The sequence below is a fragment of the Epinephelus lanceolatus genome, chromosome 17 (assembly GCF_041903045.1).
Source record: "Epinephelus lanceolatus isolate andai-2023 chromosome 17, ASM4190304v1, whole genome shotgun sequence".
Taxonomy (NCBI): domain Eukaryota; kingdom Metazoa; phylum Chordata; class Actinopteri; order Perciformes; family Serranidae; genus Epinephelus; species Epinephelus lanceolatus.
The window spans coordinates 8952294-9196086 of NC_135750.1; the positions used below are offsets into that span (position 1 = coordinate 8952294).

The 243793-nt window shown below is 40.6% G+C and overlaps 12 protein-coding genes across 14 annotated transcripts; 7 read left to right on the top strand and 5 right to left on the bottom strand.

Moving 5' to 3' along the window:
• Nucleotides 1-9071: 9071 nt before the first annotated feature.
• LOC117248749 (arylsulfatase I) lies at nt 9072-12092 on the bottom strand. The gene is made up of 3 exons (XM_033613994.2): nt 11713-12092; nt 10585-10917; nt 9072-10319 (listed from the first exon to the last, which is right to left on the bottom strand). The coding sequence occupies exons 1-3, from the start codon at nt 12015-12017 to the stop codon at nt 9242-9244; spliced, it is 1716 nt and encodes a 571-aa protein (XP_033469885.2). The 5' UTR covers nt 12018-12092; the 3' UTR covers nt 9072-9241.
• Nucleotides 12093-28732: 16640 nt separating this feature from the next.
• Nucleotides 28733-41312, top strand: synpo2la (synaptopodin 2-like a). Its single transcript, XM_033613259.2, has 4 exons — nt 28733-29018; nt 33469-33620; nt 33883-34601; nt 37376-41312. Exons 1-4 carry the CDS (start codon nt 28917-28919, stop codon nt 39988-39990), a joined length of 3588 nt encoding a protein of 1195 aa, XP_033469150.2. The 5' UTR covers nt 28733-28916; the 3' UTR covers nt 39991-41312.
• Nucleotides 41313-46839: 5527 nt separating this feature from the next.
• myoz1a (myozenin 1a) lies at nt 46840-52380 on the top strand. The gene is made up of 6 exons (XM_033612372.2): nt 46840-47081; nt 48699-48785; nt 49316-49503; nt 50291-50564; nt 51316-51481; nt 51562-52380. The coding sequence occupies exons 2-6, from the start codon at nt 48701-48703 to the stop codon at nt 51791-51793; spliced, it is 945 nt and encodes a 314-aa protein (XP_033468263.1). The 5' UTR covers nt 46840-47081; nt 48699-48700; the 3' UTR covers nt 51794-52380.
• Nucleotides 52381-56638: 4258 nt separating this feature from the next.
• Nucleotides 56639-81120, top strand: hhat (hedgehog acyltransferase). The gene is made up of 12 exons (XM_033612752.2): nt 56639-56775; nt 57063-57211; nt 57310-57374; nt 59390-59503; nt 59598-59792; nt 60854-61066; nt 62758-62935; nt 63865-64015; nt 69021-69056; nt 73514-73715; nt 74230-74374; nt 79452-81120. The coding sequence occupies exons 2-12, from the start codon at nt 57091-57093 to the stop codon at nt 79535-79537; spliced, it is 1506 nt and encodes a 501-aa protein (XP_033468643.2). The 5' UTR covers nt 56639-56775; nt 57063-57090; the 3' UTR covers nt 79538-81120.
• Nucleotides 81121-84615: 3495 nt separating this feature from the next.
• On the bottom strand, nt 84616-159804 carry kcnh1a (potassium voltage-gated channel, subfamily H (eag-related), member 1a). Of its 2 annotated transcripts, XM_033612438.2 has the most exons (13): nt 156627-159804; nt 151519-151545; nt 148091-148214; nt 141628-141734; nt 141133-141261; nt 136718-136836; nt 136053-136445; nt 118452-118609; nt 114970-115241; nt 109323-109522; nt 104058-104310; nt 101030-101226; nt 84616-91900 (listed from the first exon to the last, which is right to left on the bottom strand). In XM_033612438.2, exons 1-13 carry the CDS (start codon nt 156697-156699, stop codon nt 91031-91033), a joined length of 2922 nt encoding a protein of 973 aa, XP_033468329.1. In that variant the 5' UTR covers nt 156700-159804; the 3' UTR covers nt 84616-91030. The 2 variants fall into 2 exon arrangements, with proteins under 2 accessions (XP_033468329.1, XP_033468330.1); XM_033612439.2 differs by lacking the exon at nt 151519-151545.
• Nucleotides 159805-159949: 145 nt separating this feature from the next.
• Nucleotides 159950-165720, bottom strand: mrpl57 (mitochondrial ribosomal protein L57). The gene is made up of 2 exons (XM_033612863.2): nt 165583-165720; nt 159950-160563 (listed from the first exon to the last, which is right to left on the bottom strand). The coding sequence occupies exon 2, from the start codon at nt 160546-160548 to the stop codon at nt 160237-160239; it is 312 nt and encodes a 103-aa protein (XP_033468754.1). The 5' UTR covers nt 160549-160563; nt 165583-165720; the 3' UTR covers nt 159950-160236.
• A 2078-nt stretch (nt 165721-167798) lies between these two features.
• LOC117248593 (cytochrome P450 3A30-like) lies at nt 167799-174323 on the top strand. Of its 2 annotated transcripts, XM_033613796.2 has the most exons (13): nt 167799-167952; nt 168080-168173; nt 168345-168397; nt 169031-169130; nt 170137-170250; nt 170448-170533; nt 171305-171447; nt 171558-171682; nt 171830-171914; nt 172042-172202; nt 172315-172541; nt 173013-173175; nt 173271-174323. In XM_033613796.2, exons 1-13 carry the CDS (start codon nt 167882-167884, stop codon nt 173343-173345), a joined length of 1497 nt encoding a protein of 498 aa, XP_033469687.2. In that variant the 5' UTR covers nt 167799-167881; the 3' UTR covers nt 173346-174323. The 2 variants fall into 2 exon arrangements, with proteins under 2 accessions (XP_033469687.2, XP_078017001.1); XM_078160875.1 differs by lacking the exons at nt 167799-167952; nt 168345-168397.
• Nucleotides 174324-177103: 2780 nt separating this feature from the next.
• Nucleotides 177104-184557, top strand: LOC117248527 (cytochrome P450 3A56-like). The gene is made up of 13 exons (XM_033613701.2): nt 177104-177257; nt 177381-177474; nt 179579-179631; nt 180228-180327; nt 180631-180744; nt 181664-181749; nt 181854-181996; nt 182093-182217; nt 182374-182458; nt 182612-182772; nt 182873-183099; nt 183825-183987; nt 184068-184557. The coding sequence occupies exons 1-13, from the start codon at nt 177187-177189 to the stop codon at nt 184140-184142; spliced, it is 1497 nt and encodes a 498-aa protein (XP_033469592.2). The 5' UTR covers nt 177104-177186; the 3' UTR covers nt 184143-184557.
• Nucleotides 184558-186220: 1663 nt separating this feature from the next.
• Nucleotides 186221-199730, top strand: LOC117248526 (cytochrome P450 3A27-like). Its single transcript, XM_033613699.2, has 13 exons — nt 186221-186372; nt 186503-186596; nt 186856-186908; nt 189425-189524; nt 190736-190849; nt 193998-194083; nt 194178-194320; nt 194430-194554; nt 194659-194743; nt 194882-195042; nt 195144-195370; nt 196587-196749; nt 196835-199730. Exons 1-13 carry the CDS (start codon nt 186302-186304, stop codon nt 196907-196909), a joined length of 1497 nt encoding a protein of 498 aa, XP_033469590.1. The 5' UTR covers nt 186221-186301; the 3' UTR covers nt 196910-199730.
• A 741-nt stretch (nt 199731-200471) lies between these two features.
• On the bottom strand, nt 200472-224523 carry desi2 (desumoylating isopeptidase 2). The gene is made up of 5 exons (XM_033613702.2): nt 223906-224523; nt 212843-212915; nt 212576-212669; nt 209592-209733; nt 200472-205583 (listed from the first exon to the last, which is right to left on the bottom strand). The coding sequence occupies exons 1-5, from the start codon at nt 223951-223953 to the stop codon at nt 205314-205316; spliced, it is 627 nt and encodes a 208-aa protein (XP_033469593.1). The 5' UTR covers nt 223954-224523; the 3' UTR covers nt 200472-205313.
• Nucleotides 224524-227616: 3093 nt separating this feature from the next.
• mtrf1l (mitochondrial translational release factor 1-like) lies at nt 227617-233932 on the bottom strand. The gene is made up of 8 exons (XM_033613722.2): nt 232841-233932; nt 232643-232722; nt 232346-232450; nt 231638-231716; nt 230299-230462; nt 229762-229879; nt 228374-228510; nt 227617-228108 (listed from the first exon to the last, which is right to left on the bottom strand). The coding sequence occupies exons 1-8, from the start codon at nt 233268-233270 to the stop codon at nt 227896-227898; spliced, it is 1326 nt and encodes a 441-aa protein (XP_033469613.2). The 5' UTR covers nt 233271-233932; the 3' UTR covers nt 227617-227895.
• Nucleotides 233933-237476: 3544 nt separating this feature from the next.
• fbxo5 (F-box protein 5) lies at nt 237477-243448 on the top strand. The gene is made up of 6 exons (XM_033612861.2): nt 237477-237607; nt 238360-239033; nt 239501-239671; nt 239966-240056; nt 240169-240402; nt 242689-243448. The coding sequence occupies exons 2-6, from the start codon at nt 238384-238386 to the stop codon at nt 242947-242949; spliced, it is 1407 nt and encodes a 468-aa protein (XP_033468752.2). The 5' UTR covers nt 237477-237607; nt 238360-238383; the 3' UTR covers nt 242950-243448.
• Nucleotides 243449-243793: the final 345 nt, after the last annotated feature.

The window sequence follows — 243793 nt, forward strand, 5'->3', positions numbered from 1 at the left end:
GAGCTGCACTGAGACAACTCATTGAATGTCACTCAGTAAATCTGTTTTCAAGCTTTAACCTTAAGAGTTTCCCTGGGAACACTATGTCATGTACAGTACATTAGGGTGGATCTATTACCTTTCTTTGACAACTACTAAACCGTCACATTGTCCCAAATAAGCATTTAATAGAACATCAGTGCTATTCCAGTGCTTAATGAGCTGCAATTTACGGTGCAAGAGACTCTCGCAAATGTGTCCCAATCGAGTCGTTGATACCACTCTGTCTCACTGAATGAGCGCAAAGAAAGGGCTGCATTTGCTTTCAGTGTCTTATCGAGAACACAGTGTCCAACTCAAGGAAATAAAAAATAGTTATATTTAAAACAGTTTCATGAGCCCATTGTGTTTAACTTCACGACTTTGCCGAAGAATCTGGAGATCTGAAGTTAGCCTTACCTTCAACTGATTATCCAACAGTGGATATGACAGCTCCCTCCCACGTACTGGATAGCACAGTTTTGTCTGTGTGTGTGTGTGTGTGTGTGTGTGTGTGTGTGTGTGTGTGTGTGTGTGACACCTCCTCCGTGATTTATATCATCTGACGGTGCCTTATTTCTGCAGGCCATCACTGTATACTGGGAATCAGATGTGTGGGCATCTAACGATTGTCTTCACCAGTTTCTCACATGTATGGGACTCTGAGGGTCCCTCAGCAACATTCCTACAGTTAACCCAAAGCAGTCTCATCAGATCTCATCACTGGAGTCTACTGCGTGTGTTGGTCACTGGTTCCTCTGTGTGTGTTTGTTACATGCACATATACAGGAGGAGGTGAGCAAAGCGCCTTCAGCTTCAGTGCTCCTTGGAGTGATGTCATGGAAGTCATGAACTCTGTGCAGATGGATATTCTTTGAGAATAGAAAGCCTCCAGTTGTTTGATTTCCAGCACTTTTCATAAAGAAAGAGGTCGCTGAGTTTCTCCTGACATTTGTGAAACAGCTCTTGATATAGCAATACAGTGTTGACAGAGAAGACTGGCCACCCTGTATATCCTCTCTATTTCTATAGTGCTTTCTTTAGTCATAGGACTAAGAGACTACAGCAATACTATTGGCTCTGTGAGTCACAAGTCTACTCCATCAGAACTGCTTGCCAAATGGTCGAATAGCAAACGCTGTTACGATGTCATAGGGGTGCTGTGTCCGATAATTTCTGTATCTTTCTGAAGCCCACAATCCGACACTTGTAATCACTTCACATAGGGGGATGAGAAAGGAGCAAAGGTTTGAGCTAGCTCTCTTTTTTAATGTGTTACACAACTGTGTCTGTCACTTTTTACGTGAACAACCAAGTGCAACTCTATGAAAACCCTCCACTGACTTTCTGAAAATGTGCGCCATTAACCGCATATTTAAATGACATCGAGTCTTGTTCCTCTCTATGACAACATTTCCATCTCACCTTTGAGAGTGTCCATTCGGATCAGATATTAACATTTAATTTCTGAAGTGATCAGACAACATGTTGTACAAAGTAGTTACTAGCATCAACCCCTTAAGGGGTTACACCAACCTGACATCAAAGAACTAGTGACGATGAAGTTACCAACTGTTGCATCACTTCACGGTGCCTGTGTCTTGGCCAAAAACTTGCAGGTGAACACACCCCTAAGCCAGTGGCCAACTAGCTCTATATTCTGCACCTGTGTGAGAGGAAATAATTCTCCATACCAGCAGGTGGCAGTAGTTTGTATTTTTCATTCAAAAAGGGAAATCAGAAGACCAACAGGACAGATTCAAGACAAAAGTCCTTGAGTGTGTCTCAAATGATATACATCTGTTAGTACACTTCAAAGTGGTACATTAAGTACACTACGTACTTCTTGTGTGGTACACTAATTTCAACAGAGTAGTGTTGTCTGAAATCGTGCACTGCTGTTTTGCGCTCTCTGGAAGTGACAACGGCTTTTTTTTTAACCGCCTCTGAAAGGCAAATTGCAACAGATGGCGGAGCATTGCTGCCAACATTTGACCGCTATCTCAACCCACACATAAACCAAACTTAGGCCACAATGTCATTGCTGATTAAAATGTGCCACCGTAGCTGGGAGCAAGGTAGCTAGCTAGCAAATGCTAAGCTAACGTCACATTATTGTTCACAATACCAAATCATTACAGACCCAACAAACATTACTGACGGCTTCTATTCGACAACAGTATTGGAACTTGGTGCAAAATTCATGTATAACTTAGACGTCAGGTCAAAAGTTAAAAAGTTTGTGACGTAGCTTTGTCTCAAAGGCGGCAGCCGTTGAGGGTGAGAAGTGTCTATCAATTCACACTCAACTTTTGGACTGCTTTGATTATGCCAGTAGTACACTGCATTTCGCTGTAGTGTGAATGCACTTAGCGCACCTGTGCACTCAAAATACTAAGTGTCTAGTACAGAAGTATGCGATTTGAAACACACTGATTGGCTTGGTGTGTCAGGACCCTTAGGCACAGCAGTCCTTAGCTTGCTATCATGCACACAATGAAAATGCTAACATGCTAATGTTAAGCAGGTGTGTTTACCATGTTCACCATCTTAAATTTAGCATTTTAGCATGCTAACATTTGCAAGTTAGCACTTAATAAAAAGTGCTGCAGAGGCTGATGGGAAAGTCATTTGCAGGTATTTGATCTTAGACCAAAGTACAGGAAAAAATAAAATATTGATCTACAGAGCTACAGTAGATGAAAACTTCAGGAATCACTAAAGTCATCAGGATTCATGCTCTGGGCACCATGAACGTCTGTACAGAGTTTCATTGCAATCCATCTTGTAGTTATTGAGATAATTCATTCTGGAACAAAGTGGTGGACATCAATAATGTTGTACTGCCTGTACGTGACAAAATACACAAACACTGCTATTACACACAATGAATGAAACTTTGCACGGCCTTTGTAATTGTGAGTCAGCAAATTCAAAGCAGTTTTATGTTTCTATTTTGTCTACTTCCAACTGCACATGCCGTACCCGTATGTACGGCATGTGCATACGTAGTAATACTTAAACTCTTATCTTGCACCAGTGTACTCACAAACACACCCTGACACACTCACAGAGAGTCTTTGCAAAACACTGATACACAAGAAAGTGTGTTCCTAACCACCAGTCCCCTCCCTGTTTAGATGGAAAGTAACTCTAAAATGACAGATTCAGTCTGTTAACGGCTCTTGTGTAAATGTCCTTGACCCAGACACCAAAGCCCAACCTACACACATACTTGTATTTATTTTTAACATTATTAATAGTAGTAGGAGCAGGACTAGTGTTAAACTGATACAAATATAAGAATAATGTAATAAAAATAAAAATTTCCTTGATATAGAATACAAATATAAAATGAGAGAGGGTTAAAAGGAAAACTGTGAAGATGTTTGACTTAACGAATACTTCACCTACAAACTGATAATTTGTGTGCCAATCAGTCACCCCATGTTACACAGAATTTGTGAATAAAACTTTGCTTTTCCTTGCATGACTACATGGTGAACGAAGAATCCAAAAATGGGGAAAATTTCAGATGAATCGGAATGAAAGATATCTAAGTCAAAAATTACATGTTTCATTATTCCAGTCATTTGCTTTGTATTTATCAAACACAAGCAACTTTGCTAAAACCTTACTAATCAAAACACTTCTGCATAAACAGTACAGCGCAAGGACGTGTAGCACACCTCTTCAACTCAAAATGCACAGGCAGAATTCAGACACGCACTTGCCAATGCACAAATACTCATAAGTGTTTTAAATAGTAAGGTTTTAGCAAAGTTGCATGTGTTTTGGAAGTACTGAACGTACGACTGGATAAATGAAACTTCCATTATACTGCAAGAGTTGTGTGAGTTTGTAAATGCATGTTTTAATATAGTTTTGCTGTTGTTGAACGTGGCCCCCTATCACTTCAATTCATCGAGACTGGTCTTCTTTTTTTAGATTCTTTGTTCCTGATGGAGACATTTGTTCTTTACAAATTCAATACAATACGGGGTGAGTCATTGAAATACAAGTTATTCTTTTGTGGGTGAAGTGTTCCTTTAACTTTTTTTTTAATTATTTTGATCACTGTGATTCCCTAATGACAGTTTTGGTACATAAGAGAAAGCTGTAACAATCACTTGACCAATAGAACTACACTGTAAACTATCAAATTGAGTTTTCTCATATATTCAAAGGATACGATCGGTGATACTCCAATTGTTTTTTTGTTTTTTTTAAAGATATTTTTTGGGCGTTTTAGCCTTTAATTGATAGGACAGCTTAAGGGTGAAGGGGGAGAGAGAGAGGGAAGGACATGCAGCAACACACACAGCCAGGCTGGAGTCGAACCCGGGCTGCTGTGGCAACAGCCTTGTACATGGGGCGCCTGCTCTACCACTAAGGCCAAAACACACCGGCGCCGTACGACGCGCGTCAAAACAGCCGCCCCCATTATTTTCTATTTACAAACCCACACTGGCGGCAGCTCGACGCACGTCAACGTGCCACGCATGCTATTATCCTATTTTTCCAGCATCGCCGCCCTTGAAAAAGCGCTATTTTGTACTTCCCAGCTCTCTCGGACTGGAGTGTGCAATAGAAATCCGGTTGACGCCCTGCAGCGCAACGCTTTTTGTGTGTGTTGGGGGCGGCACTTGACTCGCATCAATGACACTGCCGTCATATGATGCCGTCGGTGTGTTTTGGCCTTGAGCCACTGACGCCCCATATTCCATATTTTTTTAAAAATTTTATGGTCTTCTTCTTCCCACTCCTTTTCGGAAATGTAAACCGAATTGCGACGTTGTGTTGAGAATCTTTCGTTTGCTTTTTTTCTTATGACATCTCTGTTTAAATGTTTGAAATAAATAAAAAATCTAAATCTAAATCTAAAATTTTTATGGTCATCAAATCCCATGACAACACCCCCAATAAACTGATCCTACAACCCAGTATTTTCTGCGTGTAGCCAAACTCTGATATATCTAATTGTGCGGCCATTTTCCAAAAATCCCATCTGAAAACATACCTTTTCTTATTATTATTATCATTATTAATAGTAGTAGCAGTAGTAGTAGTCGTAGTAGTGGCAGTAGTGGTGGTAGTAGTAGTAGGATTTAGAAAATATTAAAAATGCATCAGTAAGCCACACATGCAATCGGTGCCATGTTCCTTCATCACGATGAACATGGATATCGTAGTTTTGTGTTTCTCCCACATACATATATCCTCTAAATACTCATTAGCCCACCAAATTTAAGTACAAACTAGTCCCTAAGAGTCAAAGACAGTCAGAAAGTATTGAAAGACAAAGTGATGCATTTTGATCCTCTAAACGGATTTGTTGACAATAATGAAAGCCTCATCCTTTAAACTTAAAGATTCTCCAACTTTCACCTCATCCTTGCTCATCTGAGTGTGTGTTATGTATGCAGTGAGGCTTTTTCACTAAACAAGATATTTTAATCAGATCTACAAGCACTTCAGACATGACAGCCCCCTGCAGCCCCTGGGGAGCTCTCTCTTCCCTCCTCCACTCTTTTTATTTAACAGAGCTCTGAGCAAAAACATGGCTAATGCTTCTAACTCGATCTTCCAAATGAGCACAAACAAATGAGTAGGATGAGGAGCAAAATGAGAAAGAAAGACAAGGGGGGGTGGTTTGCAGAGGGAATGAGCAAAGAGCTGAGGGATAAATGGAGGGGGGGTGGGGGGGAGGGGGGGTGACAGCGAGGGAGGAGGCAAGTGGGGAAGAAATAGCGAAGAAGGACAGTTGAATATTCATTATCAGGCCGCTGGGGAGAAATCTACAGCCCTGTTGCTACTGTGTGTGGGATCGCTGCTGACACACACACACACACACACACACACAAAGACTCTTCTCAATCCGCACACACACTCAGATTAAGACACACAGCTAAAGGCTTGGGTCAAGGAATGAGCTGCTGCACTCAGTACCTATCACTGTTGAAGCATTTTACTGTGTACATGTTGTATGAGACCAAGCAGCACCACCTCTGATTCATTCCTATTAAGCTACATCAGCAGCGCGGCAGCAGCTTCACCAGCAGGCAGATACATCACACCTAATCAGACAGCATGAGCCTAAACTATGGTTTCCCCAGCCCAGTATCCCTAGGTATTACATCCATATTGGATGATTCTGCACCTCACGATTTAGGCCCATTGCCAGTGCTCAGTGCCAACACGGGAAGTAGTGTGCCTTTCATGTAGTGAGGTGGGGGTGGTGGATGGGCGTGGAGCACATCTGACTTCTCTGAGTTAGCATCCTGTCACAGACCTGCAATTAATCTTTGTTTTTTTGTATCCGTCACCATAATGTTTCTCTAACCTTAAAGGAGCACTCCACTGATTTAGCATTGCATGTCTGCAACATACTTCACTAACATTAATCATATTGCAATAGCTGTTAGGGGTGTGGGGTTAGTATCATTTTTATTATCATTCAAAAAAAAGAAAAATGTTGGGATACTCACGATATTTCGGCTTGTTGACATATTGATGTCATACTGTTACCCACGGAAACAGCAAGCAAGGCTCAAAGCGAAGATATTACAGACTCCGCAGTGGTTCCAAAAAGAGGAGAAGCTTCAGTAGTGTGGAATAAACTGTGGCGTCCTGAATGTTTTATGAACAGCCCCGGACTTCTCAGACTCTTTTAGTGACTTACCGCTCAGAGGGAACTCAGTCAGCGGCTCCTCTGGCAGCAGCACAGCGTCTCTCTCTGAATCTCACTCTGAGTTACTGTTATTGTTCACAAACTAAAGAAATGAGATTATTTTTGTTTAGTTTTTAATGAAGATTTGAAGGCAGACTGTAAAACTGTATCACTTATATATGAGCTAACTCTGTGGGGATGGTGGTTAAAGTGTCACATAGCGAGATGCAGACCACTGCAGACAAATGTTCGAGACCAACAAACAACAAAGTCGCTGCTGTTTTTCCAGCGGGTTTTAGGCATCAAATGTGGGTGTTTGGTAGCAACACATCACTGTTTTCCCAGCGGGATAATGACACATAAGCAGTTGGGGTTTTTTTTACCAAAATATTTCTGCTTTTACAGCGAGAACTGTGCCCCCAAAACATGCATCATATCCTTGTTTTGCAGAAATGTTAAATGCCAACTTTTTGCTGACAATTGGGTTGGATCTGGTTCTCTCTATTTTCCCATAACCAGTGTCACATTACATTGTTCATGCCAGGAACCATCTTGGAAATTCTTTGGAAATAATTAGAAAATAACAGACATGTAAAATAAAGCTGCCTTTTTGCACCCTACAGGTTTTGTCCATGACGCTCTGCAGAGACTGTGTGAAGTCATGAGATGCAAATACATTTTTTTTGCATTTATGATTTAATTTTGATCATTTTAATCAGTTTTCCAGCATTTCATAACACAATAGATGAGTTAAGTAACATTTAGAAGTCCAAGACAGACTGACAGTATCAGCTACTGAGCTTTTGTTTGTTAGTTATTACAGCTGAGACTGGACACTTTGTGTTGCTCAGAAGTCTCTTAAAGGCAGAGCAGTGTGCCACTGTGTGAGCAGAAGTGAATGTGTGTAACCTCTAAACAAAAGAACAAGGTGACATTTGACAAAAACAACCCCCGTGGGTGTCTTTGTGTCATCCTTAAAGGGTCCTCTCGGATGAGTAGGAGATGAGACATCGAGACGTCACCCTCCATTCCTCTTCCCATCTCTTCAGGCCTCACTTCCACATGCACGCACTCTATCTGTATTATTCAAACTGCTCATGAATACAGGCGTACATGCATAGCGACACACACATTGCTCTCTACGCGGTCCAGCGACGGCCCAAAGTCACCCTGCCGCAGTTTGGCCACAGGACAGTGAGTGAGTCAGCTTGCTCAGCCGGCCGCACAGCCTCGTCTGCTTTTCTATCAGGCTGCCTGTTTATCTGCAGACCTCCAGTATTTGATTGTGGCTCTATCTCGTCTATCTGACCTGTCTGCTGGTCTGTATTTTTGTTTGTCTCCATCTCTCTTTCCCTTTACCTTCCTCCTGGTAAAGACATCAATATGCTTCAAATGAAGTATCATCGAACAGCGCCTGAAACATCCTACCTCACAATTTTATGACGTTGGTATTGACTATGTCTGCTAATTTTTGCTACTTCCCAAAATTAACAATATGACAAGCATGCCGACTACATGCAGTGAATGACCAGGTGTTCAGAGGTTTTTGTGTGTTGCCATTGGAAACAGGTAGCCCATTAACATTTTTGCCCTCAGATGTCAGACAACACTTCGTAAATTATAGTTCATTTGAAGCACACTGAACCTCCTTGTCTAATTAAAGGAACTTTGGTATTTTTCAACCTGAACCCTGTTTTCCCATGTTTTTGTGCCTCTGTGACTAACTGGAAATTGGTCCAGTACTGAGTGAGACCCCTGCAGCTGGCAGCAGCGAAAAAAGCTGTATGTAATCATTTGAGGTATGTTTGCACCGTCAATTTACGTCCACTAAAAGTGCTTGTTTTTGCCACTGACAGGCTCAGATTGTTATAATGAGGATCTGACAACGTTAATTAAAGGATCCCTACAGAGTGAGATCCTTTTAGTTTAACCAGAAACAGCCTCAAAATCACTAATGCCTACCACACCAGACTGCATTTAAAAAAACAGTAATTTTATAATCCTAAAACACACTTCATTCAAAGTCAACAGAAACAAAATAGAACTCACAAAAGCCAACTTGGCTTGTCTTTCCACTGTTACAGTAATCACCAACTCTGTTTGGGTAAAAACCCTTAATTCACCCAGTTAGATTTAAAAATATGATGGTTCTATGCACGCTAAATGACTGTTTATTTAAATGGAGTTTTGTGTGTTTTGCGATGGCATTTTCTAGGCTGTTTCTGGTTTAACAAAAGGATTTTACTCTTTAACAAAAAGGTCTTTCTCTATAGGGATCTTTTCCATAAGATGTCTGACACTTTGAATAACAATCTGAGCCAGTCAGTGACAAAAATAAGCACTTTTAGTGGATATTAATTGACAGCGCTTAATTGCCCCCAGGGATTACATTGCAACCTGTTTCGCCCCTGCAGGCTGCAGCCCTCTTGTTCAATACTGGACCAATTTCAAAAATTGTTGTTCCCATTAGTCACTTCAACACAAACATTTGGGGAAATAGGCTCCAGGTTGAAAAACACCAAAATTACCCTTTAATGTTGAGAGATGAGACATTCAGAAGAACAGGGTGTTCCTCTGCAGGCGTGACCCCACCTTCTTAAAGAGGGCTTTTAATTTGCAGACTTTGCAATGCTTAATCTTCATTATCCTTTCTTTCCTGCCATTGTCTTCTCCATTATGCCCCTCCAGGCCCAGCCAGGGACTCCACACCCCTCCATGGAGCTCAGGGTCAGCCATAGGATCATCTGGTGGATTTCTGGGCATCACAGCTGTCTGGTTGTACTCTGCCAGCCTGGTCAGCAGATGCTTCACTATCCCTGGACGAGCTTCCGCCAGGTCCGATCTCTCATAGGGATCAGAGGAAACATTAAACAGCCAAACTGATTTCCCAACTTGATTGCGCCGCTTCTCAAGTTTCTGCCACCGCTCTGGACCACCGGGTAGAGCCTGTGGTGGTATCCAGTCCCCGTCACCCACATTTCCTGTCAATAGCTTCCAGTCCCCAGCCCTTATTGCTGCCCTTACGGCTGTGTCCCAGATCCCAAAGCCATTGAGTACCAGCGCCTTGTCATATGGCTCCCCAGGCTTCCTGGAGACTGGGTCAATGTTGAAAAGGATTTCAGTGCGAGGACAGGGTAGGCCCTCGCTGATGGTCCCCCACACATCGTGACCGTCTAGGCCCCGGTGGGACTGCAGGGCCCCGGCCAGCCCCAGTAATGTGGGATACCAGTCAGAAACATGGATCAGTGCTCTGCTGACTACACCCTTCTTCTTCAGGAGGGGACTATGGACAAAGCCCACAGCCCGGATGCCCCCTTCCCAGTAGGTCCCTTTGCCACCTCTTAGTGGCCAGTTGCTTCCTCCAGAGAGTGGCTGCCCACCGTTATCAGACGAATAGATCAGCACTGAATTTTGATAAAGCCCACTAGTCTTTAGTTGCTCAACCACTTGTCCAACCCCATCGTCCAGGCAGCTCAGCATGGCTGCGTAGTGGCGCCTGAGACGATTGCCCTGAGAATCATAGGGGTGCAGAAAATGGTCCGGTACCTGCAAGGGTGTATGGGCGGCCTGAAGGGACAAATAGAGGAAGAGTGGTTTTTGGAGGTTGTGGCTCCGAAGGATCTGCTTCACTCTGGTTGGACAAAGGGAACATTGGACAGCTTATACAGTCGTCTCTCTCTGTGTATGAATCTGTTTAAAGATTCAGTGTGTAATTCTGGAGAAAGACATTTGATTGTCTCATTCCCAGGTCGTCAAACGCTCACAATTTGGGTTAGCGGTTCGGTCCGACCACCAACCCAAGGTCGTCGATTGACGACCTAGGCATGTGATTCATCAATCTACTATCTTTCTCTAGAATTGCAAACTGAACCTTCAGTGAACACCTTAATGCTCACCTCTCTATGTAGAGCAGAGTGGAGTAGTTGCCGCTCATCTCCCACGCAGGCCTGTCTCCATCATGCAGGTCAAATCCACAAGCCTCAGCCCCGTCACAGCTCTGATAGGAGAAGTGGTCTCCACTGCCAGTCAGTGTACCCAGGAAACTCTGAAAGCCGCGTCCTGTGGGCAGACAACTCGGCCTGCAGAAGCCCAGGTGCCACTTCCCGACCATGTGTGTGGCGTAACCAGCTTCAACCAGACGCTCTGGTAGGGTGGGGATGTCCGGGGGCAAGCAGAGGGGTTGACGTGATCGGATGATCGAATGCTGGAGTCCAGTGTGAATTTGGTAGCTAGAAAGAAGGAGTCTCGATAAGCTGTAGTGTATATTATGAAACAATAATGAGAAATTTCACAGATGGTTTAAGAAATATTGCACCCTTGGATACTCTCACACTGTTACACAACATAAAGCTGAGATGTTCAGTGATTTAATCATTTTGTAATAAGCTGTTATTTTACTTTTTGTTGTATCCACTTTGAACCTGCCAAATTCCTGCCAGAAAACTCTTTAATCTGCACTGAACATATGTCAGTGTGAGGTCATCCAAAGAGATAATAGAAATCCAGGATCAAACAACAGAACAGACCCAGAAATACGAGGTGCTTTGCCAATAGCTGTTTTATTAAGGATAGTAAAGATTAGATTAATTGTAGCTTATAAATTTTGATATTGCTGTGATGTGAGGCAGCGGTCTGTGGTGTCCCTCTCTAGCTATGAAACAGATCATTTCTGCTTTTGTGGCCAATATGATCAAACCAATGTCTGGAAACACTATTGTACTCCAGTAAAACGGGAATTAGCTCTTTGTTTCTTTTATATCAATCCATAACTCAGAATACAGGTTTATTTTGTTCTAGCGATTAGATAAGATAAATAATTTAGTGCTTCATCTTGGCTCTATTGGTGGTACTTTTATTTTATGGCCTTTCTCGTACTGAAAGCCGCCCCATCACTGAATTCACCATTAGAGATGCTCCCAAAGACAAAACGCCTATAAAGCCTATGCATAATTATATAATAAGAGAGCAGATGCAGTAATGGGATAATTTCTGCGTAATGATGCAATGATGAGGAAATCACTCACCGCCCTGTCATGAGTTGACTGCGAGAGGGTGAGCAGATAGGCTGGACGTAGTAATTCTCAAGTTTGACCCCCTCTGCTGCCAGCTGGTCCAGCACCGGAGTGTGGATGTCGGAGCCATGGTAGCCAATGTCTCCGTAACCCTGGTCATCCACCATGATAAAGATAAGGTGTGGAGGCCTGGGCCTTTTCACCTCCTCCGTGCCGACACTGTCATCCACAGACTCGTGTTCACCCAGGCAGCCGAGGCCACTGAGCAAGGTCACCCCAATCACCAGGAAAAACACAGAGCAGATTCCTCCCCTCATCTCCAGCTATCTGCTAACGTCTGATTTTGTCTGTATTTTCTTTTCTGCTTAGTCTGCAGTCAATAAATCTCAAGCCGGATCGCTTCTGCAGAAAAATGAGCAGATCTGTGTGTCCGAGGAGCCGGTCCAAAGGTCTTATCTGCCCATTAAGTATGAGTTGTCGTCTTTTTCTGTGGCTTATTCTTGGTTTTGTGAGATAGGGTTGAGATGGTGCCAGCTGCCGTAGTGGGTGGAGAAAAACTGCTGTCTCTATGATGGGCAAGAAGTTGGTAGAGGTTTGTGTATGTGTGTGTGTGTGTGAGAAAGAGAGACTTCCTTCTTTACAGTAACTTGCTACATTCCTCTATTTTCAGGGGCGTCAGATGATGGCTGGGAAGACTTGGGCAACTAAAATACACACAAGCCTTCACACACATACACACACACCAGACAGGTACTGTATATACACTATACAGGCTGTATAGCCAGACATTATTTACTTGGATAAGAACCTGACTGATTCTCCTGTAACTCACAGCATGACACCTAAGGATGAGAAAAAGTACTTGTAGAAAGTTGTGATCAGCTCAAAGTAGTCAACCTTTGTTGTTTAAGGTACAAAACACAAACTCTGATGAGCAAAATTACAAATAATGGATCACAGTCGCTTATGGCACCTCGAATTGCACATCATTTACAACTGCTATCTACCCAATCATGGTCTGATTCAAAAATGATATTGTGCTAATATCATTACAGGGAAAACACGCCATTTGTGCAGGTTTAGTGGCTGCAAAAAATAATAAATAGGCCTACTGATAAAACAGTGGTCTTAAAGGAAAAGTTCAACATTTAATTCAATATGTTCATTCACTTTCTCGCCGAGAGTGAGACAATGAGGTTGATACTAATCTCATAAAATATAAAGCTACAGTCAGCAGCCAGTTAGCTTAGCTTAGCATAAAGACTGGAAACAGAGGCGAACAGCTGTCCTGCTTAAAAACACCTCTAAAGTTCACTAACCAACATTTTTATCCCATTTTTTAAATCTGTACAAACCCCTCATAAACCACAACTCATTTTTACATTTCAGTTTTTATATGAAGATTGTTGAAATACGTTTTTGAGGCCTTCACATACCAGCAGCAAAACTGGGAGTGAAACAAAAGTTGATCCGACATCGGACAGGTCAAACACAGATAGATCTAATAAAATTATTAATGTCTGCATTGCATTGCATAATTAGGGCATCAGTTTCATTGTTGATGTAAGGTGCTTTTTTCTCAATTACAAATCAAAATGTCTGCTGTGAAACAAAGTCCACAAATCAGATTCATTTGGAAATGATAAAGAAACAAGCATGTTTCAATTTGAGCATGTCGGAGTGGCAGGATTCATTCAGAAAGCAAAATGTACAAAATGTAAGTAGAGAGAACTGTCTTGCTCTCCATTTTCCCGTCAGTATAGCAGAAGAGCTTTGTGTCTTTTGTGTGTAAAAGTTCAGCGTGACCCCTTTCGCTGTGTTCAAAGTGGGGAATTACAGGAAACGTTTGGGAGCCACTGCTCTGGGTGATCCACAGACCTCGCTGCACATGTTTTTGTAGGGACTACTTCTTCTTCTTTGATATAAAATAATATTCCATTGTCTTCTATTGTATTTTGCAAATGAAATCTCTAAAACATGGACTAATAAAAAGCTGGAAACCACAAGAGGTACTGTGAAATTTTGTTTTTCTGTACTTTGAAACTGTCCATTTAAAGCTGATCCTTCATACAGCAATATGTATTACTACCATTACAGCTTCTACTACAATAACTGTCACTAATACTGTCATAACTCCTATTTCTTCTCTGACTGCCACTCCTATTAAAGTGCTTTTACGACTGCTACCGCTAATATATCAACTGTGATTTCCCGTACTCCATATTCCCAACTATACTGTAAATCCCTAATGAAAATCAAATAACCCCTGTCATCTGTCTTTCGTTGCTTGATACCGCTCAATTAATAGAGTCACCTGATGACAATTACTGCCCGTGCCGGGGCAGTAAAACCAATCAGACTACGGAGGAACATCCGGTATTGTGATGAGAATGTTTATCGACCAAAGGGCTCTGCCATCTCCTTCCCATAATGCTGAGAGGAAATCAATGCCTCAGATACGAGTCCATTTCCTACGCTGTAGAAGCAAACTCGTGTTGCCTCACCCTGTGGGAAATTTCACAGGCTTTTTGCCCACAGTGAGAGTGAGGCACATGCTGAAGAGAGTACGATCTATATGGCAGGGGAGGGAAAGATGACGAGGAGGTAAGAATAAGGCTAACAAAGTGGGTGGGGGTGATACATTGAGGTGGATTAGATGAAAGAAATGGTGGGAAATGAGAAGATATGAAAATGAATATATAACATAAAAAAAGAGAAATTAAGCAGTAAGTAAAAATGACAAGAAGGGCGCTGGAAATGAGAGAAAAAAGAGGGATAACAGTGAGGCAGAGAGCAATAATGTGCACCCACAAAAAAAGAAAGATTCCCTGTCTAAGATGAGAGAGTACAGCATAAACAAAGTGGCATAAAAGGAGCAGTCACTTTGTCTTGCTGTGTATGTACGTCTGGGTCTCTGGGTGTAGCCATCAGTTTGCCTCAGGGAAATGTAGGGTGACATGAACTCCGTTTTACCGCTAAGAGGGGGGAGGAGAGGGAGGGTAGGGGAGGGGGGGCTGTAAAAATGGAAAGTGACAAATGTCTTCTTGAGGAGGAGAGAGAGCGAGGGATTGTGTTCTTTCCTCAACTGTCTGTAAATTTCAGAGGGGTCATTTTATGTACTGTGTTGTCTACAGAGGTGCAATATCGAAAGCGTACAATGATAAAAGCTTCATTTTAGAAGAAAAAGTAGGACTTTTTCAGGGCATGCTGTACGCTGTATTACCAACAAACACACTTTCTGCAGTGCAACAAAGGGGTAATAGGTCAGGTAATAGGCCAAGTGTCAGTGTAGGCCAAAGGATGCAACCTATAGCCCAGTGTGTATTTGTACAGTGTGTTTGTGTGTGAACATGTGTGTTGGTGTGTTTTGGAAAAGGCAGTGGTGCAGAGTAGAAGAGAGTAGCAGTGGGTGTGATTTATTCATGACGACGAATAAGTGACTCACTCGATCTGGAGCCACTCTGTTGAGCTGGAGCTAAAGTGGGGGAGTGTGTGTGTGTGTGTGTGTGTGTGTGTGTGTGTGTGTGTGTGTGTGTGTGGGTGTGTGTGTGTGTGTGTGAAACTGCATCTGAAAATGACTTTCATTTTCAAGCCTATCATCCAACATGAAAAATAAAGAGCCCTATTTTTATATTAAAAAGTCCCTGTCTGAGATTTGTTTTGGCATTTAAAATAGTTCACCCTATGCACAGATGTTTTCATGGTACAGTAGACTGGTGTCAGCACTGGTTAATGGAAAATGATGTCATTGATACTTATGGATTCCTGCCTTACTCAAAAGACAGGACTGGCTTTTTATAACCTTTGTAAATTATGCAATTAAAGCTGCAACTCTGTATGTTGACAGCACTAAAACACAATTACAGGTAATATTTTTATAAAAAGTTAAAGTCCAGTTTTGCTTGCACATGGCCGTTTAACATGGTGAAAGGGGTAAAGTGACAGTGCCACGGCACTTTGGACGAATATTTAAGTGCCATAATAGTCTAACATGCAGTAGCCTAAAATAATAATAGATATCATGGAAGTGGTACTGCTGTACTAGCATGTAAGGTAAGGTAAGGTAAAGTAAGGTAAGGTAAGGTAAGGTAAGGTAAAACTTTAATGTTCTTAAGGGACAATATGAAATACAGACAGTAGTCTGCAGTACAACTTAACAGACAGTACAATACACAACACAGAATCCAGTATCACACACTGTCAGGGGTAAATCATGTACTTTACTATGCTGAGTCATACAAACATGTCCAGCAAATAAGAACTAGAATTTCTGGCTCGCTATTGTATGCCTTAACAAATCAGTCAAGTTGCAGGTACAGTTCATATCCATGTGTGTGAAGCTGACCTTTGAGCTTTTGGATAAAAAATGTCACTGCTTCAACATTTTATCCTTTCAGACATTAGTGTGAAATATTGTCATAATTAGCGTATGGTCGAAAACATGTATGTGAGGTCACAGTGACCTTGACCTTTGACCACCAAATTCTCATAGGTTGAATCTTGTGTCCAAGTGGACGTTTGTACTAAATTTAAGGAAATCCCTCGAATCCCTCTTGAGATATTGCATTCACAAGAGTGAGACAGACGCAAGGTCACAGTGCCTGTTGACCACCAAATCCTTAAGGTGTTCTTGAGATATCATGTCCAAGAGAATGACACAGATGCAAGGTCACAGTGCCCATTGACCACCAAATTCCAGTCAGTTTTTGTGGAGTCCAATTGGATGTTTGTGCCAAATCAGAAGAAATTTCCTAAAAGTGTTCTTAAGATATCATGTCCAAGAGAATGAGACTGATGCAAGGTCAGATTGATCTTGACCTTTGAACAGCAAAATGTAATCAGTTCGTTCTTGGTTCCAGGTGAACGTTTGTGCCAAATATAAAAAACATTCCCTCAAGACACAAGACAAGACAGACAACCTGAAAGCATAATGCCTCTGGCCATTGCGATTGCCAGCGCAGAGGCATAAAAAAGTGATGCTTGTTGTGACGTTACTGGAAGCCTCAGTAGAATCTGTATGTTGAATTTAAACATTATTTTTGCTACAAACATTTTACGTCGGGAAGATTGCAGGAAATTGTGAAAAAATGCACCTCAATGTGTAAAGAAAATAACAATTTGATGTTCTACCAAAGGCGGACATAAAACTCTTAGTCTTCAGGATAAAGCATCACCAAGGTCTGAAGGCTTTTCTCCTCAAATTTGAGGTGAATCGGGTCAACTTGCAAGGAGTAATCAAAATACAAAACATGTCATTTCCTGTTGCCAATAGGTGGCGCTGTAGCTGTTACCAAGTATTTACATATAAATGTCTTCAGGCTGGGACTCTTTGTTAAACATGTACAGTTTGCTGCAGATTTGACCATGTACAGCCAAGTTGCACACCACTTCCTGTTTCATGGCAGCGCATGGAAAGTTAACACCTCACCAAAGCCACACGGTTCAACAAAATGAAAGACAAGAACTGACTCTGAGAGCGATGTGGTGCTCTGAGGTCGACGGCAGATATTAAAGACTGGAGTCTTGCAGCTCAGGTTTGACACCTTTATGAACTTATCTCTGGCCGGTCCAGAGAGCATCAACGTCAGGTTTGACTTGTTGACACTGCTCTTTCATAACAGCTGAAATTATGCCCACGATTATATAAATATCTGCCACAGAGTACCTTTTAGCTAGTGACTAGCTGTGTGCACATATAGCAACAAATGGAACAATAATTTGTTAAATGCAACAAATTAAGAATACAGCTTCATACATATTTATACTTAATTTAAGATAATTTGACTTGACAGTTTCCATTACGGTGTGATACCCTGAAACTATATACCGCAGGCACACATACACCACACACACACACAGATGGTGTAATCTAAGGCGAGGTGGTCCAAAGTAACGTCTGTCTCTCTGTACAGGCAGACGCGGGCTCTGAGACATCACACAACCATCGTCACTCCCACCGGCCCTGAAGGTGACACTGACAGAGACCCTGGCTCTGCTGCTCCTGAAATACTCGAGGATCATCTTCCAGCCCGCAGAAACTCAATCCACTTCCTATTCTCTTCACCTCACTCAGTGATGGATTGACAAGATGAAGCTGAGGGGGTGGGGGACCACTCGCTCTCATCACATCAAACAAACCTCCCACACAGAGGATGCTGGTGGCCTTATGTCAAATTCACAAACTTTGGCTAAACTTTTTCTTCCTCCTCCTCCTCCTCTTTACAGTACCTCCTTGGCCGAGTTGTTCCACCCTATCAGACATTTCCCCCGAGGAGAGTGAGTGCTGGCTTTGACTCATCAAAAATGAAAGGGATTACACAAGCTCAGTGTGTGTACAGTATGTGTGTGCACTGTGGTGGTACAGTCAGTGGAGAGTGCCACCGTGAGGATACAAGGAATAATGCATGCAGAGTGATGGCAGAGACGATGGAGGGGGAATAATAAAGGGCCCTACTTTCTCAAAAACATGTCAGGGAGGCCTCTGATTCTACCGTCACCCAGAGAAGGCTCAATTGTAAAGGACAATATGCCAAATTAGCTTACTTAAAAAGGCTTACTAAAAATGATCTTTTTAGTATGATACCCAGCTGGGTAAAGGACAAAAAGGACAAAGCACATGAGGGAGAAAGAGTGCGAGTCTATGCTAATTATTCCAAGCTCCCTGAAATGTAAAGCTATAATATGCAGGAACTGTCAGCTACTATTTGTCAACAGTATCGCTGGTGATAGTCAAAGTAAAGGCCAACCGTAGATTCATTCTTGTTTTGGAACAAGCTTTGTCCGCTTGGCGTTTCGCCTGGCTATTTTTGTGGGGGGGGTTTTGCTGCTCTGCTCCTCTTGGATGTGTGCTGCTTACAGTCTGGCACCTGGTCACTACAATTTTTAATAAGTACCTGTGAAGTGTGTCCAGGGAACGTCCTGAACACAGCAACATAAGAAGAAAATAAGAGAATACAGGAAGAGGGCAGGGTCTCTAGAGATTAATACACCGCCACACACTTCCAGTGGGTCATATGTGATGAGTGAGAGGGATTAGTTTTGCACTTTTATACTATCCTTTTTTTCTTTTTTTTTTAAGGAAAAGCCAACACAGTATAAATTAATGAGGCAGCATTTCAACCATCAAGCAAACAAGTCAGGCAAACAATCGTTTGAAGAATGAGCAGACTGTAAAACCCATAAACACACTACATTGTTTGTGTCATGTGATCTGCAGGTGGAGCTGGGATTTTTGTCTGTACAGTATATTCAGATCTTTTTTATTGTCCTTGTACAAACATACTACAACATTCAGGTGCACTCAAGAACTGGGCTCATATATAAAAATAAGTAATAAATAGTAAAATAAATAAATAAATAAATGCCTCCATTCCACTCACACACCCACTCTACACAATTGTAGATACACGTCATACACTCATTGCCAATGTATGCAGTTAAAATGGGATTTTAAAAAAGTGCTCATACATATTATTGCACATAAAATAAGCTATTGCACTTAAGAAAAATAACTGTAATATGTTTTAGTGGGTATATTCATGTGCAGCTAGCTTCTCTCTAAATTTGTGCCTGGAGAAAATGTTAAAAATGATGAAGATATTATTTGCTAGCGGATGGGTCTATGCATATTGAGAGACTTTGGTAGGCAGCTCCACATATTGTACAAATATTCACATGAATCCTACCTACTTGACTTTTCCTCGAGCACCACCAGCCAGCTGACATTTTTGGCTTTAGCAACATGTCTTTAGAACCACTGGATTGACATGAAATCTAGTACAGATATTCATGTTCCCCGCAGGATGAATTATAATAACTGGTGGTTCCTTCACATGTCATCTACTGTAGCACCACTATCAATCTCAGTTTGTCTAGTACTGGTGTTTATGGCTACATACCTGCAACACTAATTTCCATCAGCAAAAACGGCACTTTGAAATAAATACTGGCATGCTAATGTGCTAAACGAAGATGTTAACATGCTGATCTTTAGCTCAAAGCACCACTGCATTTAAAGAAGTACAGAGTTTAACCTGTTTAACCTTTATTTACCATGTGTCACTGACAGTGTTTCCAAGGAATAAACTGGTCACACTAGTGACACACACTGCCCAGTACACTCAGAGTCTGATCTGATGGCCAATGGGCCGTTCCAGCAGGGCAGGAAACAGGATGCCCAAAATAACACAATGTATTCCAGAAAGCACTCTGAGAAAACGCATGCTCCTAAGTTTGTATTTATTTACTGAACTTCAAATACCAAAAAAGGGCATTTGTTACCATGAGTATTGGCGTAATGGCTCTACTGTGAAACTAAATATGAGTTTAGTGGATTGGATAAGAAGTGTAAAGGTCACTGAGACATTAATATATAAATACTGATGCAATGGTAAGTTTCTGGATTACACAACCTGTAATCCAGCTGTCCAATAAAACAGAAAAAGAAACAAAACACAATTATAGCTTACTGTATAACATATTTTTTTACACCACTGTTTGTGTGAGTTTGGGAGAATGTGTGGCTGTGTGACTCACTGGTGACAGCACACGGAGGTTACGAGAGGCCACCTGGCGCAATGCCGCCTCTGTGTCATGAAGCAGATGACACAGGACTCATCTCTCCCAGGACAGTGGGAGTCCTGGGAGAGATGCAGCACAGTCTGTCACAAACTGGGGTCAAGAGTTCAGTGAATGAGGGGGGAAATGGGTGGAGGCACAAAACAAGTTAGTCAGTGTGAAGGAATATTTGAGTGGCTGCAATTGGAGCAGCAAGTTTCTGCAAACAAAAGTGTCACACAGTAGAGAAAAGGACATCCTGGTGATGGCATGATAGTGTGAGGAAGAATTAAAACTAGAGGAATCGATTGCCGCACAAATTTTTTTTAACTTCGACTCAAATTATTTAAACATTTTTGGCAAGTGGAAGAGTGAGCAATGCGGAGAACTGAGCAAAGCTATGACAAGAGGTCTGAAATAAGCTCCACATGTACACATTTACTTTTACACACAGTGTGGCATCTTAAAAATTGAAATAGGTATACAGTTATATCCGAAAGCATTGCGAGGAAGTTACCTGGATGTTACCAATCAACTGCATCATGAGGCAATATTCATACACAAGCCTGGAATCTGAACAAATGTCGCCTTAAATAGTATAATTAATTCCCAGGAGAAGTCTTAAGGGTTTTAGAAAAAGCTAGAGTTTAAAATAGTGTTGAAAATGTCAGAATTATACCTCATTCAGGAGGGAAACCGACCTTTGTAACTTGACATTTTAGAAAAGCCAAGACTCTCTGGGGTCATATAAAATGTGTTCCCCAAAAGGGTACAGTATGATGTCGAGTACAATATGTTCTCTAAGACTTCACTTCCTCTACAAATACATTTTTAATATGCACAGATTTTATTGCATGCGGCTGCCTGCTCTAAAATCAAACTAGGAGGTTTAAAGTGTTTTAAATTTTTAATTTTAGCATTTACTCTTATAAAACACACAGCATCCTGTTTGATTACTGCCTCTCTGATGAGCACAGAGTCTAAATACTCCTACATTAGCTAAACTAGTGTCAAATAAATTACACAAACGTTTGGAATAGTCACCATGCTTACTTTCTGCATCTACGTTCATTAAACATATGCATAGTTCAATTTGTGCACTTTTCCAAAGGCTCTGCTTACATCATGTTTATTAGTATGGTAGTCTCATTTTCACCTCACCGAGCCGAGGGGCAGGGCTGGCAGAGGCTGGTTGGCAGTGTCTGCCATGCTGGCGCAGATGCCTCAGTTAAAGGGCACTGGGCCTGTGCCTGCTGCTACTCAACAAATCTGTCTGTCAAAGTCGTCTTGGGAAGGCAAGTTGGCCAACAGAGAAGTTATTAAATAGAAAAATGAGAGAGGGGGAGAGAACAGAGAGAGCATCTGAAGCTCTTCACAGCAAAAATAGTTGAAAAGGAGGAGAAAATAAAACAAATCATGAAACAGTGAAAGAGAAAACCTTGAAAGGAAAGATAGGCCGACACAACTAATTAACAGGGGGAACATGAGAGGGATGAAGCTGCCGCCTCACTTAACAGTTCTCCCATGTCCAGAGGAAAAAACACTCAGCAGCCATTTCCTGAGTTAAAGCCACAATCGGGAGTCTTTGCTGCACCCTTATGCACCGCTTTAATTCATTTTGATGCCAATAGAAAGCATATGGAGTGAAAAAACATATGGAGCCACAGGGGAAAGTTAAACATTCAGCCATGCTGCTGCATATGGATTTTGACCTTTATACTTTTCCTGAAAGACAGCCAACTTCTGTTCAGGGCAGAGTGACTTAGTAGACCTCTTCCTTACTTGTTGCTACTGAAGTCGCAGCTCTCTGCAATGCAGTGTCTTTGTTTAGTTTGACAAGGAAACAGTCACTTAAAGCAAACAGCACATTGTATACGTTTGGCTGCATAAGTCTGTCATCAAATATCACAGAGTTTGCTTTCTATGCGCAGATTTCTCACTCCTCTGCTGGCAGTGTTTGTGTAAAGTTATCTGACCGCTCACTAATACCCCTTCACCACCAAAATTAGCGTGTGTAAAAGTGTGAAACCTTTTGCACGCACTTTAAGCCTCTTTTCCACTGCATAAAAAAACCTGCTAACACCCGTTAACATCTGGCTTTTTAATGTAATGGAAAAGGTTACATTCAGCATTCACACCCAAGTCGCATGACTCAGCAATAGTATTTATCGGCTCCAGCTTCGATCGGCATTGATGGAGACACAGCACCTGGGTGAATGTGCTAATTTTAGCCCCTCAACCTGCGAGATGCAATGATGCACCCCACCCGTCAGTCTCCACCCAAGCAGCACTTGAACATTGATACAAAGTAGTCAGCAGCAAGTTTGAAAGAGAGACGGAATAAGTAAGAGATACCACCATGAAGTTTTCACAGGCCTCCATGCTGCGTTCTACTATTTACTAACTTATTTCCTAGCCTGTCAAAAGTGACACACCAAAAAACCCCGCACATACAGTACAACAAAGTTCATCTGCTGCAGAGCCGTGTACACAGTTCTGGTCTACTGGCAATGGGAAAGAGTCTCTAGCCTTTTTTAAAGCGAGTTCACCCATGTTTAAAAAACCTGCATACATGTGTTACTTTTTATGGATGCCACAACGTCTTTCAAGGCTCTAGCACCTATACTGGGACAGCATTAGACTTTTGGTTTTCAGACTCAGAGGGATGTGAGGATTTGAAAACAATGGAAATGTCTCCCTAAAATACAAGAATCCAGAAAGTTTTTAACTGTTCACAATTTGCAACCAAATATTCACCTATCTCAGTGTAGCTATAACACTGGTGTTTCTTCGTGTACTATGATCTGTGCATGGCATGATATTCAGGTGAATTAGACAATGGGCCCCTGGACACAGACAGGCAGAGGGCCCCACTGCCTCTCCTACACAGGCAGAAGACTCACAGACTTTGTGGTGGTTTTGCCCATTTGTTTGTTTTTTCTCTTTGTGTCACTTTGCAGTTGTTTAGCATGTCTCTGTGATAAATTTCTGTCTTTTCAGTCATTTTGTGTCTTGTTTTGTGTTCCTTGTAGATGTTATTTGTCCTTTTGGGTAATTTTGTGTCCTTTCTTGTTGTTTTGTGCCTGCAGTTTGTTTGCATCTCTTTGTGGTAATGTGTCTTCTTCTTCTTGTTTTGTGTCTCTAAAGGGATTTTGTGTCTCTTTGTGGTTGTTTAGCATATTTTTGTGGTAATTTTGTCTCTTTCAGCCATTTTGCGTCCTGATACTTGTTCTTTGTGGTCGTTATGTGTCTTTTTTAGGTAACTTCATGTCTCTTTGAGGCTGTTTTGTGTCTTTAAAGGGATTTTGTGTCTATTTGCAGTTGTTTAGCATCTCTTTGTGATAATTTTGTATCTTTTTGGTAATTTTGTGTCTTTTTTGGTTGCTTTTTTTCTCTCTTTATGGCTGTTTTGTATCTCTGAGGGATTTTGTGTGTCTTTGTGGTAATTTTGTGTCTCTTTTAGTCATTTTCCATCCTGTTACTTGCTTTTTGTAGTCACTAGGTGTCTTTTTTAGGTAATTTTGTGTCTCTTTGCAGTTGTTTTGTGTCTTTTTGCAGTTGTTAAGCATGTTTTTGTGGTAATTCTGTGTCTTTTTTGGTTGTTTCATGTCTCTTTGTGGTTGTTTTGTGTCTCTGAGGGATTTTGTGTCTCTTTGCAGTTGTTCAGCATGTCTTTGTGGTATATTTATACCTCTTTTAGTCATATTGTGTCTTGCTGTTTTGTGTTCTTTGTAGTCGTTACGTCAATCAATCAATCAATTGTATTTATAAAGCCTAATATCACACATCACAATTTGCCTCACAGGGCTTTACAGCATATGACATTTGGACCCTCGCAGCGGACAAGGAAAAACTCCCCCAAAAAACCCTTTAACTGGGAAAAAAATGGTAGAAACCTCAGGAAGAGCAACTGAGGAGGGATCCCTCTTCCAGGACGGACAGACATGCAATAGATGACGTACAGAACAGATCAACATAATAAGTTAACAGTAATCCGTATGACACAATGAGACAGAGAGAGAGACATGTTATGTGTCTTCTTTACGTAATTGTATGTCTTTGTGACCTCTCGTGCCTTTTTGAGGCTTGCTGGTTGCTACATGTTACTTTGTGTGAAATTTTGCAGACGAAGGCCAGGGGGGCCCTGACACTTTGAATCCCTTGGCCTGTGCCTGGTAGGTTCGTTCAATAATCCATCTATAGTTAAGGTTCACCCTGAAAACTGCTTGTTGAGTGCTATGTAAACTTGGTGTGAAGTTAAACACGCAACACAAAACACAAAAGGGTAGTTAAAGATGTGTCAAATCTAACTTAAGCTATTCTCAACAACAGAAGAGACAGAAAAAATACCACTACAATAGTGGAATTATTGAGAAATAAATAGAGCAGAAAACGCTCCAGGAGGCAAACTACTAGCCTGCCTTTAACCACTGGGGGGAGTGGTTGGCACAACTGAGCTACATGTTTGTTCAGATATCTGTCTAATACTTCACTTCGTAAAAACAGATCTGATATAAACTGGATCAGTTGTATCTGCGTGATTGAGCACCTGCTTTTACTGTGGTGCTCTAATAGATCTGATACGGTCTCCAGGAAGGGAGGCTGACATTTTCTCTGAGTGTCTGACCCAGGACTGATCTTGGTTACTATCCTGAGGTCTGGAGACAGCTGCAGAGCAATGCTGCCAAGGGGAGCAGCTATCATTGGTAACCTCCAGCAGCATTGATAATGGCAGCGTTGCCTTTCTAGCAGGGGGACGATCCAGCTTCTATCAACAGGTTTAAAGGCTGTCAATGCCCCAAAGGAAAATACAACATAGTTAAAGCAAGTTCACGTCTACTGAGACTCTGTGTGTGGTAGAGATGGAGGTGTTTGTGTTTGTTTGGGAGATTGTTTTTCAATCTATTTTTAAACTTAATTTAAGTTAAGATTAGAGTGAGTTCAGACATGTACGTATAAAAAGAAAGATAATGACCAGGAGGGAATAAGAGAACAGAGAGATGGTGACAATGTGAAGGACAGACCCAAAGTCACACTTGATCAGAGGATTCATAAATCAAATGTTTCAAAAAATTTATGATGGTTCATAAGAATTGACTTTTAAGTTAAGATCAAACTTGTCAGTGTCTCCCATGAGCATAGACCTCATTTTATACACTTTAACTAACCAGACTAGATTTTGGAAGTTCCCTTCACCCAATAACTGTATCTACAGTAATTACAAGGATTTCATGTAGAAACCACAAGAAAATATCCTTCAGTTCAAGCCAGGCTGCAGGAAAGTTCTTTGACTTTGTTTCACCTGTGCAGTGTGTGATAAAATACTCCCAACTATGATTAACTTGAGTATTAAAATCAACTAATATAAGGAAGAAAAATGCAGGAAGAATTCACAAAATGTTGGGGTTCAGTATCTCTAGAAATGCTTTCAGGTTCAAAATCCATTTAACCAACAATACAGTCATGCTACTATTGTGAGATTGTACTCAGACACAGTGGTGTTTTGTGACAAATGCTAACATCACCATGCTAGCACGCAGATGTTAAAGGGACAGTTCACCCCAAAATCAAAAACACATATTTTCTTCTTACCTCTAGAGCCGTTTATCAGTTTAAAGCGTTGAAGATATCAGTTGTAGTGATGTATATCTTCTCTCAAATATAATGGAACTAGATGTCACTCAGATTGTGGTGCTCAAAGTGCCAAAAATACATTTGAAAAACTCAACAGCAACGTCTCTTTCCAGAAATCATGATGACCCACTTAGTCAAGATAATCTACAGACCTTGTTGTGAGCAGTTTCATGTAGGAACTATTTTCTTCCTACCAAACTACACCTTTCAATTGTATCACCATGCAGAAGGAAGCACCCATCTACTGCTAGCTAACCTAGCACCACTGAGCTAGCTAACGTTACAGCTCAGCCAAGGAGGACGCCATTATTATTTACATCTCACGCTGTCACAAGCATGAGCCTCTTGTCCTTAGTAGATGCACGCTTCTTTCTGCATGGTGATGCGGTTTGTGGGTGTAATTCAGTAGAAGGAAAATAGTCCCTACATAAAATTGCTCACAGCAAGGTCTGGGGATTATGATTGCTGTAAAGAGACATTGTTTTATCATTTATGGACCCCACAAAGAGTAGCTGTTGCCTTGGTAACCATGAAAAGGGATCCAAATAAACAGTAAAACAATGTTATATCCAGGAGAGGGCAGAAATCTCTACTGTCGATATTTCCAACACTGAGCAGCTCACACCAAAAAAATCTACACTGTTAAATAGCACCACAGGGAAGAAGACAAATATTTTTATCTAAATTCTTGATTTGGGGGTTAACTGTCCCTTTAAACGATGTAATGTTTACCAGCTTAACTTATTAGGTTTGTTTCTGTGTGTGTTAAATGTGTTGGTTCAGACTCTCCACAGCTGTCATTACATTGAGGAATCTGACTGGTTGTAAGAATGTGGGGTCAGATTCCTCTGGATCAAGGTAAATGTGTGGTGGAATGAAACCAAATCTGCCTTTAAAGAGAGATTTCATCATGTGTCTGTGAATTTTTTATCAACCATTTCACACACCCAAAAAAAATGTTAATAATGTTTGCTTTTCTTGTGTGTCTACACTCTGTATCGGTTTTTATACAAGCAAGCATGGGTCCCCTCTGTGTTTCAAAGTGTTTGTCATTCAGTCAACACTGTGGAATTAGGACATATGCAGACACGCATGCTGTTTATCCAGAGCATAAGCATTTATCCAGAAGGCTCGATGATGACAGCCTAGAATGTCTCCAGATCCAGAGGAGCTGGCAGGATGCACAGCACTTAAAGGGATAGTTCAGATTTTTTGAAGTGGGGTTGTATGAGGTATTGATCTATGGTCATTGTATTACTTACAGAAGATGACAGTCAGCATGCTCCCAATTTGGAGAAGCAGGCAGGGGTGCAACTACAGAAGCTAAACAATGAGCTCCTGTGGATGGGTGAAGCAGCAAAAAGTATTTTAACCACTTAAAAAAAGGCCTACTCAAAAAAAAATGATTATGTTTAAGTGTATGCTATATTAAGAGTATTTCCACTGCTTTACCTTTACATCTGACAGCCCTTTCCTTTGGCACTATGCTACGTCAGTACAACACTGCACTCCAACAAAAAACACACATGGTTGGGTTTAGGCAACAAAAACACATGGTTAGGTTTAGGAAAATAGACAGGGTATGACTCTAGACGCCACTTTCCCTGGTGAAAGTCACCTGCCCTACTCAGACTTTCGCCACCTTAACTTTTGTTTTTGTCCCACTGCATTTCCCCCTGATGCCGCTGAGGGCCATGACACTATAACGGCGACCAGGCGTGTATCATGTCGATGTTGACGGACATCTTTTTTTGTCTGTGTCGCCGCAAGTCACTGCCCAAACGCCACATTTTGGCGACTTCGGAGTGAGACCGGGTTGTCTGTAAAAGTTCTTCCTTTGAGTACTCTGGTTCATGAAGGTATCCTCTTGTCTTCACAGTGAAAGGCATTTTGTTGAATCACTCAGTATTTTTCATGTATTTATTGTCTTAAACCGTTGAAAGTCTGACCCACACAGCTGATCTGTGGCGTAATACCTTGCGCGACAGTTGTGTTTATGTGTAAATACGGATGTTCTATGGTTGAGAAAATGTAGTACAAAAGGAAAGGGCTGTCTGACAGCAAGGTTAAACAGTGGGAGTATTCACAACATAGCATCCACCTAAACTGAGATTAATTTTTTAGGTGGCTGTCCACAAGAATGCATTGCCTAGCCTCCATAGTGGTAGTCTCCTTCTCCAAACTGGGGGGGTGCTGACCATCATGTACTGGAGGTAATATACTGACTATGGTTAAGGACCTCAGACAACCACTTCAAAAATCTAAACTATCCCTTTAAAGACTAACCATAAGTCAATCCACTCGTACATCATTTATTTTCATCGGCAGCCCTTGGTGTAAATCAAAAGATATTTGGAAGTACCTAATCATGAGCGGACTGTCCTACCATGGCAGGTCGAGAGTCTGAGATTTGAGCGTCTGGGTGTGACCTGACTAAAGGTTACCAATGACCTCAATGCTGTAAAGCCAGATATGAAACAGTGCCATTTGGATGTTCTCAATGTTAACTTTCCCTCGGTCTACAGAGAAGCAGGCAAAGCAGCAGAGGTGGTGGTGGTGTCCTATTTTTGGAGGGGCTATCAGCGACCCAGCGGCACAGGTCTGAGTGACAGGACAAGTGTTGCGTTGGACCCTCCCCTCGCTCATTTGGGGCAGGCATTCCTCAGTGTAAGCAGACACAGACCCCCCTCCTCCCTCCCATCATATTTCTCTCTCCTTCTCCCCCTCTCTCTCGCTTGGCTGTGATGGTTGGCCCACTCTGGCTATGGGTGGGCGCACAGGAGTGTGTGTGTGCATGTGTGTGTGTGTTCAGGTGTGAGCGTCTGCCTTGGAGCTGGACTCAGAGAGAAGTCAGCGTCTGGACAGTGTGGCAGGCAAAGAGAACGTCAGAGCTCTCTGAGGGGGCCCTGACCGCTGACCATGTGGCCAACACACTGAGGGCCCCCCAGATGAAAACATAGGAACCAAAGAGGAGCAAATCACCAATAAAAAGAAGAAAAGCTTAAAAAGACAAAGAGAGCAGAACAATGGTTGCAGAGGAAGTGATAATTACATTGTCCGGTGGAGCGCCGTGGGGCTTTCGTCTCCAGGGAGGCGTGGAACATCAGAAACCACTCCAGGTGGCTAAGGTAAGGCGGCTCACTCAGCAGGTTGGACAGAAGCAATAATTTCTTGGTTTGCTGATTGGAAAAAAGAAAACTGTGTTAGATTCAACAGCTGCAGTAAAGAGAGGTGAAACATCAGATGGGGTATATCAGATGGAGATTTAAGAAGCTGCGAACACAGTAGAAAATGGAAAATTGGCTGTGATGCAGGTTGGTTTGGGGCCTGAATATGAGTCATCATCTTGTTTGAGAACGGTCTTCATACAGAGGCGCACCAGTGATTGATTGTGTGAACTTCACACTTCAAGTTCAGCTTCAAATGTAGGGCAGCCTTGTCGCATATCTTCCACTGGAATGCTGCTTCTCTAATTTAACTGCATGATGCTCAAAGTTATGTGTGATAATGACCAGAAAATCTTGTCTACATTGCGACAAAAAACTTTGAGCTACCTACTGGCGCTGGTCCTCAGTAGTGCTTTAAGCAGCTAAGCGTTAACATTTTTGGTTCTTAAAGGTAATTGTTCGGTTTAACTTGTCATGTGGGGAGCTTATGGATGCTACACACCATTCACTCATCACCATGTGCTGATTGCCCTGGTCAAAAAGCATGTTTCCACTACGTCATCATTTCAGTAAGAAACTCAAATCACATCAGACATGCTTGGTCATCTATAAGCTGTCAGGTTACCTGAGATTTATCTGGAAACACTGTTGTAACAGTAGAAACCATACAGGTGAACAATGGATGTCATTAAAGTCCGGATCTAGGTCAGTTCTTGAAATCAGTGTGGCTCAGGCTAGATTGGTGTCTGTGATATAAAATACTGAAATTAATGGCTTCGTGAGAAATACAGGCGACTTTTATAGATGTTCTTGTATAACGAAGTTCACTGAAATAAAATGTTAACTGGGTAAAGGAAATATTTAACCTTACGACTCTCAGCTCATTTTACTCCGCTAAAGCAAATTCTTCAAGGACAAGAATTTGGTGACCACATTTTGGCACCGGTGAAGCGGTCCAGATTTGAATCTTGATCTCCATTTGAGAAAGCAGAGATTGACATGTAAGCCAAAGAGGAATATAAACTGGATAAAGGGATTAATTCGGCTTTAGCTGAAAAATTAGTCCCTCTGGGAGGAGGTGAGACTGAAAATGGTTGGGAAATAGAGTAAAAACTCAGGTAACACTTTAGCTACATTTTCTAACTTCATATTGATCCTCTGCCAATTGTATCGATTCAGTTTCATGTCATCACCGTCTGTGACATGAGTAAAGATCATCGATCCACAGTCGTCACTGTCTCAACCTTGTCCTTCCTGTTTAAAGAGACTTGGGCCAACTCTCTCCTCCATGACACCTTTATATATAGAGATCTTATTTCTGGGTAGTTCAGGTTTGAACACACCTGCACACTCATGCGTACATGTACACACATGACACATATCCACACATATGTTCAATAACTGTTGACTGAGCAGAACTACTTTTCCAGGAGGCTATTTTTGGTTGAGAAGCAGCAGGTCACGAGGTCAGCCAAGGTGTGTGTTTCAGCTCAGTGCTCAAAAATTAACCTCATACACTATTTTTATACATGTACCGTCAGTATCTTGCTGCTTGGAGCAGAACGATTAACCTCTTTAAGGAGGGTAAGAAGAAAGGAAATGCTGATTGCTAAACCTCTGCAAAAAAGCTGGTATTCTTCAAATAATGTGTGAGAGAGGTCGGACGTGATATTACCAGCCAGACAATATTCTGTTAGTATACTTGACTTAAGCACTTGACCTACAGTCTTTGAGCAGATACATAGCAGTCTAGCCAGTCTAGCTTTAAGCTGAGCAGAGAGACAATTGTTCCAAGCACTGATTCCATACTACATAACATATGTCCTCCATATTGTTCCTGCTCAGGCACCACATCAGCTCTGAATACATGATCAGGAGAGAGAAACCAACTAGCTTTTTGTTTTATGATGTCTGGTTTGTCATTCTTAGTATTTTTCTTTTAAATCTTTCTTATCTATGTACCTAATAAATATCTAAGATGATTACGTACCTATCTAGCACCACCCTGAGACAATTACTGGCCCCATCCTCTTTTCCACCACTAGCAAAAACAATTGGAGGCCAACATTTCTGCCTTTAATAAGCTGTGGCACGCTAATTTTTTTAAAGCTAGCGCAAAGGTAATGATATCTTGTGAAATGCAACAACCTAAGGCATCCATTGGCACCAATCATGTTGGCATAGCTTGTCACAAAGGGGGCTACATAATAGGACAAATTTAGGCTAAATTTTAGGAAGGGAACAACTGGCATGGCCATTTTCAAAGGGGAACATTAAACTTTCACTTCAAGTTATCTTGATGAAAATGGGTTCTATGGGTACCCATGAGTCTCCCCAAAACTTAAGACTTGTTCCCAGTAAATATTTTGTTCTTTACAATCAATGTACTCAAGTTAAGGTTATTTATTCATTCATGTATGGAGAAGGAAAGCCAGACCAACCAAAGAACAATGAATCACCTAACATGTATAAATAGATAACACATTAAAACAGGATTGTTGTGGAAGTCAAAATGTCAGCTGTACTGGTATCAGTCTAGTCTTAACTGTAAAATAAAAAACCAAAGTTGATCAGAATGCAATCCTTTAACTCTCCATACTGACAAAGTCTTCAACTAGCCTATATACTACAACCGCATAATAGAATTCCTGAAATTCAGTTAAGGCTTTTAGTTTTTGTGTGCCACCCCAATGTCCCCATCTGGCCACCCCTATGACAAATTTACAGTATGGGGGTGCTTCTGCCTACATACCTCACAAAATCTTTATGGTGAAACCTGTCTCACGAAAACTCCCTTGTGCCAGCCAAAGCGGCGCCTTTACTGGCTAAGAGGCTAATTTTTGGGCTTTGGGTCATGCACCTCTATGGTATACCTCTGAGACAATCCCAACATTCATAAAACAACCACTTCTTATCAACAGTATTTAGCACCTTTAATAATGTTTGCTCTTTAAAATGTTAATCCTACATGTAGTTGACTTGTGCAGAATGTACACAGAGCCACAGGACACCAAATCACCTTTATGGCGGTGGACAACAGCTGCCTCTGTTTGACTATCCAAAACAGAGTGCTCCTTCACCCCTGAGACCAGGAAGGAGTAATCTTGTCAAGTCTAATGCTATACCGTCCCTAACAGGTGGAGCCGTCTGGGGCTTCACTGAAAGAGCTGGTGTGTCAGTGCTGGGTTTGTGCCTGTGGGCCTGCATGCGCGTGTTTGTGTGTTTATTTATACAAGTTTATGTGTATTTTTGTATCAGTCCATGTGGTGTGTGTGTGCGTGTGTCTGTGTCTGTGTGTGTGCGAGCATGTAAGGGTATTATAACTGTTATGACATGAGACCACAAGGTGACTGACTGAATGAATAACTGACATCCTGTGCCACAAGCAGGCACAGGCCACTTTGAAAGGCTTAGCTAAATACGGATGTGGGATTTCATTACAGGCAAGTTACCAGAATAGCTGTAAAGAAAACTTATTAGGTCAACCAAAGCACCATTTCCTTATCTCTGAAATCTAGCATACAATATTCATTTGATACATGACAGTGCCCCCACAGAGTGCAATCGACACTGCAGTCATTGTCTTTGAAAATCTTCAAACATCTGCTTTGAATTTATTACGGGACATGTTGACGTGGCTTGCAAAGACCTGAGGCAGTTTAGGGTGGGCATAACGCCATGGTCCTGACAGACCTCATGCACAAATAGCAAAGCACCAAATGAAGATGGCTGCTGGCTGGCATTTCCCTGTTAAAGTGTGTATAAGTGCCCCACTTGAGCTGCAATATGTGGCATATGTCCACAGCAAGATCGAACTGTCAGGACAAAAGCTGCTCTCTGTCAGTCACTATCACAAACCAAGACAAGACAGAGGGCAGAGCTCTGTCAGACTTTTATTTTCTATCCCTGTGTTACAAAAGCCAAACATACAATTCTGAGGTAAATAATGAAATAGCAATGAACGAAAGACAGAACAAGCGTAGCGTTTGGACCAGTGGTCTTAATATCCTCTTTTAAGTTTCAACTGTACTCAGCTCTTCAAACCAAATCTGTAGACCTAGGGCTTGACCTTTAGCTTCAAGTGATATTTGACATGATAAAATCCTGGAACAATAGAGTGCAACATAACAAAATAAATTCTCCCAACACAGAACTCAAAAAATGTATATATGCCCTTCTGTTTAATCACCAGAATTCAGATGTGAAAAACTTGAGGCTTGACTCGAGATGTGCCCTTGAGACATAAAAGAGACCTGGGTGTCTCTTGAAGGACACTCGAGTTGTCATGGATTTGTTCCAAAAATCAAAAAAAAAAAAAAAGATTGGCTTTATATTGTAAATATTGTGTGATATAACCCACCAACATTTTCGTAACCTTTGTCATCAATTTTATCCCTCTTTGCTTGTGCAGGTGCGTAAACGCAGCAAGGCATGCAGGGCTGGGCTTCGAGAGGCTGATGAACTGGTGTCCATCAACGATCAGCCATGTGGAACGCTATCTCATGCCCAAGCCATGGACCTAATCGACAGCTCCCCTGGGATATTACATATCCGGGTAAAAAGGTCAGAGGAACAAAAGAATTATTCTCTTACTAATGATAAACCATCATCAACCCATCGTAATTGGGTAAGAAAAAAATTTTATTATGCTCAAATCAAAGAGTCAAGTCTATGAAAATGTATTGTATCAAACACATATACTACTGCATATTACATAACATCCTACTCACTGTAAGAATCCAGATTTAGGAAGTTACATTCTAATGTCACATCCAACAGCCCTCATTTGGCCCCATCAATATTTAAACCATTCACTTGTTTGCAGGGTGCCTGCTGGTTTTCAGTCCGTGGTGCTTGTGACCCGTGCCCCATCCCCCCGTATAGACAAAGAGTACCGCGCTGCTCTGCGTGTCATTTCACCCAACAGCCCCCACCATGCACCCGTCCGTGAAGTCCACCGTAGCCGCTCTTCCACAACCAGTGGCTTGACATCTCCACCTGGTAGTGAGGCGTACTACGGTGAGACTGACAGTGATGCAGATGTGGCGGGCTATGAGAGACAGCGCCGGCAGAAACGCCGCAGCCCCAGCAACTCCAACCCGGGGAAACCAACAGGACGAGCGTCTCCTGAGGGTGGCGAGACATCAGAGATGAGTGGCTATGACAGCGCTCCAGATGCACAGGTTTTCCCCAGTTTGATAGATGGACGTGGGGGAGATGGAGATGGAGAAGGGGGGCTGCCGGGGGTGGCACGGAGGGAGGTGATTTACCAGCCTCCTGGTCCAGGAATGTGGTCCTCCCAGACATCCACTGAGACCTCCTCCATCATCTCCTCAGCAGATGACCAGGGGCCACGGGATGCAGGGCAAGAGGAGGATAGTGGCTTTCTAGAGCCAGCTAATGTGCCGCTGGTGTCCCCTGAGAGGGCAAAGGAGGCCCTGATGCTGAGCTCCCGCAGCCAGCTTGTGCCCATGGTGGGTCCTGTGAATAAACCCGTTGATGAGGAGCTTACAACAACCTACATGGAAAAGGCCAAACAAGCCAGTAAGTACAGCTGAGGAAGAAGAAGAAGAAATATGTGCATCATGTGGCTTCCCCAAGCTTATGTAAACATTCCTGATAAAGGTCACTGGTTGGTTTAAGAATCACAAAACTTTTTCCACAAACAGATAAATATATATGTCATTAGGTGAAGTCTTGTAGCAAATACAGATTCTTTCATTTCAGATCTTTTTTTTATCAGGGATGCTCCTCTTGATTCTGTTTAATGTTCTTTTCTATGTATTATGTCTATGTGCCATCTGCTTTGCAGCACAGAAATACACCACTGAAGTGAAGATCAGCTGTTCCCATACACAGGAAGAAAAGTTCTTATATGGCTTCATATGCCAACGTAATATTGACTTGAGATTATATGTACAGTACATGCCTTTGTTGAAGCTCAAGACAAATATGCCCCTGAAGCACTCAGAGAAAACCTAGATATTTGCAGAGGGTTCAGCAGTAAGTTCAAGTCTCCACACCTTGAACACCAAACTGATAACGCCACCCACGCTCCCTTCTTTGTTCACATTTTGTCTCTAAACCAAACCTATAAAAGAGTCAACTACTGGTTTAAAATAGCCTTTTAGAAAGTTAAGACAGAATATGTATCTGCAAAAAGTAAACTTAGTTTTGCAACAAACCCGTCCCTATTTAAAAATATGTATTTTCAATATTAATCCTACAAATAGACAGAGCTATGTTTTAATGCAGTTCAGTACATTTTCTTGCCAACTGATACCTGAAAATTAAACTGATAAATATTTATTAAAGTAATAGGAATAGTGTTTCAGTGCTTAATCTTTAAACTGAATCTTAGTAAAGACAATCATTAAGTGCTAGTCATTCAATCTGACAGTCAACCACCTCAACCAACCAACAACTACCAGTAAAGGTATACTGTGCACACAGGCCTGAAATACACATGCACGAATAGAACCTACATGCATTAAATAGAGAGATGTCAGAGCGAGCTAGCTGCCCACAGACAGAAGCCCACAGCAGTTGGGGGTTTGGTGCCTTGCTCAGGGCACAACAGCAGTGCCCAGGAGACGAACTGGCACCTCTCCAGCTACAAGTCCACACTCCACACTTGGTCTGCACTTGAACTGGTAACTCTCCTATTCCCAAACCAAGTCCCTATGGACTGAGCTACTGTTGTCCCAAAACTGATCTACTGCCGCACCTGTAAAGTATCAAAGTAATCCATTTCAGTTATCTCTTAAGACCAACTAAAAGTATTTGCCAGTTTATTTATCTGCAGAGACACTGCCCTCTGCCTGTGTTTTCTTATTTCTTCTTATTTTGCTGTGTTTGGGACGTTCCTAGTTACAGTGCACAGTTGAGGTTGGGTCTTTATAAATAGGTAGCAACCAGGCGCCAGACCATGAGCACCATGGATCCAAGAGGAAGCTACAAAAATCACAGTCTCGGCACAGAAAAAACACAAATATAGCGAGGCAAAATACTAAGCAGACACAGCTGAGGTTGGCTTTCACTTTTACTTTTGTTTGGAAACAGTAGCTGACAATTCCTGCATAGTATACCTTTAAAGTTAGCAGTCTGGTGTGAGTGGGTGGCCTAAGCTAAAGCTGTTAAACAGAGCATGGCCAACACAGTTTACTATATTTACCTCCAGTTATGTGTGTAAAAACCCCAGTGATTAACGTGGGAGCACTGAAAAGCATCTACAGCTGTTTTAAGGTATCAAGTAGCAAAGCAGGAATACTCTCATTTTCCCTTCCCCTTTCTACATATCTTCTCTCGCTAACCAATTCTCATTCTTTTGATATTTTATCAACTTCAATAAAGACAGCAAGTGTAATGTGTTTTGTATCACTCAATATTCTTCCAACACATGGATGATAAGGTAATGTGTCACAAATATAAAAGGGAACATGGAACAGTCACCTTGACTGGCAGTTGAAGATGGTTTGTGTATCTAAAATGTCACAAAAGAAAGCTGGTGTTTCACAGTGTTTACCGTTTATCATAATGTGTCTTTTCTAGTTATTGAAGGCTAAAAAATCAAGTCAAGTCTTACGATTTTTGGTATTTACAAACTTTGAAGAAAGATCAAAAACTGCAAAAATACACAGAGCACTGACACTTGCAAGAATTCCTTCCTACAACTTGTCATCCTGTTCATCATCCATAATAAGCCCAGGAAGAGGACAGAGCTGGGCTATTTGAAGTCAATGGGCTGTTTTAAGAACTCAAATAAATTCACTCTTGTAAATCCCCCTTGCCATCACCAAGTACAGGTTTAAAATTCCAATGTCCTACTTAGGAACCTTGTCCTAGACAAATTAAGAATTCCCTTCACGTGGCAATGCATATTAGGGTAACGGAATTAGGTTGCCTATGATAATCTGCTTAATACCATAACAAGTTAAAGCATATGTTGTGACTGCCCTTTGAAGTTCTCCTTCCAGTCACCTACGATGTACAACTTTCCACTAGCTTGCAGATATTTCTAGTTAAGTTAGATGTCAGAGTACATAAGACTAATAATGTGCAAATTTATCCTTCACCCCAGCTAATGTGAGAAGCTGAAGGCTTGCCTGGAATTTTCCCGGAAGTGCTCCTGTGGCATATTAAGAGATGGAAGCCTGTTGAAGGCATGGTGGTCAGGACAGGTTTAGATGCTCATGTCAGAGTCAGTTCTTGGTTTAAAGGTTAAACCTATTAATTTAGACTTCGCTGACCTTACTGCAGTATTTGTGATATGCTACTGTGCAACTGTTCCTAATAGCTATGGCTTTCATACTCTGCAGAACTGAACAGAGGGGATACTCAGCAAGACAAGCAAGTAAAGGAAGCCAAAAGCAAGTGTCGAACAATTGCGTCCCTACTAACTGATGCTCCCAACCCTCACTCCAAGGGGGTGCTAATGTTCAAGAAGAGGCGGCAGCGCTCCAAGAAGTACACCCTCACCAGTTTTGGTAGTGTGGATGAGGACAGGTGTCAGGACTCACAAGAGGAGGATGGGGTATTCCCTGGAAGCGAATCAGAGTTTGATGAGGATGGCTTCTCTTCAGTTCCTGACCCAACTTGGGATAGTGACACCTTGGATATGCTGGAGAAGAGGGCAACTGCGGGCACTGAAGGTCGTGGGGATGGGGCAGAGGATGCTCCAAGTCCAGGGTTGAGTGACACCGCAGGCAAGGGCGCCCAGCTGTTTGAGCAGCAGAGAAAGAGGGCTGCTGAGCATGCCAAGAAGGTAGAGGCAGCCCAACCTCATGCTCCTCCGCCATCTCAAATCCAGGAGCAGACTCAGATTTTGCATCCAGAGACACAACCACAGATACAGCCAAACCTCCAGCCTCAGCAGATGATACCACCCGGCCCTGTAGTAACACAGCAAGAGCCGCCTCAGGCTCCAGGCCCCGTTGCAGCCTATGGAATAACTATTGGGGACCTATCCTATTCTGCAGTTAGTACAGCTAGCGTGATGATGTCACCTCCATCTACAGCACCAAAACCAGCCACTTCCTCTGTGACTGTTCTAACCAGACCTGCCCCACCAGCTGAAACGCCACTACCAGAACTACCTGCTAGTAATGTTCTCAACAGAACGGCACGGCCTTTCACACCTGGCTTCATCAGCATTCGTGCTGCGACTGCCCCTGTAACGTTCCGACCATCCGTCTCGAAGATGAGCCAGCGTCCTGCCTCAGCGGCTGTTGTGCCACCACCATTCTCCACTGTCTCTGAACTAGCTACATCAGTATCGGCACAGCTACCACCTGGTCCTCCGCCAGTGATCTCCCCACCAACCTTTGTACCTCAAGGTCCCTTGGCCCCGACACCGGAAGCTCCTGTTACCTTTTATCCTCCCGCCGTCTCTACCTCTGTAGAGAAACTGGAGCCATCACCACCAATAACTGCCACTCATCGGGCTCCATTTGTAGCTGTGCCCCCAGTATCTGTGCCTTTCATGCCCCTGGCTCCACAAGCACCAATGGATCCAGCCCCAGGTCCTCCAGCATCTCAAATTCCTGGCTCACCTGTTCCAGTTGCACCATTACCTCCAGTCCAATTGCCAGTTGCTCAACCACCTCCACCTCAATTTTCCATGGCACCTGTAGCTACAGTGTCTGTGGTCTCTCAGCCAGAAGCTGTAGCTCCAACCCCTATTTCTGGTCGCACAGGAATCTTGCTTGATGCTCGACGGCGAACAAGTGGCAAACCCAAACCTATGTTCAATGTTCCAGAGATCAAGAAGAACTCCCCCAATCCTGAGCTATTGTCTATGGTGCAGAACCTAGATGACAGGTCCACCCGACACAAACATGGCCAACCACTGTCTGAGGGCATCTATGATGATGCAGAGGAAGAGAGGGGTGGTGAGGCTGGCATGGGGAGGGTGCCTCCCCCAGTGGCACCCAAGCCTCGAATCATCCACGAGACCCCACGGATTCTTCAAGCAGGGGGTAAGGGGGCCGAGCTGTTTGCCCGCAGGCAGACCCGCATGGGAATGTATGTAGTGGACACCCCACCCGAGACCCCTTACCAGCAGGAAGTGACTTCACAGAGTGCACCCCAACACCTTGACTCCTCCCCCAATCCTTTCCATCTCTCTCAGTGGAAATACTCCCCAAATGTCCGAGCTCCTCCACCCATTGGGTACAACCCCCTCCTGGCCCCCTCAATCCCTACTGGGCCGCAGAAGAATACAGGTGAGAAACGAGAAAGCAGAGGTAGAGGAGGCCCCCAAAGAGAGGGTATCAAAGCTCTGGATTTCATGAGAAGGCAGCCCTACCAGCTCAACTCTGCCATGTTCAACTATGGGGGTAGTGTCACTAATCTGTCAGCCATGCCTTCCTATCAGGCTCAGAGGCAGCAGCAGGGTGACTACATATCAGCAACAATGGTGGGCAGCTCACTGACCCCACCGAAGCAAATCCCCCTTAAAACAGCCCGTGTCTTTGAGGTCAAGCGATTCTCCACACCCACACCCATGTCAGCTCCCACTCTGTCTCCAAAGGTCATTGCACCCCGTTCGGCCACCACCCTCGGAGAACGTTTGACTCATTCCGGCATGATCTCCCCACCTCCTGCTCCTGTACCTTTCACTCCAACCCCAGCACCAGCCAGTGCCCCAATGCCAGCTTCACCTCCCTCCCAACCAGCTGGACTGCCCGGCCTCCCAGTATTCTCTGCCACCCCTATTCCACATCCTGTGCCCCCTTCAGTCCCTACACCTTACACTCCAGTATCGTACACCACTGGGCTCCAGTCAGCCAAGCAGTTCCAGAGTGCTCCTGAGCTCAGTATCCTGGCGTCTTTGCCCCCAGTTAAGTCCAATGCAATTCAGGCGCCCAAACCACGTTTTGTTGCCACCAAGGGAGGTGTCCAGCCCCGTGTGTGGAGGCCAGGGGCAATGTGAACACCAGCATCCACCACATTTGGACATTTTGTTGTACTATTCATTTAGAAATGAAATGAATGAATCAGCCAACTCTGTTAATTGATCCATTGTTTAAGTCAAAAATGCTTCTTCATTGTTGGTAATTAAATATCTTTGGGTGTTGGGTGGGGCTTAGGCTTTAAGAAATTATGATGGGCAACTCTCTAATTAATTCATTGATTAATTAAAAAAAAAAAAGATGACAAATTAACATAAGGGGCCCTGCAGCCATTCAAGGTCTAGTGTGTAGGATTTAGTGGCATCTAGTGGTGAGGTTGCAGAACTGAATCTTCTCCCATGTACTATGGCGGGTGACACAAAAGCACAAATGGCCCGATCTACAGCCAGTGTTTGGTTTGTGTTTGGTTTGGGCTACTAGAAACAACATGGCCGACTCCTTGGAAGAGGACCAGCTTTGTATTCAGACACAAACGGGTCATTCTAAGGTAATAAAACACAGGTGATTATACACCAAGTATTGTATCAATTTCTGCCAGTATATCCCCCAAAATCCTTCACACTGGACCTTTAATTTAAACCCTAAATACAACTGTAAACATAAAATGATGAAGTGATTCAGTATAGAGTTTGAAATCCAAAAGCCAGTCAAGTTTTTGAAATATGTTAGAACTTAAATATTGCAAATAGATTGTTAACATCTACTTGCTGTTCAAAATGCTGCTTATCACATTTATTTTTCTGCCAACACATTTACTCACACATGTATCTGAGTGACAATAACAATAGAGTATACTAGCACATACTGTATGCTGTATAGTCCACCATACGCCTGTCCTGGGGGAGGTTTGTGTAAGGCTTCTGGAGATCTCTTTCTACTAATTTAGCAGAAATACCATCTAAACAGAGCCTGTACTGAAATATTCTTTGAAACTTGAAATGTCTAAGAGATGCTGAAAATGAATCGTTGTGGTTCTGATCATATGACTAAATCACTGGAGAAATGTGTTGTAGTATGTTGACAGGTGGGGGATTATAAAGCAAGCTTATATCTTATCTATCTTTGAACATTTACTTCTGTTATTCAGTAGTTGTCTTACTACATGATGTGCTCCACATGCTTTTTTTTTTACCCCTCTCTGTTTGTAGCATTGTCAAGAAGGAACCCATGATGACCTTGTCTCCTTGTCCCGGGGTTTAATTGATGCATGACCAGCTGAACATTGTAAGATGTTTTTAAATGCCTATGCTCACCTTGGAACTATATGTGAAGACAAGGCCTGCTCTTGCAAGTGTTAGCGAGGTTGTGCCAAATACCTCTGCTCACTATAGCCAAAAAGAAATGCTATCTTTTTTAGCATGGGTCACATTCAATAAGTGCCTGGGCTGTCACTGAATGTACACTTGTCACTGGATATCACAGCTTCTATTAGGCGCACCAGAGCCTCCTTAGTATCCGTGTGATCGTTGCAGACATATGTAATTTCTTAACTTTTATTAAACAAATAACACAGATGAAGGAATGTGTATTTCGTTTTGATTAATTGTGATTTAATCCGAAGTGGTGCGAGGGGAATTTGACTGATTTAGACGCACCCAAAATCCTAAAAGGATTCAAGAAATGAGAGCGGCTGTGGAGGAGGGATACAGGCAGTGTATACTGTAGGTAGGGCGGATGAATGGGTCAGAGCCCATCATTTGTGGGCTACTGGGATTTATGGTTGAATTGTACATAGTTATGCAATCCCACAGCCTGTAGAAGTTAATGGGGAATAGAAAGGAAAGTTTGATACCTGATGTTTACTGGTAAAGCTAAAGAAGCCGATGGAAAGAAGCACAAAGGTTTAGCTATTAAATAGCACAGTTGTTGCTATAAAAAAGTAACGATAAACATTTAACGGCTATAAACCTTGAGAGACCATAGGTAAGAAGTAAAGAGACAAAGAAATGAATGTGTCGTTTTCAGATGTGGAGTTCTTGGGGAGATACTTTTTTTTTTTTTTTTTTTTTACCATTTTTAAAATAAAATATCTCTTAAAGCTTTGTCTTGTTTTCATAATATTATGGCTACAAAAAATATAGAGTGTGAATATAGATATGCTGAGGTGTAAAATATGATAAATGTTTCTGAATGTAGTTTGATCAAATAAAATATGTTAAAATGTTTGTTATTGCTGCTGAGTAGAAGTTTATACTGACTAGAAGACAAGGCATTTTTAGAGAAATAAAATCAGATTTGAAAGCTCTCCAGTTGTCTGTCATGTCTGATTTTACACTGCCCCCTGTTGCTGACTGTGTGACCATGCTCTTTTCGTTCATACACAGTACATGCAAATATTAACAGCCTGTTTTATGAGAAAAAACACAAATGCACACGCACAGTAAGTATTCAAGGCTTATTTGGAATTTCTGTTTACCATAACATATCAAGACCATCTGCACATGAACAAATATACTATAAGTCAGTCTGTAGCTGTGAAGATATTTGACTTAAATTAATTGCAACTTCCAAGCCAGATCATGAGTTTATACATTTTGTGGGTTGTTTGATGAAGGAAGAAAGCTATTGTTAGTTTTTATTATTATTATCATTATTATTAATTATTATTATTTCTTTTATTTGCACACACATACAACTGCATAAAATCTGAATAGTAAAAAAGAAAAAGTAATAAATGTGTCAGGTACCTTGGTCTAGAAGCCACAAGCCTATACAAAAAGACCTCCCCTCAACTTAAGGAGAAAAACAGAAAATTACAGAAAGAAAGGAGAAAAGCAGACAAAAGAACTAAACAAAAATATAACATAAGATAAATGACATCAGGAAGCACACTGAGCTGTAAGTGCAAAATAAACCAATAAAGTAATCACAAATTCCAAGAAATACAAAGGACACAAGGCAAGAAAGAAAGAAAGAAAGAAAGAAAGAGGGGGAAATATATTTATATTATTATTATTATTATTATTATTACATAGTATTATTATATAATACATTATCATTATATTATAATATACTTATATTAAAGTGAAGAAATAATTAGACATCATGAATTAAACGTAGTAATAATTTAAGGGATTACTGGCCATGTTTCAATTTCTCAGAGGGAAGGTGGACCTGATTAACCTGTCTAGTATCATATGAATGAATTTGGGAATTAAGTTTAAAGAAATTGCGAAACAATGATGGTAGAGACGAAGGTATGAACATGTATTTATATTTGTGCATTTGAACCTCTCTTAAAATCAAAAATATGGTAAGAATATAGATTTACATACAAACACACACATCTGATGAATATTTATATCATACTGAACCAAGGTTCGTTGTCGGTGAAGATTCTCAGTCATCTAGGTCATGTTAATCGTAAGTGCTTTATTGTAGGCAACTGGGCTTGCTTGCGTTCCTTGAAGACGTTTCGCCTCTCGCCTTTTGGTTTCAGTTAAAAAACTGAAATTACTTCTGCACTCTGTGCCTGCTGCATAAAGTGTCTGACTTACTAAAGAAACTTAACCCTCTAGACTAGCCTGGTCAGGCTCATTTTTAGGGTTGGTTTGAGTATGTCATTCAAAAGGAGGATACGACATAAATTGAGCTGTATTTCATCATAAGGAGGCTGTTGTGTGAGAAATAAACTAATTACGTGGCAAGAGTCCTTTTTGGTACTTGAAGGATGTTGTCAGTATCATGTTTGATCTTACACATACACGATTTTCAGCAGTGAGGAGGCAGATAAAATCACAATATATGCAACGTTAACATTGTGATTGATAAATGCATGATGATAACATTAGAGAAAGTGAATTACAACAAGCTGAGCTAACTTCTACGGGTAAATGAAGCACATGAGTGCAAGCAATTCCCAGTTTTGCCACTAGAGGGTGCCAGGTTGAAAGCTATTTTTAAAGGGGAGCCAAAGAGAGGGAGGCGGAGATTTATTAAAAGAAAACAAAAACATAATCAGACCTCCATCATGTCTTGAGTAGAATGGATGCCCCACTCACCTCTGTATATAGATGGGTATTCAAATCCAGGCTGTTTTGTCCCCAGCAGACGTGGAGGGGTCTGAGGTGAAGCATCTGCAGAGCAAACAGACAAAATGCAATTTCAGGAGAGTGTCAACACATCATGAACTGACTCCTATTCCACACACTGAGTCACAAGGAGGTGACAAGGTAGTTGGAGCCTCTCCTGTTCACTGACAAATCACATAATCAAAACATCAAATCCTTTTCTGCCCTTTTCACTTTTTAGAAATTTCTGCATATGGCATAAAACATGAACATCAGAGCTCAAGCAAAGGTGCGTGCACATAGACTTATGGCACTGCTGCAAATTCTGGTTCATTTTTTAAATAGCTTTGTTTTAAGGTACATGTGTAATCACTGAAGCCATGTGTATCAGATTAACTTTGCCTCAAATGTCAACTTAATGTGTTGGAAACATTTGCCACTGAGCGGTGCTGTGGAGCCATCTCTGACTGAGCGTGCAGTCCAAAGGGCATTTTGTTGCCAACCTCCACACTCCCAGGGTGCCTATATATAGGGCTGTTAATATCTAAACATATGACTATTAATAGAGAAAATGACATTTTGCCAGTTCACTACTGTAATTAAGAATATGGTCTTAATTTAACTGATTTAAAAGATCAAATAAAAATAAATAAAACAGGGTTGTCAGCTTCTGCAGTCTATTTCAAGATGTATTAAAAACCCCATGCACAGTAGTCTCAAAGGTATTTATGTATGAATCAGATTATCATTTCTAGTAACAGAAGCAGAAGTACAGTTAGATAATACAGATAATTTATCAGATGACCCAATTCCTCACATCTTCTGATGCTGCTTCAACCCTTAATGTCTCCCTCTTTCTCTTTATTATAATGTTTGGTCAGCACTTTATTCGCCAATGAATTATTTGCCCCAGGGATCTTCTGAATATTTCCATGTGTCTTACAGGACACTGAAGCTTGTGGAGGATATGTAGAAACAGGAAAATTAAACTGAAACAAAAAAGAGATGAATGTATGTGAGTATACAGAACTGATTTGAGGGAGGACACAGACAGTGTGTGTTTCACCAGAGCCACCATGCAGGGACTCGGACAACAAAAGATGGATTGCCTTTTTGCTTTATATAAGACTACATAAGACTGGAAATCTTTCAGTTGCAACATGTATAAGCTGAGTGTGTGATCTGTGTGTATGAAGTAAACATACAGCAGATAGAAAACGTTTTCTAGAATGTGGATAAAATAAAGAGCTCACAGATGGGTCTGAAGTTTCTGAGGGGTTAAGACCTGTTATTGTGAGAGGATGGCTGGACAAGAAGATGCTTAGAAAAGGCAGAACTGAGCCAAATGTAAGTGAAATATTTAATGCAGAGATGCCTGGCTGCAAAACATACCACTTTCCTGTTAAGAACTAAACCATGAGTTAGACAGATCCATAGATAAACTGTAGATCAGCAGGTTGAATTTGCATTTAAACAGAAGAACTACACTTAAAAGTTGTCAGGAAGAAACACTCACAACAACAAAAGCTGCACAGGAGCTGGTACTCTTTCTACTTTCCTTTCACAAGCACAAAGCAGACCAACTTTCAGAGAAACTTTCTGAGCCTTTAGAGTCCGAAATTTAGGCTGTACACCCATAAAAACCTGATTATTGTAGCGCTCCAGGATTATGTTGCATGCATTTTTAACTGGTGATCATGTTCTCTCTCATGTTCTTTCTTCTTAAACTTCACTATTTTAAGACAAAGAAATGAAACAAAAAGGAATCGATATAGTATTTTTCCGCCAGTATTGTATATCCTAGCATTATGAAGGAGGCGTGAAACAATGATTAGAGTCTAAATGACCACATTTTAGAGCAATTTTCATGCATGGATGGATTACCCAGCAGGCCTACCAGGCACAGGCCCAGGGACCCAAACTCTCACGCCCCCTCTGGCCTTCACCTGCAAAATGTCACTCAAACTAACTCACACCAACCAGAGGGCGACTCAAAATGACCACAAAGAGATGCAAAGGAACTGCAAAGATATACTAAAAAAGGGCAAAACAACCACAAAGAGACACAAAATGACCAAACACCATTCACAAACATCTTGCTCCTAGGGAGGATAGGTGCTGGGGCCTTTTGCATATCTCACTGCCTCATAAGCCTCCCATCTCATCATGTCTAAAACATGCTATTTTTGGGAGCTAGTTAAATTTTTCTTTATATTTGGGAAGATTTTGGACTCACTGCAGTAATCCTAAAACCTTGGTTAGCTCCCAGAACTCATGCATTCATGTTGCAGTTCTTGAAAAGCTCTTCAAATGAACAAAACCACAAAGGACACTGCAGGACAAGACAGGCATTGTCTCTAGTGATTATTGGCCTTCGGATCCTCTCCAGTATTGTGCATCTGTTTGCACAAGCTGTTCTGTTGTCATGCAAACATTGTTAGAGTATCTAACAGCTCTGTCTCCACGTGTCCATCATGTCCCGTCACATGACTGCTTCAGAGAAACTGAAAATGTGACAATCTAGTGTCAGGTTAAAGTAGCGTTGAGAGCAAAGAGGCTGACCCTCCCTTTGAAACAGACATAGCCTTAATATACACACATAAGCTTAGCTTAAACTCACACTGTGCACTTGTGTGTGCTACCCCAAACACACCCAACAGTCCTTTGAGGTTATCTTATAGCTGAGTTCTGTTCCCCTCGTTCTTTGCTACTAAATATAGGCTTCTGAACCATCTGTGAGAATGATTTTGTTCCCTTAATATCCTCATCAGCACTTTGAGCTGGCCAACAGAGACTTCTCCCCCCGCCTTACCCCCCACCCCGATCCCTATTCATACTTCTAACCTCAACCTCCTCCTCCTCCTCCTCACGTCTTGACACCAACACTGCTGCTGCCCACACCCCCAACCCTCTGGAAGATCTGCCATCTGAGTGAAGGGTGGGTTTGCACTTCCCGGGACCTGGGTCCAGCCATAGGGTCAGAGGCACTGAGGGATTTGTAAACTTGTGATCCAGATCACCAGCATTGAGCCCCGGGTCTCCTCTTCACTGTTTGGTATTTATAGGTCTGTCTCTCATCCCAGGATTACAACAAAAACCCGGTGAGTGGATCTGCATCCCATCGGTGTGCTTTGCTCTACTAAAACAGCTTAAATTCTGGCTACTGCAAAACTGCATTGTGGGAATACAGACGTGCAACATGTTCCCAATCATGATTTCTGCAGGCTGTGCAGCAGGAAACAAATATGGAAGAGGAGCTAAACAACTCAGTAAATGAGATCATGACTTTGTTTTTGATGTGAATGCTTGCTTCTGTCAACGATTAATGTAAAATGGCTCGGGGAGTCACTTTGCTGCTTTTAGATTTTCTTGGTACGTCTTAAAATGACCAAAGGAATGGGTGAATGTGCTGACCATCCCTCTCTGTGGGCGTTGCAGAGATTTTATATGGGGTTACCAAACCCTGACAGGGGGTGGTAAATCTGAGCGCAAGGGATCCCAAGGCTTGTAATTATTTAAAGCAACTAAAATGGGGTCCAACACACTCCTAGTTAACATCCACAGCTACTCTACATTTTGAGAAAGGTTCAAACGTACAGACAGAATTGTTTTCTGGAGGTGTGTATTGTGTCCTTAAGGATTGTGTCAAGCCCATTTGATAGTCGAATGACGCCATTACACGTCACTAAAATGTCTTGGCTGGAGATGGCTTTTAAAAATAGCAGCAGTGGGTTGAGTTACAGTCAGTAGATGTGATGTGATGTTTTGCCACTTGCCTGGGCCTTAAAGAAACTGTTGAGAGGAAGACGAAAAACTGTACAATAAACACGTAAGATAACGTGAGCCACACTGGGGAGGCACCACAGGTTGTCAGAAATGCGGTTGTTAATGTTCTTATGCTTTAATGGTGAGTGATATCTGGACAGATGAGATAGAGGAAAATATTACTCCCACTTCCCCCGCCTGACTCTTCCCATGCAGGCTGCAGATTGGGGAATATGATCAGGTGCTATTTTATGATCCTGAGGCCTTCACTTTTACTGCATAGCACCAAAACTAATTGATGACAACTTTTCACCTGAACTACAGTGAGCTTGTGTTTATGTTGACTCTGTGTGTGTACAGATCCCGTGTCCCCAAACAAAACTGAAAAACACATTAAGCTATATGTTTCCCTCGGGGCAGACATCTGTTGCACTGGGTAATGCGGGGAATCTGAGGGCACTGACATCTTCCTTGAACTTGAAAAATGAGCCCACGCTGTCTGTCTGTCTGATAGATTCAGGTCCTGTGGATTCACTTTCATGGGTTGTTGATGGCTGTGCAACACCTACAGTACAGGCTGTACTGTAGGTGTTGATGGTACAGTTGGCGCGATGAAAAGCAGTCTGTTAGTTTCTTTTAGATGTGTGAAAGGAAGAACATTGCCTTTAATGCATGACAACCTCAGTCTGAAACTGTGGCTGTGCAGATTTAGAGTCATATTACTGTCAAATAATTATTTTAAATACGAATAAAGTGATGTAAAATACATCTCTGGATAAGTTTGATATTTTGCTTTTGTCTCTTGATATAAAGAGGTTCATTTTCATTACTTCTTCTTATGCTGCTTAGAATGTTTGAAAAGCAAATGTTTAGTTGCATATTAGGCTTTTTTTCTTGTGTTTGTAACCCTAATATTGTTACTGCTAATGCCATGTTTTTCCCTGAACCTCCAGCCATGCCTCTGGGAAAACCTGCCCCGGTAAACAAGCGGAAAAAGCTAACCAAGATCATAACTGACCTATCACATATCACTCAGGATGGTAAGGCTGGCATGAAATGACATGAATATGAAACCAAATGTCCATATGTTCAGTGCAGCTCTTTCATATAAACACAGAATACATAAATAGATGGATGATAGGTGATAAGTAGTGTAGGTGGGGAACTAGTCTTTCAGGATATATGAGGTTACGTCTGCAGTACAAGTAAAAAATAACTATAAAAACATGTACCAACTACATATAATTGACAAAATAATTAACATATATATATGACAACTCAGGATACCGTACATTTTTTACTACCAACAGTCATTAATGTCATGACGGGTGTGTAAAATGAAGGTATAAGTGAAATTATAGTCTCAGCATTTAAGGGGAAACACATGCATATAAATGCTCAGAGAGAAGATGAGGAAATATTGTAAGTGTCATGAAACATGCAAACATTTAAACAACGTCAGTATCGTCTGGTTTTCTAGTTTTAGTCTCTGGCATGTCACGACAGAGGCCACTAGACTTCTTCGTCCATATTCTGACGTTTTTAAATGTAACGCGTGTCCCTTACCTAGAGTACGAGTCGGAGCCGGAGGCGTCGGAGTTCGACCTGGGAACAAAGATCAAGACTCCCAAGGACATCATGCTGGAGGAGCTTTCCCTGTTGAAGAACAAGGGCTCCAAGATGTTCAAGATGAGGCAGCAGAGAGTGGAGAGGTTCATCTGGGAGAACAATCCCGACGTCTTCAGCAGTGAGTCAATGGTGAGAGCATCGCTGATGGAGAGAACAAAATCCAATCACTTTCACGTCATTTCAAAGGACATTTTTCTCAAAAGCTAATGATTAAATGTGAATAATACAAGCGGAAATTTCACAGAGGTTCCTTTTAGCAATGTTTGAAGACACTTATTTATTCTTGTCTTTAATCTGTCCTAATTAAACACTTAATTCTCTTTACAACTGTCTGAAAGACACATAGTACTAAGACAGCTGTGGCCTGAATGGACATTATCTTTTAAATTTCAAATTTAACATTATCTTTTTAAAATTAAAATTCTTACATTAGATTATTACTGAATCTGTTAGATTAGGGTGACCTATGTATCAATAAATTAATTGATTATTTAATGTGTAAATAAATACATGAATAAATTCACAAATATATAAAGAAATAAAAGAAAGAAAAAATAAATGAGGAAATTGATATTTTTTCTTTTTTTACATATTTATGTTTTCTTGTATTTATTTATTTTATTTATTTAAATTTCTTCTTATTATTTTTTATAATATAATAAATATTTGATATGACTTATTGTTACTTATTATAATTTATTATGTATTGATTTTTTTTTTTCATTTATTGCCAAAAGTCATTTTTCCTCCATACTATAAGTTTCTGGAAGATGATAAAGGCATCCAACACACAGTCATGACTTAGCATTATCAGTAATGGTTGTGACTTTAAGGAGATGAAACGTGCTTACTCAACAAAAACAAACAAATGTGCTGTGTGTTATACAGTTGATTTTACTGATCGTATTTCTTTCAGGACAACCTCCAGAAGTTTGTTCCCGGTCTGGGAGGTCAGATGGGAGGTGACATGATAACTGTCGGTGGGCATTTTGTAAGCAAACAGACTGGACATCTGCATTTGGGAGCGATGCACGCCGGAGGAGCCCCTGTGCCTCCTCCAAAGCCTGGAAGCAGAGGGGCTGGAGCAGGAGGTGCAGGAGGTGCAGGAGGTGCAGGAGGAGTGGGTGGGGGTGACCATGGGAAAGGTGGAGCAGGAGAAGGGGGAGCTAGTGTGGGGTCTACACTAAAAGGTTGGTATCGAAATTTTTGGTTTTTTAAAGCAGGATGCTGTTTTATGGTCAGGACATCTAAAGCTCGCTACACTTAGACAAGTTTTTTTGCTTTAATTTATAATTATGAAGTAAATGTTGAGTGCACGATGTAATGGCTTTAGAATAATGACACCATTGGCATTCAGATTGGCTCTCTATAAGCCTCACTTTCAACATACAATTCTGTCTGCTGCCTCATACGAAAACGAAGGCTCAGTTTACAGCACTAAGGAAGTGAGTCAACTATTGTGCAACCAAACAGGAAGAGGATAGCGCTTATGTTTTCCCTGGTAGTCAGGCTAGCTTTTTCTCTATGTTTCCAGTTGCAGGCTCTAGCATACAAACATAAAGCAAAAACGAATATTTCCAAGAGGAGGAACCATAGTGACGGAGCAGCAGCTAGGAGTAGGGCAGAAGTTAAAAGGTGGAAGATCCTAAGAAGCATCTGAGAAAAGTTTCTGCAGTGGATGCTCTAGGAAAAAAACACATTTGGCGTTTAGATGAAGGATTAACGTTTAAAAAAAAGACTTGAAAAGAGCACTCCTGGGGGAGGGGGAGATGCGGCAAGTTCACCTGCAGGTGTATGTCATAAGGATGTGTCAACAGTGTTTAAGAAGTTCCGCACTCCAGCTCTAAGAGACTGCTGAAAGTAATTTTGCAACTCGTAATAAGTACTTCTGACTCCTGTCGAGCGTGTCTCATGCTCAAGCCATGGATGCTCTTTTCACAGGAGGTGGAAAGGATGATGCATCCAAGAAGAAGCTTATTGTGAAGACATACGTGTCTCCATGGGAGAAGGCCATGAAGGGTGATGAAGGTCTGTTAGCTACACTGAAATCTGAAATGCCTGGTCCCATTCAAGGAAGGGATCTCCGCAAGTACAAATGTTTCAACAGGTACTTCCCTCAAGACATGACTCTGTGGGTACTTTGTGACAAACAGAGGCTATAATAACTCACTCACCTTGCTTTGCTAGGTGTGCCATGCCCTTTGGAGGCTTCGAGAAGGCCAACCAGTTCTTGAAATTCCAGCTGCCAGAAACTGAGGCCAAAACGGAGCCTGAACCCGCAGTGGTGTACCAACAGGACATCGGCTGCCGGCCTTCCTTCAACCGCACTCCTATCGGCTGGGTGGGCAGCTGTGAGCCCGGCTCCATTCATATGGAGGCAGATGGTGTGCCCTTCGATGGAGAGACTGATGAGCTGTGAAAAAAATATCCATACTGTGATTACACTCACTGTGCACAGTCACATGCCCACACGCAAGCATGAACGCATGCATACACGTTAGCATGCACACACACACGATAGATGAGCTTACAGTGAAAGGTTATATTGATGATCTCTTAGTGTGGATGACTGAAAGCGTACATGAAATGTAGTCATGTTCTTATTTTGCTCTGTATTTGGTTGTAAGGCAAAGAAACAAGCTGTCGATGTTGTGAGGGGGTGATAAAACTTTTATTTGCTAAGTTCTTACATTGAGTAAACACTCAATTTGTCAGAAAAGTTGTTCTCGGTGAGAAGCTGCAGATTTTGTCAATGAGGAAAGAATGAATCAAGTATGAAGGAAAGATTTATGCTGTGTTACTGTTGCGCACACTGTCTCAGTGTCAACTTGTTTCTATATTTGTTATTTCTCAGTGCCTTTTTTGTTGTTAAGATTCTCTGTTCATTTGTTGAGCTGTGAAAACCCTACGAACCTGTCTAGCTCATGATGCATGCATAGTCAGCTGCTGATCCATTAACCTACTGTACCAACTCAGTTTCTCCACAATAAACCTTCTCAAACTGAACAGTTTGGTCCTCTTGGAGAGTGATTAAAACGTCAAGGGAAATCATTTTGTGTGTGTAAAATCCTTACCAAGTTAATTTCTTATACTGTATGTTCAAATACATTTGCACGCAATGCAAATTTCAGCAATCCTTTGCAGACAAGAAAGATCTTATGAACAGCCGAGTTGCTCACAGGTTGCCTCAAAGAAAATGTACACTTTTCATGACTGAATAGTGATCAAAATAGATTCAAAGTTAAAATCAAAGGAGGGACTATTTCAGCAATCAATTACTGATACCAACTGCGGTCCCTGCTTTATACAAATGTAGCCCACTTAATGTATCATTGGGCAGAGTGTTAAAGTTTGTGCTGGTTCAGGTGGAGCTAATTTTAACTAGTTTAATCATTAAATGCATCATAGTTTGGAAGTTTATCATCTTTTATGATGCACAATTTTTATTCCATAATATTCAAATCAGTCATATTACGTGGTCTACATAATACAGTCCATCACAACATCCAAACACTCCCCCACCTGTCCCACCTGTAACCAAGAGGGGTCAACCTACCTATGGAATGGCTCACAAATCATGAATACACATGATTAAAGGTGGACTTTGCAATTCTCCTCCAATACACTTTGAATATTTTGTCCACACGGTCAGCTAACTGTCCCTCTGGTGTTCATACACAGCCCTGGCTCTGTAAAGAGTACACAAAGTGGCTTGGACCGAGCTTCACAACACCGTAGCAGCCATAGCAACAGGGAGCGTTTGTGCTCGTGCACAGGAAAGGGGAAAAGGAGCGGGAAAAGAGGAAGGCAGTTGGCGCGACAGGAACTGTTCATCTGACATTGAAGTCCACACTGCATCTTAACGAGGAAAGATAGCAGAGAAACAGCCAAAGAGAAGGTCAGAGGAACAAAACAATTAAGAAAAAGTTATGATCCGGCCAGGGGCAAGACCTGTGTCAACATCGGTGAGGCTTTTCAACAGTGAAAGACATGACAGGGCATATTAAATAAAATTCCTTCTAAGCTAGAAAGAATATGTATCCGCAGAAAATGCAAATACAAATTCACATACCCATCATATCTCAAACCCATTCATCACAAACAATGTACCTCCACTTGTTCTTCACACTGGTACATACATAGTGTCAATCCTCCTCCATAGACTCTCCTCCATAGGTATCACTCACACCCCCCCTTCACTGGTTTCACCCTTACCTCACTGGCCGCACTCAGTTCATCCAACTCAAATCCTTCAATTCACAGCCCTCCCCCGTCACTTCAGGTGTGCCCCAGGGTTCCGTCCTGGGGCCCCTCCTCTTCATTATCTATCTCCTCCCACTTGGCAATATTTTCCGTAAATTTGGTATTCATTTTCACTGCTTCGCGGATGACACCCAGCTCTACCTATCCAGTAAACCCGACACCTCTCTTCCACCCTCCTCCCTCACCCACTGCCTCTCAGAAATTAAATCCTGGTTCACCTCCAACTTCCTCAAACTCAACTCTGACAAAACAGAACTCCTCCTGGTCGGTACCAAATCCACTTTATCCAAAACTGACAGTTTCTCCCTCACTATTGACAGTTCCACAGTGTCCCCCTCCCCTCAAGTTAAGAGTCTGGGTGTCATCCTCGACAGCTCACTGTCTTTCCACTCACACATCAATAACATCACCCGGTCTGCATATTTCCACCTATGAAACATTAACCGTCTCCGCCCCTCCCTCACCCCTCACACCACAGCTATCCTGGTCCACAGCCTCGTCACCTCCCGCATTGATTATTGTAACTCACTCCTCCTTGGTGCCCCTCACAAATCCCTCCATAAGCTTCAACTGGTCCAAAACTCTGCAGCCCGCATTATTACCAGATCCCCCTCCTTTCACCACATCACCCCTGTCCTCTAGCAGCTTCACTGGCTTCCAGTCAAATTCAGAATCCATTACAAAATCCTTCTGTATACTTTCAAGGCCATTCACAACCTCACCCCCCCCCCTACCTGTCTGATCTCCTCCACATCGCCACCCCCTCTCGCTCCCTCAGGTTGTCCTCCTCCCTCCATCTCTCTGTGCCCTCCGCCCGGCTCAGCACCATGGGGACCAGAGCTTTCAGTCGCTCTGCTCCCAAACTCTGGAACTCTCTCCCCCCGGACCTCAGAAACATGGACTCTCTACCCCATTTCAAATCACAACTCAAAACACATTGCATATTCCCTTTAACTGCCCACATCCATTTTTACTTTCTGTCACTCTTGTCTGTTGTTTTTATTTATTTTAATTATGACTTTAATTGTGTTTTTAATGCTCTATAAAGTGTCCTTGAGTGTTGAGAAAGGCGCTTTTAAATAAAATGTATTATTATTATTATTATTAAAAGACACATGCTCCACTTCAGGAGGTATTTTTCTGTTTTGTCCTGCAAATTATACGACATCCTTTCATATGCTGGACTTTGCCTAATTCAGTCACCCATTCCTAAAAAGGAGCATCTCTTGGTTTCAGAAGGTCAATGCTGAAAGGGCTGGCTGTTCGCAGTGGTCTCGGTGGTCCAATATCCTCTTTTTAGATGAAAGTAAATTTTGCATTTCCTTTAGAAATTAAGGTTGCTTGAAGCCCAGTGTGAAGTTTCCACAGTCAGTGATGATTTGGAGTCCCATGTCATCCGCTGGTGTTGGACCACTGTGTTTTTTCAAGTCCAAAGTCAATGCAGCTGTCTACCAGGAGATTTTAGAGCACTTGATGCTTCTGTCTGCTAACAAGTTTTACGGCAATGCTAATTTTCTTTTCCAGCGGGACTTGGCACCTGCCCATAGCGCCAAAACCGCTTGTAACTGGTTTGCGGACCATGGTGTTACTGTGCTTGACTGGCCAGCCAACTCGCCTGACCTGAACCCCGTTGGGAATCTATGGGGATTGTCAAGATGAAGATGAGAGACACCACACCCAACAATACACGAGCTGAAGGTCGCCATCAAAGCAACCTGGGCTTCCATAACATCTCAGCAGTGCCACAGGCTCATCGCCTCCATGCCACGCTGCATTGATGCAGTAATTTGTGCAAAAGGAGCCCCGACCATTTAACCTTTAACTTTTGATAGGAAGGTGGTATAGACTAGGACATCCGGAAGTGGGTGAACTCAAATTCGAGGAGTCAGGCCCCACAAATGGGAAGGTATAGTCACAAATAACTTTTGATAGGAAGGTGGTATAGACTCGAAACTAAGCTCTAATCCCCCATTGTCGGCCCTTCCGCATCAATAGAGGTCATCCCCGACCTTCTAGGACATCCGGAAGTGGGTGAACTCAAACTCGAGGAGTCAGGTCCACAAATGATAAGGTATGGTCGCGAATAACTTTTGATAGGAAGGTGGTATAGACTTGAAACTAAGCTCTACTCTCACATTGTCGGCCCTTCCGCATCTATAGAGCTCACCCTCTACCTTCTAGGACGTCAGGAAGTGGGCAAACTCGACATTCGAGGAGTCAGGTCCAGATACGGGAAGGTATGGTCGCGAATGACTTTTGATAGGAAGGTAGTATAGACTTGAAACTAAGCTCTACTCCACCATTTTCGGCCCTTCCGCGTCAATAGAGCCCACCCCCGACCGTTGGGAAGTGGGTGAACTCAAACTTCATTGAGTGCATAAATTAACATACTTTTCAAAAGGTTGACATTTCTGTATTATAAATTCTTTTTATTGGTCTTTTCTCTGGGATTTTCTAGTATTTTGAGATACTGGATTTATATTTTCATGAGCTGTGAGTCATAATCATCAAATTTTAAACACAAAAAACTTAATCTAGAATATATGAAAGTTTCACTTGTTTAATAAAATCATGGGGAAAAATGAACTTTTGCATGATATTCTAAATTTTTGAGATGCACCTGTATATATAAAGCTTGGGCCAGAACCATAGACTGTATTGCCTTTTTATGACACTATGTATCAGTTTATCTTCACCCAGTAATGATTAATCTTTGGGCATGGCCATAGCACCTGTACCAGCGTGCCTTCATCCATACGACACTTCCAACAAGTAGCTGAGTGCTAACCATATTTTTTGTTTCAAAATTATCTTAAGTAACTAAGTTTTCGAAAACAGGTCGTAGTATGATCAAGCTCAAGTGTTAAATAGCAGTAACAGTGGGCTGCCTGACTTTCCACTCCTGTGTAGAGCATAGACTGTATGTAGAGCTGCACTCCCGCACATTTGGGGGCAGTCACGCTCCAACATGTTGTTTGCTAGTCATGAATTAAAACAAGGAAACAGAAGAAGCATCCAGTACCTTTGAATGTTGGATGCCGGGGTGTGTTATGGTTATGACTGTCTGGTCCAGGCGCTATCAAACAGTGCAGTCTACAATCAACACCATCACAATGGACACCGGCCCGGTATCACCAGGTAACGCTGTATCTTGTTGACGTCATTAGCTAGCTTAGTTTAGCTAACGCTAGCTAACTGAGTCGAGCTTACAGAAAGTTTTCAGGCGAAAAGTTAATGTTAACACAACAATGTGTGACTGAAACAATGGCCAAACCAGCACAGAAAACTTTAACATACAAACCGACTTGGTCGTAGTTGTCTCGATATAAACTTAAATGCTCAGACGATGCTAATTAGCGTTAGCTTAACTGTCGCTAACGGTTAACACCACAGGTATAACCACTGACTGACTCACTGTGTTACAGCCGCACTATAGCGCAGTGATTTCACCTGATGACATCTAAATTAAAGCCCCAGCTGGCTCCACTGCCACGGACAGAGATCTTTGCATACTGGGTGCTGTCCTTTGGCTCACACCTGTACTCTTTCTACCACCTGCACAGGTTCTCCAAAGGTAAGATAGACTGTTGTCTCTATGTTGGTTCAATGACTTGATAAAAAAAACGGAAAAAAGAATTATGTGTCTGTTATTTTTCCTGTTTTGTTCCCCAGAGCATGAAGCAGGATTACAGAGAGAATTCCAGCTGGAAAAAGGCCTTATTAAAGGTTATAAAAGGGTAAGTTCAATTTTAAATGACTGATTAAAAACCCAACCTGAGCCAAGTCACATTATGGAGCATCTCACCTAAACACAACTTTGCTTTTAAGTCCATAATGTAATAGGGCTGCAAATAGCAAATATTTTATTAATTAATCTGTTTATTATATTATCCATTAATCCATTAGTTGCCTGGTCTATACAAAGAAGAGCCTGATCGATACATCAGTCAGCTGATAAAATTCAGTTCAATGCCTTTATTGTCATTGCACAGCAGTACAATGAAATTGTGTGATCTCTGGGCTATTACACGTAAAAACAGCAAAAGACAATAAACAATAACCAGCAACAGTGATACACATAAAATACACTACAAGTAAAAAAGGAGAATGTATAACGTATAATGATAATAATAATGTAATAAGAGCAGCAGCAGTATAGACTGAATTGCACATCTGGCCCAGCCAAGGAGCAAACACAGTATGCACTATTGTATATTGAATTAATTATCTTAATAGCACTTGGATAAAAACTGTTGAGGTGTCTGGAAGTGCGAGATCTCATAGACCTGTATCGCCTTCCAGAGGGTAGCAGTGTGAAGTGTTGGTGGGAAGAGTCCTGAATTATGTTTGTGACCCTACGGAGACAGCGGCTTTTGTACAATTCCTCAAGTGTGTACCAGTGATGTTCTGGGCTGACTTATGATCATCTGGAGAGCCTTCCTTTCAGCAGTCGTGCAGCTGGAAAACCAAACTAGCATGCCGTATGTCAGGATGCTCTCAATGCAGCAGCGATAGAAGGACACAAGCAGTTCCTGGGACAGTTTGGATTGTTTGATAGCAATTGGATACTGGATGTGATGTCCAGTATGCACTGATATGATTTTTTTTAACAGGACATGATGCAGAAAAAGATGCTTAGGGTAATAAAATCCCCTATTAAGTTGACTATTTTAGTGCACTTATGTCATTTTTGGCTGTAAAGTTTATTGTTAAAATGTAAAATCGCCTGCCTTCATTACATATCTTTGTCACATGCATAGTTTAGCCTTTGGTTCTGGCATCATGTGGATACCACCTGACATGTTCCACCCACTCAAACACCGTTGCAGACCAAGTACCCCGCCTCACAGAGATCCTGTGTCCATGCCTCCAGAGCCAAGTCCGATCCAAGGAGGCCCCACCTTGGATTAGGGGTACATCTGGGGTACCGGCACATCACAAGAATCCTTGAGCAGATTGGGACCTGGGAAATTTAGAAGCCAAGTAGACACCTTGAGCTTTTTGTCATGCTCCACAGGGCATTTCTAAACAGTTTTTGTAGTGTGGCATGCTGCTTTTTTCTGCAATTTATCCTATATAATGGCATATTGGATATCGGCAAAAAATCCAACACTGTGCATCCCTAAAAGATATATATATATATATCTGTGTGTTTGTGACTAAAATGTCAGCCGATATATCAATATTGGAATTTTTACTAGCTAATACGAGTATCAGCATCTGCCCCAAAAATCCAGTATCAGTTGGGCTCTAATAGATAGTCAGAAAAATTGTGAAAAATGTCAATAAGTGTTCCCCAAACCCCCAAAATAATTGCTTTGTCCACAACAAAAAGATATTCAGTCTACTGTCATAGATGAGTAAAGACACCAGAAAATATTCACATTTAAGAAGCTGGAATCAGAGAATTTTTACTTTATTTTTTTTAAAAAAAAGTAAACGATTATGAAAAGAGTTAGTGATAAATTCATTCAATTTCAATTTTCAATTCAATTTTATTAATATATTTTAATAGTTGACAACTGATTAATTGTTGCAGCTCTATAATGTACAGCCCTATTTTAAGATATTCTGTGTCACAGAAAGCTGTGATAAGCATATTTCAGTTCAGTTAGGTTTTTGCAGGACTTTATACATTTGTTTGATACATAAAAATTAAGCTCCTCAACACATTTTGACTATTCAAAGCCTCCATTCATCAGGCTTCAGCTGTGATTTAAAGGCTCATGGTGAAGTTAATTCTTTTTATCAGGACCCATCAGACTTCGAGTGGAGTTTCTGGACCGAATGGGCAAAGAAGTCTTTGCTGTGGACTCTGATTGGTCATGGCGTAATATCAAGACTGACCCGCACCTTTTACCCCGAGGTAGGAAGCAGCTGCTACAGTGCTGGAAGTGGAATGTTGCCATCAAGTGGGAGATGATTTAATCCAACACATTTTTTCATGTTTTCTCTAATAGCTCAGAGTGCCAGCACTCACAATATATGGCCTCTTAGCAGCCAGCAGTGTGCTGGGGATTAAAGGTGTGGGTGTGCTGCTGGTACAGCTGGGCCTGTCGTTTGCAGCAGCACAGCTGCGAAAGCCTGCTCTGTCATGGGCCTGCAACCTGCTGCTGCTCTCCACACTTTACATCCAGCCACTTCAAGAGATCCAGGTGGGTTGTATCACCTGGACTATACTTGTTCCTGATTTTGAAGGATTGGTTTAATCTTGCAATCGAAGCATTGAACAGAGAAGTAAAAGATATGCTTAAAAGTAAAGTGAAAAATGAAATTTAAATGTAATTAAATGTTTTTAAATGGTATTATTAGTCGGATTTTAGTGATTGTTTCACCTCCCGATTGATTACCACCAAATGCAATATTTGCAAAGAACACAAGAGGGTGCAATATACTAAGGGGACGTAAAGGCATTTGTCCACTCAGCTCTGGCACTCTGTATCCATACCAAAGAAAGAACTTGAATGAATATATTGATGGTTATTTCAAGCATTTTCTGAGGATTACCAGATTTAAAAAGCTTGGTGTCTTCGTATAAGCATTTGAAAATTGAGAGGCAGTAGGAGACATGCTAGCAGACAGTCAAACATTTATTGCAGTGAAAATGAAAAAGGATTTTACTAAACTGCCTTTTCTTCACAACACAATAATGAATTTCAGGGACTCAGTTCAACTCATTTCGACATTGATTTGGTTATCATGGACACTGGTGCGTAGTATTTCATCACATTCAGGGTCATCTAACATCCTCCTCTTACATACCTGTGATCTACACACACTCTTTAACTGCACAGTATCAGCCAGGCGAGCGTGCTCCAGTTACAATGGCTGGAAATTTGAATTTAGTGAGTGAAACAGACCTGACAGACCTGTGCACGCTTCCAAAAATCTGACTCTTTCCCTCTATGCTCACACACGCAATTGCACAGTTGAGTTGAGTGTTCAAGCTCAGTTTTGAAAGCAGTGATATTCCCAATGCTGTTTATCAGACCTCATTAAAAGTTGTCTTAAGCACATGTTTATTAGTGTGTGCTGACAGATTCTCACATCCAGTTGTCAAAATATGCTGTAATCTGCTAATGTTCTCATTTTAACGTGTCCTATTTTGAGTGATTTTAAAAAGCGTATCTAAATTTAGTGTCAGACTGTCACTGCTGATGTGAGGATTCCCCAGGAATGTGTTAAAAATAATTGGCCTTGCCTCTGTGTTGCACAGAGAGGCTGGTATAAGACCGAGGAGGAGTACTATCTGCTGCTCTTCAGCGTTGCTGTCTGTGGTCTACGCTTCATCAGCTTCAGCCTGGAGCACTGCTGGTGCCCTGCAGACCGTGGTGGAGTTGTGCAGCTCTGCTGGTTGTTTTCATACACTTTCTATCACCCTTTTTTCTACAATGGACCCATTATCACATACAAAGACTACATTGAGCAGGTAAGAGAGCCGACAGGAGCTACACCTGAATTAAACTGAGATTTGGTCTAAAACTGCCTCTTTTGTCTTTGTCTGGAGGAGGCCGGTCGATGCTCCTGAGTGCAGGCGATCTGAGATCCATTTTTAAAAATATAATAGCTGACACATCAGTGGCAGGTTATGTACAAGAGGATATTGACTTGAATTTTTTATATATGTAAAGAAATAGCTACCACTTATTTGGTCCAATGGCAGACTGTCGATCATTTATTCGATGAACATAAAATTAATCGTCAACTCCTTTGATAATCATAGTCATTTAAGTCATCTTTTAAGCATAAATGCCAAAACAAGTGATATTTCCAGGTTCTCAAATGTGAGGATTTGCTGATTTCCTTTCATGATGTAGGGCTCCTGCAGATCCTTAAAGTCTCAAAATCAATTGAATTAATTAATCTTAAGTAAGGCCTTAATTTTAATTTAAATGTCTTGAATACATCTTCAGAAGGTTTTAAAAATGTTAAGACATGGGAAGTAGGATTTTATCTTTTTTTCTGATGTTGCATTGTAAAATCTCACTCTCAGTGGCAGCACAGTGTTGTAGTGGTTAGCACTGTCTCCTCACAGCAAGAGGGTTCCTGGTTTGATCCCAGGAGAGAGCCCTTCTGTGCAGAGTTTGCATTTTTTCTGGCTTCCTCCCACAGTCCAAAGACATGCAGGTTAACTGGTGACTCGAAATTGTCCGTAGGTGTGAATGTGAGTGTGAATGGTTGTCTGTCTCTATGTGTCAGTCCTGTGATAGTCTGGTGACCTGTCCAGGGTGTACCCTGCCTCTCACCCAGTGTCAGCTGGGATAGGCTCCAGCCCCACCACGACCCTCAAGAGTATAAGCGTTTATAGTTAGTGGAATAAACAACAATTATATTTTGTTTCTGGCCGGCATGCTAACAGCAGAAGATCCATTGTCTGCTAGCTAACTGTCACTGTACTCAAGACGACATGGGGAAGTGCAAATTCAGTGAAAATAGGCTATTAAACCCAAGATTTTTTGGCATGGCTGAAACTCATTCTAGGTTCTGTGTTTTGTATGCAAAAAGTTTTTCAAACTGGGCATGATGGGAATCGAGGCAGTGGAGCCCCACATGCAGAGTGAGAAACACAAAATCACCAAGACAACCCGCCAACAAAAGTTTTGTTCATCCCTCGTCTCTGCAATGTGTTCTACTCTAGAAAGTGTTATATGAACTGTTAAAGCAGATCATACTGTCTCACTTCTTCAGTTTTGGTCATTGTAAAATTGGTCCTAATTTTTATTTCTGGAGGCATAAATAAAAGTCTTAAAAAGTCTCACATGTAACTTTGCCTTAAGCTGTAGGAACCTTGTTTGATATTTTTGGTTTTCGGAAATGTTGGTTGGACAAAACAAACACCTGATGAAGTCACTTTAGGCTCCAGAATACTGTAACAGGCTTTACCCCCTATCTTCATTGAGAAAATGATCAAGGGATTAATCTGTAACAAATACAATCGTTCATCACAGCCCTACTCTACATCATCCTTGTTATGGCTGCTTGTTTTCATACCCGTCTTTGCAGTAGATTTCTAAATATCCACACAGTATGTCTTTACTCTTTTACTGCCATGTTTGTCCTTTTCAGTATGAAGATTCATCCAGCAACCTTTAACAACAAGCTCACCCTCTACACTTTCAGATGCAGAGGCCTGCTGAGGAAGGTGACAGGGACGAATCAGCATTTAGCTTCTTGGTGCTCAGATCAGGACGGATCATACTATGGTGGTGCATTGCCGAATACATGATCCATGTAATGTACATGCACTCCATCCAGTCTAATGAGACCTACTTAGAGATCCTCCCTCCCTGGGCCTTGGGTATGTCTTTATTCTGTATGTATTTTTGGCTGGTTTGTACAGTGTAACATTGAGTTATAGCTTTAATGTTTCCCTGCCTTCAGACACTCTTAAAAACATGTTACCCCCGCAGAGTTTGGTTGGCTCTCAAACTCCATCAGATATGCTGATTACTGTCTTACTCATTGGCCTCGATCCATAATCCAGTCGTCATGATCTGTGGTGTTATTTTCTTTATCTTAAGTGTCAGAATTGGTGTCTGCTAAGTGTCTTTTAAATTTATTTATGTGCTATTACTTGTTTTAAACAAATCAAAGATGTAATCAGTCAGGTTATGTACCCTCTAATAGCCCCTTTGTGTATTGGCAGGACACTTGGAGTACTACATTTTAGCAGATACAAGTAATTTACTCAGGTGGCCACTGTGGTCTAAAAATACTCTGCATGCACATCTCAAGTCAATATTTTTTTTTACATGTAAAGCACCTCTGGGAATGTGGACTTCTAGCACTAATTCATTCACTGTTGTCCTCTCTGGATCCCTTAGTTGCCATAAGTAGGTATAATGAACCGTTAAAGTTTACTGGCCTCCTTTTTGCAATTCTGCTTCACAGTTCTCAGCAGCTCTTTAATGTCAGCAGCAAATGGTGTTTGCCAAGTTCTAACGTCATCTATTGATCCCTCCTCTGTTGCTCCTCCTGAGGTTTCTTCCCTTTTTTCCTCATTAAAACATTTTTTTTGGGTAGTTTTCCCCATTTCCAACAGAGGATCTAAAAATAGACAGTGTTGTTTGCTGCACAGGGTTTAAAGCCCTTTGAGGCAAATTTATGAATTTGGGCTTCATAAACACAATTTACTTGACTTAAAACAGAGGGAAATTGTCTTTGTAAAGTATACAGGTTGTCCTAATTGTTAAATTAAGTGGTAATAGTCCTTCTGCCCTGTCACAGGCGGTCTGGCCCTGGCCCTCGTCCAGTTCTTCTATGTGAAGTATCTGGTGCTGTTTGGACTTCCATCCATGCTGGCTACTTTGGATAAACTAGTTCCCCCAAAGCTTCCTCGTTGTGTCAGCATCATGTACAGTTTCACAGGGATGTGGAGGTACGTAAATACAATATTATATTGGTCTCGTAGCATTCCTTAAAGGGTAACTTAGGTATTTTTCAACCTGGACCCTATTTTCCCTTTTTTGTGATGAATGGGAAGAACAATTTTTGAAACAGGTCCAGTACTGAACGAGAGTGCTGCAGTGAACAGCAGAGAACAGGCTGCAATGTGGGCATTTGTGCACTGTCAGTTTACATCCACTAGTTTTGCCACTGACAGGCTCAGATTGTTATAGAGTGTGCCAGTAAACCCGGAACTCCATTAGCGCTTTTAGCACTTTCGGTTCTCTCTTCTAAAAGTCAATACGTTTTTTGAATGGGATTTCGGTAAAATGCCTCAAATAAGGTCTGTGGTTAACAAAAGCTTAAGTGAGTTTCAGGTTTTGTTCTGCGACATAAAACACATCAGTAAATACCCTGCTTGTGAATTTTGAAGCTTTTACGTGTTGTAAAAAAGGCGGTTGCTAACAAGTTGCTCAATACGACTACAAACCCTGTCGGGGACATTAAACGTCATCAACCCCGAACAGACGAGAGAGCTGGCAGTCCGCCATTACAGCTTCTTATTTAGCTTAAACAGTCCGATTTCCCCATTATACAATGTTTTTAAAATAAAGCAGCCAAAATCAGTTGAAAGCTTAGTGGCGGTGGCGTCAAGAGTCATGTGACCATGGAGTAGTCATGTAGTCCGTTAAAGCCTAACGTTAGCTTTTTACTTCTGGTGATCACATTTAAGCTTCAAAGGCGATATGAAAGGTGTTCATGTGTGAAGATTATCTCGCTGAACAAAACCTGTAAGTATCATAAACTTGTGTTAGCCACAGAGCTTATTTTCTGACATAATCCAAAACGCATTGCAAAAATCACATTCACTTTCTCTTCTGGGAACCAGCGCGATGCTAAACTTCCGGGTTTTGACGTCAGCCCTGGGACACTCTATTCTTAGGATGTATTTACACTGGCGATATTTGGTCTACTTTAAACAAACCCTGGTGCTTCCATGGATAGTTCTGTTCGTTTAGAGTGGTATGGACACTCATTCGAACTAGTGAACCCTGGTCCACTTGAAAACTGGTGGTCTCGGTTCACTTCCAACTGAACCCTGGTGCAGTTTGCTTATAGTGGGAAATGTTAACGGACTATCCAGCCAACCAAAGAGAGGAAGTGAACCAAAGAGAGGAAGTGACGTAGAGCGCAGTGCATTTTGGTATTTTTGTGGTGACCAAGCCGGCTGAAGGAGATGGACTTCTGTTTTCGGTCCTGGCCAATCGATGAGCTGGGTTTTCTTCTTCCTCATGATTTTTTTTTTCCTGGTCAGTGGTCGTTTCGGGCAATACCGCCCCCAAACGAGCAGCTGTTGTAATTGCGTGACGTTGTCCAGGCGGTTTGGTCCGCTTTAAAAAGTGCAGTGTGAAAGTGAACCGAACTAAATTAAGGTGTGAAATTTTTCGGCCGAGAACCAAGTCCCCTGGACTATCCTGGTATGAATGCGCCCCAAGTGTCTGACATTATTAAGGATCCCTACTGAGTTAAACCTTTAAAGAGTAAGATCCTTTTTGTTTACCCAGAAACAGCCCCAAAATCATCATCATGAAACCCACCAGACTTTATTTAAATTAAAAGTAATTTTATCATAATAAATCACACTTCCATTAAAAGTCGACAGAAACAAAATAAAACTCAAAAAAGCCGACTTGATTCATCTTACCACTGTTCCAACAATCACTAGCTCTGGTTTGGTTGAAATAAAACCTTAATTCACCTGGTTAGGTGTGAAAACATGCTGGCTTTATACACACTAAAATTACTGTTTATTTACATGGAGTCTGGCGTTTTTGGCGATGGTGATTTCGGGCCTGTTTCTGGTTAAAGAAAATGGTCTTACTCTTTAACAAAAAGATCTATCTCTGTAGGAATCCTTTCAACGAAGTTGTCAGACACTTAGAATATCAATCTGAGCCTGTCAGTGGCAAAAACAAACACCTTTAGTGGACAGAAAATGATGGTGCTCAAATGCCCCAAGTGGTTACATTGCAGCATATTTTGCTGCTTCCACCTGCAGCCCTCTCGTTCAATACTGGAGCTATTTCAAAAAATGTTGTTCCCATTAATCACTTAGACACAAAAGCATTTGAAAATAGGGTCCAGGTTGAAAATGACCAAGGTTATCCTTTAAGTCTGAAGTGACTGGAAAAGCTAGCATCCCTGGTACCCTTGAGAAAAAGGTAAATTTAATGTCAAGTGACTTAAGTGCCCCCTGTGCTTTGACAATACGACTCAGACTGGGAACAGTGAATTGTCCCATTTTCTGTCATTACTGGCAATCAGAACAAGGGATCACCACGGCACCAGCAGGGACATCGTATCATTCTTTCAGACTTGAGCTAAAATTGTTCACTGGGAGCATTTCCTACATTAACAGGCTGCATCTTGTCTTTTTCTTCAAGTTAAAACTGGTTAGTGGCAGTATGGCTAAGACAGTGAGGTCACCAAACAGATTGACCCTTAGGAATGTGTTAGTTTTGAAAGGGATGTGACAAATCAATGCCAGTTGTCTGTATATAACATCGAACAGGTAAAGGTTATTTCAGATAAAGTCAGTGATAGTGTAGTGTAGATTAATCCCAGACATTTAAAGTAAGAGTTAGACGCCAGGCAGGAGCATAATGAGCATAATCCTAAACCTGCCACTTTAAGATTATTGATAGAAAGAAGTTCAAGAGACAACCTGGATGCCATGTTACCTTTGCCACATAAGTGCACAAGATAGAAAGACACAATTAAATCTTTCTGTATTCAAACCACAAAATAACCCAAATAAATTCAGCCCGATCAAATCAAACGGTTATTAATAAACAAAGTGTCTGACTCACAGAATCAAAAGAGACCAAATTCAGTCCTGATGTGAAAATCAAATGTCCCTTAATTAAATAAACTGTCCAAGGAGAAAATGAGCAGGGTAAGGGACAGTGCAAAAATAGATGCAATTAGACTGAGGATAGAAGGGTGGCTGAGGGCTGCTGCACATTAACCTCAAGCAGGAGGATATGAGAAGCCTGAGGAGTTGCAAGAAAGGAGACTTACCTTCATTTTGGTAGATCCAACAAATACTTTCATCCACAGCCACATCTGAGCAGGTCGAAAAGATTAAGCCAAACCTTTCGTTACCCAGGAAATTCAGATGTTTTTGGAACAACTGCCACTTCGTTTACTTTTATTTGTCACTGTTTTTGCAAAGATGTCCAGAAACTTGATTAACTTTTAGTTATCTCCTCTTTTAGATGCTTTCACTCCTCTTTCTGTTGTCATCCATACTGCTTTTGTTAGTTGTTTCCCTCCCCCCTACTCACAGGTGTGTCTGATTGATCTCCCCACCTTCCTTTCCTGTAAAGGTTGAAAAGGGATATTCTGTACTTTTTTCCCCCTTTTCTGCTACACACATCAAGCATGAGTTTCTAGACACACACACACACACGCACCATGCTGAGTTATTTCCATCCTACCTACCTCCACAAATAGTGCACAAGATAAACGTAATTGTCATGACGACTGCTACATTCTTTAAGTTCAACACTTCTTCAACCAAGCAAAGGAGAAGACGATGCCTGGCTTATGCTGAAGGGGTCACACTTGCTCAAGTGAAATGAGCACACACATTGCAGTGCTTGTTTCATGGGGATAAAGCCCCTTAATCAGCAGGGCTTCAAATATTAAATGGCTAAAGGCAACAGTATTTCCACGACTTGGAAAAAATATTTCAGGGCCTTCAGCTAAATGCAACAGTGAACATTTTGGGTCCAGTGCTTTGTGTTTGTGTTTACCAATTAGCTTTGATGTCCTCCGGGATGCACACCACTTCTGGACAAAGAAAAAGGCTGATAAAGGGCAAAATGTGCTGAAATATTTTCCCAGTTACCAGTTTATTAGGTACACCTAGCCAAAACTAAAGTGGTGCACCAGTCCTAAAATATATTCTTCAATATCCTGTTCAGGTTCTGGTGATTTAAGTGTGTGATTATTTTGGACACAGCAGTTTGGGGCACTATCAAGCTGATTTGCATTATACTAGGTGTTTCTATTATTGTGTCCACTGCTTGTATATCAATAAGACTGAGCTTAAATAACACAAACTACTCTCTGTGTAATGCATTACAGCTCAACAGCATCACAAACTACATCAAAGTTAATTTATATAGCACTTCACAATATTTTATATGAGGCAATAAAATAATTGAAGAACATTTTAGATCAAATAGAACAAAGATAATAAAGTTGAATTAACACCGTCCAAAATTATAACCTTAATAAAGGTAGGATTTATTGCAGGACTGTTGTATCAGGCTGCAGTAGTTTAAATTAGGTGAACCGATTAAACTGATAACAGGGTATATGGACAAGGTTTAGACAGAACAAACATCCTCATACAATAAGAAAACATCACAGTTAAAAAATCAGTGTTTGACAGTGAGCCCAATGTGGTTTCCCTTATGTATATACTGTAAAGTGACCAGGGAGTGTGGAATTTCATGCCTTGTTCCCACAGCACAGTCACTCTGTTCCTAAATGTAATTAACAACGGGAAAATGCCCTCTTAATTCAGAGCACATAAAGTTGAGATGGAAGGCCGTGTGTTCGGTTTTGCATTGAAAATGCGCTGGCTGTAGACCAGATCGACCAATGTGCTGACACCGATGCACTCCAATCCAGCCTGTGTGTGCTGAGCTGGCCAATGTTGACAACATTGATGGAATGCATAAAGCTGTCCACCGACATCGTCCACAAAACAGCCTCAGTTTATAGGCAGCGCACGGAGAAAAAAAAAGAAAACACGTTTTTCTAATCTTCTTAATGACAAAGAGTGCGCACACAAACACATATTCTTCATACACACTGTATATATGAAGCCCAGTGCTCAGGTGTTTCTTACTCAGTGCTATATTGTTATGTAAATTTGTGACTCAATATTCATTTCTTTCTCTTTTTTTTTTGTTCGCTCTCAGGCACTTTGACGAGGGCCTGTATCGATGGCTCATCAGGTAAGAGGCACTTCATGAGCGGACGACAGACTAATTCAGATGTTAATGCTTACTAAAAATGTAAAATGTCATCTAAATCAAATAATACTCCTAGAATATCCAACTCTCTGTCTGTCTATATATCCAGCTGTCTAGCTATCCATCTGTCTGTCAATCTCTGTATGTATCCATTTATCTCTCCACAGTTTTTCTTGCTTTATATTTGGAGTAGCGTGTGTTTATTTATACTGTATCTGCTATTTACTGCACACTTACTGTGAAGAGCTCATTTCCTGCAGTTGAATAACCTTAAAAAAAGCTGCCATTCTCCAGCTGCCTGCCCGCATGTGTCATCATAATGGACAAGGATGCTGCATTTGCATGTAGGCTTTCTCATGATTATGAGCTTGCATGTTGTTGCTGAATAGTTCCCTCTGTTGTGTTACTGTTCCCGCACTCTGGAGAAATGCCTCCTTGTTTAATATGTGCGTATGTAATGGGAGCATTATGTGTTTGCTCAGTTGTACTTTGGACAACACACATTATTAGTTCGTCTGCTTTTTAATGATGCACACTTGGCTGAATGCAGCCTTTTGGGAGGTTATGGTCCGCTTGGTAGACGCGGGTTGCTACATGGAGGCAACGCCGCAGTTGCACGGTTGTCAGAAAACACTGGTAGTCTGTGCTCCCTTGTCTTGGTTATTGTTTGCTAATTAGTTTTTGTGTCGACACGTATGATGGTGTACATGTACACTTGCTTTTCAGACAGTAATATGAGCTTGGAAGGAAATTTGGCATATCAGGCTACTAAAGAGGCTCCAATTAATTTGCTAAATATACCAGAATTTAAATTGCAAATGTAAGTTTCCATTTTAATCCGTGTCCATTGGAAATTGTTTTCTCCTGCTTAATGGCATCGCTTGCAATTATCCTACTGCAGATGCAAAATGATACCCATGACACAATGCCCTGGCGTTCCTTCTTGTGAAAGTGCTTTTAAAGAGGTTTTAATGCAGTATTGAAATTCTGTTGAAATTGTCAGAAGAGCGCTAGATGAGTGCGTAGGTGTTAAATGATGTGCTCTACATGACTCACTGACACCCCGTCTCCCTGGGCAGCTAAGTGGCTCATTCTTCACCATTCCATTACGCTTTCCCCGTCTGTGTGCCACTGTGTACCAGGTTCTCTGTTTCATACAGTTATCAGCCAACAAAAGAGCTCTCACTGGCTGTTTGACTGAGTTCTTGCTGCTACGTGTGAGGAGGAGTATTTGATCCCAAATCCTGGGGAAAATAGTTGTAAATAAATAAGTGGGGGGATGGGCTGAGGGGTGTCGACATCTTAACTTTGGTTCTGATTGCACTTAAAGGATAAGTTTGGCATTTTTCAACTTGGACCCTATTTCCATGTATGAATTGATCACATACACTGATGTGAACAACAATTTTTGAAATAGTTTCAGTATTGAGGGATGCAGCAGCGACCGGCTCCCTCAATACTAGAAAATGCCAAACTATGGGCGCATTCACACTGCTGCTATTTGTACCGCTTTAAACGAACCCTGGTCCGCTTCCACGCATAGTTCAGTTCGTTTGGAGTGGTGTGAGCGCTTATTGAAAGTCTGGTGTGGACCAAACGAGCAAACCCTGGTCCGCTTGAAAACTGGGGGGTGAACCCTGGTGCGGTTTGCTTACAGTGGGAAATGCAAACGGACTATCTAGGGAACCAAAGAGAGGAAGTGACGTAGAGCGCAGTGCATTTTGGTGTTTGGTGTTTTTGTGGTGAACAAGCTGGCTGAAAGGGATGGATTTCCGTTTTCAGCCCTGGCCAATCAATGAGCCGGGTTTTCTTCTTCCTCATGCTTTTTGTCTTCCTGGTCAGTGGTCATTTCGGTCAATACCACCCCCAAACGAGCAGCTGTTGGAACTGCGTGGCGTTGTCCAGGCGGTTTGGTCCACTTTAAAAAGTGCAGTGTGACAGTGAACTGAACCAAATGAAGGTGTGAAATTTTTCGGCATTCCCCACCTAATCGAACCAAGTCCCCCGGACTATCCTGGTGTTAATGCGCCCTATGTTTACTGTAAAAGACTCTGGTTATTAAAGAGTTTGTAAATAGAAGTTTTGATGACTTTTGCTGCTGGTAAACGTCGACCCCCCTGATTTCAATTCATTAAGACTATTTTCCATTTAAGGATTCTTCTTCACCAGTCATTTGAGAAAAACAAAATTCTCTTCACGAATAAAGCATAACACGGGGTGACTGACGTACAAATGTTAATTTGGTAGATGAAGTATTCCTTTAAAGCCAAGAACTATCAAGTATACTGAGCCAACACTGAAACCAACACTGTCTAATTGACTGTCACTGACTGTCTAATGCCTGCTGCCTGTCTCTAAACGTTGTGTGCGTGTTGTCTGCATCATCTGCTTGCAGGTGTTGCGTAACACATTGATTACTCAGGTTTTAATGTATGTCTCTAAAGTGTCACATGTTGCTTAACATCTGTTTAGATTCCATCTCAATAAATTACATAGACGTATAGGTGCTCAGCATGTTTAAGTATTCAGTTTGCTCCGGCTCAAACACTCTGGTTGCTCTCCATCTGTTTTTGCACCTTCTCTCATCCTCCAATATGGCCAAGCTGGCCACTCTATTTAAGGCTCAGAAAATGCTGGCTCATCTTTCAGAAACATTGATTATCCACAGGGTGGCTGAGATAATTAGTTCCCAGCTCAGCAACACTAGATCAAGAATGTGATGTTTGTTTGTAAGCGTGTTGGAGTGATGTAGCACGTTGAGACGTGGTACCTCTGGGACAGACGAGGTTCTCACAATATCTGAGACCATTTTTCTTCACAGCAGGCACCACAGTCGTTACTGATTGGTGCGATCTTATTCACATCATGTGGGCTATCATCTGCTATTTTTATACCACATGAAGTTTAATCCCATTTAAACCACAGTAGAATTAAATGCATTTGCTGTTTGTTTAAACCAAAATGATAAAATCGGATCTCACCCAACCAAAACATGAGCGAGCTTTAGTGAGGGAAAAAAAGTCAACTTGACATAGAAAGTGGGTTAAATGTGTGTCAAGGTTTTGGTGCAAACACAGAAACCACTTTGGAATCATTAACCCAATTGCAGCATTATTAACAACTTGGTAGGATTGATTGATTCCCTGAAGTGCCTCTATTTTTGCACCAGACGTCAAAGCAACATTTATTTCATTAAAAATCAATGAACATGACATGATCATTTGTGTTGCAGGTGTTCTTTGCAATTCATCGGTGCATTGTGGTGCCATTTTCAACCTCCCCTTTGTTTAACATCTACACTGTTTGCTGGCTGCAGTATGTCTGTGTCCTGTCCTTACAAGGGGTCTGTCTGTTAGTATCACCAGTTATTTGACAGGGTCCCTGCAAATTCTCAAAAAGTCTTAAAAAGGCATTGAATTCATTGATCTTAAAGGCCTTAATTGGTATTAAAATGTCATAAATCAATTGTTTAAAAAGTCTTAAAAATGCTAGGACATGGGAGTTAGATTTTATGAATGACGAGGTATTGTAAGATCTTTTTTTCTTAAATAATTTACCGAATGCCTCTTGCATTAATGTCACACAGATCAGGATAATGGAACTCATATTTTGTTTCTGGCCGGGATGCCCAGAGCAGAGGATCCACTGCTAGTTAGCTGTCTGTCTGCCTGAGCAACATGAGGAAGTGCAAATTCAACAAAAATTGGGTATTACACCAAGATTAAATCACGACAGGCATTGCATACAAGGCTTGGTGTACTTGCAAAACATTTTTTAAACTCAAAAATTGAGGTTCAAGGCAATGGAATCTCACATGCAGATTAAGAAGAAAATTATAAGAAGAAGAAGAAGAAAACAAATGTCAGGTATTTCCCAGTTCTGCTCTACTCTCATCTCCACCGCAAGACAAAAAAGTCATGTTTTAACTTACAGTCAACATTTGGTTAAAAATTTTCCCTACCCTAATTAATTGATGTCAGTTTATGCATTTAACTTCTATTTTGGTTATTGTAAAATTGAAAATTGAAAATCATTTTGAGTGGCATTTAAAGAGTTGGGCGGCACAACCATTGCACCACTGTGCGGCCCTGCACGATGGTGCAATGGTTAGCACTGTCGCCTCACAGTAAGAGGCTTCCCTGAACCCAGGGAGGGGGAGTACCCCGGGTTCCTCCCACAGTCCAAAGACATGCAGGTTAATTGGTGACTCTAAATTGTCAGTAGGTGTGAATGTGAGTGTGAATGGTTGTCTGTCTCTATGTGATAGTCTGGTGACCTGTCCAAGGTGTACCCTGCCTGTCGCCCAACGTCAGCTGGGATAGGCTCCAGCACGCCTGTTTCTTTGTGTTGGACAGGTTACAATCTCCTTTAAAGAGCTGGAACATTTTATTATTCCTCATTGTGTTTTATTTTTTTATTGTAATGTACTTTTGTTTCAGATACATCTACGTGCCGTTGGGAGGTTCGCGGCATGGCCTTCCTTACAAAATGTTATCCACTGGCCTTGCGTTCGGATTCGTCTGCCTCTGGCATGGTGGCCATGACTACTTACAGTACTGGGCTCTGATGAATTGGGCTGGAGTTCTGGTGGAAACTGGACTGAAGTCTCTCTTCGCCTTGTCCTTTATTCGCTCCATTGTTGTAAGTTTGAAATCCAAGTGTTTGCCTTGTGACAGTGCAAAAAAAAAGGATGTTAAGAGAATTACATTGTAGATATGATTCCCTGGTTATTCCATCAATTGGATTTTTGGCTAAGATGTGTGATGTTGAAATCTGTCCTGTAGCTAGAAATAAAGGGGTCATATAATCTGATTTAATAAGAGATAATGCCTCGGGCTCCAACAGTTAGTACAGACAGGATCGGATCCTGTCACATCTGATTGTACTGTACAGTTAACTCAGCATTAATGTGAGAAAAACTTTCCAATACATTAACAATAAAACCATTCAGGCTGTTCTTGCTGCTTTTACCTCTAGCCTTGGGGGAAGGTTCATGTTCTCAGTAAAGTCTGATGGCAGACTGTGTAATCCTCCTAGTTTATGGTCACACAGTCCATTAGCACCAGGTGCTTTGCTGCACTTTGTCTCTCAGATTTACGATGAAAATCTCCTGTGGTTCTGCTGCAATTTACTTATTTATTTACTGATTTCCCAGGAGCAGAATTTCTCCCCGGCGATGGAGAGGCGTTGCGTTGCCCTTCTCTCTGCCTTCTCCACTGCTATGCTCATCCTCTCTAATCTGGTGTTCCTTGGGGGGATACATGTTGGCAGAATCTTCTGGAAGCGTGTCTTCATTCAAGGTAAATTGTCTCCCACAGCACTCGCTCAATAGGATTTCTGTTTGCCTTTTAATTTGCAGGATTGTTTCAGCTGGCGTTTATACGTTTGTTTACAACGTGGAGCATCAGTCATGTCGTCTTTTAATTTGACTGTTTAGTCGCACTGTGGGACATTTAACCTTCTCTTTCAGTGGGGACGGCAGCTCTAGTGACAGTAGTGTGTCTAAAGCAACAGTTAGAGAGAGGCCAAGTGGAAAATTGGGTCTGTATTAGACAGCCCCTCCAGGATATTGCAGTGTCATGACTGCAACAATGAATTCTGCATGACCTTGCAATGTTGTCCAATCACTGCGTCTTTTCTGTGGATTTGACCAGTCATCATAGTTTTGCATGAGTTTCATCAAACATAACGTCCCCTGTACAGCGTCATCATACTCACTTTCTTGTTTCTGGTTGTGAAGATGAAGACGTGTGACATGAATGTCCCACAGTTAGCAACAAAAATTACTGCTAAAGACCGTACAAGGCAATTCCCTGATGTTCTGCACAAAAGGGGAGGTAACTTGTTTTCCACCATGTACAATGTTGTGATGGGACACAAATGACAATGATTGACAAATACTTTTTTTACCACAAAACTCACCTTGTTAATGGCTGAAACGGAGGCTGTTGCATCCAGATCTGTTGCACATGTGGTAACGTAAAAAACATCTGAAAACATTGCAATATGATTGCTATTTTCTAGAAAAGCTGCTATGAAATCAAGCATTTTAGGCCATAACAGTCCCAAAAGCCCACAAATTCCTGGAGGGACTGAGAGCTGCAACAATTTGTTGTTTAATCAGTTAGTTAACAGACAGAAAGCCAAACATTTGCTGGTCTCATGCTTCTAAAATGTGAAAATCTGCTGCTTTTCTTCGTCGTACCAAATAAGACTGAACAGCTTTGGATTCTTGGACCGTTTTGAACCATTTGAATTACACAGGGCATGTTTTTGACGTTTTATTATCGAAATAATGATTTTAAGATTAATTGATTATGAAAATTATTATAAACTGCAGCCCTGGTTGGTTTATTTATCAGCAGTGTATTCAGTGGATGCAGAGGCTCTGGTTTTACTGGGGCGTTTTATGCATCTGCTGGGGCAAACTCTCCCAGATAGAGAGACATCTGCTTCGTGGTTGTGCCAGTCTCTGTTTTGCTCCCCGTGTCTTTTTATTTGGCTCATTTGGTACCTAAAGCAAGATGGCAGGCCGTCCTGAAGCCTGTCTGCTCATGATAAGCAGTCTGAGCTGTACTCGCCGCTGGGTTGGGCTCAGAGTCAGTGGCCAGAGCTCAGCTCCGCACTGATACTTTCTCATGTAATATAATTCTATTAACAAGAACAGTTAATTAATACTGAAATAAAATGCATAGTTTAGTGATTTTTAAAGCAGCATTAACTGATTTTTTGGGACAATCTGAAAAGTGACATGATCTTTTAAAGTTGGTTTTAGTGTCAGCACAGTTTCCTATTTACACATCCAGCAGACCCAGAGCAACATTATTACATGTATCTTGTGTTAATGTTATTTAGTCTTTGGGCCTGTGCAGCCTGACGAGGGTCATATTCCAGTCACCAGTTCAGCCTTATTGTGACAGTCAAAATTAGTCTGAAGCCTGCCAGGCTTACAGCAAATTGTGTGTTAACATTATGCTTCTTCTAGTAGACTTGGTGTAAATAAGTTAAGAGAAACCTAAAAATAAGAGCAGGGTGTTTTAAAATACCATTTCTGTTGTGAATTATTCAGACTCAGACCTAGAAACTAAACTGAGAATCTCAGTTTGCCTCTATGGAGTTTCATTCAGAGCATTAAAATACTAAAAATAAAGATATAACATGGCACTGCCTGGTGCTTACATAAAATGATAAAACACACCATTGAACAAACCAGTTAATCATTTTTTCGCTTTCAGTAAGTTCTTATGATTTTGTACTTTAAATTGAAATATAATGGATCCAGCAGAAATGCCTGCAGCTATTCTTTCTGTCTGCATGTGTCTGCACAATGAAGCACCAATGGGGGAGTTGCAGTTTTCTTCATTAACATGAGATCAATGCTTTTAAATCAGCCTGTCTGGGATTTTTACTGCTGCAGGCGGTGCCGTAATTGCACGCTTTGACCTCTCTGGTGAAATGTACAAAAACAAATTCCTAATTACACTGTGTTTGTAGTTGTATAGGTGGATGTGTGTATGCTGCCTTCACATGCCACCCAATAGCCCCCATGTAAGATCACTCTAAAGTTGTAGATGTGAGTGATGCAGAAAAGAGCTGCATAATATATCTCATTGCTCATTATGTGAAATTATAATAGCTAGAATAAAAACTTTTCATGTTTTATTCCACTTCACTCTTGAATGGTGCTTTTGTGTCTGTTAAGATATAGTATCAGTAGAGTTACAGTACTTTTACTTGATTAGCACATTGATTTAGTTCCACCTCTGTTTGCCAACACTTCTGCCAGAAAAACATCCTCTATAGCCACGCTAGCGGCTCTGTGAGGCCGTACTTAGACACGTTCACAACGATAATGCTAACATGATCATGATTAGCAGGTTAAGCTAATGTTCAGTATGTTAGCATGATAACATTTGCTAATTAGTAGGGCTGCCCACGACTAAGAATTTTCCAGGTCGACCAATAGTCATCATTTAGGTCCATTAGTCGACTAGTCGCCTGCATGTTTTATTAATGTAATTATTAAATGATATATTTTGGTGGTTTGAGTTGAAGGTATGAGAAAGAATAGTATCAGTAACATTGTTAACACTGTGCTACATTACAGAGAAATACAAAACCGTACTAATGAACCTTCATTAATATAGGCCTATATTTTATCTACAAGTGCACGTCACACACTGAGCGAGCTGCCTGTTAATGACGCTGTGGGCTAATGGGCATGTAGCTACTTCCATGTTTCAGATGATACGTCATGTTTGTAGTCGACCAATGAGGATGAGTTTACATATCACCTTGGGTTCGTCCTTCACCTTCTCAAAATGATCCCACACTTTGGATTTCCTGCCCGACATGTTATTAACTAGCCTGTGGAATAACCGCACGTAGAGTTAGGGTTTTTTTTCTGCGACTAAGTGACCAATAAAATCTTGCCAACTAATGACCTTTCTGTTCAACTAATGTTTGATCAGCTATTACAGGGCAGCCCTACCAATTAGCAAGCTAAGGCTAATTGGAATGTTGTTAGTTTTGCATGTATGTATACAACCTCTGGGCTGAAGTGCCAAAATCAGCACTTCCTCTAATGGCCACTTGAGGCTGGCTCCAGAAATGAGTCAATCCCCACAGACCCCCATGTTAAAATACCCAACTTCACAGCAGAAATAGACAGGTTTACAGCCTGGTACAAAAACAGTTTTGTCTCTATAGCTAATTTCAACATAACAACTTGTGCAGTGGTTGAATTTCTATATAACTCACCTGTTTACGTACATTAATTAAGGCTTAAAGTTTCACATATTTAAGGACAGGGCTGCTTGAGTGACAGGTTGTTTGCAAGGTGTCGCCACAGTTTGAGTCATATGGTCCCAAGAACTAAGATGGCGACTGTCAAAACTCTAAATACAAGGCTTCAGAACAGCAGTCCACAAACCAATAGGTGACGTCACGGACGCCACGTTGATTATTTTATACAGTCTACGATCTTAACTCATGAATCAAAGTATTGGACAAAGTGAAATTTTGACCTGATGATGGCGCTGGATGAGATCAGGAGTCACCACAGAGATCACACTTCACCCTGAGGGGAACATGAACATGGACATTTCATAACACTGCATCCAATATAAAGATATTTCAGTCTGGACTGACAGACAGAATCATTCCTAGGTTTAAAAACCCCCTCACGTTTGCTAATTTGTCGAACTACACATGAGTTGTCTTTCTGTAAGTCTAATGGTGTAATGTATCCAGAGAGACAGATGAGCAAGAGCTCAACCAACACCATGTCCGTTTCTGCTCCACTGAGGAGCACAGTCGTTCTGATCACTAATCAGTTTTATATTTAGTTCTGAGTTGCCTCTCTGCCAGTGGTCCTTTCAACTCTTTTGAACTCGAAGCACTCTGTTAATCAAATGCCAAAGAACTGTGGTGTAATTAGCTCTGGTTGATTAAAATCATAGTAACATTCAACTGGATGAGATTTATTTTTTTCGCTATTAATTTGTAGTCGCAACAACTCTGTTACATTTCTAACACTTCCAGAAGTTTGACTAGTGGTGCGTGTGTTTCCTTTAAGTTCAGATTCTCTCTCTGTTAGTTTGAAGTCAGTAACAGCAAAGGTTGGATAACTGGTTGGAGAATTTATTTCACACTGAGGGCGTTAATGAATTTTACATACCTGCAAAGACAAAACGCTGGGATGTCTTGGCCCAACAGCAAAGGCTTGCTCACGGTGCACCCGGGGCCCTCGAGCTGAAAAGCTTTGTACGATTGATTTAGAGTTCAGACACACATAATAATTCAAATTGCGCATGAACATGTCTAATGTGATTAAACCAACATTAATAATTAGCTGACATTTACTGGAAATTATGCTAATGTTCTGCATACTAACATTTTGTGTTGTGCAGACTTCACAGCACAAAACGTGACTTCAGAACAGCACAGAAATATTTATCAGCAAAAAATACGTCTTTTCTAGCCTCAGCCCGTGTAACCTTTCTCTGCAGCAGACAGGAAGCTGACAGTGGAGCTGTGCATAAAGCAGCCCGTGCGTGTATGTGAATTAGATTTTGACATGAATGGAAAAGAATAGACCATTGAAAAGCATTGTGGGTGCAGGTGCAGGTTACTGAGATAATCTGGAGGCAAGCCAGTTGGGGAGGAGGTGCAGACAGCTGTCCTTACCTGCCTGCTCGACCCTCGAAGAAGCAGCTAAAAATAGAAAAAGAGAAAAACCGTGACACAACACAGAACAGCAAAATACCTACTACTCTCTGGCTCTCTTGTTCTTGTAAGAATGCAAGTCTCTCTGGAAGTTACTCTGTAAAGCATCAGTACATAGCAGCATCAACATTTGGTTTCTTTACATTTCAGGCTGGTCCACCTTGTTCCCGCCTATGCTGGCTTTCCTCTACTGCTTTGCTCAGATTGGGCTTGAGTGGACTTCTCACCCACCATGAGTCACCTTGACATTTTATCGGAGCGAGAATCAAGCCACGAGACATCCCAAACAACCTGCTGAGTCCAGTGCCTTCTCCTCACCAGTCTCTGTGGCGAACCTGGCTCTTGGCCACAGAACCTGTCCAAACCTGGCCAAAGTGCAGCTGAGCAGCCACTTTTCACAATCTGCAACACAAGGCAAAATCTGCCTGTAAGCTGAGACTTAAAGGATTCACTCCAGGAGAGAGTCTCCTACTTTGTGGAAAATGTTAAGTGCACACAAACTGTAATAAAACGAGTGTAATGCTGTAAATCAGTGTGGTCTGAACAGAGCCTTTGGCAGTGCCAATAAGCTGCTCTGACTCACTGTTATTAAGAAACTGTAAAAGAAATACGGACCCTGAATCTGTCTTGGTTATATGACTCTGATAAGGTATTGCTCGCTGGTGCGGAGAGCCGTAGAATGCTAATTTCATATTTACCATCCCTTAGCTCGCCACAGAATCATTTGTGTATACAGAGGCAGACAAAAGGCACAGGAGACTGAATAGAGCAGCAGGAACCTAATCAATGTCATTATTCCCTCAACAGATGCAATTTGGGTGAAGGAGAATGACACTAATATTAGTAGATGTATTATTAAAAGGCTTCAGACGGACTACACATTAACTAATTCAACACAGTAACAGTGATAGATGACATTTATCCACTGGAACGCAAAGGAAAGCTTTTTTTTTTTCTTTGAGCAAGGATGTTAAAAAAAACACAAGCTGCTCGTTTTTTGCTAATGTTTTGTTACATAATGCCTCGAGTTGCCTCCAAAATGTCAACTGTACAGTACCTCAGTCTGCGTTTGGATTAAAAACTTAAAAACCATGTTGTAATGGATAGCCGTGCTGCAACTGATGTAATGAGTCATTCACTGTTTTACTGTTCCAGCTGTGTGTACGAATCAGGAGTGTTTCGGGTATGAGGTTAAATCAACTTGAAAACTCTTCCAGAACTTGTTGTCAGCTTTTCAGGAAGTATAAAAACATTTGAAATATATAGAAATGTTATTATTTTAATTGTGACAAAGCTTTATACAGAGTTCTGACAGACTTTAATAAGTATTTCGACCAGTATGAGTCTATATTTTTCTACAAATCCAGTCAAAAGACCAAATTAAAACCATTAACCTGTCTGTGGCCTTCAGCCCCAAGTTCACTCATTCCTGTTCATTCTAAGACTTAAATCTTTAAAAATGGATGAATAAAACATAGCGTTTATATTTTATAAAGGCTAAGTAATTCCTTAAAATATCTGAGCACTTTTGTTCTTAGCAAATGTTACTCTAACAGGAGTACATAGTGTTTTTGTTGGGACTGTTTCCAGCTGCAGATTAATACATATTCAGGACACCACAGTTGATTCCACACTACTGAAGCTGCTCCTCTTTTTGGAACCACTGTGGGGTCAGTAATAATTTCACTTTCAGCCATGTTTGTTGTTGCCGTGAGTAACAGTATGACATCAACATGTCAACAAGTTAAAATAATATCGCGAGTATCACAATATGAATTTTTCATATGATATTAAAAATTATACATGTATTATGTAAAAATGTGTCATTCAGTTTGTGTTTTTGGTCTTTTCATTGAATTCATTGTCAGTAACAAAAAATAAGAATAAAGATATCACCACTGACCTCTGTTCCTCCCAGAGAGGTCACAGATGTTGGTCGAACTATTAGACTACTGGATAACTTACGGTAATTCATGCTCAATGAGGTGTGAGCCTTTCAAATGTCAATTAGCTTTAAGGGTTAGAGCTGCAGAGGTTTGTCATCTAACCAGTTAGTCAATCGACAGAAAATTATCTATTTTGGAAATCAATTCATTTTATGTTATTTTTTAAGCAGAAATATAGCACTTTTTCTAGTTTCAGCTTTTCAAATGTGAGGATTTGCTGATTTTCTCTAATTTATATAATTGTAAACTCAATATATTTAGGATTTGGGTAGTTTGTCAGACCAAAGAAGACATCTTATGACGTCACCTTGGACTGTTGCAAGGGACATGTTGTACTGTGTTGAGATAAGAAGTTTATTTTCTCATGAAAACAGGTTATTTTATGCAAGATAACTTGAATGTATCATGAGAAAACATTTGTTTTCTGGAGATTATGAAATAATTATCAAGAACTCGAAAATAAGTGTCTGGTTAATTTAATTATACCTGATCTCATCCTTCAAGATCACCGTCATGACTGTCAGTGAGGATTCACAGCTGAACCTTGATTGAGGTGCAGCCTGATGCATTAATAATGGGTACTCCTTGATCTGACATTTTCAGCTTGAATCAGTTGCTACAGTTGTCAAGACTCCATCTACAATATGCATGCTGGCACGGTATTCCTCATCTCTGATAAACATAAGTAATAAGAGGAAACAACCTTTTGTTTTCTTGTGATAACGGGCCGCTTATTTCGTCACCTTGAGATATAAGAAAGCTAGTTTCCCCCAAACGGCTTTAAATTAAAGTTTGCAAGCTTCTCGGCTTCTGTTCTTGTGACATTTTATACACTAAACAATTGATAATTCAGAAAATAATTGTCACATGAACCAAAAATGGAAATAATCTTCATGCGCAGATCTATTTAAAGGTCTGGTTTAGGCTGTCCCACGTAGGTGCTGTCCCACGTAGGTGCTGAGCTGGATTACCTGATGCAATTGGAGAAAAGCTTTTAAATAAAGTTTAACCAATGAATATAAACACCTCTTGGTGATAAGTTGCTTGTCTTAAAAGCTTTTGAATTAACTTTCAGTTCACCGATCACAGTAAATAATTTACTTTACTGCAATCCAGTGTGTCACCCGTTTCAAAAGACAAACTCTGTGTTCCAGGGTGTAACAGGAAGCTGCTTTAAAAAGCTGATCTGTGCTCTTTTTGTGTCTTTTGAGTTTTGACAGCTTTGTGATGTGGCAAAAAACCAATCTGATCCTCTTACTATTCACAGTGCACTGTAAGAAAGGCAAACAGCTTCAGGGTATGGCTTCCACGGAGATTAGTTTAAGAATGAGTGAATTTTTAAATCAGAGGTGTCATCGCTGACTGATTCATCGTTAACATAAAACTCTCACGTTGCCTTTGGTCGTTCATTGTCATGCTGAAATATTCGACTCTTCCCAAGGTTTGAATGTTCAGGTTTTCAATCAGTGATCTTTTTTTCATCTGCAGAAGATGTTAACAATTAATAGCTGCCATTATTAACAGTCATATACTTACATCTCAGCAGTGTTTCACTTTATTGTTGAGCGTCCCATCTGTTAGACCTTCATCAGAGCATACACGAGGCAACAATGGACAGGCTGGTAAAGTAACTAATCTCAGTCACACACAACACACCTGTGCCCAACCCTGGTAGTAGGAGCTCCACCTCCTGGGAGTTGTAGTTTTTTTTTGTTTTTTTTTAATTCTGGGTGTTTCTCAAAGTCAAGGATCCTTCCTTGGTAGGATGAGTCCTTCCAAGGAAGGATCCTATCCTGTCCCCAGGTGTATGTCATTAACTCTCAGCAGACTGAGGGGGTTTCAGGGTACTGTGGTAATTTTGGCATTCTCTAATGTTGTTGTACAATTGAACAAATATAAGCAGTATCTTCAGAGTCACGTGACTTTTAGGGAGACTCTATTTCTGGATTATACTTTAAAAAAACAAAGAGGTAGGCTAAATAAATCATGTCATTTTAAAAAGGTCAATATTCAGCAGTGGACACATTGGAAAGTGTAAATTATGAGGTTTCTGTCAGTATTTTTTTTTCATGCTTGTATGTTAAAAACTTGTGGAGACATTTATCCAAATAAATGACGTATTTATCTACATCCTGCCGAGCTCCGCTGGCACAGGTTTCATTGAAGAGGCTCTGCCTTCACTTACAGCAAATTTTGTGCAAAGCATTGTGGGGATTCTTTACCCGCGAAGGATCCACACATGGATCCTTGAAATTTCTCTGAAAGAAGGACTCAGTCCCTCACAAAACTCAGAAAGATCCTTGACATTGGAACAGTCCTTCGGCAGGGGTCGATGACGTAGCATCCTTCAAATCCAGCCATTTAAGGGTCCTTCCTTGACTTCGAGACACACCCTCAGTCCTTTGTGAAACTCGGAAGGATCCTTGACATTGGAACAGTCCTTCAGTGGGGGTCGATGACGTAGCGTCCTTTAAATCCAGCTGTTTGAGGATCCTTCTTTGACTTTGAGAAACACCCAGTGGTTGAGTTTTTTGTTGAGCTTTCGGTTTAGTAGACATTCATCAGAGCAATGGACAGGCTGGTAAAAGTAACCAATCTCAGTCTAATCACTGGCTGTATGCAACACACCTGTGCTTAACCCTGGTGGTTTGTCAAAGTCAAGGATCCTTCCTTGGTAGGATGAGTCTGTCTTTATTTAGCCATCTTAGTTAAGAGTTTTGTATCAACCCCAGAGTCACACATCTTGAATAAATATCTTACTAGTGGATTTACATCCTGGATAGATCTCTTTTAAAACATCAAAAAGATAGCTTCTCACTTTAGCCAGGTAGACTGTATTGTGCCGAAAGCTGCTCTTAAGATTTAATTCCTTTATCCCCAAACATTTGTCCAAATTGAAGGTCTAATAGACCAAAAGCTCAACAATAAAGTGACACATTGCATAGATGTACATGTGCAGAAATCTTTCTCTACCAGTCTGGACTTATCGAAGTTTCCAGCACCTTGCCAAGACCAAGCTGGGCGGAGCGGTGGTTACTCTACAATAAAAGCAGAGTCTAATCTGGACTCTGTTGTTTGAGGTGAGCCTCGGGTGTTTTCATTAGTTGATGTCTCTTCTCAGGATTATCACATCTGTGACACTAAGTAGGATCAATTTGAGCGGGGGGTCAGCAAGGAATCCTCTTAAATGAGCACAAGACGGTGAGGTTTATCTGACGTAAGAAGATCAGCAGGAGAATACACCTGCTGAGTTAGACTCTCTCAGTAAAGTGCCCTCGTCACTGGCGGGGGAGCTGAAACACAAGGACTGACAGATGAATGGATGCTACACGGTGCCATGCTTTCCCCCACAGAGACAACACACAGGGTCCAGTATGTATAAAATATTTATTATGAATAGTACAGTATGTCACAGTTCATAACAAAGAGTTCCCATTGTGCTTGAAATAGGTACATTTCTCTTCACTCGTGAACATAGAGGCATGTGCATATTACATAAACCATACACCAAACTCAAACTTTTCTCTTCCTTAAGAATCTAAACATTGCAATATAATCTGTGCATATATATGTTTATATCTGTGGAGGGTTTTATAACTAGGCAGCTTTCTAGAGCTGACCACAAAAATAGTTCTGTGTTCAAATCATTTCAAAGGAGTAATTTGGATATTTCTCACTGCAGGCCAGGAAAAGGGGAGTACGGGGCAATATAATGAAGGCACAGTGTTGCATGCTTCTCAGTAGCAATCAAAGGTAATGACTTTAATACTATTAGGGTAATGAAGTGGTAGTGCAGTACTGTAAAAAGTCTGTTTCACTTGGTGGCTTTAAGGTCTTTCCATATTTCTCTCACTGTTTTGTTTATAAATGTTACAGCACAGAACTACATATTGCTTTCAAGGATCTTGTCTCTGAGTTTTAGAGTGCACCCAACATCCCGTTTTAGTAACACATATTTATGGTGTTGGTAAAAAATTCAGCCTCTTGAATCAGGCGTAGGTGAAAGCACTCTCCACATGCCATATCTTTGTGGTCGGGCTGCATTCAAACACAAAAAATCTGATTTTTAGCTAAAACAGATTTGATCTTTTTTACTGATTTTATTAGGAAAAATCAGTCCCATCTGGTTCTGTACATTAAAGAAAATTTACAGTGTAAATATAAACAATAAAAGAATACAGGCAATCAAAATGAAAGTTTAAAATAAACTTTACAAATATTACCAGGTCTGTCATTCATCTGCGTCGTCGGTGAAGCCAAACTTTATTTGGGCTCAAATGAAAAATTACATCATCAGTAACTGCAAAGAAAACAATTTATTTGTCATCTGTTTAAGAAAAATATTATATCCAGTGTGGGTTTAGTGTGGGCAAATGACGTTAATAAGAATAAAAATGACGGTGAGCACCTCATTGTTGTTTAAAAGTCAGAGCAGGGTAGAGTGTTTCATTTGTGTTCATGAAGCTCAGTGTACGTTCAATCAGGAAGACTGTCTTCATGCTATCCCACTCCCACCACTTCCATCAATCAGCTGACTCTCAGTGTTCCCTCTCCTGGTCAGCTAATCAAACTTTGCCACAATCTTCTTCGGCCATTCATGTTGCTGCTGCCAAACTTTAAATCTCTTTTCCTCTCTGCTCCTGTCAGCTGTCATTTTAGGCAGAATCAAAAGCTCATTCCTCTTCACATTCAGATCCTCAGCTCCCTCTTCATCTCATCTCATCACCACCACCAAGGTCTAGACTCCATACGGGGGGGATTCCTAATCTACCATGTCTCTACCATCCTCTTGAAATAGTATATAACATCACGGTGGGGTCTAATCGCCAAAGACTTTTCGCATTTCTCATACTTATGTGCACATGTAAATAAAAAATATTCATTATTTTCTCTCAGAACGAGGCTCTCCTGATTGAAATTTCTTTTAAACAGTTGTGTAACATTCAAAGATGTACACCTTTAACTCCACATAATGGGACTTAAAATGTAATCTCGAGCTGTCATGCATACTAAAGCTCACAATCCAGTTGGTGTTTTTAAAAAAAAAATGAAAAGCATCAACTCACTTTCTACACTCTCTGCTCTCTGAGAGAAACAATTTAAAACAAACTTACTGGCCCTACAAAGTCATAACTTATTATTATGAGGGAATAGTTCGACATTTTGGTGTTTATTCACTTTCCTTTTCAGTATTAGATGAGAAAATCGATGCCACAGCTAGAGCCAGAGGTCAATTAGCTCATCTTAGCTTAGCTTAGCTTAGCATAAAGACTGGGAGCAGGGAGAAACTGCTAGCCTAGCTCTGTCCACAGTTCAAAAAACACATACCGGCACAGTGAAACCTTAACTTGTTTTAACACAAATGTGTTGATGAATGAGCTTTAGATGTGCTGATATGTGCTTTTAAGATAGCTGTTTCCCTCTGCTTACAGTCTTTATGCTAGGCTAAGCTAAGCTAAGCTAGCTAGTCTCGATCCTCTCATCTCCACAAAGCAAATTAGTACATAACCTAAAATGTCAAACTATACTTTTAAATTGTCCTAAATACTTTGATCTTTGCACTTCGCACGTAACTGCTCAAACCTTAATTGTACGTATCAGTCTGTTTGAGCATGTATGTGACGTGAAGCTAAATTAGGGCTTTAAACCTGCGCAATTATTACAAATGTTGCCCAATTTAAAAACAAAAACAAAAACATTTAAGAGGTACTTTGTCTGTCCAGAATTACTATATATTGCAATACTATGATACTTGTTTTTTCAAAGTCTGTAGAAGGGAGTGTGGTGACATTTTTAAGACACAAAGCTTGGATGCAAACACAGCAGTAAACATTTTACCTGCATCATTAGATTTGTCCTGCAGTGATATATCTACCAAGTTTTTAGGACACCATTATGTAAAATTTATAAGGACAGATCATCACAAGGCTTTCTCACAGGACTTTGACATTGTAATTGATTAATAATTTTGATAGGAAAAGAAGTTTCAGCCTAGTTTTATGCTAATAAAATGAAAAGTATCAGTTATACCGTAAATCACTCTGTGCACTGAAGTCTGCACCCGGCTTGTCTCAATCATAACTGGAGAAAAGTAATATTAATATAATCGCTTTTCACCACATTTGTTAAATGTCAGAACTTATAAAGGCTGTGTCTGCCATCACATTATTTCTATGCTCTGTCTTTATAGCGTGACTAAATTCCTCAGAGACAGTGTCGGACCTTCTTTTTGCCTCCCTCTGATTTCTGAACTCGTGTGTGAGCTGCAGCTTTACCAATTCTCTGTGATACAAAAGTCATAGCACGATGATTTTAGTGCTTTTCCCTCTCTAAGATCAAAACTCTTTGTGAAAGCAGACCCACAACGACACACAAACACTGGCTCTAAACCAAATGAGTTCTCACTTCTGTGATGACATGCCCATTTATATTTAAGCAAGCTGAATTTTTGATGGACACGGAGCCACAGAATGTGTCAGAGAAAAAAAAACCCAGCGCCTTTTTCCTCTCAGCTGTGTCCGGCTGAGCTTGTCTTTTGTCTTGATGAGAGAAAAAGGCATGCAGGGAACATAAATTATCCATATGAATAATAAATAATATAGAACGATGGTTATTTTTCGCCACGTGAAAGACTGTATACTTCAGACCAGCCAAGCTCCTGACTGTGACTGGCAATTAATTTATTATGGATTTCATAAAACTGCAAAAACAGTTTGCTGGTTTCAAAAATGAGTCATATTTACTGAATATTATTAGACTTTCTTCCATTATTCATATTTTTTAAAAAGCCTCAACTGATGTTTTAGCACAAAATTCAACTGTCATAGCTAAATATGCATAATTATTGCTCAATTTCTGACACTCTGCTTGACTTGATGTTTGATGCGTCTTTTTCTGTGGACTTATTTGGGTTCTGAATGAATGATTTCAGCACATTTCCTCCCTCTGTTACTGTTGTCTACTCTCTGTTTTGTTTCCAATATAGTACACTGATTCATTTACACAGATTTATTTTGGTTAATTATATAAGTTAGGATGAATCCTTCCATCAGTTTAATAATTTAGCCGTGGGGCAAGAAGGATTGTTGGTATAACGTTGGAAACAATACTCTAAAATAATTTTAAACATCTTCTTAACATCTTATTTTGACTGGATTATTCTGAGTTCACATGCAATCAGGGAGACAGCAAACCACATGTCACTTGACATGACATGTGACCAGAGCTGGGCAGCGAAATTAGGGGAGGAGAAGAGGAGAAAATACCGGCAATGACAACAGTAGATGGCATTGCCGTTCAAATTTGAGATATTCTAACTTGTTGCTGTCCTCTGTGAAGGAATTTACAACCAGATGTGACGTAGCTCCTGCACGGGCGATCTGGACAATTACTGGACATTACTAGAAAATCTACATAAAATAATAATAAACAGTACAATACATATCATCTGATATATTTCATTCCACTCTTTCTAAACAATATCGCAACATATCATCAAGCGTATTTCATTTTACTGTCCTGCCATTTTGCTGGACTGTTTATGTGTTTATTTTTCCTGCCAGATTCCATGTGAACACAACATTACTTTGCCTGCGTCTGGTGTGTTTTAGTTTATTCATACATAATAATTTTGTGTGATTTATATACCATAATACTTCAATTAAAAGCCTAGTCCCAATTTAACGCCCAGTCCCTTTTACTAGCCCGGTGTAGCTACACATTTTTTAAATAAAGGCCTGTCTCAATTAGAGGCCTGGTCTGGTTCCAGAGCAGTTCATTTTTATATAAGTTCTTTGGATGTATAAAACCAGGTTGTTGGCTACCCACTTGAGCTCGGTTAGATTCATTTTACTCAAACCATGAGCACTAGAGAAGACTGTATTTCATTTAGATTTACTGGCATGGTAAATAAGAGAGACGGGCAAAAACAGTGGTGACTCCCTACGTCTGAAGCTGTCAGAAAGTCAGAATATGTGTCCATTCCTCAACTTATTCATATTCCTTTGGTCTGTAAGGATCCCCTGATCGAAAGAGTCAAAAGGGTTTATCATCAAAAATAATCCTATTGTTTTAACAGGATAAAGTGGTGTCGTGTCGGTATGCCAGGGGCCGTAAAACAGAGGTAGATCAAATGAATGATTAATAATTGATATGTTATTCAAAGCCTAATTTTTATAGAAGTAACATTCATACTGGTTTAAATAAACAATTCGATTGTATTTCCTTTACTTTACTGAGCAATAGTTTTATGTGAAAGAAATTAAAGGCCTGTCCCAAATATAAGCCTGTTGACTTCAGTGATTTAAGCAAATAATAGCCTGGGCTATTAATTGAAGTATTACGGTAACCCAATTACATTAAATTGTTAAATCTTTTTCTCCTTAAGCATGGGTGCTCTGTATTAATTAATTAAAAATGTCTGGTTATCTACAGTGTAAGCACGTGGTTGTTGATGGTCATCTCCCAGTTTGAATGCACACTGGGGACATGTTAAGTTATTGGAAACCAGAAGCAAGTAGATTTTCCTGTTGGAATATTGTCCCAAAATAAAGCAAAGCAAGTCCTGAAAGAGATTATCTGCCTTGCAAACACTCAGCCTCAACATTTTTCATCTTTGTCCCTTCCTAATAGTCGACTTGTACCTTGGATGATGTTTTATTTTCCTCGTGTGAATGTGACGACAGACAGACACATTAAATCATGCATACTAACTGGTGTAACAATTGTAAAAACTGTACCTCAAAATCATCACTAAAATAGGTTCCAGTGACCACGTAGGCCTGTTTACATGAACAAACCTGCACTTTTAAGTTTTATTTAAATTATAAATATATTTCATTTTAAGAAATACTGTGCAAAAGGGCATTCATCACTACCGGTATGTTCTAGACAGTTTTAAATAAAGTAAGGGCTGCAGCCATTATCATCTGGATCACCTGATTATGCATCACCAAAGCTAAAAATGCACGGCTCGCGTACAATATATATGTATCATGTGTGACTGCAGTGTCTCTACATGAGAATAACAACTATAGATATCAGAGAAGATGGATATCTTGCTCGGTGCCGCCTTTTCATCAGGCCCATCTATCCATGGTTTATGGGAATTATAAGCTCTGATGAAAGATGCTCGGCCAGAGTAATGTGTTGTATTATTCATAATAACCCTGGCAGTTGATATAATAAGAAGACTTCATCAGTCCCTCGAGGAAATTACTCTGAGACTGTTTCGACATCTGGAGGGACTGTCATGGTGAACTAATGCAGACGACTCACTGTGTGGCCTCAATCAAAAATGCACCATCTGCCATTGGAGACACACGTCTATTATATGTGACATGCAAAGAATCTCATACAAATGATTCAATAACAAATCAGTGGGACATGCTTCTTCTATTCTCTTCCCAACAGAGACACGACTGTGTTCTTCTGTCAGTCTCAAAATCGAGATAAAATCAAACGGCTCGAGCTATTTTTCCACTAAAGTCTGATGGAAAAATAAATCAAACTTATGTACAAACATAGAGCTGTCAGTGTTTTTGTAACCTCTGAGTGTTCAGTGTTACGACAACAAAATCTGCGCTACGACCTCGACTTCTCAACATGACATTCCCTTGCTAACTGACAGCTACACCCCTACGATAAAGGCAGTGCGTCTTAAAGAGTGCACTGTTGCCTAATCTAAATGGTGTGGCCAGTGCAGCCTCAGCTATCCAAGTAATCTGGATACTACTGGATTCCAGCTGAGTTCACAGTAAACCTGATGTGTTAAACTTGCATCTTTCAAGAGAAGATGTCCTCTTTGTCAAGTTCTGGTGACGCAGGTCTAGAAACGTCAAAAAGAGGCTGCGGAGAGCCAGAGCTCAATCTCCTCGCTTTGAGGAGTTGAAGTGCTTCTGTGAGTTGAGCCTCCAGGCCGGACATACGAACGTTCAGGTTCTTGAGGTCGTCCTTCAGCTCCAGCTTGAGCTCCTGAAGCGAGGCCTGGAGTGACTGCTCTGGGATGGGGTAGAAGGGGTGCCTGGTCTCCGGAGGCTGGACAGGACTGCGGTCCTGGGGCGTCATGCGGAACTCGCCCACTTTGTCCAGGCGCAGGTCACTTTTGGTGATACCGCTGTCACATGAGTCTGTCTTCTTCAGAGACATCTGTGACTCATGCACCTTGGTCCGTTCAGGTAAAGTCTCCATGGATTCAGCTTTTGACACTTTGTTCCAGTTGTCGGCTTTGGCCATGGACTCCTTGAAGCGACCCCAGCCTTTGACTTTGACCGGTTCAGCCGCTCGGCCTCCTACAATAGAAACAGGAGCCGGCACCTGTAGCTTCGCCTTGTCTGTGGGTGTACAGTTGGGGGTTGCTGAGGATGAAGGCGTTGAAGGTGAGGGTGTTGCTGGGCTTTCTGTCACTGTGATGATGCTGGTGGTTGTGACTGCTGCTTTACCTATCATGATGTCGACGTACAAAGGGCCCTTCTCAACATCACGATCATCTAGTTCTGGCTTGTCAGTCACCAGGCGGGCTTCCTTCTGCTGTCGGAAGCGTTGGAAGAGTTTTCGTACCGGGTGATCTGGTGGCAAGTTCAGAGGGGCTTCATTCTTACGTCTCTGTCGCTCCTCTTCCTCTCGTTTCACATCACTGATCTTTCGGAACACGATCTACAAGAGAATTTAAAGTCCTCATGACTAAAAGCACAACACAAACAACAACACAAGCAGTGATACTGTAATGCCTCCTCTCAAAGTCAATCTAAGTCTCTTAAAGTGAACAAATAATATAAAACCACATAAAAATAAGTTAGATGAACAGGTGTATCTTTCTGACTGATTGTACTGTTTGTGTGATGAAGACTGTCAATGTGTCAAATGTGTGTGCATTTGTAAATGTCACCTTTGAAGAGGCTATTCCCACGATACAGAGGGAAAGATCATATCATGCCTCTGGCTTCTCCGTTAGACTTTTAACTTACCACACAGCTGCTAATGGAAAACTATGTTTTCAGCATTTGCATTAATACCCAGCAAACACTGGTCGGATGGTGACGTTGTGTCCCTCGCCAAAAAATGGTCCTGGCCAGATGCTAAAAATTGCAATGTGGTTATGAGGTGGACGGCCAGATGGTGACATTGTTTCCACGTCCATTAATGGTCCAGTCAGACCCTCTATTACAAACCAGGAAATATTAATCATATTATTGCTATGAACAATGTAAATGCTGTTTTTTTTAACATAACAACAATGCACTGACTATTTGCTTGGCTGTGACATGGTTGTGATCAGATGGCCACACTGTGACGTTCACTCCACATCGAAAGTCTACTATCATTTAATGCAAATTTGCCTTTCCCTTGGATAGCAAAGTCATGACCCACCCTACTCTCCCTCTGATTGGCTAGTACTTGCTGTGAGGATGTCTCATACCTTCGATATCCTATTAAACCCAGAGTCGCTTACTCAGCGCCCATTTTTTAAATCTGAAAAACACGTTTATGCCAGAAACCAATGAAAAAAGACGTCCTTTGACATTGGCATTATACAGGGCTGGTTGCCGTAATAGTTTAACGGTGCCCGGTGGCGTCAGGGGGAAATGTGGTGGGACAAGGAGGAAAGTTAAGGCTGGGGCGGGTGGTGGATGGGTCCAACAAACACGGACACTTTCACCTGAGAGAGCAGTCTAAGATAGTAAAGCCAAACCCTGTTCTTTCTTCCTAAACCCAACCACGTGTTTTTGTTGTTTTGGAAAAAAACGTCAATTCTGTGAAAACAGAGGTGTATTTTGAAAGAAGACAATGCATGTAACAGGCAGAACTTGACACGGTGTCCCAAAACATCAACAACCAAGGCACCAAGGGTACGTTTCACGTGGAAAGTCCATGACCAAACGTTGATATGTGACGAGGTCGGAGTGAGAATGTATTGTCAAAACCAACACATACAGAGGAAGCTGATGTGGATAAATGCGTCAAGCTCAAGACTCTGACCCAGGTGACCGGTGTTCAAGTCACGTTACACATAACGTTGTGGACTTCGGCACAGCTGTCAATTTGGAACTCTTTCTGAACCATAATGAGACGTCTTGATTCGACATTGAAACAACAGTCATTCAACATCTCAATGTTTGCTTGGTAGTTGTAGCTTTGCAGTTTTCTTTCTGTACTTTGGATTGATGTCTGAAACTTGGTCTTGTCTCTTAAAAAATGACCCAAAATCATCAATTAAAGGCTAAATAAAAGTCACATTCTATAGTTAAATGTTCTGGGGTAGTTTTTGTCCCTTTTTTAGCATTTAACAACTACATCTCTCATGTATAATGTAATGAGTCTTAAGTGCAACACATACCGCCGCCATACACCGGGTGTCAAAATGCCCGCCTCCATTATACTCTATGAATAAACCTGCGCCGGCCGACACGCTGCGCCGCTCTGCTTCAGCCCACTGCTCTATTTCCAGTGCGGCCGGCGCTGCGAGAAAAGCCTTTCATGTACGTCTCGGCCACACTTTAGTGTCGACGGTGCCGCTGCATGCCGCTGCCAATGTGTGTTGGAGGGCGGCACTTGACGGCCACAGCACTGTGCCAGCGGCAGTATGTGTTGCACTTTAGCCACAGGCATGCTTTCAAAAAACCTCACAGAAGCTGTAGTTGCTGAATGCAAAAGAAATGACTGCTATGCATGACAGTTAATTCTTGATCTTGGAAACACCAGGCCAACAAAACAATCACAACTCAAGGTTCACTTACTAGATTTTTGCAGAGCTTTTCACAGTATCACATGGGCTTCAAGATTGTGTGACAGTATTGTAGTACCTGAGATCAGTCTTCATCTTGAGACTGGTTTGGAGACCACTTCTAGAAGGTCTCATCTCAGATTAGACTGCATTTTTACTCAGTCTTGTATCGTTGTCAGACAAAGGGGACTTGGGATTTTATTTCACGACCGGTCAAGACTACAGCTGATTAATTTATCAAGATATTTCTCCTGGTACAATGATACGTACACATATAGATACAGAATATGGCAGTGAAAGAAGTGAATGAAGAGAAATCTTTTGTTTTTTTATGGGAATGTTTTAGATAGAGGTTTGTTTTTTATTTTATCCTAAGTGTGTCATGATGTGTTGGACTCGCACCAGTCTGGTCTTGGTCTTGTCTCGCTCTCAGTACAATCTGATCTTGGTCATAACTTGGTCTCAATTTTGCCAACAACACTGCTGTGTGTTTCGTAAATGAAAACCAAATCGAGAAATCCTTAAAGTGTTATGAATGAAATCTCTACGATGGCTGAGTGATACGGTTGAAAGCTCTGGAAAAAGCTATTAAGTTTCAGCTCCTGGAAACTGTATTCATCAGAAGAGTCAAGGATTTAAATAATAAACTGACGTGGTGTTCATGTCTTTAAAAGCGGAAGTTTTCCAGAAGCTCCAATTTTTGTCATCGGCTCTTCTCGTGTTTATTGCCACAGTGAAATCATCCATAATCTTTGAAAGGACAAGACAACATCCATTTTCCTCCTCAGTCTCACAGCAACACTGCTCTCACAACTTGAGCCACTTGAATGTCGAACATATCATGTGCCAGATTTCCCAAGTCGGAAACACATCCTCACAAGCTCCATTTGAAGGCACCATTTGGCTCCTTATTCACCCCATCTCTGGATTTCCCTGCTGTATACATTCAGAAAGTATGGGACCCTGGTGAATAGTGAGTTTAATGCAGCAGATGAGATTGCCTCTTCATATGCAAGCAATTCAATCTCGCTTGCACTCTCTTGGGCAGGCTAACCTTATTATGAATGAGGTAATGATTGGTAGCCACACTTGAGTTGTTGATCACAGCTGTTCATTTCTGAATGAAGGACACAAGAGTGGCTTTAATATATGGCGGCTGTTTAATGGAACTGTGTTTCTGTATGACATATTGTTGTAGCCTTGAGCTTGACCCCAGTTAGACACTTTTATTTTTTTGTTTTTAAATCTAGCAAATATGCATTTTCTAAAGGAATCGTGTGTTTAATGTTTCAGGTAGCAGACACATTTTGGGAAATACACTTGTTTGATTTTTTGCTAAAAGTTAGATGAAAAGATCGGGTCCATGTCATTGGTTCGACAGCCCATTGGTTCGACATCCCATTAGTCCGACTGTCCGCGGTGCTGAACGGCTCGCGGCGGGCGTATGGTGCGCCGCGACAGGCTTGAGGCAGAGCAGGCTCACGGCTTATGTGTTTGTCACTTTCTTTTTCATTTTAACCCACACCATGATCTTTTCCTGACCCTAACCAAGTGGTTTTTGTGCCTAAACCTAACCAGACCTTAACCACAGGGCATCATGATGATTTCGGAACGGACTTAGGAACAATGAGTTTAATATGGTCGGAACAATGGGATGTCGAACCAATGGGCTGTCGAACCAATGGGCAGTTCCCAAAAGATCAATGCCACTCTCGTATCATCTGTTAGCTACAGCCAGGAGACAGTTAGCTTACCGGTATGATGAAGTGTGGATTTTTGTACCTTGAGGCTTTGTTGACATGTGTAGCCTATATTTTTGGAAACGTAAATTTTTCCCCTTCTTTAAAAAAAAACAAAAACGAAACAACTCCATCCACACAACCTCTGTTGTAAAAATTATTAGGGCTGTAGTCAACCAAAGAAAATCTTGGTTGACTAAAGTCGCACATAATCTTCAACTAATCGATTAGTCATGGGGGAAAAAAATCTGCACGTTATTTTTACTTTGGCAGTGGTGTGTCTGTCACTCTGCAATTACACCTCCAAAACACTAGTCGCCGGTGGAGGACTGTGTTAAGTGCTGTAAAGTTTAGTTCAAATCAAACTTTATTTATATAGTTGATTCAAAACACACATTAAACATGGCTTAATAGAGACAATTTCAAACACAAGTATGCAAATCAGCTTCACTATAAATCACAGAACTGACAAACACTTGTCTTTATCTGGACACATTTCCCCCACCAATACAACATGCTAACGTTATTAGCACAACCCTATGGCATTGTACATTGTATAAATTAGCCTAGCGTCTAGCAATCTTTTCTTCTTCTCATATGAAACCAGGGACAACAGCAACATTTAACAAAGGTAACGGCACTCCATGTGGCTCCATTACAACTCACAACGTTCACCGACACAACAACTGTCTTATACTAAACATGTTTTCCAAACAAATACAACATGCTAACGTTATTAGCTCCAGCCTATGGCATTTTACACTGTACAAATTAGCCTAGCGACGAGCGGAGATTTCCTCTGCTCATGTGAAGCCAGGATAAATCCCGAAATATAAATCCCTGAAGGACAGATCACACACAAGACTTTAAATGCTATTTTAGTGGAGGCTTTACTGACTGTTTTGAAAACACCCCCATTTTCACAGGTAACTTAGCCTGTCCCCCCGCCGCAGGAAATAATGGATTAATCCTGGAAAGCTATTGATGTAGCACTTTTCTCCTTATGAAATTAACAAGGTGATTATTCGACTAATGAGAATTAAGTCGGATGAGAGCATAGCGACCAAATAATTGACTAGTCAACCAGGAGACTACAGCCCTAAAAAATATCTCTGTCCACACTAGAACACAAAAACAACCCCAAATGTTTACTGGCATTTGCTGCTTTCAGCAGCCTCCTATTGTCATAAAGTTCGTAAACTGTACAGTCTAACATTACCTTTTTCAACACTTACTGGACTTATATGGATTAAGGAGCTCACGCAAACATTCCAGTCAAGTTCTAGACATGCTAACAATGTCCTTACATTCCACATCTCTCACTTAATCTCACTCTCAAAAGTGTCCCACCATCTGCTGGCTTGACTGGGCCTGATCCAAAACTGCCATTTCTTGCAGACATTAAACCATGGCTGCTAAGGTGGAGCAAAAACATTGCCTGTTCATTACACAAAGGCTGAATCCAAATGTCCAGACTTCACCGCACTTTAAGACTCGCGCACTTTGCAGGCGCGCTCCCGGGAAGTCTGGGAGTGCTTAGGGCTGTCCAAATCCACAATTCAACCAGTCCATAAGGGGCCTCAAGTGGACTTTCTGCAGACATCCAGAGAGTCCACTTGGGGTGCAGACTTCAGCAGACTACACTGATTTAATAACCCATAATTTATTGCAATAGTTATTGATAGTTAGGCCTAAAACTTTCCATGGCAACGAGTAAAACAGTCTCGAGGGCTGTCTATCAGCCGCTTGCAGTCTCTGCCCTCCCAGACTTTACGTGATGACAGTAAATACATCACTATGTACAACTGAAGTCTGCGAGGGCTCAGTCCGCAAGTCCAGAAAGTGGAAATTTGGATTCAGCCAAAGTAACAATAGGCATGCACAAATTGAAGAGATGACACCAGTGTTTCCTAAACAGTCCGTTTTACATGAAAAGACTCAAACTGTTACTCAAGTGTTGAAAAATCTGCACCTTAGAAGAGTTTTTAAAAAATCTTTGCTTTAGTGAGTTAGAACTTCATTTGCATGTCGATGAGACGCCAGAACATATCAGAGCCAGGCCAGCTGTTTCCCCCTGCTTTCAGGCTTTGTGCTCCAAACAGTCTCCTGGCTGTAGCTTCATAATTAACTGACAAACACAAGAGCAGTTATCAACTGTTTTATCTAACTCTCAGCATGTACATGTACACAACAGAGCGTATTTCCCAAAATGTCAAACTATTCCTTTAACATGAGCAGCGACAGCCACTGTGGCTAAACAGAGAGAGAAAAGCTTTACCCTTAGCAACAGTAGAAAGAAAAGCCGTCATTGTACTCGCCCACACGTATTACTATGTGACCTATGGGAAAACAACCAAAACATCAGAGCAATTATGACTCGTCACGAAAAATAAAAACACAGTGCAGGATGTCCACTTGAAGTTCAAGCTCTCATTAAAAATAATGGTCTGACTAGACGAGGACTAACAGGTCAAAAGGAGTTGAAAATCCATTTAACTTTTTTTTGTTTTAGAGGGAGAGAAACACAATATTTTTACCTGCTCTCTGTAGAGGCTGTTTCCTCGCCATTTACATATATATATAGTGTAAAGAGAGCTGACTCATTTTAAATTGTTTACATGAACAAACCTGCTCTTTGACGTTTGATTATACATTTCATTGTGAGAGATACTTTGCAAAAGGGCATCCATCACTATGTTCATCACTGATTTTAAAATAAGGTAAGGGGTACAGTCATTATCATCTCAGGCTGTTCTCATGCACTCTTCGTACCGACGAAAAGTAACGCACCAGAATTTGTATATGTCATCAGGAAGGCTGCGAACACGCGCCGATGGGGGTAAAAAAGGAAGTCGTATAACAAGCAAAACTCCATGTTAAGGAGCAAGGTTGGGTGGGTCAAACAAACACAGGACTTTTCCCCAGGAGACCAGTGTTCAGGTTCCGTGTGAAACCAAAGCCCTGTTTCCACAAATCAGTACGGTACGTTTCAGTATGCTTTTCTTTGCGTTTCCACTGTGAAAAGTTGTGGATGGTACTAATGGAACCCATTTTTGGTGCTGTGAACACTGCAGTCTGATTGGTCAGTAGAGGACGGTCACTCTGCTCAGGGCTGAGTTGTGTCTGGTTTTGAGGCTCATGTAACCACTGTTCATACTGTGGAAAGTTTTATTAGTAAACTGTAACTATAAAATGAAAGGATGTTTTGCTGCCTCTCACAGCAGCTGGAGTCTGAGAAAAATAATTCACTGGACCGTCTGCCGGCAACTTTTAAAGTGGAACCTTTAGTTATAATGTTACTAAATGCATGAGTTGACAACATGAATCCATCAGCACACCTTAAAGTTCAATATGACAACTTTGACCATTCAGTTAGTCTTTTTGTTGTCTCTCTTGGATGACACACACTTTTAGTAATGAGTGGATCTTTAAGCATTTAAAAATATATATTAATTTGGAGCCTCGTTCTTGTGGGCTCTGGCAACACTAAACCCCTGAGCTTGCCTGATATTTTTAAATATCCCATGGAGAGAGACTCTCACTGCAGCCTGTTTTATTTTGTTCTGAAAACGTCGGCGTGCCTTGTTCTGTGGACGATAAACGAGGTGCAGACTAATAAAGAAGGAAATACAGTGAGTGCTGGACTAAGCAGTGAGTGATAACAACTCCGCTCACATGAAAGATTACTGTTTGCGGTGGAAACTCTAGGGTCTAGGTACAATATCTCAAAGGTTACTTTTGGTTCAAAAGGTACTATACCAAAAGTCTGGTGGAACGGGGCTCAAGTGAACTTTAAGTTATTTAAATGCATTGTCGTCGTGTTTCTTTTCCTAAACCTAACCTACGTAATCTGCATAAAGTTCTGAACTTAACGTTAGGTATGTATCGTGACAACACCCAACCATGTTTCTTTTCCCAAATCTCACCTATGTAACCTTTACTTTCTTAAACCCAACTTACCTGACTTTACGTTAAGTATGTAATTTTATATTTAGTCTGTAACATGATGATGCCAAACCTGTTTTTTCCTAAACCTAACCTGCGTAACTTTATGTTTAGTACATAATGTGATGACGTCCAACCATGTTTCTTTTCCTAAATCTAACCTGCATAACTTTACTTTTCGAAACCTAACTTGCATAACTTTAAGTTTAGTATGTAAATTGACGATATCCAACCATGTTTCTAACCTTAGTAACTTTACTTTCCTAAACCTAACCTACATAACCCTACATTTAGTACGTAACATGATGATGCCCAACCATGTTTCTTTTCTAAAACCTAACCTATGTACCTTTACTTTCCTAAACCCAACTTACCTAACTTTACCTTCACTATATAACTTTATGTGTAGTACGTAATATGGCGATGCGCAACCATGTTCCTTTTCCCAAACCTAACCTACGTTACTAAACCTAAATTAGGTAACTTTACTTTAAGTACGTAGTGTTCTGATGCCATTCATGGGGTGCTAATTCACTGGATAGAGGCTATGAACTGCTGTATATGTATTTTAGTAAGATATCAATCAAACTGTCATGTGATGCCTGATTATGCATCAACAAAGCTAAAGCTAAGCGTCTCTCACACAATAAATACTGTATGTACTGTGTAGAGTTTCTATTTGGGAATAACAAATACTAAGTATCAGTAAAGATGGATGTCTTGCTCACTGTTGCCTTTTCATCAGGTCCATCTATCCATGGTTTATGGGAATTATAAGCTCTGATGAAAGATGTCTTTGAAAGTCTGATTGCTGGGCCAGAGTAATCTGTTGTATTATTCATAATAACCCTGACAGTTGATATAATAAGAAGACTTCATCAGTCCCTCGAGGAAATTACTCTGAGACTGTTGCAACATCTGGAAAGACCGTCATGGTGAAATAATGCAGACGACTCGCTGTGTGGCCTCAATCAAAAATGCACCATCTGCCATTGGAGACATATGCGTCTATTATATGTGACATGCAAAGAATCTCTTAAAAATGATTCAATAACAAATCAGTGGGACATGCTGCTTCTATTCTCTTCCCAACACAACTGTGTTCTTCTGCTGTCAGTCTCAAAATCGAGATAAAAATCAAACAGCTCGAGCTATTCTTCCACTATAGCGTGATGGAAAAATGAATCTAACTTACGTACAAACATAGAGCTGTCAGTGTTTTTGTAACTTCTGAGTTTTCAGTTTGAACTAATGTCTTTTATTTAACATTCTACACAAGTACAGTCTTCAGACATTAAAAGTGCCATGTAAAATCCAAGTCTGAACTGAGTCGACTATAACTCCTTCTTTCTTGTTGCTATTTGAAGAGTCACTCACCCTCTTTCGCAGGTTGTAAGTGAGCAGCAGGTTTCTTGAGAAGTGGTTGGAAAACGCTGTGTAGAACTCCAGCACCTTCTGCAGGGCGTCGCGCTTGATGACGTGGAGGTCGCAGTAGGTCAGAGCTCGGACGTTGGCGCAGGCTTGAGCGAGAGTCACCTCCTTCCAGAAAACATCCCCAAATACGTCACCTTTACCTGCAGAGAGAGGACACACAGTTTAAACCAGGAATGAATCCTAAAACCTGGAAATTTTTGCACTCCTTGTCCCCTTGTCTTGAAGTCAATGGGGTTTTTTAAATCACTTTATTTGTATTTATTTGTATTGTTTTAACACAAAACAGAATACAAACAAATAAATCTGGAAAAGCTGCAGGCCATGTGGACCAAAATATATTAACTTATTTCCAGGAAATTATTGTTATAAGGTTCACACTACACAACGTTTTTGTCCACTCTGAGAGTCACTATGTCAGATTAGACGATTGTGGGGTCATATTTCACAACATGCATGATGTCATCAGGTTATTCTTGTCCTATTTTTATTATTATTACTATTATTTCAGTCACTGTGTCTGTTCATACGCCAGCCGAAATGTTGCTGTAGTAACGTATAAAGTGCCACCAGATGGGCAGAGCTACATTTGAAGTACCTTACGCAAACATGCAAGTCACTGAATCCTCCACAACTAGTTCCTGCAAATGTTTCACAATAAAAGCCTTTTTAGAAAATAAAGGGATTCTCTCAACTGAGGTTATAAGGGGCTTTTAATTTGAAACAGATACAGGAGGTGTTTGAAATGACAGCGTAATGCGTTAACTTTATCAAGGCAAACGGGAGCGAATTAAATATAGAAATAGAAAATTACCGTACAGTTGTCTATGGCAGCAGATCACTCTGCGTTGCTATTGGTCAAACTGTGACGGGAGGAGTCATGAACGACAAAAACAAAATCAATCATGCTAGACTTTCTGACAGGAAATCATGAGGCGTCCCAGATGTAGCGTCGGCTATCGTCTACCATGACACACTACACGAGATGATTATTGGGGGATGGGACGACTGTGGCTCAGAGATAGAGCGGGTCATCCACCAATGGGAAGATCAGTGGTTCGATCCCTGGCTCCTCTAGTCTGCATGTCGAAGTATCCTTGAGCAAGATACTGAACCCCAAAATGCTCGCCATAGACCCATTATTGCGTACGACACTCACTGTCATTCATGATCTGAGCCAAAACCGTACGATGCTGCGTCAAGCTCCAATCGGGCTGATATCATGTAATGTGAACTCGGCATAAGAGGACTTCCTGATGAATTAAAAGAGCTTGCTAGAAAGAAAAAACCCGTTAAAGGAAGTGTTTTTTTTTTTATATTTACAACCTGGTGACCTGAAAGTTAGCTTACAACAGACTTATAAACCACTACCATTATATACTAACTATCATAAAAGCTATTAATTATAGCTTTTAAACTAAGACAAAAGCCTATTACATAATTTAAGACACCTAAGTATTTATAAGTGCTCAACATGCCGTCATTTGTGAAGCCCAGTCAGAGCTGACCAAGCCAGTGACTCAGGTAGAGAAAGCACTATTTAAAGTTTGAAAGGCTCAATGTGACCATAATAGCTATATGACCCATGACGTGTTGTGACTCAATGGAATCAACATCTAAGTCAGCAGCTGCTCACACACACTGTGACTGCAGAAAATATTCAGGTGTTTAATTTTACACGACTGAAAACATCTGACTACTTCTTTGAACCACAGGATGAAAAGCTGTGTACAATGCAGCCTGTAAAAACGATCAAGTTGCAAATCCAGATGAGTTTAAGTGATTACTAACATGTACTGTAGAGCTCCTGTTTGTCAGCAGTCTGAGGGATGAGAAGTCAAAGAGAACCAGTCGAGGATTAAATTCGACTGTCCGTCTTGCTTGTGCACTTTACATGTTGTTTCGGCTTTACGGTGCCATTAGGCTAATGAGAATCTGATTCATAGTAGTAACTTGTTTATCACTTCAGGCTCTGTTACAGTCTCCACCCGGGTCAATGGTATTAGCCTGACAGCATATTGATTGCTCCAAAAGGATCCAATAGCAGTTTATTGATGAAAACCAGCCAAGATGGTGTCACAGGACCCGCCAGAGCAAGCCATCCATTATTCACAAGATCAATTATTTGGCAAATTAAAATTAAGTTTTAAAAGGGAAATAACTCTGCAGGGATTTAAACAGAAATAAGAATGATTCTTTTTTTCGGTATATTGATGAATAAAAATTTAGCCTCCACTGTTAGATCGCATCAAGGTGCAAAAGAAGAGGAACTGGGATCATAAATATCAGAAATTTCAAAGCAGTTGGCAATTAGTCTGGTTATATCCTTATGGATTAGGTGTGGGTTACTACAGTTTAGAGTACTTCACAGAGGCGGGCAGCGTCCAAATTATACTCAGGGTCTCATTTTATTGCCACAGGGCTCCAGTCTGTGTGTCAATATGCTGAATATCCAGACGTATTCATTATGTGACTGAGAGGATTCTGTGACAAACAAAATCTTGTCCAAATTCAAATCCCCAAACATCTGTTTTCACTGCAGTCCGAAACACTTTGAGAAGTAAAAAAAAAGAGCATTTTAATTCACAAAAACATGTTACTATGATGCAAAACCGTTTTGTGAGAGTAGTGCCGGAGGCCAGTTTGACTGAGATGTTTTTCCACCTTCATCACTGCTTTTTCGGCATTAATGTGTTTCTAAGATAACAAATTAAGACAGCAGCAAAATACTGCAGCAGCACATCTGCATCTTAGATCTTCGCCTCTCTGTCACTTTCTTTTCTAAAGCTGCATAAAATGTGAAAATCTGAAAACTTGAGCAGATCTGGGGCAGGTCCGTCGACAGTTGGGGGAACAGCAAGTCTTGACCGACTCTTTCATGAAATAAACATCAGTGTTGAATTCTATTATTAATTTTGTCAAATTGCTCAGTGTAGTTTGGTGCAAAGACACGAATCAGGGTTTGTTCACTCACCTAAAATGGCCACCACCTCGTCATCCTGAATGACCTCCAGTGATCCCGACACCACAAAGCAGAGGCTGTCCACACTTTCGCCAGCGTGGTAGATCAGGTCGCCAGGGGCGCAGTGGATGGTCTGAAACTCCATTGCCAGTGCTCTGAGACACCCGTCGCTGGCCAGCCGGAAAGCAGGGTGCTCTTTGAACACCTTCCGGTTGAGATGGACACAAATATCTGCTCTCATATCCTTCGGACAAATCTGCAACACCTAAAAGAAACAAGAGTAGAGAGAAGAGCTGCATGATTCGTTTTTCATATTATACTTTAGAGGTGGTGGACAGTCTTCAGCTGATCAGACGTCACATTAGATCAGCTTAGAGTAACATACTGTTGCCATGATTTGACTGTAAATCATGGCAGTATAGAGAGACAACGACAATTATAGCTTTCTGTTTTTCACAATATGTGACGTACGTGATTGGTTAGCTGCCAAGGACCAACTTCACCATAGGGCTGGGCACTATGGCCAGAAATGTCTTGTTTCGAGTTTAAAGACTGTTTTTTACACCTTTACTGTACGTTAAGTGGGTTTAAACTATTATTTATTGTGCGAACATGACAAACGCTTGCCACCAGCGGAGCATTTTACAAATCTGAGGTAGATTTAAAATAACTGTTACAGCCGAAGAGGTTTTTGAACCATAACATCAAAACCAAAAGTTGAATCTGAAACTGTTTGAAAAAAGATGATCTAAGTGGTCAAATCATAAAATCATATGGTAAAAGATCAATGAAACGAAGCGACTGGAATGTTGTTTCTTCGTATCAGGTCTGACAGTCGTCCGGGGGGGGGGGGGGGGGGGGTTTGTGCATGTGGGTAATTTTTTCTTTTTTCTCTTTCTTGTATTATTATTATCATTATTATTTTTTTCTTTGTCTCGTGTTGCTGTACAGGAAAATTGAAATACTGAAAGAATATGAAATGGAATCAAAGACATCTAAATTACAATAACATACTTTAAAATTCAAACCTGTACTGTAACTGTTGTTGTGATCTATTTCTATATATCACTATATATCACTAGTTTGTTATTCTGATGTATCACTGGGCGACGCAACTATTCACATAATTTCTCAATTAAAAAAAAGAGAGAAATGTCATCAATACATGAGCTTCGTATTGAGTAAGATTCATGAAATGATACTAAAGTATGACCAAAAAAGAAAAAGAAATTGTCCACCCTAATGAACCCTGCATTCCCTGACGCAGAGACCAAACAATTCAAATCCTGGAGTAATTACCAGAGGGTAAATTGTTACAAGTTCACTGACATTAAATATAACCTTCATCCATTCTTTGGTTTCCTTGTCAACAGTGGTGAACAGAAAAGCGCCCTGTGCTCCTGTTGATTAACGTCATAAAAGTTGTCAAATTTGTCAAGAGAATGTTAAACAGGTCAGACATGCTCGTCTTTTATGCATGGATGTATTGAACCGCTGTGGTGTCATGGAAGCAGTGATGAATGAAGTACCTAAAATCCATGGAAGCCTGAAAGAGGCGTACGCCACTGCCCACGTAGAAGTTGTGATCTATAAAAACAGACTTAATGGGAAAAATTTTGACCCATGCTTACGAACATTTTGGAGATGCAAAATTAGCAGGAAGGATGACTGTAGGAACTGTTGAGTATTTTTTGACACACGCCATTTTTGGCTTTGTCTGTACATTCATTTTTAGTATGGATCCTACGCACTGTTTTATAAAAGAGATTCCTGGTGTCAACGTGTGTTTCAGTGATCTGAACATAAACTGATTGCTGTTCACATCTGTGAACATCATACATCGCCAGCTGACCACTCGTGTTCAGATTTCATTACTCCCCTGTGCACAGTTATTACATCCAAACTATTGCTAGCTGCTCTGTAGCATGCTTGCTAGGCATGATAGCAGTTGTGTTGGTACAGCTGGAGATATTGCTGTCTGCAGAATTCAACATGTCTCCTTCCATAGGGCAAAACGATGGATGTTCACATAACACCTCGTCTAACTCTACATAAATTGTTAAGTTATAGAGCATTAGCACACTGTCACCAAAACAACCACCGCGTCCTACACTGATGACGTAGTCCTTGTCAGGGACGCATCAGGACACATTCTTAAGCGCTATATCGTAGGCAACTGGACTTGCTTGAGTTTCTTGAAGACGTTGTGCCTCTCATTCAAGAGGCTTCTCCAGTTCTAACAGACTGGTGCAGAGTTGTAGCCTCTGAACTCTGCCTACAATATAGCACTTAAGATTAACATGACCTGGATGACTGAGAATCTTCACCAACATCAGGACGCACTAGTCTTTACACCACAAAACAAATGTGTCCCAGACCACTTCGGTAAGTGCATTGAGTGATCGGATCTCAATGTGCCTTGGTGGTCGTTTACACTTGCTTTTAGCGCTGTCCAGTTGTGATCGGATCACCCGAAATGCATGTTGATACCAGGTCTAAACAGGCTTAATATTTCGGCACTTGTTATTGTGTATGATTTTGAAAGTTCTAAACAAATGTGCTCTAAAGTCTCCAATTAATTTTCCACAGTATCTGCCTCCAAGTCTTTGTGAAGTTATTGTTCTCAAAGAAAAAAAAAGAGTTAACTGTCACTAAAAGACTTGGGTGTATTTTTATACAACAAGAAACAGTTGAAGCTTCTTTCTTTTTCATTAGCTTTGAAAAATACCTCACTCAGAGCTGATTATCTATGGGTTGGGACTGAATATGTCCAGTATAAATTATGTTTGATCATTAAATTTCATAAGAAGATCAGATATGAAGCTGCCTCTCTGCAGTGTGTCACTGAGTGGCAGTATGTTGTTCAAGTACACCTAATCAACAGGATGCCAGGCCGTCGCAGGGCTCTGCCTTTAAAACAAATCTCTTTGAAGATGAATGTCAAGCAGAGAGGGATTATATGCCATTTTAGACCCTTTAGGGTGGCCTGAGGCCAGACAGATAAATAATACATCGATGTACTGCTAGCTTAACATAAAAAGGACACAATAAGTATCACAGTTTGATTTTGAATACAGATTCCCTCGTGACAAAACCCCTGCTTTATTAGAAGTTATGTTTCTAATTTGCTGTGAAATAATAAAACTTTTTCCATGATTGGATTTTGGACAGGTGGATTTAAATGGGACGCAGCGATATGAATGCTTTCTGGCTTCGAATCAATCAGGCAGCACTGGTTCAATCTATCCGCTGCCAGCTTTAAATGCTTAATTTCCACACGCTCAAATCATTTCAGCATCATCTCAATTCAGCAGGATGGCTGCTGGTAACTGTGCCATAAACGCCATAACACTGTCTGCTTTAGATAATAGGCTGCTACATTTTGCCACAGAATAACCTGACAGTTTCTACAAAACAAATTAACAATGAAAAATGGCTGTTTTATACAGAGATGTTCAGGGAGCATCAACGGCATGGGGTTGTTCTTCAGCCAACAACAAAACATTATGTGAACTCTACAATATACAATGCAGAATTCTTTTTATATAGTATTCATATCACACAAATGATGCTACATCTGATATCTTACTATATAATGATGACTCTGTCTGTCTGTGTGTCTGTTCCACGTTTTTCTCCTCACTGACTTGGTCAATCCATGTGAAATTTGGCACAGCGGTAGAGGGTCATGGGAGGATGCCAATGAAGCAATATTACATCAATTGGCCAAAGGGGGGCGCTATAGCAACCGACTGAAATTGCGAACTTTGAACGGGCATATCTCATGCCCCGTATGTCGTAGAGACATGAAACTTTGCACAGAGATGCCTCTCCTCATGAGGAACAAATTTGCCTCAAGAACCCATAACTTCCGGTTATATAGATTTTCCGCCATTTTGAATTTTTTTGAAAAACACTTCAAATGGATCTCTTCCTAGGAAGTTTGAGCGATCTGCATGAAACTGGGTGAACATAATCTAGGGACCAATATCTAAAGTTCCCTCTTGGCAAAAGTTGGAAAACTTACTAAAACTGAGCTTCTATAAGGCAATGAATATTGCGGAGGGCGTGGCTCATCACATAAAGGTGTATAACATCTCAAGGGTTTCACCCATCACCACGCAACTTTGTAGGCATATGACCACACATAATCTGAGGGGACCCCTCCATTATTGACCCCATCAAACAAAATGGGGGCGCTAGAGAGCTAATTTCTTATCTAGGCCTAACCGCCATATGGATTTTTACTAAACTTGGTAGATATGTAGAACAGGACGCCTCAAGGTGACTGGAGAAATTTAACTCTAATTGGCAACTGGGTGGCGCTATAACAACAGAAAAATGCTTAAAAATGGCTAAAATGCGACTGATCGCTGTGGCTCCCCCTGTGGACCAATGTTGGGGTTAGTGTTGCACAGTATACCGGTACTAAAATAGTACCGCGGTACTATAGTATTCCAAACGGTACTATAATGCATTTGGAAAATACCGGTACTTTGAAATTGATTCAATTCATTAATTTAGTTCATTTATTTTACTCATTTATGCACACAAACGCCTTTCTTGTTCCTATTGGAGCACAGATTGCACAAGTGCTGTGTATGACAACACCTGTATCAACATTCACAGCTGGCGCACGTGAAAAAAGACAAGAGAAAGTCTGCCTCGCAAAGGGAGACAACACGAGACAACACAAACTTGGTGGAACATTTGAGTTACCAAACCATGATGTCCGTACCGAGGTACTTACCGAACCATGACTTTTTTGGTACCGTTACACCCCTACTATTAATTGTTCTAAAGGTTTGTATCCAAAAGAACTTTTCCTTAGGAAAAGTACTGAAGAGTATTGAAAAGTATCGAAATTCATATTGGTATTGGTACCAAAACAAAGATTTTGGTATCGTGACAACACTAGTTGGGGTTTTATTTCTTCTAATTTTTGGTATGACTAAGTCATGGTATGGTATGCTGTACATAATCACGGAAACTGTCAGTCAGTCATTCTGTCTGTCCCACGTTTTTCTACTCACTGACGTGGTCAATCTATGTGAAACTGCACATAGGCATTGAGGACTGGCATAGGTAGAAGGTGACAAAGCTACCAATGGGTATGGACTAGTTTTTAACAATACTGCAATTAACACATTATGTCAAAATCATGCTTTCCATAATAATGGTAATCTTAAGGAGGATTAAAAATACCAGGGTAACTAGGAAATTACATTTAATCATGTGCTATAAGAAAGCCATTAAAGACAACGCAATCTAACTTACCTTTTCAGTGTCTATACCCCGAGACATGGACCATGTGGAGGCAATGTAATCCATAACTCTTTCACTCAAGCCCTTGGGCACCTGGTAGAGCTTGAGGAAGTCCCGGACGCTGTTAATCATCTCATGGTAACGATTGGTGTTGGCGTACATCTGCTGGAAGATTGTCGTCACGTTACCGAAGATGGTGGCGTAAAGAAGGGCTGGGGACATACAGAGAAGAAAAGACACGTTTAATTTTAATTTTAATACTACCAAAGTTTTTAGCTGCTTGTGAGGAGTTGACTTCATGAGGAAAACTAAATTGTGTGCTAAAAAAGAATTTATAAAATAAATTTGGTAAAATGCAAATCGCAGCATTGCTCAGCCGTTTATACATCTGACTGGAGTGTTTGGTTCACCACCACTTCACTTCTGTTTTTTCAACTATTTGTGTCTTGAATCATCCTGTGGGTTTTCAAAGATTTACACAGAGGCTTATGAACCCAGGGTCACATAATACTGCATAACATTTTGAGATTAAACATGGGAAAAAAAATCGATACAGCATAGTATCACAATATCATGCGTGGCAAATTTGTATCAATACACGGACATCAAGTACCAATGTTTTATTGTATACATTATTAATTTTTGCAGATACACATTTTAAAACAACTTTTGGCAATAGAATAATAAAATGAAGTGCTTTCTCAGTCCATGAGATGGTACTGATGTTTCTTTTTCCTGGTGAGGTTAGCAGAGGTTTCAGTCAGCGGCATTTGGCAGGATGTTCATCAAAACAAAGGAAATCAGAAATGTGCCGCTGGCATTTAAATCAAACATCTGGACTTATTTTGGATTTTTTAACACAGAAGGAAAGAAGGACTTCAGTATGACACATGCCATTTGCAAGAAGTGTCATATGAGAATACGCTGGGAATACTATGAACATGAGGGCTCACCTCACACTCCACCATCCAGAGATAGCGTTAGTCGCTGATGGCCAAGCTAACACTTAACCTGCCTTGCCAAAAATCAACCAACACTGGACACACTAACCTCGACAAAACTACCACCCAACTCTGAGAGAGCTAAGAAAACAACACAGTCCATCAGCTACTTTATGTGCAAAGATCTGCGTCCATACAGCACTGTTGAAATTGAAGGCTTTTGTAACACCCTAAAAACACTGGAACCCAGGTATGTGACTCCTTCTTGATGTTATTGTTTTTTGTACCAACACAGCCGTACCCAAGCTCGACAGAGAAGTGAATCATAAAGTTGAGGAATCTTTGAGTACAGACAAAACAGATTTGAACAGACTGAAAACTTTATCTTATAAGGTAAAACTGCAGTTGGAAAAAAAGGTAATAAATATATGGCAAATTATTTTACCGCAATACTCAGCATATTGCAATTTTGCAAAAATATCGTATCATTACCTAATTATTGAGATAATATCTGGTGATCCAAATCCCAGATAGTCTACAAATTAGGTTTTACGAGCTCAAAAAAGTCAACAAAACATGGTTTAAAAACAAATCAAATATCTGGTTTACAAGGACATAAAAATCTCAAATATTGGTTTATAAGTACACTAAAACCTCAAATACCTGGTTTACAAGGTCAAAAAACTTTCCATTGTTGGGTTTAAAAAGCTCAAATAAATCTCCAAAAAGGGTTTTAAAAGAAAATTGTGTTTATAAGGACATGAAAAATCTCCCAAAAGTGGTTTATGAGGACATATAAATTCCACATACCTGGTTTACAGGGACATACAAATATCAAATACCTAGTTTACAAGGACAGAAAACTTTCCATTGTTGGGTTGGAAAAGATTAAATAAATCTCCAAAATGAGTTTTATAAGAACATAAAATTCTCCAAATTGTGTTTATGAGGACATGAAAAATCTCCCAAAACTGGTTTATGGGGACATATAAATCTCAAATACCTGGTTTACAATGACATAAAACCTTCCATTATTGGGTTTAAAAAGCTAAAATAAATCTCTAAAACAGGTTTTATAAGGACAAAAAAAATCTCAAAATTGTGTCTATAAGGACATAAAAATCTCAAATACCAGGACATAAAGCTTTCCATTGTTGGGTTTAAAAACATAAAAAACAACAACAAAAAAATCTTCAAAATGGTTTTCCAAGAACATAAAAATCTCCAAAATGGTTGTTATGAGGAAATGAAAAATCTCCAAAATGTGGTTTATAAGAATATAAAAACCTCCAAATTGTTTTTATAAGGACATGAAAAATCTCCCAAAAGTGGTTGAGGACATAAAAATCTCAAATACCTGGTTTACAATGACAGAAAACCTTCTATTATTGGGTTTAAAAAACTAAAATAAATATCTTAAACAGGTTCAAAAAGGTTTTATAAAAACATAAAAATCTCATATACCTGGTTTACAGGGACATACAGATCTCAAATACCAGGACATAAAACTTTCCATTGTTGGGTTTAAAAACATTAAAAAAAAATCTCAAAAATGGGTTTCTAAGAACATAAAAATCTCAGATACCTGGTTTACAAGGACATTAAACTTTCCACTGTTGGGAAATTAAAAAGCTAAAATAAATCCCCAAAATGGGTTTTATAAGAACATAAAAACCTCCAAATTGTGTTTATGAGGGCATGAAAAATCTCCAAGAGATTTGAGGATATATATATCTCATATACCTGGTTTACAGGGACATAAAACTATCAAATACCTGGTTTACAAGGACATGAAACTTTCCATTGCTGAGTTAAAAAAACAAATCTCCAAAATGCATTTTATGAGGACATAAAAATATCCAAATTGTGTTTATGAGGACATAAAAGTCTCCAAAATGTGGTTTATGAGGACATATAAGTCTTCACAACTTAACAACACTGGTGGCCTTAATGTAAATTACATCACATGATATACCAGACCTAATGTGCCGCAAGCCTTAATATTGTTTTATGTGATGAACACTTACTCAGTCACGTGGGAAATTAACAATTACTACTCATCATCGTCTCTAAGTATGATCCACAAAATGCTCGCCAAAAGGGAAAAAGTACAACCTCATACTGAGTGTGTGTGTGTGTGTGTGTGTGTGTGTGTGTGTGCGTGTCCATTCCCAGTAACATTTCACTAAATAAGGATATTTTTTCCGATCTTGTCGTGTGATAAAAGAAAGAGAAAGAGTACAGCAGTGTATCTCGGAGGTGGTTGGGTGGTTGGACTGGTGCAACAGCTGGCGCGTGTGTGTGTGTGTGCGGATCAAAGCTATCAGATGTCTGCTCTGTGTGTGTAGTGTTCTCTTGGCAGTGGAGCCCTAATTAGCCCTGCTAGAAGGGACGGAGAGGAAACATGCCAGCCACACATTTCAATTATCCTCAGATGATGACAGTAACCTGTGCATGCATTTGTGTGTGTTTGTTTATTTCACAGCACCACAATCAAAGTGTTGAAAAACTGCACAGGGAATAATGCTAATTAAAAAGCGCTCGAAACTCCTCAAGGGCAAGGATAACCACAACTTCCATCCTTTCATACCATCCCTCTCTTGCACAGCCACGGTATCGAGCCTCGCAGCACGGCGTGATATTCTTTATCACCTAAACACAAAGAAGATGCTCTTGTTGGTAACACATTTGCAGGCATCAAAATCAGGAAGTTAAGAGATCAAGACAGGGTTTTTTTTTTTTTTGCTTTTTTTTAAAGGTCTGAGCCAATTAAATCTAAGATGATTTGACAATCATCTCCTTTTGAAGTTGGCAAAGTTTTTGGATGACTGCTACCTCGAGCTCGAGCACAGATGGCAGCGCTCACTTCACAGATAAGCAGAAAACGCTGTAACAAAGGAAACTCAATCGGTCCCTGCGGAGCGGTGCTTCAGCACGTCCCCAACATCGCTCTCTAGTTGCTGACGTACACAACTTCGCCGCAGCGTTGCTCGGCATCCAACAGCTGGCTTGTTTGAGGGTAGTTAAAAGACAGTTGTCAGAAACTCAACCCCCCGGGCCAACCGTTGCTATAGAAACAGGACATATGTATAGTGCCCCCCCCCCCCCCCCCCCCCCTCTTCCCCACGCCACCCCCTCAATCCCTCGTCACACTGTGATCTTCTACTGCCAGCACCGATCCAGTGCTGGTGGTAAAAATAGAACAGTATCAGAGCATCCATATTTCATAGAGAACAGCCATGGACTACAGTAGATTGCATCTACAACTGAATCCTCCCGAGGCTGTCTGGTTTTTTAGATATTTAGATATTTAGATTTGTATCTCACAATGAAAAATTTAGACGGAGACAAGTCTGCAGATGAGTTCTGCCACTTCCCCAAGAGTGTATTCATAAACCTGAGCAGCCAAAATGTGGAGGGAGAGAAGGGGGGGGGGGGGGCAATCATCCTCTCGTCTCCAGGTTGAGATTGTGGCTGAAAGAAAGTACAATAGAGGCGCACGAATGATTGCAGCGGGATCGGAGGGAGCGCTGTGCAAAATTGATCTGACGGTCAGTTCTTGCTTGGAGGTGCTGCTCTCTGTGCGCAGTCACACATAATGGCATCACGCTGTACACTGAACTGTGAGCCACACAAGCAGAAGATACCTTATGAATGTTTAATATTGAGATGTGGAAAGAAGGGCACGCTGCGAGAATTTGCCTCCTGCCTTGCAGAGTGGATGTTTTGTTATTTAGTGGGGGCAGGTTTCTTCACTGTGTGATAATCCACTCATAGTTATTTGTGTCTACAGCAACACTGGACAATTCTGTGTTGGTAAATCACAGTAAGTGATATTTTCATACTGTAAATGCCATTTTTTTCCACATATAAATGCATTTGATGGCGGTTTTCTTGAGATCCATGACTCATGTGCTTCACTGTACCAAAACATACACATTCAACATCTTAAAAACAGCAATTAAGCCACAAAATTCATTAAAAACGCTCCACTTAACGCCAGCCTCTCTGAGGAGAAGCTGTCTCATTCACTGTTTCAGCTATGTTTTATTTTTCTGAGGCATTTCAGAAAGACTGGAAACTTGTGTGTGATGCATCACGCTCCAGAAAATCTCAATAATGCAGCACGATATCACAGAGAGGACTGAAATAATGAGTCTAATGTAAGACAAGAACAACGGAGCTCCTGCTGTACTGTATATGTCATGCCGCTGTATTAAAGTGGACAGACTGGAGCTGACAGCGGCATTGATGAGACTGAGGAAGAAACTGGGGAGATCTAGTTTTGGCGTTTCTGCTTTCTAAATTTGACATTGTATGAATGTACAGATATACTGCATTAGTGTATCTCTGTCTATGCAAAAAGAGACATTTCTGAACTAAAATTTTGCCCAAACACGGCCTGTGCTTTGAGCCTGAAAAGTGGTTTTCATGTGTGACATTTTGTTAAAGTTATATCCAGTAGTAATAGGCATTTAAGCGCTGCTGTGAACACAAACCTACCACACTGAACCAGGCAGCACATTCTGGGTTACAGGAGAGTTAGAAATATTGCTCAGCTAATCATCTGTAAAGTCCTATTTTCTGAACTGCGATGGCTCTATTCATAATTCATTTACTCACCTGCCTCTGTGGATTGTGGCTTTAAAGAGCATATTTAACGTCTCATGTATCATGTATCTGCTACACTGGATGAAAGATAAAATGCCTCCACTCACATCCAATCATCATCATGGCCACTGCAAAGATTTTCTCCCCGTCTGTCGTGGGGGCGATGTTGCCGAAGCCGATGCTCGTCAGGCTGGTCATGGTGAAGTACAGCGAAGTGATGTAGACCGAGTCTTTGTTTGGGCCGCCTTCCCACTTCCCTGAGCCGCTGGCGTTGAAGCGGTATGGCGTGCCCACCGTCTCTGCCAGGATGTACAGCCAGCTGTCCATGCGCACGAGGTTGGTTTCCTCGTCGATAACCTCGTAATCACCGATGCTGAACCTGAAGCATGGAGACAGAAATGGTCAGGAAATAAATAATCAGAGATCCCATTTCACACTTAGAGACTATTAGATTGTTTTTCTGTTTAACGAGTGAATTTACTGAACAGTTGTCGTGAGGAACTGAAAATATGTGGCACGTTTTATACCTTTAAATAAAAATCTACAGCAGCTCTTTGAGGCTTCACTGAGGCACGGCTTTGCTTCGAGCTAAATGCTAAACAATGTTAACATGCTGATGTTTTGTTGATAGCTGTTACCATGGTCACATCGTAGTTTAGCATGTTAGCAGCTGAGGATGATGACATAAACTAAGGTGTTAGACGGATTAATTTTTGACTTGATGATGGCGCGAACAATGTCATGACAATTCTTACCAAGGAACACGAAACAATAATCCATCCAATAACTTCTGATGCATTTCTCCCAAAACCACACACGTAAACCTCATCGTGACACAAGAGCATCACCAAACTCAGTGGGATTCATCCTCTAGGGACCATGAATGTTGGTACAATATTTGGTGCCAATCCACAGCAACTCTTGAGATATTTCACAGGATAAGTATGAGGGTTGAACCCTGAAAATTGAAGACTCAAATCATCAGTTTCAGACCCCTCAGTCGACTGAGACTCTCCGAGTAGAGCAGTTGTTTGTCCTTTTGTTTTGGTCACTCAGTATGCAGTGTGCTACTCCATTTTGGTCCCCAGACTTTGCTGCACAGTGATTGCTCCTCACTTTCATGCTGCTCTCCAGCACCAGAAGCTGCAGACCCATATAGATAACCATCTTCTGCGTTAGACATGGTAAATTTACAGCTTACAAAAATTCAATATGACACATTCTCTGGCTTTTGTTTGATACCTAGTGTCGGCAAGAAGATGAACATGAACATGAACATTTCGGATCTGTCACTACTGTAGTTAGCCCACATTAGCTCGTAGGGCTAACTTTGCTTGTTCACTATATTGCGTGAACGTCACATCATCACATCCCGCAGAAGCCTGTTGAAACTCTAAAACTCTACATGGAAAGAAAGGAACAAATAGTCACAGATAATATTTGTACATTATTATTTGTATTGGACGGCATAATATTACATAATTCTGAGTCAGCTGCTGGTGGCACTGGAGGAAAGGTCAATCTGTTACTTCTTTTCTTTTATTCTAAATTGTGTAATTATTTATGGTATTTTTCTTTCAATTTAAAAACTTTTCAACTTCAAAATTTTTTATTTATTTTTTTTTTTTTTATTAATGTGAACATTCAAAGAGACACTCACCTCTGTTTGTGCAAAACATCTGTCCATCATTTTTCACTTGTGACATCAAATCAGAGGATGCATATCTGCGTGATTTTTTTTTTTCCAATCCGTCTTTTGCCTGGCCCCGCCCTACTGTGTTGTGATTGGCTTGCACTAACCATAACCATGACCTCTATGCCCTAACATGAACTGCATCCACCCTCAACTTATCGCCGTGACAAGTAGTAGCCAATGACACAGCAACGTAGGGCTACAAATCAAAACAACAAAATAAAACTATTTTTCCTTTTTCAGACTGTTTCAACCAAATCAATTTTAACCCTTTGGAACCTGAGCAGATTGGCTTGATTTCTTTTAAAACATGGGAAGAAGGAAATGATCCAACAAATTAGCAGAAAATTAAATTAAGAGAAAAAACTGAAAATAAGAAAATTTGTAAAAAAAAAAAAAAAAAAAAGAAAGAAAGAAAGAAAGAAAGAAAAGAAAAATAAAGAAAGAAAGAAAGAAAGAAAGAAAGAAGAAAATGAACTCAAAAGAGTGCTTAAAAATTAAAATAATGCTGTAAGATAATTTTAAAATGTATTATATTTATTATTATTGATTTTTTTATTATTATTATTATTTATGTCAACAACAACAATAATAATAATAAATATAGTTTTCCCAATATTTTTTCTTTTTCTGCTATTTTTAAAAAAAATAATTTTCTCAGTCTTTTTTTTCAATTTGTGGGACACCTCATACCAATTTGCTCATTGCCGTTTTTTCCTATATTTATGAAGGCGGTATGAAGGTATAAATGCCAGAGGAGGTAAAACTCGACTTTGTTTCACAAGAAAAGCAAAAGAATTGAGAAAAAAAAACTAAAAAAAAAAAAAAAAAAAAAAATCAGAATTTTGTGTAACAGGAGTTAGATTTTCTTATCTACTACTCTGGTGGTCATGGTTGATGGTGGTTTAACACGATAGCGCGGCTTGTCCTGTGACCATGGCAACCACAGACACCACCTTGAGGGAAACGATACTGTACCGGAGCTATTTTTATTGTTATCTTGTTGTTATTTGAGTCATTACACTGTGTGGGCCAATAAATAATGTTTATGATATTGGCGAGAGCCTCTCGTGGGACGCCGACTGCCGGCCTGTGAACCACGAGAACAAACACTCATGAAATCCTGCATATTAACATTGTTTGAAACCTTGTAGACAAACACAGTTTTGTGGTTATGAATATATTACTTGAAGATGTCTTGTAATCCTGATTGATGAGGGATGGGCCGAGTGTTTGTCATGACATGAAAGTATGTGAACAGTGTGCAAGTGTTTTTTTTTTTTTTGTGTGTGTGTGTAGTTTGGAGTACATCACAGTACGGACATAAAAGCCTATCTCGAGAGGAAAAACTTGTGTTCATCATCAACTATCGAACACATCTTCCCTGTTTTAATGCATGCAGGACATAAAGTTGTCACGATGGCATCTGCTTCTGTTTGTGTGTGTGTGTGTTTAGACATACTCATAAACATAATAAATCAAGCACAACACATGATGGAAACTCAGTGCTTCCACCACACTTGCCCCCTGTAGAGTAGATGATCTGATTAGACTTCGGAGGCCTGTGCTTCATAAATTTACATATTAATGAAGAAAAACAAATTCTCTTGAACCACTACAAGTCTTTCTGGCTTTAAGGTACAAAAAAAACATACCGTTTTGATGCGTGAAAACAAGCACGTTGACATAAAATAAACTACTAATTAATGCATTCATTAGCTTAATCAGTGACCTCATTATATTAATTGGCGCTGCTGTAAGAGCGTCACAGTGATGGCAGCAGTCTATCAAAATGTGTTATGTAACTTATGTGCGGTAACTCTTACTTAAAATGCTACATGTTTGTCTGTTTTCCCTTTTTAACAACTGTATGAAAGAAACAGCAGATAAACATACCAAATGCAGGCCAGCCAGTGAGCAGCCAGTCCAAAAACACACACCAGCAGGACCAGGACAGCTGCCCCGTACTCAATGTAGTGATCCAGTTTACGGGCCACCCGACCCAGACGGAGAAGCCGGACTACTTTCAGTGAGCTGAACAGACTGCTGATCCCCTGAAGAAGGAGTGAAAGGGGAGAGAGACAGACAGAGAGGCAGACATCAGGGACAACACTTTTACTGAACAATTTTATTTAAGTTAAAGTTGAATGAAACCCAACATCTGAAGGATTTTAAGATTTTTAAGCATTAACTAGACTACACTAGGCAACACTAGATTAATTAATAAACGGCTTATAAAACACTATAATCTACTTGTACACAGCTATAAGGACATTTTCACAGGTTTTACTGATGTATAGTGCTTGTTGGTATTCATATCTTTTCCTGTAAGACAAATTAGCAACCTCTGGGACTGAATAATGAAGCCAACGTAGTGTATGCCAAAAGCTGCAGTTCCTCTATTGGCCACTTGAGGCTGGCTGAGCCAATTAATCCCCATAGACCCCTTATGTTCAAATGCCTGACATTAAAGCTGAAATGAACATGTTTACAGCCTGGTACAAAAACTGATTTTGGTCTTGACCTTCCCCCAACTAGCCTACTTTAATGACATAAAACATCTGACATCCTTCTAAATCCTCCCAGTCCCCACTCCTCTTTTTTAATAGTAATTTTTGCTTTCTTTTTTTAATCATTAATCTTTTTTAATCCTTTGGGGTCAAGTGTATAATTGGCCGTTTTTTTGCTTGCAAGCATTTCCTTAGAATAGCCCGTTTTTACTGTTTGTTCCTGCACCAAACGCGCACCAAACATGACGACAATATTCAGGAAAAAGCATGGCGTAAATTATTTATCCTAAGTCTGGTTTTACTTGGCCTATGAAGTATCTTGCTGCTAAGTCATCTTAAATCGGTCATGTGATTTGGCGGCATGTCCAGAGGGTTAAATAGAACAATAAATTTTATCTGTAAAAAATTATATTTTGCAGATTTGTTTGCCATAGTCGTGTCTTCTTCTTTACATGTATGACAACTCACCGTTTAGAGTATTTTTCACTTGTTGAAAATATTATATATTTTTGTATCAGACATTCTGTTTTCACTGTTTTTTTGTTTTTTTTTCTGTTGCCACTGTCCGTTTAACTTTGAAAACCCCAATAAAAGAGTTGGGAAAAAAAGTTTTTGGTCTCTATAGCTAATTTCCTCCGTCAAGACAACTATACGGGATTGAATTTTTATACAAAACTCACCCGTTTACATTTTATTAAGGCTTACGCATGTTGAATGGCGGGACAGCTTGAGTGACAGGCTGCCTGTGAGGCCTCGTAACAGTCTATTGGTGTGTCTCAAATCACATACTTCCGTAAGTGTACTTCTATGTAGTATACCATGTGCACTATGTATTCATTGGTGTACTGCGCAAATTTCGACAGGTAAGTGTTGTCTCAAACCAAACACGGCCGTTGTGCACTCACCGGAAATGACGACCACAAATTGGCTAGTTAGCAAACTAGCATTAGCATTCGCGTTATCGTTCGTGGTACCAAATCATTACAGACTGCTAAATTAACCCAATAAACATACAGCTGGCTTATACCCGACAACAGCATAGTGGTGCTTAGTGCAATAAACACATGTATTTGTACAATGCAGCGATGTTCACGGTCGCACAGTCCTCGGCCACCATTTCCTGTTTGAAAAGTGGTCCCTCCCCTTCTGCTATGTAGCCACGATAGCGACCATTGAGAGCAAGAAGTGTCCATAGTTCCACACTCAACTTCTTGACCATTTTGAGTGCACCATCCAGGTACTCATAGTGCACTGCATTTTTCCATACTTCTCAGTGTGAACGCACTTATGCACTCAAAATATTAAGTGTAAGTACAGAAGTACGCGATTTGAGACACAGCATATGTGTCAGATCCACCCTCTCAACGGCAAACATGCTGTGCATTCCAATATCCATACTACCATGCTATATAGTATGCAGGAAAAGATTCAGTATGTCCCAATACTTAGAATGTCAAATGCAGTGTGCCAAAAATCCCAGGATGTTCTACTACATTCGGTCTGATTTTTCAGTATGCCAGCCAGCATGCTTTTCCGGCCGTTCTGACCCACAATCCTCTGCGCAGCGGACGATACGTCACATCGACTAAGCTGCAAACATATAACAGCTGACTGACAGCATCAGAAGTCACAATGACAGATGACAGCACATACTAAAAGGAAACAGAAAAAGTATGTGATTTGGAACGCACCCATGAGCTGTGTCTCAATTCAGGGGCTGCAGCCTTTAAAAGGACGCGGCCTTTGTGGTCTATGTTGGCCACGTTCTTTGAAGACTGCATCATCTAAACCAAAAGGGCACTGAAATGAGACGGTCTGGTCTGCAGAGGATTTCCTGGTTGCATCACTAGTTGTTCTTGCCCCAACTTGTTGGCGTTTCTCCTACCTGGCAACCAGCTGCGCTTGACGAAAGAAGGAGTAAGCTAGTAAGTTAGTTAGCCTTGATCGTGGACCCAGAGATTGTTATTATACATATTTTTTTTTTAAGTTTAATACTCCAGGAGACGATTCACAGCCGGAGACACCACTGTTTGATATATTTCAAGATAATAGAGGACTGTTTTCAGCTAAACTTATTAAGTTAAGATTGTTTAAGCTGTGTGCTTTTAGTTATTTTTTAATTATAATGTTAACAGCAGTTAACCGTTAGCTAGTTAACAACTGTATGCATCTTGGGATAGACTGGGCCACGAAGGATTCATCCGTTGCATGCTCTAAATTCTGGGAAAGAAGGCTGCATGTCTTGGCTGCATTTGAAGGAGCCTTTGAAATGGGACAGCTTTGGTTGCGCCAATGTGACGCAATCGGTCTTCGAAGGCTGCAGCCCCTGAATTAAGACACAACTATGGTCACTTCTGGCTCCAAAAACACAAGGTGGTGACGAGAAAAATGCCGAACTTGAGGCTTCAAAACTGGAGTCTGCAAACCAATGAGTGACGTCAGAGTCGCTATGTCCATTTTTTTTATAAAGTCTACGGTAAAGACATATTTTATATAATTGCAGATTTGTTTTACTCATTTAGTATCTGTGCATACACCAGATTCTTTGTTTTGGTAGTCATAGGAGGAGCTGTAGTTGCTGACAAATACATTATTAAAACTTATATCTGCTAACAACATAATTATTGTGAGTTATAAACCATTTGGTAAGTGCTTATATGCTGTTTATAAATGCTAAATAGAGTGGATGAAACAACGCATTATTTTTGTGTCTATTTAAAATACTGTCCTACTTTTCTGAGATTTGAGTTTTGAGTTATGCATGTTTTTATCAGTCTCTCTTTTCCTATTTACCTCGTTGTGTCCTCATGTTCCTTCTGCTTAGTGATTCATGAGTGACTTGGCTGCTGTAACGCTGTAATTTCCCACTGGGATTAATAAAGTGCGCAGTGGATAAAATTACCTTTGATAGCTGTTTGTGTAAAGAAATACAACACAAGATCTAATACACAGTGCACAAAATATGATGTGCAGTATTTGTTTCTGTTTATTTATCTGCAATGAATCTAAACCTCTCTATAACGTGACAACTGTTAATTAAAAATAATCTGCCTCAATCTGCATTCACTATAAATCACTTTTTTTTATCATACAAAAGAAGCGATTAAACCCACTGTGGACACAAAATATGATGAAGTGATGTACTCCTGTGTTTGCTCAGGGTCTTCCACGTCAGATATTAAATAAAAAAAAAACATCCAAGCACTTTAAAGGATCACTATGAAAGTGTTTGAACCTAGAGTAAATATGATATGAAGACAACAGCAAACAGAGAATAAGGAGGAAAAACACAAGATTCAGAGTGTGAACATATGCCGAGTGGATTTTAAAAACATTCCTGTGTGATGAAATTGTAAAACGTGGAGCAGTTACATAACCAGCTGCTAAATGTCTACTCAGCTTATATTGAAACACCCACTCAAACAGACAATTGCAGTCCCATCAGTTTGCTGCTGGTATGCGCTCTGTGTGTGTGTGTGTCTGAGTGTGCTGGCAGTGGTATTGATTTGCTAATGTGCTGTGGTCTGCAATGCGAGTACAACTGCAGCGCTCGCTGTCACTTGATCCGATCTTGCTGCCTGTCAGACACCTCAGCTCCTCTGAAATCACTTTACAGACCTGAGCTCGAACACAATTCAATTATCGATGCGGTCGTGTTTTGAGTTCTGTTGCAAACTCTGCAAACACAAGTTGAGAGAAAAGTTTGTCACTGAATAGATTTAAAAGAGACTTTACATTTTGGGAAATATTACAGGGAGTTAGATGAGATGTCTGTACTCCAAATATGAAGTTAGAGCCAGCAGGTGGTTTAAAAATACACCCTACAGCATCTCTAAAGCTCATCAGTTAACACAGTGTATTTTATTTGTTTAATTTGGACACAAACAGAAATTAAAAAAGAGACAGGAAATTACATGCTAGCTGATTTGTGCTAAATTAGGCTAACTGGGCTGGAATCAAACTATTCGCCCTCCTGCTGAGACTGTTAGCTTAGGGCGTTTTCATATAAGTACGACTGATTCGTATGGTGATTGCCCCCCTTCTCTACTCCCCCACTAGTCAGCGTTCACATTAGCAGTATTGTTCTGTACCCGAGTACACTTGCGGCATCATGTATGTGACATGTTGTTGTGGTATGATGTAGAAAAAGGTGCCACTGACACAGACACTGCTGCCCTGGAGACCGTTATCAGCAGGCGGAGCAGCAAGGCGAAGCTCTGCTGTCGGGTGCAGAGTTCTCTGCCTCCAAGTGGAGCTCCGAGTGTAGGTCGACTGTGGCTGTGAAGTCGGATCTAGACTGCTTCTTAACTGGTTAAAAATTCCTTGTAGCTGTGATAAACAGCACTCCACTTCCATGTTTTTGAACAGTTGGTGTTCACACCTGATACTGTGCCGGAGCACACATGAACTGTACTCAAGACCACTTTTTCAAGTGGACTCGGCAGGGATTGGAGTACTCTGGTCAGGTATGGGGTACTGTCAGTGTTAAGGTAAACAACAAATAAGTCTGCACACCAAGTAGCACCCGCCTGGAAGCCAGGTCAACACCTTGAGCCCTTTGTCACGCTCCACAGGTCATTTCTAAACAGTTTTTGTAGTGTGGCGTGGGGCATTATTCTGCTGGAGGGCCACTGCCATTGGGGAGTACTGTGGGTTGAACATGTCAGGTGGTAGTTATTCACTTCACCTGTCAGTGGATTTAAAGGGGAACTAATGTTTTTTTTAACCTGGGCCCTATTATCCGATCTACTTTTGTCTAAATGAGTGATAGGATGTTCAATATCTGACATTTCTCCAGTACGAAGCTAGGGCTGACCTGCCTACTGATCTATCCAGTTGGTCAAAATCGGGTAAAAATTCGGACTTGTTTGTTGTGGGAAGTCAAAAGTCTGGCTCTGAAAACTCACGTCTTGCGAAATTTGAGTTGTTGCAGGAAGTTACCACTGGAGTGAGCTTACAAACGTGAGGAGATACTCTGTTTGGAGTAGTCATGGCTGAATTTTTACCCGATGGATCTGGATCTGGATGAGCCATTTGAATTTGATGACCACCCATATTTTTTTGAACACGGAGTACACGGACGTACACAGACGCAGAGCTCATTGAAATTGAAGAGCGGACAAGGAGAGAGAGAGAGAGAGAGCAGCAACAGGCAGAGGAACATGTCCAAATCCAGCTAAAGGTAAACCACACATAGAAATAAAGGAACATGAAGAAAAAACACACTGGTGACTTTCCGTCATGTACCAGAAGTCGGAGGAAGAAACGTGTGGCTTGAAACATCAACTCTGCGTTAAAATCCTTATAAACGGGAGCTTCTTGGTGTGCAGACTTATGTTTTTTTTACCTTGACAGACATTTCTTTGGTCCAGCACCCACTCTATTGGACACTGGGATGTGAGAGTCTTTTGTACTGTTTTTGTACTGTCAGTGTTCCCACTAATTAAACTGAGCTGGACTTTGGGGTCAAGTGTACTCAGGCCAAAATCCCTGATGTGAAGCCTCCTTAGTCTGAGGACGTGGGCAGGGGGTAACTGTCTGGCTCCATAAGTTCAAAAACACACCCACCAACACCTCTAAACCTCATTAATTAACTGTGGAGGTGAGCACGGTTGGCGTTCAGCTGCAGGAGGGAGAGGTGTGGGGACGGCTCAGGAGAGCAGTGTCAGGTGAGCTTATTGGCGCAGCTGGTGCTCGTTGTTTAATCATAGTCTCCCTTTAAATGCAGCGGCGTGCTGGACCTCGGAGGACCGCCACACGCCAGAGACACACTCAGATTTTGTTTGCTGTACGACTGGAGATATTGTTAGCCGAACTGTGTCGGGAATTTGGAGCAGCTGGACAATGAGAAGCCGAGCAACCAGAGGCACATGGTGAAGAAGCTGGGTATTTATGTTGAAGGTGTTTGTGCGCAGTCATCAGAATAAAAGAACGTGTTTGGGCTGGGGGAACTCACCATGACACTGAGACCTGCTACATTGACCCATATCACAAATTGTTGTTTTTACATTTGTTTGTGTGCAAATTAAACCATTTTTACTTCTAAACTAAGTTAATCTACTCCTGGCTTTCACAGACATAACAGCGGCTTCGACTTCTCATCACTCGCAGCAACAAAGCAAATAAAGGAAATTAAAGATAAGAGTCATTTTGTGTTAAAAAAAAAGTAGTCTAATTACCCGTTATTATGTAATAAGTACCATTATCTTTTCTACAGATGAAGGCAGTAAACTCCCACAAACTTTGTTCCCTAATATTAGTTTAATGCCTTCTTTTTCCTACGCACTTTTAATTTATTATCAAGTCACTGTAGAAATAAGTGTTGCAGTTTTCAGACAATTATAATTTTGTAAAAGAGATATATCCATGTTTAAAAACACCTTTCAGCCATAATAAAATTTGCAATTAAACAGCAGTTAGTCTGTCAGATGCTATTAGTAACCTTTTACTATTTTAAGTTTATGAAAGAACCAAGAAATCCTGCACAACTTTGAATACTTGTTTACGTACATGTGCTCTATTTACACCTTTTATTGGGTAAAATTTATTTAGTTTAGTGATTAAAGTGTGCAGGAATTTTAAACCTGTCATTGTGTGAGGATTTGTGGCAACTATTTTATGTTTCATAACTCAATGTACACCCCAATATCAAATATCAAAGGAACAGTGTGTCAGATTTAGGGAGATTAATAGCAAAAATACATGGAACATGGACGTAGCGTGACATGTCAGCTGTGGCATGCCCGTGTTAGACCCCTATGAGGGGAGAGAGAAAGAAATGAAGCAGTCACGATGTTGCTGGCTTTGAGTCCAAAATGTAATGAACCAGCCGCGAGCAACACCCGGAAGTGCTATGCAATCAAAACATCTCTACACCAAAGCAATGAATTACAGATATCAACTGATTATTCTACTTCCAGAAATAAAGGAGTATTACAAATTATTTTTCGACACATTTTTTTTTAACATATTAAAGGAATTAAATTAGCTTGCATTTTCAAATTGTTATTAATTGTTTTACATTCAGTGCATATTTTTAAATCTATAGCTCTCGGCTCGTTCATTACACTTTGGACTTGAAGCCAACCACATTATGTCCGCTTCATTTCTTTCTTTCTCCCCCTACAGGGGTGTAACACCTGCAGCAGACCACAACCATTATGATCAACTGAAGGTGCTACACTGACCGTGGAAGCTACACTTGCACATGCTATTTTTCCCCATCTACGCGTGGCTCCACGGCCCTTCAACAAGTAAAAACTACATATAACTTTAAAAAAAAATAAGCGCAATCGGTTTCAAAAGGCTAAAAACTAATACCTCATTGTACTAAAGGCGATGCAGAGCAACCCTCTGTGTGTGTTTTTACATTTCTCATTAAAATAAATCAATCAAATCGATGCACCCTATCGTTTAAGTGATCCAGTTAATTAATTCAGTACCAGTTAACATAATCTATATGCTTCCAAACCCTCCATAATCAACTGCATTATTGCTTGGCAAAACTCAATACACACACAGTGAAGCAGGCAGCAACCACACGCTGCGGGGACGAAGCCTGTGTAGCAGCTTAAAAGTTGACACGCTGTGTCCGGCCCCGTGTATTTTGGCCATTAGCGGTGTCTAGCAGTGAGGATGGCAGATTGCAACCAGCTGAACTTCCCCCCAGTTAGGATTCCTTTGGTGTTCATTGTTCAGGAGGTTTTTACCATGAGCCGAATTATCTGCTGAGGTCTCTTCCTCTCCAAAATGAACAGACTTGGTGATTTTAACCTGCAAAAACACTGAATACAGCAGTTTCATGTTAGTAAAACAGTGTTTTTCCAACGCTGCTCGTCGCAGAGGAGCTTCTAATTATGATGGCTGACATGAGGACGCGAAAACGCGAATGGCACTGTCTGAACTGTCTGAAGCCAGTGTTTGGTTTGTCTGTTCTGGGCCACTGTAGATGTCGATCTCTGCCGATGAGGACCCGCTCCCTATGTAAATATAAACGTCTCATTCTGACATAACGAAAACCCGACAGTTCTTATTTTCAGATGATTTTACACCAAAGAAAACTTGTTATATTATATTCCATTTCCATTTCATTTCTCTCAATTTGGCCAAAATAAAGAAAATATGTTGTTAAAGGTGGCTAAAAGAAAGAGGTGGTTCTTTAATGCACAGCACAATAATGTTCAAATGTATTTTCAATGCCAGGATGACTTTTATTTTGGATATTTTAACACTGCTGCAGTCAATCTGTCACAACTGACATGTTTGTTACTGCTGACGTGAGGACTGAATCAGCTCTCATGCTGCTTTAATGATGCTGTTGCTCATTTTCAAATTGTACTGTAGAACATAATGTGATAGATATTATCTCCTGGCAATAAAAAGCTTCAGCAGGAAAGAAAAAACACAAGTTAACTTGCTTTCTGTGACATTTAATTCATGCGTTGATGCGTCTGTTGTCGTACTCTCATCAGGCACCGCAGCCGAAATGTTGGTGCAAGAATAAATGTCACAGGAAATGTGCCTGATGGAGAGTTAATACAACGTGTTTGTCAAGTGTGCGTGTGTGTTCTGCAAGTAAAAAATAAAACACAAAACTGTTCATAATCATATTCTAATCAAACTGAAGCCTACTTGAGTGACAGCTCGGTGGTTCCAATTCTTCCCATCACGTCCCATGCATGAATACAGGCAGAAGAGGGAGGGGAGGGGGGAGGGGCATGCAGACAGAACGGATGAAAAAGAAGAAAAACAAAAATGAAGCACAAGTAAGAGAGAAGACACTTGATCAGTCGTAAGCGGTGAATAAACACATGAGAAAACCAATATTCAATAAAGGCTTAAAATGAAAAGAAACATAAAACCTTACGTGCAGTATGACCAAAGCATGCAACTTTTTAAACAGCTTTTTTTTTGCAGCAGCAGCAGCAATATGAAGTGAGTCACGTGTTGTTGTTTTGGGTTATCAGTCATTAGAAACCGAAACGAAACAATGACTGTGAGGTTCAGTCAGTCCCGAGGTGGCGGCGCTTTAAGATTGCCAAGAACAACTTTGACAGCCGCTCCTCGTTAATGATCTTCCCCTCCCTATTTGGAAACCTGTTGGGGAAAACAGCCATCAAAGTTATTCATGTCAGTCGTTAAGGTCTGTAGCAGCAGCAGCAAGATGTTTCAGCTCCCGCTTTAATAACATTGTTTACCCGCCTTCATTTACCCTTTCCATGGATTGCCTCAAAGCAATTTGGAGCAAATTGGAGTCACTGAGTTGTTGCAGGGACGCAGTGGAAGATGATCCTGGAAGTGGATGGTCATAGCTCTCATGTTGGTTCACAGCCAATGAGTCCATAACCCTATCATAGGGTAAATGTACACTTGAACCTCACGGTCAGTATAAAATAAGAAGCTGTACTCTGAAGTGTAGGGCTGCAACTAAACTAGTTTTACTATTGCTGATTCTTTTTTCAGTTTCTATAAAATCCACGAGTCCAAGGTGACACCAGCAAACTTGTTTCAGTCCAAAATCACATTATATGCAATGTATAATTATATAAAACTGAGAAAAGCATCTAATCTTTTTCACCAACCTATCTACAAAATAAGCCCAAAACCAAACAATCTCTTCAGCAGACAAAGCCTGACTTACAGCTTAAAGGGGAACTTCTGTATTTTCAAACCTGGACCCTATTCCCCCATGTTCATGTGTCTAGGTGAGTAATAGGAACAACAGTTAAGTGGCCCTGTGCTGAGCGAGACCTCTGCAGCCAGCAACAGCATAACAGGCTGCAATGTAATCCCTGTGGGCAACTGAGCAACATGAATGTACAACCACTAAAAGTGCTTGTTTTTGCCACTGACAGGCTCAGATTGTTATTATGAGTGTCTGACATTATGGAAAGAATCCCTACAAAGATAGACCTTTTAGTTGAAACCAAACCCAACACTTCCGGTATGGTACCTTAGGAACCAACTGTAACCCTTCTAACCCTAGGTCCGCTAAGTGTTTCCACCACAAACAGTCCTCTTAAAAGTGGGCGGGGTTGTTGTCATTCACTGCTCCGTCCAGCCCTTTCCTCCTTTATCAATCTGCACCTCGTTTATCGTCCACAGAACGAGGCTGCACGCTGACATTTTCAGAACAAAATAGAACAGGCTGCAGTGAGAGTCTCTCTCCATATTTAAGCATAGTGAGTTTGTGCATTTAGTCCTTCTCAGGCAAGCTCAGGGGTTTAGTGTTGCCGTAGCCCACAGGAACAACACTCCATGACACTTTTTTTTCCTCCAAGTGAGGATTAGAATATATGGAGCTTGAATAATCCGGTCAAAATGTATATGTATTTTTAAACGCTTGAAGATCCACTCATTACTGAAAGTGTGTGTCATATAAAAACAAAAGTGATGATCAAAGTTGCCACAGTGAATTTTAAGGTGTGCTGACTGATTCACGTTGAGTAACATTACAAGGTAACGTTCCACCTTAAAAGTCACCGGCAGTCGGCCCAGTGAATGAAGTTATTTTTTCTCAGACTCCAGCTGCTGTGAGAGGCAGCAAAACATCCTTTCATTTTATAGTTACAGTTTACTAATAAAACTCTCCACAGTATGAACAGTGGTTACATGAGCCTCAAAACCAGACACAACTCAGTGTTCACAGCTCCACCTTTTAGTACCAGATCTGTGTGCTAGGTACCCCAACAGAGGGGGGACCAAACATGGGGACGGTATGAAACGGTTCCATTGGTACCATCCACAACTTGTCACAGTGGAAACAGAAAACTGAACTGAAAACAAACCTGACTGCTTGGTGGAAACGGGGCTTTTGTTCAACCAGAAACAGACCTGAAATCACTGTCACCAAACCCACCAGACTCCATCTGAATAAACAGTCATTTCAGTGTGTATAGAACCAGCATATTTTCACATCTAACTGGGTGAATTAGGGGTTTATTTCAACCAAAACAGAGTTCTTGATTGCTGGAACAGAGGAAAGACAAACCAAGATGGCTTTGATGAGTTTTATTTTGCTTCTGCTGACTTTTAATTAATTGTGTTTAAGGATAATTAAATTACGGTTTATTCAAATGGAGTCTGGTGGACATGACGATAGAGAGCTTGGGGCTGTTTCTAGTTCAACAAAAAGGTTTTTCTCTTTAACAAAAAGGTCTATCTCTGTAAGGATCCTTTTAATAATGTTGTGAGACACTAACACTAACCCTAACCCACAATCTGAGCCTGTCAGTGGGGAAAACAAGCACGTTTAGTGGACGGAAATTGGCGGTGCTCAATTGCCCACAGGGATTACATAGCAGCCAGGTTGAAAAATACCACAGTTACCCCTTTAATCTCCTGTGCCATAGTGCCTGTGCCATTTTTTGTGCCATCAAAAAACTATTAAAAACACATTTAAGAGCCACACCGTTGGACCAGGCATGACCATGACCACCCCATTTTTACTTTCAATTTCTGGCAGCATCCTCAGAGACAAAATCTGCTGTTTATACTACTGAAACAAATAAATAACACTGTGGCTGTGACAAATTGTGCACTTATTCACCATCTACTACTCATTTACTATACTGGGAACTCTCTTATACTGTCGAGTGCCAAATGGCCCAAATCCCCCACATTTTCCTGCCTACACAAAGCATAATGCAAGTTAGCTCACAAGTTAATAAATGTTAGTAGGACACACCAATTTAAGTTTCATTGTGGGGTATTTTCCAGGGTTGTAACCAACAATTATTGTCATTATCGATTAATCAGCCCATTATTGTCTTGTTCTTTGACCCAAAGTGAGTCCACGTTTTGTTTGCGTGCATGCAGCAGAGGTGATACACATTCTCCCCAATGCTGTCACACAATTCCACTGATCGACACGTCAAGATATGCAGCAATGCGTCACCAAAGGCTTTGCAAATGTTTCATGATGACTTTTTTTTTTTTTTTTTATCTGGAGGATACACACACTGTGTTTTAGCTTTTGTTTGCTTACAAGAAAATTCCACAGGGCGCCAAAAATCAACAAATCATTTGGTTTGCAGAATAATAAAGAGGGTAAAATATGCACAACATGATTCCCCTGAGCCTAAATTGTTTGTTTTGTCCAACAAAACAAAATGTTAAAATATTTAACTTACTATCAAGGAAACCAGCAAATAGTCAGGTGTGTGAAGCTGTAACCAAAGAGTTTGTGTCATTTCTGCTTAAAAATTAATTGACTAATTTCAGATTTCACACATAGCCATCGGCATAATGAAGGAATTTGTCTCTCAAAGCAACGGTGTGGCTCTTTTAGAAAGCTCAAATAACAGTGGCCCTATCTTCTAAATCACAAAGCTTGTTGTTTTCCCCTCCTGCTGACCTCTGACTGCTTCTGCTCCGGCCACTTGAACTTGTCAGCGTTTAGGATGCTGAAGCACTGAAAGACTAGAAAGCAGCCAAAATGCTGGACCTGCAAATAACACTCAGAGCTCGCAGCCAACCAACAAGCCTCTATTTTTAAATCATTACCCCAGCATTTCATATCACCCTGTACTGTGTTTGCTACCCGCCAGCCCCCGAGAGCCGACATACACTGTGCTGCTTGCTGTGTGACGCACCGCGTTGTTTAATGCTTTCACAGCATTTTACACAGCCCCAATAACACACACACACACACACACACACACACACACACACCATGAAACGTGACGCACAGGCGCACACAGACACTCACACAATGATGCATTATTAGAATGAAAACCGGCAAGTGCAGGACTCTGAGGCCCCATTTAATCAATGTGTGTGTGGACACTTGGACCTGATTCAAAACTGTGGTTGCACCATAAAAGATATTTTCAATCAGATGCAGCTGGAGATTTAACAATCAGCAAACACATGCAATATTTTCACATGTAGGCATTCTGTAAAGTTATTTTCCACCCTCAATGAAGGTATACAACATTATGTCGTAACTGAACAACCTGTTTTTCTTCCATTTTGCAAAAGAAAACTGGTCAAAGAGAAACATTTTCAGTTCCAACACCAGCATACACTCTCATTTATGCACATATATAAGCAGATGGCAAAAGTGTAATTGCGACCAACTCAAACTTCTCGTCTGGTAGCACAACATGCCTCAGCTTTAATCACACATGACTTGGTCCTTTTGTCAGCTGTCATTAGGTGTTAATGGTTTTAGGGCATCAGTGACACAGCAGAGCGCTGAGGAGCGCCTCAGTTTAATAATGTAACGCTCCTTCCCCAATTAAAACGTGCCAATTATCTCAAGATCCTGTGATAGCTCTCCAGCAGACACTCCTCATTACGGTCCAACATTTACGAATTCACAAACAAGCATATTATTATGTTGCTCATTCCAACCTCGTTTTTCTCACTGTCACTACACAAAACAACAACCAGTGAACAGAGCTTGGTCTGCACTGTCACGGCGTTGTTAAATGTGGCTGAGTGCCTGCGTGGAAACCTCATAACCTGTCAGTCACCTCAGGAATGATCACCTCTTGGATTTTAACTCCAGCCCAATTTAATGGCAGAAAGTTGAGTGGACAGGGCACGAGGTCAACTTTTCCAATCTGTCAGCATGGAGACGGCTAGTTCAGCTAGCTTACTGTGTGCTGTTTCTATGGTAACGATCCTCAAGAATCCTCTCTGATGTTTGATTTCAGCACAATGATTCAGGTTATTAAATTACGGCCACTAAAAGAGATGATTTTTACTTTGTTGGTCTGTGATCTGAGTTATGGATTAAAACATCTCCTCCACCAAGCTATGTCACATGATACATATTTTCTGATTATATGATTTATAATAATTATCTTGTTACATATCAAGAAGCCCATGAAATGGAAAATTGGACTGTGTGTAACAGTGTGACTCACCAAATGAGTCTGACTCTGTGTTTGGAAATATTTCTAAAACACTACTTAATAAAATCATTTGCTCATTCAGACCATGAGTTACATTTTTTTCTGCAATCAAAATGAATGATATACAGATATGAAGATATATCCTATAAAACAGATGTTTACAAAGTTTTTCTTTCGGGAAATAATCGGTAGCTGAAAATAGGTAATAAATTGCAATTATGTTACTGCAATACTCAGTGTATCACAAAAATGTTGTATGGTGACGAATATTTCACTTGCAAAATGACTATACGTATATCAGTCAATCATCCTGTGTTACACTGAATTTGTGAAGAGGAAAATGGGGGCCGTGTTGTGTTCAGGAATTACAGCTGCATCAGGGGCTGTACACATGCCGCATTTTTTGCACCCTCAAAGTCATTGTTTTTAACGTAGATGCGCAGAAGGCAGCTCAAACCCCAGAGTGACGCCAGAGTAATGCCAGAGCGACGCAGTCACAGCGTGCACACGTTCCCAAGTGCCTATTGTTCAAAGCATGACAGCTACGCTTTGAGATTAACAGAGTTCAACTTCTGGAACATCACAGCCGGCAGATATCTTTCCCTTCTTCTGTAAATATCAGTCTGTGTTAAATATGAAGAAGTAGTTGATCATGTTAGTGCAGGGCTACCCAGAGCTTTACATCTGTCCCACGGACAATAGGTCCACACACTTATAAACAGAAGATCAGGGGTCCGTTTCAGAAAGGAGGTTCAACAAACTCTGAGCCTAACCCTGAATTCTGAGTTGAGTAACTCTGAGATGAGAAACTCTGGGTTACGGGTTTCAGAACAGGTGATTTCAATCGGTTCAATCAAAACAGAGTTTGTTCACTCTGAGTTAAGCGCATGCACCACGATTTTAAAAAGCCGCCATCAATGGAGCCCTGATACCACGAGTCACCAGGGCAACAAGCTACAAGAAAAGGTCTGCATTTTTTTACTCCTCTTGAGTTGGATATTTTAATGCGCTCATACAGCGCATTTGAAGCTGTTTTCAGGAAGAAGAGTAACACAGCTGAGAGTCTGCGTGGGAGAAAATTACTGCTCGAGTCAAGTTTAAATTTATTTTATACATTTATGCAATCACAATAATATTAGGCTACAGATGCAAACAGGTGGAATGGTGTTAAAGCTTAAATTTAGTTCACTTAGATGCAATCCCACCTCATTATTTTTCAAGTGAAAATGGTCTAAAAACAAATTACTTTTAGGTGTGATTTGTTTTGACTAGAAATGAGACATTTTGACTAGAAATAAGACAAATATTCTTGGTATGATTTTGAGTTTTTGCAGTGCACATTAATGCTGTGAATGGACTTCATATTCACATAGTCTCCTTAATTTTGTGAAAGAGCAATGATGGGAATGTGGGTTCCATCAATGCACCCTATCACACCGGGAAATCCTAAAAGAAATTAAAATGACTAATCCCAGTCTGAGGTTGCAGCACCATGTCATTAACTGAATATGATTTATAATCATAAATTTTAACTGATTTCTACATCATTCACCTGCAATCCTGTGGAACTGCTCCTTGATGACCCTCACAGGTTTATGTCCAGGGAACACAACAAAAGAGTTTAATAGATGTTTCAGAGCTAGGGACACTTTTCTCACAGCTCTGCAGACAGTGGCCTTACTGATATTTTCTGCATCTCCAGTATTATACAGAAAACTCCTGTTTGCAAAAAACCGAAGAGCAACACAAAGAATCTGGGTAGATGAAAGTGCACGTCCACGGTTGGTGACGTTGGTTATGTCACGACGGATGACATACAACTGCGTGTGTGGCGTAAGAGGGAGGAGACAGCTAGAAACTCGAGGTTCATTGAAGAAAACCTGCTCCCGACCAGGTTAGGTTCACAGAGTCAGTTGCCATAGTAACTGACACCGAGCTTCAGTTACCTCTCTTTCTGAAACGGGCTGGAGTTACTCCTCTTTCTCTGGTTTAAGTTACCTCCCTTTCTGAAACGGAAAACCCAGAGTTTCCCTCATTTCAGGGTTAACAGATTCAGAGTTTTCACTAAACCTGCTTTGTGAAACGGGCCCCAGCTCTGCACTCAGGATTTCAGGTAAACGGGCTATGATACCGTGCTTGTCGAGGTTGCTTAGCAAACACGCTCTTGAAAGCTGGCACAGAAAAGGCACAAGAGTAGCACCCAGCACCAAACCTCTCTTTTGCCAGGTGGTTAAAGATGGTGCATATGTACAGCCCCTAAATGGGTTTTGGATTATACTGCATGAGCTGTGTGAGAGTTAGTAAACAAATGTTTGGTGTTTTGATATACACAGACCCCCATTACTGTAGTTTATGACAAATATTTGCCTTTTTGGATTCTTCTTTCATTGTTGGGGCAAGACAAACTAAGTTTTCTTCACAAATTCTGTGTTACACACTGTGAGTAATTACTATACAAATAGTCATTTTGCAGGTGATGTATTCCTTTTTAAGTACTGTGAGAATAGTGTATTGTGGGGCCTCTGGTGATTCCCACTTCCATACATACACATACTCACATACATACCTAGCTATTTACATGTTATTGTTGTTTTTTTGTTAATCAATTAACTGTTAAGTCTGTAAAATGTCCAAAAAAGCCAATCAAACGTTCACAGAGCCCAAGGTGACGTCTTCAAATGTCTTGTTTTGTTTGATGAGCAATCCAAAACCCAAAGATATTAAATTTACAACGATATATGACAAAGAAAAACTGAAAATCCTGAGGCTGGAATCAGGCAATGTTTGTCCTTTTATCTTAAACTTAAATTAAGCAACTCATCAATGAATAAAATGGCTGCTGATTATTTTTGCATCTGATCAACCAATCGTTGTTTCCACCCCACATCAATTATTCTGCATAAAATATCAGAAGGATGGCCGCCACAATTCCCCATACCTGTCAGTGATATATTGAAATTGCTTGTTATGTCCAATCAACAGTGCAAAACCCAAAAATATCTGGTTTACAATCACCAACACAAAGAGAAGCAGCCAATCCGCACATCTGAGAAGCTAAAACCAGTGGATGTTTGCCACAAAGGCTTCAAATGTGACTAAAGGATTAACAGAACCGCCGCACTCACCTCATCTACATTCTCGAAGGCGTTGATGACGTCATACGGCAGGCAGGACAGCAGGTCGATAACGAACCAGGTCTTCAGGTAGTTCATACGGATCAGCTTGGGGTCTGAGATGACCTCGCCGGCGGGTCCGACGAAGGTGGTGTGGAAGTTTAAAACGATGTCCACCAGGAAGATGACGTCCACGATGCTGTCCACCACCAGCCATGTCACGTTGTTCTGCTTGGTCTTGAAGGAGACGTTGTAGGGCACCATGATGGCGGTGTAGAAGGTGAGGATGAGGATGACCCAGTCCCACGTGGTCTTGAAGAGGCAGTAGTGCAGGATGATGTGGGGAGGGGTTTTGGGGGTCTCCTGTTTGTACTGAGGTAGGATATCTGAGCCGAGCTGCAGGACCTGCCGAGAAACAGTGAGTCAGGTAAACTCGGCAGACAGAAACATAAAGAAACAAACGCAGCAGGAGGCCAAAAATACTGCGGCTTAAATCATGTCGTTCTGACTGTGACGACAGCTCACCTGCTCAGAAGAAACGCTGCGTAAGTCTTAGAAGTTGACCCGATCTAAAAGACTCACATTTTCTCAGTGTCCAAAGTTTGTTCTCCAAAGTAAACAGTAATTATTTTTACCAAATCAACAACAGAAATAAACATGACGTGCATCCTTCGTACCTCAGCTAAGCGGGAGTGCTTGTGGACATTCTCTCCTTTGTGAACTGTGGGCTGCAGCTGTTGTAAGACTCCTCTACTGCTCGTCAGAGCTCGAGTCAGTCGGGCAAACTTTCCCCAGCCTGCGGATCAGAAACACATACAGTATGCACAAACTTTTACATAATGATTTTCAATATGTGTTCTGCTGCTGCGTCAATTCCTGGGGCCACTGCATGTTTTCAGAGTTTGTGGGAGCTGTGAAAAGACTCAGAGTCAGGGTCCTAAAAATACAGTTTCTAGGATTAAACAATTGCTAAGGGTGCTAAGAAAAAATACTTTAAAGATTGTAACTAATGAGTTTAACTGTGTTAATTACTTGTATTTGTAGAGCACTATTAACAAGAACATGTTTGGGTTGCAGGGCTGTGAAAATGTAGGTTTTATATCCTTGTTTCTGTTCTACGACATAACTTTTTGTGTTTGTATGGAGCTCTTACACTCATCTTCCTGCTGAATTAAATCCATCTTTCTGGCGGTTTCAAGAACTTGAAATTATTTTCTCCTGATCCATAAAGAATTACAATTGTTAGCGAATCATCCAAATAAAAATGCACTCAACTAATTTAGCATTGCACCCCTGTCCTAGCTGGCCCCTGACTTCAATATGTCCTCGGAAAAACATTGGACTCTTCATTGGATAAGCCCGTCCTTATTCCGAGTTCGTCAAATATCGCTGCTTGGTCAGTGATTTCCTGAATGAATGTTGAGCTAAACCATGATGTTTTTTTGTCTAAACCTAACCACGCACTTTTGTTCCACACAGAAATAAACATAAACACAAGTTGTTTTTCTGACATGAGTTTATTTAGAAAAAAGACTGTTTGCATCTAACGAGCAGAAACTGTACATTTCCTGTGAAAATGGAAGTGTACTGGGCGGCACTAGCTCAGTCCATGGGGACTTGGTTTAGGAACTGGACAGCCAGCATTTCAAATCCCCGTCCGGACCAAGCATGGAGCATGGACTGGTGGCTGGAGAGGTGCCAGTTTGCCCCCTGGGCACTGTCCATGTGCCCTTGAGCAAGGCACGGAACCTCCTACTGCTCGGGGCAGCCACCTCGCTCTGGCATCTCTCCATGTAATGCATGTATAGGTCTAATTTGTGCTTGTGTGCGCATTTTGGGCCTGTGTGTAAATAACAACAGGGTGAAAAAATTGAATTTCCCCTCAGTGATGAATGAAGTAATGACACAAGTAATGAAGTATACCTTTTTCCTTCTTCTTAAGAGACACAATGCATGTAACAGGCGTAATTTGACAACAGACACAACCAGGATACCTAGAGCGTCATAATGTAGATGTGAAAGTCCACTGACAAACAGTGATATTTGACGAGTTGGGAGTGAGAACATGTTATAATTTTTGTTGTAATGAAAACCCGGATAATGACATTTTAAATGTCTAACGTTAGAATTTCACGTTGTGTGAACATTAACATTATGACGTTTTGCAGATGTTGGGTTTTGTTCATCATATCTCACAACTACACGCTGCCACTCTACATCAAGATGGCACTGGCATGAGAGGAAGTTGGATTTTGTTACTTACCGCAACAAAAAACCAACAGAGGATCAACATCATCTGTTGTCAGTATTCTACATTAAACTGACATTGGCATTAGACACCCTGACATTGAATTTTGGTCACCCAAATGTCCCAACCTAAATTAACCAAATATCAACATTTAACGATAAAGGTGTCCAGCTGGGAAAATATTGTCATTGATAGTTTGAAAAAAGGATTAAAATCAATGCAGCAGAACCAGAGGTTCGACGACGGTTATTCCTTTCACAGGTTACTTTAAACTATTTAAAGCAGTTTCCCTTGAGCATCTGAGAGCTTTATGGCATCTTTAAGATGAGGTTTTTGTTTTCTGGGACACAGCTTCAGTGTTTTAGTTCACTCTCACTGCTCTCATTGTTTTTGGCTGCAGCACGCAGCTGTTTTCTGCAGAACAAAATCCCTAAAAAATGCTTTACATTATCTACTGGGACAAACAAAGTTAGCGACTACCCAGGTTTTCGCTCGAGAGTTGGTTGAGACTAAAAACAGAGCTGAAATTAAACTGGATGTTGGACTCACATTCACTCTGTCTCTGCCGGTTGTGTAAAAAGGCTACTGAAAGTTCACCATACCAAATCAAACAGAGATAATATGTCAATTTTGTCTTTATAGCTGGACTCCACTGTTTCAAGTGGCCACTAAATCTGTTACTGTAGGTTTAAAGTCTTTGGATGAAGTCAGAGAGTGATTGCAGTCATGATGACAGTAAGACAATCCTAACTTTGCTTATGTGTGCTGCTGCTTCTCTCTCCACTCTCTCCTCTCTACTCCGGCAGCACAAACTCATGCTTGCTTTTGTTGCCTGCAGGCCATGTCCCGTGTAAGACAGAGAGCTGCAGCTTAAGTATTTCCTGATGCAACAGCCTTCACAGCAGAGCGCTACCTGTTGATGCCGAACTACAATCTCAGTTTCACTCCATATCCACATCCTGTTTTTTTCCCCACTACGGCTTGTTTGTAGTCGCTCACTTGCACCAATTCATGTTCTATTTTGGCTGTCTTCAGCGGTTACACGGTCCAGTGAGTCATATTTTTGTGTTGTGTGCTGATAACCATCATGATGGGGTGCGTATTTGACTGAGTGGGTGTTTGCCAGAGCAGATGCACAATACGCAGGGTTGGATGGTGATCGCTGGCGAGCTAATGTTACCTCTGCCGCTCTCATTTTTACATCTCTGTGTGAAAAGTTTTAGGTAACACATGTCTGCCACACAGTGTGGAGAGAAAAAGGATCTTATTGGGCCATTTGAAGTATGAAAGTAAATACATCTTTCCTTTTTTAAATCACTCTTAATGTAATGTCTTAAATCACACATTGGAAACAGAGCCTATGGCCCACTGATGAAAGCAGCATGAACTCAGCATCTGCGGTGACATTCTCGGGAAAAATTAAAGGCGGCACACAGTTAGTGATGCATTTTCCATCACCCAGCAGCGGTTGGTCCGCCAGAGAGGATAGGCGGTGTTTATGTCACAAACTGCTTTTTAAAGGCCCAGCACATGACGAAGGCCGATTGTCACCTGTGTCTCGGCCAAAAATTTGCACCCGAACACACCACAAAGACTACAGCCAACAGCCAACTAGCTTGCACATTCTGCACCTGTGTGAGAGAAAATAACTCTTCATGGACGCAGGCAGCGGTGGTCTGTATTCATTATTCGTAAAGGGAAACCGGAAGATCAATAGGACACTTCCTCATGACTTGAGCTGTTTAATTTCCTTACATCCATTTCTCTTATTGTGCACTGAACTCAACTGCCACAGTGATTTCATTTTCAGCTGAAAAAGCAGACAAGAGACAATGAGGGCCAATGGTGTGGGAAACACTGCCGAAACTAGGGCAACGGCTGGACAGTGACCAACGGCCGACCATCAGCTTGAGTTTGAATTTGAGGTACCCCTCAAAAACGTGTTAAGACGGGTTCAAATATGTATAAATACGGATAAAACTGATAAAACTGAACGACATGTGGGTGGGCAGCAGGTGAGAATAAAAATATATCTTTTATTTCTCAGAATGAAACAAAGGAGAAAGATGTGCAGTATGCGTGTCATATTTAGACATCCAAATCACCATTATCAAGCCGCAATTCCTTTTATTCTGAAAGTCAATGACACGAGTTGAACCTTTGACCCTGTCGTCACATTTGTAACCGACGTGGAGGACCCCAGAGTTGAAAATCTGTAGCCGGAGGAAGAGGTGGCAGCCTACATCGAGTTCAAGACACTCGATGGGCATCCTTTTACGGTTTTATGGTGGTGGTAGGAGCTAAAATGTTTCCTAACCTGACAGTGACTGCGGGGAATGTTTTCGCTATCTCGGCATCACATGCAACCAGTGAAAGAGACGTCTCCTCCGCTGGAATTCAAGAACGGAGAACCCAGCTTAAAGTGAGTGACTGTAGCCTGAGTGTATTTAATCACAGGTGTGGGTCGGGTTGCGGGGCTTTGACTTAGACATAATGTCGGGTAACGGGTCGGTTCTGGTACTGAGCTTTATGGGTATGGGCTGGTGCAGGTTTTCAGAAATGGACCCGTACAGGACTCTGGCTTGGTGTGTCAGGGCCCTAGCTCACTCGTGTGTGAGGTGGCATACTGTCTTTGTATGGCCTCTGCTAGCATTGCAAGTAACAGTCACTATGACCAGGTGCCAACTGACAGATGACACACAGGAGACACTGTTTGGACGCCACCCAAGACAATGAAAGGGAGATTTTAGAGACTGCGATGTCTGAATGAACTTTCGTTGGCAGCTGAAGAACTACATCCTATTTGAAAACATGAAGTTGAACAAATTAAATTCGTCGACTAACCTTTGGACGAATCGTCTTCGATGGGTTGTTTAAAGGCTGTGATGTCACTGAACGTGCAAAGAAACAGGACCACCTTCTCTTGCTCATTTCGTATAGGAGCAATCTTCACAAAAAACCAAACAGGCGTCCCTGAAAGTATAAAAAGAACGACACACATATTCAGCTGCAGCTTATTTTAGAGGGAATGACACTGGGTGCAAATAGAGCAGAAAGTGTGAACTGAAATGTTCTGGACTTTCAAAACTTTCCGTGTTTTCCAAGCAGAGGGAGGTTACACCTGCGAGTGGAAACAAACACATCACCACATTTTTTTCTGGGGGGAAGGTTTCTCTGGTCTGGCTCTCAACCAATTAGCACATTTCTACAGAGGTAGAAATGTTCTAGGCTGCCTTTGAACTCAACTTTATGTTACAGGAGCTCTGAATACATTTGCATGACAAGAGAGTGGAAACTTCACATTTTTCTCTTTCCCTCACATATGGCGCCGCTACTTACTGTTCTTCTTGTACATCAGTATTTCAAACGAGTTCATCTCATAATTCTCGAACGTTAGTCGCACTTTTTCCGTCGTGTCCTTGTCCGTGAGCTCCCCGTACATGAAGCTGGAAGACAGAAAGGGAAATAACAATTTGAATATTTAATAGGCAGCGGCACATTCGACAGGCATGCTCGTTCTTGCACTCGAGTGTGCTGCAGAGGGCTCGAATGTGTAAATGTCTTAATGTGTTAGTTGCCAAGTATTCCCCAGTCTTACTGTGGTACTTTGTTCTGGTCTCCAATTTGTTTGACGGGAGTTTTTTGTGCAACCTAATTGAGCTTCAGTATCCTGTTTTATCCGTGATTTCCTAAATTTCACTGCGTCTTTTCCAGAAAGAAAATGATGCCATTTATCAAAGGCTGCACCTTAACTCTGCAGACCAGTTCCTGACTGCTACCTCGAGACCCCTGGAGACGTTCACAGCATTAGGGTGTATTAAATATAGAGTAAAAGTACATTAAAACTCATTGAAATGTATCCTGAAAGCATAAAAAAAGATAAATGCAGCCCAATGTCTAATTGGCCATAATACAAAGTACCTCTCAAAAACAAATTAAACCTGAAGATGGGTCAAGCAACCATGAGCACATTTAACCACGCTGCAGAGGCATTCATCTCACTTTGCCTGTTATTGCCACCCTCAGTAGCAGCCTGTTCCAGCGTGATCTAAATATAACTCAGAGTTTGTTATGAAATAAAAAAGGAAGGCTAAATTTAATGAGACTACATCCTGACGCTACAGAGACTTTTCAGACCAGTGCTTGATGTAATATTACTGATGAATATCCTCTCTCTCTCTGAGCCGGGAGGAATGTGACTTGCTTCAAAGAAAAAAACGATTCCTCAAATGACTCTCATCATGCGTGAAAAATTCCCACAGGTTTGTCACTGTATGTTTACAGGATCGGGTATAGAACAAAAAGAAACATATACATAATTGAGGAGACACAGCGAGAGCAGTTGAGATGGAAATAACATCTTTGATCCACACACATCTGCAGCTAAAGAGGCTCAGATATTAGACTTAAACACTCGGGGAAAATGAGCATACATTTTATGTTTGAGTCATCCTCCAAAAACATCAAACATGTGCACTCTTTTTTATGGACCCATATTCAGGCTCATGGAGATTGCTTTTGACAGAGAAAAGGCTAAAAAGACCAAATGATTAAAGGCATAGATGTATATTTGAAAAATAATAAAAGTGGCAGTGATACCCAGAGCCTGGGAACCGGATGAATCTGCAAGCTCATGTTTCATTTGCTCTGGTAGGCACGTGTGCTCATCCTCCTGTACAAACAGATTTCCAGCCGACCTGGCTCGGGTCAGGCCAATCACAACTAACTGCTGATCTAATATTGGGGCGTGTTTGAGACGATGACTGACAGCTTGTGGAGCTTTTGTGCTTTACGCAAAATTTTTGATGATGACGTCGAGGCATTTTCAAAAACAACCAAGATGTCTGCGGCTGATGTGGATCTTTCTGTTGCAGTGATATTCAAATTCTGACGAAAAAAGTGCCAACAGTCATTCGCTGACCTATTGATGCTACGCCATCACAACTCATCTCTGCACACTGTGGTCTGTTTATGGTTGTAAAGAGAGAACTGGATATAGTGTTGAAGGCGGGGCCTCGTTCAGTCCGAAGAAAGTTGCTCAGTGGCACATGAAGCCAAAAAAGTTCTGCTTCCTGGGTATAATGAAATGATGCAGATCTTATATATCCATGGGTCTATAGAGTAAGTGCACTATAGCCTTCTGCTGGCTGAGCTGGCCAACTTCCAGTTTAGCCCTCTGCTAACTTGACTAGGGAAAAAATCATTCAGTCACGCATCTTTTCTAGAGTTTCAAAATGTTATAGGACTAAATGGATAAAATTCTGACAGTGAAACAAATCATTTCACAGCTAGTGTGATGTCAAGACGTCAGATTGTAACCCCAAACCTCTTTCTCACAATGTAAGTCTATGGGGAAAAAGTGTTTTTTGGCTCAATGGCATCATGTGACAGACGCCAAAGTTTGGGCACTATTTAAAATTGGCTTCCAAGCTCTGCCTTGTCTCTGGATGCTTTGCTTACATTTGTCCATCGCTCAGTGCTACATTACATTTCGTTGCTCTCGTTGGTTCAGCGTCTATCCAATTGTGTCGAGAAGCATTTTAATCTACAGCTGTTGATAACGCCACTTGGAAACAAGCGCAAACATCTGGGGCTAAAAAAAATGAAGCCAGCATGGAAGAGCCAAAAACTGCTGTTCATCAAATGGCCACTTGAGACTGGCTCCAGAAGTGGGTCAGTCCTCACAGACTCCTATGTTAAAATGCTCTCTACATCTTAAAGTAAACATGTTTACAGCCTAGTACAAAAACCGTTTTGGTCTCTGTAGCTAATTTCCCCCTTCATGACAACTGTACGGGGGTTATTTTTAATATAACTCAAATGTTTACATGTTAGAAAGGATTAAAGTGCATGATCAGGTTGCTTTGAGTGACAGGCTGTCAGCCTCTAAGTCAGATCCCCCCGACGCTCCTCCACAGCTCCAGCCTCTTCCCCAAATTTGGTCACTTCTGGCTGCAAAAAAACCAAGATGGTGATGGCCGAAATGCCAAACTCAAGGCTTCAAAACAGGAGTCCACAAACAGGCTGTATCCGATATTTTTAAAAGTTTAGTTTTGCAGGTATTTGGTCAATTAAAATTTTAATCTCATGACCCTTGATGAAAACATAAGTAATTACACAAAGTTATTACCATTCGTAAAAGCCACCAGGTGCTCTGCAGATTTACAGACACATGTTTAACCTAAAATAAATAATAGATGCAACACACTAAAATGTTAAATGTAAAGTCTGCTTATATTAATCTGTATATGTAGACTTGTTAGCTTGCTGCAGAGTTAATCATCATTTACACAAACTTATGCTAATATTTATAACACCAACTGCATATATATACATATAGCCAAAAAGACAAATGTTACCTAGTTAGGTCTGTTCTCCTTCCTCTTACAAACACAAAGACTTCACTGCATCAAGTCACCTAAAAATAAACCTAAAAAAAAAAAAAGTCGTCACACACTCTGTTCAATATTTGTATTGGCAACTGCTCTGAAGCTTATGCTCAGGGACCCGAGGGTCTAAATCAGTAATAGCCGCCGCAGTCCTGGCTTTGACAAACGCCTTCTCCCACAACAGAAGAAATCTCCCACGGTTTTCAAATCTGGCAGCACCAACTGTTTCTATGTCATCCTATTAATATAGTGCCTACTGGCACGCTTATTACCAGCACAATAAACACAAGTCCAGAAATTAGTCAGTGGAAGAGGTAAACTACTCATTTTAAAGACTTCCTGTTACTCCTTTATGTGAACAGTTTGGGAGAGAGCACCCCTGGGACACTGTCCACAGTTTGACTGCTGCAGTCAGTGATGTGGAAGCAGTTTCACTTGTTACAACCTGATTACATCACAGATTTGTGTCTTATCTGGTTTCTATCTTTGCACGAGATAAAAAAATGTACTGAGCTGTATTGAATTATGGAAACATCATATTAATTATGATCATGGGTGTCTTGCTTAAAGATAGCAGAATATATTGTGATTTTAACTTCCTCTGCTGCGATACTCTGTCAGAGGGAATTGGGAGTTGTAGTCGATCCAGGATCTCCTCACATCTAGGTCTAGTTTAAAGAAAGGCCCCTGAAGACTAGAAAACTGGGCTCCTCTTACCGTCACTGTTGGCCCTCAGCCCAGCATCCCTGTGGAGGAACCTGGCTCGACAGGATGGCAATGCTGATCACTTGACTGGCTCAGTAAACTGTATATAATGATGGAGGTAACTACCATGGTGTCACTTGTTTGTTTGTGGACTGCCGTTTTGAGCCTTTAGTTTGGCATTTTGACCATTTTGTTTGGAGCTAGAGGTAAGCGTATTTGGGCGAGGGTGTAGAGTTTGAATTTCAGCCTGCATGCATGATTTTTCAGCCGAACATTGTTAAAACAGCGCTGCTAATGTCGCTGTAGTGAGAAGCTAGCAGAATAAGGCCAGGCAGGCAACGCTACGTCATGTTTTATCTTGTAACGGCATTGTTTACGTACACCGTGTGCTCTGTCTGTTGACCCCTTTTTTCTCAGTTATGGAAAAATATTTTCAGATTGCTGATTTATTCCTGAGTAAATTACGTTATCCTCATTGTCTTTCTCTCGGTTGCTTGCCGTCTGCCTGCTGCTGTTTGATGGTGACTCTCAAAATAATAGCGTATCCTAATGATGATGTAGATAGATGTTTTCCCTTTGCATTGATGATACTGGGTCATTTATGACTGAATTGATATATTGATCAAGATCGACGGAGCGTTACATCCCTAGATATACTGTCATAAAATCTGGTAAAGATATTAATTTTCCTCAGATGATGAATTGTAATAACTTTAGCAGCAACACTGACTGTTTAGCCAGCACCATCATCAAAATGTTAGTTTGGGTTTAATACCTGCAAAATCTAATAAGCCTCAGCTGTGCTTTGTGTTTAGTAATAATTAGCAAATATTAGCATGTAAACACACTAGACTAACGGGGTAAACATTATACCTTATAAACATAAGCATATTGATGCTAATATTGTGAGCATGCTGATGTTAGCATTTAGCTCAAAGGACCGCTGGGCCCAAGTACAGCCTCTGACTCTTTCTTTACCCCAACAGTTTCAGTGACCACGTTACTGCAGCCATTGCCACTAACCAGAGGCAAATCTCACTATTTGATTTTAAAGTATGAGATAAAAATGTTTTGCCAAACTGCTAATGCATTAACTCCTCTTCTCACCCTGCTAATGAATAAGGAATTATGTTAAAAGAGACAGAGACAAAGAGAAACCACAAACATAAGCGCATGAACACTGGCACAAATAAGTTTCAAGTAAGTCTCTCTTCCAGTTACCTCAAAATATGGACACAGGTGGGAGGAGGTGTAAATACAAATAAACACAAATAGATACATAGAATTAAACATGGGTTCTACCACATCGCACATACAATGCAACAGTCCATGTCTATATGATGCAGGGATTTAAAACAGATCCTTTTTTACTGCAGGCACGTATAACATTTAAAAAACTTGTAAAGAAAGTCAATCTTTCTCTGACTGTGTAATAACTGCAGCAACAGCATGATTATTTTAGCGTTGCCAGCCAAGATGAGGCTCATCCAGATTAACAAGATAGCTGTAGCTGTAACAAGCTCTTGCAATCTCTCTGGCTCATCTTGTACTTGTATATCAGAACTCAAAATATGCCAATATGCTATATAACTAATTCATTTATCTTCCAAATTAGTTTGTAATCTGGACAAGGTAAACAAAAAAGCTGTGTTTGACATGTTCTCTCTCTCTCTCTCTCTCTCTTGTGTTTCTGTAAGCAATAAACAACTACTTGAATACATTTATGAAACAAGTATTTTACCTCTTTAGCATGTGATGCCTAGGGGTGGGCGCTACTCAAAAATTATCTCTCATTTCTTTAGTTTGTGAACAACAACAGGAACTCAGAGTGAGATTCAGATTCTGTTACAATATTAATAGTTCAACTAAATAAAATCTACCACAAATTACACATTTAAACAGCTCCCAAATACAAAAAAAGTCCCCTGGGATCTATATATATATATATATAAATCAACAGCTGATTTCCTTCTTTTAGTAAAATCCTAAATGATTGAGTTGTTTTTTTTCCACCTGGACATTTATGCTCTGCCATTTCTCCTGTAACCATCACGCTGTAACCTGTGACAGGCTGTTACGATACCACAACTATCACACATTCACATATATGGAGTTTTCTGTTGAGCTACAAGTGTCACGTAGATTTAAATTACCAAAGGTTTATGACAAAAGCTCTTGACGACACCGACTCCCATGTGTGCATGGCGAGAGAGGAGAGGGAGAGAAGCTGTGCTACTGCCAGAGGAGCCGCTGGATGAGTTCCCTCTGAGCGGTAACTCGCTAAAAGAGTCTGAGAAGTCCGGGGCTGTTCATAAAACATTCAGGACGCCACAGTTTATTCCACACTACTGAAGCTGCTCCTCTTTTTGGAACCAACGCTGACTCTGTAATAACTTCGCTTTCAGACATGCTTGTTGTTGCCGTGGGTAGAAGTTTGACGTCAGTATGTCAGCATGTACAGAAAGCCCCCAGGTACATCTAGCTATTTTGGGTAGATATGCAAATACCAGTTTTATGGGGTGTAACGGAAAAGTAATATAACGAGTAGTGTGATGAATTACTGTTGGCAGGGAGTAATAAGTAAAGTACTAAGGAGTAATATATTAAATTTTTAGAGTAACGAGCCCAACACTGGATGTGGCACACCCCTTGCGATGTCTGTAATCTCCACACGTGTACTACAGACACACAGACGCTCTCTTGCCTACCTGCAGGTGCTGCTTTTCTGCATCACCTCTGCTCTGTGGTACCCCGACAACTTGCAGAAGCCATCGTTGCTGTAGACGATGGGCCAGTCGACTATCTGGGCATTTCCCAGGACAAAGTTGGTATCTGTTTGACAGTGAATGGGAAAGAAAGGGGTGAAGGGCTGCAGTATTTGATACATGTAATATTTAAAACACCAATATATAAATACTTCAGCTATAGCTAGGGTTGGGAAAAGGCTGAGGCCTATTACATTTGATCTAAATCAAAGTCAAGCATTTGGTGCAACGGAAAAAACTGCAAAGAAGTAACAGCTTTTAAAGAATGACAGGACACAAGTACAAAGCAAATGTTGGAGCAAAAGTGTATCTGAAATAAAATGTTAAGGGTCTAGTCTTGAGCCTAGTAAATCATTTTTTGTAGACTTTATAGATTCTCCACACAAATTTAAAGGGAAGAACGAAAACACATCGAATGCTTCAGCAGTTATTCTGAGCCAATATTAGGCCATTCAGTGAGGATATGATGGAGGTTGTCCCCTCACCGTGGCCACAAAACCTGTCTGGAGTTTGATTTAATGTCCCTTCCTGCTAAAATGTTTTGCTGTCACAAATTTCTTTTTTAAAAAATGAGCACTTGTCTTGTAATGTTTTCCCAATCTCTAAAAAGATGGAGTAATCCTGCCTTTCCATTAGTGCCCGTGATGGTCTACGGCCCATTACACACTCCACACGGGGCGCTTATACACAAATATAGGCCAAACACAGATACTTTGTTTATGTAGTAAACATCCAAACACTGCTCCCTTTATTTTTTTGTTAGTAGATGCTCGTTAGCAGTACTTTACGTTCTTTTCTTTTTGTGCATGCGTGCTTATGGAGAGTGTAACAGGTCGAGTTAGCGTTTAGGGGCGTCTGAGGGGGAAACAGTGTTGTGTTTATCATTAAGTTCAATTTCTAGCTGGTGATTATTATGATAAAGTATTCCTTATTGGCAAATACAGTCTAATATCTCTAGTCATCGATTTTTAAATGTCATGGAAAACAGTACATTAATTCTCATATGGCGTATTTTGCATATTCAAATGTTAACAAAGCCTCCAAGCAAAACTTACTCATGGTAAAAAAAAAGGTTAATACCCGAAGTAATCATTGAGATGCATGTACATTTTTAATGGCCTATTTTGCTTCGTTCTATTTTAAAGCTCAGCAGTTTTATAATTAAGATTCACATACTGTTACTCAGTGTCATTACTTAAACTCCAAGAGTCCTCAAGTCATTATACATCAAATTAAAGGATAACGCTGGTGTTTTTTAATCTCAGCAGCTTTTTTGACTGAGAATTATCGAAACAAACGAGGTGATTGTGCTGTGCAGCATTTGCCAGGGAGGAATATGCAGATTTTTGCTGGGCTTCAAACAAACAGCTTCGTACAGAATGTTTGTTTCAATTATATAGAGGTCATTTTAAAGGCGAGGACATACATTACGATTATTGAGCTGAGAATGAAAATGATTTGAACATGGAAACAGGCCACCAATTTTTGCCTTTTGTTGCCTTTATTTGATGGAACAAGCGTAGCGTGAAAGGGGGAGGGTGACATGCAGCAAAGGGCCGTGGGTTGGAATCAAACCCGGGGCCGCTGCGGCAAGGACACAGCCTTTGTGCATGGGGCGCCCCACCGACTCCTGCATTTGATTTGTGAAAAATTAAATAAGTGTCACCTTTAAAAACATCACAATCTGACTTTAATGACAACTGACCCTTCGCTAAGTCCCGCCCTCGGATGCAGACTGGCCAATCGTAAGGTAGCATCCATTGACTCTAATGCAGTCGTTTCAGATTTCCTTCATTTTCAGGCTGGTTTTGTGGATTTGGAGCTAAATGTTGTGCCTGGGGCACGTCGTGTATTAATGATACTCGTTACCTGGAGAGATTGGAAAAAGATATACGTTTCTTCCCTGTTCCAAAACCAAAATCAAACCCTGAAAAGTGTACGGTTAGCTAGCTAGCTACTGAAGCTATAGCCTACTGAATGTATACACGTGCTGCTTTTGCTTTTTAATGATTATAACAGTGAAACAAAGACCAACCCTGCTGTACAGGAACCAGTGAAGGGAAGCAGGGAAACTTTGCTGATATTCAACCAGCCTTGTGTCATCGCAGTGTGTGCAGGTGAACGTTGTTTGACTTCCCCTGGAGATCCCGGAGGTCAGGGTGCTGGCAGCAGCACGGGGGCGATGCCAAACACGGTTCGTCTGCACACACTGTGATGCCACACAGCTGGTTCAATATCAGCAAAGTTTCCCTTTATATTCATATTCATCTTGTGTGGCAATCAGCAGTGATGTGGTGGTTCACTTTTACACTGTGATCTGTAGCCTATAGTTCGGCTTTAGCTTCTAACTATCTTTGTCTTTTTAACCTGTTGTTGCTGCAGAGTCAGTTTAACATCCTGGATATATCCTTCAAACACAGACTGTAGACTCCTCTGTCTGCTTCTCTCTGGAATCACTCTTTCATTTTTCCAAAAATATGATAATATTTCTTCAGGGAGTGCAGTCAGTTACAGTGTGGCCTCCTCTATCACAAAATGGCAGGGCTTAGTGAAGGGTCAGTTACGCAAGACTTCATTGGCAAATAAGGCATGATTACTCCTTTGCACGTTTGCATGTTGCCATTTGACATTTACATCAAATAAGAATCCAAACAATCTGCAGAAAATGTGTTTGGTTTTGTAAAAGCAGAGTTTACAACGACAGATTGTTTTTCAGGATTATTTTTGACATAATATAAAAATGCTTGACAGTAAAACAATCTCAAATCTATACACGTTATTTTGGCAAAAGGCAAAAAGGAGCAAATGTAATGGTTGTAAATGGGACAGGGGGGTGATGATAATTGGGGATAAAACCTCAAAAAATAAAAATCTGTTGCAGCCTCAAAGCAAACCACCCTGTTATGTACACGGGCTACAACAATGTGACGACACAGGGGTGAAAGAGCAGAAATAATTTAAAAACACCTGACACAAAACAAACAGAAATGCCATATTTGTCATACCACATGTGAAAACACCCACACAAAAGAAGTCTTTGATCATGTCAAAGTAAAACACACTGAGATGACAACTGAAAGCATGAGAACACTGACAAACGCACGAGACGTTCCATGCCAACGTGTTATTTTACAATGATCAGATGAATCTTGTGAGTAAACAAAGTCCAAAGCTCTGTTATTATTTTTAAGCCCTGGATTTGCTGTGAAAACTTTCACATTTTACATTTTAATAATCTCAGATAATGTCTAATTTGTTGAAGTGCTTTGTAAATTAACAGCATTTGGTATAGAACATTTAGTGGTACGTTACAAAGAGGTAGATACTGTAGAGGAAACATAAGCAGCACATGAAACTAGACTGTGTAGTACCTGTCTGTCTATGTGACAGTGTCCAAACTGAAATGTTTGAAAGGAAAAGAAGGTTAACAGATCACAGTGAGAAACATCTGCTGAGTGTCAGACAAAAAAAAGTGATGTGTCAACAAAGAGCTGATTTATAAAGAAATGTAAGTATCCCAAAAATAAAGCCCTGTTTTCGCCGAGCAGTACAGTAGAGTTCAGTTCGACATGCTTTTTTCCATTTCCACTGTGAAAAGTTGTGGATGGCACCAATGGAACCGTTCTGTACCATCCTCATTTTTGGTCCCCCCTCTGTTGGGGTGCCTAGCACACAGATCTGGTACTAAAAGGTGGAGCTGTGAACACTGCAGTCTGATTGGTCAATAACGGACGGTCCTTTTTTCTCAGAGCCAAGTGTGGCTGGCTATGACTATGAAATGAAAGGATGTTTTGCTGCCTCTCACAGCAGCTGTAGTCTGGGCAAAATAATTCACTGGGCCAACTGCCGGCGACTTTTAAAGGTGGAACGTTAACTTGTTACTCAGTGCATGAGTTGACGACTTGAATCCATCAACAACTTAGATTTCAATAACAACTTTGACCATTACTTTAGTTTTTATTGTCTCTTTTAGATGATACAGACATTTGTCGCGGAGCGTGTTTCCTGTGGGCTACGGCCAGCTGAGCTTGCCTGAGAGGGACTAAATGCACAAACCTGCTATGTTTAAATATCCCATGGAGAGAGACTCTCACTGCAGCCTGTTTTACTTTGTTCTGAAAATGTCAGCGTGCAGCCTCGTTCTGTGGACGATGAACAAGGTGCAGACTGATAAAGGAGGAAATACAGTGAGTGCTGGACGGAGCAGTGAGTGACAACAACCCCGCCTACATTTAAGAGTACTGTTTGTGGTGGAAACGCTAGGGTCTACTGTAGATACCATGTCTGAAGGGTTACTGTTGGTTCCTAAGGTACCATACTGAAAGTGTTTGGTGGTAACAGGGCTTCAGTGTAACTTGAACTGTTGACTGATACTAATTGAGCTGCACTCATCTGTCATTGGCCAAAACAAGCTAACAGCTAGCCCTATTTGCTGTGGCTAACATGTTCGCATACAGTTGCTAACTTACCTACGACACGTCCAGCTCACTTGGGGCAACTTACATTCATTTGACGTCATGTTTGTGCAGAAGAGCATTGCATTCACAAAAGAAAAAAAATAACACCTTATGTTGCAATTACAATCTTTTCATTACAAGAAAAGATCTTGCTGGACATAAAATGGAAATAAATACTTTTATACCCATGAAGCATCCTGTGCTGGTTTATCTGCTCCTGCAGGAGGGCTAACTGTCTAAACAATCCCAGCACCTTGAGATGCTTGAACAGTGTTGACATACTACAGTAACATTGTGCCATCCACATTAAGTAACATTATCATTCTCAGTGTCTCATACTATGAAGGAGATAAAAGCACATTATATGCGACATCATTGCCCACTGCCATCCTGTAGCCTGGGTCTAACATTTCTCATGATTACAAGATAGGGCATCTTTTTTTCTTTGAGGATGCAATGCACTTCCATATGTTTCTGGCTCTCAGATGAATTCAAGTACATATTTACTCCACTATGTCTTGGCGTTGGGGCCACGTAGGCCACTGACCAAGCATCTGTATTTGCTGAGTTGGGAGAGAGACGGTAATTTCCTTTAAGTGTAACTCTGAAGTCTTGAAAATCAACTGCTGTCTTAGCAGCCCCACGTCTTGGTCAAGCTCCCTTTTAACACCAAGAGAGAAAAACTCCTGGTGCCAGCCGTGGTGACAGAGCTCTAAAAACTCACCGTACTCCACCTGTTCACAACAGCAGACAGACACAGTCAGGGGACCAGCAGGTAAACATACTGGAACATTTATCAGCTACAAGAGACAGATATTTCTCTCAGGAGGTGTTAGAGATCAAAAACAGAGTTAAACAGAGTGAACACTGGACTTGAATTCACCAAGTTGCCAGAAACACATCAAGTGAATGATAATGTTGCTCTTTAACTGCTGAATGTGTAAATGATCAACTGTTTGCCAACACTAAAAGGTGATGATGTGTAGTGTTCACAACCCTCTAACGGCACACAACTTTAACCAGCAGCGCCGGTATGCTGTTCATGCTAGCAGCTGCTTCACCAGTAAGATTAACTGTGCCTTGATGCACCTGACGACATTTTCTTTGCTAATCCTCAACGCTTGATTTTGAGAACTTCAGGGCGTCCTTGGTGTCATTTAAATGGTCCAAGACCCCCAAATTTTGCAGTGGCTAAATTTTATGTCCTAGTTTTATGTCCTAGTCGTAGCAGAAGGTCCCTCTTATTGTCCATGTTTGCTTATTGGCATTATTTACTCTCAAATGGCACAGAGCCACTATCAACATGATTATTTGCACCTGTGAAAATGTAGAGCAAAATAGACTCTCCGGCCACTTTATTAGGTACACATGTTCAACTGCTGGTTAACATAAATAGCTTATCAACCAATCACGTGGCTGCAACTCAGTGCATTTAGTCATGTAGACGTGGTCAAGACGATTTAAGTGACTTTGAACACAACATGGTTGTTGGTGTCAAGGTCTGCAGAAGACCATCTCTGAAGCAACAACACCTTGTCCAACCTTGAAGCAGATGGGCTACAGCAGCAGAAGACCACACCAGGTGCCACTCCTGTCAGCTAACAACAGGAAACTGAGGCTACAATTCACACAGGCTCACCAAAACTGGACAATAGAAGATTGGAAAAACATTGCCTGGTCTGATGAGTCTGGATTTCTGCTGCAACATTCAGATGGTAGGGTCAGAATTTAGTGTAAACAACATGAAAGCATGGATCCATCCTGCCTTGTATCACAGTTCAGGCTGCTGCTGGTGGTGTAATGGGGTGGGGGAGATTTTCTTCTGACTTGTATTGTTGCTGACCGTGTCCATCCCTTTATGACCACAGTGTACCCATCTTCTGATGGCTACTTCCAGCAGGATAACGCACCATGTCACAAAGCTCAGATCATCTCAAACTGGTTTCTTGAACATGACAATGAGTTCACTGTACTCCAATGGCCTCCACAGTCACCAGATCTCAGTCCATTAGAGCACCTTTGGGATGTGGTGGAACGGGAGATTCACATCACTGGGGAGTCCCACCTGGTACTAGCAAGGGGTACCTAATAAAGTGGCCGGTGAGTTTATGTTATATAAAAACAGACTTTTGCAAGCTTTTCATTATATTTAAAGTTAAATTTTGGGTGGATGTCAACTTTAAAATATAAAATGGAGACAGAGAAGTGAACAATCTTAAACATTGAAAGGGTTTTTTTTAAAAAGCAATAACTCATTGTTTGTAACCGCCCACCCACCGCTGTGTCTCTCACAAGTCACCCCACAGTGTCTCAGTGGCATCCTGCAGATTATAGCCTTGGCTCTTTTGTCTCTAGCTCGGGAGAGATTTACTGCTCGCTAATCCATGGACCGCCCAAGGTCAGAAGAAAAATGTATGCATGTGCTTTTTTTTATTTTAAAAGGTTGGATTTTACTTATTTCTAATACCACTACACCGCTGATCGTACTCTTACGGGGTCCAGATAATCACACTGTTCATTTTAAGACAGCCTCACTCAGGAGAGATGCATTCACTCTTCCTGAACAAGTTGTTCCCCTCTGTCATAACACATCTTAGTGCAGATATGTGCTACAGGGGCAGGCTGACAGCGAGGCCCAAGGAGTGCGCACACACACACACACACACACACACACGGATTTGGTGTACCTCTGGGGGAGGTGGCCACAAATTACAGAAAAAAACCCAAACCTAATTTTAACCAAACCCCATTAAAAAAAAGAAGCCATTATAGCTCACACCAATTATCTGGTGTGTATCCAATATCGTGCCCGAATGTGATTTATGACAGAAACACACAACGCTGCTGGTTCTGTTTCACAGCTAGCTGTCCAGTGTCATAACTCTCCAGTCAGTCCTGTCACTTCCTATTGGATCTAATAATACAGAAAGGCCAAAGGATTACTGACACCCAAATGTCCAAAAATACAAGACCTGGATCAGAGCTCGGTACAGCTTTCAGTGTGGTAATTGTCTTCACACCTGAGCAGCATACTGTGCACTAATTGGCTGCAATGAATCCTATTTGTCTTGGTAACCTGCTTTTTGTGCCAAATTCACGTGTAAAACAATAAAGCAGAGATAAAGACATGTTTTCCTCACTGTGATGTTTCGATTACTGGTTTAAACTGGGAGGTCTGGTACACAAAAACACCTCAGAGCCCTCTGCTGGGAGGTTATCTGACTGGAAATGTCTGTGCAGTTACTGGAAATCAGAGGATGGTGCAAAGTCTTTTAGGCATTAATGTTGTTTCAGCGGTGTTATTATCCACAAAATTACAAACTCAAATGTCTGCAGTGGTCTTAATTAGGCCCAGCTTGAGGTTTGCTTGGCCTCCAGTTCAACACTTAGTCAGATTCTGTTGGTTAATATTAAGCATTAAATGCTCATTAAAGCAGCAAAAGCCTAATAGTTTCATTTCCAACCAATCTGTAGCTTAAAGGGGAATCATGGTGAATAATATCAGAGACATTAGTCTGAGATCATCTGAGCTGGCATTAGTCTAAATGTTTTTACACATTAATTAGCATATTCAGCTCGTACTTTATTCACATTAAGACTGCAGAAAGTATCCACAAAGACATTTCCGATGCTTTATTTTTGGTAATTAAGACTTCCAGTGGTCTTATGTAATCAGTGGTACATTTAATGATTGTAGTAACATGCTGTCTTCTTCGCTCTCCGTGCACTCCTGCAGGGACTCCCAGTTGGAGCTCTGTCAGAAGATGCAGTCATTCTGCAAATTATAACACTAATTGAATTAATGGAAATGTTTTTTTGGTTCTTTATTTTTGCTACGTAGCTCGACGAGAAAACGAACTTTTAATGCACACGAAGATGAAGGCTGTCACTAATTAGCTTCTTGTTTTCTAATTTTTAATTAGTTGATTGGTTTGATTAAGACAAGCTGGTGGATGATCTGTGTGCCTGTGGGTTAAGTTTAAATGTTTAAATCTCTGTGCCGTATTAAGAATCATCCTTACCGTTCGACCGTCTGACAATATTCTCCAAAAAAGTATTCTGAGGGGCCACAAGTCCCCTCCGACCCCCCGCCATGCTGCCTCTTCACTCAGTGCTCTGCAGGTGAATCTTTACTCCTCCATCTGCCGTGCGTCTCCTTCATGGTATCTCTCCAGCTCTGAGACGCTTGTGCGGATGTCTCGGAGAGAGGAGCTGTTTGTCTGGTCTGCTCATCAGCCACCTCCTCAGCCCGGTGCGGTGCGTTGGCGCCTCTTTACGCACCTCATCATCCAGGAGACGAAAACAACGCCTGGGCGCAGGAGGGGCCGCGGCTCTGCTCCTCCGCATGGGTCACTAACAGGGCCTGGAGCGCCATCTGCTGGACGACTCAATGTGTGGACTCACAGTAAAGTCACTGTGCTGAACTTCTATACTGGTTATTTTATAGATTAAGACACAAATGACACGCTTATAAAATGCTCTCTAGGATGCTCTCTGGCTTTTTAAAAGTTTTCTCTAATTGTTTTTACCTTTTTGTAATCTCTCCTGTTCATTTCTATTCTATTTTATTTATTCATTTACTCTATTTTTATTCTATTATTTTATTTTAATCATATTTTTCATTAGTTTGGTTGGTTTGCTTTTTAATATTTCACCGTCTTGTGTCTGTGTCATTCCAACTTTGCAATGTGAAGCACTTTGGGCTGCATGTTTGTATGAATGCTGCTATATAAATAAAGTTGAGTTAAATATTAGACAGTTTTTCTCTGCAGAAAAAGCACTTTAACTTTTGATTCTCTATGTAATTTTTTCTGATAATGTTCCTATGTTTTTACTTGAGTGCAATTTTAACCAAATTTAAGACTGATGTTTGGACAAATCATCTGTTACTTATTCAAGCATTGCAAGTAAGAACACTGAACCAATTTTTTAATGCAACACGCAGGTTTAAGTTAAAGATCTAGGACTTTTTATGCACTCAATACATATATTTCTCTCAAATTTTAGTTGCAAATTTGTTAAAATCTGTGTTAGTGAGTACTACTTTTCCAAGATAATCCCTCCAACTGACAGGTGTGGCATATCAAGATGCTGATTAAACAGCATCATGACTACACAGGTGTGCCTTGGGATGGTCACAGTAAATAAAAATCACACAACACAATGCCACAGATGCCGCAAGTTTTGAGGGAGTTGACTGCAGGAATGTCCACCAGAGCTGTCACCTGTGAACTCAATGTTCATATCACGACCAGAAGACCTCTCCAATGTCATTTCTGTGATTTTGCCAGTACGTCCCACCGGCCTCGCAACCTCAGAACACGTCCAGATTATCTAAGACCAGCCACCTGAACAGCTGATGCAACAATTGGTTTGCACTAGCAAGGAATTTCTGCCCAAACTGTCAGGAACCGTCTCAGGGAAGCTCATCTGCATGCTCATCGTCCTCACCAGGGTCTTGATCTGAGCAGTTTGTCATCGTAAACTTGTGAGGACAGTCATATGTGCTGCTAATTTCAGGGAAACAACACTGGAGACGGCTAAAGGCAGTCAAATGAACGTTAAGTTCATGAGCAACAGCTCTGGTGGACATTCTTGCAGTCAGCATGCAAATAGCACACTCCCTCAAAACCTGCAACATCTGTGGCATCGTGTTGTGTGATCAAACTGCACATTTTAAGAGTGGCCTTTCATTGTGACAATCCCAAGGCGCACCTGTGTCGTAATGATGCTGTCAGAGGGATGGATTATTTTGTAGAGAGGGCTCACTTACATGGATTTTAAGAAATGTGTGACCATAAAAAAATCTTTATCTTAAACCTGTGGCAAACAGATAAATTAGTCAAATTAGATAAAATGTTGTGGCAATGACATCCTCCCAAACTCAAAATTTAAACTCTTTCATGACTTTTACGGCCTAATATTTATAAAATTGAATTTAAGACCCGCTGACGACCTGGAACTGCGCTCACTTCAGTTTTCAGTGTATAACCACACAGAGGAGCAGTTGGGAAAGCTTCCTGCGCTCGACCCACGAGGATTGTTAGTACGTTTTTCATGGATTAATCGCTTACAGTCAGGTTCTTGAAACAAGCGTCCCAGAAGGAGCAGCAATTCTAAGACGTGGATTCTTTTTTCCCCCTTTGACTCCTGCAGTAAAATCGGCTCTTTCAAAGACTGCATTTTCCCCACCAGCTCATTAATCCTGCTCAATTATTTTGGACCCTGCGGTGCCCAAAGTAAGACAGACCTCACGTAATTCTTCTGGTGACAATATTAACATCAAAATTAAACAAATACACAGCATAAAAATAGTCTCGGTGAGGAAAATAAAAAGGTCACGAAAAGTTTCTGCTGGTTTTCTGTCCTCTCAGTCTGTTCACAGGTGTAAATCAGAACCAGCAGGGCTCTGTGTGCTGGATATTACACTTCTGTGCTCAACCAATTTAAAAGGTTACAAACAGCTGAGCCATGCTGTTGTTTGTCCACTTAGTGGTGAACACATTGGTTCATGGCTGGCCAGGGAAAGTGTTACCAATAAAGACAAAAAAGCCCCATGTTCATGGCTCCATGTGAGTACTGGTGATCGCTGAGTCAGTGTTTGCTTTGTGTTTTATGGTGCACAAACCTTCTAGCTTTCTAATGACTCCCTTCAACCCTTAAAAGGTTATGAAAGAGCAGGAGAACCACGTGCCGGCTCTTCCTGTAGTTACGTAAGATATTGATGGAATAAAAAAAGGGGTCATGGCAATAACTGTTATCATCGACACAGTATCTTGCATGTGACCAGACTGCAGATGGAAACTTAATTGAGGGTCAAACTCCTGCACAGTGCATTGGTAGCCACTGACTAACATGTCTTACAACCTCACAGAAGCCTATTTTTCCTGGACAGAAACATTGCTAAGATTTCAGAGAATCACAAGGCTCCAAAATATGGCAAAAACTGTATAAGTAAGTAAGTATCCAGTAATAAAGGGAGAGCACTTCTATGAACCTTGCAAATGTATTCCTTCCTGGATTTCCTGACTTCAAAGGGATTAAACACTCTAGTTTCAGCTGAAATTGGGCTCACTGACTGCCACATCCCTTTAATACATTAATGTAAAACAGCAGAATGCATTCTGCTATATTACAGTGAAATTAACCCTTTGTAGAATTACATAATTTTGCCCCAACTTCCCCAGACTATTTATATAATTCCTCCACCATCTCCCTCATGGAACTTCCTCCTTCAGCAGTTATAATTATTAAGATTTTATAACCGTTGGGAGGCCATGTGTTTCCTCAACTTGAAAGTGTATTTTGTTAATGAGAGCTAAAGTAAGGAGCCACAGATCAGGTGTAGAATGTTAATCTGTTTTTATCCGATGAGCTGCACTGAATGTGGAGTAATTACAGTCCTGTTGCAGTGTTTAGTCTGTGATACAGAACCCCAAACAAACAGCTTACAGATTTGTTTCATGGAGGCAGACAGGGTCAAAACTGTGGATGTGGTTAACAATAATCAGCTGACACAAAGTCCTGCTTCCCATTAACACACATTAACGAAACCAAGCTTTCTTGCACACACAAACATGTGATATTGTCACATCATAGCGACAGTCTTTGTTTGTCATTTCTCTGCTCACGTTAACTTGACCAAGTCTTGGTGATTTTGAGATGACTCAGGTGATCTGTGATGTGCTTGTGCTCAGGAAACTTGGCAAATTTGGCCTCCTTGATCTTGAGCCAGTTCTCGGCCCTGCGCTCCACGGCGTGGCAGTACTCCTGCTCCGGAGTCATGTACGGCCTGCTGATCCAGTATTCGTTCTCAGCCTCACGCTCCAGATTCTTCACCATATTGCGCTTCATCTGCCACGTAATTTGTCGTGGGCGGCGATACTTTCCGATCCACTGCTTCCCGGGGATGCCTTTCCGCAGCAGGGTGAGGGTCAGGAACATGGTGGCGGATTATTTCTGAAAGAGTCAAACAGTTTAGAAAAAATCAATAATCACTATAACGACAGTGGTACTGTTGATGCAAGAAACACATGTTCAATGCAGGTATTATTTACTTGTCATACCACCACAAATACAGCAACAGTACAGCCAGGGAAGAAGCAAAAACATCATCAATGTCTTATTTACTGGACCAATTAATGAAACACTAAACTCAGCAAATGTTCGACATTTTAGTAAAGGCACTCATCTGCTTTCTTACTCACTAGTGCAGCTACACTTATGAGTACAGAAGCATTCGGTATTATAGGTCCTTTTAACAGCGGACATTTTGACTTGTCATAATAGGAAAAGCACAGGTGTAATGGCTCTGTTATATTCAGGTGTCTCAGTGACCGTGAGCCAGCCCAGCATGCACAATACCAGGAGCCTGATAACGAAGCTGCTCAATGACATTTTACGGCTGTAATAGCTGGCAACAATAGGGAAGCGACAAAGGCTCACGGCTGGATTGGATCCAAACTTTGCTTTTCATGGTCAGTGGCATCTTAACCCCAAAGCCACTGGGGCTTTAAATTGAACCCTCTGCAAAGCAATCCGAAGCTAATGCGTCTCACTGAAAAAATAAGTAGTGGGTGGGTGGGGGGGTTTTGGTTTGCACCTAGGAGGTGTCAGAAATATACAACAAAATGTAACAGGATAATAATGAACATGTTGATCAAGTGCAGTCTGAGACACACCCACACAGCTCTGAGGGGAGATCTAATCAGTCATGATAAATGAAAACACCTGTGTAGGTGGGTCATTACTGCGAAGGGCCTTGAAAAACCTTCATAAATCAAATGTTATCACATGCCCTTGATGTTCACCCTTACATTCTTTCTGGACAACTGTACCTTGACTGTTTACTAAGACCAGAGAGGAATTTGACCCATTCATTAATCTGTGTCACACAAGCCTTCAGGCTCTTTCAGCCTGGATATTGGATATTGTGTTTGCAGCAAGCCAGATCAGATAGTCGATAAAATAAAAGCCTGTAGCGTTTAAAAGAAACTGAAAAGAAAGGAAATAACTGAATAACATGACTGTCGACGAAGAGTCTGTACTTCATGAGGTTGTGAACTGTAGCCTACTTCCAGCATTGATTAGGTTATTGTTGACCTTTGGTATCCTGATGAGTCATTTTTATAGCAGTGCATGACAAAAACATCATATTAGCAGCGTTATCTCCCCGGGGTTAGGTGGGTTGTTGTGTAAAAAGTCAAAAGTGAACAGTTTAAGCTGCTGTAATCAATAGTTTTTATTAACATATGACTACATGTAGCCTGTGTGAAAGGAGTCACTGGTAATGACAAACCCAGACGTGCTTATTGCTTTGGTTTTATGGCCCGCAACTTGGTTCACTTGCAGCGCTCTCACAGTGTTGTTCTTGGCCACAGCAGGCAGATGTATTCAGCAGATTAGTGCCAAATAATACTCTGTACACTAGGGGTGTAACGATACATCGATCCACATCGATACATCGATTCATTGATTAACGATCCGATTATATCGATGCAAAATGAAAACATTGATCCATATCGTCATCTTAAAGATACACATTTATTTTGAAATTCACATAGTATGTCTGTGTCACCATTTCTGGGCAAGCGCGCCTCCGCTCAAACAACAAACAGAGCTCAGAAATAAAATGGTCAAATCATATTCTAGTTGTTTTTGTGAGTTGATGTAAATGATTGTGTTAGATGGGCATATGATATCGTGTCATATCAATCGCAGGCTCCTGAATTGAATTGAATCAAAATCGCATCGAGACAGACTTTGTGATATCGGCAAACATCGTATCGTCATCCAAACAAATCGATATAATATCGTATCGTGATGAAGCTGGTGATTTACACCCCCACTGTACACTATAGGGCTGCAGCGATTAGTCGACTAATCAATGACTAATCGACTAGTAAAATAATCTGTGACTATTTTAGTAGTCGACTAATCGATTTGAGTCATTTTTCATCGAAAAGTACTATAAAAGTTCCCCAAAATACTCTTATGGCAGCTTCTTACGTTCACATATAGGCAGCTTTACACACTCTCCCATGACGGTGAACTAAAACCCTTTGGCGTGAGAACGAAACAAGACAATAGATAACATAATTTTTGGGTTTGGGAGAGACAGACTGAGACTTTTCAACATTTTAACACATTTTTTGATAAAATGATTAGTCGACTAATCGAAGGAATAATCGGCAGACTAGTCGACAATGAAAATAATCGTTAGTTGCAGCCCTAGTACACTACCTACTGAGCACCACAGCAGACAAAGTTAGCAACTAGCTGGTGAATACAGTGGATATTTAGTCGTTGGGACAGACCAAAACAGAGCTAAAAAGGATCATGAATATTAGACCTACATCCACCAGCTGGCCTGAAACAGGACTCCAAATGGATGATAATGTTGCTCCATGTCTGCTGGACGTGTTAATACGCAATTGTTTGGTGGCACTCCTTCATCATATCAACTTCAACGGTGACAATAATGTCAGTGTTGTGTTAACAACTTTTTTCCACTGCACCCAAGTTACAAAAGTAATAAGTTATTGTGGGTTTAACAAATAGTTAAATAAACAGTAAAAGTAGATTAATTAAATCTATAAATAGAAATGGAAGACTCTAAAGTAATTATAACAAAGTAAGTTTGATTAACACCAGCAAACATGAGTAGAAACTGATAACAATCATCTATCTTAGACCATTTTTACAGCAAACATTTTGACTTAAACAGCGGGAGAAGCACAAATGTGAATAATAGCAATAACGAAGAGTAAGACACATTAAAGTGTCGGCCATGTCAGAGAGCCATCATGCACAATATCTCGGTCCTCAAGCCGAATCAATTGCAGATTATTTATGACACCTGTGCTTTTCCTGCAACATGGGAAACAGATTAAACTGATTACACAGCTTCTACTACAGTGGACAAAATATTTTGTGACTAGATGGTTAGAACAACTGATTTTAATTCAATTGGCTTCAATGGCATGACATTTCACAATTACATTTAAAAGACAGTGAATGAGATCAACAACTCCAAAACATGTTTTAAACGACCTATTAGTTGATTTAGATTTTTTTTTTTTAAAAGCTTGCCACGTATCTATCAGAAAAGCTGATCAACTATGTGACTCCAACATGACGGTTATAATACATGAGAGGCAAAACATAGGCTAATCTACAGTGTGCAAAAATAAACAGAACACTGGCACTCACAAATAAATTTACTTTTAGTGGATATATTTCTTCCACACAGCTTTACTCAAACATGTACATTTCTGTTCATTTTTCCCCCACATTAAATTAGTAAATTATCTGTGAGTGCCAAAATTTGTTGCTCCACTATATACTGTTTAAGATTTTTGGAGGTCTGTGCGCTCCTTTTTCTCATCCTATTCTACAGCATGCCTATATGTCAAACAAATAAATCCAAATTGGAATAATGTACACAGACTCTGTTGCCATTATTTCACTGATATAAATTTGGTGAACTAAACAGAAACTTGAAACATCTCCCAGTATTAAGCAAGACGCAACACTACAAACTACAACCAAAAACTTGAATCAGTGGCTCACTTAAACTTAGGAGATAACTTTTCAGAGTCAGTTTTATTGGCAAAGTATTGGTACACACATACAAGGAAACTGACTACAGTTTTTTTATCGCTCTCAATGTACTAACACAAAAATAGGCATAAAACTATAACAAGGACAGTGAAGCTGGACAAAAGTAAAACATAGACTAAACATTTAACTACCATGTACAAATATAAAGATGCATAAAAAAGTATAATGCAAATTGTGCTGTAAAAAAAATAGTATGATTAATATAACAAGTTGCTTTGACAGAATAGTATATACAGCAAGCTAAAATTTATATTTGACAGTGATTATTATTTATATGTTTTACTGTGTTAGAAAAGCAGTTAATTTTTAAAAAAAAATAATAGTTCATATTCCTTTAGTCCATTAGGGTCCCCAGATCAAAAGAATCAAAGGGATATTTCATAAAAATTAATCCAACTTGTGAGTATTGTTTTAACAGGATAAAGTGGTGTTTTGTCGCAGAGCTAGATCAAATGAATGATTCATGATCGTGATCTTCATACTGGTTTGAATAAAAAAATATGACTGTATTTCCCAATCTTCGTTAAGTAACAGTTTTGTGTGAAAGGAATTAAAGGCCGGTTTTGTATAGACGCCTGTCCCAAATATAGGTCCATCAATTTCAGTGACTAAAGCAAATTTTAGCCTAAGCTATTAATTGAGATTTTATGGTAAGTAAAAAAATTTAAGGTACTTGTACTTCACTTGAGAGTTTCAGTTTAATGCTACTTCATACTTCTAGTTTATGAATAATGACGTATTAGGCTATAGGTTAAGCTACCCAGCAGTATACAGCCTATTATCATATAAAAAGCATTATATTGAATTACTAGTTATAAACAAGTGACAGCATATACATTACACTGAAACTGACTATTCTGCCTAATGAGTTTTATATTTAGTCCCTATATTTTGGTGTTTATATTTTTGTACTTAAACACAATTTAAATGCAATACTTTTACTTGTAACGTAGTATTTCTACACAATGGTATTGTTACTTTTACTTAAATAAAATATCAACAGACAGCCAGACAGTGAGTGCGATTACTGACAGTGTTAGTCGAGCTGATGCTTCATCCATCTCTATCATTTAGCTAGTGTTAGTGTTATCATTATGTCACCTCCTCACAGACGCTTTAATTACCTAACTGAGGTCCCGTTAGACAACACATGACCTCAAATTCAAAGAGAAAGTGCTTGTGTGTGCAGAAAGCTCATTTATATTTACTTATATTTGCTAACGTTAGCCAAGTGGGCATACAATGTGAAGCTAGCTTAGCTGTAGGCTAACGCTGCAGACCAAGGGCAGCTCAAAAAAGGCGTCATTTAATCCTCATAAAAGGTTTAAATGTGTAAGACACATATTTGTTCCTTACCTGGCCTTTTAACTTATAAACGTGCTTCACTCTCCGACGACAAGATGGAAAAAATAACACAAAATCAGTCAATATTAACAGACGAAGCTAAAATGTGACAAACGACGGTTGGGGTCATCGATCGTGCTTCCGGGTTATCTACGGTGCTGGGGGAGGCTCAAACATGATCAAAACGAAAAGCAAATAGCGATTCCATTCACCTCTTTCAGGAAGTAAAATAGTATATTTAATACTTGTGTCCTACAAACTATTGATTTTGATTTTATCAGTGGAACACTGAAAATTAACTGGTTAAAATCTTTCCATAACAATAAGAGCTTCTGGTATCATATCCCCAGAGAAATCTTCAAGAAACTTGGAGGCATTGATTTCTTATTAAAATGTGATTTCAATATTCAGAAACTTCCCGTTAAATTATCCCTGTTTCACCAGCAAGTCCTTTTATATTGGAAACTTTTGTACAATCATAATTTCACCCCGCACAACACGCAGATATGGAACAACAGATACATTACAGTTAAAAACAAGTCGTTGTATAACAAGGACTGGATGGATAAAGGTATTTGGTCTTTAATTCATTTGGTTGACGATGATGGTGTGTGACGACATATCAAAATTTTTGCCTTAAATATGATCTAGTTGTCAATCGTGATTCCTTTGCATCCATAATGAAATAAATAAATAAATAAATTTAATTCAAGGGATTGTTTCAAACTCGACTCACATCACTCCTAATTTTCCACATCTCCCAGTTGGAAGCTATGACTTTGAGAGTATTAAAATTCCTAGTAAAACAATTAGAAAGATGTTTGATGACATCACACACCCTTTATTGTCTTTTTGAAACTCCATCAAACAAAGTTTCTCCAAAGATATTATATATTCTTTGCGCTCTAAATACTTAAAATTTCCCTTAAATCCAAAAGCAAAAGAAATCCATTTTAAAATTTTAAATGATGTGTATCCGTCTGGTGAACTATTACGTCAGAGAATTGGTTTTGAAACAAATAAATGTGTGTTTTGTGATGATATTGAAACCTCTGATCATTTATCTTTTCAATGTATGCTATGTATGCAAAGTATACATGACTGGCTGCACACAAAGATCCGACTCGAACCCTTTTCTCAAAAGGACATTATTTATGGTGTTGTTATGAACAGCACAAATGTGAAACCTAGATTTAATGTGTTTCATAACGAGTTTCTTTCCTTAACCAAAGCCCTTAACATAATAAAAGGTAAAAATGCAATGAAACTTTTCAGTTTATTTGAAAAATATGATCTACGACAAAAGCCCTAGCTCACTTTTTATTTTACTTTATTTATTTCATGGATATTTTATTTTCTCATGCAGATTTTCTCTTTTGCATTCTTCCTATGTACCTGCTCCTTTAAAATGTAAAAAATACGTAAGCCATGTTATTTGTAAATGTTTTTTTTTAAATAAAGTAAAAAAATTAAAATTAATACTTGTGTTATCAATACGCGGAGGACAGTTTGTGGTACTGTGAGCGCCAACTTTTTTTTTTTTTTTTTTTTACTTCTCTCCTTATTGAATTATTGTATCCTTACGTATCCGGGCAGTAAAAATAAAATAAAACTATTTATAAGTTAAATAAATTAAAGTGCATTAACTGTAAATGATTTAAGAAAAACAATAACTAACAATAACATAGAAATTGTATTCCATTTAAATGAGTACCTGAAGTTCTAGTCGGCTTAATTTGCACAAATTTACTCATCCTAGGAGCTTACTTATTTATTTATTTATTTATTTATTTATTTATTTTATTTTATCATGTTTTTATTTATTTATCTATTTCTTTATTTTGCAGATTTTAAACTACTATATTTCGGGGATTTACAATTTAAACCTAATAAGCAACTTAACTGTAAGCATTTAAAACAAAACAAAAAAGCTATGACTGTTTTAGTCGAGATAAACTTTTTCTTTGCCACACTTCATCAGATTTAAATTGTGTTGTTGTGATGTTCTTGTTTGCTGTTACCCTGTTTGTAAGTGTTACTTGTTTTTGTATGTTTCCTTGTGTGCAGCATGTGGAAGCAAAATTCTCTGTAGAGAACAACAAAGAATAAATCTTCATCTGAATCTGTGGTATTTTGGTGCACTAATCTAGACAACAGCACAGTGTGTAAGTTGAAACCCTCTGAGCCTGTGAGCAAGACAACAATCTGTGGGCTCCTCCTACTCCAGGGAACATAAGGTCACTTGCTTCCCAGATCATTTCCTCAGTTTTCACTAAGTCTGTATCCAGCTCTCCTCCAAGTCAAAGTCAACATGTTTTTCTCTGCCTTGTTTTCAGCAACCACCTGGACTTTGCTTGCTCTGTTTTTCACCCTGCTGTTACTGTGAGTAGTTTAACACAGTTTTCACCACTGTTTTGTTAATTCTGAGGCGCATATTCTGCCCTGCCATAACGATTGTTTACTAAGCTGTTGCAATATTTAATATCACTCTTTATTTTTTACATTTTAGGTATGGCATTTGGCCATATAGGTTTTTCAAAAAGCTGGGAATATCTGGGCCAACACCCCTTCCTTTCATAGGAACACTGCTAAACTTCAAAAAGGTAGTAACACACATGAACAAACAGACCCTACAGACTGTTACGTAAGGAATTGATTGATGCGAGGACTGAGAGTGAGCAAAGAGGGCGTTTATACTGTCCGTATGTGAAACCTATGGGCACTCACTGCGTGACTTATCTGTTATCTTTTAACATTTAAACAATTCCCCACAGGGATTTCTTCGTTTTGACCGTGAATGCCAAGCCAAGTATGGGGACGTGTGGGGGTGAGATGTTGCTTCATTTTTCAAAGCAAACTACTACAAATAACATCAGTGGTGGAGGAAGTAGGCCAATCCTTTACTGAAGTAAAACACACAATAGGAGCGGGGCCCCCTTCGCATAATTCAAAGGGGTAAAGAGATGATGGGACAGGACAGAGGAAAATTCTGCCATGCAAATTTGTGTGTGTGTGTGTGTGTGTGTGTGTGTTGCTTTTTTTCTGTTAGCTTTTCTTAAACCCTGGATGACAGACTGTATACTGTAGCCTGGAGTATTGCAAGACTAGATCCTTAAAATGGACTAGATCTTATTTGTTGTTTATCTCTTCCTTAAAATGCATCTTTATTTTTCATAAATAATCACTTTAGGACCTTTTGTAACATAAAAATCAGTTATATCAGATTGTAGTAAAATATTACCTTGACAAGTGGGATATAAAAATGAAAACTGACCTTTTGAAATGACTATTTTTATGGCATTTTAGAGCATGTACATATAAGATAGATATTTATAAGATATTTCTTTCCCTGTAGGAATGGGCTGATCAAAATATGTTAAATTCTGTCTTAAAGCTCACGTGGATGCTTAATATTTACTCACAAGCTCATACTTTATACTGCCGTGTTGTTTTTGTGCAGGTTGTTTGATGGACGATTGCCGCTTTTAATGGTGGCGGACCCGGAGATTATTAAAACTGTGATGGTCAAGGAGTGCTACTCTGTGTTTACCAACCGCAGGGTGAGAGACTCATCTTCAATGACATCGTAACATTTTTAAAAAGTTCTTTTATTTAACCCATATTAAAACAGGTCAGTCCCGTTGAGATCAACAATCTGTTTTATAAGGGCGACCTGACCAAGACAGCTGCATACAGAAAGTTACAGACGAACAACAACACACTAAAAAACTTAAAAGATACACAGTAAAATGTAGAAATATTAGAGCACCTGTGTACAATGACAAGAACCATCTGATTCATTTGTCCTTGTACTTATGCAAGCTTTAAAATCAGGCAGAGAGACCAGTTTGCGCAGTTTCAACTCTTTTTGAAGGAACAGACAACAAAACTAAGTCTTGAGATCTCAGACTGTAGCTACAGTCAGACCTCTGTTCAATCAAAGTACAAATGTACAAAGAGATATTTCCCAGTATGGCATCATAAATGAACAACTGAGCCTTCGAAAGACGATTATCGACCTGAGGTTTTAAAGACAGGGAGTCAACAAGCCAAATACCAAAATATCTGTAACAAGTTCCAACCTTTAACTTCTTTCCCTGAGCAGTAATAACATCAGGTGTGTTCACAGGCTTCTTCCTGGCATTTGAGAAATGCATAACCTTAGTTTAATCAGCATTCAAAATCAGCTTTGGTTGTGAAAGCTGAATCTGAGTCACATTAGAGTCAGCCTGCAATTTGGCCACAGCGTCTGTGATGGATGAGCCGGCACAATGTATCACTGTGTCATCGGCATAAAGATGAAAATTGGCACCAACCAAATTTTGACAAAGACAGGTTGACATGTTGTCTAGTTTCTAGTAATTTATGTCTTTGTGTTTGCTATTTATCAAATTTCCTTGCAGTACTCTGCAGGGAAGGTGTGATATATTACAACGCAAAAATGGATAGATCCTTATGTCATGCCAGATGACTGAACGTTCATTGACTAATATGGTAGCAGATGAAATTTGTTGTTCAGTCTGAGAACTGACAAAACTTTAACACTCAGTTTACTCATGTCCACAGGACACTATTGAAGCAGGACCTTTGGCTGATTCAGTTTCAGCCGTTAAAGATGAAAGATGGAAAAGATTACGTAGCACTTTGTCACCGTGCTTCACCAGTGGACGATTGAAACAGGTCAGTTACGAGCTCACGAACCACTTCTGCAGTCTGCTTCCTTTGACCTAGTGCAGCGATACAAACTTATGTGTCTTCTATCTGTGTATGTCTACATATGTGTCTATGGTCTGTATGTAGACCCTCTGTTGCCATTGATGATAGAAATAAATATGCATAGTACATAATCAATATTTAACAATTCTCCTTTATTGAAGGTTTTTCCCATCGTTGCTCGCTATGCAGACCGATTGGTTGAAAAACTTGGGCGAACAAATTTGGATGAACCCCTCAGTGTCAAACAGTATGTTGTTAATCTGTTATACACCAGCATATCGCCCATTCAGAACCCAATCATGTTCCAAGCACACACACACACAAAAATACATAAAGTGATGCTTTAAATCACAATGCATGTATACTTTGCATTTTGATCATCATCACGATTCAAAATTAATTTCTGAAGTATCTCCACAAAACAGTATGTTGAAACCCCTCTGAGATTAATATTCTGTGGAAATAATCAATAAGATGCATTATATGATGATGGTATAATTAGAAAATCAAATTAGAACAGTGTTTCCTTGTTTAAACAGTATTCTCCCTTTCCACTTTTTGGTGACACTCAGATCATCTGTCCATTTCAAAGGAGCGATATTTCTGAGAAAAAAAAGTAAAAGCTATAAATATTTCATATGATTCTTTGACATGTATAAGTAATAGAATGTCTCATGTTTGGTTTAAACACATTTTAAACACAAATTAATTACTGAAAAATAGGATTAATGGGTTAAAACATGCCTTGCTATTTTCCTTGCCTCACAGTCAGCCATGCTTGTTAACAAAGGGGGCGTAGCTCTACTCCAGTCCACTTTAGATGATGTGGAACACTGTGATTTACACTGTGGTTTATAGACGCCCCATCACATAAGTCTGGAGGCAGATTACAGTGATAACATTCTACAAAAGAAAAGTTATATCCGTTGTAATGGACGGGGGATCTGAACAAATAAAAAAAATGGTAGCACTTTATCTATGTTAGTTTCTAATGGAAAACCACCCATCTTTTTTCTAGACTGGTGGCGCCTTACAGTTTAGATGTTGTGACCAGCGCATCTTTCAGTGTTGAGGCAAACTCCATCAACGATCCAGATGACCCCTTCAATGTTCACATCAAGAACGTTATTAACTTAAGATTTTGGCTTTTCTTTGCAATAAGTACGTACTTCTTTGTTCTTCTGTTATAGCGAAGATCATTTAATTGTGTGAGGTTTTTTATTATCCCTAGCATACTAATTTTAATAAACAGCCCTTTGGTCTCCTTTCAGTGATGTTTCCATTTGGTGCCCGTCTGATGAAGCTGCTGGATATTGACATCATGCCCAGATCCAGTGTGGATTACCTCTACAACGTCATCAAGAAATTTAAAGATGAGCACCAAGGAGAAGAATCTGTAAACATGCCTTCCTAGTGAAAAAAGTTGCAGAAAATTAAAGGAACAGCTTGACATTTTGGGCTCATTTACTTTTTTGTCAAAAGTTAAATGAGAAGATCCATACCGCTCTCCAATGTGTGTTGAATGTTCTCTGTGCTGATCTAGGTGCAAGCTGACTTCCTGCAGGTGATGGTTCAGAACGAGATACCAGAAACGGACATAAAGAGCGAACACGACCAGCCAAGCAAAGGTGTGTTTGCTCCACAGTGGTCTTTTAACCTGCCTTTTATTAAGCGAATGATCATCAACAATAATAGCCTCTAACCAACAAATAAAGTTTTTTTTCTAGTTGAACTTTTAATTTGATTTTATTGCAGGTTTGACTGAGCGTGAGATCCTCGCCCAAGCCCTCATGTTTATCTTTGGTGGCTATGACACCACCAGCACCACTCTTACTAACATTCTTTACAATCTGGCCATCAACCCTGACGCATTGCAGAAGTTGCACGAAGAAATTGATGCCAACCTACCGAAAGATGTACAGTAACTGCTATTTGTGATAACCTTTTCGATAGCTGACATCATGTTTCATTCTAATCGTCATCTGTTGAACTTTGTATGTGATTCCTCCTGTATTTTTTCCCCTTTAGGCTCCCGTTTCATATGACGACGTGGTCGGTCTCGAGTACCTGGACCAGGTTATTTGTGAGTCACAGCGTTTGCTTCCCACTGCACCTCGCCTTGATAGGATGTGCAAGAAAACTGTCCAGGTACACGGCCTCACCATCCCTGAAGGAACCCTGGTTGGGATTCCTGTACAAATGTTACACATGGACCCACGCTTTTGGAGCTCACCTGAGCTTTTCAGGCCAGAGAGGTAAATGCACACTGCACTAAGCTGTCATTCTTTACATTTAAGCTGCAGTAGGTAGATTGATTTTGGTTTCATTGTGCAAAAATCCTATAATCAACATAAAGTGGACTGAGAGAAAACTAGACATCTGCACCTCCTCTTGACTCTGTTTTTAGAGCTTAAGAAAATCTTGTCCATGATGGGAGACTTTGGCTAATCACAGGTCATTTCAGAGAGAGGGCATTTAATTGGCAGCTGCACGTGCATGCAGGTGCACATGCAACTGCCAACTGACGGTCCATCTCCCTAGCTGCTGCCCACTCTACTTCAAGAAAGCAGTCTATGGTGGCAGGGAGTGAAGGCGGAGGGCCCGTGGGATGGCTTAGCTACCTAATTTTTGTCTCATTTGTGGTCTGATAAGCAGAGAGAGAGCAGACCTTTTATTGCTACTCCAGCTTTAATGATTTGTATCTGTGTGCCCATCTGTATGTGTAGGTTCAGTAAAGACAGTGGGGAGGAGGTGAACCCGTACACCTACATGCCGTTTGGGCTCGGCCCTCGTAACTGCATTGGGATGCGCTACGCTGTTCTCACCTTGAAGATGGTTCTCATCTGTCTCCTGCAGAGTTACACTGTGGAAACATGCAAAGACACCGTGGTAAGAAATAGCACTCCACACACATTCATGTGCACTCATACTGTCACACTCTTCTGCTGTCATGTACCTGATTTTACATTTATTTCTTCCTTTAGATCCCGCTGGAGTTTGACTGGAAGTTCCAGCCGAACACGCCAATAAAACTCCAGTTTGTTCGCAGACAACAGTAGTCCAAAGGGAGCATCTCCAAATATACCTTGCTTTTGAATTCCTATAAACTTTGTGCATTTTGTGTTTATACTATGAAACTCATACTCAGCACTTAGTTCAACACACCTTGAACATCTGATTGTTCTTGATGAATCAAATTCATTCATTAATTTTCCATCATTGCTTATCCTGTTGGCGGTCGCACAGTGGCTGCAGCCTATCCCAGCTGACAATGGGTGAGAGGCGGGGTTCACCCCGGACAGGTCCCCAGACTATCACAGGGCCGACACATAGAGACAGACAACCATTGACACTCACATTCACACCTATGGCCAATTTAGAGTCACTAATTAACCTGCATGTCTTTGGACTGTGGGAGAAAGCTGGAACACCCGGAGAAAACCCACGCTGACATTGGGGGGCGCGTGCAGGCTCTGAACAGAGAGGCTCCTCCTCCCTGGGTTCGAGCCAGGAATCTTCTAGCTGTGAGGCAACAATGCTATCCACTTCATCACTGTGCCACCCCCACTGTGCTGCCTTGTATCATAATGTAAAGAGCATTTTCTTATCTTTTGATAAGTTAAGTACTCACCTATTGTATTTCCTACAAGACTCATTTACAACTGAAACAAGAGACATTTTTGTAAGTGGCAGATTTAATCTCTTAAGTATTTTTAGATGTTTAAGACAAAACATAAACACCATAGAGAACACTGTGCGGGGGCACACCAGATAAGTATTCATGAGTCAACCTGTTAAATGTCCTTTTATTGGCCAGACTTTAACGGTGAAGCTGCGTCCATGTCTTCTGAAACAAAGACAGTGCATTTCTGAGGAATATTGCTCCTCCAGACCTTAGAGAAAAAGTCATCTTTTCCATTATAAAGATCTCCTTGATTATGTCCATCCATTGTTTAAGGCCTGAAGTGTCCGATTGGTACCAGTTCTTCGCAATCGCTTTCTTGCTGCCAATAAACAGTATTTTACACAAATACCAATATTTGTTGTGATTGTGATCTTTGTAGTGATGTGTGACACTGGAGTCCAGGGCAGGCCAACTTAATATTTTGTACAAGGCATTACTTGGAAAGCTACCCCTCTACCTCACTTCTCGATCAAAATCAAATCCATCTCTCATTACACAGACATGATTTTCTGCATATTACTGTTTTTACTGTTGTTGCTGTTATGTATCCGTCCTTTATGGCAGACTCAATTTAATTATTTAACTTTTTTGTCTTTTAACTGTTTTTTTTATTGCTGTTTATAATTCTTGATAGACATTGCTGCTACTTATTTGTTTTTATGGAGTTTTTGCATTACTTTATTGCAATTATATATTTGTATCCTTATAGCCCATTGAATGATAATTCAGGGCATTACTGTAAATGAGCCAAATGCTGAGTCCATTTTACCTGTGCTTCTAGTTTAGTTTTCCAAAAATGAAGTTCGTTAAACTGAACGAAATCCTCAGTAACATGAAACAAAAACCATCTAAGCTACTGCAGGGTTAGACAGTTAGCTTGCTCAGTAGGTTGGCTACACTACCAACTAAGCTTACCAAGTTTACCAAGCTTAGCAAGTTAGCTTGCTAACCACATAGGCTATGCCAGGGGTCTGCAACCTTTGCCATTAATAGAGCCATTTTTGACCAAAATTGATTTTTTAAAAATCTGTGTGGAGCCGCAAAACATGTTTCAGCCTTATAATCAAGGTAACATAGCCTATTATGTCTAAATAAGCATTTGTTAATATGTTTTACCACAAGGTGGACACTGTGCAGGGCACTATTTATGATTATTTGGTACTTAAATTTTGCAGAGCTGGCAGTGAGAGCAAACAGATCTGTCCACGCACTACTACATTCTCTATTTTATTCAATTTGGCATCCATAGCTAACAGCCACTGCTATCCAGGTTTGGCAACATGTGGATTCATAGAATGAATTTCCATAGACTTCTTTTCTCAAAGGCTCAAGGAGCCACTGGACAGGGGCTAAAGAGCCACATGTGGCTCCGGAGCCACAGGTTGCCTACCCCTGGGCTATACTAATGAGTAAGCTTGCCAGTAGGCCAAAATATTGTTCACTAACTTTAAGAGTAAGGATAATGTTACACATTTTGATACATTTTCCCTTCCTTTTTAATTGCCTTTTTAAAACTATTTTTATTTGACAGTGTGGTCCTGGATCAACACAAACACTGCAATCTTGCAAAAAAAGTTTGTGATAGGCTGTAAAAAAGGAGGGGAAATGTGTTAATCGCAGGTATTTGCAACTGAAAAATGATAATACTCTTCGTTACTGAACAATATTCTAGTCTATTCTATAAGCTCACTTATTGGCATAGTCTTCCTAGTTAGCAAGCTAACTCGCTAATATTCCAGCCTATTGGCAAGCTTATTCGTTAGCATAGCCTTCTTAGTTAGCAAGCTAAGTCCCTAATATTCTAGCCTATTGGCAGGCTTATTCCATTAGCATAGCCTTCCTAGTTAGCAATCGAATTTGCTTATTTTCCAGCCTACTGGAAGGCATTTTCATTAGCATAGCCTTCCAAGTTAGCAAGCTAACTCTACAATATTCTAGCCTACTGGCAAGTTTACTTGCTAATATTCCAGCATATTGGCAGGTTTATTCCATTAGTATAGTTTTCCTGGTTAGCAATCTAACTCGCTTATTTTCCAGCCTACTGGCAGGCATTTTAATTAGCATAGCCTTCCAAGTTAGCAAACTAACTCATCAATATTCTAGCCTATTGGCAAATTGACACGTTAGTTTACTTGCTAATATTCCAGCCTATTGGCAGGCTTATTTGTTAGCATAGTCTTCCTAGTTACCAAGCTAACTCGCTAATATTCTAGCCTATTGGCAAGCTTACTTGTTATCATAGCCTTCCTAGTTAGCAAGCTAACTCGCCAATATTCTAGCCTATTGGCAAGCTTATTCGTTAGCATAGTCTTCCTAGTTAGCAAGCTAACTCACTAATATTCTAGCCTATTGGCAAGCTTAATCCATTAGCATAGCCTTCCAAGTTAGCAAGCTAACTCGCCAATTTTCTAGCCTATTGGCAAGTTGACTCATTAGTTTACGCGCTAATATTCCAGCCTATTGGCAAGCTTACTCGTTAGCATAGTCTTCCTAGTTAACAAGCTAGCTCGCTAATATTCTAGACCGTTGGTAAGCTTATTTGGTAGTATAGCCAGCCTACATGGCAAGCTAATGTTCTACCCCTGCAGTAGCTGATAAGGTTTTTGTTTAATGTTACTGGGGATTTTGTTCAGTTTTACAAACTTCATTTTGGAAAACTAGCTCTGAAGAAGCACAACAAACAATTTTGAAAGAAGCACAGGAGCAGCACACTGATGATGTCAGAGGGTTTTGATTGGTTGATTGCAATGTTGGTCCAGGAATGCCATGTGGGATGTTGATCCAGCAGCAGGTTGCACATACTAAAATAGCTGCCTTTCTTTATTTTTTTAAGAATAAATAATTTTTTTATATGCAAAATCCCTGTTTATTTCAAAGGTTTTCCATTACAATAGACTTTTTCAAGTACAAAGATGTTTTGTTTCTTCTGCTTTGAGAGAAATCAGATTAACTAGCCAAGCTGGAGCAGGCAGAGTGTTAATGGTCAAAGGCACCAGCTGGACAACTCCAACAGAAACACAACCTGTAGCTCCATCCAAGTAGATCATAATAACCAGCCGCCACTGGTCAATTCTGTGTAACAAAAACACCATAAATGTCCTCCTGAAGCTCCACTCTGTGGGCTCCTCCCACTGCTGTGCAGTTAAAGTCACTTGTTCCTCAACACATTTCCTCATTATCTATGTAGTACATATCCAGCTCTGGGCAAAGCCAAGATGTTTGTCTTTGCCTTGTTTTCAGCGACCACCTGGACTTTGCTGGCTCTCTTTATTTCCCTGCTGTTTCTGTGAGTAGTTTCTGTAACTGTCAAAGTAATACCAGGTTGTCAGTTCTGTAATTTTTTTTATGATTGCTCGTTAATCTCTTGCAATATGTAATGTTACTTTTTTTGTGTTTGTTTTGATTATAGGTATGGAATTTGGCCATATAGGTATTTCAAAAAACTGGGAATACCCGGACCAAGACCTCTGCCTTTTATTGGAACAAGTCTAAACTTCAAAAGGGTAAGGTACACGCAAAACTGTTATTTGGATTGCCCAGAGCAATATCAGCGCTAATCAACATTGGATGTATAAAGGACTTTACACCCTCCCATAAACAGTAGATGCAAGGTTTAGAAAGTGGGCAGAACATGGACTCACTCATTTACATCAACTCTCATGACAGCAGCCTTGAGTCATCTGAACAGTTAAGGGAGGACTATATGCTTCCTAATACAGACTTCTTTAGATATTTACAATTAAGGAATTTTCTAACAAAAAATAAGGAGTGGAATGAAGTTTTGAAGCCCACCCCAACAGATGAGGGCTAATGAAAAGGTCTATGGGTCGACCCTTAAATGGGATCAAGTACAACAATTTACTTCCTGACTTAAATCACTGACAATATGTGTTTACATGATACATGAATGAAATCACAAGTGCTGCTTATGTAAACGTGTGAGGTGAACTGCAGCCTGATGAGATAAGTCAGAATGCCTCACCAAAAATCAGAAGCTCCTGAATGAAAAGCCACAGTACAGAGAGAGCAAGACAATGACATGAGCAGAGAGGCGATAGCCAAATATCTGGCACAAAAAAAGTGAAGAAGCAGCAGTTATGACAGGCAGAGCTGAAGGTGAGAAGTGAGGCACAGTCGTTTTTAGCAAATAAAACCTGCTGTATCGGCTCAGTTTTAAAGCCACAGTGAAGACACTGGTATCATATCAAGGTAGAGGACCTCAGGCATCCATTGGTACCAACCATGTTATGCAATCTTGTCGAAGAGGGGGGCAAATAATGCTCCCGAGTTCCACTACATTTTGGCGAGGGAAAAGTAAATATTGTTATACATCCATTTTTGTAACCATTTATCCTCTTGAGGGTCATGGGGGGCTGGAGCCTATCCCAGCTGACATTGGGTGAGTGGCGGGGTACACCCTGGACAGGTCGCCAGACTATCACAGGGCTGACACATAGAGACAGACAACCATTCACACTCACATTCACACCTAAGGACAATTTAGAGTCACCAATTAACCTTTGGATTGTGAGAAGAAGCCAGGGTACCCAGAGAAAGCCCATGCTGAAAAAATCAGGAGAGTAGAGAATGGGGAGAACATGCAAAGTCCCCACTGAGGGGTTCACCCTGGGTTTGAACCAGGAACCCTCTCACTATGAAGCAACAGTGCTAACCACTGCACCACCATGGTGCTATTTCTTATAAATGGTGCAAACTGGGGTTCCTAAACAGTCTTGAAATTGGGTATGGGAGACTTGTATGACTTGTATGACATGTACTCTTTACACTATTTCAGTTCTGCACACAATTTGACTGATATTTAAACAAAGTAGCCTCAAGATTGATTTAGTAAATGATAAAAACATACATATTTGTTCACTCCTAATTTGATCTTAAGAGTTAATAACCTTGCAGTAATTTCCTCAATCAATGTTTGATTTCATTTTTCTCTAATCATTCATTGGAGGGTATTTTTGGCTCAGGACACACATGTGACTACTTCTGCTTTTCAAAATAGGAAAACAAGGACGTAACAGTCAATTCAAGTACAAGTAGATACAAAATACATGTGGAAATGTGATTAATTTGATTATATTTGCACATGAGGGGCCCCATTTTTGAAAATGTTGTCCCCCAGCTGCCCTGTGGTCCTCGTTATATGACTCATCATTTAAAGATTCAAGGTGTAGGAGGGAGGACGCTATATTTGCAGAAATGGTATAGAATATTCATAACTGTGTTTTCATTACTTTATAATCACCTAAAAAGAAAAATGGTTGTGTTTTTGTTACCTTTGAATGAGGGTTTATATCTACATACAGAGAGGGTCTCATCCACGCAGTCCGCCATTTTGTTTCTACAGTAGCCCACATTGAACAAACCAAACACTGGCTCTAGATAAGACCCATTTGTGGTTTCAAGTATTTGTGTCAGCCATCGTAGTTCTCCTACACGCTTGGCACATGGAGGAAGTTTTAGTTTAGTTTAGTTTAGTTTAGTTTAGTTTTAGTGCCACTAAATCTTACACACTAGATCGTCAATGTCAATACCTGTTGGAAGCTCTGTGGTCCCTTTAACCTTTAACACTTCAACACATTTTTCTTGTAGGGACTTCTGTCTTTTGACCGTGAGTGCCGAGCCAAGTATGGGGACGTCTGGGGGTGAGTCTGTTGTTTCATCTTACTCACAACCACCACAGATGACATCAGTGTTGGAAGATGTACTAGGATCCTTTACTCAGAGGGGCCATGAGATGATTAATGTGATGAAAAAATGCAACAAAAGCTTGTACCTATTTATTTATTTTACTTTTTTCCAAATGTATACTGTAGCTTGAAGTATTTCAAGAGAGACTAGATTTTTGAAAACAGTCTCAAAGTTATTTGTTGTTTTTCTGCTCCTGAAGAGTTATCTTATTTTTTTGTAAATGTCATTTGTCATTTTTGGACCTTTTGTGAGATAAAAATCAATTATATCACATTTTATTGAAATATTACCTTGACAAGTAGGGTATAAAAATGAAGAAATTATCTTTTGGAATCATGACTGTTTTTTATGGCATTTTACAGCAAGCACATATCAGTAGATCATTTAAGTTTGTCAGCTGTGAATAGCCTGGTGTTTATTGTGAAAGGATACCTTGCTACAGAAAGATAAAGATATTGCTCTCTTTGTAGGATGGGCCAAAATTTTGATCGACATAACTTAATTCTGTCTTTAAGCTCACACTTTATGCTGCGATGTTGTTTTTGTGCAGGTTGTTTGATGCACGATCACCACTTTTGATGGTGTCAGACCCTGAGATGATTAAAACTGTGATGGTGAAGGAGTGCTACTCTGCATTTACCAACCGCAGGGTGAGAGACCCATCTTCAATGACACAATAACATTTGCAGCCAGCTTTCTATAAATTTATGTCACCGTGTTTGCTATAAATCAAATTACACAACTCTGGGACGCTCCATACAGCATTCTGCAGGGTAGGAGCAGCGTGTAACAAAACGTTTTCCTCCAATAATGTAAGAATAACAAAAGTGGAAAGATACTTATGGTATGGCAAATGACACAGACCGATATGAGAAAATAATGAAGGAAGCAAACTGCAAAACTCTTCTGTACACAATTTTAAACATTCAGTGTAACTGTTCTCGTGTCCACAGGAAAATATTGTGGGTGGACCTTTGGCCGATGGCATAACAGCCGTGAAGGATGAAAGATGGAAAAGAATACGGAGCACTTTATCACCGTGCTTCACCAGTGGACGACTGAAACAGGTCGGTTTTAAACTAACCACTTCTGCAATCTGCTTCCTTTGACCTAGTACAGCGAAACAAATACATTTATCTGTGTCTGCAGTGCATGTCTACATACACTCACCAGCCACTTTATTAGGTACACCTGTTCAACAGCTCGTTAAGGATGGTCCAAAAAAGAGAAAATATCCAGTGAGCAGCAGTTCTCTGGGTGAAAATGCCTTGTTGATGCCAGAGGTCAGAGGAGAATAGTCAGACTGCTTCAAGATGATAGAAAGGCAACAGGAAGTCAAATAACCACTGGTTACAACCAAGGTCTGCAGAAGACCATCTCTGAAGCAACAACACGTCCAACCTTGAAGCAGATGGGCTACAGCAGCAGAAGACCACACCAGGTGCCACTCCTGTCAGCTGAGCATGGTTTAAACACCACAGCCTACCTGAGTATTGTTGCTGACCGTGTCCATCCCTTTATGACCACAGTGTACCCATCTTCTGATGGCTACTTCCAGCAGGATAACGCACCATGTCACAAAGCTCACATCATCTCAAACTGGTTTCTTGAACATGACAATGAGTTCACTGTACTCCAATGGCCTCCACAGTCACCAGATCTCAGTCCAATAGAGCACCTTTGGGATGTGGTGGAACGGGAGATTCTCATCATGGATGTGCAGCCGACAAATCTGCAGCAACTGTGTGATGTCATCATGTCAATATGGACCAAAAACTGTGAGGAATGTTTCCAGCACCTTGTTGAATCTCTGAAGGCAAAAGGGGTCCAGCCCTGTACTAGCAAGGTGTGCCTAATAAAGTGGTTAGTGAGTGTAAATGTGTCTGAAGTCAGTTTATGTAGACCCACTACGAGAAGTTGCCATCAATGATAGAAATAAATATGTGTTGTACATTATCTACATTTAACAGTTTTTCTTTTTTGAAGGTTTTTCCCGTTGTCACTCGGTATGCAGACCGACTCATTGAAAAACTTGGACGAACAAATTTGGATGAACCCGTCGATATCAAACAGTAAGTTGTTAATTTGTAATATGACAGCATATAATAAAAAATGGTAGCACTTAATCCATGTCAGTTCCTAACAGAGAACCACCTTTTTCCCGTCTCTGCCGCAGATTCGTGGCACCTTATAGTTTAGATGTTGTGACCAGCGCATCTTTCAGTGTCGAGGCAAATGCCATAAACGATCCAGATGACCCCATTGTTGTTCATATCAAGAAGATTATGAACTTCAGTATTTGGCCTTTCCTTTTATTAAGTATGTTCTCCTTTCACTTATGGTATCAGTGGAGATCAGTACCTTGTGATCACTAGTATGCAAACTTTGGTAAACAACCTCTTGGTCTCCTTTCAGTGATGTTTCCCTTTGGTTCCTGTCTGTTGAAGCTGCTGGATATTGACTTCATGCCCAGACTCAGTGTGAATTACTTCTACAGCATCATCAAGAAGTTTAAAGATGAGCATCGTGCAGATGACTCTGTGAGCATCTCATCTGTTCCAAGTGGAAAAACAGTTTGACAGAATTAAAGGAACAGCTCAACATCTTAAGCTTATTCATCTTCTTGTCGAGAGTTAGATGAGAAAATCAAAACCATGCTCCAAAATGTGTTTTGAATGTTCTCTGTGCTGATCTAGGTGCGAGCTGACTTCCTGCAGGTGATGGTTCAGAACGAGATACCAGAAACAGACATAAAGAGCGAACACGACCAGCCAAGCAAAGGTGTGTTTGCACCACAGTAGTCTTTTAAACTGCCTTTTAATTAAGTGCATAATAATCTACAATAGTAGCCTCTAATGGCAACAGTAGGTTTAAATACAATTCTGAAATACACACCAAATAAGAAAGTAAACTTTAAACGTGATTTTGTTGCAGGTTTGACTGAGCACGAGATCCTTTCCCAGGCGTTTATTTTCATCTTTGGTGGCTATGAGACCACCAGCACCACTCTCACTTACATCCTTTACAATCTGGCCATCAACCCTGAAGCATTGCAGACCTTACAGGAAGAAATCGATGCCAACATACCGAGAGATGTACAGTAACTATTCTGTTGTTTTGCTGGAAAAAAAGAGAAATTGTGATTCAACAGTTGATGTATGTTCTAATGATTCCTCCTGTATTTTTTGCCTTTAGGCTCCCATTTCATACGAGGACGTGGTCGGTCTCGAGTACCTGGACCAGGTTCTTTGTGAGTCACAGCGCTTGCTTCCCACTGCACCCCGGCTTGAGAGGATGTGCAAGAAAACTGTCCAGGTACACGGCCTCACCATCCCTGAAGGAACCATGGTTGGGATTCCTGTACACATGTTACACATGGACCCGCGCTTTTGGAGCTCACCTGAGCTTTTCAGGCCAGAGAGGTAAATGCACACTGCACTAAGCTGTCATTCTTTACATTTAAGCTGCAGTAGGTAGATTGATTTTGGTTCCATTGTGCAAAAATCCTATAATCAACTTAAGGTGGACTGAGAGAAAACTAGACATCTGCACCTCCTCTTGGCTCTGTTTTTACAGCTGAAGAAAACCTAGTCCATGATGGGAGACTTTGGCTAATCACAGGTAATTTCAGAGAGAGGGTGGTCCTATTGGCCTTTTTAGGAATGCAGATGCCCACACACAATCCTTCTGTGAAAGCCTGATTTAATAGTGGAGAATCCTGCAGGGAAAGTTGCTATTCAAGCATTAGCAACAACTGCCTACACTGCAAAGCAACTCAAAATAGGAAGACAAACTTATGGAAAAGAGAGTCTAAAAGAGAGTCCGACAATAAACAAAATAAAACAAGTCAATACTGGCGAAGCATTTCAGAGATGGAGAGAAAATGGCAATTGGAGCCAGTTGGTCCACAGCTGCGGCTAGTTAAAGTACATGCTTGTGCTTGGGGGATTTGTGCTGGCCGAATTCAAGCCACTACAGCCTCTGACTGAAGGCCCGTTCCGTAAGCTGCTGCTTGCTCTCCTCCTAGAGAGGCTGTCCTCTTCCAGATTTCTGCCTCCCTCAGCTTTAATGAATCTGTTCGAATCTGTCGCTCTGCTCTCTCAGTGGTGACTTCATGTGTCATCTGTGTGCCTGTGTGTGTGTGCAGGTTCAGTAAAGACAGTGGGGAGGAGGTGAACCCGTATGTGTACATGCCGTTTGGGCTCGGTCCTCGTAACTGCGTTGGGATGCGCTATGCTCTCCTCACCTTGAAGATGGTGATTATCCGTCTCCTGCAGAGTTACACTGTGGAAACATGCAAAGACACCATGGTAAGAGTAACACTTCACACACGTACTGTCACACTTTTCTGCTGTCATGTTCCTGATTTTACATTTATTTCTTCCTTTAGATCCCGCTGGAGTTCAACTGGTTGTTCCAGCCGATAAAACCAGTAAAACTTAAGTTTGTGCGCAGACAACAGTAGTCGAAAAGGGAGAATCTCCAAATATACCTTATCTCTGAATTCCTATCAGACTCAGTTGTTATAATGTGTGGCCTCTACAGACAAGTTGGCTTTTAAATGCTGTGCATCACATACCCAGTACTCAACTATTCACTATTCACTTCTCTGCTTTTTTTTATAATTTCTCTTGAATGTTTTATTTTGCTGTATCTTGATGTTTAAAATACACAAAAGCACTTTATGCTTATCTTTTTATGGGACAGGGCAAAAATTGACTTGATAGTGTTAAAGACTTAACGGTCTTATGTTCAAATATATATATATCATGGATTTGTAACCGCAAAGAGACTTTACCTGTGTAATTCTTACAAGACTCCTTCACAACTCAAACAAGGGACAGTTTAGAGGATGTAAAATAAACTGATTCAAGCACCCATTCTGTGTGATCTCATTTTGCTTTTGCTTTGCCTTTGTTCATTTTAGACTTAGACTTACTTTATTCGTCCCAGAGGGAAATTCGTTTCCACTAACTGTACATTTACAGAGATCGATCACAAATATCACAGGCACAGACATATCACAGACATCACAAAATATCACAAAACATGACATGTTCATTCACAGAGGTGGACACTTTGAGTCAATGGGATCTCTTGTTCAGCGCAGCTATGGCTGCTGGGATCAGGCTCTTCCCGAGTCGAGCTTTCCTAAATTTAAGTGTTCGGTACCTGCGCCCTGAGGGTAATGGGATGAGGTTCATTTTTAAGAATTCAGTGCTAAATAAAAATAATGTTTTAATTTGAATAAACATTTTCAAGTCCAAACTTTGTTTTGTCTTCTTCTGCTTGGTGGGAAAACAGAGAGGTTAAAGGGATAGTTCGGGGTTTTTGAAGCGGGGTTGTAGGGAGTTGACCCCCGTTTGCCTTCAGACCTGCCTTAATTCTTGGTGTCATAGATTCAACAAGGTGCTGGAAACATTCCTCAGAGACTTTGGTCCATATTGACATGATGACATCACACATTTGCTGCAGATTTGTCGGCTGCACATCCATGATGAGAATCTCCCGTTCCACCACATCCCAAAGGTGCTTTATTGGACTGAGATCTGGTGACTGTGGAGGCCATTGGAGTACAGTGAACTCATCGTCATGTTTGAGATGATGTGAGCTTTGTGACATGGTGCGTTATCCTGCTGGAAGTAGCCATCAGAAGATGGGTACACTGTGGTCATAAAGGGATGGACACGGTCAGCAACAATACTCAGGTAGGCTGTGGTGTTTAAACCATGCTCAGTTGGTACTAAGAAAATCTCCCCCACACCATTACACCAGCAGCAGCAGCCTGAAGCGTTGATACAAGGCAGGATGGATCCATGCTTTCATGTTGTTTACACCAAATTCCGACCCTACCAGTTTTTCCAATTTTCTATTGTCCAGTTTTGGTGAGCCTGTGTGAACTGTAGCCTCAGTTTCCTGTTGTTAGCTGACAGGAGTGGCACCTGGTGTGGTCTTCTGCTGCTGTAGCCCATCTGCTTCAAGGTTGGACGTGTTGTTGCTTCAGAGATGGTCTTCTGCAGACCTTGGTTGTAACCAGTGGTTATTTGACTTCCTGTTGCCTTTCTATCATCTTGAACCAGTCTGGCCATTCTCCTCTGACCTCTGGCATCAACAAGGTATTTTCACTCTGTGGATATTTCCTCTTTTTGGGACCATCCTCTGTAAACCAGTTGGTCGTGTGTGAAAGTTTCTGAAATACTCAGACCAGTCCGTCTGGCATCAACAACCATGCCACGTTCAAAGTCGCTTAAATCACCTTTCTTCCCCATTCTGATGCTCAGTTTGAACTTCAGCAGGTCATCCTCACCATGTCTATATGACGACATGCATTGAGCTGCTGCCACGTGATTGGCTGGTTAGCTATTTGTGTTAACAAGCAGTTGAACAGAGTGGATGTCTGTGCTGATTTCTTTTTATGTTGAAATGTTGTGTTGTAAATGTTATCTATAACTGTGAGATAGGTAGATAACAGTCACCATTCACCATTGGTTACTTCAATAAACACAGCGTTTCCTTCCGCAGCTCCAGATGTGGGCTCCTCCCACCTCCGGCCCACAGTTACTATCCGCGCATTTCCTCAACTACACTAGTGTGTCATCAGCTCTCCGTCGGAACAAGGTAAAGATGTTCGCCTTTACCTGGTTTTCACCGAGCACCTGGACTTTACTGGCTCTGTTTGTCACCCTGCTGCTACTGTGAGTCGTTTCTGTAGCTGTTAAAGCAGGCTGCGATGTCTGAGGCTCATTCACGATAACAACTGTTATTAAACTGTTATTAATCCCTGCTCGTGTAACAAGTGTAAATCTCTTATTCTCCATAATATAGGTATGGCATTTGGCCATACAGGTTTTTCAGAAAGCTGGGTATACCCGGACCAAGACCTCTGCCTTTTGTCGGAACAATGCTGAACATGAGAAAGGTAATGACAACAAACACAGATCTTCTATTGAGAGTTAGAGATCAGGATGTTTATAATTTAGGTTTTTTGAATTTGCTGACAGAGAATGTCTTTGTGTTTTTTACTAGAACATAAGTCAGCAGCCTGCTTTGCACTTATTAGCCCACATAACTTATCTATACACTTATCGACTGTACCAATCTAAAGCTCTGTGGTCCTTTTACCTGTCAACACGTACAACACGTTTTTATTTAAAAAAAAAAAAAAAAATCCTTTTTAGGGGTTGATTGCTTTCGACCGTGAGTGCATGGCCAAGTATGGAGATGTCTGGGGGTGAGTTTGTTGCTTCTTTCAATTTTTATTTTTTATTTATTTATTCATTTATTTTATCTCTCTCAAATATCTGCTTTATCTGCTTTCTAAAAATTAAATATTGGCTAATTTTATTATATTCATCTTTGGGCTTTAAGTAGTTATTTTAGGTGGAAAAGAGGTGGAAACTAGACAGTGCTCTTTTTTTATTAAGCCAAAAATTTATTTATTTATTTTCAAATAACAGAACATTCCCTGACATAGGGTCTCTTAAAAATTAGATATTTAAAAACAACAACAATAAGAGGTAAACAATATGCTTATTAAAAAAGAAAAAAAAAACAAAAAACACAAAACTAAGAATTACAATTGGGGGGGGGTTGCATTTTTCTTTTTTTACTAAGACAAAAGTTGTTTTTTTTATTATTATTATTTTCCAGATAGCCCATGACAAACTACACAAAACAAAACAATAAGAATTAAACAATATACTTAAGTATATAATAATTAAAAACAAAAAAAAATTAACATGAAACTATGAATTACATTGGGGGTTGCATTTTTCTTTTTTACTACGCGAAAGGTTGTTTATTTATTTATTTATTTTTTCAGCTAGCCCATGACAAACAAAGCAAAGCAAAACAATAAGAAGTAAACAATATACTTAAGTATATAAAAATGAAAAAGAAAAAAATTAAATTAGATTAACATGAAACTAAGAATTACAATTGGGGGGTTGCAATTTTTTATTATTTTTTTTTTTGTTTGTTTTGTTTTTTCCAGAGAGCCCATGACAAACAAAGCAAAGCAATAAGAGGTAAACAATATGCTTAAGTAAATAATAATTAAAAAAGAAAAAAAAATTAACACATAACTGAGAATTACAATTGGGGGGTTGCATTTTTCTTTTTTTTTCTTTTCTTTTTTTTTTTACTAAGCCAAAAGTTGTTTTTTTTTAATTTTCCAGATAGCCCATGACAAACAAAGCAAAGCAAAACAATAAGATGTAAACAATATACTTAAGTATATAAAAATGAAAAAGAAAAAAATTAAATTAGATTAACATGAAACTAAGAATTACAATTGGGGGGTTGCAATTTTTTATTATTTTTTTTTTTTGTTTGTTTTGTTTTTTCCAGAGAGCCCATGACAAACAAAGCAAAGCAATAAGAGGTAAACAATATGCTTAAGTAAATAATAATTAAAAAAGAAAAAAAAATTAACACATAACTGAGAATTACAATTGGGGGGTTGCATTTTTCTTTTTTTTTCTTTTCTTTTTTTTTTACTAAGCCAAAAGTTGTTTTTTTTTAATTTTCCAGATAGCCCATGACAAACAAAGCAAAGCAAAACAATAAGATGTAAACAATATACTTAAGTATATAAAAATTACAAAGAAAAAAAATTAATTAAATAAACATGAAACTAAGAATTACCGGGGGGCTGCATTAACAACAGAGCAGGTTCAGTTATAGAGGAACACAACAGTGACATTTTGAGTGATACTCTATTATCATACAATCCATGACAACAACCCACCCTATTCAATTCAATCCCCAGATTTAGCGTAACTCGAGACCACCTTTGTTTAAAAGTTTTCAGTTTGCCATCATTCGTTCAATCACATAAACCATTTTGAGCCTCTGCGTCCACTGGATAATAGTTGGTGTCTTTCCAGTTTACCCTTATCACTTTCTTGTCAATCAGTAAGAGTTTCCTCAGTATATACCTCTGATTCATGCTATGTCTTTCTTTAGTCCTAACAAAAATGTCCGCATAATTTCTTTTCAACGCTTCTCCAGAACCTTTGAATTATTGGGCAGTCCCAAAAAATATGTGTGTAATCCCCAATTTTTCCACAATTTCTCCAACACAATGCCACTGAGGTTTCTTTCACGTATGACGAGATGATGAGGGGAGAATTAAGATATCTGATATTTTATTTTCCAATCAAATTCTTTCCATAATTCCTTCATGACAGTTTGCACACAGATCTCCCCACATAGTATCTTCAGTTATAGTATTTAATTCTAATTCTCATTTTTCCTCGATGTTCCAGGTATTTGCGAGACATCAGTTGTAAGGCTTTTATATATTTGAGATCAATGTTTTTTAGTTGGGAAGCATTTTTCTGCGATACTGAGGAAATATTCTTTGGGCTTTTGCTGTTGTATTTGGTGAAAAGGTTGTTTTAATGTAAAATGTCAGTCTGAGAAGAAAACAATAAATAAATCAAGGAGTGCAAAAAAGTTGATTATTTTCCTCTGAAATGGAATAAAGTAGAATTGCACATTAGCAGAAAACAGAAATACTAACGCAAAGTACCTCAAAAGTGTACTGAAGTACATTACTGAAGTACTTAAATGTTGCTTTCCACCTCTGGATGACACACTGTCGTCTATAGACTACAGATTCTTAAGACAGGCACAAAGTTACTTGTTCATCTGTTTGTTAAAAATCATCTTATTTTTTAATGAATGATCACTTTGGCAGCTTTGTGGTATAAAAATCTTAAGCTAGAAACCATTTTTGTGCAGGTTGTACGAGGGACGATCACCATTTTTGATGGTGTCTGACCCTGAGATCATCAAAACGGTGATGGTGAAGGAATGCTACTCTGTGTTTACCAACCGCAGGGTAAGAGACTCACCTTGTTGCACCAGAGCACATGAAAATTCAGCTCATTGTCTTTAGTGACATCATAACATTTACTGTCAACGTTCTTTCATTTATGAAACTGTGTTGGCTATTTTCAAATTACGCAACTCTGGAAAGTTTCACACATCGCCCTGCAGGGAAGGTGCAGCATATTGAGCAACACTTCCTCCTGCAATGATGCAAGAATATGAGAAGTGGAAACATAATTATGGTGTGTTAAATAAATTGATGTGCGTAGGAAGACCGTATTATGGTCAAATGATCAGGTAGAGGAGTGGCTCACATCTTGAACATATTTTGCTGTAAGGGAAGAAAAGGCAGCTAAGCGTGCATCGTCAGGAGGAGGTCAGGATGTTTGGAGTTCTGTAGTTTACACAAAGCGTCAGGGGACGATTACAGCTGGAGGAGTACAGCAGGCCGTCCACATGACTTCTGGGGCAACTGGAAAAAAACAATCCTGACAAAACTTTGCACTGTTTCATAACAGAGAACTCACAAATGAGAGAAGACAAATCTATGGTTTTAGTAAAAATTGCACATACCAGCCTGGGTGTCTACAGATATAACCAAGTTAAATTTAAGACTTTCTAAGACCTTTTTAATACCACCTTATATGGAATTTAAGTCCAAACCTGCCATGGAAATACAAATTTTACATATCTCCTCTGTTTAATCTGTCTGTTAGTAAGTCTACAGTGTGACATCGGTCTATATGTTGCACATGCTACGCTAAATCAGTCTGTGAGATGACTGAAGACACCGCAGTAGCACACGTACAATACCATGGGTCTTTTGCAACCTCACTTTTGGCCGCGCTGAGTCAAGCCATACTGCGCCAATTTGTGTTTCCATTGTCAGTTTAGACGTGCCGTGTCATGCCGAGCTGCGGCAGACATGGACCTTCTCCAGAGTAGGTCCCAAAGCCGGGCCACCTGCCCTCAAGCAGGTAGCGGTGACATCTTGCCGACCATAGCCACTTTGTCCACATCGCCCAGCCCTAGCTCAGGCTTTTACTTTAAAAAACTGAGATGAGCTGGATACATGCTATGCCTTTGAGTTCTGTGTTTTGTTGACCCACAAATATTCAAATCAAATAAAGATTAGTTGTGTAGGTTAAGAAGGAGAAAAGTTAGAGGAAGCTTCCATACAAGAATCTTTAACATTCAGTGTTACTATATTCATGTTCACAGGAAAATACCGTGGGTGGACCTTTGGCTGATGCAATTACATCCGTGAAGGATGAAAGGTGGAAGAGAATACGGAGCACTTTATCACCGTGTTTCACCAGTGGACGACTGAAACAGGTCGGTTTCAAGCTCACAAACCACCTCAGCAGTCTGCTTCCTTTGACCTAGTGCAGCAATACAAATGCCTTTATGTATGTCTGCAGTATATTGCTAAATGTACTGTAAAACTTCAATTAGTTGCCCGGGCTAGTATTTGCTTAAATCAATTAATTCAACTGGTGCATATTTGGGACAGGCCTTTAAATCCTTTCACACACAACTGTTTCTCAGCACAGATGGGAAATGCAATCGATTTAAACCAACGTGAGTATTACGTTCCGACAGCTTCAGAGGAGGGAGTCACCACTTTATTTTTTCGTCTCTCTTTTACCAGGCCGGTAAATCTGAATGAATTACGGTATTACGGAATTTCTCTTAAGCCCCATTTCCACCAAACACTTTCAGTATGGTACCTGTGGAACCAACAGTAACCCTTCAGACATGGTACCTAGACCCTAGTGTTTCCACTGCAAACAGTCCTCTTAAATGTGGGCGGGGTTGTTGTCACTCACTGCTCCGTCCAGCACTCACTGTATTTCCTCCTTTATCAGTCTGCACCTTGTTTATCGTCCACAGAACGAGGCTGCACGCTGACATTTTCAGAACAAAATAAAACAGGCTGCAGTGAGAGTCTCTCTCCATGGGATATTTAAAAATAGCAGGTTTGTGCATTTAGTCCCTCTCAGGCAAGCTCAGGGGTTTAGTGTTGCTGGAGCCCACAGGAACAACGCTCCACAGCACACATCACATTATCCGGTCGAAAATAATATATATAAACACTTAAAGATCCACTCGTTACTAAAAGTGTATGTCATATAAAAACTAAAGTGATGGTCAAAGTTGTCACAGTGAAATTTAAGGTGTGCTGATGGATTCACGTCGTCACCTCATGCATTGAGTAACATAACAAGTAAACATTCCACCTTAAAAGTTGCCGGCAGACGGTCCAGTGAATTATTTTTTCTCAGACTCCAGCTGCTGTGAGAGGCAGCAAAACATCCTTTCTTTTTATAGTTACAGTTTACTAATAAAACTCTCCACAGTATGAACAGTGGTTACATGAGCCTCAAAACCAGACACAACTCAGTGTTCACAGCTCCACCTTTTAGTACCAGATCTGTGTGCTAGGTACCCCAACAGAGGGGGGACCAAACATGGGGATGATACAGAACGGTTCCATTGGTACCATCCAAAACTTCTCACAGTGGAAACAGAAAAAAAAGCGTACTGAACTGAACTGAACTGTACCGTACTGCTCAGTGGAAGCGGAGCTTTTGGTGCTCATGGTTTCAGTAAAATGAACTGAACGATTGAATTGTGAAGAAACCCACCGTGCTGCTTACAATACGTGCGTTTACATGGAGCCATGTATTCCTTTTGCATTCGGGTTGGAAGCCCTACCCGAATAGAAATGCTCCTTGTAAACACCTCAACCCGAATGAAAATCTAATCGGGTGCACAGGGGTGGAATATTCCTTTTCAGAACCCGAATGGAAGAATTTTTCTGTCTTGTATACACCTCCTACCCGATTCCAGCCATTCCGTTCTTTCTGCGCATGCTTGTTTCCTTGCCCTTCTGGCGCGATGACGTATACAGCGTGCATAGCAACGGGCTGAGATAGAGCAGTCGGACTCGTTGCACTCACTTTCCATTCCCCACAGCACGGTCTTCTATCTCCCTTCTTTGACCTTCTACCTCTCTTCTCCTCCTCAACAGACGAAGCATTAGCAGAACAAGGTTGTTGTCGTACTGCTGCTTCAAGAATATAAGCAAAACAAGCCAGAAAAAGGCACTAAGAACGGCGTCGTCAAGTAGGGCTGACCTTCGAATCCATTTATGGACATGCGAAGCTTCGGAGCTCAGAACTAATTTAATTCGAAGCATTCGACGACGGGGGGGATTTAAAAAAAAAAAAAAAAATTATGGCGAAAACGTAGTTTCTTCCAACACTAGAATTAAGATAAAAATATTCACAAACGAAAAAACACTAATGGTCGGTGATAAGTAGCGTTTAACTTTTGATTGAACACTAAATTAAAACCCTCAGCGCACACTGCAGCACAATCAAACAGATGCGCAACTCAGAGCATCAGAAGTGTCTCTGACACCAGACTCAGAGCGGACCGGTGGAACTGGAAAATGCACATTTTACATCAATAAAATCTATTTTATTATTATTTTGAGTCACATTGTTGAAAGAATTTAGTCGTCTGTGTTCAAGCAGGATAATAGCAGGTCTCCATTGTGCGTCGGGCTTTCTATTTCCTTGTCGGAGATTTTTTCTTTTTTAATTACATGATATAGGCTACTGATTTGGCAAATCTGGCACTCTGCTTTCTGGGGGTTGTCAGGGCATATTTTAAAGTGCAACCACACATCTGATGACCTCTTGGACATGTCTGCCAGCTCTGAGTGCGCTCGTTGTCAGTATCGGACTGGTGGGGGTTAGTGTTGCATTTACAAGAAAAGACAGCGCCGAAGCTTCGAATTTTTTTTTCACAATCGAATCCCGTGCCATCAGACGAAGCTTCGAAGCTTCAAATTTTTTGGGTCTGCCCTGTCATCAAGCATCTTGTTATCCGGAGCGAGGACTACAGTGTTTTCTTCCGGTACACGTAACATCCACCCTGCCCCCTATCCAATCAGAAACCTTCCCTGCCCCAAACCTTGCACAGACCCAAATAAAGCCGATTAAACTGATCTCCCATGTAAACCCTCGTTCAGAATGAATATTTCTCATGTAAACTACCTGGAAAAACTTTAATTCCACATGATTTCATTCAGATTTATTTCATTCTGAATGAGAAGCCATCATGTAACCACACCTATTGTGTACCATCTCCATATTAACAAAAACTTTTAACATTTATATTTGTATGTGCGATCTAGTGGGTAGCCAGCAGCCCAGTTTTATACATCCACAGCACTTCTATAAAAAATGAACTGCTGTGTAACCAGACCAGGCCTCTAATTGAGACAGGCCTTAATTTGTCTAAATGTGTAGCTACTCCAGGCTAGTAAAAGGGGCTGGGCGTTTAATTTGGACTCTGCTTTTAATTGGAGTTTTACGGTACGTGTCTACAGTCTGAGAAAAGTTGGCATCCGTGATAGAAATAAATATGAATAGCACATTTTCAACATTAAACAAGTCTTCTTTTTTTGAAGGTTTTCCCCATTGTCGCTCGCTACGCAGACCGACTCGCTGAAAAACTTGGACGGACAAATTTGGATGAACCTGTCGATGTCAAACAGTATGTTGTTAATCTGCTTATCAAATGAACATGGTAGCTCTGAATCCATGTTAGTTCCAAACAGAGAACCACCTTTTTTCTGTCTCTGCCGCAGATTTGTGGCACCTTACAGTTTAGATGTTGTGACCAGCGCATCTTTCAGTGTTGAGGCAAATGCCATAAACGATCCAGATGACCCCATTGTTGTTCATATCAAGAAGGTTATGAACTTCAGATTATGGATCTTTTTCTTATTAAGTATGTATGCCTTTTACTTCTGTTACAGGCAGATTTCATTTAATCATATCAGTACTTTGGGATCAGGGGTATAGCAATTTTGGTGAGCAACATCTTGGTCTCCTTTCAGTGGTATTTCCCTTTGGTTCCCGTCTGTTGAACCTCCTGAAGATTGACATCATATCCACACCCAGTGTGGATTACTTCTACAACATCATCAAAAGATTTAAAGATGAGCATCGTGAAGATGAATCTGTGAGCATCTCATCTGTTTTAAGTGGAAAAAAACTTTGCAGAGAATTTAAGGGATAGCTCTCTAATGTGTGAGTCCATGTTGAATGTTCTCTGTGCTGATCTAGGTGCGAGCTGACTTCCTGCAGGTGATGGTTCAGAACGAGATACCAGAAACAGACATAAAGAGCGAACACGACCAGCCAAGCAAAGGTATGTTTGCACCTCTGAATCCTACATACTTCTTCGTTAAGAGTAAATGCACCGTATGTGTTTGGTGTGAGGATAAATGTCAAACTGTCTCAACTTGTGAAAGTGGTTTTCTAGCTGAGCTTTCTGAATTTGTTGCAGGTTTGACTGAGCACGAGATCCTTTCCCAGGCTTTCATTTTCATCTTTGGTGGCTATGAGACCACCAGCACCACTCTCACTTACATCCTTTACAATCTGGCCATCAACCCTGAAGCATTGCAGACGCTGCATGAAGAAATCGATGCCAACATACCAAAAGATGTACAGTAACTATTCTGTTGTTCTGTTGGGGAAAAAGAGGATCATGTATTGTTTTAATCCTCATCTTTCTGTTTGATTCCTCCTTTACTTTTTGCCTTTAGGCTCCCATTTCATACGAGGACGTGGTCGGTCTCGAGTACCTGGACCAGGTTCTTTGTGAGTCACAGCGCTTGCTTCCCACTGCACCCCGGCTTGAGAGGATGTGCAAGAAAACTGTCCAGGTACACGGCCTCACCATCCCTGAAGGAACCATGGTTGGGATTCCTGTGCACATGTTACACATGGACCCGCGCTTTTGGAGCTCACCTGAGCTTTTCAGGCCAGAGAGGTAAATGCACACTGCACTAAGCTGTCATTCTTTACATTTAAGCTGCAGTAGGTAGATTTATTTTGGTTTCACTGTGCAAAAATCCTATAATCAACTTAAAGTGGACTGAGAGAAAACTAGACATCTGCACCTCCTCTTGGCTCTGTTTTTATAGTTGGGGTAGCTAATCCCAGACGCAACCTGCCGTTGCGCTCTTGAAAGCAAGCACAGATAAAAGGCACAAGACCTCGCATTTTCCAGGGGGTTATAGATGCGGCATGTGTACGGCCCCTAATTTCCAGGGCTGGTACCTGGTGTTATTCCACAGGCTAGTTAATAACATGTCGGGCAGGAAATCCAAAGTGTGGGATCATTTTGAGAAGGTGAAGGACGAACCCAAGGTGATATGTAAACTCATCTTCATTGGTCGACTATAAACATGACGTATCATCTGAAACATGGAAGTAGCTACATGCCCATTAGCCCACAGCGTCATTAACAGGCGGCTCGCTCAGTGTGTGACGTGCACTTGTAGATAAAATATAGGCCTATATTAATGAAGGTTCATTAGTACGGTTTTGTATTTCTCTGTAATGTAGCACAGTGTTAACAATGTTACTGATACTATTCTTTCTCACACCTTCAACTCAAACCACCAAAATATATCATTTAATAATTCAATTAATATCGTAAACATGCGGACGACTAGTCGACTAATGGACCTAAATGATGACTATTGGTTGACTAGGAGGGGGCAGCCCTACTTGCATTATGTTTTGATAGGCTGAATCAAATCCCTGTAAACATCATTATTTTGCCGAGTTTTCTTGTTACACAGAGTTTCAGTCTTTTGAAACTTTTTCCCCATTTTCATAATACGACGTTATCCCATAGTAAACAGTGGCCACAAGTGACATAACAGGATAATGGTAAATGCTAAAATGTAGTTTAACAGTAGCACAAGCAGATGACATGCAACAAGTCAGCTGTCACACTAACTCGGTGATGAAAAATACACAGTGATATCTATTCAGTGTTCAGGCCCACTCCTCTGGTGACTAGATGCTTATTGCAGTTGCAAATTGCGATAATGTGCAGCCCTATGCCAGTGCCTTTGTGCCTGACTTGCACACAATAATACCGTGTGGGATCATGATGGCTTTTACTGATGTGAGTTTGTTGTTCTCTCATGACGTCATGATCTTATCTGTATCTGTGTGCCCATCTGTATGTGCAGGTTCAGTAAAGACAGCGGGGAGGAGGTGAACCCCTACACCTACATGCCGTTCGGTCTCGGCCCTCGTAACTGTGTTGGGATGCGCTACGCTCTCCTCACCATGAAGATGGTTCTTGTCCGTCTCCTGCAGAGTTACACTGTGGAAACATGCAAAGACGCCGTGGTAGGAAATAGCACTCCACCCACACTCATACTGTCACACTCTTCTGCTGTCATGTACCTGATTTTACATCTGTTTCTTCCTTTAGATCCCGCTGGAGTTTGACTGGAAGTTCCAGCCGATGAAGCCAGTAAAACTCCAGTTTGCTCGCAGACAACAGTAGTTAAAAAGGAAGCATCTCAGAGTACACCTTAATTATGAATTCCTATTGAAATCACTATTTTGTAGTTGTTTTAATGTGTTGTAACTACTTACAGGATGGCAGAGGTGGGGGATGACATGACTCAAGTGACTGATAAAACACTCCACTTGACTTTGACTTGGTATCCATGACTTGAGACTTGAGTTTGACCTGCTCGGCTCACGTTTGGGGACTTTGACAGTGTGTTATTATCTCCCCTGCTCTCTGACAGCAGCAGGTATGTTATGTGAGTGGTGTGTCGTTCATCCTGACCAGAGGGCTCGGAGCAGGAGAGGAAGTATTTAAATTGTTTTATCAGTTGTCAGTCAGTCGAGTCAGTTCATAGGAGGACCCAAATGCAGGCCAACAGGCAGAGTCTTTAACAAAACGCGAGCTTTAATGTAGCTGATGGAAAACATCCAGCACAGGCAGGCAACTAAAAGTCCAAATGAAAGCAGAACAAAAAAACAAACTGAACAGGGATGAGCACAGGAAAAACGCAGGGATGAAGGCAGGAACGACCAGAGAGTGCACCCAGGAAGAACACAGGCTCAACACAGAAAACTAATCACAAGAACGAGACACAGCTGGAGTAGGAGGACACAACCAGGGTGGAGCAAACAAGACTACTACAGAACAGGTGTGAAGGGAAGACTCTGGGAACAGGGAAGGACTAACGAGCCAGGTGTGTCAGAAAACCGGCGGGAAAGCACACAAAGACAGGAAACAAAACCAGACACGACACATGAGGAGAGAATCTACAGAATAAAACAGGAAGCAGATTAAACATGAACGAACAACATGAACCAAGGAACACGAACAGAAACCTCTTCGACAAAGTCTATAGGATAACAGAATATGAACAAACCCAGGATCAGGACACCAGTAAAAGCAACTGCAAAATCTTAATTTGTTAAATAACCAGTAACTGAAGCTGTCAGATAAAAGCAGTGGAGTAAAGGTTTACGGTGACATGACAAGAAAAGATTTGTACTGACAGTATTTGAGCTCGTGTGTTCGGTTACATTCCACCACTGAGTGCAGCTTATGTTACATTATCTTTATGAGTTTGTGAGCATGACTTGACTCGTGATATGCTTGACTTATAGCAAGGACTTTAGACATGCTTATGACATCCACATGTGTGACTTACTCCCACCTCTGCAGGATGGCAAGTTTGCACAGAAAGTATTTATACTACCTAAACTCATAGACTTAGCATTTAAAGGGACAGTTCACCCTAAAATAAAAAATATATATGTAATTTTCCTCTTACCTGTAGTGCTGTTTATCAGTCCAGATTGTTTTGGTGTGAGTTGCTGAGTGTTGGAGATATTGGCCATAGTCTGTCTGCCTGCCTTTGCTTTAACATAATAGAACCAGATGGCACTCGGCTTGTGGTGCTAAAAGCATCAAAAAATACACTTGGAAAAACGCAGCAATGTCTCTTTCCAGAAGTCGTGACCTGGTTACCCAATAATCCACAGACCTTGTTGTGAGCAGTTATACGTAGGAAGTTACATCCGCTAACCGAATCAATGTACAGCAGGAGTCCTGCATCTACTCATGGATGAGAGGAAAACATGTATTTTTGATTTGGGGGTGAACTGTCCTTTTAAAACTCAACGCACCTTTGCTACTGAAACATACTCATAAGAGACCTATTTGTAAGGGGCAGATTATAGAATATAAAACAACTTGATTCAAGCACCTATTTAGTTTAATTTTGCATTAGCTCTGCATCAGTGTAGAGGATTTTAATGCAAAAGTCTGTTAATTGACACACTTAACTGCACAAGCTTTGTAATCTAACAAAATTACAACCCACTTCATTGTCTGTCGCTGTATTATTGATGGGTATTTGTCTCCCCCTAGTGGCTGGTTTAGCTTCATCTGAAACACTCTGGTGACCAACTTTAATGAGTTTTAGTTTAACTTTTAAGACTTTACCTCTCATTATTTTAAAAAAGAATGTCAAAATGGGATGTCAGATGCAAACATTTTTATCTAGTAGATGATTCACACTCAATTTTGAGTCCAATCAAGCTGCATGTTTCTGTAATGCAGCCCTAACAAACCAAAGTACCTGCAAAAACCACATGGACACTCAGAGTACATACAGACTTCACTTATAACGAGTCAGGGCCAAGAATCAAACTCACTGTCTCACTGAGAGCGTGCATATAGAGAGGGGATTTGTTCTGTGGCCAACCTAAAATACAGTCTGAAACAGGGGTGTTAAACTCATTTTAGTTCACGGGCCACATAGAGCCCAATGTGATCTCAAAGCAAAGTCATCCAGTGGGCCGGATTGGACCCTTTGGTGGGCCGGTTCTGGCCCCCGCTCCGTAAAAGTTTCTCCATGTTCACTAAGGTTAAATGTTATCATCTGAAGTATACAAAACATGAAATAACTGATGTTAGGGCAGAGACTGCGCATTACAAAGAGGAGGTACATTTCTGGCAGACTGAAAGGATGTCTACCTCACTATAACTTTTGTAGGAAAAGTAGAAACTTCTCCATATCCTCCAAGGTTAGCTTTGATATGTTGTAAAATGAAATTCATCATACACCAAGCTGAATCATTTTCCTATAAATCACACATATGCTGGTGTCATGAGAAATGTCACCGTGTGTGTCTTTGCTTTAACACTGCTTCTGTTTTGTGTTAAAAAACAAAGTCCTGAAAATATTTTTTTTGTACCAGCCATCAGTTGAAATGTGCAAAAATTATCTGCCGTGTCTACTACCTACTATCTGCTACCATCTATAGTATTTCCAAAATAAAACACTTGACGGTAAGGCAGAGGGTCTGCATTTTATATACAGAGGAGAAACGTTTTGTAGCAGGTTGAAAATCCCTCAGAATTATTCGCTAGAATCTTATAAATAAAATCAGAATAAAATACTTGATGTTTGGGCAGAGCCTGTGCATTTTAGAGAAGAGATGTGTTTCGAAACTTCTCCATATTAACCAAATTTACTAGTACACAGAAAATAAAATACTTGACAGTAGGTCAGGGCCTGTGTATTAGAGATGAGAGTGGATATGGGACCAAAAATGCAGTCTGAAAGAATGCACATGTTAAGTTTTGGACTGATTGAACCAACTAGATACAGTGTGTTGCTTAGAAAGCTTTACAGGTGCTCTGCTTTACCTCTGGATAGTTTTATGCTCAGCTAACCTGGCCGTCACCTTTGTATTTAATGAACAAATATAACATTTGTATTGATGTTCTCGTGTAACTCTCTGCAAGAATGCAAATAGGCGTATTTCCAACAAAAAGTGCACTCTAAGTGGCATCTAACCAATAAGGATGTCTTGTGTTATTCGGCAGTTAGGGATCTGCTGCTGAAGCATCTGCCAACACCCCAACATATTTCCTGTGCAGGTGCAACTAAACTGCATGTGACAGGAAAAAAACAACAATAAACAAAATATACAAAACAGGGTTCATTAATCACCCAAATGCATTTTTCTGGGTTGAAATAAAGAGCAGCAGCACCAATATCAAAACAGACAACAAGAGCAGGAGACACAGATTTTATACTTTTCTTTAATAACTTTACAACAGGGTACAAATCGGGTCCACTCCTCTGAAGGCTTTGTGAGAGTTCAATGTAAAACAGCTGAAGTCAGTTTTTTGAAGAGGGGTATAAATGACTAAGGTTTCCCAATCTACTTTCACAGCTCACACAAAGTGGTGCAAATGTCCCATAAAATAATCATCTGACAGGAAACTCACTATTATAATGATAGAACAACCACATTTACTCAAACAAATGAAGGTTTAATAAAAAAAAAAAAAAGAGAGACATTCATTATGAAATCAGGACACGTGATGAAAATTCAATGGCTGTTTAAAAAAAGAGTGAAGTTATCTTTGGCCTCAGTAATGGTGCTATGTGGAACTTTAAATGTCAAGATACCAACATAAAGCAACTATTTTTTCTCCTGGTGGATGACTAGTGTTTGATGACATATTGTTTGTCAATAGACAGAAATATCCTTGAAAGTTATGAACGTTAAGGGAAACCTCAGTGTCTGTGTGGAGAAGCACAGACAGGTAACAGTACAGATAACAGCCAGCAGAGGGCGCCGACAAGAGCGGTAAGTGTGTGTGTCAGTGCATTAAAAATTAACTTTAACATTTAAATGAATTCATAATACACCAAGCTGAATCACTCCAGATCACAAATATGCTGGTGTCATGAGAAATGTCACCGTGTGTGTGTGTGTGTCTTTGCTTTAACACTGCTTCTGTTTTGTATTAAAAAAAGTCCTGAAAATATTTTTTTACCAGCAACTGAAATGTTACTGAAAACATCTGAAATTAAAAGACAAAAAGTGTTCATAGAAATCGTATCTCTTGCAGATGAGGCAACATTTTGAAAAACAAAAACCTTGGAGACGCTGCTACATTTGTTCTATTATGCCGTGTGTGTATGTGTGTGTGTTTCATGTCGGGAAATTTGGCCCAGTTGGCAGCTTGTGGATAACCATTAATAATACAAGTGTTCACACACACACACACACACACACACACACACGCACGCACTCTCACACATTCATGCACAGACAGGAAAACAAAAGAGCAGCACAGGCTCACATCCAAACAGGTTGTAAACAAAAGCTCTTTTTTGTTGTTGTTGTTATCAAAGAGAAGAGTATAAAACTGCACTGCCACAGTGCGTACTTGAAAAGCTCTCTGGAGTGACTACTGCATTAGAAAAAAATCAACGACAAACGCAAACATAAAACGTGGGATAAAAAGTTAAAAGGGTTATATTACAAAGCCTTTTGGAGTCCTGAGTTTATCCAACATAAACAAAACAGACAAAAAGGCCAGAGTCCATATATCATAGAAATATATTAAAAACAATTTTTTTCCAGACAACATTTGACAGTTTTCCAGCTTGGAGTCCTCGGACTTCCAGCAATTCAGCTAAAATCGACTGAGTATGTTTCAACACATCCATTGCTCTTGTTTAGGACAATACACATGATGCAGCATTCGTGTTGTTGTTGTTGACAGCATATAAAGAAATGAGGTGCTCATCATTTGGGAAAAGCAGCATCTTCTTATAGTATGTGATGATTTCAGTGAGTTATTCACACATCAAATGAAAGTATAAACGCTTGAAATAAAACCAAGGAAATGTGCATTGCCCCGAACTGGACACAGATGTGAGGACAGTGACTGTCAGGAGGCTGATGGCAGGTCAGTTGGAGAGGGTTTCACTTCCTGTTTAAGACACACTCTTCCTCAAACTCCCTTCCTCCGTGCCACCCGCCTGACGTCTTCAGAGATTTATGCAGATTACAAACCGCTGTGGGCTGACATCATGTCCGTAATGTAAACTTGAACCTTGAATTACCTCTGGTAAAGACATTTTGCTCACAGAGATGAGCACACTGGGAGCAGTCCAGCACGACCACAGTCCTCTGCTGTTGGCCACTGGAACACTTGTGGGTTAAGTACCTTGCTCAAAGGCACCTTGGCAGTTGCTACTGAGAAATAATTCACTCTCCAGGAATTTCTAGTAACAAAAATCTCTACGTCACTGCCCAAACCTCAGTCTAAAATTATTTTACGAGAAAAAACATTATATTACTGTTGCTTTTTATAATCGTTACATTAAAGGCTGATATAATTTATGGGTTCAGTTTTCTCTAATCACATGTGGTTATCCCGTGATGGGCAGGTAGGATTTTGGGAGCTGCTACAGGTACCTGACAACTGCTGATACAGATTTGACATCAAAAAGGAACAAAGAGAGAAACTAGGGGAGCAGAAGTTACCTGGAACTGAACCCATCGGAGGTGTGTTTGGGGGTTTCACCCACACTGGTTCTGGATCAGCGTGTCTGTGTCGATGTGGTGTTTGAGGAAAGTGAAACTGATTGTAGTTCTGCTGTGAGAGAAACATTACAAAAGGCTGAGGTCCTGACGCACACACAGCATGTTGAGGCAAAGTGTATCGATTCCCAACTCCACCTGCTGCTTTCACAATTTTACCAGCCAAATATTTCAGGATGTGTTAACGACAGACGGCTGCAGTGTGAAAACATTTACCAGCCACAGCTCAAATTACACCAGCGCTTGGTTAGCGGTAATTTAAAACTATAATGACGAAATGTTCCAGTGTAGAAATGTTTGAATTTGCATCTGTTTCTCCTCACATGGCGTCAGACTGCAGTGTTGAGAACACAGACTGTATATGAAGATGCACAAAGTATCGCCACTTCCTCCCACTGTACTAAAATAGAGTATCATAAGACCGGTTGCACAAACACCTTAAGTTTTCTTCTTAGGATTGACACATTTTCTCCTTAGCTGAGGGACTTCCACAGCTGCACAGAATCCCTTAAAAGGTCTCCTTAGTTAAGGAAAAACATTAAATCCTTTAACAGCAGAAAAAGTTTTGATCGAGACTGTTTGTTTGCTTGGTCTCTTGTGCTTGTGATGCCTGTTATCATCTCACAAAGTTGGCTTATAGTTAGTGAAATAATGGCACACAAAAAGAAGACAAGAAAACCATGTTGGTCAGAGGAGGAAAAGATTAAACGTCTGGAGGTATACAATCATGGAAAGCACAAACTACCAAGTAAATTTGACCCCAAATACTAGAAAACAGAAAACACCTATAGGAAGACACAACGAAAATCAATTCAGTCAAATTTAAAGTGTGAAATCAAAAGCGTACCCACTGGGTTCTCCTGGTCACTTAACACTCTTATCAGGGTGTGTGTGTTTTTTTCCTTCATCAACATAAACTTGGTCATGTTGCAGTTAAAACAGAGTCAGACCTCATTTACTTTTTTTAAACCTTGATTTGGTCGCTAAGGTCTTTTGTGCAAAGGTCTACCGATTCCTTAAGTACAAGTCCAAGAAATAGAAAAAATACTGAAGTGAATACTTTAAGGAAACCTTACGGGTGTTTTGTGCAACTGATTTTATTTTGAGGAAACCTTAACTAGGACTTAAAGGAAAATCTTAACTAAGGACGTTATGTGCAACTGGCCCCTGGCCCTCTGGATCTGAGACTCTGAAGCCAATCTGAAAATGTGACCAAACTATGCAACAACAAAGATGCCATTGGGGCCCCATAGACTTATATTGGGAAAGAGACGTCTGTAACTCAATGGACACATTTTTTTTCATTGTCACAACCCCCACAAAATGACTCGTTTAACTAGCAGGATTTGAACCATTCAGTCCGATTAACATTTTGAAAGTCATGTGATTGAATCATTTTATCTGCGTCCAAATTAGCGGAGGGCTAACATGTAATTTAGCCACTTCATGGGCCCAACGATACAGAAGATGCGGGTAATTTTACACCCAGGAAGTAGAACTATATTGGCTTCATGCGTCACTGAGCAATTTTCATGGGCATAAACGAGTCCCTGCCTCCAACGCTGTATCCAGTTCCCTTTATACATCTATTAAAATATACCTGACAAGAGCGCTGCCATCTTGTGCCTTTGGAGCCAAATTCTGCACAGTAGCAACAGGAAGTGAAGCCACAATATCAAGTTCACAAATCTGACTGCAAGCACATCGATTAACACATACAGCTATCAACTGTGACGTCACACCCCTTTTTCCTTGCATCGAATTACAAATAAAAACCCAACTAATCAGAAAAATGAACACGAGTTATAAGAACTATTCCTGTAATGACAGAAGCCATCTTGAAAAACTTATTTATACCCATATCTCATCTACTAACGTGGAGGGGGCGGGGTTTATGACCTAAACTGTAGCTGTCACGCCATCCTTCATATACAGTCTTTGGTTGAGACCAATACAGTCGAAGCTCAGATTATATGAACGCTAATATGAAAAGATGTATTCACACTACAGTGGAAAAATAAAGGTCTGGTGATGCGTTTGTGTTTTTGTTGTCCTTATAAACTGACTCAAACTCACGCTCAATGGTTTCCACTGCGACAAGGTGGAGATTAGCACCATCTACCAACTAACTGCTGGTGAAATCTGGATGTGGCTGGTAAATTTTGAAACATTTTGATCTGTGCTGTTTCCGTTCTGCGCTGCAAGTTTGCTGGTAAAATAATGAAAGAGACTTGAGGGGATCAGTCTGGATTTAGTACAGGATGTTGAAATCCATCAGCCGTGTCCAGAGAGATGATCCTGCCTTTGTCAGCACCAAGAGTTCCTCCCACTGCTCTGGATCATTGCAGAGATTTGGCTGCTGTTCTTACCACGGAGCAGGGAGCAGTTCAGAGCCTTGCTCCGGGACAGTCTAATAGGACTTCTGGTCGTCGCTGGACTCATCAGCCGCTGCAGTTATCTGGTTATCTGACAGTCTCTGTAACCACAAGTCAAGCCTCCGAGTCTCCCAGCAGACCTTGCAGCTCCTACCGGCGGGGCTGGTGGTGGCGTGAATGACGAGGCAAGGAGGAAGGGCTTGAGGAGGAGGAGGGCGACATGGATGCCAGGGAGGCTGTGGCAGCGGCGTCCTCGGCCTCCTCCAGCTCTCCTGCTCCGTGGAGCTCCTGGCTGACGCTGGACTGTAAGGCAGCCGGGGTCAGCCACTCTTTGGGCAGGCAGCTCTGGAGGAATGGCACGCAGGAGCTGAAGTAGGCCAAGCGGTTGACCCAGCGAGGGATCTCCCTGCCACACAGGATCTGAGGAGAGGAGACAGTAGTTGTTTTTAAGCAGCAATCACAACCTTCCGCTGTTTCATATTATCCTTATTTTAAGGCAGATTCATGGAGCTCTTTTATCCAAAGTGCTTTTCAAGGTGCCTCTCATTCATTCACACACACACCGAGTTTATTTGATATGTGTGCCTCAGATATAAAACAGAGACAGGGACTTTCACACACGTTTTATTGTTGTGCGAAGCGAGACCTGTATTTAGGATTTATCAGAGACAAGACAGAGAACATGACCAGACTTCTTCTGCTCGGACAGTGATCGGTGTTGCTCTTAGAAACAAGACATAAAGTGGGATTCAGTCAAATGGCCTCGACTGCTGAAAACAAATCTTTTGCTATGACATGGACAAATAATATCTTCCATCTGACTACAAAAATCAATTTAGTATTAAGGGTTATTTTAACTAATATATGACTACAATTGGTGCAACAGCAGACAGATGCCGAGCACCTGACGCTGGGTATGAATTTTAGATGCAGTATTTCTGTAAGATTTTAGATATATAATTTGGTCATTTAAAAAAAAAAATTATACACAATATTCGTTTTATATTTTTGTATTTATATGTTCCCACATATTTTTATCAATGATTTTTTAATAATTTATATATATATTTTTTTTTGTATTTTATCACATTTCCATTACTTAATTTAAGTAGTTTAAAATACATTGAGCAAGCCACCGCACCCCGAACTGCTCGGGGCACCTGACCAGGGCAGCCCCCTCACTCAGACATCTCTCCATTTAATGCATGATAGGTCCTGTTTGTGCATGTGTGTATTTCAGGCCTGTGTGTTAATGACAACAGTGTGAAAAAACTGAATTTCCCATCTGGGATTAATAACGTATATAAAATAAAAAATAAATAAAATAAAATAATAGGCCAGGGGTCTCATTTATAAAATATTGCGAAGGATCTATCCTAAAAATGTACATACGGACAAAAGCCAAAAATAGCGTGCACCAAAAATATTGGACAATTTCTACAGTCAGGCTTCCACCTCACCATCTGCATCGCCATTTTCCCGTCTCCAAAATGTTCATAAGCATGGGTCAAAGTTGAAGTTTATACATCACAACGTTTACGTTGGAAGTGGCGTACGCCTCTTTTAGGCCTTGTTTTGTGTGTACCCAGTGTTAATAAATGAGCCCCAGATCGGCACATACAGGTACTTCAAACAACATTAAAGCTGCACCCCTTTTTTGAGGGATAGCAGACCAAAGATCCTATAGAGAGATGCAATTTGACGTGTGTTTCGATTATAATTTGACAAGTTTGTATGCGTTCATTTCTAGTTAAACAAACTTTTGTTTTATACATGTCCGCGATACCTTAATAAATAAAGGTTGATCACAGTCATGCCCTTTCAGTCCTCCCCTCTGTGAATACCATTTTTCTGCAGTGCAGTTTTGCAACAGAAGAGGTGACAACTGGAGTCGACAGACACAAAAACCACAAACACTATGCCCAGCTTAACAACAGTATCATCAGTGGTAAAAGTGATGCATTGTGGGGGGAATCTGTGTCTAACAACAGCTGATTCTTCTGTTAACAAGGTTACAGCTTTGAATGTTAAATAAAAAAATCGAAATGGATGTTAAAATAAACATTATTTGTATCCAGACTTTCTTTTTTCTTTGCTCTCTAAACCAAGACGCTTTCATGATCCACACATTCTCCTCTCCTTCCTGGTTTGTTACTGTTTTCTAGGTCAGACGACATCTGAGGGGGTAAACAGAGTGTTTCCGTGTATAGCTGAGCTTGCTGTGGAATAAATTTGAAACAATGAACACAGAACTGAAAAAATCACCCTGCTTTTCTCTTTGTGATATGTGACTCAAGTGAAAGATGTCTGAAACTTCCAGGAAACTCCACTACATTTCCTGACTTTCTTTGTCTTATGAAAACAGATTAAAGTCCCAGGATAATCCAGAAACTCAGTGACCTGTGGGAAGGAAAACCTTTCGAGTCTCTGGTGGATTTCTCTCTCACACCTCCTTCTTTTAGCAGACTAGCGCACAGGCACAGGCAGCAAAACTGTCAATGTGAGGGCTAATTATCCTCACTTAGCTCTATCAGTGCTATTACAGCATTATGGGGCGAATGGTTTCCAAGAAACTCAGTGTTTCCCAGTCAATGGGCTTCATTTGTGCTCTTATCAAAACATCTGCAGGAGCTGCTGATAGGTTACTTTTTCAGATACGTGGGGAGACAGGGACGGTGGGGTGGCTTTAACCACGACAATGTCTTACAAAGCCAACAGATGAGAATGTATACTTTGTTTAAGCTGCGGCAACTTCCTCAGAGATGAGGGTGTAGTGACAGGAGGAAACCCAGGCACTGTATCACAGAAAATCACTCTGTCTTGCCCTGGCTACACAGATAATGTCCCAGATGAGCTCAGTCTCAACTATGAGCAGGAAGCCTACATCTGCAGGAGACAAACAGCTAATCCAGGACAAAAAAACACCTGTTAAGTTTCCCCCTGAGGAGAAATTCAAAGTTTTCACTCTTGCTTGTCAATTACACACATGTCCGAAAGACACACAGTGACAGTGTTTGGCTGACAAAAAAAGGTGCAGCTGCAGACTTCACACAGCAGTCACATGTTTTCAGAGATACCTGAGCATTCGAATCAGCAGCATGAGCTGTTCATGACACTTGATTCCTGATAAAAGTAACTGACTACCAGGCAAGAGGAGAGAAAGAGAGGAGGACGTAAAAGGAAAGACGACAGCAAAATAAGACCCAAAGTTCTTCAGTATTTTTCATTCATTTTCATCTGCTTATCCGAAGCTGGGTCGCGGGGCAGCAGGCTGAGCACAGTACTCCAGATGTCCCTCTCCCCAGCAATATTTTCCTCCTGGAAAGGCGTACCCAGACCACATGAGATATATAATCCCTCCAGCATTTTCCAGGTCTACACAGGGGCCTTCTACCAGTTGGACGTGCCTGAAAAACCTCTAACAGGAGGCGCCCAGGAGGCATCCTGATCAGACGCCCGAACCACTTCAACTGGCCCCTCTTGATGTGACGAATCTGCAGCTGTACTCTGAGCTCCCTCTGGATGTCTGAGCTCCTCGGCCTATCTCTAAGGCTGAGCCCAGCCACCCTGTGGAGGAAATGAGTTCCCCTCCTTCCTTAAACCTGTATTAATTGATTTTTTTTTGGCCACTTGGGAGCAGTGCAACAAGCTGTAAACACATTTATATTTGATCACTCTATAAAGTTGATCTGGCAAGCAGGGGCTCGTTTACACATCCGACAGACACAGACAAACATTCTTTGGAGATGAGCTTCTGGCTACAAACCATATTAGAATTTTAGTTATGTTTTGTTCCTCATCAACCCCCAACTACGTTCACCAGCTAGTCCCAACACAACAACAACAGACACAAAGAGCTGGTGATCAACCCACCAACCCGTGACTAGTGGACAACAAGCGCTCCATCTCTCAGATGAACAGCGTTGTGTACAGATAATCTACTTACATAATGAGACAGAGACAAAGTGCTAACAGAGTACACTGTGTTGATTTGCTTTTCAAGAACACGACTGACATCAGGTCACGCACGTCAGATGTTCTCTCTGGAGAATTAATTGCTATGCTTGATCTTTCAAAGCTGCAACAACCAACCGTCCGTGTGTGTGTGTGTGTGTGTGTGTGTGTGTGTGTGTGTGTGTTTGCCAGCTGGCTCTGCATGTCTGGGCCTGTATCAGTGTGTCTTAATCCCCATCTCAGTGCTAGATGCTAACTGTAAGACTCCCTGCTCATTAGTCACACCAGGGTAAGCCGATTGAAAGTACACACAGAGACAAACACACACAGCAGGAAAGATAAAATCAGGAGATAGTTATTCACCTCATGCCAGGTAAACACAGTCTAACAGTCAAAATGGTGCAGTGGTGTGAAGCGTGTGTCCAAACTGGCTGTAAACAGGACATTTGTGTGTGTACATGTGTGTGCACCTACCTCTGACAGTGCTGAGGTGAAGTGGTTGCAGTTCTTGTGCATAAGGTGGTAGGCGTTTCCTTTATACTCCTTCCCCATCTCCTCCACGATCCGCTCCACATCCTCCTCTGTGAAGTCTGTGCTGCCCAGGACTATGGCTTCTCTGCAGGGACGAGCGGGGACACAGAGCGGAGGCAGGTCTCAGATATTATTACTTGCAGACCAAACATCAAGAACGACTTCCAGGTATTTTATTCAAACGTCTTTAGCACCATTATCATGCCTAGTGTAAGAATGGCTGGTACAAAAAAAAAAGTTGACGTTATTTAAGAGACTTTTTGGCATCCACCATTTTTTTCCGTATTTAACAAAATCAACAGGCCTCATCAGGTCCGTCATGTGAGTCATTTACAAATATTTTGCTCTTTTCCGCACTGCAGTCACATGTCTTAATGCCTTAATCTGAATGAATGAGGAGTCTAGACAGTGCTTTGATCTTATTTTAGTATGTTAGCATGCTAGCATTTGCTATTAAGCACTGAATACAGTGTATAGCCAAGGCTGAAGATAATGTCATTAGTTTTGCAGTCCGGGTATCATCAGTGCTATAAGGGTTCATCCTCTAGGGACTATGAATGTCTGCACCAAATATCATGGCGAGCCATTAAATTGTTGTTAAAATAAATAAACAAACATGGCCGTCCATAGAGCCAAGCTGCTAGCATGGCTAAAAAAGTCAAATTAAGTTGGACTGAGATTTACCAAATCTATTCAATAAAGTGTTATAACTTTTCACCTTGACTCACCTGATCTGTTTGTGAACAGTATCGCCAGCGAAAGCTAAACCCAGCCCCAGTTTTGTCAGCTTAGCATTTCACCTGACTTTGGGTCCATTTTTTTGTGCACCATGTCTGTGACTTTTGGTAGCCTCCTTTAAGATGCATGCCCTTTACAATCTGGCAACTGGTTGCTAGCGTTTATAAAGTCCAGACCTCACCTGTGCACTGTGCCCAGGAACGTCCCAAGCACAGCAAATTAGGAAGAAAATAATAAAATACTGGCAAAGAGCAGAGTCTGTGCAGATAAATACACTGCCACACACTTCTATTGGGTCATGAAGTGATGACTAAGGAATTTATTTTGTATGAGTCTTTGTTTTTAAGGAAAATCCTGCATACTATACCTTTGATATTTAAAGGACAACATATCTTAATGAAATATTTTGCACTGCGAGAGCGCTTGATTCGCTCTGCATTTGGCACAAAGACACCACAGTGGGTGATATGCAGGCATTTGTCCTGGATGATCCATACTTATGGTCTAGTGGCCTGCATGGAGACAGCAAGTGTGTCTGTGTCTGTGTGTGCGCCAGAGTCTGTCTAAAGCCACAGGGCAGATCAACTAGAGCAGAAGTAATACACAGCAGCGCAGGGTAGCTGCACACACACAAACACAGACCCTGGGCTGATTCTGGGAATCCAAAAAACGTATTGAACTGACTGGATGCTCTCTCGTCTCATCCGCCACGACATTCTGGATTTCAGCTGCGGTAAAAATCAGACAAAACATCCCAAACAAAGCGATGATGTGAGAGAAATATCACACATTTACAAGCCCTTTAAAAACTGCAGTTAAGCATATTTTCATCGCAACGCCTTTGCTTTTCTGAAACCACTTGGTGGCTTCTATTTAGTTGGGTTTCCCAGACATAAAGACCATGCAACTTGTTATTTTCCACCTCTTTTACTTATATGCAATATCAATAAATACTGCTAATATACTGCAGTCTAAATTACCATAGAGTTGAATCAAAACCCCGACATAAATTGAATATTATAAGCTTTAAAATCATGGTTTATTGCAGGGATGCTGTATCGGATTGCATAACATGCATAAATGTATGTAAAAACGTAACCTTAACTTTTATGCAACAACTTCACTCATATTTTCACCCTTTTCCCATTTCAGAGTTAAAGTATGTAGTGTTGCATGAAGACTGAGGTGAAATTCCACTTTTTCCTCTCACTCATTCTCTGTTCAAGACAAGTCAGCTGCCACGAACCATGAGGAAAAAGTGTGAAATCAGAAAATGTCTGTCACATGCTGTCCTCTCCATCCTTGTATTTTTTATCTCTCCGTCCTACAGAGGCAGTAATAACCAGTAGCCCTCATTACAGGCTGCTGACTGACTGACTGGTTGACTGGTTGACTGAATTCTCAGAATAGAGCTGGAATCTTGACTGACTGGTCCTGTTCAGTTCAGAGGGTAACTCATGATCCAAACAGTCATAAGAGTTTATGGTGCTTGGCATCAAAGTGTTTCTATGTTTAATTGTGCAGCTGAGGTGACTTACAGACGGGCTGCCTGCACAGTCAACTCATGACTCTGTGACTAGTTGGCTGACCAGATTACTTATCACTATACATGCACCAGGTTACGCAGAGAAACTCAGGCAATCAGAGAGCGCGATTATATGCTCCACTGTCACCTTGTGAACCTTCAATACACACAGCAGATCAGTAATGAGACCGTTCCCCTCCTCCTGACCTTATTTTGGAATCATGAGTTTCTTATTTTAACTGTATAGTGACAGAAGATGCTGCTTCCTGCAATTTTTTAATGTGTGTGGGAAAGAAAAAGAGGACAGACAGAGCACGGCTCTTCCTCACCGCGCCAAACAGTCTGAATTTCACAAACAGTTACAAGTTTTAGTGGTGGAAATATTTAGACTTCTACAGGCTTCTATGTTTGTTTCAGTTTTGGTCCGACTTTGGAATTACTTTAAAGACAAAGATGCATTTCTAAGTGTAAGTAACTCTCCTTTCATCCCACTGTTCTGCCGCCATGTGATGCTCTGACCACAACTAACACACAGACTCACCGTAACTGACTCCATATCTGACTAGTTCTCTGGTTTGTTGCGAGATGTCGGACCAGTTGCTGAGATTGCACATTTGTAACCCTGTGATTCTATGCATATAAACACCAAATATCTCATACTTACTTGAACTTAAAGGTCTCGCCGAGTTCGGTTGCATCACCTGGTGTAATCTCAAAGATCCCTGAGAATGGGTACGGGTGTCCGCCATAGGCAAACTCTAAACACACACACACAACATGAAAACATCAGTACAAACCATTCTCATGCAAAAAAAATATCTCTTTGCCAACTAATGATTGCAAATAATCTTTAGCCAGAGTGTAACAAAAAAGCATCCCTTCTGAAACACCATCCACAGGAAGTCACCTGATACATGTGGTGTAATCTTACCTCTTCCATAGATCTCAATCCCTGAGTGAAAGACTCCAATGCCCAGAGTGCTGGTAAACTCATTGATCCAGTACTGGAGACACATAAAGGGACAGAAACAGACACTGAATAAAATGCGTCATAACTGCCTGGGTGGACACAGTTTTAACATGCTGCATTTAAATACACATACTATCCTCCTGGAACCCTGCATCCTCATATGAGGACATTACATTTCAGATTTGCTGCACCCTAATAACATTAGCATGTTATATTTGTTTGGAAAACACGTTCAGTATAAGACAGCTGTTTTGTCAGTGAACCTTGTGAGTTGTAATGGACCCGAATTGTGTGCTGTTACCTTTGTTAAATGTTGCTGTTGTCCCTGGCTTCGTATGAGAAGAGGAAAAGATCACTAGCCGCTAGGCTAATTTATACAATGTAAAATGCCATAGACTTGTGCTAATAACGTTAGCATGTTGTATTTGTGGGGAAAATGTGTCCAGATTAGGGCTGCCACTAACGATTATTTTCATTGTCGACTAATCTGTCGATTATTTCTTTGATTAGTCGACTAATCATTTCATCGAAAAATGTGTTAAAATGTTGAAGTCAGTCTGTCTCTCTCAAACCCCAAAATTACGTCATCTAATGTCTTGTAAAGGGTTTTAGTTTACTGTCACGGCAGAGTGTGTAAAGCTGCTAATATCTGAACGTAAGAAGCTGCAATAAGAGTATTTTGAGGTACTTTTATAGTACTTTTCCATGAAAAATGACTCAAACCGATTAGCTGACCACTAAAATAGTCACCGATTATTTTAATAGTCGATTAGTCATCGATTAGTCAACTGATTGGGCAGCCCTAGTCCAGATAAAGACAAGTGTTTGTCTGTGAATGCTGCGAGTTATAGTGAAGCTGATTTGTGTACTTGTGTTTGAAATTGTCGCTAATAAGTCATGTTTAATGTGTGTTTAATGTGTGTTTTAAATCAACTAAACTTTACAGCACTTCACAGAATCCTCCACCGCCAACTAGTGTTTAGGAGGTGTCACTGCAGAGTGACACAGACACACCACCGCACAAGTATAAATGACTACGGCGTATGGTCTGTGCACAACTATAAATCCTGCTTTATACTTAATTCTGCTTAAGTTACTCATGTTGTCCTCGCTCATGGACACTTGTATGCTCAGTCTACAGCCGATCCAGACAGAAAAGAGGACAAGGTACAAAACCTGATCAGATTTTATGGTTGAAACTTATTTAATTGTGCTGAACATTTGCAGTTTACATACAAAATTTGACCATTTTTAGCAATAGTAACAGGCTAAGACGCTGTAAATTAAAAAGCACTCATTTGAGGACATTGGAACTTTATTATTGTATTATTGCAGCATTTTATAAAGGCCAGGAAAGGTGTGACGACTGTTCCCACAAACAAAAAGGAAATTCCTAGCTTGGAGTGTGGAGCACTGTCTTGCACAGCCATGTTCAGGCACTGAAATGAACAGTTTTGAACAGTTTTAGACTTGAACAGTGACCCCTGACCCACAGAGTCACAAAATGGTTGGTTTTTCATACAACGGGTATGATGTAAACGAGAGAAGAGCAGCAAATCCTCACATTTGAGAAGCTTTAACCAGCAAATAAAATTGTTGACGATTCATTTAATCAATTTTCTGTCCATCGGCTAAAGCAGACCACCACATAAATGCTACCAATTTTTCTATTAACATATGAATTCATCTAAAATGTACGATTTAACATCTGCTTGTAAACAACTTCATCACTGCAGTTACACTCCAGACGGCAGCTCAAGAGACAATGAGCTCAGTGAGCCTCTGATGTTATCACAATCCCTTATACACACAGACAATAAAAGACAAGCCCACATACAAACACAAGAAAGAGCAAACAAATCAATAATTGCAGCTGCAGTGATGTCTGACATTACCATCCATCTTTTCAGTCGTGTGCGCCTACACGCTGACTGGCCGGGCTGTTGCTAGGCAGAGTTCGTTTGTGTGAAAAATATGTCATTATTGTAGAGGATGGAGCTGGGGAATGTGGTAAGGAGCTTGATTTGATATCCCAAGTTGCTGAATAATAACTCAATAAATCTATAATAAATAAGCTCCAATTTCTATTACTGGTACCGACATCACTCACATAAACACTACTCCATATGAAAAGTGTTTGTGTAAGCTGCCTTTCTACAGAGACAAAGACACATGTCAGATGTTTTACAAACTTAACAAAGACTTGACATGAAAATACTGCAGATAATCCACTCTTGTTAATCGATATTGAAAATAATCAACAGTTATGGCCCTACCTTTTTGCTTGTCATTCACTTAAAAGATTAATTATTTATCAAAATAACTGGCAATTTGCTTTTGGTTGATCAGCTAATTAAATAAATACAATTTTCCTGACACAGGAGCAACATCAGGTGGAGTGGGTATCATGTGCTGTGCAGAGGCAGATCATTTGCAAAACATATTCAGCGGCCTGATAACCACAGCAATCTATTAAAAATCTATTCCTGCACTTCCCGTGTTGTGTTATGCAAATTCAGACTGTAGCTGCGCACAATCAGCGGTGGCAGAGCTGGCAGTCATCTGCATTGCAAATCCTTCCCTCTGCGCATTGTCTGTAACCGTTAAAAACAAAGTGTGATCATGAAAGGTAATGAGGACACTGCATCGCCCTCTGGCTGTTTGCGTTACGCTTCAGACAGAGCGGGTGTGATTGTGATGAGTGAGTGATGGAAAGAGAGGTGTTTTTCTCCTTTTACTGTGTAAGTTTGAGGCACTGTGGCTTGTGAGCTCTTAGCTACTTGTTGCACATAATTTAAGGTAGTAATAAACTGGTAGGTATTCGAGTTTATGTAGTGACAGTAAGTAAGAGGTGTCACCTTTCTGACTTGAGCAGAAACATGAGATGCAAACTGTGAAGGGTAACAGAAGCAGGTTGAGCAGTAAGGTGAGTTCAATGAACGGCTGAACTTTGACCCCTATGATGGATTATCTATCTCAATCAAGTTTTGTGTCTCTGCACGTTTATTTTCATACTGCATATTAGTGCTGTGGCGATTAGCTGGTAAACTGATAAGCTATTTTGATAATTAATTAATCATTTCAGTCAGTTTTCAAGCAAAAATATTAAACATTCGGTGGCTCCAGCTTCTAAAGTGTGAGAATTTGCTCACAGTCTTTGGGCTTTGTGGACAAAAGAAGCAATCTGGAGACAACTGTGATGAGCATTTTTCACAATTGTTTGACATTTTATAGACAGAATGATTACGCCCTACAGTATATGGAAGAATAACAGGATAGGGAAGGCAATCATAAAACTACAAAACAATGGAAATCTCTTGATGGTAGTATAAAGCAAGCTACTGGCAGCTGGATTAAAGCGGGTGGTGTGTTTGCTTCAGTGTGTCACATTAAATCCACGGTAAATCCAAAGCATCAGACTTTAAGATCGCATGAAAAGAAACCCTTGAACTTCCTGGAGACCAGTGCCTCGTCAGCAGAGACATCATGCTGCACCAATGGGTGTAACTGAGACTCTCCTGTCTTTCTACCCTTCTATGAACTCAAACTGCCTTTCTCTACATTTTAACAGCCCACTGGTTTACTGTTAAGACTGACCCAAAGCAGGTGCTCAGCTCTCTTCCCCGTCCTGATCCTCTCCAGTGATCAAAGGGGAACAAAGATGAATGTGGACTTCATCTCTTGGAAAACTGCATTTCTATTCCTGCTAATTTACTTAACACATACTCTGACACAAGTTTAATCGGGGTAAATACTAATTAAGATTTGGATATTCATCCCTCGTTTTTTTTGTCATTTTGACGAATAACTGCAGTAAATTCAACATGAGACCTCTGAGCCAAGATGGCTTTCTTGCACAACATCTCAGCCGAGTCTCTCACACTGCAGAGTATGTCTGTTTCCTGACCTACATAAGGTTGAAATGTTGCACTAAAAAAGCTACCGCACGAGTCAGCGGATGGTTTTACTTTAAGACAGAGGAAATCTCCTTTCAGATGCACTTAATTGGACTTCATGAATCATCTATTCCCCCCCAGTTTAGTCTGATGCTGATCCAAAATCAGCTACCACAAAACAGCATTATTAAAATCCTGCTTGAATCAGTTTGTGGTTGTTTCTCTGAGCCCAGTAACAACACCCATCTGTGTCTACAACAGCTGGTTCACGAACACTGAGCAGAAACCTCGACTGCTGGCTGTCTGTGCAGAGGTTAAGACGCTGTATCAGCTTCGCCTCGCTGCTTCAAGTCTCTATCCAGGGCTCTTACTAAGAACCAAGAGCTTTAAATGGATCCTGTTCAGAGAAGTGATGTTTCAAGGAATCTATGACAGCATTCAAGTTGCAAAAGAAACCCACAAAGCCACAACTGACTTCATACAAAAGGAACAACATGAAAACAAGCTAATTCTGCTGTCGCGCTAACTTTAAATCCCTCTGAGCGGAGCGTCAAAGATGCCCAAACACATCATACCAAAATCAGCCACTGGATGAGTCTGTGTATGTGTGTGTGTGTGTGTGTGTGTGTGTGTGTGTGTGTGTGTGAAATATTCTAAGTGAGCTAATCTGCTAGTTTAGTACGCTACTCCCCCACCTCGGTGGTGCAATAAGACTATTATCTGAGCCCTCATTACTTCAAAGCTCGTTAAAACCTGCCTCCGCCGCAGCACAGACAGCGGGCTGAGTGTGTGTATGAGCACAATGTGTGTGTTTGTTAATGAATTAAAGGCGGAGACAGGGAGGAAGGGAAAGACAGATGGATGAACAAAGAGAAACTGAGTGCTGCTGCCTTTATACTTAATCATCCCACTCCAAGATGTAATTTTCTCTGTGAAGGATTATAATCTCTGACAGCGTCAAACAGAATAATTAGAAAGAAGATATGAAATGTGTTTAGTTTCAGCGCGTGCATCACTGCTCTGTAACTCAGTAGTAGACACATGCTGACTGAAACCAAACTGAAAACAAACTGAGAGAAGGAAACAGCTACCAGCCACAAGCCATGTGCTAGCACATAATGCTGTGCTGCAAATAATAGTCTTGATAGTGCTTGAATAAATATAGAAGAAGAATTAAATGAAGTTCATGAAGTTAACATGTCGTGAGAGCTATAAACTGTGAAAGAATGTAAAAAAGTTGCTGAGCTGATGAAAGCAGTAAAGTGCGTGGGGTTATATCGGGCAGCCAATGTTCCAGACGCAAATTTATTTTTGGCAAAGACAGTGCAAGGTGATACAGCCCCCTTACAGTCTTAAAATTTTGTTGCCACTCAAAGTAATGCATGGCTTTTTAAACTTGGTTAGATTTTGGATCAATTTCACAACTATGTTTTGCTTGTAACTGCAAACAAAGGAGAAAATATACCCCTCAGATATTGCTAACTTATTGAGCAATGGCTGCTGAGGCTAATGTCCTTTGACCAAACAGAAAAGGCTGCAGCATTTATAACTGATGGCTGTTAAATTCACTATTAGATAAAACAAGGAAGGCTGAAAAAGCTGGAAGTGTGTGATGTCCACATTTAAGCTTAAAACACTCACAGATCAATATTTGGTTATTAGCATAGTTGCATTATTTACTGTATCTGCCAAGTGACCAATTCCTCTAACACAGTGTGTATAATATTTTCATATGGCGATACTTAATACACACTCAGTGGCCACTTTATTAGGTATGTGTGTAGAAAAGCGATATTTCAATCTGTTCTGTCCGCAGTCTCTCATCCACCGCTGCTAACATTGTGTTTTAATCAAGCACAGAGCGCTTTCCAGCTGATAGCAAATTGTTACTAACAAGCTGAAACAACAACAATTGTTTATGTTTAACGGTTTAGCTCAGTTTGTCTCGTATCTTAAAATGTACCAACGGTAATGTGACCTGCAGGCAGTGAGTCCCCTCAGCAGCAGAGAGGACAGGAGGAGTGATACCTGACGTCTGTGTTCTTTATTCTTTCTAAACTTCACTCAGAATTGTGATGTCAGGGATACGATTTATTTTAGTGACATTTTAGAATTGTTTCCAGTGCGAGATTGTGACTTTGCTGTATTGATATTACTGTTGATGCTCTAGAAACAATATTTAGTTATAAAATATTCAGTTTTATTCCTGTTCTGAATTTATTTTATTTTCTTTTTTTGATGAATAATTCCTTGTAAAGTATTATTCTCTGAGAATCTCTTTCACACACTAGCAAAAATTGGTATTGTAACTGAAATATCCCCAATCGAATCGATATCAAATCGCATCGGGACCTCGCCAGTGGTGACACCCAGCCTGAGTATACATTTACAATTCTACACAACAGCTCTGCCATACATTATACCTTTACAAAGTTTATAATGTTCAGATTTTGGTGACTTTGGTGGAAATGTGTAAATTCAGTCACTGATATCTTGGTATTGGGCTGCATTAGATTGTACAGGTGTACCTAATAAAGTGGCCACTGAGTGTATATAGTTATATAGCAAAATCTATCGAAATTCAATAAAGAAATTGTTTTTCATGTAAACAAAACCCCCAGATTGTCATGGCTATTATTGGTTAACTGAGCGAATTAAATATCTGACATTGACGCAAAAATCCTATAAATCCAACGCTGCTAAAAAGGCAGCGAAATATTGATTTGCAACACTGCCCACAATGAGCTAATACAATCAGAGCTATTGACAGAATAGGAACGTCACCATGGTGTCCTGTATACTGTCTTATTACCTTGACTTGTGTGTTTCTGTATTGTGCGTTGATACTACACCTGCAGAGGATGCTGTGACGTCCCACAAACAGCACTGCTACACTGTTAACCCACTAACTTACTTCTCTTGTCTTCACACATGTTACCCTGTAAACTAGACGGCACAAAAGAATAACTGAGATCAAGACTGATGCATGTCGCTAATTGATCCAGAGCAGCCTCCACAGCCAAAACAGAATGACACAACCTGCTCTGCTGAGGATCTGGCTATGTGACACCGTTAAATCCAATACCCTAACACACAGATACAGTAGGCTATGGTGGTGGCTGGCAGGCAGACAGGTGGTGTGTAGATAATGCTGTATCATTAAAGCAGCATACTAAAGCACTCAGTGCTGGCCAGGAAATCCACTTAACAGAGATGGGAGCAGGATGGTGGGGAGGACCTGACAGAGTGGGAATTGTGGAAGAAGAAATGGTGGTGGTGGTGGGTGGGGGGTCTGTACTCAAGTCTGCACGGATATTCCTGAAAGTCACGTGACAGCATTGATCCTCACATGGAAAGGGGAATTTGTCTTTTCAGCATTATTTGAGTAAACGCTCCGTGTCTTGCTTAAACCACAGAGGAGCCACATTCAAATGTTGCCCAAAGTGACAGATGCTCTCACTGTGCCACCACGCTGTCTCTGTGTCCCCAAACCAGGCTGCACTTCAGTTGGCACTCGCTGCCACTGTTTATTACATAGTGTGGACATCTGAGATGGCGTTGGGGATCCTGCAGTGTGTGTCACTACTGTCTTGACCTCTGCTATTATCTGATCTCTACACTTTCATGACCTCATCTTAGACAAACAGCCAGTCACCTAACCAGTCACTCAACTGGGCATAAGCCAGTAATGAAGGCCCTGTTAAGACCATCTGATGACCGTGATTACTCCTGAGGTGTAGTGGTAACGCAGTCTAGCATCATCCAGATGCAATAACTTTGTAGCATGCACTACGTAGCATTGTGCTAACTCGAGCTTACTAATTGATTAGTTGATTGACAGATAATTTAATGGCAACTATTTTTATTATCAAGTAATCGTTTTTGTACTTTTCTAATGCAAAAAGCCAAACATTTCCTGGTTTCATGCCTCTTAAATGTGAGAATTCGATGCTTTTTTGTTATAAATGATAATAAAAGTGAATAGATTTGGATTTTTGGACTTTTGGTCACATTAAACACACCACTTGAGGACATTACCTTTGGTTTTGGGAAATTACACAGGGCACTGTCTGGCATTTTATTGACAAAACAATTAATCAATGATAAAAATAATCATTAGCTGCAGCCTGAGCTAATTCTACTTGTTGGCAGAGTGGGACAATTACTCAATTAATTAATTTACAACAAGTTAATTAGCAACATTATAGATAACCATATGTGCTTTAAGTACGAAGCTAAAGCCAGGAGATGATTAGTTTAGCTTAGCTTAACATAAAGACATGAAGGAGGAAAGAGGTAGCGTGGCTCCCTCTAAAATTAAAGAATAGGCACTTGTAAAGCTTGGTAAATGACACATTTTTTTGGCCTTTTTATACTTTCATAGTCACCTTTTAGACAGAGAAAGGGGAGGGGACAGAGAGGGGGTGACATGCAGCAAGGGGCCATGGTTTAGAATCTAACCTGGGCCACTGCTAAAGACTAAGTCCCTAGTAAACAGGACACACACTCTACCAGGTGAGCTATTGGGGCACGTCCAAACTGCTCCCTTTAACCCTAGTCAATCAAGAGTCAGAGGTGACCAATCGGTGAGTCAAATTGTTCGTCAGCCACAACGTGACTCAACTAGCCAGTAAGCAAATCATCCAGCACTCACTAAATTGAGCTATAGATCAAAATTAAAAAACATTTGGGCACTGTCATCCCCTGCTCTTGTGTTTTCTATGAGTCAGTTAGCCAACCAGCAGGCAGCAAGTCTATTGGTCACTTTTCCTCCAGTACTCAGGTCAGAAAAGCCGAATCAATAGACGGAGGAAGTGTTTAAAGTAGAGGAATGAGTGAATGGATCGCAGCCATCGCCTCACTGTTTTCAATGAGTGCTAGAACGCCACACCAATCTTGTTCGCACAGTAGCAACACAAACACCAAAAATATGAATGGATCTGCATGAACAAGCACAAACCACAAAATTCCTTTAATACGTCTCCCACACACTCACTTACACACTAAAGATTCTAGCTTCAATACAGCATCAATAAATCAATGACTAGAAAGCACAAGAGCGCCTGTAACTGTAAATTCAAGTTATGCATGTGTGTGTGTTAGATACTGTATGTGTGAGCAGCTTTTGTGAGCCTTTGCGTGTGAAAGTGTGCCAAGGCCCCTGCAGCCGCTCACATGGATGGAAGTGAGACAGAGATAAAAGCTCTTCAGTCTTTACAGAGAAGAAACTAATGTGGACTGCAAGTCAAGTGGAAAACATGAGGAAGTGAAAGACAGAGGGGGAGGAGAGACGAAAGAGAGGGGAGGGAGGAAAGACACAGAGTCAAGGATGACAGAGTGATACGAGGAAGGAAAGATATGAAGTAAAGTAGAGCATGAATGAATGGATGAGTAAGACAGGATGGAACAAACGCAGTAATTATGTGGATAAATATAAGTAGGAACAGTTAAGCCCAGCCCTAATTAAACACAGTGCGTTATGCTACTAAACATAATGCACACTGTGCTACTTTTTTCTACAAGGAACCATCATTGTACAGCTTCTCAAAGGACTGTTAAATGACTCTGTAGCCCTTGGTGTAATCCATTTAAAAAGAGCCTTCAACCTCCTGACCTCAGGCCCATGATGATGTATTGACCATCGGCTGAACTGGAACAAAACAGCAATAAATCAGATTAAAAATAGACGTAAAACAGGAGCAGCAGAAGAAGAATCCTGTCTAGAGAGAGAGAATTTTCACACTGAGTCAGGAACATTAATATTTATCTGATATTTACAAGGCATGAGGGTCGGAAAGGAGACAAAACGTGGATGTATAATGACGTTAAGGACAAATTGTGGTTTTCCAGCAAAGCATCCACGCGCATTATCCTAAAAAAAAAAAAAAAAAAAAAAACGCTGCCTCTGCCTGTTTTATAACCCCTAAAAAGACAATTCCCATTGTAAGTGTAATCTGTCCGCCACAGGGAATCCATATCAATCAATGATTCATCAACACATCAGTCAATCTCCAGCACCCCTCCCCACTGACTCACTCCGGCACAGTGACAACACAATGACTCAAATTCATCCTCGGTAACAAAGAAATGTAGACATGCAATCTAGGTGGATTTATACAGCACCTTTACAGAGACAGCGTCACATGAAAGTGCCTCACAACAAAAGACAAAACAACAGAATTGAACTGCCATTACTTTTACATCTAGCAGTTTGGTTTTGAGTCCCTGTGTCTTCTTGTTTTCATCCTGAGTGAACTGGAATCCTTGAGTGGCAAGATTATCATAACATGAACATAATAGGTAACACTTGAAGATTTTTTTACTGACTTGAGTCACTGTTTTGTTTTGACACCAGCAGCTTAAAAGTCCAATGGGAACTATTTTTGCTCCACTCCTGATGTGGAAACCAAATGTTGTGTGTTACATGTGTGTGTTTTTGAGTCTGCTATGGGTTTCAAGTTATTTTTTCAACAGTTTGAGCTGCTTTACCTGGCTTAAGATGTCTTCTGACACTGTATCAGGGTTGGAAATTAACACCAGCCACCAACCAAAATATTCTACTAACAAAAATGCTGGTAAAATATGCAAGTGGCTGCCATATTTGCTTTACTAACCAGCCAAAAAACAACAGTAACCCATTGAGTGGATGGCAGATATTTGAAACCAATCAGCCACAGCTGCAGGGAGACAAAAAAGTTAATTTCCAACCTTGCTGTATGGAGTGTGTCGCACTGAACACACCTTTAAACAAACATCATTTGAATAGCAAAAAGCATCTCCAAAAGCAGCTCATTTTGCAGTTGATTCTGCAGTTTCCCATGTGTATGTACCTGGAAAACTGAGGATTACAGGTGAGCCAAACGGTGAATTTACATCAAAATTATAATAGTTTGGTGCTGTAAATGTATGCCGAATTGGAGAGTGGTGGGTAATCATTTAAAAAACATCTTCAGGCTGTGACTTTTATTTTTGCATATTTGCTGATACGTAACGCAACATTAAAATTGACTTTTTTATAGTGCAGTTTGGCGTCCTGGTATTGTTGACATGGAAAGATCAATACGCGTCCTCTGAAAAGTAGTAAAGAAGTGATAAAGCATCCATCTTCCTGGCTCTGTAGGCACTCACCATATCGTAGACGTTGAGGATGATCGGCTCGTTTGCCATCACTGGCATCAGACTCTTCTCCCGCTACGTCCCTTCTTCTCTGCGGGTTTTCCTCCCCCGCACACCCCCCTACCCGACTCCTTCCTTCGGAGCGAGCTCCAAACTCTCGCCCTCCAAGAAGAGACCTCACTCCTCCCCTTATCCCTGATACTTTCTCGACAGATTATCAGCTCCGTAATTCAATTTCACAACCCGGTGTAAAAACGTAAGAGTTCCGAGGTTATTTTTACCGTCCAACATCTGAATGGCTTTGTCCAAATCTCTCCCCAACGTCACGGAGCAGCAGCGGCAGCAGCGGACAGATGAGCCACTCGCCTTGTCAAAACGATCTGACTTGCTAAACCCGCTCAGCTACCGAGGTCGGAGTGAAAAAGCGGACTTTACAGAGGAGATTATATCTTCCAGGCGGCGTGTTGGCACCGGAAAATCGCAAATTCATTTTCGAATTATTCAGCAAAGTGTCATAACGCTGAGGTATCAAAACAGGATTTCCTCCGTGAGAATGACTCACTGCTCCCTTATTAGCTAGCTAACGGTAGCGCTCGAGCTGGCAGGATGCGACTGTTGGGAGAAAACTGGACGGTGAGAGTGGGCGAGCGGAGCGGAGCGATGAAGCCACGCTCGGTTAATCAACATTGACGCTCCGAGCATTATGGGTAATGTAGTTATAAGATAAAATATATCAAAACAAACAGCTTTCTGCACCGCAAACAGAATCAAAACGGATAAATTACACTATTTAACCAAAAGTATGTGGACAGACGTTAGTGTACATTTAGTCTGGGGCTGTTTATAAAAATATATTATATGTTTTTAATCTATTTTTATCCTAGAAAGATATGTACATATTTTATATAGCCTATACACTGAACAAAAATATAAACGCAACACTTTTGTTTTTGCTCCCATTTTTCATGAGCTGAACTCAAAGATCTAAAACATTTTCTATACACACAAAAGACCATTTCTCACAAATATTGTTCCCAAATCTGTCTAAATCTGTGTTAGTGAGCACTTCACCTTTGCCAAGATAATCCATCCCACCTCACAGGTGTGGCATATCAAGATGCTGATTAGACAGCATGATTATTACACAGGTGTGCCTTAGGCTGGCCACAATAAAAGGCCACTCTAAAATGTTCAGTTTTATCACACAGCACAATGCCACAGATGTCGCAAGTTTTGAGGGGGCGTGCAATTGGCATGCTGACTGCAGGAATGTCCACCAGAGCTGTTGCCCATGAATTGAATGTTCATTTCTCTACCATAAGCCATCTCTAAAGGTGTTTCAGACAGTTTGGCAGTACATCCAACCGGCCTCACAACCGCAGACCACGTGTAACCACACCAGCCCAGGACCTCCACATCCAGCATGTTCACCTCCAAGATCGTCTGAGACCAGCCACCCGGACAGCTGCTGCAACAATCGGTTTGCATAACCAAAGAAATTCTGCACAAACTGTCAGAAACCGTCTCAGGGAAGCTCATCTGCATGCTCGTCCTCCTCATCAGGGTCTCGACCTGACTGCAGTTCGTCGTCGTAACCGACTTGAGTGGGCAAATGCTCACATTCGATGGTGTCTGGCACGTTGGAGAGGTGTTGCACATTTCAGAGTGGCCTTTTAATGTGGCCAGCCTAAGGCACACCTGTGTAATAATCATGCTGTCTAATCAGCATCTTGATATGCCACACCTGTGAGGTGGGATGGATTATCTTGGCAAAGGTGAAGTGCTCACTAACACAGATTTAGACAGATTTGGGAACAATATTTGTGAGAAATGGTCTTTTGTGTGTATAGAAAATGTTTTAGATCTTTGAGTTCAGCTCATGAAAAATGGGAGCAAAAACAAAAGTGTTGCGTTTATATTTTTGTTCAGTGTATATACATATTTTCTATTTTTTAATCTTTATTTTTTTATCCAAGTATACACTGTCACCCTCCATCTTATCTTATCTTATTGGTTTGTACCAGGAAAATATGAGTTTAAGTTATTTTTTAAACAACAATGGCAAAAAAAATTCACAGGTTCCTGCTTCTCACATGTAAATATTTGCTGGTTTTATTGGTCCTCTACGACTGTTGACTGAATACCCTCAGGCTGTGGGCTGTTCTCTGCGCAAACAATTTGAATAAGTCAACTTGTGCTTTTTTTTGTTTGTTTTTTTGTTTAAACACCATTTTTTTATATTTTAAAAACCAAATACGTTTTTTTTTTTTCAACTTTTCCCTTTTTTCTATCATAGAAACACCAGTGAAGGAGGATACCCACCTAATGACCCCAATGACACTTTCCAACTCCAACCCAAAATCACAAGCATGTGCCAGTTAAACTCCACCTCGATTAAAGTCTCTTCCCTCATCACAATGGCGGAGTAGGGGGAGGTTGAGTGCACAGCCCGGTCTATCACACCCACTCATAGTCTCAAGTATGTGCATCAGGGATAGTAACATCTAGTCCTGAACTAGACTTCGGTTTGAAAGGTCCAGTTTGTGAGATTTAGTAGCATCTATTGCCACAAAAGGTATAAAGTACTTGTATAATCACCTGTTGTTACCTTAAAATGAACCATTTATATCTACACAGGGAGCGAGTTCTCTCTCATGGAGTCCGTCATGTTGTTTCTACAGCAGCCCAGAACAGACAAATCATACACTGTCTCTTGAATATAAAGATATAGATATATACATTCATGTTCCGTTGGCCGCCATAGTTCTCCTCCACACTTGGAACAAGCTTCACTTCTGTAACCTCACTGCTAGATGCCACTAAATCCTACGCACTAGACCAGGGCTATCAAACTCATTTTAGTTCATGGGCTGCACACAGCCCTGTTTGATCTCAAGTGGGCCGGACCAGTAAAACCATTACATAATAATCTATAAATACCAATCCCTTCAAATGTTTCCCTTTTTTTTGAAGAGTAAATAAGTTCATTCTGAAAACATTCATCCATGTACAAAACAAATGATGACCGGCCCACAATGTCCTCAGAAAATTATGTCAGTCAGTCGACTACTCACTTTCATTATGTGATTATTTCATAATAAACAGGTTGCGTCATCCCCTGCTTTACAAACCATTTACAGCCTGACTATTTTGTCAGTGCCTCAGCAGCAGGGCTCCACCTATATTATTTTAGATAGGTGTACTTTTAGATAGAAGTCTGACACAGATTCTTTTGTACTGAAGCTGCTGGTTGACAATGTTAAATATGACCACAGTAAGTATTCATTGTTATTTAGATGTCTCCTGAAACCTCTCAGACTTCACATGTGCATCAACATGAGGTGTGTAAAGTCATCTCGAGGGCTGGATTGGACCCTTTGGTGGGCCAGTTGTTGCCAGTTTGGTGAGGCTGGCTTGCACAGAGCCCATAACTCAACCCCATCCAACAACTTTGGGATGAGCTGGAACACCTACTGCAATCCAGGCCTTATCACCCATCCTTTACTAGAGGAGTGGATGCTGTTATCGCAGCAGGTTGGTGCCAATTGTTTTGGAATGAGATGTTTAAGTCACATTTGAGTGTAATGTTCAGGTGTTGACATACTGTTGAAGTAACATTTGCAAAGTCTGTCGTACTCAATAAAAGCTCAATAGCACAACATGCGTCTGCATCTGAGAGGAACTGCTGCTGAATAAATGTGACCACAAACTCTGATGTTCTGATGATCGCTCCATAGTTAAGTCATTTATTAGCCAGTTTTATGATTGCGCTGACATTGCCTGTCACTCCTGGACATGTGTATGAACATTAAAATGTATATGTTTTTTGTTTGTCACAAGCATTAAGACTTGGTCACCCTTTTAATCCATCATGGTTCCTCTGATTGTCCTTCAGAATTTGAAGCAGAGCAGGAATGACCAATACAACAGCGTTAACACTTTGCTGAAACAAGTGACAAGAAGTTTCCATTCCATCAAAATCCATGTGTCTGAGATCCAAACTCACGAGCCCTCCTGGTTGTTTTCTCCCAGCAGCTCCACAAGCGTCTCCTGGTTGGAGAACTCCTGTAGCGAGGAGTTCATCTCGTCCAGCAGATCCTCTCCCAGCAGGAAGCTCTTGATGTCATGCACCGTCATGCCGATACGGTGGTCTGTTATACGGTCCTGGGCAAAGTTGTAGGTTCGAATCTTCTCTGATCTGCCTTTGGTGCCAATCTGGAAGAGGAGAAAGAAGAGGTGGAGAAGGAAATGGATAAAGTTTGGATCCTGTTAATTATGTAAAAATGCATGCATCCTTTTGGCCCTGCTGCCTTTATTTCGCTTTTTTTTAATTCTTTCCACCTCTTTTTAGTAAACAATATAAAAATCACTTGAACATTCAAACGTGAGGCTTTTTATAACCAATTTTATATCACACCCTGATGTCTCCACCTGTAGATTGCTGTTTACTTCATTGTACTGTATTATTACTGTGTCCCACCTGTATTTTACGTTGTTGGTAGCGTTTGCTGGTCTCCTCCTCGAGCTTCATGCTGTACAGTTTTGCTCTCAGAGCCTTCATGGCTTTCTCCTTGTTCTTTATTTGGGAACGTTCCTGCTGGCACTCTGCAACCACGCCTACCAAGAGCAAACAAGTATTACAATAAATGGAATAAAATAAAAAAAAAATTAAATTAAATTAAATTAAATTAATAAAAATCAAAATCATTATTGAAGTACTTTTCTCATGTGAGCCTCTGAGTTCTTCTCATTTCATAACTATTCTTCAGAGAAAGACCAACCCATGCAGACAGACAGCACTAAAACTTTGATTGTTACACATATGACATTGAACCTCATGTTGTGAAGAAATAACAGTCATATTAAACATAACTAAACAACACCTCTGACATTTTTATCTCTTTGCTCAAGGTGAATTGACTCAACTACAGGCGACATGAAGCATGGAGTAAAGTTCAGACATGTTTTCTGATCATAGTCTGGAGTTCTATGTCAATATGAAAACATCCTGCCTTTATTTCCTACGTATATAAATGCAAAAATGTTACTGTTCCAATCCCCATACTACCATACTTTATAGTATGCCAGAAATATATTTAATATGTCCCAATACATAGTATGTCAAAACCACTACGCCAAAAATACCAGGATGCTCTACTACATCTGGTCCAGTTTTCCAGTATACAAGCCAGCATGCTTTTGTGGCTATTTTGACCCACAATCCTCTGCGCAGTGAACGATACATCACATCGACTGAGCAGCAGAAAGATGACAGCTAGAAAGCTCGTTGACAGGTGATTGACAGCTTGTTAAAATCTGTCAGAAGCCGCAATGACAGATGACAGCGCACTCAAGTGACTGATGAAGAGCCGAAGAGTAACAATAGGAATATTAATTATTTAACTGAGCAAAAATAATCATAAATATAACCAATTACAAAAGGATATAGACTAAGTATTAAATAACTATGACAGAAAAAAAAGCCTCTGTAATTTTACTATTGTGAATATAATATGTTGGAATCTACAATGTATGCAGAGAAATTTAAAATAAGAAATCCCAATTTCAAAATGGCTTGGCCTCGGCTCTTTGTTGTGTTAAACAGTCGGTCATTTCACACCAAGTACATTTATTAATAGCACTTTGGTGTCAGTGGATAGATTAGGGACCATTTGTACAATCTGTCATTTTTTGTCAAGCTTTATAATCTATATGTGAAGTAGAAGTAAAGCCAGCAAAAGCTAAAAATGTTTTCCCACTTTGGGACTGACTGGGAGTAGGCCATCATCCCCCGACTGTTCATGTCCCACTCTTTAACAAACTAAACTGTACAGTATGTATTATATTTTACAACACCACAGCTTTTACCTGTCGGCAGATGGACTATTCTGACTGCACTGTCTGTGGTGTTCACGTGTTGACCTCCAGCTCCACTCGCTCTCTTGGTTTCTATTTTCAGGTCCTTTGGGTTTAGTGTGAAAGAGATCTGAAAGGAACGCAGACACTCGAAATTTACTCACATCTCCATTAAGAGCAGAAGAACAAACATGCTCTGACACCTATACACCTCTTTAATAATGCTGCTACTGTCTGTTCACACAATGTTATGTGCTTTTATGCCTGGTGCTTTGGTGCTTTGGGTCTCGAAAAGCCCTTTATAAATTAAATGTATTATTATTACATGTCCTACCTAACACAGGCACAAAAATTAGAGCAATTGAGGAAAAGCTTCACTACGTCACATCGAAATAAAAGACTTTTGTTTCATATTTTTACAGTGTGTTTCTATTATGTTCATATTTAACACAGATTAAGCAATAAATGGCAAAACAAAAAAACTGAAACAGGCTACTCTCCAGGTGTTTTTTAATGTAATGTTTTCTGTAGGTAATCTGGGTTGCGTACCTCAGTGGGTTGGGGCAGCACAGCCACAGTCATGGTGCTGGTGTGCATTCTGCCCTGCTTCTCAGTCTTGGGAACCCTCTGAACTCGATGGACTCCGGCCTCAAACTTCATCCTCTTGTAGCTCTGAGGGCCGCTGACGCTGGCCGAGGCGTGTCGCAGTCCACCTGGTCAAAGGTGAGCAATAAGTACAAATGCTAAAATGTTACTGTCAACTGGTGGCAATGACATGTAGTTATATGTGTTTAGTTTATTGTCAGAATCAGAATCAGAAATACTTCATTGATCCCCGAGAGGAAATTATGATTCGTGACAGCTGCTCCGATGTAAAGAGAAGTAAGAATAGGAGTATGAAAGAAAACTGTGTAAATATAAAGCAATAAAATAAAATGTGCATCATTCTACCGTGTTTGACACTAGTACTTAAGATATAAAAATTAAAATATCAAAATAAAATATAAAAAAATATAAATATCGTCACTGTGCTTAGGCAGTAAGTGTGAAAATTTTACTACAACATATACATCAGTAGAATAAAACAACAACAGAATTAGAGTCAACAGAAGAAATATGTTCAGTTATGTGCCAGTGGCCACTTTGTCTGTTACAGTGTAATGGCTCCCCCTTGTGTTTATAGTCAGCTACTACACCTGGTTATAAACTTGTTTTGCTGATATACAGTACGTAGCTCTATCAAATTATCATCACATTCCCACTTTCAGTTCCGAGTTAAAACACAAAAATATGTGATGGCCACTACACCTCACCATCCTAAATAAAGAAACAACAGATGACATCTGATTCACCCTGTGATATTTCTGACATGCTCAAAACACCAGAGAAACAAGACTAGGAAATTCAGAAGACAGACTGTTCATACACAGCCCTGGCTCTGTAGATGGAAAACAAAGTGTGAAGTGGGTCAGACCGATCCACAGAGTACTCCTCCAGCCAATCAGCAAAATGGGGCGTTAACACTCATACACAGAGCCAGGGAGAGGCCATGGATATATAAAGAGAAAGACAGTGGGAGCAAAAGGGAGGCAGATGGGAGCACTGACAGAAGTGGTTTATTTGTTTTGGTGTTGTGTATAAAGATCAACAATCTTTCTCTGGAATCACTGACTCCACCTTCAAAGTGTTTACATGACAGTTGCATGAATAGAACTGTCTCACAAAGTCAGTTTGCCTGAAGCAAAAGAAAGCCACACATTGAGCCAGTTTTAAGGTTTTAGGATATGAACAACTAGGACAACCCTTATCGATACATTGGAGGGGACAACTGGAATGTGTTTGCTTTAGATGACCATTTCTTAAAGTGATATTCACAATGTCTACTGACCTATTTCGTTGGTTGTGTGCTCCAAGATGTCAAAGGACCAGCCGCGGTGGTGAGCGTAGCCCTGGTACATGTCAAACACCTTCAGAGGAGAGGAGAGCAGACAAGTTGGCGTGTAAACATATGTTGAAATAAATATTGATAAATAATAAAATAAAGTTAATAAATAAAATTAATAAATCAATTAAAAAAGAAAAATAAATAACAAAATAAAATATAAAAATAAATAATAAATATTTAACTGATGTAAAATCCCATGGCGTTTCTGTGAGCAAAGGTATAACTAAGACTTAAAAATGCACTTTTCTAGTTTGTTGCAATTGTCAATTTAAATGGTACCAAGTTTTAATTTGTATCTAACTTAATATAAAACATATTTTTTGTTCTCTCTAAATAAATAATATGGAACTTTCTTGTTCAGGTATTGATGTAAGTTCATGAACTCAACAAAAACTGTTTAAATAATAAATGTAGACCTTTTTCACATCAGACATTTTGATTTGTCATAGTAGGAAAAGCACATGTGAAATCGACAACATTAACAATGGCTCCATTAAGTGTCCCAGTGAGCCAGCTCGTAAAATGTCAGGCCCCCCCTGGGTGGAATGCAGCTACCATTAAACGTATACATACAGCTGTGCTTTTCCTACTATATGACACGTCAAAATGTCTGCCATGGAAAAGGTCTATCATAAGGAAGTGCTTTCAGACCTCATCAGTAAACAGCATGGCCTCCTGACCCCCGACACCAGCTGTTACCTCCAGGACGAGGTCGCTCAGATCTGCCTCCTCCTCAGGGATCAGCAGATCCAGGATCTGATTGGTGAAGCAGAAAGGTAAACAACATAAATGTAACGTGTGAAGAACTGAATATCTGAAAATGGCAACAACTTCAGGAAGAGAAATGTCTTGAGTTTGCTCTTTGGTTTCACATGAATTTATTAATTACAAATGCTGCTTTTGTGTTCAGTTACTTTATGCTCCCGCAGCTGAAAGTGACAGTTTTACCTTTTGTCTGAGATCTTGAATATCTTGCAAACATCCTTCCCTTTCCAGCTCAGCCAGTTCTCGCAGGGCTGGGTCTTCATCTTTGAGAAAAAAAAAACATACACACACACACACACACACATGGAATTGTGGCTTCGTACTTAGAGATTTTACACCACTTATCTTCAGTCAAACTACATCTTGTATTTGCAGTCTCACCATTCAGGAGCGTCTCCATCTCCGCCATCTCTTTTTGTTTGGTGTCCAGCTCTCTGATGCTCTGGATGAGAGGAGCCAGCAGGGACACTTTGGTCCTCTTCTCCCTCAGTTCGTCCTCACTGCACTGCTCCTCTGCCACACTGTTGTTGGCCACTCTCAAACATTCACTGTACTCTGTCTCCATCTTCTTCAGGTGTTCCTGCAGAGACCTCTTGGCAAACAGCTCATCCAGCGACAGCAGCTTGGCCACCATCAAAGGTGTACTGGTGTGAAGAGATCTTGTTCTGCCACAGTGATTACTGTTCATGTGTTCATGAAATTTGACAGTTTGCCTGATGACATTTGGTGACTTTTGAAAACGAGGTAACCACAGGCTAAAGACAGACTCCCTTTCTCTCCAAAGAAGGTTTACAGCTCTTCTGTAAGCCATTGTGTGAGCAGATTTGTCAGGAAGATTCACTGTGTGGCGGAACAAACAAATCCAGATATAACTTGGCTGTGGCACATGATCTTTTCTAATCCTGACGAAACATCCGGCCAAATCCCATGATGATTTTATACGTTTTTATGTCCAACAAACTTCTGTGCGCGTACAACTGTTATTTCAAAATATAATCTGTATCCATTGAAGGCATTCTTGAATTCGGTGTGTATATTATGACAAGCAGCGCTTTATTTGATGAATTTTACTTGTTTTAATAGGTTCAAGTCGCCATCTATAGCAGTCATTTAAGCGCGGTATTTCTGCCAAAACTCAAACTAAACGTTTAATTTGGAATTGTAAAAGCTATAGTGCGGATTAAAGGCTGGATTTCAACCTTCAAACCAAATAAGAGCATTATAGAAGGCAACAACTCACTGAGAGTTTCCAGCTGGCTGATATGTGATCCTTAAATCAAATAACAAACGGTTGAATGCCTCCGTTACGTTTATCCTATTATTGGAAACATAGATGTGAATATAATGAAACTATTTTCAGTCATAAATTGTCTAAAGACTGTATAATAGCTAACTGTTAATGTTTGTTATAAAAATATAGCTCCTTTACCACCTTGTAGAGGGGCGCAGACATATTGAATGTGTTGCGCGTGCGCAGTGGGTAAAATTTCTTCTTCCTCCCTTTTTTAGTTTTAAAGGCGGTTGTCGAACCAGCTTTCAGGTGCATTACCGCCATCTACTGGACTAGATTATAGAGCAGTAGATTGACCGGAATAATAAAATAAAATAAAATAAAATAAAATAAAATAAAATAATAAAATAAAATAAAATAAAATAAAATAAAATAAAATAAAATAAAATAAAATAAAATAAAATAAAATAAAAACTCTCTACTATTCTTGTTACTCTTAAATAATCAAATAGCAGCTTACATAGGTTCCTTGATGTCTTTCAAAGTAGTTTCCCTAATGTAATACTGTGCCTTTCTTCAGTTAGTCCAGTTATTAACTCCCTCCTTTCTTCTTACCTGTTGCAATCTATTAGTACATGTTTAACTGTTTCCAAATTATTACAGTGAGAACATAGTCTAGTAGGATGCTTCTCTATTATATGGAGAGTGTCATTTAATCCAGTATGTCCCATCCTCAGATGTGTAATGACCATCTCTTCCCTTGGGCTCCCACTCTGTAATGTATAACACCTACATGTGTTTGAATACTGTAAAGATGTCTTCCTGTGTCACTGACGTCCCAATATTCCTGCCAGGCTTTGTGCAAAATAGTCATTTATGATAGTTTTAACCTCTGATTTACTTCGTGGTCGTTTTAATGATTGTTTAGCCAGTATGTCTGTGTGTAAGATTTCTTCCTCTGCAGACAAATTTGCAGTAGGCTAAAGATTGCTCCCACCCATGATTATCTCACTTTGCAACTAAATAAAAAATAATTAAGACTCAAACATTTAAACTTAAATGAATGATTGTTGTGTGTATTTTAGTTTTGGTTACTTTAATCAGAATCAGACTAAGATTTATTGCCAACTAGGTTTTGACTAACAAGGACTGTGCTTTGGTTTTGATGCAAAGATGAAGCATACAATAAACATATTAAGAGGAAATAAAGATAAGGCAAAGTACTAGAAGACTTACAATAAAAGATACATACTAAAATGCACTGTGTAGAGCAGACATTGAGGCTTTGGGGGGCAGTTGTTCTGCTTCGCCTGTACTGTCCTGTATTTGTAATTGAAATGATTGTGTGAAGTTGTAAATTGGATTGATGTTGGGATCATCATTTAATTAGCATTATGCACTTATGCAAACGTTTGAAGCATCAGTGCTCAGAAGGTGCCCCCTCCCCACCCTTACATCAGCTTCACACTCTTGTCTGTCTCTGCCTGACTGTCCCTGGCCTCAAATAGTTTCCTTATGTCAGCTGTTCTACATTGTGTCTCCAAAATGTCACACTGTTGCAGCCTACATAAACTGAAAGCACCTTTATAAAGTTTGCTTGTGACCTAGGTAAGGATTTTGCCCCTTTGTCGACTTTGCCCATAATGCACAACAAAAACCATGAAATGAAAAGTTGGAAGTGAAATGCAGAAAGTCGGCAGACTGTATCCAAAGTAAACTACCACATCCTGCAACTCCCCCCCTGTCTGGTTTCAATGAAAGAGCCACTTTACACATTCCTGGCGGGGGTGTGAACTGAACTGTCCTGTGAATGGCCTGTCTTTGAGCTCTTTTCCCAAACAGTGGGATTCCTAGCAGAAGTAAGAAGTGGACAGTCAAACAAAAAGCTGAAACTTGTTTTGAAGCCCCATGAGCCAGGGGAAACTACAGATTCAAATGATAATTCTTTGTCGTTCAATAATACAAGCAACCCCTTTAACATAGTCATATTAGCATTTCAGAATCAGCTGTATTGACCAAATAAGTGTGTGTGTACAAACAAGAATTTTAACTCCAGTTTTTGTTACTCTTAAAAATATAAAATATGTGTAATATGCTAAGTATATAAAGTGTGTAAATATATAAAAATATGTTCATTATGTTATGTACAAAACAATATTAAATATATATTCAAGGGTGGTGATGGTAAGCATAAATTAGGATACTGATGCCTATTGCACAGCTGAATAATTGCACAGAGTATTGCTGCAATTAATGCACTAATTACTGTACAGTTAAGACCGTGTTACAAAGAATTATTTTACCTTTAACTCCCTGTTGCACAGTTGAAATACAATACAATGAATTAATAAAAGACAACATCACAAGATGACTGGATTCATTTTATTATAAAAAATATTGTTTTGAGGAACATTAAACTAAAGAACAGTGAATAGCACTATTTGAATCTGTATCAGAAATACTAGTAAAGGTTGTTCGTGTGTAACCTATTTTACATGGGAAAACAGTTGTGTAGATTTACCATGAACTTCCTTAGCAATATAAATCTCATTTTGATTTTTGAAAGTACACAGTCCACGACCTCTAATATTCCTGCGTAAAATGTAGTGTGGCCTCATATTCAACTTGATACTTATAGAGCATCTTTGATATAACTTAGTTCTTGGATTTTAACTTGAGCCAAGTAATTAAGTGTGGAGAGAATACTGTCGTCCATGTTTCTCTCTCTTCTTCTCCATTTTTTGAAATTCTTTATCAAACAATCACATATGAAACACATATAAGTGATACGCATCAATCATAATAAAACAAGCACACAGAAACAGAAATGCCAGGGGACATTACCCAGATACAAATACAAAGCCAGAAGAAAATATTAATTCTTTTGTCTCATTAGAAGCTTGCACGTTTTGTTGGCGCTAGTACTTTGCTGGCAGTCTCCTTATTCTCTCTCCCAGAATCATTGGCTACAATCTCTATTGGATATAACATATGGAGATGTCAGTAGCAAAAGTGCATAATGCCAAACATTCAACCATTGGTGCCTGAACTTCCCTTAACTGACAAAGTGAAAGATTTTCTGTGCATATCCATTGATTCATAGACCTTTTACCCTATTTAATGCTATTTCTTATCTTTCAGTAAAATCATTTTTTCTCTTTTATTTTCCATTATTATTTTTTTCATTTATGTAATCTTTTATTATTATCTATTTATGTATTTATTTATTTATTTATTTTTCCTCTTAATTTATTTTCTTCTTCAGTTGATCCACTAAGGCCATATTAATATGGACTGGTTGCCTCCAGGGGTGGGGGTAATTGTTGTGTGTTATTGTGTTTGTTGCCTACGTTAAACCTTAAAAAAGTTGATAACAAAAAAACTACAGTATATTATTATTTTTTTTTATTCACAAATGCAGATGCACATGCAGATGCATGTGTATTATTGTTTTTTTATGTCTCTCTTTTTAGAAGGTTTATCGGTTTTTGTTTGCTTCTCCAGTTACAGTGTCCCGTTTTACAGTCTGTCGTATTTTATTGTATATTGTAAATGAGTAAAATGAAATAAAATAAAAAAAATTTTTTTAAAAATGTCCCTGTTGTGTTGCATCCTTTCCCCTCCGTGTTTCACATCGGACCGAAATACCAGAGGGATCACGTCGGCTGCGCGTTGACATCACCAACATCTTGGAATCTCATCTCCCATTGGTCGAAGCTTTAAAGGGACAACACCAGCTTCGCTCTGATTGGTTAGCGCCTTTTGTGCACGGATTTCAAATAGTGGCAGCAACTGGCGGACATTCAGTGGAGGAGCATTTAATGTGAGTAGAGCAGGAGTCAGCCGAGAGTCAGCTCAGCGGAGAAAAGGAGGGAAGCAAGAGTCTGCTTTGGATAACGAAATTAACGGACTCTAAGGTAAGAAGCCTCACTTAATAACTTACAGCCTTGCTAATGCTAATTTACAAGTATTGCGATGTTTTAGCTAGCAGGAGTACTAACGTTATGTTAACTTAGCTGGGTTAGGTAGTAGGTCAGTGGGCTTGGGGGTTTAATGTTAACTACCTTAACAATACCAACCAAAACTATGCTGCATTTCAGAGTATATTTAAGACGTATTTAGTCGTTTGGTTTCTGTTTGTCAGGTGAATTGCATAAGAATTAACTATGTAAATTAGCTAGCCTCTTAGTTACAAGCTACTTCACACACACCCACTGTAACGTTAAGCGCGTAAATTCAGGTTAGTGATGTTAGTTTAGGTCATTTAATACGTTACATGTATCCCCTAATGTGCAACAGATCACATCCCCATAGGTATATTATAAAATCACCCACTAATTTAACATATGCGTTTTGAGACTGCAAACCAAAGTCCCGAGCATTTGCACGTCACTGCTGCGTTTCCGCCAAATCTAGATACGTCGCGCCAAAATAAATATGCAAAATGTTTGGCACAGGAGATTCCAACTATATTTAGAGTTTATGTTAACAGCTTAATAGCAATTTAGTCATGTGTCATTTCTGTCTTTCATGTCAGGAAACGTAGTTATCATACATTAGTGGGGACGTTAGCTAACTTGGCTTGCATGTGAGAAGCTATGCTGCGTGGCAGGATTTGCAGTGACGAGTTTAAAATCTTACAGTCTCCTGATTTCTTTTCTTTATCCAGAATTCAACACACTGCACAGTTTGTATGTTTCCCTGTGAGAAAGCCATCATGAAATGCCCTCGCTACGAGGCTACCAAGGCCAGCAACATGGAGAAAGGCTATGCCGCCGCTGCTGCTGCTGCTGCTGCTGCAGCAGAGTCCAGGGTGCATCACCTCAAAGCCTCCCCAGTGAAGGAGCCCATCCCCATCAAACCTCAGTGTCCACCTGCAGAGGTGACCACAGTGTTGTTCTCTCTCAACAACAACACCAAAACAGTCCATGGCAAGGAAAACAGCACCCGCAGGGAGCATGACAGGACTCTAGATGAAAGGTTTGAGGACAGTGGTTATCTGTCTCTGCACAATAGTCAGATTGATGATCATAATGTAGATGAAGAGGAAGACCACATCCAAAAGCCCACAGCAACCCTACTGCCATCTGCGACTGCCACACATCAAGAAAGGACATTATCACCTAGGAAGTCCCCCTCTAAATGTCAAGGGAGGTTACGCTCTAGCAATGCAGTGTCTGTGGTGGCAGCCTCTACCCCTGTGCATCATCACAAGACGAGAACAGCAGCATACTCGCTGTCATCCACCCCGTCCGACCATCACAGCAACCCCAACCTGCCTATACTGAATTTCCAGCAGGCTGTGTGTGATGAGCTTGCCAAGAGCTACCAGAAGAATAAGAGGTAGGATTACATTCTCATATTGTGACTTTAAAGCTGACAATAAAGGCTTTACTTACTGCTGTTGTAAAATTGTTGTGCACATACACACAATAATTGTACACCCAAGAAGGTACCAGTTCTCAGTCAGTCTCTGGCCTGCAGGATATCTCACCAATATCAGAATTGTAAAAGGGAGTGGGAATTAGTCTTTCAGACTTTTCCACCATCGTCTGATATTCAGTGAAACCATATTAAGGGTCACGACAGAAAACTTAACCATAAACCTCTCCTGTTCTGCTTGTAAAATGTTAACAAATCCTACTAGATTCAACACTGGCAGAAATTTCGACGTTTCATTTCACCTAGAAACTCAGGGTGTGTAACTCAAGTTTGGTTTCTTGTTTCAGTTACTAGAGACAAATTAAGACTTGTGTGACCATAAAATGACCACCAAATAAATGGTTAACAATTGATTTCCTGTGTCTCAGGTATGACTGGAGCATCGTTACAAAGTTAGCAGAGGATCATCTCTTGGATCGGGTGATCGGAGGTCAGATGGGCCTGGAATACGTCGACATGTTCTCTAGTCTTCTGTCCAGGAATATGAGAAGCATCCTGACCAACATCCTGGCCCTGCTGGGAGACATGGATCTCATCAGGTAAATTAAAAATGCTTCTGCGTGCAATTTTAATTGTGTTTCAAGGGCGTTAAAGGTGGCAAGTTGTTTTTTTATCAGTCCAACCAAACCAACTAGCAACAGCTGTGACAGCAATGAAACTACTTTGTATCTCCTCTTAGACTGTTCGTAAAAACTAAAACTGTGTATGGAAATTAAAGTTTACAGAGAACGTTAGTAAAGATAATTGGCATTGTCTGTAATTCTACTTTCTCTTCTTAGTTACTACATTTTTCTCATCTATATTCATCATGTATTCACTTTCTCACCTCACAGCTGTAAGAAAGTGAGCAAGACATGGAGGAAGATCATCTGTGAGGACACAGCAGCTCTGAGCAGGTGTCAAAGAGCTGAGCAGACACTCAGGGTGAGGAAACACATACAAACCCAAACTCACTCAAAACAAGTTGTGGAAGTACCTGATATGCAGGCTTACATATTTTCTTCATGTTCTAATATGTGTTGCCTTATTATTTTAGGAGTCGAGGAGCTCTCTGAGACAAACGAGCTGTGGTCTGACACGAGATGTAGCTGTGTCCAGAGTGGTGCTGTCCTGCATGCAGACCCTGGCCACCTCAAGCACTCCTTCCTCTTCCTCTTCCTCTTCCTCTTCCTCATCCACCCCGGGCTGCAGGGTCAACAGACGGACAACTCCCGCTCAAAAGAGCAGCACACGGAACACTCAGTGCACACGCTTCAATGAATACATGCAGGTGAGCGTTTGTGTATAAAGTATTTTAGTTAGCAGCAAAAACAGTCCATCACAATTTCCCAAAGCTAAAGGTGATGTCAGCAAACGACTTGTTCTGTCCAGAAGTTTACTGGATTAAGAACAAGAAAACTCAGCATATTTTCACGTTTGATAGCATAGAACTATTAATTTTTTGAGCAATAGTTAATGAAGAATGACTCTTAACAGGATACTTCACCTGCAAAGTGACTACTCATATATCAGTTACTCACTGCATGTTGCAGTTACAAACTTTGTTTTGTTTGCGTGCCTCTATGGTGAACAAAGAACTGCAAAAAGGCAAACAGTCTGGATGAATCAAAGTCATTGGGGACCAGATTTAACAACAAAAATATACCAAAATATTAATTTACAAACTCTCAACACAATTCGTGCAGTGTAACCCAAGCTTGATTTATCCAGTTGTATACTCAGTACTTCCCAAACAGGTGCACTTTTACTAACACCTTACAACATAAAACACTTCCGCCTACAAGTAATGTGTCCTGAATGTGCCTAGAATCTGGCTTGAGCAGTGTCCAAACAGGGTGTCTGCAGATCCTTAGTCATTTTACTTCATATCTGCACTTACCTTTTTGCAAAATCTAGATCAACTTAACTCACGCTAATAATCATTTTCCTACGTAACACTTACCTGCACAAGGCCACATATATACTACTTGCCTGCGATGTTTAAGTAACATGATTTGTTCAAAAAGCGGTCCGAGATTTGGTTAAAAGGTGTCTTGAAAGGCATTAAATTTAACTGTCTGATTCCTGTAGACACCCTGTCAAATGCGTGTGCGTGCCATGGCACACTACTCAGCCGTGCATCACACTGCTGGTGCTGCTACGAGTTTTGAACAGTAATGTTTTAGCAAAAATACATGTGTTTGGGAAGTACTGAGGGTACAACTGGATAAGTAAGACTTACATTATACTGCAGATGTTGTGTTAGGGCTCATTTATGCTCAACGTTAAATACGGATCCGGATACGGACGGAGCCTTCTGTCCGTGCTCCACGTTCATTTTGTCCGTATTTCTGCACATTTCCATAAAGCTTACGGATACGGGCCAAACGGAGCAGTACCACCGGGAACCATGGGGGCAGTGTTGCTGTCACTACCCAATACGTAGCTCTAGTGAGACACGAAGAAGAAATAACAATTCAATTTCTCTCATTGGCAGCACTAGACAAAAGAATTCTCCGTCCTCCAGTCGCGATGTATTTAACGGCCTCACCGACCACCGCCTCCTACAACGCTGCCTCTGTTCTTGTCTTTTATGCAAGAGGTACATTATCAATATCTCCTCCACAGTCGCCATGTTTGTTTTTGAGTTTGTTTGTCATAAACTTTTGACACTGGGCTGCCCCCTGGTGGATATATCATTTAACACCCATGCCAACGTAAAAGGCGCATGGAAGTATGTGGGCAGTGACTGTAACATCGTTTGAAACGGGCGTATACACTTTCGTACGTAAAGGGAGCATAAATGAGCCCTTAGAGTTTGAAAACAGATGTTTCAATGTAGTTTTGTCGTTAAATGTGGGCTCCTTTACTTTCATTAAGAATGTTTGCCTTTGTTTTTTGGATTCGCCCTTTACTTTGGTAGCTTGTTTAAAGAAAAAAGTATTCTTCGAATTCAGGGTACAACATGGATAATAACTTCTTTACAAATTATCATTTTGCAGTTGAAGTATTCGTTTTGAAATTGCTGACCGATTGTTGCAGCATGATGGTATATAAGAGGTGTCACACTGCTAACAGAAGCTGCTGCGCATCATTACTCATACTAGGGCTGGGCAATATAAAGCTATTATATCGTTTACGAGATATGAGACTGTGTCACCTTAGTTTTTGGATGTCATTTTAAATGCTGCATTACAGTAAAGTACCAGATTTTTCTATTTGTTTTAACACTTAGTCGTTAAATCCACAGTATTGATGATTATTAGTCAAAAATCCCAATGTGTTAATATTTTCTCTCTGCATCAGAGAGGATCAGAAATATTGTCATGTTCAAATTTGTCTCCCAGTCCTAGCATTGATAAAACACTTTTGAAAACACAAAGATATATATTGTGATCAAGATATAGCCGAAAACTATCGTGATATAACTTTCAGGACATATTGCCCAGCCCTGACTCATACATACAATGATGAGGACGTCAGGTTCACCCAATGAAAAATGAATTACTGTGATGTATGTTTCATTCTTCTGACTCCAGCTCTAACAAACCTGCATGTGTTCTGTTCTTCCATCCAGGCCGCCAGCTGTCTGAAGCAGCACGAGTCTCTGCGTCCCTGCAAGCGCTGCGGCTCGCCAGCAAAACATTTGGCCGAGGTTCAGAGGGCCACGTGCACGCGCCCCAGCTGTCTGTTTGACTTCTGCACCCACTGCCAGGAGGCTTTCCACGGCTCGACCCCCTGCAGAGTGCTGCAGCCCCGTCCTCATTTCGCCACCCCCAGGACGACCCCGATTATACCAGGTAGCGCTCGCAGCAAGAGGAACATCAGGCGCCTGTGATGGAGTTTTGTTGAGGTTTTATCCACTGACTGTTTTAACTGGGTGGGTCACGTCTCTCTGGACTCTCAGCTGCTGGCTCCCTCAAGAGCTCCGACAGCTGGGTATGTTTTTACTCTGGTTTGGGCTGGAGTGGTTTCTGTACGTGCACTGTGGCAGTTAACCTTTGACACATGCAGAACTCTCGACTGAATCAACTTACTGAAGCACTTGTTACAACACTGCTGGGACAATCAACCAGGAAGTGTCGTCTGGCTGAAACTGTTGTCGTCTGTGAGCGACAAACACATTTGATGCCAAAAAAGAAAAGAAATGCAGACTGATTTGCTTTAAATTGTACAGTTTTATTATTTTTTAAAATGAAATGGATGTAAATATATTGTATTGTCATTTTTAAATAGTTTTCTAAGTGTTTTAAATAAATGTTGATTCTCAAGAGGTCTTTAAATGTTGATATTTACTGTATTTGTACATCCTATGAATAGACGTTTCATAAAACTTATCCTGTGTTTTGTAGTTCTTTGATGCCAGATTTATCTCAGAGCTGACTGCAGACTCCACCAAGACATGTAAATGCCAACAATTTTTAACTTGGATAAAATATTTCAGAATATCTTCTTTTAAAGTCGATATGAACATAAAGAATTTGCTGCCTCAAGAGCTCTCGGACATCAGGGAGTCACTTTTAAGAAACAAGGAGCAACTTGTTCTTTAGTATATGAAGTAATTAGTTATTTCACCATTTCAACTTCAAGGGAAACATTTTTCTCCACTGACTGGATGCACTTCTGCCAACTTTAACACTGGAAATGCAGTGATCAGAATTTGAAATGCATTGATTTCTTTT

Excerpts from the sequence above, each read along its gene's own strand:
- LOC117248749 (XM_033613994.2), bottom strand. The coding sequence starts at position 12,017 with ATGAGGGGAGGAATCTGCTCTGTGTTTTTCCTGGTGATTGGGGTGACC. Across the intron at positions 10,918-11,712 it reads AGTCAACTCATGACAGGGCG|CTACCAAATTCACACTGGAC; the intron begins GTGAGTGATTTC and ends CCTTCTTTCTAG. Across the intron at positions 10,320-10,584 it reads ACTCTGCTCTACATAGAGAG|AGTGAAGCAGATCCTTCGGA; the intron begins GTGAGCATTAAG and ends TTGTCCAACCAG.
- synpo2la (XM_033613259.2), top strand. The coding sequence starts at position 28,917 with ATGGTTGCAGAGGAAGTGATAATTACATTGTCCGGTGGAGCGCCGTGG. Across the intron at positions 33,621-33,882 it reads TTACATATCCGGGTAAAAAG|GGTGCCTGCTGGTTTTCAGT; the intron begins GTCAGAGGAACA and ends ACTTGTTTGCAG. Across the intron at positions 34,602-37,375 it reads GGAAAAGGCCAAACAAGCCA|AACTGAACAGAGGGGATACT; the intron begins GTAAGTACAGCT and ends CATACTCTGCAG.
- myoz1a (XM_033612372.2), top strand. The coding sequence starts at position 48,701 with ATGCCTCTGGGAAAACCTGCCCCGGTAAACAAGCGGAAAAAGCTAACC. Across the intron at positions 49,504-50,290 it reads TCTTCAGCAGTGAGTCAATG|GACAACCTCCAGAAGTTTGT; the intron begins GTGAGAGCATCG and ends TATTTCTTTCAG. Across the intron at positions 51,482-51,561 it reads AAGTACAAATGTTTCAACAG|GTGTGCCATGCCCTTTGGAG; the intron begins GTACTTCCCTCA and ends TTGCTTTGCTAG.
- hhat (XM_033612752.2), top strand. The coding sequence starts at position 57,091 with ATGACATCTAAATTAAAGCCCCAGCTGGCTCCACTGCCACGGACAGAG. Across the intron at positions 57,375-59,389 it reads TTATTAAAGGTTATAAAAGG|GACCCATCAGACTTCGAGTG; the intron begins GTAAGTTCAATT and ends TCTTTTTATCAG. Across the intron at positions 59,793-60,853 it reads AGCCACTTCAAGAGATCCAG|AGAGGCTGGTATAAGACCGA; the intron begins GTGGGTTGTATC and ends TGTGTTGCACAG.
- kcnh1a (XM_033612438.2), bottom strand. The coding sequence starts at position 156,699 with ATGGCGGGGGGTCGGAGGGGACTTGTGGCCCCTCAGAATACTTTTTTG. Across the intron at positions 141,262-141,627 it reads ACTGATGTACAAGAAGAACA|GGACGCCTGTTTGGTTTTTT; the intron begins GTAAGTAGCGGC and ends TTATACTTTCAG. Across the intron at positions 101,227-104,057 it reads CGAGGTGGTGGCCATTTTAG|GTAAAGGTGACGTATTTGGG; the intron begins GTGAGTGAACAA and ends CTCTCTCTGCAG.
- mrpl57 (XM_033612863.2), bottom strand. The coding sequence starts at position 160,548 with ATGTTCCTGACCCTCACCCTGCTGCGGAAAGGCATCCCCGGGAAGCAG.
- LOC117248593 (XM_033613796.2), top strand. The coding sequence starts at position 167,882 with ATGTTTTTCTCTGCCTTGTTTTCAGCAACCACCTGGACTTTGCTTGCT. Across the intron at positions 171,683-171,829 it reads AGCACCAAGGAGAAGAATCT|GTGCAAGCTGACTTCCTGCA; the intron begins GTAAACATGCCT and ends GTGCTGATCTAG. Across the intron at positions 171,915-172,041 it reads ACACGACCAGCCAAGCAAAG|GTTTGACTGAGCGTGAGATC; the intron begins GTGTGTTTGCTC and ends ATTTTATTGCAG.
- LOC117248527 (XM_033613701.2), top strand. The coding sequence starts at position 177,187 with ATGTTTGTCTTTGCCTTGTTTTCAGCGACCACCTGGACTTTGCTGGCT. Across the intron at positions 181,997-182,092 it reads TTGGCCTTTCCTTTTATTAA|TGATGTTTCCCTTTGGTTCC; the intron begins GTATGTTCTCCT and ends GTCTCCTTTCAG. Across the intron at positions 183,988-184,067 it reads AAACATGCAAAGACACCATG|ATCCCGCTGGAGTTCAACTG; the intron begins GTAAGAGTAACA and ends TTCTTCCTTTAG.
- LOC117248526 (XM_033613699.2), top strand. The coding sequence starts at position 186,302 with ATGTTCGCCTTTACCTGGTTTTCACCGAGCACCTGGACTTTACTGGCT. Across the intron at positions 186,597-186,855 it reads CAATGCTGAACATGAGAAAG|GGGTTGATTGCTTTCGACCG; the intron begins GTAATGACAACA and ends AATCCTTTTTAG. Across the intron at positions 194,555-194,658 it reads AGCATCGTGAAGATGAATCT|GTGCGAGCTGACTTCCTGCA; the intron begins GTGAGCATCTCA and ends GTGCTGATCTAG.
- desi2 (XM_033613702.2), bottom strand. The coding sequence starts at position 223,953 with ATGCCAGTGATGGCAAACGAGCCGATCATCCTCAACGTCTACGATATG. Across the intron at positions 212,916-223,905 it reads TCCTCAACGTCTACGATATG|TACTGGATCAATGAGTTTAC; the intron begins GTGAGTGCCTAC and ends ATGTGTCTCCAG. Across the intron at positions 209,734-212,575 it reads GGCGAGACCTTTAAGTTCAA|AGAAGCCATAGTCCTGGGCA; the intron begins GTAAGTATGAGA and ends TCGTCCCTGCAG.
- mtrf1l (XM_033613722.2), bottom strand. The coding sequence starts at position 233,270 with ATGGCTTACAGAAGAGCTGTAAACCTTCTTTGGAGAGAAAGGGAGTCT. Across the intron at positions 232,723-232,840 it reads GATGGAGACGCTCCTGAATG|ATGAAGACCCAGCCCTGCGA; the intron begins GTGAGACTGCAA and ends TTTTTCTCAAAG. Across the intron at positions 230,463-231,637 it reads GCACACAACCAACGAAATAG|GTGGACTGCGACACGCCTCG; the intron begins GTCAGTAGACAT and ends ACCTTTGACCAG.
- fbxo5 (XM_033612861.2), top strand. The coding sequence starts at position 238,384 with ATGTTTCCCTGTGAGAAAGCCATCATGAAATGCCCTCGCTACGAGGCT. Across the intron at positions 239,672-239,965 it reads GGAGACATGGATCTCATCAG|CTGTAAGAAAGTGAGCAAGA; the intron begins GTAAATTAAAAA and ends CTCACCTCACAG. Across the intron at positions 240,057-240,168 it reads GAGCTGAGCAGACACTCAGG|GAGTCGAGGAGCTCTCTGAG; the intron begins GTGAGGAAACAC and ends TTATTATTTTAG.